The sequence below is a fragment of the Episyrphus balteatus genome, chromosome X, assembly GCF_945859705.1.
Source record: "Episyrphus balteatus chromosome X, idEpiBalt1.1, whole genome shotgun sequence".
NCBI classification, from domain to species: Eukaryota; Metazoa; Arthropoda; class Insecta; order Diptera; family Syrphidae; genus Episyrphus; species Episyrphus balteatus.
In genome coordinates, this window is record NC_079138.1 from 6340522 (window position 1) to 6628879 (window position 288358).

The window sequence follows — 288358 nt, forward strand, 5'->3', positions numbered from 1 at the left end:
TTAGCCGATCTGTATCAGAAATTATATCAAATTGATCAAATATCCTTTTTGGCAGCAGGATATCCATCGATATCTTCTGCAAAAACAAAATTGAATTATGACGACAACAATAATATTATTGTAAGTGATGGTAATGGTAATGGCAACAGCCGCAAACGTAGGAGTGTTTTGCCTAATATTAATTATGTGGAACATCCATTAAGTAGTGATAGCTACTAAAGAAATTATGATTTTATTCTTATTAAAAACAAAAAAAATTATCAAATTCAAATATAAATGAAGCTTATTGTCATTCCAACCTTGGCTGTTAAAAAAAAATAATTATAAATGACCTTTATTTTATGTAAATTTGAATGAAACGAGGGTAAGCTAATATATACATAAATTATATACATTCATATATACAAAAATTTAAAATACTCAAAAATCTATTCATACTTCAAGATAATAATTATCAAAAACAATGCAAATTGTTATGTTAAAACCTTTAGAATAGCAATGTTTCAAGTGTTACGAATATGAAAGCATATTGTCAATACTGAATTGTTTGGATCTTAAATTATGTATGTTTAAATATTCTTGTTTTTTTTTTTAATTTCTTTTGCATATCTTACATTTATCATTGTTTTTTTTTGGCATTAAAGGTTTTTGTTTTCAAAGAAATATTTTTTTCCCTAGTTTTTCTGTGGTGATGGATTGCATAATGAAAATTCATAAAACAAAACCTTTATTTTAATTATTAATTATTATTATAATCTATTAATTTACCAAGCAATATATTTACCAAATTTTTTAAAATTGCTTTTGCAAAATATTTGTTTTTGTTTTGCAATGGAATATAATTTGAGTCTAGTCTTCCAATAAATTGGTCTTGGCGTTTTTTTTTTTTTTCTTATTTCTATTTATTTTCTTTTATAAACTTAAAAAGTTTAGATTATTTCGCCTAGATACATATTTTTCCCTCTTATTAATGACAATAATAATGTTAGTGAAATATTACACATGAAATACATTTCTTTTAGAAATTTAATAATGTTGTGTGTATTATTAAATGTACGCTTTCATAGTGAAAATGTGACAATAAGCCAACAAGTTTTTAAGAAAAGGCCGTAGATTAAAAAAAAAAATTTAAACAAAATTAAAAACATAATAATTTTGCATCAATAATAATATATTTTGCTAAACACATATCCTTTAAACATTAATCAGGGATATAATAATACTAAAACATATATGAACTAACGACTATATATTTATATAAAACCACAAAGGATTATAAAAAATATTTTAAGGAAGGTTAAAAGAAAAGAGAAATGTATTTTATATAAAAAAAAGAGCAACATACTTTACTATTTTCTATACATGAATGAGGATTTATCGACACCTTTCATAAACTTTTTTTAAGCACTAATTGATTTAAAACCGAAGCATTAAAATAATTTCTTCCTTTTATGATGACATAAAGCGCCGTACGCCGTCGCACAGTGGCCCGCTTTGACTTTTTTGGATGCTAATGTCATATCTTCTAAACGAATAAGAATGTCTTTATATTTTTTTTTTTTTTTTTTTTTAATTTCCAAGGGTAAGAAAATGGTGATGATCAAAATTTTAAGAGGGTGTTCCAGAAATTGGTGTTAAAGTAATGAGTTTTAACTAAGGTGATAAAAATAATGGATATTTGTATCTTAATAATTACAAAGCATATGAAGAAAAATAACCCAAAACAATTTTGGAAGCTCTTTTCTTAATTTTTACATTAAAAACTAAAAATAAAAAAACAAAGAATTTTTTTTTTATTTTTTCTTTTTTTTGGCACGCCAATTTGAATAATTTTTCGATTTCTTGAGCTCCGAACATTTGTGAATCCAGTGAACTAGATAATTTTTGCATAAACGGGCCACTGTGTGCCGTATTCGTATTATCATGGCAATTCAATCAATGAACCAGTGGAAATTATATCACATCATCTCCTTTCATTTACCTTAGCGACGAAAAAAACGCATATTTCAAAATTTCAAAAAGTTATAGGTACACACGTTTGAGATCACAAATTTGTCTTTTCGGGTATTAATTTTATTTATACATATTTAAACAGAGGGGTATTTCGGTACTGGAAATGAGGTTCGCATAAAGAATGAAAAAGTTTATTGTGTATTATCATTTGTAAATTGATTTGCAATTATTGTAACAATTTTATTTTGTACGTATAAAGATTGAGCGTAGGTATTTACTGCAACTTGCTTTTCAAAATAATTCCACGTTAAATTCGTTGCAAATTCTTCAGGAATCACTGGGTCAGAAAATTGTGGCTTTGTTTTTTCTACTTTCACATTTGTTGTCAATGGATCCCTTGGCGTAACGCAGTGAATGGCTGTGGTCCATTGTCCTTAAAGAGACACTCTTCGTTTGAATCTTGTAGGCAGTTGCTCTGTTTTGGGATTTTTTAAGTCAATTCCACTGCATTTCTCGGTGCACAGTAGTTTTTGAAAAGTTTGCATTGCGCATCTTAAAAGCCAATATGTGTAAGCAAAAGTATATTTGCATTCCTAATCATTATCATTATTGTTGTATGCTATAGCAAGTTTTTCTTTCCTGCGAGAGTCTAGATGGATCTTTGATTTGTGCATTTTCATCCAATTTCTTACCACTATAGTTAAAAACTGCGAGTAAAATCTTTAAGTTAGCCTTTAAAAAAATATGGATCCCTTTCTAAATAAACGTGAATAATTTTGTTTTGTGTTCAGATTTTATTTCCTATACTAATTCTTGTGTTTTCCTCGCATAATCTTTCCATGTTTTGCTTAAATTTTACGAATTGATACTTACTTCTTATTAGATCGAATAGTATAATCAGATATTGCAAAAAACGTATAAGTATTTCTTCAATCACAAACATATCTTATTGTAAGAACTAATCTATTATTTATAATCTTAGACATTTTCAAGAAGTTTCTTATGAACAAATTAACAAAAATTCATATCACAGCTGACAAATCAGAAACCCAGAGACCGGCCTTTTCCTCTAGTACCTTAGTTTGATACTTATACCTACATAATCAATTCTTTTGAAACAAAAAATAGCAATTTCAATTCCCTTGTTTTATTTATCTGAACTCAAATGCCTCTATCTTTCTTACTCATTCAATTAATATGACAAATAAACAATAAAATAAACTTGGGAACAGTTACCTTACTTACACCGAATGTAGGTATATTTTTCACTAACGGTCATTTCAGTCCATAAAAACACCCAAACATTTTCTTTGAAATGGTAAAAAAAAATAAAATAATTTGAGATTGTTATTCAGTATTCATATTTAAATATTATAATCAATTATATAATTATTAATAATCTGTAAAGTTAGTCTAATAAAAATTTAGTAGGATATTTTTATATATTTAAAAATAAATCTATTTCATATAATTTTTTGTACAGTTTTCTTAATTTTTATTTTTATTTTAGAATTAAAATGACAGTGAGATAGTTAAATAATATAAATTTAAAGTTATTAATAATAATAAAAAAAAAAAAAATAAAAAAAAGTATGTGTTTCCTGGCCCTCGACGTTCTTCATCAGGCCTTTTAGCTTTACTATGTACATGCACAATCATAATATAAAATAGCAACTGAAAGATACAAATTTTTTATTTACTCTTCCTTTTTATACCAAAATTTTAAATCCAATTTACCTTCATTTTCTTCTGTTTTTTTTTCAAATTTTAAAATACGAATTTTTTAAGTGTCGGCAAAGTGTATATAATGAAATACAAAAAAGCAAACAACACTTTTTCTTTGAAAGCATACAAGATTTGATTAGCAGAAATTAAAAAAAAAAAAAAACAAAAATGCTTTAAAGAAATTAGAAAATATGCTCAATACATTAATCTAGGTATCTATATTTTGTATGTGTGTGTCGCAAAACTGTATAAAAAAATCTTCACAATCATTAAAAGTTAAAAATATAAATAAACATGTGTAACACAAAATATTAACACAAGAGTGGAATTTTTTTAATTCTTTTAATTTTTTAAATTATATGTATAACTTAAATAATAAATAAAATTTCATTTTCTATGGTTTTAAGATGTTTTTTCATAAGTAAAACTAACAAAAAAAAAATCAATTAGAGACAGAATATTTTATATAACAATTTTTCAAAATAAAAATTAAAAAAAAAAAATTACAAAAAATAAAGAAGCGGGCGGGCTTATAAACAATATATCAATTCGTAGTGCTAAGGGTTGGTGTCCTGATAATGAGTATGGGTAATGTTTTTGTTGTTTTGATAAAAAAAAACTTATTCTGAAAGAAACATATCTGCATATGCACATGCAAATTGAATTTACATATTATATATATGTAAATATACTATTCCTATATAATTATATAAAAAAAAAAGAAGTAAAACAACAAAAATAATTTTTCAATGTATAACACATGTTTTCGTGAAACACATTCACCCACCCACAGCTCTCAATTTAATTTACCTTAATCTTAATAATTTATACAACAATTTATTAGAAATAAGAAAATTGTCAATTTCTGAATACTAGAAATATCATTATTAAATCAAAAAAAAAAAAACCAAAAAAAAAAAAAACAAAATACATATATTATAAAAATACACATCAAATCAATTTAATTTATTTTGAAAATTAAATGAAAACAGAAAATGTTAAAGAATTAAATATAATATACATTTATATATATCCCAAAAATTATATATATTTACAACTAAAAGAACAAATCACTAATTATATATTAAAAAAAAAAAAATATTTTCTGCAACTACACATGTTATATTCCATTACATTTACAAATATAATCTAGAAATAATAATAATAATAGTAACAAAAAAAGAAAGAGAAATTAGAATTTTAAATAAAAATGTGACAGTGACAATTAATAGATATAAACATAAAAAAAAAACAAGACATATAAAGCATTATTCTATCTAAATTATGTTAGTGAATATTGAAAATTAATTAAAAATAAGTTAAATAAAGATTCATAATTATTGTGAATATGTTTTATTTGAGATATTATTTTTTGTTTACCATGGTGTATATCAGGTAATTTAAAATGTTTGAATTTTCTCAAAGCTCTGCTTTAAATTTAAATTTAGAATCTTCAGTTTGTTTTCAGGTGCCAGACGCTAATATTCATTTGAAACAGAATAATATATAATGAAAATAATTGCATACAGCCTGTAACGTGTTTCGAAGCAACTAAATTTTGTTTTCAGTATACCTAATATATCTGAAGAATTATGTGCGGTGTTTTTCAACTTTGGAAATAACGAAATTAGGTGCAGTGCAATAACACCGGCGGCAAAAACGCCTGCAGGTGTTATTACCCGAACGGAAAGGAAATTATCACCTGCAGGATTTATTTCCTTTTTAATATATGGCAATTACACCCGTGGGTGTCATAGCCTTTTCTTATATTTTTCAGTTTTAACTGGCCCACTTTTTAAGATCGAAAAAAAAAAGAAATTGCAATGCTACGTGCAATACACTTTGAGGAAGGTATCGGGGAGGGGGGGGGGGGGGCATGCTGCCCCCCTGCAACCCTCCTGCTTGGGAGCACTATAGGATTTGAGGTAATAACATTTTGGGTAATAACACCTGCAGGGTGTTATTACGTGGTTCACTGCACCACGAAATTATGCTATGCAAGGGTTGTTTTTGTCGCTGCGCATAACCCTTTCGACCCCAAACTATGAATATCAATATTAAAATATTAAATGTGAATTTCAGTCCATTTTTAGATTAAAAAAATTAAAAATATGATATTTGACTTTTTTTTTGTACTAATCCAGTAACTAGACATTAGGGTTATTCCATTATCGCGGGTGCAACATTATACTCATTCGAAGTTAATTTACAAACAAATACAAAAATATTTTAATTAAACTATAACTTGAAAGGGTACATTTAAACCTGTTTATTCTTGGTTTAGCTATAAAATTTAAATTAAATAAGTAAATCCTTACTAGGATGGGTTTAAAGTGCTATCGCGGGTCTTAGATCTTAGTACAAAAACATAAAAGTCTGTTAATTTTCAAACAATTTTAATTCTTTACTTACAAACAAAACCGACTTCCAGAATTTCAAAATTGTTTCACTCAGTCCAAAGTTATGAGGTAACAAACATAAAAAAAAAAAAACAGGCGAATTGAATACCTCCTCCTTTTTGAAGTCTGTAAAAAAATTAATAAGATAAAGAAAACAATGAAAAATATAGGTACAAAGAGGAATTTAAATTTGAAGCTATCGCGTTCAACACGTTTGCAATGGGTACCAAAATAAGTAACGCACATAGAGGTATTTGCGTAATCTACTCGGCCAAAAGTCAAAATATTAAAGTAAACAAATAGCCGTTACTATTGAGTTACACAAGTAGGAGACACCCCAACAAACAATAGGCTGTAACCCCACTCTTCTCCAATTGCTAGAAATAAAAAAAAAATTAATTTTTTGCTGGTGAAAATAGTGATGGATTCTGAAATACAGGTATGTGACCATTCAAAAACAATTTATTTTATGAAATGTATTATTTTATTTTAATATTTTTTTATTGATCGTCAAAAAGTGTCCAAAATAAAGTTTTTTTTTAAGAATTTTGTGTATGATAAGATATTTGGTTACGGATCCTGTTAGATCCCGCAATGTTTGTTATTAATATGAAAACTTAGAGGCCTAAGCTAACAAATTCTTGAAAATTTAGCCGCGGAATAGCGCAGATGCGCGAATTTTCAGCACATAGAAAATTTTAATATATTTGCGTATTGTACCTATTAAAATATATTTGCGTATAGTATTAAAAAAATTATAATCTCAATTTTGTCTCTCGTAATCAAATAATTTTGTATATTGGGCATTTAAAAATATTAAAAAAAAATTTTTTTCAAAAAAAAAAAAAAATTCACGAATTTTTTTTTTTTTTTTTTTAAATGTATCTATTTTAAAAAAAAAATTTTTCCTAAAAATTTGTTTTTTTTTTATAGAAAAGACAACTGATTTTTGTAATTTGCGTGTTATAAAATAAAAAAAAAACGAAAAAATAATTTTGGCCGCTTAGATTGTTGAAATACCTCTATGTGTAACGGTAAGGAAAACACCAACAAAATGTTATATTCTTGTATACAAACAACTACCTAACATATGTCACCACAACCACATATCTTCGGCCTAGTATTGAAGTGCCGTATACGCCATTTTTACATTTTTGGGAAATCGCATTTACATAAATGTTCGGAAGATTATTGCGAAAGAACTAACCGCTGGCATTTTTTTGATTTTTTAGTATGATATATAGTTAAAATTTATCTTTTATATATAAGTTATGTTTCTCTTACAGGTACGTCAAAACAATTCAAAATTTTCACAAATTGCGTGAAATATTTGACGTAAATGCCAAAATTTGGTGTTTACGTCAAACAATACGTGAATATCTCAGCAACGAAAAAAGAAAGAACAAAACGTATAGCATATTAAAAAAGAGCACCCTCGAAAACATAAGACTGCAAACCTAGTTTATAAAATGCAATTTGGCGTACCTATACGGCACTCCAACACTAGGGCGACTACATGTCTTACAAGTACACGGAGAAAAAAATGTCACCTTAAAATAAAATGATGCGCACATTACATTTCAACACCTTAAAATAAGGTGATATCAACTTAAAATAAGGTGATTCCACTTAAACTCAGTTAAATTATCTTAAAAATACCCACAAAAAATAAAAATTTTAAAATTATAGTCACACTTAAGATTTACTTGCAGTTTATCATACTTATAAACAACAGTGAGATAGCACGATGGTAAGGCACTCGCCTAGTAACTCAACAGTTGTAGGTTCGATCCCCGGTTGCTGCCAGTTTTTTTTTTTTTTTTTATTTTCCGCATTCAAGAAATCAATGTGACTTCTCAGCTTGTTACCTTAATTTTAAGTGAAAGTCATCTAATCAAAAAACCATGCAGAAATCCGCTTAAATGAAGGTGGTCTGTTTTCCCCGTGTTAGTTTAACCTCAAGCTGTTGGTAATGTAATTTGAACTTGTATTACTAGCCATTATATTTGCAGTTCGTAATGACTCTTTTGCATTAAAACCTTCCCAAGCGCAATAAAACAAATGTTTCTCATAAATTTGGCCTCTTTTTTGTTTGTTTTTATTAAAAACAGTTATTTTACTTTGAATGGCTCATTATTATCTTTCAATTAAGACGTCGAAACCTAAAAAAATTATTTAATGGAATATTTTTTACGAATTCTTCAATATTATGTTACATGAGTGTAACGCTGGGTTCGAAAGGGAAACATCTAAGTATAAGTCACTGTGGTGTATACGTAATATTTTCATCAATTGATAATTTTCATATTTATTTAATGAAGTTCGTTATTGATTTTTTGAAAATAAACGTTAATACGATAGTTAAACAAAGTATTGAAGTTACAAAATAGTGATGTAAACCACATACTTTTGCAAGAAACAGACCTTAGAAACTTGTTTATCTCAACGCTGAAACAACTGTTAAAATTCTTTGTAAACTTTTAAGTACAGACGATTGTAATATTTGTATTTTTTTAATACTGTGGATATTACTTTTTTGTTTTTGGTATTGTTGGATTAGTTTTTATAATTATTATTTTACCTTTTTGTTTTACTTCTTAAAGTCCATAAAAAATGCATTTTTTTTTATTTTTATAAATCTATATATTTCGAGGGCCTTTTTGCCTCATAATCAGGATCTGGTATATAATAAAAAAAAAATGCGTTAAAATACTAAAATACATTAATAAATTTACACTTTTACATACCAAAAATATTTACAATTAATGGTTTAATTCGTATCTGTTTCTTTGGAAAATGTATGTAAATTAAATATAACAGGACATTTGTTTTGAAATAAAAAAATTTTAAAAACATTAAACAAATTTTTATTATATTATTTAGAAATCGATAGCTTCCCGTAAGAATGTAATTAAGCAACGTTTTTAAAATTTTTCAGGAAACGCAAAAAACAATATTATTTTAGTAAGGAAATGTATGGGTTGCACGATTTTATTTTCTCTCTACTTTCATTTTCATATATGATAGAACAACCAAAATGTTACCAAAACGTAGAGCTGGACTCATAGTATATATACAAACAAAAAGTCATTTTCAGGAAAATGTCGCTTAGTGTTAGTACATTCTTACGGAAGGTATCGATTTCTTTCTAACTTTAGAATTTTTCTTCCATTGAAAGCTTATTCTTGTTCCCATATTTTTAATTGTTTCACCTATATAAACTTTTTCACAACTATTGCAGTTTCCCGAGTAAATTAATCTATTGTTTTCTATTTTATTAATTTTTTTGTTTAGTATTTAAGAAAAATTTAGAAATTGGTTCTGTTGGTTTAATTGCTGCTTTAACATCTGGTACTAAATATTGGCACACTTAAGCTAAGGATTCACTTAATTTTGGCACATACGTCTTTGCTGAATAAATTTTATTATTGGTATCTTTTGTCCGATCATTATTATTAGACACAAAACTGTAAATGCTTTGGTCAAATCTTTGTGGTGAAATAATTATGGTGAAACACTTAATTGGGAAAATATTTTTTTTAGGTATAAGACCTTTTTTAAGCAAAATCATAATAAGGATACAAAGCATTTTGAGAAAAAACAATTCTCCAGAAAACATTATAAAAAAAACTTATTTCAGCAGTTAAAAATGAAAATTTACAAGCCAAAATTATTTCACCACAATGATTTGACCAGAGCAACTATAGTTTTTTATCTAATAATAAATGATCGGATAAAAGATACCAATAATAAAATTTATTCATGTGTCCCGAATGTGTCCCGAACGTATCCCGAATGTGTCCCGAACGTATCCCGAATGTGTCCCGCAAGTGTCCCAAATGTGTCACGAGCGTGTCCCGAATGTGTCCCGGAAGTGTCTCGAACAAACATGCCCCGAACGTGACTATAGCTATGCATAGTCCAGAACCTCTTTCTTCTGTTTTTTTTTTTTTTTAAGAGAAAAATAGAAAATGTTAAGGATTGTTATCTTATAAACCATTAAGCTAGCGTTTACCTATAATTTGCACGAAATTAAATTATTGAAACTAATAAATTGGACTTTACAAAATTGGTATTTTTCGCAAAAGTATATGCTCAAACAAGCTGCATAACTTGAAAACGACTTAGGAGAAAGAACATATTCCTAACCAAACATAAAACAAAATATTTTTCAAACCAAAAACATCAACTAGAGACCGGAACATTGAACCTGGGCCCTATTGCACCAACCACTTTGCACTTTGCATTTTGCAACGAAACTTCAATTTGCAAAGAGGAAATTATTTTTTTGAAAAGTAAAACAAAAATTCCTTCTTTGCAAATTTCGTTGAACCAACCACAAATTTGCAAATTGCACAAAGTACTTTTCTAAAAATTGCAAAGTTTTGCCAATTTGCAAAGAATTCTTTGATTTCGTTGAACCAAACAAAGTTTTGCAATAATATGAAAAGACAAAATTTCATTTGCGGATGGCTATTTCTCGTGTAAAGTTCGAGTATAATAAATGCTAATTTAAAATGAATCGCTCTGAACGACTTTTTGAAGATGAATAGTATAGTAATAGTTACGTGAGTGATGTAAAATTAAAAAATTTTGAAATTAGAAATAATTAATTATTACACTGTGCAAGTCGAAATCTTTGACATGTGCGCTGTTGACTGTTTGCCCCTATTTCGGACCTTAGAAATCGATTGGCATCATTAGTATTTCGATTTATCGGTACAAGTTCGAACAAAATTTTTTTCGGAAGTTTTTTCAATAATTTTAAGCATTTTGCACGGTTTAAAGTCATTTTTCTTGTTTATATTGCTATTTATTTTGCTCAAACGCCATTTGTAAAAATGTATATCTTAGTTATGAATGTTTTGCCGTTGTGTTGTAATACATTTTTTTTTTACATTTGAAGCCGATTTGTGAGAAAATTGCTTCTACCGCCTAAACGATTTAATCTTATCCTTCACTCTCATATAATTTTTTTCTGTAAATAAAATAAATAATCTGTATACATCATTTTATTTATGAAATTCAAAAAAAAAACAAAGTTTTGAAAAAAAATTATTTGTAGTTTAAAAAAAAAACACGGCACCACCGGCAATTTTTAACACATAGATTTTAAAGTATTTTTCATTACTGATGTTTAAGAAAAGAAACTATGAATATTGGATCTGTAATTTGCTTTAGTTAGTAACAGCACACCTGTTTCAAAATTTTTTTTTGAAAAAACTTGCACAGTGTTATGAATATTTAACTATGGTTAGTACCTAGGTATGTGAAAACAAGTTGAAGTGGCATTGTTTGAATTTTTTAGATAATGTTAAACTTTCAAACGACCAATTTTTTTTTTTTTTTAATAATGCCAATTTCATTATTATTACCGAAATTCATGTTTTTATTCAAAATAGATTTTCTCCCATTATAAAATTTCAAAAATCCATTTTTTTTTAAATTTTTCCGCTGATTAATAAAAGAAATAAAAATGTTTGAATTGTCTTGAAAACCAAACATCTAATTTCACAAATTAACACACTAAACTCAGATCATGGAAGTGAATTGGCAATAGTTACGAATCGTGACTATTTGACACTTCAAAAGGAGTTTAGGAACGATGTTCAGCTGTCAAATAGTTACAAATTAGTTCGATATTAAAAACATAAATAAATTATGGTAAAATAAATAACGCACCTCTGCCCACTGCTTCATGGCCACATTAGTCCAGTGCATTTATGATGTTCATATATGGACGACCCAGCAGTTTGTACCACCCCCAAATTTTTTTTGCTCATTCGATAGAGCATTGGCTGAATATCATTACCCTGATTTTTCGCACTCGCGAAATTCACCTTTCGGCCGCCATCTTGGATTTTAGTTTTCGTTGAATATCTCGATTTCTATTTATCCTACATAAAAGTTGTGCATACAAGAAACGTAGGCAATTAAATTTCGCGTCTTTTATGTTAAGAACACTTTTTCGATATTCTGACTATTAAAAAAGTTACAAGCCAAAAAAGTAAAAAAAACCGAAAAAAATGACAATTTTAAAGTTTTTAGGACTTTTTATCAAATTTATGAAAAAACGTTCCGAGAAAAGATTATTCACCTTAAAATTCTCTACAACTCTGCTATACAACTTTTTTTTCTATCTCTATAAATACAAAAGTTATTAATACTTTTTTCTGTTAAAAATGCTCTTTTTTGTTTGTGTTTTTTATCTTTACTTTTTTCTTAAATTTTTTTTTACCAAATCTTGAATTTTAAATGATTAGTGAGTATTTTAAAGCTTTATGTTACAAGAGAAAATTCAGGACCTGCAATTTTTTTATATTTAAGTCTCTTCATTTCGTAAAAAAGGGGTATTTTTTAACAAAAAAGTATTAATAACTTTTGTATTTATAGAGATAGAAAAAAAGTTGTATAGCAGAGTTGTAGAGAATTTTAAGGTGAATAATCTTTTCTCGGAACGTTTTTTCATAATTTTGATAAAAAGTCCTCAAAACTTTAAAATTGTCATTTTTTTCGGTTTTTTTTACTTTTTTGGCTTGTAACTTTTTTAATATTCAGAATATCGAAAAAGTGTTCTTAACATAAAAGACGCGAAATTTAATTGCCTACGTTTCTTGTATGCACAACTTTTATGTAGGATAAATAGAAATCGAGATATTCAACAAAAACTAAAATCCAAGATGGCGGCCGAAAGGTGAATTTCACGAGTGCGAAAAATCAGGGTAATAATGTTCAGCCAATGCTCTATCGAATGAGCAAAAAAAATTTGGGGGTGGTACAAACTGCTGGGTCAAATTATAAATGCACTGGACTACATAGCCTCCTCTAGAATTGCCAACCACCTTATTCAAAATAATGCGTCATTTAATGAATGATTGCAATTTAAAGTTAAAATAATTATATTATATTGATATTAAAAATTCTATTATTTTCTTCTCTAAACAAATTGCAGCAAAACAACAGTCTAAGTAACTATAACCAAAAAAATAACAAATGATAACGCAGGGGTGTACACTCCCTTGGGGCAAGCGGGGTGGCGCCCCGGGGCCTCCGACGACCCCAGGGCCCACACTGGAGACAATGCAGAGAAGGAAACTGTTAGCATAAATTGAGTTACGAAGTAAATTGAAATGTATTTGAATCACTTCGGTTACAAGAGAGACAAACTATGTCATTCAGTGTAATGTATAATGCATTGGTAGCCACACTATATATATTGATTTAAAAAAAAAAAGGTTACCCCTGGGGCCCCAAAAAAAATAAACTGCTTTTTTAAAATAAAAATTATAATTTTATCTTAGGGCCCCAAAAAATATTACTTGGAAAATCTTTGCAACCGCAAGTAACACTGGTTAACAAAATTAAACTTTTTTTTTGTTGCCGAAACAAAAATAAACTTTTCTGAAGTTTTTCGGTGTGCTGAACTAGAATCCGGACCTTATTCTTTTATATAAGAGCATATTTGGTAGTGTTTTTTATAAGAACTATTTTCCACCTTTTTAAATCTGTTTAAATCTTTCCGATATCTTTCGTACTGCCCGAGATATCCTCAGTTGTTTGGTATTTTTATAAATTTTATAACGTCATTATCTTCTTTATGATATATGAAGCCAAACCCACTTACTTCACTTTAAGATATCTCGGGCAATACAAAAGATATTGAAAAGATTTAAACAGGTATCGAAAGATGGAAAACAGTTCTTATAGAAACCGTTACTAAATATGCTCAAACAATTTTCTTTATACAAAAGAATAAGGTCCGAAGAACTCAAAAAACGTTTTTTTTTTTGCATTTTCTAACGGTAATATCTCAAAAACGGTAAGCTGATTAGCTGTTTCTGACCTCGGATTCGAGTTCAGCACACCGAAAACCTTCAGAAAAGTATATCTTTGTTTCGGCAACAAAACCCTTGTAAACCAGTGTAATACATTAGGGGCCCCAAAAAAGCAAAAAAAAAATTGTTAATGGCATACCAAATATTACTTCAAGTCAATACATTAGGGGCCCCAAAAAAAAAAACAACAACAGGCCAGGGGCCCCAAAAGCCTTTACAGGGCGTCAACAAAAATTAAATTAAAAAAAAAATTGTTTTTTAAATTAAATTAAATTTGTTGATGGATTACTAAATATTACTTTAGAAGATCCAAAAAATAATTTTTCAGGAGCCCTGTTAGTTGAGAGGCAATCAAATATTAATTTGCGGGCCCAAAAATCTATTACTAAGGAGCCCAAAAATATTCATCAAATTTTCTGATGGCATGACAAATATTATTTGAGGATCCTCAAAAGCTATTACTTCAGTGGTTCAAAACAATCAAATGGAAAATTAAATATCAATTCAGGGGCCCCCACATAAATACATCAGGGCCCAAAATAAAAACATTACGTTATTGGTGGCATTCCGAATATTACTTCAAAACAGAGGCCCCAATACCTATTAATTCTTGGCTCCAAAAAAATTATATTATATTTTAGGGGCCTCTAATCACTTAATTTTGGGGGCCCCAAAATTAATTTTTCAGGCCCCCAAAATAAAAAAATTATGTCTGATGATGGAAAATCAAATAATGTATTTAATACTTCAGAACAGAGGCTCCAAGAACTATCAATTCTAAGCTAAAAAAAATTTTATATTAGGGGTCTCTAAATATTTAATTTTGAGGGCCCCTAGTACAAGTATTTTACTACTTTTATGATAGACATTTTAAGTAAGTATAGCAAAGTGCATTACGAACATATTAAAACATTAAAATAAACCTTCTTCTTCCATTTTTCTCGGCGCTGTTATGATCTCGATGTCGAGGGGATCATAACCTTCCCACGTTACTGCTTCACACTAGTGATCCGCCTGTGGGGTTCGCCGGGTTGACCTCAGAAATCGGCGGCAAGCCTCCCGGTTTTGTATTGTTCCGTTTCTGAGGCCAACTGAATGCTGGTGTTTTTGCATTTGCTTGTACCAGGAGTTTTTAGGCCTACCTTTCTTTTTATTTCGTTATTAAAATAAACCTAAAAATAAATAAGCCATGCAAAAAAAATGTATGGCGTATACGTACTGTTTTTGTATCTAAGGGGCCCCCAAATATCAAAGGGCCCCAAAATTTAGTCTTGCCGCGGGGCCCCGGCGACTCAACGTACGCCACTGATAATAAGGTAAAGTACAATAAAACTTCAAAAGATATCGTTGTTTAAGTAAAAAAAGAAGATTTCAACCTTTTTTAACAACGAAAATAAGTTGAAACTATATACTGCTCTACTTTGCAAACTTTCAATTTACGCAAAGTTCCATTTTTAGTTGGTGCAACGCCCGCACTTTTTGCTTTGCAAAAAAAAATATCAAAAATTGCAAAGTGCAAAGTTGGAAACTTTTAATTTTTGGTAAAACACTTTGCACTTTTACTTTGCAGAAAAGCATTGTTTTGCAAAGTTGCAAAATGCAAAGTGGTTGATGCAATAGGGTCTTGGTCGTTCCAATGTGCTGTGAGGCACCCATTGACATACTATTCATGGACTGCTAGTTTTGTGAATATTATGGTTCCAAGGATTCGCGCCACGGATTGTATAGGATGTCAATGGAAGCATCATTTATACGTTGATAAGTGGTTCTGAACTTCTCTTAAAGCTTCTCTTATCGGTTTCCAAAAGTTCTATACTTTCTGTCGAAATTCAAGCACTAGGTAAATTATTTAGTTCAGACACCTTCTACATAATAACGGTAAATTTGCAACAGATGGTTCCATAATCGCTAAGGAGTTCTGTTTTTATTTTTTTCAAAAGCTCATTGTTTCTTATAAAGCATATATGTATTTGTGAAATAATAAATGTGAGCGCTTGGAGGATGAAGGTACTGAATGGCTTTTTTTAATTTTTGGCTTTCTTCTAAGAATCTATATGTGAAGCTTAATATTTACCAATCAGAAATTCTATATAACCTCTACATTCTTTTTGAGCTTAAAATAAAGTTTTGTCATTGCACACACACTTTGTATTAAGGAAAAATATAAAACTTTAAACGCTGACAAACTCTAATAAACACATATTTGTGAAACAATAATTTCCTTCAGACTTGCAAAGTCGTATCCTAGGTGATTTTGACTTCTTTAATTGCCAATATTATGCACTGACCTGTAATAATATACCTAATTTTTTGAGCAAGCTCATGTTGTTATGCTATCTCAGATTTTATATCACATAGTAAGAAACTTTGAAACTACTCAACCAATTTTAATGAAACTTTTACATTCAATACGTCATTATTTACTGACAAACTTGTTTATCTTATTAAACCGTAATACACGTAGATACTTCAAGGAATGCCCATCAGTTTACACTAGAACTTCGAACGTATCGTTGATTGTAGAGATTCTTTCTTTAGTCGTACTACGAGAATGTACAATGCAATGCATTACCCGCCTCAGTTTTTCCCTCCCATTTTAATGTTCAGAACTTTAAAATATGTACATCGGTATCTCCTTTTAAATCCTTCCCTTTTTTCCTTAAGCTCGTATTGTGTTTACTTATATATTATACATATAAGGGTACCCAAAACCCCTTTAGTGCGCGCACATTATTAAAAAAAAATCCTAAAAATATAATATTTCAAATATGTCCTTAATGCATTTTTGGAATACTCTACACTGATATCGCTATTTCTAGGTTACTTTTAAGAGTAAATACGTGCGACCCAGTCGTGCATTTTATCGCATGCATTCCCCTAGATAAATGTCTCTAAAAATATGGCTTGCTTTCAGCAGTTTTGGGCATGTGCAGGAACATTTCCAGAAACGGGAATTATCATAATCAACATTACATCATCTCACTGTCGACACAATTTGCTTTATTATTTATTTTTAATAGATTCGAGCCTTTTTTATACAAATATTCATAGTTTTCTTCATTCAATAAACAAAAACAATACAATATGTCGTGTTTTAATTTCATTATTATGAAGGTAGTCTTGGAAATTAGAAAAATTAAAAAAAAAAAAACTTGAAGTGTACATTTTCCTGTTGTATACATTTTTTTTTTTTTTTGTATTCAAAGGTTAATGGCGCAGATGTCAGCAATTTGCCATATGAAGATGCCGTACAATTATTTCTAAATGCTGAAGAACCAATAATCGTAGAAGTTCGCAGGAAATGCATGAATGAAAACAATAAACTGAGTTTCTTTAACTATGATGACGATTCACCATACAAATCTCCAACTTTAGCCGTTATAGCTTCATCATCTTCGATATCTTCTAATGCTCCATTGGTTTCGCATGTTCGAAAAGATGACGATAAAGTTTTGAAAGCCTCGTCATCAACAAATAATAGTGAAAAACCAGCAAACTCATCGATTTCATGCCAAACTGATTTGAGTGCTTTCGATGGAGAATCTAAAGAAATTAATTCACAGAGTGGAATATTTTTTCAGACGACCAAATCTAAGCTGGCAACAACAAATACCGATGTCGTCATTGATGAAGAATTTGATGATTATCTTAAAACTGAATTTGATTTCGAGGTGTGTTCACCTGTACAGATGAGAAGGGATTTTTAACTCGTTTTCAATTTGATTTTTGTTCTTATTCAGGAAATCGTATTGACAAAATCTCAAAGTGCTGAAAATCTTGGATTTACAATCAGCTACAGCACAGATGACTTTCTTGCATCTGATTCAGAAACTGATGAATATGATGGAGATGCAGATGCAGATAGAGAATGTGTTAGGAAGAATCGAAAATTAAAGGACGATAAAGATTACAGTTTGTTGGATGAAAAATTTGCACCAAAGTGTAAGATTTATGTGAGCGATATAATACCAAATAGTTTAGCAGACCACGATGGCCGATTACGTCAGGGCGATCGAATACTTCAAGTTTGTATCTAATTATTATTACTTTAGCATAATTTTATAACTATGTGTTTAAGAGATATTGGCACGAGTACGGCAACTTAGGCGACAATAAAATTGATAACGATTTTTTGTAGAGGAGTTCAATACTATCAATACTAATACTAGGCGGGAGGGGCAATTTTCTAAAAAAAAGTTATTAAAAAACAACGGCAACACTTATAGTTATAAATTAAACCTCTTTCAAAAGCTGGAATTGTACACTTAATTATAATTTTTAAATTTAATCATTTCAATAAATTTTTTTCGAAATAATCAACTTCAAAGTCAAAATTTTGGAAAAAAAAAAACAGTTTAAAAAAACACATTGAACACTATTTTAATAAAGACTGTTACTTTAAATATGAAATTAATTGATGAAATAAACTGCCTCAATTAATTTCTTATCAAATACTGAAAACCATATGCTTCTATGCTTTCTAGTTTCCGAGAAAATTAATAATGAGAAAATTACCTTTTTATCAGATTTTTTATTTTCTTGGCTATTTTCGCCAATACAACAGCTTTTTAACTTAAAAGTATCATGCCTGGCCCGCTTCGCGTGTTCTGAGGAGTTTAAATTCTCTTTTTGGGCCCTATGTCCCGCTCAGACAACTTCGTTGCTTCGCTTAACGATTTTTTTTAAACGAATACTAAAAAATAAATAATAAAGGCTTAACTACATACACCACTTTTTGAAAAAGTACAAAAGTGAAAATATTTTTTTTCTGGCTAGCGCAATTGTTTTGTGAAAAAGAGTATACAAATTGTTTATTAGATCAAAAAATAAGCTTTCTGCATTATTTGTTTTAATTTTTCATGTCGAAAAACTATACAAAAATGCGTTTGAAAATTTTCACTTTTGCACTTTTTCACTTTTGGAGCGAATGTAGTTAAGCCTTAATGGTAAAGGTATGAAGTTCAAGGCGTATCAAAGTGAGATAAGTAAGGGGGGGAAGGGCAACGGGGAGAGATAGACCGCCCTCTCATGGTTAAAAAATGATTGTATTAAATGGGCATTCCATGAAAAATGGTAGCTTTTTATAATTAGGAAAAAGAGTAATAGATGGGATTTATTGCAATGAAAAACTTCTTTAAAAGCAGATGACTCTTTGTCAAGAGTTAACAAGTGTTTGCGAACTTAACTTCTAAATTTATATTCATCCAGCTAAACTTTTCATCACGTTTTAAGTTAAAATAAACGCTTAAAGCTGAAACACAATCACGCTTTGCCGTCGATTTTGACAACTGCGAAAAGTTCAACTATAGGAAATCTGTGTATCCTCACACAATGACGCTTTTCTTACGTACGCTTTTTTTGACAAACGTAAGGAAACGTAAGAAAGCGAGCAAAAGTTCAACCAGACTGAACTTTTGCTCGCTTTCTGACATTTAACAGACATAGTTACAGTCACCCACATTATTATTGCGCCAAATGTGAATAAAAAAAAATAAATTATTGCAAAACTATGTGTGTTTTTTAATTTCTCTATATAGATTTTGCACAAAAAAACGACATCGAGATATTTTAAATCAAAACAATTTACGTATTAAAAACAAAAAAAATTGAATGATGTTTTAGACTGAGTTTTATTGTTAAAAACAATATATTTTGATTGGCTTTGTTTTTAAAACTATAGGATTATAGAATAAACAAATTTCTATGCATTTTTTAAACACATTAATATCCTTTTTCATTTTTCCACAAATAAATCAATATAAAGACTTGGCCCAATAATTTTGTGAGTGACTGTGTTTTTTTTTATTTGACAGTAGATTTTATTTTGCAATCAGCTGTTCAAAGTCAAAGTGACAGAAGCGCGCTTTGAGGATTTCTAACGTAACGCAACGAAGCGACGCCCTAAAGCGTGATTGTGTTTCAGCTTTTAAACTTGGTTGATTTAATGTCGTTTACGTTACGCAACATTATGTATCTAATTTATGGTAACTAAATTTGTTAAATTGAGACTTGTGGACGCTTCATTGCATAGAAAGGACGATCTTAAATTATTTCTAAATGATCAAATCGATCTAAAAACTGTTACGGCACTAGAAACCTATTTCAAACACCAAAAAAAAGCAAAAATTTCATCAACGTTACAATGGAAAGCTCCTAAACTACTCTACAAAAATCCGTTATCAATTCTTGTCGCCTTAGTTACGTACCCTCTCCGAGACTTTTATTCTGATATAGTGATTTAAAATAATTCTGTTTTTATGGTTCTTTACAGATAAATGGTCAAAATGTTCTTGAAAAAATAGATCCAGATAAATTATTGAAAGAAAATAAGTACTCAGTAAAAATTTTAGTTTGCCGATATGCTTTTGGTGGGGTAAGTATAAGAAAACCCTTTCTAGTATAAATTTTTAGCCTGGAGGGTAATTAAAAGTTTAAAAAATGTTATATAGAGAAAAATGAATTTGAACTTTTAAACACTTCGTTAGTTTATTTGACAGAAAAAAGTGTGTGTACGAAAATACACATGATTCAAGTTATACTTCTTACTCACAAAATTTCATTTAGTAAGTTTACAATTGAAGAGTCTAGGTGAAAAACAGCACATGAGCACAAGTCCATTCCAACCCATTCGGAGAGAAACGCATTTTATAATTTTGTACTCCATACAACTAAGTACCTACTTAAGACACATAATTTTTTTATTTTTACAGCAAGGCTTCAATTTGTATTCTTAAAGTAAGGATGCCATCAGATAGTGCTCAGTATATATAACAATACGTTATTATTAGTTTATTTTTGATAAAAAGTGGACATGTGCCGTTTTTCCTCTAGACCCTTTAATTATGAAAACTAAATAGGTACTTGAATTTTTATTTACATTTGGCCCAATATTAATGTGAGTGACTGTACACTTCTAATTGCCCTATAATTCCAGCATCAGAACTTTAAATAATTGAATAGCTTTTCTTTAAATTCACAAAATTACTTTGCATTTTTTTTTTTTATTTTTTTTTTTTTTAATTTCTTTTTGAAGGATGATGATTTTCTTGACTCAGCCGTGTATTGTGATGATAAGGAATGCCAAGAAGACAAACATAATTTGTCATCAATATATGAATACGAACAAAACACTTTTTCTTCATCATCCAAATTAGAACAAACATCGCAATCGGTTATCACAACCGGAACCGGTACCGCTAATAACACCAACAAAAAGATCAGTACAATGTGTCAAATCTTACCGTTAATAGCTACAGAAAATGTTTGCGATATTTTCAATCATGCTGATATAAAAGATCAACTAGAAACTGTTAGCAAAGAAATTTCTTTGCTTAATTCACAAATTTCAGTTATGAAACAATTGCAAACAGAAGCATCGTCAATAGATAAACGACAACATCAACAACAACAAATGTCATCGTCTTCCCCAAAAAAAGTCAAGAAGAAAAATCAAAAATCTTATTATAAGACTAAGGACAACAAATTACCAATTAAAAGTGATTCTTCGCCACCAGGTGGCGACAAAGATGTTGTTGAGCATATCTATGAAACCATACCTGAAGATGCCGACTCAGATGTTTATTATTGTTCCCCATATGAGGGTGTTAATGAGCGACGTGTTGAAGAATGGCTCAAATCAATAGGTTGTCCAAATTCAAATGTCAACAGTGGCATCCACATGGATAAAAATCGAATAGAAATACATCCTGTAAATTTAAGATTACAAAAACAAAATAATACGATTTTAGATGATTACGATAATAGCTCGAGTGCCTATAATACTGGTGGATCATGTAGTAGTGCATTTTTAGCATTAGAGAGGTTATTTTTTAACCAATTATTATTATTTATTTATACTAAAAAAAAAACAATCTTTCAATAAAATATTATTTTCTTTAGCAACAAACCGAGCGTTGATTACCAAAATGACAGACAGAATTCTCGGACTTTGGTATCAAAATGTAAGACCAAACATTTATAATTTTTAGTTACAGCACTTTTTTTTAATTTAATATTTAATTTCAAACACACCAAAATATGAGCCATTATAATATATTTCAAAGGGGTATAAGTTCATGTAAAATTAAACATTAACTTAACTTTAAAATTACCCGCAACCAAACAGAATCGCTTTTCTAAACAAAGTATTGGAGCCAAAGGATCTGTTAGTAACTCAATTTTAATATTTAAACAAAAAATCCGTTAAATTTTAATTTTTTTTTTTTATTGAAAAACTCGAATGCAAAATGTGACTTATACCACTTTCAAATATAACAACTCATATATTTAGTTTTCGAAGAATTCAGAATTAAATTGAAATCAGTGACATGAAAGTCGTTTCATAGAAAAAAAAAAAAATGGTTGAAAACTATTAATCTTCTTGTCAGCCAATTTCTACCTTATTGTCGAAAACAAAAAAAAAAACATATTTTTTTCCAGCATTAAGTAAAACGAATCATTCGTCGGAAAAATATGTTTGTCGAAAACCCGATATTTCATCAAATATAAAATATCACACTGGCAATCCCGAAACTCAAACACCGCCGTCCACCACCATTCTATTCAAAGTTCCCTCAATAAACACCGATGCCACAGAAGCTGCTTCTACTGCTATTGATAGTGATGGACATTCGACTTTAGTTGCTAAATCAAGTGTCTACAGAATGTGTCATTCTAAGGTTATCGATGAATACAAGGAAAAGGTTAAATTGTTTCAATATGACTGTTCTATGAAAAACATTTTTTTTTTTGTATTACAGGATATGTCTGGAATGGTATGGAAAGTCAAACGACGTCCGGATGGTTCCAGATATATTGTTCGCCGTGTGTCAACAACAATCCCAGAAAAAAACCGTGAAAATCTTACAATCCAGCCAGAGTCTGCATCAGCCATAGACGTTGATTATAAAAGGCAATTTAATAGAGTCAAAGAGCGCAGTCGTAATCGACATCACAAGGCCCCAGCAATCCCGTCCAAGGAAAAAACTCATTCTCAGCATTGGTTGGTTTAGATAAACATTTACGATATACACAAAAAAAAACAACAAATTCCAAAAAAAATATCTTTTAATATTGCACTAGATTTCTTATTTTTTTTTTTTATAATATTGAAACCGTCGAAACGACAAGAAGACTGATAATATATTAACAAAAATAATAATAATATTAATAGATACCACTGCCTTCTAATGTTTTTGTATTATGTTAATTGTACATTTAAATTAGTCATATTATTAACTAAGTCGGAAGAAAGTTTTTAATAAATTTATTCTACATTTAATTATTCCGAATATAAATAAAATAAATCTGTGATATATTTTTTTTAAAAATTGGTTTTATTTTGTTTTACTTAAGAGCTGAACTACCAGAACTTGAGTTCTGAATTTTTAAGAGGCTTTGATTGGTCAGATGTAATAAAAAGTTAGATGACATTTTGGTTCTGACTTAAGTTCAGGAAGCTTGCTTTGAATCTGGCAAATGGCTCTTGGTTACACTGGTCGGCAACGAAAATAGAGCATGAACTAAGCCATGCTTTTCTAAAGCATTTTTGTGTGCTAATTCCGAATCAGAAGTCAAAATTTTCCTGGCACGTCACGTCTCAAAATTATTTAATTTTTAAAAAAGTATTTTGAAATAGAAATTAATGATATCTCAAAATTTTGGTGGTTTTTTGAAGCAAGTTTAAAGTAAATTCCAGTTTTCGACTCTTGATTTGGATAAAAAAAAAGTGGTTGGCTGTAAAGCCGGTTCACGGACGATGATTTGACGTGATAACGTCATAAGAAAACAGGTTGTTTGCTTTCGTAAAAAAATTATCTAAAAATTATTTATTTGTCAATTTTCTTGTTAAAAAAATTATTCACTTTTTGAATAAATGACGCGCGCCAGTTGTTGAAAAAGTGATGCGCGTCAAGTTATCTACCTCCGAATAAAAGAAAAAAATTCGATTGTAAACAATTCAGCATACAGATGGTTGTTAAAATCTATTATAGTTGGGCCTTTGGAGTCATTGGGCCTATTCTGAATGAATTACGCCATGTCATGTTATTTGTAAAAAAAGAAAACAAAATAACTTCAGATTTCAATATTTTTATTCATCATATTTCTGTTTACTTTCGCATTTCATTTTTTTACTCAGCACTTTCGAAAAAAAAGATTATTCAGTTATATTCTGTGATCCGTGTGTATTATTATCTCCACAAGGATATCAGAGGAGAACTGTTAATCTTCAATAATTGTATTACCTTATTACTCGCTTTATCGTTTTTTTTTTTTTTTTAATTTATTTCAACTTGCTATAGAACACAACTACACCACAGGACTGACAACATATTTTATTAAGCACCTTTAGCAGCGGGCTGCTGTTCGCTGTCCAGTCTCTTGATGCGATGAACTGCAACACAATTTCTAAACATTGCCACTTCTTCAGCACATTTCAATGTCTCATTCGGATAGGCACGATAGCAAGCAATGAGTTGAGCTTTTAGATCTTGGCATGGTGGCAATTGATGAATACCTGAAACATTAGCAAATCGCTTTCGGACATCTTCGATGGCAGCGGAATATTCCTTTTCCATGACATCGTTTGTTTTGTTAAGAGTTTGTTCAAGTTTGGCAATGCGAGTTCGCCATATTTGATCGTTTTCACGAAGTTCGATTTCTTTTTGACGACGCATTTCCATGGCAGTAACAGTTGGTTCACCTGCAAGTCGTGGATATGGTGACATAGCTGCTGCTGCAGGTGTTGGATTTGAATATGTTGTTTTTGGAAGAGGTGCAGGCGCTATTGCTGGTTTCGGTATGACCGATGGTGATGGTGATGGTGCTGCTGCTGGTGCTGGTGGAGCTCGTTTAGGTTCAGTTATTGGGACAGCACGTGCAGTTTCTGGCTTTTTGGCTTCTTGTTTTTCTTGTTGTTTTGCTGCAACAAACAAATATATATATATCAATAAAAGGAAACAAAAATAAAAAAAAATCGATTATTTAGGGATCAACTAAATATAGATTTAATATAGCTTTTTAAGGCCTTAAGTTCATACAAAAATTTGGTGTTACGTCTCGGTAGACATCACACTTGGACTCAGCAGTTGACTTATTATGAGACACCTTTTCAGTTCGCAAATTTTGTTTGTATTGACAAGGTGTCTTACGATAAGTCAACTGGTGAGTCCAAGTGAGCTCCACGGGGACGGTATGGACCGTAAAAAGCTATATTAATTCAATAATTTAACGAGCCCAATTAATATAGTGCTTATTCTTCTACTTTACTGAATTATTTCAATAGTATATAGAATTCGTATTATAAAACGAATCGTCTATTAAATATAATACGTTAGTGTTGTAGAAACTCTTATTCAGGGCTCAGTTATACATAGCTATCAGTAAAGTCCATCAGTAAAAATTTTGTTTAGCTATTTTGAATACTTTAAACTTTTATTTAGATTAAAATATTGATAAAATAAGTTGAAAGTATATTTTAAATATTATTTTCAAAAAGAAGCAAGGCATTTCTTGTTGAACTGCAACAAATGGGATAAAGTTTAAATTCCTTTGGAGCTGATCGCCGCCGCTCCTTCTAATTAAGTAGGGTAGAATTGCCATAAAATAAAGCACAGAAACGTTAAATATCAACATTTTCGAATAGTTCTTAAAGTACTTTATTTTTTTCGGTGAAATTAAAAAACAAGTTAATTGTTCCCAAAAATAATTTAATTTAAGTTTTTGTAGAAAAAAAAAGTCCATTTTTCTAATTACCGGCATTTGTTTGCTATTTTCGGCCATAAAGTGTCCCATCTTCGGCCACCGACTTAATTAGATAAAGCTTAAATAAATTGAATGTTTTCTATTTCAATTTTTGTTGTTTAAGAAGTAATTGTAAATTTAAAGTAAAAACAATTACCTATAAATATTAATAAGTAATAACATCAAATAATTCAAAAATTTATTTATTTTTATCCTCTTTATAAACTTTTATCAACAAAAGGGGGCCGAACACAGGAAACCCTTGAATTTCAATTTCGGTTTTTGTGGTCTATCTCCGGCTCCCTCAAAATTAACAAAACTCACTTTTTTTTCCTATTTAAAACCTAGGTATTTCAATTAAAGAGTAATATATATTTAATAAGAAAAGCAACATTTCAAGACATTAACTGAGAAATTGCTTACACTAAACATTAATTATTGTGATAGCGGTATTCGGAAGTAAAATTATACAAAAACCTTACCCGACTGGATCACGGCACAAAAAGTTATTTCTTCGAAGAAGACTGACTATAACTAAACTAACAAGAATAACAAGAATATTGTTAATTTAAGAAAGAAAAAAAAGACTGTGGTCTTTTTTTTTGAAAAATTTTGAATAAAACTAGTTACTGTTGAAACTCGTTTATCCGGGATTCGATTAACCGAGACGATCTTTTATTCGTGATAAAAATATTTGACATTCTTTCTAGACAATAAAAAAAATGTATTTATTTAAACTCTATTATCCGTAATAAACTCTACTATCCGTAACATGAGAATGGGACAAAAGAAGTTCCTTCACTTTTCCTTATGTTTGTATTGGATAATGTTCAATTTTACATAGTTGGGAAACCGTAAGTCAAGCATCTTTGGTAATGGCTTTTTCTTTGTTAAGGGAAAATAATACAATACAAGAAAAAATTCGATTTGGTAAATGAACTTTGTTTAAGTAGTGTCCCGTGGAAACTTAACTTAAAAATACAAAATCGGATCTCAAAAATAAAGAAAAGATTTTCAAAGATTTTTGTGTAGTTTCTTAGTTTTTTTTTTTTAAGTAGAATTATCCTAGATTAACATATCAGGATATACTGCTAATGCACCGTATTCACATTCGGCCCTATCCACAGTGCGTTGGCCAGTGGACAAAAATACAAAAAATCAAGTCCATTATATGATGAAAAACCGGTGCTAAACATGAAGGGATTATATTCGACCATAATAAAACACAGTTTTTCACTGCTTTAATACAAGTTTCAAAAAGATAAGTGGTGTTTTTCATGGTATTTTGATTATTCAAGCTTAGGTTCAAATTGATGTTTATCATTTTTTTTAAGTGAAAACAAACGTTCTTGACTTTTTTTCTTTGTTAATTATCAAAATAAATATCAGTAGATCAGGTGTGTATGTCAGTTTGTTTTTATTAAGTGAAATTAGTATTTAAAAAATTTAACCTAATAAAGTCTGTTTTTTGTGACTCAAAAATTAAATTTATATCAGACTGTAGCAAGCTGTAGCAGAATCTTGTATGCCACAAAGTTCTTTAATATTTCTACTTTCTAATCATGCTCACCTTTATTTGCTCATACTTGCTCATCTTCAAAATATTTACATTTTTGTAGACTCATTTTCAGTACTTAACAAAGGACTTTTTGGAAAAATTGGCTTAAATTGTAAAATTTTCAAACATAAAGTTGATTTATGAGTTTGTTTAAAAAACAAAAGGCTGTGGATGCTAAAGTGCCTTTCAAAATATTTTGTTCCAAAATACCTATGGGGGAATTCAATTGCACTTTTGTCATTTTTTGGACAATTTTCTCACGTCGTTTTTTTTCTATTTCAAGGAATCAAGCATTATAAAAAAAAACAGTCTTAAGATTGAATTAAAAACTTTTTTTAAGTAATTTTGCCTGCAGAGTTGGCTCTCATTCGATATTATTCAAATATTTATTATTTTTTTTTTTTTGTAAAATTTATCATTACTTTGATGAAATATACCATTGATATGTGTTTCTGAAGGTTTTCTTATTCAAAGAAACACAAACTTTTTATATTCTGATTTTTGTCCACATCCCCCATACACTCGACGCACTGTGCTATCGTGAGTTTCACGTGAACAATATCCACCCAAAAAAATTGAATTTCACTTTTCCCCCTTATTGCGACTTCCGGAAAATTCCCCTTATTTTGAATCTCTCTCTTTTCTCTTTTAAATTTTTGTGGCGAACAGAAAACTAGTTTAAAGGAAAATCCAAAATGTAAATTTCTTTCGCGTGAAACTCACGATAGCTTTTGGGCAATTCCATTATCGCGAGTGCAACATTTATACGCATTCGAAGCTTATTTACAAACAAATACAAAGATATTTTAATTAAACTATAACTTGAAAGAGTACATTTAAAGCTGTTTATTTTTGATTTAGCTATAAGATTTTAATTAAATAAGTAAATCGTCGCTAGGAAGGGTTCAAAGTGCTATCGCGGGTGCAACAAAATCGGCCCTTCCTTTTTAGACCTAAGTACAAAAACATAAAAGTCTGTTAATTTTCAAACACTATTGATTTTTTACTTACATATATCGAACGACGTTAAATCAATAATCTTAAAACATGAAAAATAAATAAGAAAAAGAATACAATGAAAAAAATACAAAGAGGAATTTAAATTCGAAGCTATCGCGAGTGCAACACGTTTACAAAGCAACCAAAAGTAAGTAACGGTAAGAAATACACCAACAAAATATTATTTTCTTGTATACAAATAAATACCTTACATGTCGCTGGCTGAGAATTATAAGGGTGTATTTCATACAAAATAAAAAAAATGAGTTTTATACACCAAAATTTTCGTAATTTCAACGGCTTTTAGATAAAATTTAAAAAAAAATTAGAAAAAAATTAATGGCGACGGCACAGGTAAAAAAGACATACAACTTTCATGATTTCACATACATGTATTAATATAATAAGGTTCTATGTTATTCAAATTGCAACATAGAACCTTTTTACTGATTTTTTCAAACGAAAAAATACATTGATTTAAGTTACATAGAACTTTTTTACGCAAATTTTTCAAATTGAAATCTTATGGAAATGATCTTTTTTCTAACTAAAGTAAAAATAAAAGATCTTTTGATGTTTTTGCTGGTATTGAACAACAGGGATGGAGTCGGCTAACTTGATAGTCAATAAACGACAGTCAAAAACGACGTTTTTGCTCCATAATTCATCGTTTTTGACTATCAACCATCGTTTATCAAGTTAGCGGACGGGCTTTTGCTTAGCAACAAAGAATTTTTGTATCTCGTTTTGTACTCTAACTTAAACCAAAAAATTTGTACTATCCAACCTTAACTTTTGCAATAATTCATAACCTAGATATTCTTACATCATACTTAAATTAAAATAATGTTCTTTGTGTGCCAAGAATTGGAAGTGATTTTTTGAAAACTTTTTTTTCATAATCGAGTTTGGGAATTTCATAGTTCGTATTAATAAACCAAAAGTTAAAGAAAAACACTTAGATTCCTTAACTTTAAATAAAAGAAGTCACCTTAGTACCCAAAAAAAAAAAACAAAAAATTAACTAATTTTTAGTGGTATTTGGAAAATTCAGTATTTTTTTTTTCAAAGGTTAAGATTTTACTCTACTAACCGTAGTGAACTCTTCGTTTTTCATCTTTACAATTATATTAGTTTATTTCTATTAAAAGTTTCATCGAATAAAACTTTTTTCTAACTTGAAGCAAATTTACTTACGTTATACATTGAGACAAATAAGCAACTTAGAATCAAGATGATACTCCTCTAAAATCCAATCCTCTTAAATTAATAAGATTTCTAATAAAAAATAAGTAAAATTTGTTTAACCATTTTTAAAATCAAAGTGAACTTCATTTTAATAAAAATTTTCTTCTTAAGAAAATTTAAGTGTAGATACCTGCTAAGATTGAAATGATTTTTCATTAATTTTATGTACTTATTAAAATAAAAAGATTAAACAAACTTTTTGGCATACATTTTGTACCGTAGATGATTGTTTTAAGACGACTGTCTTTCTGACAAAAAAGCATGCAAAAATCCGATTGATTTAATACAAATTCTAAATGATTTTAGCATGTCTTTTTTCTGTGTACCTAATTCAACAAAAGTAGGAATTGTTGTTTTCTATAAATGGAACAACGTGATTTGTGGTATTTTGTTCTGTTATTTAAAATAGATTTTGACTGTTTTGTGCAAAACTTGAATAAAATTAAATTAAATCAAAGCATATTTCACGATGAAGTCACTTTTTTCATATAAAATGAATTTATTACATGTAAGCTCTTTATAACTATAAGGTTCTATGTTGAACATAGAACCTTTTTCAAATTTTTTTTACAAATTTTTTCATAAAAAGGTTCTATGTCATTTTTTAAAAATGCTCATAGAATCCTTTTTTGTGGTGAAATTAATGTTTTTTTCATGGTTTTATGATTTTTTTAGGGTCCTTTATAAGATTGCATCAATACTTTACTGCTATGTAACTATTTTATCCAAAAACCAGCCTTAAAAAACTTTGAGATCGATTTTCTCAAAACTAAGGTGAGTTGACATACAACCCTATAATTCTCAGCCAGCGATGTGTCACCACATGTCTAACAAGTTAGTTTAACCACAAGCTGTCGATAATGGAAATTTTGATCCTGTATCACCTGCCATGATATTAGCAGTTTTTAACGACTCTTTTGCATTAAAGCTTTCCCAAGCGCAAAGAAACAAATTTTTCTGTTAAATTTGGACTCATTTTTGGTTGTTTTTATTAAATACAGTGGCGACAAAATAAATAGCACATGTACCCTAAAATTTCTAAAATGAAAGTTTTTCGCACTTTTTTATCTTAAAAGAGCTGTTTTATTAATGAGGAAGTAAGAACACAGATATATTTGATTTATTAAAAAAGAAATTAAGTACATTGAATTCTTTAAACAAAAAATAACAACAAAATCATTAATACAGCTCAAGTTTTTTAGGACAAAATAAATCGCACACTTCCTAAAAACAAAAACAAATTAACAAAAATTTTAACACAGTTAAAAGAAAATAACTAGTATTTGGTAGGGTAACCCTTATTATTTATCACAGAATAAAACCAGCGGTTAATAGACGTAAAAAGACTCCGAAATCGTTCAAAAGGTACTGAGTAGCAAGCTCGTCGAAATTCCTGGCAAAGTTTGTCCAAATTTCAGGTATTCGACCTATTAATCGCTTTTCCCACGTCACTCTACAAGTCCTCAATAGGATTCAGATCTGGGGACTGGCTTGACAATTCCATAACACCGATTTTTTGGACGGATAGCAATTGTTTCACAGACTTAGTCTTATGTTTTGGATCGTTTTCCTGTAGAAATGTCCACTTTAAAGGCATTTCCTTCTCAGTAAAAGGTAGAATAGTGTCCCTTAGGATTTCTTTGTACTTAAGGTGGTCCATAATACCCTCTATCCGATGAAATGGCACCACACCATGCCAAGAAAAACATTGTCAAGCCAGTCCCCAGATCTGAATCCTATTGAGGACTTGTAGAGTGACGTGGGAAAAGCGATTAATAGGTCGAATACCTGAAATTTGGACAAACTTTGGCAGGAATTTCGACGAGCTTGCTACTCAGTACCTTTTGAACGATTTCGGAGTCTTTTTACGTCTATTAACCGCTGGTTTTATTCTGTGATAAATAATAAGGGTTACCCTACCAAATACTAGTTATTTTCTTTTAACTGTGTTAAAATTTTTGTTAATTTGTTTTTGTTTTTAGGAAGTGTGCTATTTATTTTGTCCTAAAAAACTTGAGCTGTATTAATGATTTTGTTGTTATTTTTTGTTTAAAGAATTCAATGTACTTAATTTCTTTTTTAATAAATCAAATATATCTGTGTTCTTACTTCCTCATTAATAAAACAGCTCTTTTAAGTTAAAAAAGTGCGAAAAACTTTCATTTTAGAAATTTTAGGGTACATGTGCTATTTATTTTGTCGCCACTGTACAGTTATTTTACTTGTTATAATTACAAAAAAAATAGCAAATATTGAAATTAAGAAATTTTGCCGAAGATCGTCTCTAGCGGAATGGCCCTTTTCAAATTTTGGGCTGAAAAATTTCCACGTGAAACTCAGGATAGGGCTGATTAATTCCATCAAAGAAAAACAACGTGTAAAATCCCCCGTCACACAATAATGCAACAACTTTTTTAATTTTTTTCCTTAAAGTTCATAATAATGTACTCGTAATAAATATCATGATGTTCTAACAAAAATATGAATTGTTACGTTTTATGGAATGATTTTTGTTTTTCTTTTTAAATAATTTTTAATACAAAAACTTAAATTTTTAATTAAAAAAAAAAGTTCTATTATCCGGGATTTTCGATTATCCGTAATGGGCTCGGTCCCGACCATCCCGGTTAATCGAGTCGAGTTTCAACTGTATAACGATTTTTCCGAAAGTGGCCGGCCACTAGAGACGGCCGGAATTCGGCACCTCTACCCTACTTGGGTACTTTGAACAAATAAACAGAAAGTAGCACATAATCTTTCCTTGCTACGATCAGGATGATTTTTTTTTTTGCTAGCTGTCCTCGCGGCACAAACTTATAGTATCTATCAATTGAGTGTTGTTTGACTCAACTTTTTCAATTATCCAAACACAACAATGTGTTAATTTCTACACAAAATTAGAATAGTTTGTCATAACACCAAATAGAAATAAAGCAAAGCAGAATATATTGCATAACCAATAATTGTGATTTGTATGTTGTCTTAGCTTTGACATGTCGCGGTTTTAATTATTTTGCTAGTTTAACAATAAAGAGTAGCCTTTTCTATACCTTTGCTGATTCCCAACTTAAGTCGTTGCACAACCTCGTCAGATACATCAATCACACCTGATGGTGTTGGATTATCCATGGAGACACTACGGGTTTCAGCCGATGATTGATTTGCACCCATTTTTGTGCAGATTTTTTTTTACTTAATAGGAATTCGAGTAAAAATTACACTGCTGTCTCCTCTTAGAACCGGAAAAATGAAAAACGAATTATTATTATTTTTTATTTTTTTTAGGAGAAAATTAAAAAAAATGGAATAATCTTTGTGTGTCCACACGAGACACGACTAGAATCCAAACACATTTCTGAATTAGGGATGGGAAAAACTGGCCGGTTGAAACCGGTTTCGGTTTTTTTTTTGCTTCGGCCAACCGGTTTTTTTTCGGTTTTTTGTCCTCCCGGTTTAAACCGGTGTTTACAATAAAACCGGAAGAAAAAAAAATTGGACAAAAAAAGATCCGACGAGACAACCCTTCAAGCAAACGGGTCCGACCTCGGTCCGAATCGGCTCCGACGTGTGTCCGACCTCGACTACGAAACGGGTCCCACGGCGGCTCAAATTAGTAAGGAAATTATAATCACCGCGGAACCGATTGCGTATGCATTGGTGTTTTCACCACGATTTCTCCTTCGACTTTGTGTTCATAGTCAGCTATTCCACGAAGCCTCAAGAGGCTTGACTCTTTTTTCGAATTTTCTTTTGATAATCATTCTGTGAGGCGCGTACTATTACAAGATGCCTCTTGAGTCAAGGACTCAAATTTGACATTTCACTTTTGATTTAAAATTTGTTGTTGTTGTATTGCACCAAGAAGCAAATAGAAATGAAAGGGAATGTTGAAAAAAGAAAAAGCGAAAAAAGAAACGTCAAAAAAGAGTCTCGGACTCACGACCCACGACTCTCCGGTCGGATAATTTTTTCTTTCATCTTTTTTCTCTTTTGCACTCATTATGTTTAAAAAGAGTCGCGCCTCTTGAGGCTTCATGTAATAGCTGACATACACAAAAAGTTGCAAGCTTTGCTTAAGCCTGGTACGCAGCTCGCGCTAAATTTTAGCTCCCATACAAATTATCGAAACATTTTATCTGAGCTTAAATGGATCCCATACAAATTATCGATAACTTGTATGGGAATTTTATCTCGGCTAAAATTTAGCTAACACAGCGTACCAGGCTTTAGCGATTTTCTTCGAAGAGCTTTTTTTTTTGGTTGACGAATTGGGTTAATTTTTTTTTACTGTCAAATCAAGCAAAAAAACCGAAAACCGGATTTTTGGCCCTGTTTAAAACCGGCCGGTTTAACCGAAAGGCAAAAACCGAAAACCGGTTTTTGTACTAACAACCGCCATCCCTATATTCTGATTTGTAATTGATGTATATATATCAGGCATGAAGAAGTCGATACAATTGTATCGAATTCGATAGAAATGAGTGTTCTGGGGTATTTTGTTTAAGGCCTCCAGTTATAGCTATCAGTAAAATCCATCAGTAAAAAATTGAAACATCAGGAATCTGAAATCTTTTACTGATGCGCATTTATAGCAATCAGTAAATTTACGTCAGTAAATTAAATGTTTATTTGACATTCGCGCCTTAAGTAATTTTTTTAATGTTGATTTCATCAGTAATTTTTTTAATGATGGCACCGGAACAGTAAAAAAATGGAACGCTATCAGTAAAACGAAATGGAATTTTTTTGGCGTTTGGCAGTCAGCTGTTCAGTAAAATGAAATTTCATCAGTAAAATTTATAAAATGAATTTGTGTATAAAATTAAACACAAAATGCATTGATTCTTTTTGAAAAAAATTAGTGGAAATACGTTTTCAATTTATTTCATCAAAATTTTCCACAAAATATAAGATTAAAGTATTCAAAATAGCAAAACAAAATTTTTACTGATGGATTTTACATATAGCGATAACTGAGACCTAAGTTCGATACAATAAGGGTATTCATGAACCCGCGTAGACATAAGGGGTATTCACGATTCGATGCAAATGGTCTTGTACCGTTGTGACATTTTCTTAAAATAAAACAACCAAATATAAAAACTACAAATTTTTTACACTTTTACACTTTTGCTATACCCTAACCCTATTGCAAAAATAAAATACAATGGTGCAAAATTTGTGTTATAGTTGTAGTAGTAGAAAAACAAAATTTAGCAATTTTACACCTTTTTGTTGCACCGGGTCGTAAAATGGGATATGTGGTAAAATAGCTGTCAAAATGTGTAGGGGAAAACTTTACCAAAATATAGTAAACTTTCCCGTAGAAATATGTTTGGTAAAGTTCAACATCTGGTAAATGTGGAAATCTTTTGATGATTAATTAAAATGACTGCAAATAGTTACAAAAAATATAATATAACAGAAAATAATATTTTTTAACACTTTTTTTCAGTTTCTAGCTTCAAACAGATTTCAAATAAATCGCCGACGACCACATTTATGCATTTAAGGGAGTTCATGAACGTGTTTGTGCTTGGTAAACTTTTCCATTTTGCGATAGTTTACACTAGCCATGTTCCTTTGGAAAATGGCAAAGTACTAGATATTAGTAGTTAACCAGCGATTTTCAATGAAACGCACTTTCAACGAACTCAATACAAATCGTATCTACTCGGCAAGAAGAGCATGAGTAGAAGATAGTACTAATAAGTAATAACCAAAACATCTACTATTAGTAGACTACCACCTCCAAAAGGAACAGGGCTACTGTTTCATGAATACCCCTAATATAATACAATACAATTGACTCTGTGAGGATAAGAAGTTTTCAGTGCAATTAAAACATGTCGCTTTTCATCCCTGATATACATGCCACATGAAAGTCATGTACTTTGTATATAAAATCTAGATTTTATATACAAAGGTCATGTAGCAGTGAAATCAAGACATAAGTTGGTCGTTCTTTTATGACCGTTCACACTGGGTGCGTTCACGTACACAACTTAACTGGCTGAATTGAATGCTTTTAAGCCAGACGTCAGTGTCAAAAATGAAAAACAAATTTTGACAGTTCAATTCTGAGGAAGATTTCAAAGCGCAATTTGATTTGATCGAATGTAAAAGTTGTGAAGTTTTGGAAAATCAAAACCAAAACACGATCGAATTGGTTAAAAATATTTTATTTATGTTGTTTAACAAGTCACAGCACGGAAAACTATTAATTTTATTATTTTTATAAGAGAAATTTACTCGACCGCCTTTTTGCAACGAAAATCGCATTTACTTTGTTTTCCTCAGAATTGCTTCGATTTGATTGGTTGGTTTTGTCTTGTTCTTCTTTAATGAACTGTCAAATTAGAAAGGAAAAAGACAAAAGACAAAGCCAAACGTCAGAGTCGAAAAAAAAGTCTGTTCACTGACGCTGTGCTGGACTGTTCTAGGCAGAAAAGTACAGCTTTTTGCTGTTCATTGAGATTTTTTCTGTGCTGAACTGTTCTAGTTTCCTGTTCATTGACAAAACTAGAACAGTTTAGAACAGGATTTTCTGTTCTTGCTTTTGAGTCAGATCAGGTTAGAACAGATGCGTGAGAAGTGTCAAAAGCAAAGCTGTAATTTTTTGTTTTTGTTTTGATTTAATTGTGCGAATATTTCTCTGGTGCTCGTGGTTTTTCTAACTAAAAACAATTTTTAATTATATTTTCCGCAGTAAAAACTCAAAAAATACATAAAACTAACGAGAACCGATAAGCAAAAAATTCATATAATTTACAACTTGTTTTTTTTTTTTTATTTTGACAACTGACGCTTAAATGACTGTTCTAACTTGATCTGACGTTTCTCACGAAACTGTGCTGTCCTGTCCTGTTCTGATCTAGAAAAATCCTCGCTGACAGAAAAACTTTTGACATTTCAATTCAGATATATGCTTGTGCTAGCATGTGTATATGTATGTATGCATGTATGCGTTTGTTTTCCTCCGATTTGATTTGATTGGTTTGTTTTTTTTTGTACTTCCTTAATAAACAGTTATGAAAGAAAAGACAAAGGGGGAACCTAAAGGATCGGCATCAAAGAATTCATCTTCCAATATTTCGTTACGTATGCTAAATTAATAAAATCATAAAACCACTATTTTTTGCATTTTGTATGAATAAAATAGAGCATAAAGGCTTAACTACATACACCAATTTTTGAAAAAAGTACAAAAGTGAAAATATTTTTTTTCTGGCTAGCGCAATTGTTTTGTGAAAAAGAGTATACAAATTGTTTATTAGACCAAAAAATAAGCTTTCTGCATTATTTGTTTTAATTTTTCAGGCCGAAAAACTATACAAATATGCGTTTGAAAATTTTCACTTTTGTACTTTTTCACTTTTTGAGCCAATGTAGTTAAGCCTTAAAGCTCCTCGGATAAACTTGGCGCAGGTCGACTCGTCCTTTGTATATAAAATCTATAGTACTATCATGAAGTGCAATTTTTTAGTTTGTTCGTTACCTGAGTGGTCGCGAGGGCGCTTAGATCGAATTAATAATGGGAGTAAGGAAATGAGATATACATTTCTGTTTGAAATTTGACATATTTTTTAGTTCGTTCGCTAGCTTACTTTTTAGGTGGCGCTGTTTTTGTTTCATGATAGTACTATAGATTTTATATACAAAAGACTCGTCAAACCTGCTCGACTTCTTGATTGCAACTGAAATAACACTCGTCAGCAGGGTTCCCAGGTTTTCAAAATAAAAATCTCCTTTTTTTAACACCAAAACGTTTATTTTTCCCCTTTTTCGTAAAAAAAATCCAATTTTTTCCAGAAAAAAAAATGCAAGTATTTATTTTTAAAAAAATTTTTTATTTCAATCTTTTTTTAAACATATTAATTTTGTATTAAATTTATTCATAAAAATAAAAACTTTATAATGGACATAGTAAATAAAAAAAATTAACAAAAATGAAGGTCAAAATACATATTTCATTTTCAAACTAAAAACAGTCAAAATAAAATTTATGAAGTACCTATGGAACTACTTCATAAATTTTATTTTGAGGGTAAATCTAAAATATCAGTGCTAATTTAATAAAAAATGGATATTATTTTCTATATTTAATGTATTTTTGTAAATCAGTTTTTAACAACGATGTCTTAAAAATGTATAAGTATTTTTTACCTTTATTTTTGTTACTGCCGCGGCTGCTGGCTGAAAATTTCGTTTGATATACCCAAAAAAGTACAGATTCCCTTAATGAAATATTTTTAGAAGTGAATTAAAAAATGGAGGCACCCTAGTTTTTAGTAGAGCTGTCAAATTAAAAAATCCACTTAGCGTGGAATACGATAGTTTATTTCGAAAATAAGTTTTATTTAAATTGATTCCATTGTTCAAAGATTGTGTTTAACGTTTTTGTAAGTTTAAATTTTTCCCTTTTAAATATTTTTTCAATTTTTTATCTCCGTTCCCTATTTTATCCCGTTCGTCTAAGAAAATCGGCAAAATTGGTGATTTTCCCCTCAACCTGGGAACCCTGCTCGTCAGTGTATTTCCTTATGGGACAAACGACAAACGTTTACTGAAATTCCAGTAAAATATTGTTGTATTTTTTTATTTTATTTTGCACATACGACTAATTTTAGCCAAGATAAAATTCCCATACAAGTTATCGATAATTTGTATGGGACTCATTTTATCCCGGCTAACAACTCAACAAACAAACAAATGATAATGGATATGAAAACCTTCATGCTAAATTTGGCCCCTCTACCATAACTTTTAAGGGTATTACAGTAGTAAGTTTGCAACTGTTATAATAATATGGGTTGACAGATTAAATACAGGTAGAACTTTTTTCAGAGACGTCAGATTGTCTTGATTTTAGATTTTTTGGTATCAGCATTAAAAAAGACACCCTGTATACACATATGGTACATTTGCTTTAAATCTGATGCAGCTGAGTTAAAATTTTTGAATGCATTTGTTAGCAGGGTTATTCAAGGTTCCGCAAAAAAAGAAAAAATATGAGAAAAATTAAGATTTGTAGTCACGGCACATGAAAAACCGTCACAGGGTGACCATTTTTTCGACTTTTTTTTCAAATGCCCATAACTCACATAATATATGGCTATGATTTTTTTTATTATTTTTCTGGTAACTGTCACCACCTACCGTATATCTACCGTTTTCGTTTCGACGTTAACTTTTGGGACCCTGTATAATACCATTGTCTATTATTGCTAATTTTGAAAATCTCCATTTCGCGCTTTGACCTTGAAAAGCGCGACTTGCGGACATGAGGGGCGCTTTCATAAATGCATGGTTGCGCAAGTCTGACGAATGCAAAGCTTTCATTAATGCAAATGACAAATGTCAGGTATTCACAAATGTAAAACGCAAATATTTGCAGCGCAAATGTGCAAATAAAAAAATTCTCATGCGCAATAAATTTAAACTTAAAGAAAGAAGGAACATGACGTAAAAGGTGATACAGCTTTTCTTTGTTTCTCAATTCTGTCAAAATCTTAATTGGAAATTCAAAGTTCAAGTCAAAATAACAAAAATAGCCGCGAATTTCTTGGATATAATAAATTTGTAAATATTGACAGAAATGCTAAAAAAAAGTGTTTTTTCTTAAATGATGGAATTAAGATAATATATTGTTAATTTTGGAGAAGAAGCTGAATTGCAACTTCAAAATTTTGACGAATGACGCAAATCAGAAAAAGTGTTCATGAATTCAAAGTAAAATACATGCGCAAATAGTTTTTCTGACATTAGTCTGATCGCAAATGATCGCATGTAAACAAAGCAACCATGCAATTATGAAAGCACCCGAGATTTTTCTAGACTTTTGAGGTATGTTATAGAATGCCAAAACGAAGTTATTGAGCAAAAAAAAATTCTATTAGCATTCATTCCGAGGTGAAACCTTTATTTGACTGGATTAGTAAATTATGATGAAATCAACTAAATAATAACATGACCTTGAAGGCTTGAGCTCCCTGAGCCCCCCCCCCCCCCCCCCCCTCAATACACCACTGCTAATGATACCTACTTTTTTCGAAAAAAAAACAATTTTATTTTTTTATATTTAATATATTTGTACAACATAATGATTAGGAACTTTTCACATTATCATATATTGCTTCTATGCCTGGAAGTTCTCGAATTTTATTCAGAAAGTTCTCGTAAGTTTTCAGTTCTACCTCTGAAAGTTCAACGGTATTCTAAAAAAAAAGAAACAAAATAAAACAATACAGGCAGCGCAAAATAATGTACCTTTGGAATAAATATATGCTCAGCATTTTCTATTAAATAACCCCGTTTCTCCAAGGCTCGACTTACTGTCCCCAATTCAATTGGATTGCACAAAAACTAAAAAAAAATACAAAAAAGTAGTTGAAATAAACCCCAAATGGACAAATACTCTAAACTCACATTAACAATGCCCTTTGTGTGATCTAAAACTTCAACTTCTTCAACTCCACATTCGATTGCATCCTCTGTACAAATCTGTTCCAGTTCGTCCACAGACTTCGACTTGGATATATTCTCATCACTGGCAACAGCTTCGATCATACCAACATCATCAAACATATGTTGCCCCTCGACATAAACTGTTCTAATTAAAATGATTAGTCTCACAATTTGGTTCTCGCCGTTCTCGGCAAGTTTTCTTACCCAGCCTTGCGAAGAATTGGTGCCAATTCCATTTTGAACTGTGCAAAGTTCTCAGTATAAACGGAGCAAATGGCAAAGACTTTGTGTTGAAAGCGCCAATACAGAAAGTGCTTCTTTAGAAGCACCTTGCTGGCACTTGTCTTTTTAATACAATTTTGTATGGTTGCCATGGGCATATTTTTTCGTAATGCATTGTCGATAATGTTTCGTAGTTGAGTGTTAAGTGCTGGATCAGGAGATCCCCCGTCTGTAAGTAATTTCTAAAATTATAAATTATGTAAGGTCACAGAGTGGAGTGGATTTTCGGAATCACACATACCTTGTATAGCAATTCTTATTTGACGTGAATATCTGGTGAATAGTGCCGATTTTTGTCCATCTTTGAGGGCTTTGATATGACGGATATTAGCCCATTTCGAATGTCCAGCATTATTAATGGCTGAAGTATGAATGTAGTTGGTAATATTGTCATAGAAAATTTTAAATGACAACTTGTTGTTGGAGAGAAAACTAACTCTAGAACTTAACATTATTTATCAAGAATTGAAAGAAAAGAAGAGTACTTTTGTAGTGAAGAATTCCAACATATATTTTCATTTGATCACACAGATAGTTGGTATAAAGATTGGAAAGATTCGCTGTCAAGTTAGTTTGTGTGGGAGTTTACATATGGCGATTTTTTTAATGACGATTTTCACATTAGGTGCGTCCCACAAAGAGAGTTCTCTGACGGCTCAGAAATTTTTTTCGAAGGCAAAAAATCTCAGCTGAGCACTCATATTTTTATTTTTTGAAGATTTCTATTCTGAGATGAAAATTTTTTGAATTCATTTCTCAGTTTTTTGTTTTTCTTGCAACAAAAGTAGTTATAAGTACTTATCAGTAGATAAATGTTCCCAGAGGCTATTATTCACTAGTTTAAAAAATACATCTGGATGTACAGAAATTGAAAGGTGAAAAATAAATCCAAATCCATAATATTCACTACTTAATACATACTACGTTTCCACCTAACCTAAAACAGAGATTAAGCTAAGTAAAACCTTTTGAAAGATTATATTGGATCGGAATTTGTTTCGAATTTATAAATTGTTGTTCAAAGTTTTTTTGTTTACAACAAATCATCTGTCAGACAAAGGCATTTTTATTGAAAATTATTCTTTGCAACGCCATAGCAATCATTTTCTTAAGTTGTTGGTTTGCATGTGCTGGTGTTTTTTTAAAAAGTGAAAAAGTAAAAGTTAAAAATGTTTTGATTTTTAAGCCTGGTACGCTGCTCGCGCTAAATTTTAGCTCCCATAAAAATTTTATCTGAGCTAAAATGGATCCCATACAAATTATCGATAACTTGAATGGGAATTTTATCTCGGCTAAACTTGAGCGCGAACAGCGCCGTACTAGGCTTAAAAGATAAAATTCATGATTTAAAATCAACTCAAAACCAATTGAAAAATAAAATTTGTTTTCTGTTTATGTAGTTGTTTTTTAATTTCTATAAGACATGTATTAAAGAGTTATACAAGCTCTTCCCAAGCTATTTCTGTCAAATCTTAAAGCTTTTCAAGAGCTACCGTAAAGCTTCGTTTATGCTTTCATAGACCTTACAACTACATTCTTATAAAGGCTCCAACTTTTATAACGTTCTCCTTTTTCCATGCCAAAAAACCTTACTAAATTTAAAAACGAAGCTGAAATGTAACTTCTGTAATACCTTTAACGATGCTGAAATTTTAGCTGGGATGTTATTCAAATGAACAATATGTCTGTTTTATTCCATATTCATTAATTCGAGTGCAGAAGAGATGAAAGAATTAATAAAAATTACCTGAAAAATTTGTTTTGATAAAAATTGTGAACGCAAAACATCATCCTGCAATGACAATCGGTCTGTCCAGTAAGTTAATTGATGTGAACTCCCCTTAAAACATAAATATGCTGCAATGTAGTTTCTGAACGCATCCACATTGAATGCACCTCATTCAACAAAAGCCATCCCTGTGTTTTTCTGGCAGATTGCGATTCCCATAGATTTGATTAAAAACCAAAAAAAAAACCGAGAACAACTCAAATATTAAAAACAAATTCAAGTAAATTCAAGATAATAAAAGCCTACAACAACCAAAATATATTCTTCAACAAAAATAACAAATTATGCGTCGAAATAATGTAAAATTAGTAAATAGTCTTTATTATTTTATTTATGTCAAAATTAAGAACAAAAAATTTTAGTTGTCGCTTCCAATCATAACAACTTAACGCATTTTTTTTTTTACATAAAATATAATAATAAATTATATTAAAAACTATAAAATAATAAAACATTCATCATTACATACGTCACACTAATATTGTGTTTTCATAAATTTATCATCGAATAAATAAAAAGACAAAATCACTAAAAAAAAAGAAATACAAAAAAAAAAAAAACATACCAAAAATACTAAATTTCAGAGAGAAAGGATGGCCTTAAACGGATTTCTTGAGTTTTTTCAAAAAGGAAAGGTAAAAATTGCTAAAATTCTGGCAAAAAAGAACAAATCAATAAAATATTCTATCTGCAGACATTCAGACCAAAAAAACGCTTCTCAACCGGCACAATTCGGTATTCTCTGCATAAACAAGCCCAAGCAAGTCTTCAGTCTGGAATAAATTTGCGGCAGGTGGTTCGTTTGCCGGAAGGGGAAAACATGAACGATTGGTTAGCTGTTCATGGTAAATATAAAATCTATAAAATTTAAAACACGTACCTGGTGAATTTAGTAGAGGTTTTTAAATGGTCACATATTTCTATTACAGTAGGTTTGATTGATTGATTGATATTGGGGTGTAAGATGCACTTTTAAGCTATATGAGTTAGTACCTCATTTTATAGCTCCTCCTCTAACCTAATTCCTTTCAGGAACTTGAGTATTTGGGGTATTTTTAAAGAGTGTAATTTGTCCTCTTCAACCTGGTACCGACCAATGTGTTTAAATTTTTGGTGTAAGTTAATGTTGCCATGCGTCCGGGTTTTCCCGGACATGTACTCTTTTTTGGCTGTGTGGGGGACGTCCGGGATAGTTTCTATCAATTGTCCGGGATTGTACTCTTTTGAAGCCTTTAAAAATCTCACTTTTTGTATGCTACTCTTAATTCATTCCTTATTCAAAAAACGAATCGAGTTCATTGAAAGCGAGGCATTTTTATTTTGGTCTATTATCTGCTCAATTCTTTTTTGTGTTCTGTTCCAATATAATCAAAACTCAAAAATGTGCATATGAGGTACTGGTTAGTGAATTCTCTGACCAACAAAAATTTATTTTAATAATTTATTTAAATTTTATTATTTATTACAGTAGGTACCTTATTGTAAGACTCAACACTCAAGGTGCAAAATTTTAAACGATTAAGAAAAATACATATAAGGCCGCTTAAGTAAGTTGCTAAGTCAAAAAGACCATTTCTTAACTTAAATAGTAACTCACTAAAAATTCTATTAGCATTTAACTAAGGGCAAATTTTTCAATAGTCAGTTAAAAAGTTATTTAGAACTTATTCCTAAGGATAGAGAAAAAATCAATTCTTCAACAAGCAGATATAGCTTATTCCTTAGAATAAAACTATCTGCTTTTTTCAGAGACGAATAAAAATTATCCTAAGGAATTATCTCAACAAAAATTTTGAAAAAAAATACAGTGGAACACAAGAAAACAAAAACAATCATGAATAAAAATGACGTTTAATTTTAAATATTTTTGAATTTGACCATTTTTTTTTTTTGTTATTCTGTAGAATAAATTATTCTTGATTGAAAAATTCAATGTTTTTATCTGATTGTTTATGAGCCTAATAACTTTATTCGTCGAACAGTTAACTGACTGTTTATTAGAAGATTGAAAAATTGGCTCTTAATCGTTTAAAATTTTGAGCAATTGGATTTTAATGGAATTTTAAATTTTTTTTTACTGTAACTACATTCCAACTTTTGTAATATTAGCTAAAATTTTTACCTTTATTTTTTTTTGTGAAAAAAAATAAGAAAAAAATGCTACGGGAACAAGGGTTAAAAATGTGATTTTTACTTAAATTTTGAAAAGATTGTTCCGCTTTTTTTTTGTTTTTATAAAAATATGCATTCCTTTTGTCCTAGATTTGTACTCTTTTTTGTGTCCTTATTTGTCCGGGAAAGTCCGGGATTTTACATCTCGATTACTAGTTTCGTCAAAATATATCTGGCAACCCTAGTGTAAGTGCATTGCATTGCAACTACCCAGAATGTGATCTGGTGTCTCTTCTTTTTCGCTACAGAATCTACATGTTGCACTATTTACTAAGCCCAAAATATGTAGGTGCCTTTTTAACTTACAGTGGCCTGTGAGGAGCCCAGTGATTAACCTGAGATTGTTCCTACTTAGACTGATACATTTTCGTTTGTCTCAATTTTGGTAGTATTCCGCAGATTTTAAAGATCCTTATACTCTTAAATCCCTTTACTGTAGTATTGTTAGGCCTTCATTGGAATATGCTTGTGTTGTATGGAACCCAACAACACAATGTGATATAAATAGAATTGAAAGTGTTCAAAGGAACTTTTTGCGCTTTGCGTTAAGAAAATTCTTCGGCAGTGGTAATCCAATTCATCATTCGTATCAATCAAAATGTTTGTTACTAGGAATGCAAGCTCTGCATTCACGCAGAGAAATGTATAGTGTAATGTTTGTTCGTGACATTCTATGTAATTTTGTAGATTGCAGAAATTTACTTGCTCTAATTTCTTTATATGCACCTTCGAGAGCATTAAGACAAAGGCCATTACTATTTGAGGTTGCACATAGAACTTGTTATGGATTACGCGAACCTTTAAGCCTTTGTTGTAGAATATTTAATGAAGCTTATTATAATCTAGATATAAGTTTAAAAAGAAACATTTTTAAGAATTTGTTGTTGGCTTATTTAACCCACAAATGTATCTCTAGAACTTAAACTTTATATTTTCGAATCTGTTGATGTAATATCGTAGAATGAATAAATAAATAAATAAATAAATAAATAAAATAAATAGTTCTGCCCAGTTTTTTGCTCTCCTGGTCCCCTCGTCTAGTTTTATTTTATTTTTAAGGGGGGAAATCCCTCTGGAAATTTTTATTTTTGCATTAATTTTTTTTTGCCTTATAAATTCATTTATCAACCGAAGAAACTATTTTCAGTGGTCTAAGCCTTAAATGAAGCCTCAAATGCCCCAAGATAGTCCCGAAACCCATGCCCATTGAACCTACCTCAGTACGAAAACGAAAACTTTAAACGCTTTTTCCTTAAAACGCGCTTGTTTCCGCGCCGTGCAACGTAACTCAAAAACTAATGAAGCTATCGACTTGAAATAAATTGTAAATTACTCTTTAAATTATTGGCCATTGCATGAACCTAAAAGTTCAACAAAATTTTTACAATAAATACTTTGTTTTAACAATTTGTTTATAAAAAACATTGTGTTTTTTCGTTTTTTTGGTCTCTAATTTTTATTTTACACTTTTTTTTTTACTAAATTTAGGTTCATGCAATGCGTATAAATATATTTTATTGGAAAAAAATTTCTTTTTTGAATATAAATAATTTTCTGGACCTGGACATTGCACGGCGCAAACTCGAGGCGTCAACTTTAAAGAGCTATAGAGCAGCTATTTTGTTTTTTTTTGTACTTCAAAAAAATTGTATCAATACTTTATAATGTCAATAATATCACATACTTTCCCAAATTTCAATAAATGCTTTCAGTTTTCCAAACAAAATTATTGAAAAAGCTGTCGTCCCGAGGGATTTCCCCCCTTAATAACATTTTCTCCTATTCTGCAATACGGTTCGGGTCCCATTAGAAGGGAATTAGCTCCCGTTTTTGCTATAGAGTCCGCCTCCTTGTTTCCCTGGACACCAACGCACAGTGGGCCCATATGGCCTTAGGCATCTCAAAAATCTGTAACTTTGTTGTCTTTTGTGATAATTGCTTCAAATTTGGAATATAATGCCTTTGATATATAACGAATCATTCAACTTACTTTTTTTTTAAATTAAAATTGATTTTAAGCTTTTAAAAATTAGTCAAAGTTCAAAAAGTACGATTTTCGCTTGATTTGGGTATTTAAAAATATCTGTAACTTTTTTGTCTCCTGAAATAATTAAACCAAATTTGGAACATATAATCTTTAAGTAGTATCAGAAATCATTGAGCGTAGTTTTTTTTAAATGCAAATTATTTTTGAGCTTTGAAAAGTTAGGCAAAGTTCAAAAAGTACAATTTTGGCTCGACTATGGCGTTCCAAAAATCTGTCATTTCTTCGAGTCTGAAAATAATTAACTCAAATAAGGAACATATTACCTGAAATGTTTAATAAATTATTTGACACACTGTTTTTTTAGCTAATATTTTTATTTAAGTATTTAAGCCTGGTACGCAGCTCGCGCTAAATTTTAGCTCCCATACAAATTATCGAAAAATTTTATCTGAGCTAAAATGGATCCCATACAAATTATCGATAACTTGGATGGGAATTTTATCTCGGCTAAAATTTAGCGCGAGCAGCGTACCAGGCTTTAACGTTTATTCAAAGCTAAAAAAATACGATTTTGACTAGGCTAGAACGTCTCAAAAGTCTGTAACTTTTGTACCTTAAAAGATTATTTTCTCAAATTTTGCAAAATAAGATAAAACTGGTTTCTTAATTTTATAAAGGCCTTCCTTTCGTGTCTTAAAATTACTGAATTATTTTTATGAGTATAAAATAAAGAAAAAATACATTTCAATGTAGTTTGTTTGTGTTACGTTATTTGAAATTAAAGCTATTTTATTGAAAAATTATAAGAAAAATATTGATTATACTCATTTTAAATAAAGTCGTTTGTAAGGCAAAGTGAAATAGTCGAAAAACTACGATTTTGAGAAAAGAGCAAAAAAAGAAATCACAAAAAAAAAACTTGTTGTCAATTTTCACCAAAATCCTTCTTAATTAAATAATTTAAACGGCTCTTTTGAAAATTTTCGAGTAAAATCAAAATCAGTAAATTAAATCTCTATGTAACTTTTTCCATAGATGAAATTTTTTTCAACAATTACAATATTAAATTCTAACATTTTTCTGCTACCTTAGACTTTTTCTAATAGTACAAATATCTTCAATTTCGGGTGCATATACTAAGTCTAAGAGCCCACAGCAAATTTTGGGAGTGGAGGTATAACCAAAATGTGAGTATGCAGTTTTATAGCCTTATGCGTTTTAATAACGAATTCAAAAGTCTGGCAGCTTTAAATCGCGGCTTTATATGGTTTCCGAGGAGTTAAATATCGCGAGTTTTCCAATTAATGTGAGTAGACTAAATTAACACAAAATCACATTCTGAATATAAGGACTGATGCTCTGTCATTTCCCCAAAGCCTGAAGACATCAATCTTGACAGTGCGATCAATAGAACTCAAGATATGTATTGAAACAGGTCAGGATGCACCAAAATACGTTTTTTTTGTACTATGTCTTTCGGCAGATATATCGTTCTCTATCAAAGAAAAGCAGATAAAAGCAGCCAATTCTTTTTGTATCTTTTAGTACATAAACCAAAGAAATGAAAAAAAGTAGACAGCGGAAGACAGCGGAAACATTTAAAACTCAATTCGAAATTAAAAAACTGCAAATAAAAGCTTATTGTGTGAAAAAAATAATATTAATTAAGAATATATTTTTAAAAAATTTTATTTTCAACAATATAAATAGCAGTTAAAATAAGCTTTCCAACGACATACAACACTTATATAATTTATTCAAATATAGTTTTGAAAACATATCGTGAAGATTTGCTTTATTTTGTTACTCAAACAAAGTATTTTCAAGTGGAGACTTCAGATACAATTTTGTAATAGAGAAACTCATTTTAAAAATCAAATTTCAATGAAAACATATACATAGATTGACTTTCCCTTGATTCATTTCCGTAAAGAAATTACCAAAAATTAAAATTTCATAAAAACCATTTTTGAGACGCAAATGGTCCTTTGGGCCCATTGTGCAACGTGGAGAGTGACTTTGTTTATTTTGCCAAGTTCGTTAAGTTTTCCTATACACTCCAATACTAGCTTGGAGTTGATTTCGTAGGATTTGCGTGATTTTAAGGCAGCTTGACTATCAGACATAATGGCAACATTATTGTTTCGGTGATTTAATTCGAAGTTTATTTTTTACTACTGAGATGTATATTGTAGTTTTTCACAAAGTTATAGTTTGTGACCATGAATTTCTATTACTTCTCCAGCTAACCTTATAGGTTTCATATGGGGAAGAAGTCTTTTTTTGGTAAATGGTATAATTGTTGTCTTGGTAGGATTGATTTTAAGTCCAGCCGATATTTCCGTTCCGTTCCATTTCCGAATGCTTTTCAATCCTCCTTGAATAATATCGCAAAGAGTTTCTTCAAAACTCCCAATGGCTGTTATTACTATGTCATCGGCAAAACCGAAACAGCGTATACTTTGGGAAGTTAGATTTTCTAGTAGTTCATTCACAACAATACTCCAAAGCAAGGGTGAAAGAACCCCCCCTGATGACAGCCTCTTGTTGTGATGATAAATTGTACATTAAGACCTGCCGTTACCTCAGATGTTCATGTGCTCAGCATTTCATTGATCCATCTCACTACAGTGATATGTTCTCTTTTCCTTACAAAAGAAGGCTAGGCTACGTCAGTGTTTTTCAAGCTTTTTGAGTTCGCGACTCCCTTGAGAAGAAAAATATTTTGGCGACCTCTCATACTATAATTTGTCAGTATTTTTAAATAGCGGTATACACTATCCTTTCAAAATTCGATCTAATTACATGAGATTTAACCTATTCGCGTAGAATTTTGTTCCCGTGTTGCAAATTTTATTTCGTAAAGTTCTTCCTGCTTACACTTCTGGCCAGTGCACAGTGCGGTATTTTGGGCACATTTTTCACTTCAAATAGGTACCAAATGACTAAAAAGTTATTTGGAAGGAACATTTTTCATTTTCTTTGTACAATAAAACCCACTTAAGTGCTTACCTCCCGATTAGCCGTGAAAAAAAATTATTAAAAATAAAAAAAAATGCACATTTTCAAAATTAACTTTACTAAAAAAAAATCAAAAACAGTCTTAACAAGGATTTATATAGTATATATAGTATATTTTTGTCAAATTCAGACAACAAAAGGTACAAGACAAGGATTTATTTATTGTTATTTTAAAGCTTAATGTAATAAATTGAAACCTCAATTCAGGGAAAACAATTTTGGTCAGGGGTTGAATGAGATTTTGAAAAGCGGTCAGTGATTTTTTTCGATATCATTTTTTAAATATTCGCTGGGAAAAAAATGTTTAGTAAGTTATGTTATCAACAGGGATAGGATTTTGTGGAATTTGCCTTTTTTTCTTGCACACTCGGACAACACTATGGATTAAGAATAAACACGTTTGACATTGCGCTCTTATACCTTTTTTGCCTTTTCGCTCGTTATTGCCATATTTTGTATCCTTTAAGCCTAATATATGTAGGTATGTATTTTATCTTTAAAGCCAAATATCTTCCTACATTATACAAACAAAAAGCTAATTTACTCAATAAAAAAGGTATTCATTCATGCATTTGCATAAGAATAGAAAAATTTCAAACAGCCCTATCGTGAGTTTAACGTGGAATTTTTTTTCGTCCGAAATACTTTTGTTTACCCGGAATTTTAAAAGCTATTGCGAGTTTCAGAATTAAAATTTCCACTGAACTTGTTTCTACAAAAGTATTAGGCACCCAAATAAAATGCTTTTTTGGATACAACTGCTCCGTGAAGCGCGGACTTGTTTCAGGTTCCATTTTTTTTTTTGGCTGAAATTAGTCGTAATGCATGTGAGTGTCTTTTTAATAAATACGACTTTAACAATTTATTCATTGGTTCTCATTTTTTTTTGCATATGGTTTTAGGCCGATTTCGCTATCTGTGATCATTATTTTTTAAATTATATCAGGGAGAATGAAACCCCAAATCTTAATTTTTCCTCCACTGTATTAAGAAAATGATGCTTATTTTTCAGCATCGAATTTCTTTGGATTATTTTGCTTCATGGAATAGGTAGAAAACAGGATTTGAAAACAAGTAGTTTTTTCTTAATACACCTTCACTATATGACAAAGGAAATTCCTGCAACTTCTTGTGTTCAGGTGGACGAGACCATGACGATAGCATTATACTGAAATCTTCTAACTGTGAATACCTACTCTAAGTTTTGTACAATTTGCTTCAGTTTGATATTTGTAGATCTTTTAAAGTCAGTGTTATTTGAACAATTTACGCGTTACACTGAAGAAGAAGCATCATTTCCTTAATACAATGGAGGAAAAATTAGAATTTGGGGTTTCATTCTTCCCGACATAATTCAAAAATTAATGCTCAGAGATAGTGAAATTGGCCCAAAACCGCATGCAAACAAAATGAGAACCAATGGTTAATTTGTTAAAGTTATTTATTTACTGTAAACAAAGTTAAAAATACGAAGAGTTTTCAGAATGTGAACAACTTTGCGCACGAAACTTAATTACGGGAAAAGTTAATGCAATTTTTCTTACGAAATATTTTTTACAAGAATTATCTCAACAAAAATATTCGAGTGAATAGATCTTTGACACTTCTTGTTTGAGTGCCATCTCGAATATTGATTGGAGAAGTTTTCCAGATTTTGGACAAACAAAATAGAAACAGCAAAAGGGATAGTCGCAAAAAATGTTTTTGAGAAGTTCAAATCTGTTTTGTTTTTCTGTCAAAGAAGGACTTTAGAGAATAGACCAAATAAATTGCTTTATTAAAGGGAACGCAAACCAAGAGCTCCTTGCAAATATTGAAATGGAAGACATGGTCTATAAATCAATGGCGGCACGGCGCGTGCCCAAAAAAACTTTTCGTTCACTAAATTTTTGATAGAGTAACAAAAAACAAAACCATTTAAAAAGAAGACATTGAGAACCTCCCAACGAAGTATAAAATCTTTGGTTTTAGTCAAAATCTGTTTTTTATATTCTCTGCACTGATTTCTGATTTCAAACTAAAAATATGCCATTTTTCATTAATATTTTAAAATTGCAATGATGTATTTTTTATGAAAATCATTTGAAATTTGACAAAAGAAAACTTCTCTTTCACCCCAAGGTAGAAATACAAACATTTCAAGTAAATTGCTATCTTGTTAACCCCCGGATTTTTTTTTTTAGAAAATCAAATGATGTATATTTGGTTAAGGATTTATGCAGCTCTAAGTAAATTGTTTGTGCATTTTAGTGATTATCTGAAAATCTCCCTTTAAGTCTGTTCCAATTTTGAACATGAAAATTCTTAAAATGATCTTTTATAAACCCTGTGAATAGTACCTTCGATATGAACATAATTTTGTTTTCAATTTAAAATTTTAATTTAGATATAGTGAATAAAATTTCTAGAGACTTAGCATTACAGGTAAGTCAAGTTGACAAAGCTGAATGCTTAAACAAATCCTTTAACCTTAATCTTCGAAGCTTTTAGGTTTGAACAATGTAGGTGCATTGGTCGAGTTTTATCTGTAGATACTTTTCACTAATACAGATAATGTATTGGAACAAAACTTTATGAAATATTTCACTGAACTTAGATAAAAAGCTAATCGTTTTTCGTGAAACGTAAAGTTAAAATTATTAAAATTAATTAAAAAAAAAAAAAAATATTTGCATTGAAAATAAAAATATTTTACATTGAAAAAATTTTATTACAAATAAAAAATCTTCTGCATTGAAAAAAAAGTCAATGCAAAATGTGTGCATTAAATATTATTTTTTAATATTCGTCGAATTTCTTACAATTTTGACTATTTGACCATATTTTTCTTTTTTTTTTTTTTAAATGCAATGTTATAGTTAACATTGCATTTTCAATGCAAATACTTTCCCTCTTAATTTTTATTTCGAGTGTTTTTGTTTTCTTTTCGATCTATTTTCCCATCGGGTACCAAGTTTTTGTTGCTCAGATCAATGAGAGTATTATATTTTTGTTTGTTCAAATTTAAGTAAATAACTTGTTTTGTCTTTTGTTAATAATAATAATATAAAATGCATTGTTATCCAGTTGTGGACTTTTTTAATCGAATAAATTTAATTTATGGCACTGTATCTGAGTACTGCAGTGAAACAACTTGTCCAGTAATGTCTGGTGGTTCACGATATGAATATCTATGGGCAGATGGTGAAAAGTAAGCTTTGTTTTTTTTTTTTTTCTTTATAATAAATTCATAGTTACCAAAAAAAAATTTATTTCAGTTTCAAAAAACCAACACATCTACCAGCTCCACGTTATGTCGAATTACTCATGGATTGGATAGAATCGCAAATAAATAACGAAACTGTATTTCCTGTATCGACGGATGTGCCTTTTCCGAAAACTTTTGTCACGTTGTGTAGAAAAATTTTAACCCGATTGTTTCGTGTGTTTGTGCACGTGTACATCCATCATTTTGATCGAATTGTCAGCATTGGAGCGGTATGTATTTGTAATAATTTATTAATATGATTAATTATTTATTGTATTTTCTTCTCTTCTATTAAAAAAACAAAAAATAAAAAAATAGGAAGCTCATGTGAATACCTGCTACAAGCATTTTTATTATTTTGTTCAAGAATTTGATTTAATTTCAAGCAAAGAGTTAGAACCATTAAACGAAATGACTTCGAAAATATGTAAAGATTCATAATATTAATAATTTTTTGTATTGTTTGTTTCTTTCTTTTGGTTGTCTTATTTAATACATTTCAACCGAAAACAAACTCAAATAAACGAGTTTGTCTTAGATTATGATACTATGTAATTAATGTGTGTAGTCTTTTGTATGGTTCCTTTGTCTAAACTAGCAGAGATATGGTATCACAGAAATAGAATATTAATAATATATATATAAAATATGTAGTTTAAGGCGAATTTATAAAATTATTCTAAGTCGAGCATTTCTCGATGTTGAACTTACACGAACGAAAACAAACAACAAAAATTTATATATATTTAAGATTTGTAAAATTGTATTTATCAAATGAGAATAATAATTGTGTAAGAATTATATGCTTTCCAGCAATCTCAATTTATGTGGTGTCTTCTTGAATATAATAAAACCCAAACAAATTGTTTCGGTTATGCGAGTATACTGTGTATATAATAAATAAAAATTAATATAATAAAATATCAAATATGTATTTTATTTACTGTTGAGGAGGAATTTAAAATTAGATTCCGATGAATATGACTTTTTAGAAGTTTCGACTATTTATTCGAATGCTATTACAACCAAGTCATATTTTCACGATTTGTTTAACTCTTTTTTTTATTTATATAATTGGAATATTAATAAAAATACATATTGAAAAAAATTATTTTTTACTTAAAAAAATGATCAAATTTTTGAATTTCTTTATTAGAAATTTCGTTTTAAAGTGTTGTTGCTACAAAATGGCATAAGTTTTCATAAATTGTAAATTCACTTTCAGTCGAGGACTTCTTTTCTCAATTATTTCGTAGTGAGTATTTGTTTCTTCGAATCGTTCTCGTTTTTCGTTTGTTTGTCTATGCATTCGTATTTCTCGGTTCGTTAAGTGTAGCCCCGAAAAAAATCAGACATGGGTCAAACTCTTACAACAAATTGCCACCTCGCCCAAACTTGACGAGGTGGCCAAGTGGTTAAACTTCTAACTCAATGTACTCTGCACACGGGGGTTCAAACCGTATCCTCTTCGAATAGTTTTTTCTTATTCTTCATATTAAAAATTATACCATCAAAAAAATGTGCATAGAAAAATCTGTTAAGCTGCCTCTTCATTCGGGGCTGGGATCCATTTTTCCCGAACTCCAAATTTCGTAGAAAATATTTTTAATACGACGGGACCTATGATATTTATTTTCTGGTACGAATCGTAGTACGAATCTACTACTACTGTGAGGATTATTTTTCACGTTTTGCGAATCGAAGGAAATCGGTTTTTGCCCTATACTCAGGATCTGTGCTGACCGTTTCACACTCGGAACTAATGATGATTTAATCTTAACACTTACTTTTCCTCGATTAAAAACAAAGAAATTATTTGAACTAATTTATTACTTTTAAAATTTTAAATTTTGTATAAACTGTATTTATTTTAATTTGGGCTTCATTTTATGTATAATAAAGAACTTAACTAGTTGAACGTTAAATAACGTTTATAATCAATAGAAGACATTATTTTCAAGTTTTTTTTATTTTATTTTGCGCTAAATACTTTTTTTTATATTTCAAAGTAATCATTAGTAATTATTATGGAAACTATCATTTGGCGAGTTCTATTTCTGGAATATTCCTTCCCTGGTTTTCCTTATTGTTTGTTGTTGATTTTTTTTATCTGGCTATTGTTGTCCTTATTTGATGTATGGATTCTTTTGTAGTTTCTTATATTAATTAATTCACCTTCAGTGCTATTTTTCAATGGTACAACATTTACAGGTTTATGCTAGAAAAGCCTTTTTTCATATGAAAATAGACCGTGAACATTGCCTTCAACTTGAGCGGAATGAGTGCGTTTCATAAATCGAAGTTCACCACTATAAATCATGCTCCTGCAATGTGTAATGTAAAGAAACAAAAAAAAGATGTGATTTAGAAAATAATATAGAGTGGAAGAAAAAAGATTAAATTAATTACCTCAATTCAGTTATTGATCGAGCACCAATGTCTTGACAACTATGTTGAAGACCACATTCTAAGTATGGAATATATCGCAAGACAGATCCTTTATCAACAATGCTACCGCTTACACCTTGTGCTACTTTTAATTTATCCATTTCGTTGTGATAATAACGAGACATGGCTGCACCTTTGGCATCTCTTCTTTCCATTGCCTCCAGACTTCCCATTCCACGGTATTTTTTTAGACGAACTCCATCGGAGAAGAAGTATTCGCCTGGAGCTTCGGATGTTCCCGCTAGCAAAGAGCCCATCATAACAGCTGATGCTCCTAAAGCAATTGCTTTCACTATATGGCCAATTGACTGAATACCACCATCGGCTATAATTGGAACTCCAAATTGTTTGGCATATGTAGCAACCTGATAGACAGCTGTTGCTTGAGGGCATCCGCACGCCATTACTTCTTGGGTAATGCAAATCGAACCGCTGCCCATACCGACGCGTAGACCATCTGCACCGGCATCAATAAGATTTTTCGCTTGCGCTCTAGTAACAACTATTTTATAAAAGGAAGATAGGATAAATAACAGTTAACAGAAAAACAAAGAAAAGCTCACCATTTCCAGCAATAACTTGTAAATCATTGTAAGTCTCCTTTATATACTTGATCATGTTAATCTGATAAATTGAATTTCCCTGTGATGAATCTAGCACAATAACATCAACACCACTGGCAACAAGCAATTTCAAACGATCTCTATCTTCGGGTCTAGTTCCAATAGCAGCTCCAACAAGCAACTGTTTGTTACTATCTTTCGATGCGTTTGGATAACTACGAGCTTTCTTTAAATCAGTTCGAGCTATTAATGCAACCAATTCACCATTTTCATTAACAATGGGCAGTTTTCCTTTTTTGCTCTTTTCCAAAATGGCATTGGCTGTGTGTAAAGTTATACCATTTGGGGCTGTTATCAAATCAGTTGTCATAATTGTCCCCAATTTTAAATGAGGTTGATCTTCTCGAAAATCAATGTCACGAGATGTAACAATACCAAGCAAATTACCACCTAATTTGCCATTGGCTGTAATTGGATAGCCTGTGAAGCCGTTTTTGCGACGTGCTTCAAGTACATCACCAACTGTATTCTCTGGTGACATCACTGACGGATCACGAATAAAACCGTGTTTGTATTTTTTGACTTTGTGTACTTCGTTCGCTTGGTATTCGGGGGTACAGTTATTGTGAAGAATTCCAATACCACCACAAAGCTTGAAATGAAAATGTAAGAATGAATTGTTAAGTTTGTCTTTATTTTTAGATATATGTATATATCTAGATTTTTAAGTTTATAAAAGTAGTTTTTTATTTGTTAGTTAAGTTATACTTCTTTGTTGCATTAGGGGGGTTTGCGTTCACTCACATTAGATCATTTTCATCAAAACCCATTTTCAGCTTATTTTTAAAGTTTCTTTTGGATGAAAAATGTGTTTTAAGGTGAAAAATGTATTTTGATGAAAATCGACAGGCCTAATGACAATTGAACCGTTTGTTTTCAAAACATTATAAGTCCGTTTGCTCAAAAAAAGTTCCTGACAAGATAATTTTTGTATTGAACAAGTTTGATTTTTACTTCATATACAAATATTATCCATATGTATCAAAGTATCTATAAGCTAAGATTTTAATTCATAAGAATTAGAAAAACCATCCTTTCTGTGGGTTTAACAAAAAAAAAAATCTAAATGGATTCATTATGTTTTGAAAATAAACAATTGGTCTGTCCGGTAAGTAAATCAATGTGAACCCCCTTATTGGGGTATAAAAATTTACTTTTTGAAAAACAAAAAAAAAAAAAATGTCAAACGGAATAGCACCATCTAGTTCTCATAATTGTAAACAGTCGCCCCGTTCCATTGGAGGTGGTGGTTTACTCATGAGTAGATCTAGTACTACAAATAACACATGATCTTCTACTCGAAATTGTTGTACTAGATTTTTACTCACGAGTAAAATACCACCTCCAATGAAACAGGGCTAGTTTTGTTATGGTATGAATCTACCAAGTGAATTTCTGTGAGTGAGAAGCATTAAGTATTACTTAAATGTTGTGTACATTGTGTACGCACACTTTTTGTATTATAAAAGTAATTAAGAATCCGATTTTCTTTGTTTTTTTTAAGGTATTTATTTTGAAAATAATTCTATATTATGTATTTAATTTATAAAAAATCGTCTTCATTTTTCAAAGATTAAACTATTTTTACCAATAACATTTACATATTTAAGTACCAGTAGTTTTACGAAACGAACACTTCTGTTCTGAAGAGTTTTTGTTGTTTTCATTATTTTAACGACAATTTAATTTGAAAAAAAAATCTGACAAAGAAAAACGCTACAGTGGTTTAAATTGTAGTTTGGTATATGTAGATATACCGAAAGGCTAAGGGTCCCCTTTTTTCTCCATTTTCTATCATCGTAAAGTACATGTCTGATTGTTATCTCAAATACGACTCAAATACGACTCAGCTATATTTTTCATTCGATCTCTATTGAAATCTCAACCGAAACCAATGCTTTTTGCTATTTGATATTTAAATCAACCTTCTAATAAAAAATAATTAAAAAAATCATTCAACAAGAACATTTCTTGAAATGAATACAAAATTGTTCCCTACAACGCACATGGCCAAAACCGCAATAACAAATATGCTATTTATTTCCTCCTCGTTTTATGATACCTACACCAATTCTAATATTTAAACGAAAATCAATTACCCTTTCTGCTTGTTGTTCTTACAAAAAAAAATATGCGTATCATTGAATTGTGGTTTAATTGTGATATACTTACCGCCATCGCTATTGCCATATCAGATTCCGTAACTGTGTCCATAGGAGATGACACTAATGGGGATCTTAACTTAATTAACTTTGTCAATGGAGAACTGATGTCCACCTCTTCTGCGGTGAAATCAATATATCCCGGCAGAATAAGGAAATCACTGAAAATTATAATAATAATTAACAACTAGAGTTTTATTTTAAATAATTAAACTTATATTTCATACTTGTAAGTTAAACCCTCACTTTGGGCAAATAAAGTTTCACAAGATAATCCATCCTTTAGATCATCCTTTGTAGAATCATTGCAATTTAACTTTTCAGCCATTTCTTATTATTAGCAAAGAATCACAAAACAAAAAAGACGCGTTCTTGTAATTTAAATTTTTAATAATAATAAAATATTCAAAGTGAAAAATGTTTTTTTTGTTCAAGATATATTTTTCAATAAAACAATATCAACAAAACATGCGGCTCTTTGAATGAAATCCGCGTGGCAATGGCAATTGAGAAAAAAATAAATGTGTGCGCTCTGCGCCGTTGTGCTATAGAATAAAATCAGGTAATTTTATTTTCCATCTGTTTTAGTATTTCTTTTCTATTTTGAATAAAAAAAAAACAACAACAACAACAGCAGATGGATTTTAGGGGTGATTTTTATTAAACGACATGTGTGCAAACATGGTGTGATGAAAAGGCATTCTCGCATGGAAAATTTTCAAAATTTATTCACGCGCCACAAATAAATGTTTTAAAAACAAAGGCGTAAAATTTTAAACGATTTAGTAAAATGCTAAAGTTATTTTAGTAATCTATTAAGGGGGGAAATCCCTCTGGAATTTTTTATTTTTGCATTATTTTTCTTTTTGCGTAATAAATTTATTTATCAACCGAAGAAACTATTTTCAGTGGTCTTAGCCTTAAATGAAGCCTCAAAAGTGCCTAGATAGTCCCGAAACCAATGCGTTCCGAACCTACCATAGTACGAAAACGAAAACTTTAAACGCATTTTTTTCGAAACTAGTTTTTTTCCGCGCCGTGCAATGTAACTCAAAAACTAATGAAGCTATCGACTTGAAATTTGAAGCAAATTGCTCCTTAACTTATTGGCCACAACATGAACCTAAAAGTTGAATTTGTACAGTAAATATTTTTTTTAACTACTTCTTTGTAAAAAAAACATGGTTTTTTTCGTTTTTTTGATTTCTAATTTTTATTTTTCATTTAAAAAAAAATAAATTTAGGTTCATGCAATGCGTACTAATATCATCTAACGGAAAAAAAATTCCTTTTTGATTTAAGATGATTTCCTGGACCTGTGCATTGCACGTCGTAAACTAGAGGCGTCAACTTTGAAAGGCTCCAGAGCCGCCATTTTGTTATTTTTTCATTTCAAAAATTTTTTTTTCAATACTTAATAATGTCAGTAATATCTTGTCTTTTTCCAAATTTCAGTAAGTGCTTTCAGTTTTTAATAAAAAAATATTGAAAAAGGTGTCGTCCAGAGGGATTTCCCCCCTTAAGTTAAAAGGCAGGATTTTGCTAAATCATTTCAAATTTGATCTTAAAAATTTTAAAGTAGCGCCTCGAGTAGGTACTTAGTCGTAATAGAAACTAGGTATCTTAAACAAATTTTTAATTTAGGTTATAGCCTGGTACACAGATCGAGATAAATTTTAGCTGAAGTTTTTTTTCTTCGTTTTTCTTGACTTGTTTTTAGTCCGCTAAATTCTGATAGATACAAAATGTATAGTATGGGACGATTTAGTAAAATGCTAAAGTTATTTTAGTAATTTATTTAGTTAAAAAGCAGTAGGCTTTTAAGTATCTTACTAAATCATTTAAAAATTTACTCTTAAAAATTTACTCTTAAAAATTTTAAAGTAGAGCTTCGAGTAGTCGCAATAAAAACTAGGATAATTCCCAGCAAGTTGACCACAAAAAAGTAAACAAAAATAAAATAAAATTCACGACTGGGTCTCACGAACTTGCTTTTGTAGTTCAAAGTACCTACCTTTATATTAGTTTATCTTTAAATTTTAAAGAAAATTGGTTTAAGCATTTACCATTTTGGGAGAGAGCCGACACTGTGATTAAAAAAAAGAAATATGTACCATATGCGTATTTTTTGAGAACAACAGCATTACGAATATCAAATTAAATCAAAATCGTTAGAGCCGTTTTTTAATTGCAATAACTCAAAAATTTTGTATGGGAGGTACACTTTTAAAGTGAGATATATAAAAAAAACTCATACTTTTTACTTTTATAATTTCATATTAGTTTAATTTTTTATATATGCAGAATGTAGGCCTAAAAATGTCAAAAAACTAATAGCGTTTTCGTTTGGTCGTCCGGGACTGTCCGGAATTCTCCCGAACGATTCTGAAACTGATCGTTTGGCACTCAATCTTCTTCTTCTTCTTCCTTTTTCTCGGCGCTGTTATGATCTCGATGACGAGGGGATCATAACTATCCCACGTAACTGCTTCACACTAGTGATCCGCCTGTGGGGTTCGCCGGGTTGACCTCAGAAATCGGCGGCAAGCCTCCCGGTTTTGTATTGTTCCATTTCTAAGGCCAACTGAATGCTGGTGGTTTTGCATTTGCTTGTACCAGGAGTTTTTAGGCCTACCTTTCTTTCTATTTCGTGTTGGAACGTTGTATGATATTGCTTTTTTGACGGGGTTCTCAGGATCTCTCCTTTGAACATGGCAATACCAACTGAGTCGGTCGTGTTCAATTTTTTGGGAGATGGTGTTTTTAACATGAAGGCTTCCTCGGATCTTCGTACTTCTAATTCTATCAAGCTTTGTTACTCCTGCTGTCATACGAAGCATCTTCATCTCAGCTGCCGTTTGGCACTCAATGACAGTTCTAATTCTGAAAAGAAGAGAAAATCGATTCCGAATTTTGAGGCAGAATCAAAACCAGAAGTCAAAGTAATGAAATGTCATTCTTTGTTATTCATTTCTCAATTTCAAGATTTTTAACTATGCACAAACTTTAAACTATATTAAAATAATGTGAAGAAAGAAAACAAAAATAGATAACATTAAGTTAATAAAATATAATAATAATAATAAAAAAAAAATAAACAAAACAAAACTTTCATCAGACGTTCGCATTTGATGTTTCACAAATACAAAGAAACCCAAACTTCAGAATAAAAAAAAGTATCTAACTCTGATCGTTTGGCATTCCGGATCGGACAGTCCCGGACGCTTCTAACGGCTCGCGTACACCAAATCCGTCATCGGCCGAATTATGCTCGGGCGTTGTCGGCCGAACTCGGCCGATAGAACCAAGCACATAGAAAGAAAAGAGAGTGCGTACACCACTGAAAGTGACATCGTCCGTTGACGTACGTTGACGCCCGATAATAACCGATCAACCGGCATAATCCGAACTTGTTTGGATTTTTCGTCCGTTGTCGGGTTGATTTATACATAGATATTGCTAAAAGAATTTTCTTTGCAAAAATTGGCGGTATGAACTTTCAAAAATATAAATTTCTTCAAAATATTCCATATAAAACAATTATTATATGCACTTCAAGTTTCACAAAGTCAAACTACAGACCGGCAGCGACATCCTAGATCGGAAGCAGTGTATGCAGACGATCGTCCGAGAAAGTCGTCCGAGTAGTTCCGACCCGATGTCGGCCGATAATTCGGTTTTAGTGTACGCGAACGGTAAGAATTCCCAAACGAAAACGCTTTAAGTGTTTTTTGAGTTAAAGATGGGAAAAATTAACAATCTAAAAGTTTTCAAACAAAAATTATTTAGATGAACCCTAGATGAAACCATATTATCAGTATCGCGCATTTTTATTCAAAATTGAAATTATTTGCTGAATAAAATCTCGAGTCAAGTAGTCTGGTCTTCTCTTAAATTTTAACTCTAATAAATTACACTGTCTTACAAAATAAAAATCATGTCAATTACTTTGGAAGTGACCTAGCAGAGGCTGTAGGTATTACTGAGTACATCATATTTCGGCACTTGAAATTTTTCGTAGACCCTCAAAATTTCAAGTTATCGTCAAAAAACCGTTTTTCTATGTTTTCAGATTTCAACGATTTTTTACTCAGCCATTTTTCGGTCAATTTATGTACATATGTTATTTTAAAAATATATTAACAGCTAAATAAATTAAGTGTTGAAGCTTTAAAATACCTTATTAAGTGAATAGTACACAAAGCAGCACCAAAAACTGGAGTAACTGTGTCACACCCGTTACAAAAGGCATATTTTTTACCGACTTCCAAAAAGTAGGAGTTATTCAATTCGTCTGTATTAAAAAAAAAATTTTTTTTTGTTTGTTACCTCATAACTTTGGACTGAGTTAACCAATTTTGATAATTCTTTTTGTATTGAAAAGCGCTGGTGCCTGAAACTATGAGAAAAACCATAAAACCCATGGATTTAATAAAAATGATTATTCTGTGGTAAATTTTGTTTAAATTTATTTTCCAAATTTTATCGATAGTAAAACAAAATCTGTAAAACATAAAATTTGATTTCTGAGAGAAAAACCAAACTGCACCGACATTTTTTTAAGCACCAATTTATTCACTCTCCATTAAAAATTACAAAACTGTCAAATCGCAAAAAAATGTTAAAATTTCCTCTTTTAAATGACGACTTTAAATTTAATGGAGAGTAAATAGATTTGAGCTTATCTCTTGTTTCGAGACTTTTGTTCCCCAGATATCTGTTTCGGAATGTAAGCATTAAAAAAATTATTTCGATTTCGGTTGCAAATAATTCAGCAACCACAGCTTAAGTTTATCAATTGGTTGGTTCACACTGAACAACTTATCCGATAGACTTTATCGGATCGGCTATCCGTTGGGTAAATTACTATAGTTTTCACATTCTAATTAGACAATTTTATTTAAAAGAAAAAATCGGCCCTAACTTGATATCAGAGTTGTAAAAAATCATTTATTTCTCATGCAAACGCACCATTGCATTAAAAAAAAATGCAAAATGTCTTATGTCGAATTCCTTTAAAAAAAATCGAATTAAAATCGATTTTTCGTTCTGTCAAACATAATCGGGACATTGTTTATGACACGTAAAACGCATTAATGGCGTTTTTAATTGGCAATCTGGAAGCAAGAAAAAGCAATCTGAAAGCGTTCAATTGGGCAAAACTGACAGTTCTGATTCTGAAAAAAAGAGAAATTCTCTTCTGGTTTTAAAAACAGAATCAGAAGCAGAATCACTCACACATTCATAGATTTAAATGTGAGATGTCACACTTGACCAAAAAACAAAAACATTTGAAATTTGACGCGAATACACATATATGTGACACATTTCAAACTCAACCAATACATTCGCACCAAACTTCAGATTCTTCGGAATAAAACAAAACTGTTCAATTGGGATTCCAAATCGAAGAACAATTCCGGATTGCCAATTAAAAACGCCATAAGATCGATTTTAATTCGATTTTTGTTGTTAAAAAGAATTCGAAATTACAATTTTGACGTTTGGCCTTACGTTAAATATTTCAATTAAAATGCTTTTATTTATACATGTATAGTGATTTCTATCATCCGATATTAACAAAAAAAAAATTGACAAAGCGAACAAAACATTAATTGATTTTTGTTGTTTTGTTTTGAATATCAAATACTTATCTATTTATATTAAAATTTATTTTATATTTATAATTAACAAACTTTTGTTTTGCCTTTTACATTATGGCAACACCGAACTAAAAGCTTCACTATATAAATATATAATTTAAAAGCTATGGTCCACACAAACCTGGCAATTCTGTTTTATGGAGTATCTTTAAGTATACATAAGTAGGTATATATCTTAAGCATATACAACATATATGTTTGGAAAGACAGGTAGAGTTACTTTGGTTTAGTTTAGTAAATGAATGATATTTGCCGGGGGAGGGTGGGCAAATTGAAAATTAAAATTTTGTGATTACTTTCCTTCTTATTAGAGTTAACTAGCCTCTCTGTGTTTTCTTGTTGTTGTTTTCGTTTACTTTGTTTTCGCACTTTTCAATTGTTTTAAAAAATAAAAATTCCAATAAAGACTTTGGTACGGACACTTAATTATAATTTCTTTTAGTAAAAAAAAAAACATAACAAAAGTTATCGAAGTTCTGGATAAAGATTTTTTTTTTGTTTTATACTTTTTAAAACATATTATTTATTATGGAATTAAAATTTGCCCTGAAAAGCAAAATAATAAATATAAGGTGAGTTTCTATTAAAGTTTTTTCCATGCATACATGTGTGTCATCATAACGTTAGCCAAGTAATTTATTTATCAGAAATTCGATACAAATCATTGTGCAGGAGTTCAACATTTGCTCACTTGTGTTTTTTTTTTTTTTTGTATTGACAAAGTTTAAGCATGTTTTGTGAACGAAATTTAAGTAAATTTAATATTTTGAAACAGAAGTATCCTTGGGTGACAGTTTGTTTTTCTCTAGGTTTTCGTTAATGTAGTTTATGTTCTACATCTATCTATCTATCAATTTTCTCCCCCCTTCCGCTTTTTTTTAAGGCTCAACAATTATTGTGAGTTAAAGTTTCTAGAAATCTTGAAGGTGCAATTGTGTTTTTATAAGATAAAAATACAAGCAGTTTAATCGTAATGAAGCGGTAGGTAGATAGATTAACCTGAAGGTCGGTAGGTTTATGGAAAAAGGACTTGCTATGTATTGACTTGTGTCAAAACAAAAAATTCATACCGGTAGACCAGGGTTGTAAAAAATAATTTTTTTTTCAATGCATTTCTTTTCCATTAAAAAAATAAAATAAACAAATTTAAAAAATATTTATTCAAGTAAAAAATTCTTGCATTAAAAAAAAAATATTTTTGCAACTGAAAAAAAATTATTGCAACTGAAAAATATTTGCAATAGGAAAAAAATAAATGCAAATAAAAATTTTCTGCATTGGAAAAAAAAAATGAAATACAAAATTAAATATTTTTTTTTAATACTCGATGAATTTCTTAAAATTTTGGAAATTCGAACATATATTCAACTATAATATTGAACGTAATGTATGATGGTCAAATAGCCTAAATTGTAGGAAATCCGACGAATATTCATCTTTTTAAAACACAAACTCAAAATGATAATACAGACCATCTGTCAAATTTTTTGAAAAGCGTCAAGCCATCTTCATTTATGTGACAACCGAGCAATAAATCTAAAAACCAGTACCAAAAGTTTATATTCCTCATATTGAAGCAGAGAAGTGGCACGCGTTAAGGCTCAATTCAATCAAAGGCTCTCTCTAGTTTCTATTAAACCAATGGAAAAAACGCTGTTGACGGCGTTTTTTGTATATAAAAAAAAAACAATTCCAAACCGGAACGAGGAAGTTCAGGTGTAATTTTTTGTCATTAAAAAATTGTCGTCTTGGTCATTGTTGGTTTGAGAGTGCCTTAAATATTAGCCCCGTTGCATTAGAGGTGGTAGTTAACTCATGAGTAGATGATAGTAGATAGTAGTAATAGATTTCTACTCATGAGTAAACTACCACCTCCAATGGAACAGGGCTATTGATATGAGAAATATTTTGATTTTTCTTAGCACAAAGCAATAGTACCTACAGATACAGACTTGCCATATACAAATTGTAGAAATCGGTTTCCTTTTTCTAATTCTTAACGTTTTCCCAATTAATTAATTTGATTTCATCGAAATTTCTAAAATAATTTTTTGTATGCGTAGTATATTTTTTTAAACAAATTGAATAATTTATTTCTCGGCTTATGCCAAAAATTTAGCCGAGCTAAAATTTATTTAAAAATTTCAGCCGAGCTATGCGCAGATTCAGCTAGAAAGTCACACGGACGAAAAATATGTACCAGAAAAAACGGAGACAAAAATGCCAGCTAAAATTTAGTTCAATCTGCGTACCTACTATTCTTTAATACTGACTTTGAGCCATTTGCACTTCGATGTATTAGCGGTTTAGATTGTTTGCTTTTTGTTATTTTTTAAAGAGAGATTAACTTGAAAAACAAAAAAATATACATTCATGTTATGTTGTTTTTAAGATGTTTTTTTTTTTTTTTTTGCTAAATTAAAAATAGGTTGAGATATAAAAAAAAAATAATGAATTGATATTAATAAAAGCAACCAAGTGGCATTTTTTCGGACCACAAACACATTAAAATCGTTTCCTTCACTCTACTAAGGAGTATCTATACTCAAGATTGATATGGTCTACAAACGCAAATGTATTAGAAACAAAATGACAAATCAAAACAGAATTTTAGCAATAAACACAAAATCCAACAAAATTGATTGCGGATTTGCACGAAATTCAGAACAATAGTAAGTGTGTGTGTTTGTGTGTGTAATTTTAAGTTAAGAAAACTGCAAATTTAAAATCATATCAGTTAGATTAACTAAGTTATTTAACTCTTTACCTATTGCTGGCAAGTTTGATATTGCTAGATTTTTTTCTTAGCCTTGCAATATTTTTCTGTATTGACCTTTTATCAATATTTTCTTTTTTTTTTACCTAATCACTTAAATTGAAAAAAAAAAGAACTCATGTGTTATCTATTCATATCACATTCAATAAATTGATAAAAAATCACTTCACAATCAGTTCTCTTTAAGTGAGACCATGTGATCAAACGGAAATAAAATTGCATTATTGTATACTGATAACAATTTCTGAACCGTTAATCTTGATTTAAAAAAATGAAACTAATTACATGCATTTAGAGTTTTAATAAAACTCAAACTAATTTTAGAAGACGAAGATTTGAAATTTTATATTAGGTATGTACAAATTTAATTTTAAATTTTGAGAACTTCTGGCAACGCCACCATTTGGAAATTCTTCTCTTCTATATACCTACAAATTAAAATTCATACAAATCTTCAATAAGAAGTCTTTAATGTATTCCCACGGAATTGGATTAATGTAGTAGGTAAAGCTCATCTACAATAAATGGTTTACCTTGACTGGGTAAAAAACATTCATTTTTTTCCAATGTCATGTGTATCTTAAAAAAAAAGTAACCAAAACGATTCACATTCGAGGTCAACCCCTCAACAAAAAAAAAATAAACAAAAATTTGCCGCTATAACCGCCTTACAGTGGACTAAATTGACATTTTCTGTTCAAAATCATAACTTATAAATTTTATTAAAAATATTGTATTCTCTCGTATTCCTTTTTTTACTTGCGATATATATAATATCAAGTTATGCATTCGTAAAAAAAAAGTTGAGATAACAATTTTCCATGATATTACGATGATAGAGAATGCGAAAAAGTGGATCGAGAAAGTCCGTCTGTCTGTCAATCTGTCAGGATGCCTATCGGTCTATGTAAGGAGCTACAGCCTAAACGGATGGGCCGATCAAACTTGGTATGTAGTAGTTTTTTGATCTTGTACAGAGTCGTTTTTGGAATTAATTTTTTTAGACCAAAAATAACGGTTCCTGTCATATACCAATTTTGGAAAAGTTTAATTTTATCCTACGATTTTTTGTTACAAAAAATCAAGTATAAATTTTTAAATAAGGTCTATCTTCTAATGAAATTTTTTTTTCAAAAATCGTTATTAACGGTACATCCCATAGAATCGTTTTTTTAATTCAAAATTAATGAAATTTTTTTTTTCAAAAATCGTTATTAACGGTACATCCCATAGAACCTTTTTTGTAATTTCAAAATATCTTCCAAATTACGTGTTCAATTTTAACGATTTTTTATGTAAAAACATTTATATTGCCTTAATATAAATCAAAAACAAAATTTAAAAAAAAATGATTTTTGGATTTAAAAATTTTTTTTTTGAAAAATTAAATTTTCGAAAACCTGACATTGAATTTTCTTGAAATTTTGGTTTTACGTGTTTACCCAGTCGTGCATTTTATTACAAGTAGCTTAAGGTTTCAGAAAGAAAAACAAATAAACTTATTTGCAAGTAGGTACCTGAAAAGTTCTGCATGTTGTTAAAAAATGAATTTGGCAAAAAACTTGAACAAATGAACCACTGTGGCCGTAACAGGAAAGCAAACTGGTTTTTTTCTTTGTTTACTCTCGTATTTATGTAAATACAAATAATTACTTTTTTAATTTAATGTGCACCGCAACCGGAATAATATAACAAAACGTGATTCGAACTTTCAACTGATGATTAGATATAATAATTGTTATTTAAAGTTAATTTGGTAAAACAACATGCCGAACGACGCCGACCCCGACGTGCCATTTAACATTGTTATTGTAAAAGGTCAAGTTCACAAGTCCAAATTATATTTAGTAGTTACTTTGTTTGAGACAATAAACCAACAAACAAACAAAGTGTGTATTTGGGGGAAGGGGGGCAGGGCCATTGAATATTGAAATACTGACACACAACGCTGTGAGAGTTGTTCATCTATTTGATGTGATTGGTTATTCAAAAGCGTAGATTTTTTGTCGGATAAATGACAATTTGAACTGAAATACATATTTTTTGACCAAAATAATGACAGACTTAAATAGAGCCTTGCGTAGATTTTGCCACTAGATTTCGATTTTTTTTATTGTGACTTGGTCCGTTGAAGCTATGAGACCCGCTTAAGTGAAGCTTGAATGCTAGAAACAATTGAAAATGTTAATAAACTTTTGTGACAATCAGAAATTCATATTTAATTTTCGTGGTGGAAGAAAATTAAATGCACTTGCTCGTATAGTTCAAACTTACTCTTATAGTTCAAAGTACATATACATTAGCTAATCCTTGGAAATTTTTCGATTAGGTAAGATATCAGAAAAAAAGAATTATGTTATAAAAATATTTTTTTTATGTTCAATTTTTTTTTTTCTTTTTTTGAAAATTTTAATACACAAAATGATTTAGAATGATACGAAATATCTATCTGTAAGGTTTAAATAAAATTGGTCAAACCTTCAACGAAATACGTAAATTACTAAAATCTCCGTTTTCGCAAGTAGTGGCAACGCCATATCTCCACTATCCGATTTTTTTTTGAGAAAATCTACAAATGCTGTTTTGTTAAAATAGCTCAGACTTTTACTTACACCAAATTTAATAGCAATATTGTCAGAGTCGTTTTCGAGAACAATGCAATAAATCGAAATATTTGTATTTGAAGTACAAAATCTGGGTTAGTTATTAAAAAAAAAAATAACTTTGTAAATTATAAAAAAATGATCTACCAAATTTCAAAAAAGTCAGTCGATCCGTTTAGGCTGCATCTTCATGTACAGACGGACGTCATGACTAAGCTAAACCCACTTTTGTTAACTTCTCCATCATCATAATATTAGTTTTGATTTAAACCTTTTTTAATACGCTTCACTTGTAACTAACTAACTGACTAAATATAATGTAATAAAATCTATGAACTTAATTTTGACCCACTCCCAATTATTATCGTATCGAAATAAAACTTGGTACATATATGTAGTTCGGATGACAACACAATATTTTGGTGGTCCGGACCCTGGGGAGGGGCATTGGGGGTCAAAGCACCCCAAATAAATTTTAGCCTGCTTCCAATTATCGTATCGAAATTAAACTTGGTAGGTACATTAGGGTGGTTCAAAAAAATCTAAATTCTTTTTTTTGATTTGGCACTCCGAAAAATCGATTGCTAGACCCCTCTAGAATATACACACCAAATATGAGCTCTTTATATTAATGGGAAGGTCCTCCACTTTGCAATTTTCCATTTTTACATCAAGCTTCTACTAAAAAAAATAATTTTTTTTTAATTGACTTTTAGCAAATTTCTTTTCATATTTTTGTAGGAAATTGAACGCTCTACAAAAAAAGCCTTGTACACTTTTTTCGTTTATCTAACCGTTGAATAGATATTTGAGGTCCAAAAGTCGAGAAAATCTTTAAAAATTCGTTTTTTGTTCTTAATTTTGTAACAACTTGAAAAATTATAATAATCAAACGCTCAAGACATATTCTTATTGGAAAATGATTGCTCCACAAAAAAGTTGTTGTTAAGTTTTTTCATTAATCCAACCATTCTAAAGATATTCGAGGTCAAAGTTAAAAAAAATGATAAAAACATTTTATATTTTTAAAAAATTTCCAATTCACTGAAACTTCATTATTTTCAAATTAGCAAGATATATTCTTGTAGGGGCTTAAACGTTCTATAAAAAATTCCTTGCAATCAAATTGATTGCTTTAACCGTTTAGAAGATATTCGTATCCAAACCAATGCCCACTGATTTCAGTAATTTTCTTTTGACTCGTATGCATTGCGATTTGGATACGATTATCTTCTAAACAGTAAAAGCAATCAATTTGATTCCAAAAAAAATTTTATAGAACGTTTAAGCCTCTACAAGAATATATCTTGCTAATTTGAAAATAATGAGTTTCCAGTGAATTAGAAAATTTTGAAAAGTAAAAAATGTTTTTATAATTTTTTTTTAACTTTGACCTCGAATATCTTTAGAATGGTTAGATTAATGAAAAAAGTTAATAAGACCTTTTTTGTGGAACAATCTTTTTCCTACAAGAATTATTATCCTTGCGCGTTTGATTATTATAATTTTTCAAATTGTTACAAAATTAAGAACAAAAAACGAATTTTTAAAGATTTTCTCGATTTTTGGGCCTCAAATATCTATTAAACGGTTAGATTAACAAAAAAAGTGTACAAGGCCTTTTTTGTAAAGCGTTCAATTTCCTACAAGAATACCTATGTAAAGAAATTTGCTAAAAAATCGATTTAAAAGAAATGATTTTTTTTAGTAGAAGCTTGATGTAAAATTGGAAAATTGCGAAGCGGAGGACCTTCCCATTAATATTAAGAGCTCATATTTGGTGTGTATATTCTAGAGGTGTCTAGCAATCGATTTTTCGGAGTACCAAATCAAAAAAAAAGAATTTCTATTTTTTTGACCCACCCTAAGGTACATATTATGTAGCTCCGATATTTTTGTGGTCCGAACCGTGGGAAGGGGCATTGGGGGTCAAAACTAACCAAATCAATTTTACCTTACTTCACATTATCGTATCAAAATGAAGCTTTATATATATATATATATATATGATTCATGAGTAATGTGCCAAAAAGCTAGAGTGTGTAGGTTGAGTCGAGACAAGAAAAAATCGTATGGGAGGGGGGAGTCTATTCCCCCTCGTTTAGCGGGGATTTGTAATTTAAAAAAAAATTGACTTAATTTGGAAAAAAATTATTAAAAATCAACGGTTTTACCTACAATAACGTGCTATACCTTTTGTAAAGCCAAAAACCTCGTCTTTTACAAAATATACAGGGTGTCCCAAAAGTAATGGATCAAAGGAAGTATGCTGATAGGGGATCTTAAAGGCTCTCAGAATTTGGTAACTTGTTCATCCCAAATCCTTACGGTTTTCGATTTAATGCAATTCTTGTGAAATTTCGAAAAATCCCTACTTTGCAACAGTATTTTGCTTTCTCCGCCCATTATTGATTTTTGTTTTTTACAATTCTTTTTCTAAAACATTGCCAAATAATTAGGAACAATTAATTAATCAAAATATTTTTCATTCCATACGCCATTTCGCTGCATATTAACTAACAGTTTCAAGTTTTATAAAAAATCAGTTTCTAACTTTTTTTTTGAGAGCAACACCGTTAAAAAAATTTGTAAGGTGTGAGAATGGTTTATTATTTTAAAAAGATGCCCTGTTATTGCAGTTTTCAAAAAAGTATAAAAGTTCTCAAAGTTGCAGTTAGATCGCAAAACTTTACAATTTGAATTCAACAAAACAGGGTTTTTCAGAGCAAAAATACAAACAAAAATAGAGGCTTTTGTTCAAAGAAAAATTAACAAATAACAGTTTGAGAAAATGTGTTTATTTTTGTTTTTTTTTTTGTTCTGAGAAACCCTGTTTTGTTGAATTAAAATTTTAATATTTTGCGATCTAACTGCAACTTTGGGAATTTTTACACTTTTTTGAAAACTACAATAACAGGGCAACTTTTTAAAATAATAAACCATTCTCACACCCTACAAATTTTGTTTGCGGTGTTGCTCTCAAATAAAAGTTAGAAATTGACTTTTTATAAAACTTGAAACTGTTAGCTAATTTGCAGAGAAATGGCGTATGAAATAAAAAATGTTTTGATTAATTAATTGTTCCTAATTATTTGGCAATGTTTTAGAAAAAGAATTGTAAAAAACAAAAAATCAATAATGGGCGGAGGAAGCAAAATACTGTTGCAAAGTAGGGATTTTTCGAAATTTCACAAGAATTGCATTAAATCGAAAACCGTAAGGATTTGGGATGAACAAGTTACCAAATTCTGAGAGCCCTTAAGATCCCCTATCAGCATACTTCGTTTGATCCATTACTTTTGGGACACCCTGTATATGTTAATCCATTAAATTTCAAAATCAATATTTTGCAAAAAAAATGGAAAAAAGATTTCAAACTAATTTTTTTTCAAAAATTAACTAATTTAGTTTTTAAAACTCGATGCTCTTATTTGTTTTTAAACAAAAACAGACAACTGAATCCAAAAATATGTTGTCAATTTCGAGAAATTAGCAAAAAACCAAAACTACTTTTTCTATGAAACCTCTTTATTTTTTGTTTTCAAATGGCTGGACTTGTTGATAAATTAATTTATGAAACATTTAATTTTTAAACATTCGGACTTAAATGAGGATACAACAAAGTGACATAGTATTGGATAAACCCTGAATAGATCAACTTTTTCCATTGATAACACCTGACAACTTACATACCTGAGAATTTTTTTTACTGTCTGGGGAGCCCGCCGCCCAAGGATTCTAACTGTAAGAGCCTTCAGGCCTTAATTACATAAAATTTTGAGAAAAATTAGTTTGAAATTTTTTTAAATTTTTTAAAAATATTTAAATTGTTCAAAATTTTGCGCTAGTTTTTTATTTTCATGTACATATAAGTCAAAGTAGATGATCAGAATTTATTTCACTAAAAAATAATTTCTTTTTGTAATTTTATTTAATTCTTCCTTTATTTATAGCATCAAATAAACAAATATGTATAGTCCACAAACCGACATTCTATTAAATACATTTCTTATAAAAAAGAAACGTTATCGGGCGCTTCTTAACTACGGAACAATTATTTACGAAAAGGAAGAAACAAATAATTCCAAACAAAATGGTAAAGATTAACTTGGAAATATTCATATCCATTCTAATTAGAATATGTTTTTTTTTGTTTAGATAAAACAATCATTCCTGTAAGTGATGTACTTGCATTTGAACAGTCCAGCAATCAGCCTGCTGCAACTTCAGAAGAATGTAATCAATCGTCCGAGCATTATTCATCATCCTCAACTACCCAAGAATCTTCTTCATCACCATCAGCATCGGGTATAACATCGGACAGCAATAGCAATACAAAGTCCCCCAAGGAATATCTTACTATACACTATGCCAAACGTGTCATAAAATCACCCCAAGACTGCAATCGGTGGCAGAAGCAAACCGTTGTTTTCCAAAGCACTGACTCAACAATTATCAATAATTGGTATGCTGTATTGCAGAAAATACTAAGTGAACAAAATCGTTTGCGTAATGTGTTGGTTTTTATAAACCCTTTCGGTGGCCAAAAACGTGGTCTTGAGACCTATGAAAAATATTGCAAACCAATATTTCAATTGGCTAAAGTCGATGCCAGTTGCATTATATCGCAGAGAGCCAATCAGATTCATGATATTGTGATGACTACAAATTTAGATCAATATGATGCTATTTGCTGTGTTGGTGGTGATGGAACCTTTGCTGAAGTTGTCAATGGACTTTTATTTCGAACAATGAAAGATTTAGATCTTGATCCCCATAAACCCAAGTACATACCTAAGCCAAAAATACCAGTTGCTGTGATACCAGCTGGCAGTACAGATACTGTGGCTTTTAGTTTACATGGAACGTGTGATGTGGCAACAGCTGCAATACATATGGTGTTGGGACAAAAGCGAGGTCTTGACATTTGCAGCGTGCAAAATCCAAATGGCTTAATTCGATTTTGTGCAAGCGTAATGTCATATGGATACTTGGGTGATATAGCGCTCCAGAGTGAGAAATATAGATGGATGGGCACAAAACGTTACGAGTATGCAGGTAGATTATTTTCTAAATATTATTTTCTATTAACATAAGTAATATCTCTCTTATTTTGTATGAAGGATTCAAAAGCATACTGATGAATACAAGCTATCCAGCTGAAATACGAATTCTCTTATCAAATTCAGATGTCGAACACACTAAATCGGATCAGGCCTTGGATCAATCGGTCGCTGGAAGTAATCAAGAATTAAATGATAAGAAATGTTTTGTCAACTGTCAACGGTGCTCAAGTTCAAGTTTTCTAGCCAATGAAGTGTACAAAGTTCATGACTCAAATCCCGATCTAGAGGAAAAATGTCCAACTTCTTCAAAGTGCAATAATTTTAATAAATCTATAAGTTCGGAAAAAGAAAATGATACTCTTCAAGGGACAACGACAAACACTAAAAACAATACCTGTGATAATTTACCTGCTAAATCAAATTCAAAATTAATTGTAACCGATAAAAGTAATGGATTTTCCAAAAATCCATATAGTTCTGAAGAAGAAGCAGTTACACCAACTACAACATCAACATTGGTGGCATCTCCAAGCAATCAAATGGTTTGGAAAGCCATTAAAGGCGGTTTCTTTATGATTAGTGGAGCCAATATTACATGTGCATGTTCTCGCAGTCCTAATGGCATGGCCAAGTTCTCACATCTAGGTGATGGGTCAATTGATTTAATTTTAGTTCATAAAACTTCTTTAATAAATAATATTCGTTTGCTTATAAAAATGGTTAATAAAACTGGAGATATTGTAAGTAGACACAGCTGAATTAATGACTCTTCTAATAGGCAAATATCTCTATTTATATTTTTTTTTTAAATAAATTTTAACTACCTGTTATTACCTTAATGTACATAAGAAAAATACATTTGCCATTTAGAAGAAAATAAGTATTTACATTTTTTTTTATCTCACCTTAAATCTATTTCTATTTATTTCATATTGTTAGCGTGACTTGCCATTTGTTGAAGTTTATCGGACAAAACAGTTTTATTTCCGGGCACAACCGAATGAAGAATTTGCCTGGGATGGCTCATCGCATCCAATAAACGATGAAATACCATCAAGAACAAGCCAATGGAATTGTGATGGCGAGATCGTCCATGATTTAGAAATATTTATGAGGTGAATATGACTTTAATTTGTTTGCAGAACTGTGTTGTAAAAATAATTTTTCTTATAATTGAAGCTCACACTGTCAGTTGCTGGATGTGTTTATGAGGGGACCTTATCCTTTTCATGAGGAATTACCTGGTAATGCATGTTGTCCGGGTTTTTGTCAGACATGAAGCAAATCTTAATTGACAGACAAATATATAGTGCCCAAGTTTTAAATGGAAAAGGTTAAATGATAATATTGGAACAGTGATTGGCCAGTTGCGGAAAAAAATTGTAAATATCAACAGGTAGCCAATCAGAAGCTAGTATTCTAAATAATCAATTAGTGCTGGACCCAATTAATTAATGATAAAGGATGGTTGCCTTCAACAAAAAAAAAATCAAAGAAGCAAACAAGCGGCTGTTTTTAGTATAATAATATCCACATACATTCTATAGAATTTATAGCAACAAGACATTTACAGATTCTATTTTTATTATTCAATTAGTGTATCTAAATTATGCCGTTTTCCATTAGGCAAACAGATTAAAATTTTTGTAGTTTTTTTTTTTAATTTTCATCAACAGATGATTTCGTTTCCATAAAGAACTGTTGTCAGTTTAATGTGATAACACAATTCATATCTGACGCCAGTAAGCGATTAGCGAGTTAAATACGTTTAAATGATAGTAAGTAGATGACAGTGGTGCTAAATGACCGTGAGTTTTGCAAATACTTAAACTGTTCGACGCTATTTTTTAACTCACGTAAACTCTGATGATCAGTTTTTATGGTTAAATTGATGGAAAGGAAAACATTCAAAGGGATACAATCCACTGAAAAATCGAACTTGAAAAAAACTGCAAATTCGAAAACGAAATATAAAATACCCAATGGAAAACGGCATTAGATTTAGTTGTATTATAAAGACACGTATTATACTTATTAAATATTTAATATTTGTCGGGTTGCCTTTATTTTCATAAGAAAAATATAACAATATTTTAATACTGCTTAATAATTGCATTTTTGTACTGTTTTTTTTTTTTTTTTATGTAGCTTTTGGGAAACAATCAAACAATATGTACATTAGAGTGTACGCGATCCCAAAGAAAAATTTTTTGTCGAATTTTTTTCGGGGGAACCCCATAAAATGTTCAGCCTTTGATAAGATAGCCAAAATTAAAGATCCATTGGATAAGTCTAATTGGTGCTGACACTCGCTCAAAGTATCAAAAAACTCTGTATTTTCACTGTTTTGCGAAGAAAAAGTATGGGAGCTAAAATTTAGCGCGAGCAGGTACCAGGCTTAAGACTAAACAAATTTAGCACCTGAATTATGTGTAAAAACACTACCTTTAATTTAATATAGAGCTAATTTTCTTCGACCAAATTTCGAAAATTGATTTCTTGCGGTAACTCCAATGTACATGTATAATGTACGTTAAAGCCTGGTACGCTGCTCGCGCTAAATTTTAGCTGAGATAAAATTCCCATACAAGTTATCGATAACTTGTATGGGATCCATTTTATCTCGGCTAAAAATTTTCGATAATTTGTATGGGAGCTAAAATTTAGCGCGAGCAGCGTACCAGGCTTAATGTGGGAAAATGTTGGAGTTTGGTTATAAAATTCATAAACCAGTTGATGTCGACGACCATGGTATAAGGAGACAAGGTAATATCATGCGCAGATAGTCAGTAACGACAACTGTCAGATGAAAGAAAAAAAAATGACTTCCTAAGTTTTTGACAGCTGCCCTATTGAAATATTATTAGGGTGTGTCAAAATGCTAAAGTATGGAATATTCAAATGTAATAGCTTTTAAAAGTTACATTACTTATCAAAAATAAATACTGCGTTTACAAATTTCATTTTAATTAATATCTTTGGCTCGCTCAAAATATAGGAAGAAATCGAAGAAATTTGAATTTTTAGAGATTTTTTAAATATATGTTTTTTTTAATTGCGCCGTTTGAATACAAAAACAAATATATTAAATATATATCTTTATAAGAAAAAACTTTTAAGCTTATATTAGTTGGAATTGAACACTTAGTAAAGAAGCTGCGAAATATTATGCGAAGAAAAAAAATCATTTTTTCATATAAAATCGTTTTTTTCCTTACAACTTCAACCGATTTGAGCGAGCCAAAGACGAACGATATTATAATTTTTTTTTACATATTATTAAATCTTATACCCTAATAAAACTTTTGACCACTATTACATTGCAAAATTAGGGTACTTTTTTTCGGCCATACAAAAGTGACACACCCTAATATACATAGTTGTTGTTGCTTTTAACTTTGACAAATCAAATATAATATTCTTATGACTCCATTTTGCAAATTTTGCACAGATACGAAGAAGAAAACGAAAATAAAAACTAATGATATTACCTTGTCTCCTCTTACCATGGCCGACAACCATCTATGGCGCATTGTGTTTTAATAAATCCATTTTCAAACTTTTGCTCTGACTTGTTGATTGGAGATTGGTAAAATTAGAATTTGTAACGAGTGACCAAAATAACATTTTCTTCTGCTGCCCCACATTAATTATGTGCATAAGAGATAACTGAACTAAATTGTCTGAATTCAAAATAATTCGTCAGAAACAACAGGTATACTGAAACCAAATGAGTACATGGCCTTATTCCTCCCTTCGATTGTAAAGAATAAGTTTCAGATTTTTAAAAAATGTTGAAGAATTATGAGCGCCTGGTACCATGTAAGATTATTTTTTTTCTTACATTTCTTTTAGTTCTCGTTGCTGGTCTCGAAACTGGTTTTGGCTTGTTATGAAAACGCGGTACAAAAATCACAAATCTATTTTTTTAAGATTTTCGAGAAAAAATCAAGGCTGGCTGAAAAAAATGATTTTCATAAACTACAAAAATTTCAAAAAATCTATTTTTATTAAGATTTTCGAGAAAAAATCATGAAAAATGATTTTCAAAATTTTTTTCCAAATCCATCGAGTTATACATTAAAAAAAAGGTCTCTTTAGACCCTATCAATAAATGAAAACAGTTCTCCTTACAGAGTTATTTTATTTCAAAGATTTTTTTTTTCTAAAATGCGGAATAAGATACATATCTGCAAAATGGGAGAGCTGATAACTTTGGCCCTAGATCTCGAAACTCTCCTTTTCATTTCATTGTTATTTATATCAAAAGCCGTGAGTTGAGATCTCATTTATGACTTAAAAATACATAATCAGTGAGTTTCACGTGAACAAGATTCCACCCGCCAAAACTGAATTTCACTTTTCCCCTATTGTGAGTTCCGGGCGAAAAGTTTTTCACGTCCGGACATCTCCCTTTACTTTCAACTTTTTTTTCCAGGTAATTTTCGAGGTAGGTAATCGACAGCTCTTCTGTCACTTAAATTTTGGTGCCGAACAAGAAACTAGTTTAGCGGAAAATGTAAATTCCCTTCGGACGAAACTCATGATAGCTTTTAAAATTCCGGGCGAACAAAAATATTCCGGGCGAACAAAAATATTCCGGGCGGAAAACATTAGACGTGAAACTCACGATAGGGCTAAATATTATGGACAAAAGAGCTTGTAATAAACAAGTGCATCCATTTAGGTATAAACAATTTAAATCTATTTTTTTTTTAGGTTTTCGAGAAAAAATCAAGGCCAAAAAAATAATTTTTCAAACACTTCCCCCAAATCCATCGAGTGGGACATCAAATGAAAGGTCTCTCAAAAACTTTATTCATAAATGAAATGAAAACCAAAAAATTCGAGGAGGTCTGGTTGCAAAATTATTTGCAATTGAAATATTTGTTTTGCATAATATGGAATCGCTGCAGACGAAATAACAACGCACAGTGAGATGCAAACGTCCAATCCTACGATCCTAACTGTACTGACAATCTTTGTTGGACAGAGTATAGTCCTCTGATAAAATAAATACACACATTTTTTACTCATAGTATTTTATTTTCATTTTTTTTTTGTTGAAATTTTGTTTTGTGTATATATTTATGTATTGAATTTTATATATATGCATATATATATAAGTACCTTTGTATACATGTACATTTGAATGCACATACACACATATATATAAAATATATATTTATTATTAATATTTAACCACTGATGTTAATTTTATAATATTTTTTTGAAATGTTTTTTTATTTTTGCATTTTTTGTACAACAAAATTAAACTTAAACTCATGATATTCGTATAACAAATTATAAATTACTGATCATTTGTCATCTGGTTACTCTCTTGTTCCTCTTAATGTGGGTTTTTATTTAAATTGTTGTTGTTGCTGTTGTTGGAGTTTAGTCGTAATAAATTCTGTAGGTATTATTTTTGTTATTAAATATGCATTACATTATTAATTTTTTACTTATTATTTTAACGGTTTTTGTGTAATTTATGTATTTATGCTAGTTTTCTTGCTTTATAAAGAGAACATATTTATGCATAAGTATATACATGTATTATATACATATATAATGCATACTCACAGTATGTACGAACCTGTTGATTATTATCAATTTAATATATAATTTGTTTTAATACTTATGTTTTTTTTTTGTTTGTTTTTGTATTGCAAAACGGAATGTGTTTCTTTATTTTATTTAATTTGATTTTTTTGTTTTTTTTTTTTTTGTAATGAACAATTTATTGTTTGGTTTCTATTGACAATACAAAATTATTTTTTGTCGGAGAAACAACAAAGTTATTGAGTATGTATATAGCAACATTACGACAACGGATGGGTTTGTTATTTTTTATTTTATAACTTTTACCTATATGAGTTTTCATTTCTATAAACAAGGATTAATGGAAAAGAAAAATGAAAATTAAATTAACCACAACTGGAGAAACAAATATATTATAACGAACAAAAAATATGTATTATATTTTTTTAATAATTATTTTGTAAGTTAGCTTTGGGATAGGTACCTTTTTTTTATTGGAAACTTTTGTCAAATCAACTTTGAAAAGAAAATCAAAGATTAGAAAAGGAACGGATATTATATGTTGGATTTGGTGTTGCAGCAAAACATCTTAGTTGTGGTACGTGGTAGGGGTCGCCACTTTCCAAAGAACTACACCCAGCGACAAAAATCCTTGCATTTATCTCCTCCAAACTATTCTGAATCATTTAGAGATGTTCGTTTTGAGAGTTTCTTTCCCTTCTCATATTATTTTTTCTACCTTACCGACCACTGAGCTGTAAAACGTTGAAGTGCACGTGTTTAACATCAAATCAACTTTAACTTAGAAAGATGTAGTTTCTTGATTTTGTGTTGTTTTCTTAGGTTAAATTTTTGTTGTGAAAATTATCAAATTACAAGGGCAACTTTCCATAAAAACCGTTAGTTATGTTTAGGATTCATAGTAATTAAAAAAAAGGAAACAGTAAATGATACATATCTCTGGAGCGAGTTTCGCTTGAAAAGTTCTTTAACTCGAAATTGAAAAACCTATTGCAAGTTTTAACCGAAAGGAACTATAGCATTTTTTTTTGCTGAACTAGTTTGAATTTCCCCACCAAAATTTAAGTTCAAAAATAGCTGTTGTCTCGCGCATTTCACTTGAATAATGTTCAGAGAAAACAACGATGATGAACAATCAAGTACCTATAAGAATATCCTCGTTCATCCTTTTTTTTATGATTTGCTGCTCCTTTTCCAGATTCTCATTAATTTATACGCATAAATATAAATACTAAGTAACAAAAACAAAAAAATAAAAAAAATAAAAGACAATCAAATAAAATAAAATTTAAAATAAAACTATTTTTGTTTATTTTTTTAAAATATGGAAGAATTCGTTTATAAGGCAAAAATTATAAAATCTAAAAAATAATAATTAATTAAAAAAAAAATAATAATAATAATCAAATTAAGAATTTTTATATCTTTCTTACAAGCTAGTTTGGCATTTAAGTGTTTTATTTTTTTTTTTTTTGTGGTACTACAATTTTTTGTTTTCCTTTTTTTTAACTGAGGGAATTTTATTTTTTTTTTTCTTTAAATTCATTAACATCAAAAACTTATTCAAGTGGTAAAAAAATTATCTCTCATAGTGTTTTTTTTTTTTTTTTTAATTCTTATGATGACTTTTTAACTCATTTTTTACTAAGTTTTTCTTTTTTTTTTTCATTTCTTTCCTGCTAACTTTAACAACACTTAGAAATATCTAAAGACCTTAAGAGTTAAGGATTATTTATTTAATCTTTTTCTTAATGTTTATCTGTAGATATCTAGATTTACAAATAATTATCAACTAAATATTAATCAGTATATAGCAGATTTCATTATTATTTTTAATATACTTATAAATCCTAGTTTTAAATATTAAAATGTGTTTTTTTTTCTTGATTTACTTTATAATTATATATATTTACATTTATTATGATTGATTTAATGTATTTCTAATATGCTTTCTTTATTTTGCACATAGTTACCTAAGGATGTGTATAATTTCTTTTTTTTTCTGTTTTCTGTTTCATGTGTGTGTTTGTGTTCTTTTGCTAAAAGTTTTTTTTTTTTTCAGTGCGCACTAAATAAAATGTATAACATTAAGTGATTATTAATAAGAGCGCAACATGCTCTCTCTCTCTTTTAATTTATGTCCAAGTAATCCATATTTGTTTTGAGTGATTTATGTATACCCGGCTGATTTATTTTTTTTTTGTAATATATGTATTTTGGATGTTAAATTTCTTATTCGTAATAAATCTTAACCTTGTGAGTAATTTAATTAAAATAACAGAGATTTTCCCACTTTTTGTTTTCGCACACTTTTTCTTTTTGATTTTTTTTTTTTTTTTAATACACGTTGATGTTAATTTATTATGTTTATATAAAACTAATTTACGGTGAATTAAAAAAGAAAACAAAACAATAATATTTATCAGAACTATTTGTAAATTCATTTCTTATTTTTTTTCTTAATTACTTTTTTTTTGTTGTATATATATATAAATATATATGTACAATGTGGCACTCATTCAATCCCGAACATAATTTCTTAGATACACATACAAATTGTATTCATATTTACACACATTTATTATATGCGGTTCTTCAGAATATATATATATTTTTTTATATTACACACATTGCTGCTTTATTATTATATTTTGTTTTTAATTTAACATTTTTAACTCATATACGAGTTATATATATAATTATATATATGATATACCCTATACATTGTGTATATGAAAATTCACATAAATACGATTATTGTGTGTGTGCAAATTAATATTTTAGTATTATTTTATTTTACAAAAAATTTATGTTTTATTGTTTTTTTTTTAACAAAATTCAAGCATACACAAATTCACATTCACTCAGCACATAAACATACATAAGACATACATATACATACGTACAACACACACTCTTAACCATAAGAATGTAAATAAAATTCGGTTTTGGTCGCGAACACTCCTTTTACTCTCTCTCCCTAAAGTAAATTTTAAAAGGGGTTTTCTGTTTTTTTTTTTTTTGTTAATAATACAATTGTGAAAAACAACAATTATGTTTTAAATACAGTGGGTCACAGCATACATGATCCAGTGCCAAAAAAAAAGGGTTTGTAAATGAAAAGGGTAAGAACAAATAATAAAGAAACGTTGGGAAAATAATAAATTGTTTTTTATTTAATTGCAATAATTTTCTGAAAGATCGTTGAGCCCAAATATTTAATTTTTATCATTTCAAAGCCAATCTCATTTAAGCGCTTTGCACTTTAAGCTGCAAACTACAATTCACAAATTTTGAATTTTAAATTTAGTAGTTTTTAACTTTTATAAAAAAAATTAATAATTTACTCACTCCCTTTTATTTTCATTAGAAATTGATTAAAATTGTTAAGGGTTTGCCGTTGAGGCTCATGTGCAAGTCATTTTGTAACACATATGAATCAAATCCTTTCCAGGCAAAAAAAAAAATGACGTTTTAAAAATGTTTCTAAAAATATTTTACAAAATTTCACAAACTTTTTCTGAAATTCGTCAATTTTTCTATACACACACCTTTTGACTTGTTTTTCTCTTGCTATGACAATGAAAATGAGTTTTTGCTTTATCTCAGTCTCAAAGAAAGTATTGAAAAAAGAATTAAATTAAATAATTGAAGAAAATATTAGTTTCTTTTAAAATCTGGTAATACGACACAAAATTAACAAACCTACCAGAGAATATAAAAGTGGGTATATTTTTGTTGCATATTAATTTTTTAATATACCCAAAAATAAATTTTAAGAAACATGAATCAAAAGGCACTGCATTAAATAAGTTGCGATCTACTGTGTATGTATGTTTATATTATATACAATACTTCACCAAACATTCTGAAATTCACTAAAAAAAATACTCACAAAACCTACGATTCACTTGGGTAAAATCAACCAAAACAAAATATCGAACTTTATATACCTACATAAATATTAGACTAATTCCAAAAAAAAATATTTTTTTTTTGTTCATAGTTATATCGAATATATTGTTGGAAATGACGAAAAAAAAAAATACTGTAAAAGTTTCATCGCATCGCAAATTTCTATTTCCCATATGATTTACGTGGGAAAGATCGTATTTTTGAGTTTGGAATTTTATAACTTTTTAATGGTTCATAAAAAAGGCTTTTTTGTATAAAATTGAAGGTTCTACAAAAAAGTTCTTAATAATTTTTTTTTATTCGTTTCGAAGTAATTCAACTTAGAAATATAAAATGCAAGTTTTCCTCATTTTTTTTTCCAATTTTTTGACGAAATTATTCGGTTTTTAAACAAATTTAGCAAACTTTTCAATTTGTTTGTATTCTCCGTTTTTTTTTTTGGTTTCACAGATCCTTTTACTTGACTGTCAAACTCCTAATACTATCATATTAGAATTTTTCAATAAATTCAAAAATTATTCATTTTTTCAACTAAAAAGTATTTTTATTAATTTTTTGCGTCGGTTTTTTTTTTTAATTTTATAAAAGCAATTTTGTATAGCGTTAAATTTTTTACAAGAAAATGATTAAATCTAGCCTTTTTGATGAACCATTAAAAAGTTATAAAATTCCAAACTCAAAAACACAATCTTTCCTATGTAAATCATATGGGAAATAGAAATTTGAGATGCGGCAGTACTTAATATTAATATTAAGGTCTGTAACTTTTACAGAATTTTTTTTTTTCGTCATATCGAAAAATATTTTCGATATAACTATAAACAAAAAAAAAATTTTTTTATTTGAATCAGTCTAATAAATGTACATATACATGTATGTATATTATATTTGTTAAAAAAAGAATTAAAGTGATTTGAAACGTTCATTTTCGACATAATACATATTTGTTTTTGAGAGCTTTCATTCCTGAACTTTGAAAACACACACAAGTGAGTTGTTAGCTAATAGGGCAAATAATTAAGTTTAAAATGTATTAGATTCATACATTAAAAAAACAGTTTTGAAATACCTCGGACTTGTGTGATAACAATTTACAACTTAATTTTGAGTCTAAACCTGTTAAATTTGATATCGTGTTTCAATGATTATATAAAACAAGCTCTCAAGCTACACAAAGATTGAATTGATATCGACTCAAAAACAATATTAAATGTTAACATTGTTCGTCTTGATAAAAATAAGAAAAAGGAAAGAATGAGAAATTCGAAATAGTTTTCTACAATTAAAATTTAAACATTGCACGTAGGTGAAACGAAGTAGTGAATCGAATCGCAGCATTATACACGAAAGTATCCATACATATGCAGGGTGTACCATAATAAGATACGAACAATTGAGGGGCTTAAGCTTGGGTATATTCTAAGAAAAAAATTGTTCCAATGTAGATACTACTTGGTAAGTCTTTATTTTTAAAAGAAATGTTATTCTTTGAAAATTAATTTAAAAAACGTTGATATTTTTTTTTTGGTTGCTTAGATAATAATTTTTAAAGCTGATTTCTCAAAAAAATAATCCTGAAAGTCAAAAATTATTTATCAGGGTAAGACAAAGAGGAACAGTCTATAAAAATTATAATCTGAGCAACGAAAAAAGATGTCAACATTTTAAAAACTTAGTTACAAAGAATAACATTGGTTATTATTAAAATAAAAACTTTTATCTACCATTATTAACAGAGAAATTATTATAAACATGAGTAAAGGAATGCCAAAGTAAACGTTTTCTTAATTCATTGCTAAGTGGTATGAAATTTCTATTAAGAGCGTGTTGCTGTAGAACGATTTTGTTTTCTTAGAATATACCAAAGTATCAGCTCTTAAATTTACGGGACACCCTGCACATAATTATATACAAATGCAAGCATTATAATGTAATCTAAAAGGTGGCGCAAAAGCCATCACGATGTTAATCAATGATTCATTCATATAAAGATGTAACGTTAAAAAAAAAACAAGTCAGAATCAAAAATGATGAAGTCTACACAAATTAAGGATTTTTCCGAAATACGAGCAAGTTGACAATACCAATGATCACTTTTATGTCACCTTGAAAATTTGTTTTTTTCTTTTTTGTTCAACTTAGTATATACGCAAAATTAATTTTGATTTGATTTAAATATACAGTCTTATTTAAATTGGCATTTCCATGTTTTCCATTTCTTTTCTTCACTTCTAGTAGTTTTGTTTTCTCTTTTTTTTTTCTTTTAAATTTGTTGTTTTTTTTTTACATAAATTGATAATTTTGTTTCTTAATTTTAAGGTAAAAGATATTGTAAAACAACTAAGAAAATATATAAATATTTTATTAAATATGGCAGATCATAATTGTATGTGGCACACTTTGTTTGATTTGTTTTTGTTTTTAATTTTTTTTTTTCATTTAAATATTTTTATTCAAAAAAACATAATTTTTTCTCTTTATTTTAAAATTAAAAAAAACTATCGGCCCTAGCGAGGTAATCCGTCGGAGGCGAATCGAACAGTTTTTATATTTCGTATGAAATTGGAGAATTTCCGCTCCGACAGATTACCTCGCTGATATGATATATGATTTTGTGAAATAAACAAAAACAATCGGGCTTTTATATAACATTATCTTGGAAATTTAATATGTTTTTCTTTTTTTTGTATAGACATTTTAATTCAAATTAAACGTTTCCAACAGTAAGTGTGGTTAAAAAAAAATCAATTATTAAAATTTGACTAGAAAACAAATTTGAAATTTATTTTTTCCCATCAAACTCAAATTAAAGTGTATTCCCATTGTAACGGGCATGACAAAAACAACTAATTGTTTCAATCACTCAATAAAATAGCTGATAGTTTTTTTTTTTTCATATGTTTAGAGATTGATTAACTCTACATTTTATTATATCTTGCTTCATCACAATAACGCAATTTAATATGTCAAGCGAATTATATCCTTTTCAAAATTTATTGTGATGAGCTGATTTATACTTTTTAAAGTGATTTATATAAAAATGGGAATTGTAAAACATAGATTTTTGTGTCACACCCGTTACATTTGGAATTACTCATCAAACTAAAAGGTATATTCCCGTTGTAATTGGTGTGACAAAAAATGAATTATTTCAATCACTTAATAAAATAGCTTATAGCTTTTTTTTATATTTTTGAAAGATGTAGCAGGAATTATTTCTTAATTTCAAGCTTAAAACATCTTTCTACACATTTAGAGTCATTTAGGTACATACTAATGAGAATGGTAAAAACTAAGATTTTGTGTGTCACGCCCATTACAAATGAATTTACTCCATACAGCTAAACGGGAAATCGTAATTTTATGTATATATTTTTTTTTTAAAAAGAATTGATTTCCAAGCTACGACTTGATATTTGAATTTTTTTTTATAAAAACAAACAAAAATAATTAAAATGCATTTCAATCTTATTGTGTGTGACTTTTTGACTTGAGAAGGACGAGGAAGAAGCTTATGAATAATAAATTCTATAAATTTAAGATCTGCCAATACTGCAGCAATTATTATGGCTTTTTGTTGATTTATATGGACGATAGCGATGACGGTGGCGGCATCTGCGAGAACGGCGTACTGTTATGTTACACTTATTGCTCCACTTTCGCCACCATCTGAAGTCCGATGATGTGTTGTAGTGGCTGTTGTACCAACACCAACACCAACACCAACACTACTGCTATTTGTTTGTTTTGTGGTTACAACATGATTGTTGGTGCCATTATTATTTGCTGAAGTTGAACTATTTGTTAGAGAATTAGTTCCTGTAGAAACAGTTAGCGGAAAATGATGACTGAAGTGTTGTAGTTGTTGACTTAAAGCGAATGCGTGATGTTGGGAATGCTGGTGTTGTTGTTGTTGTTGTTGCTGTTGCTGCTGCTGTTGCTGATGACTGTGTTGATTATGACTGGAGGTAATGGAAGCATTTGGGTTCGAGGCTGATGTTAAAGAGCTAGAACCAGATGCAGATCCAGAGGTCGTGTGCAGCTGATATTGGTGTTGTTGTTGTTGTTGTGTTGATTTCATTAAAAATGAAGAAGAAGAAGACTTAGATAATTGTCCCGAAATAGGAATTGTTGGTGAAGAAGAAGAAGAAGATTGTGTTGGAGGGTTTTTATCTGAACATAGATTATCGGATGGCGATGGACTAGCTACTGTATTTTGACCAGTAATAAATGATGATTTAGCATATGAAGCTGAACTTCTTGATATTCCAGTTAGAGTATGTTGTTGTTGTTGTTGTTGTTGTTGTTGCATGTGGGTAGCGGTAGAATGTTGCTGTTGATGTAATCCCATCGAATTTTGTTGCTGTTGCTGCAACAAAATCATTGGCGGTGAATTATTATTATGAATATTGTAATCACGCTTAGTTAATTGATTAATACTGAGCGGATTGTTGACATCTCGAGGATTTGCACCCACAGGATTTCTTATGGCCTTTTCGAAAAATATCTCTGACGGCGATGATGACGCTGACGTAACATTACTACCGCCCTGACATGATGATGACGAGGACGACGATGAAGATGATGAAGACGACGACGAGAACGAAAGCGAAGATGTTAGCGAAGAGGAATTGGAGGCGGCCGCTGCTGCTGCAACTGCCGCCGTTGATCCTCCTGATCCAATGCCCGATGCTGCTAATGATGATTGCACGTTTTTATTTGTATTAGACTGAGGGGGCAAAAGTTTACTGTCTAATTTCATTTTGCTATCGTCTTCTTGGCTTGAATTTGTGTTCGTGTTGGAAGAAATTGTTGAAGTAATTGCAACATTGCCACTGGCCGAATCATGTTGTTGATGGTGTTGGTGTTGTTGTTGTTGTGTTTGTTGTTGAGGAATCATTGAAGGTGGCTTCGTATCGGTTATACTCGAATTTGAATTTAAAGTTTGATGACTATGAGGAGGAGTCATGCCTGATTGATCTCCCTGAGACTGTGGCCCTATTCCCATAGACGCTAAGTGACCCAATCGATTGCCTATGTTGACATTATTCAATAACGATTGAACCATGCGATCTGCAATCGATTTAACTGATGGAAGAGTTGAAAAGGATGGGCTAGATGAAGACGTTGCTGTCGCCGCTGCGTTTTGATGTAACATTTGATGAACTGCTGATGCGGAGGGTATATTATTGCAGCTCGCATTATCTGCCGCACTGCGGCTAGTATCAATAAACATTGGTATGTGATGTTGTTGGTGATGATGCGGCTTTGGCAGAGGCGGCTGTTGTTGTTGTTGTTGATGTGAAGCGGGAGAAGAAGAAGATTGATGACTTAGAGAGTGATGTTGCTGATGATGTTGCTGCTGCTGCTGCTGAGTGCTTGACTGATGTTGTTGTTGTTGATCAGTTGATGAATTCGAGTTCGATACGCCACTGCTATTATTACAACCATTATTATTATTATTTGGATTTGGATTCGAAACTGCATTCGGTGTTGATGGACTAGTAAGCAAATTAAGTGGACTTGCCAAGCTTGTCGATGGACTTTGCAAACTAGACAATCCACTCAAACATCCTGGGCTTGATAATGACTGATTTAATGATTCACTATCGTCATCTGGTGTTTTTGCATCATCAACACTACCACAGCTACCCAGATTATCATCGCTCATATGATTATCTAAATCATTGTTATCATCACCGTCCACTTCCATATACCTTATACATTTTTTCTTGCGCCTAAAGAAATATCAAAAAAAAAAAAAAAGTTTCAATTAGTAAACATGTATGTAGTTAATGAAATAATAATAGTTTTATTTCTTAATTATTTTTTAATAAAAAAAAACACATGCAAAGGGAAAAAAAATTCTCACAACTTCTATATAAAATGGAGAGTAAAATAATATCCATTTTTAAATATTATAAGAAAAAAAAAAAACCAAGTTGTAGCCACTCTTAAAAGCAGTTAAAAATAAAATCGGATCATAATTTCAGTGCAATTTTACGTTTAGCAAGCAGAAATTCTTTAAGGTCTAGAACAAAAAAAAAACTGCCTGATTTGTGACAAAAAAATATATTCATACATAAACCAAATGTTGTCAAAACACAACTTGTGACAAAAAATTCAAAAAAAAAAAAAAAAAAAATACGAATCGTGCTTTAATCTCAAAAAAAAAAAAAAAAAATAAATAAAAAAAAAATGCTGAGAAGCGTTTTAATTCTTTTTATTTTTTTTATTTATTTACAGAAAAAAATTATTCCAGACACATAAGACATCAACGTCAAAAAATAAAACATCGAGATTGATTAGAACAAAAATGAAAATATGAAGAGAAAAATAAATAAAACCACATTTTTTTTTATTCAAAACGGAAAAAAAACATCAATCAGAAACATCAAAAAATAATTTTTTAACAAAAAAAAATTAGGTTATATAGCAAAAATATTATTAATCAATTTTATTATTGAAGGATGCATGATTTTAGAATCAAAAAAATGTGTCAAGATTTCGCATAGATGTTGTTTATTTTTTTATTTGAAATTACAATATAAAATATTTCTAAAACGAAATATGTTTAAACCACCTTAAAATTACAATTATTATCACTGATTATAAAATGTATTGTTTTTTTTTTTATTCTTAAACATCTATCTTGGAAAAACCAAATGTAAAACAAAACAAAATTCCAGCCAAAATTTAAATCTTATGTTTTTTGAAATGATTTTTTTTGAACTTCAAAATATAATTTTATTTTATAAAGTGCAGATTTGTCTTTGAAGGCAGACGACGTAAGAATAAAATTCAAAAAAGAATATTTCGTATACAGAAATGCCGGTGCAAAAAGTAGTGCGAAAGTTGTTTTTGGCATTTGGGTGAATTTCTCGACAAAAAGCCAAATTTTTTTTCTATACGTGAAAATTCAAATTTTCATATGCAATTTTTTTAATTTAATTTGGAAAAGATGTGCCATAAGTGAAGGTTTGCATTCATTCTTAATGCATTAAGTTTTGTAGATTTGCTGCAAGGACTTGGACCTTGGAAACCATACAATTTCTTAGTTGACTTTGTATGTCTGTACGTGATTTTTTTTTTTTACTTTTTTTCATAAGAGTTTCAATCAAAAACTCTGCCAGTTGTGCATGAACTTATGACCAGGAAGTATACTTTTTTTTTTAACGAAACTCTTATAAAAATAAGAACTGGCTGTTACCAAAATTATTCGTTCTACTTTTATTTTGTCGTGGTTGACAATCCTTAAAAAAAAAACTTTTTTTCAAACGGTCAATTGTTTTTTTTTTTTTTAGCACAATACAAAATAGCCACCTACTTTATGGTTGGTTTTTCGCATTCAAAAAGTCAGTAGATGATTTCTTCCAACTAATATTTCAGCTTCTTTAAAACCTTACAAAAGTTACATTTAGTCCAGTTTCTATGTAAGGCTTTTTAGAAGCTTAACCTTTTTAAACTAGTTGAAAATAAAGAAGCAATTGGTTTTGAGCCGAGATTATATGGTGCAAGAAATTTTTTCTATTTCTTATACAAATTTAAAAATTTTTCTCTCAAAGCAAAAAAGAAAAAAAAAGAAGAAAAAAAAAACATATACAAACAACTATGCTTTTCACATTGATTTGATACATTCTAACATCTAACATCATTCATATTAACAAAATACTTTTTTTTTTTCAATTAAACAATAAATAAATTAATTAAAGTTTTTAATATTTAGTTTTATATATTTATATCAACAAAGTTAACAAAAAAAAAATAGTTAAAATAATTCATATAACAACAACAAAACTTCTTTACATATAAAGGTATAAATATCATAATTGTATTATTGAGAAAAAAAAAAAAAACATTAAGACACCAAAAAATTTATTTCATACGAGAAAATCCAAGATCAGGTTCAGGCACAAAATATTTGCTTTTGGTAATGTTTCACTTGCTCTCGTTTTTATTTTTGGCTATGTCTGTTTGCTTTCATTTAAGAGTGAAGTTTTCTCTGTCTTTGACTCTCTCTCTCTCTCTCTGACTCTCTTTCTTCAGAAATTTGTTTTTTTTTTTATGAATTTAGATATTAATCTTGACTTTTTGGCCTTTTTTTTCTCATTTCTCTTCCGATAAAATTATTGCTTGTTCTAAAACATTCAGCACCATAGGGATTGTGTACTAAATTTTGTAGATTTTTGTTTTGTTTTGAGTTTTGGAAACTAGACATCATTTTAAAATTATAATTGTGTTGCTTTCATGTTTTATTAGAAGATCTGTTTGCCTTATAAATTTACATATGTCGGTGATGGTTGTTGAGGTCCGTTGGGTCCTTGATTTAGGCCGCCTGATTGTGATCCAATGTGACCCGTCGCCGTCGAGCCCATCAACTGTAGGTGATTTGAAGACGACGTTGAAGATGACGACGATGAAGATGAGTTAGGTATTAATACAGTCCCCACAGAAGAGACAGGCGCTCCTGACGACGGTAAGACTGGCAAACCAGGGCTATAGGTTTGTTTGTTTTTTGTTTTTTTTATTTTATATGTATATATATATATATTTTTTTTAAATTTTTGTATTGATTGTCGTCGCATCGTGGCAAGCACAAGTGAAGTGAGGATAAAGTATAAAGAGGGGAAGAGTTTAATTTTTGCATGTCTCACAGGATAAAGTATATATTGATTTTTTGTTTCATAATTGTATAATTATTCATACAACGTCAAAATATATGTTAAAAAAAAAGCAGGTAATTATTTTAGGTTTTAAATTAAAAAGACGTATATAAATTTATGCTCAGATTTTAATATTTAAAGTACTTTTTTTATAACTCAAAAATAAAACAAAACACCTACACCAGGACCAGGATATATACACATAATGTTAATTAAATGGTTTAGATATATGATCATTTCATAGCCCAGGATAATATTAGATTAAGGTAACTTAAAACAAATTTGAAAAATCATAAAATAATAGAAAAAGGCAGCTGGATTTTTGTATGACTTAGTGAGATGTGTGTTGATTTAAAGTCAATACATAGTTGACTCAATGTTAAAAATTTTGTTTGAAGATTTGTTGGGATGCGCCTATAAATTGATAAGTTTTTGAGTGTTGACCTAGGTTTAGTTTTAAATTTGAATAAAGAAAAACTCTTAACATATCCGGTGAGTAGATACAACCTGTTGTAACATTTAAAATCAGAAGCGGTAAAATGTGTTTCAATTATTTGTAAATTTTTACGAAAACTATGAATATCAAGCAAAACCCAACTAACACAACAGCTTCTGTAAATTGAAATCTCGCAGGTGATAGCTTGTATAGAGCTTGTTTCGGAACCAAATTACTTAATAGAAAATCGAATTTGTTTTACAACTTCTAAAAAAAAAATTCTTAAATACTTTAAAAGAAACTCGACCGAAGAAAGCCTTTTTTTCGAATAAGTTTCGTTAAATGAACTTAAAGAAGTGTACTCTTCAAAAGAAAAGACTTGGTTAACAAGCTTTTATAACTGTATCGAGTTTTTCGGTAAGAGCTTAAAATATTTTGGTAACGAATCTTAAAAGAAATTACCAATTTTGTACTTGTTTTTTGCTTTTGACATTTGACATTAATAAATTTAAATTAAATTTCTGTACTTGAGATTAACTCAAAAATTTAATGACAAACCAATATACTAAATTTTTTTTAATTTTCTAGTAATTCTGATTTAGTTTAATTCAGTTTATAATTCGTAATAATATTCGTAATAATTTTATTAAAATGATATACCAAACATTTCGTAAGCTTCAGGAATATTGTTTGTTTTTGTCGTTGTTTCTATAATTTCGATAAGACTTGTACTAAAGAGCTATACAAGCTCTTCCGACGTTCTTCATTTGTTATGCCCAACAACCTTACTAAAGTTCAACAGAAGTTGAAATGGTGCTTCGGTATTAACCTTTATCGAAGCTGAAGTGCTAGTTTTGTTTTTTTTTTCAACGAAATTATTCTCTATATTTTTTGGAACTTAACTTTAACCCAAAATCAATTATAGCCTTTTAATATTAGAAGACAAATTGAACCAAGTAGTTCTTTATTTGAATAATAATATTTTTAGACCATTTTTTAAAACAACGGCAACGTCTTATAACATATTTGGTACACATTGTTTAGTAAAAAGCCATTTGATAGTGATAATTATAAACATTTGTTAACGGTGAGATCGTTGAAATCTGTAAACACATAGGTTATTTTGTTTTTCTTCTGATACTAAGTCTCACCTTAATCTTAAACACGCCAGCCGTTTTTATGTAAAATATTTCTGGGTTATAAAAAGATCGAAGATAAAAAAAAAACAAAAACATGTTTCAAAAAATTATAAGGAGAAAACTTAAAATAAAAGTTGTTATAGTTAAAAATACTATCTTAACGAACTTAGTATAGAAATAGTATAGTTTAGTATATTAAAAAAAAAAAAAAAACAAATGATGCTTCTGATTAATATTTTCTTGCATTTTGATAAGTAAAAATTAATAAATGTATTTGTATACAAAAAAAAAATATCATAAAAAACATATTTATGTAAATAATCAGTTTCTGTTGGAAAAGTTTCATTTAAATTAAAAAATTAAAATTATGTATAATGTAACATTATTTTGTTTATAACATTAAGTTCCAAAATATTAATAAAAAATATCAGAATTAAGTAATGTTTTTATTTTTTGTGTTTGTGTCTTTTAAATTTGAAGTTAATAAATAATGTATTCTTTTACTTCTTATTCGTTGTTTTATTTTATTTTTTTTTGTTCTTAAAAGCTGTATTAATAAGACTGTTTAAATTTGTATGGATGCATTGAAAGCAAACAATCTATATGTTTGCAAAATTGTTTCTAAGGAGAATAAGGTTTTTTCATTGTAATTTTTTTTAAGGTCTCTTAAGTATAGAACAAAAAAAAAAAAAGAAAGTATTTTGAAAAAGGAAGAAAAAAAAGAAAAAGTGTGCAAAAATATTTAGGTTTTTTCTTGTATTAAAAAAAAATGTTACTTTCTTTGTGGAATGACACATTCCCTGTTTCAAAATAAAATAAAAAAGTTTTGAATAATTTATGATGAAAAGAATAATGAAACGTTCCAACAATATTTTCGTATTTAAATGATTTTTCGTGTTTTTTTTTGTTCAACTATTGGAAAATGTTTTTCCTGTTCTGGTTTTTGTTAATCGCGGAATATAAATCACTTTTACTTAAAAAAAGAAAAACAACAAAAGCAAATCAAACAAAAAATTTAAGAAAATTATTTTATATTTTGTTTTAAAAGTTGTATTTTTTTGAATTGTAAATGCTTAACTTATATACGTCTTTCCACAGAGAAAAAAATTTTAAACTATAATTTTTTTTTCAAACAAATAATCAATCGAAATTATACGAATACATATTTTGTTTATTTGCTAAGGGTAAATTGATTCCTTAATTAAGGTGCACGAACAAAATAAATCAAAAACAAAATTTAAAGCCTAAACTGAAAAAAAATTGGAATACTGAGTATTTAAAGAAAAAAGAGATTCCAGTTTTTTGAGCACAAACTTGAAGCGCATTTAATGTGTGTACATTTTTTGGTTTCATTTCAATATTGATCACACAAAAAGGTTTATTTGATTCTATTTTAAAATAATTTTAGTGAAAATTAATTTATTCTTTAATTTTTGTTACAATTAATCGGAGGTAACATGATTAACTAAATTAATTTAACGTAAGTTACCTTAATATAAATTAAATAATTGCTCGAAATATTGAACAAATGTAGATTTTGTCACTTATTTGAAAAGTTTCTTCATTAAAAATAAATTAAGATTCTAAATTTAACCGCAAAACTCTATAGTGTAATGTCGTAATCTTAAAACTTTTGTTCGATTACTATAAATTTTGGTATAGAAAAATTGTTTTACTTTATTATGAAAGTAATGGGTATTTTGGGTATCCTTCACTGATAGAAAGAATTTTTCGTATCAATTTTTATTAAAGTTGGAAAAGTTTTTGAATGTAACGTGAGTTATGTATAGGTAATGGATTTGCCGTTTATTAAAGTAGGACTCCTTTGCCCGGCAAAATCTTAATTGAATTAATTTAATTAAGTTTGGGTGCAAAATATATTAAAATTTTGTTTCCATAATACTCGTCTAATTTCCTATTCTTTTAAGTTTAAGTCTATTTTGGCCTTAAATTAGCTTTAATATTAAAGTGCCATTCCAAACTACTGCAGCAGTTTGGAATGGCACCTCCTATTCTGAATGGTTTGGCACAAATACAGGTGTGAAGCAAGGATGTCTTCTCAGTGCACTTTTGTTTTCCTTATTTTTATAAACGACATAGTAGATGAACTGCCTGGAGGTGTAAGGATTGCGAATGTCACAATAAATGTGTTGCTGTATGCAGATGACCTAGGCATACTCTCTGAATCGCCAGAACACATGCAACTAATGATTAATCGCTTACCATGTTACTGCAAAAATGGGGACTGACAATCAATACAGAAAAGTCAAAGATGATGGTTTTTGCACCATCCGGAAGAGTTCACACTGAAAGACAATGGAAGTATGATGGTCATCTTCTAGAATCAGTCAGTAAAGATGTCAAATACTTGGGAGTTAAACTGAACTCAAACTTAGATTTCCAACAACATCTAACAGAAAAAGCCAAAAGCTCTCAAAGTTTGATCAACTTTTCATGGAAAAATGTGTTTTCAAACAAGAAAATAAGTTTATTTGCGAAACATAAAATATTTGATTCAGTGGTTAAATCAACTCTTTGTTACGCTTCACAAATTCGGGGTATGAGTATGAAGAAATTGAAAAATTTAATAGGAACTTCACAAAAAAACTTTTTAACCTGCCCCAAAATACACCTAGTTACGCTATATGACATGAAAACATCACTCGGGATACGTATATCAGAATGGCTCGTGAGTCTCAAATAGGGCTGTAAAAGTAACGACAAAATGAGTACCCGCATGTATACGTTACTTTTGATTCTAGTACCCGCATCAATAAAATCGTTACTCGTTACTTTCGTATGCTTCGTATTTTTCGTATATTTCGTGTGTTTCGTATGTTTCGCATGTTTGATACGTTTCGTATGTTTGGTATTTTAAGTATGTTTTGTACGTTGGTATAAGGGTGAAAAAAACAAAAAAAAAAATTTGTATAATTTAAGCTACATTTTAAAGCCATAAACATTGATTTAAGTTGCGGCGTTCTCATGTTATAAGAGTTTGAAGGTAGCTATACTATTTTTTTTTTAATCAAACGTGGAAACTTTTTTTATTTTTTTTCTATTTTTTCGACAAAACTTTGGTAATTTTTTGTTTATATCCATTCAGTTATCTTATCACAATTTCTTAGAGACCTTTATTTCAAAAGTACATCGCGCAGATCTCGGAATATTAACACTTCAATACAACCATGTCGAACAATTTTTCATTTTTTTTTTCTGTTGACTGTGATTTTCAAACCTCGTTTTCTCGGCTTTTTTTTTAGTTGAAAATTTTGCACTGAAAATTAACAAATTTTTTAACCTACATTTCAAGACCATTAACAAAAAGGTCATAAACACATTGGTTGCGACATGGGTATATTTCGGCCACATAGAAAAAATACTAAATCGTCTCTTTTGATATTTCTGTATAGACTATTATCGATAACTCAACTATACCTTGGCACTAGTGTTTTTATCGAGACAAAAGTAAACTGCAGATAATTATCTGGAGTTAGCATTCCAAATACGGTAACGACATCGATACGAGATGCTAAATGCGCCAAATTGAGTGTATCACTTCGTTTCGTATCTCATATATCGGATGATTTAGTATTGAAATTGGAATGGGGTCGTTACTCGTATGTTTCATATCTCGTATGTTTCGTTACTTCAGTACCCAGTAACGAAACATGCGAGTAACGATACTGTTTAGAAAGTAACGTTTTGTTACTCGTTACTGAAGCAAATACCCGCATTTTAGTAACGAATACATACGATTTGCTACAGCTCTAGTCTCAAAGCAGGATTCTATACAGCCAACTTAATTTCAACTTGAAAAAAGGAAACTATTTTCAAGACTGACTAAACTATAGTGAAATATCATTGATATATTTAAAGCAAGGTGTGAGGCTCTCTCTTTAAATGGCAACTCTTACAATGGAAGCTTCAACCTTCAACCAATTTTGTTCCCTGTGTAATCTACGCGCTAAAGAGGATTGCTTTCATTTTATAAGTAGGTATATGCCCAATACTCAGACCACAAAGGTTGATTTTCTTCGGAAAACATTCATTTTATCCATGAAAGAGACCATTGATCTACTAAAAAACTGCGAGTGGAAAAAAATAAGTAATTATTTAAAATCTATTTAAAAATATAGAATGTTAATTATTTCAGAATACGTTTAAATATTTAATGTTTTTCTAAATGTTTGTTTGAAAATTAATTTTTATATTCAAATTTAAAATTTAAAAATTTGCTAACCAGGCTGACGGCTTAGCCATAGCTTTAAAATTCACCTTTGTAATTTAGTTGTAAGTTAATGTGTGAATAAAATGATTAACTTACTTACATACTAATTAAAGTAGAAAAGCTTGTGTAGGGCGAAATAGTGAAAATTTTAAGAAATTCGACGAATATAATGGAAACAAATTTAAATCCGCAAATTTGCATTGATTGTGTTTTAATGCAATTTTTTAAAATTTGTAAAAAAGTATTTTTTTACAACTCTGTATTATTTGAATTTAACTACTCGCGAAAAAAATATACCAAAATTCTGTAAAATTAAAAAAAAAAAAACTGTAGGCATAAAGTGCAATTTCTTGACTTCTGACCAAATCAAATTTCTTAAACTGTCTTGTAGTATGTATTGTATACTTTTAAGGTTTTGGGTACAAGTCAGGTGTATACGAGTTTTTGGTCATACAAATTTGCCTTTCGATACAACTAGAGTATACAAAATTTTAATTTCGAACAAAAATCGAAAACTTCTTAATTTAATTTTAATTTCTTAAAATTGATTGGGTTGAAATTTATCAAGTAGGTACACACATACAAATTTGCTTTCTTTTATTTAGTTGTTTTTTTGCTCTAAATTTTCATCTCTCGCTATCTTTCTTTCTAGCTTTCTCTCCTTCACGATTCTCGTTCTAGTACAGCAGTAAAATTGTTCATAATTTGCTGAAATTGTTTTTTTTTTGTATCTTTTCATTCTTGCTTTCTAGGCACATGCATTCAACCCTGATAAATATCAACTATTTCAATATGTGCAAGATAATTTAAATAAACAAAGCATAATTATTATTATTATTATAAATATTATTAAAACAAAATATATAATAACAAAATAAAGAATCCTGCTTTATTAAAATTATTATGTTGCCATCATTTTTTGAGTTTTAAATATTTTTTGTTTTCAACGATAAATCAATTTATCAGAACAGAATATTTAAATACCGCAAGTCAGCGATTTTTCTCGCCTGAGTGTATAGAATAGAGAATAGACAATGATTTTTTTTGTCGTTGTAGTTGTAAAACAAGAATCGTAAGATTTTATATTTTTTTTTTTTTGTTTGATCAATTAACTTTTTTTTTTTAAAGAAAATAAGTTATATAAAAAAATAATAAATACATCTATAATAATAAATTTATATATAATAATAAATTAATAATAAAGCTGAAACATACCTGCAGGGCTTGCACCATTGATTTTGTTGGTCTAATCCAAATCTTGCACGGCATTTCTTCATGTTATTTCCTTGATTATAAAAGTAAAAAAAAATCGCGGAAAGGAAAAACAAAAATTAGAATAAATATATATAAAAAAAATAAAAATTAAAAATTAAGTAGGTATGAAGAATTCTTATAATAAAAATAAAATTAAAAATTTTATTTCACATTTATAATAAAAAATTTTAAATTGTTGACTAGCAAAAAGTATAAAAAATTAAAAAAACAAAATTGTTTAAACTTGAAAATATGCTTGCTAACAATTTGAGAAACTTACAATAAAACAAGCAACTAATTACTTGTTTTTAGAAGTCAGAATATTTTGGTTTTACGTAATATATTGTATGGGTTTCTTTTTAAAGAGTATGAACTTAGCGAAGCACTTTTCGCAAATCGAATTGGGAGTGCTTTATTATTTTTTTTGCTAGTAAGTTTTTTTTTTATACTCTTTCTTTGGTAAATGCTACTGGCTCAGAAAAAGTATTACAAAAAATTTTCATTAGAGCTTTCTCAAGTTTGCACATATTTTTATTTTTTGTTGATATTTTATTATAATTGTAATAGAAAATTCAATTTTTTATTGAAAGTTTTATATAATTTACTATTTCACTATTCAGCAAACAGAGAGTTGAAAAGAAATTTTTATCGAAGCGTTAACAAAGTAAAAATATTGCTTATGCATAAATTGCACACAGTCTGTTAAAAAAAACTTTAAAATATGACTGTTAAACCATAAACAAACAGAAAATATAGTTTTTAAGATGCTTGCACATTATACCGATTGAGTGGGATTTTGTTTGTTTGTTTGTATTTGGTACCGAATAGCGAAATAGAGCTGTCAACATTATAAGATTTTGTAAAATAAAAATAAAATATTATAGTAAATTTTATTAAAGAATTAGAAGAATTCAACCATAAATGAGTAAAATAGAAGCTTATTAAATAAAAACTACATAATTTGCATAAATTGCATGCAGGAATTTCTGAAATATGTATAGAAATATACATGTGTAAACATAATATAAATACATACATATTGAGAAAAAAAAAAAAAAAACAATCGAAGAAAAAACCACAATTCATTCAAAACATTTTAATTTTTGTTTGTATTCTTTTTATTAAAAGAAAATCAACATGTTATATTAGGTTCAAAATAATCTATGTTCTTTGTAAATGTGAATTATAATTTTATCACATTTTGTATTTTCTTCTATTCACCACACACCACAACTCAAACATTTCAGCTGCCATAAAGCTTTACATAAGCATACAATCACTTCTGAAAGGCCTTAAAGGAGCTGAAATGTTATTTAGGATTTGACATTTTATACAGTTTATACTGTTTTGTGCGATATTGTGTGTACGCACTTTAAATAGAGACATGTTTGAATTAAATTCAAGTAATGAATAGATATTTCAAATAATAGTTCAGAGAGGAATATATACACCAATCACAAAATCTATTTATTAACTTTGCATCTGAAGCAGAATAATGATTTTCAGAATTTTGCTGCAGAGACACATCAACAATTAAAAATTATATCTATAAAAGCTTACTGACTTACTGCATGCAAAGCAATACAAAAATTATTTGTATTAATAACAAAAAAGAAAATATTTAATGTTTATAAGCTTAAAACTAAAGAAATAAACAAGAAATCATGCACGACTCTTAAAAAAAAAAAATAAATCTTTCATGCTCGAAAAGGATAGATATATATATAAGAAATTTAGATGGTTCATGTGTGTCGTTATTTACTTAATTTTGGAAGACCGATTTTTATTTTTTGTTTCAATTCAAATAATTTAATTTTTTTTTAATTAAAATATATATAAAATCAAATGTAAGCCCAATTTTTACTCAAATTTCAAGTGTATTTCTGTTTGTTTTTTTTTTTTTTTTATTTGTTAACTGAGTTAACTTAAATGTATATGTAGATATATACATATATATAAATATATATATATTTGATAGATAAAGAATTAGAAAAAAAAACAAAATATATTTATATCTGTTATATAATAAAATTAAGTTTTTCTTTTGTGATTTTTTCTTCATTTGATGTGGTTTTTTTTAATTAAAGAACTTAGAAAAAAATGTTTATTAAAAAATCATAACACCAATAAATTTATTTCTTTTGTATAAGAGAAATATTTTTATGAATTATTTGTATAAATATTATAAAAAGAAGTTTAAAAAAGATATAAAAGTACATACAATAGATTTTTTTCCTTTTTTAAATATATATTAATATTTATTAACAAAATTATAGAAATGCATAAACAATATGATAAAAAATAATCATATGCTTCATAAAATATATATATATGTACTTTATGATTCTGAATTTAAAAAAAATTGTTTCCCATTAATGTAAAATATCCATGTTTTTTTGTCTTTTTTTATTTAACTGCTTTTTTAGATTTAAAAAAAAATGTTTTTTTTTTTTTGTTTTGAATATTTTTCTAACCTCCATCATTGGTATCTTGTTTTCTTTTCCTCTTCTTGCCCCGGGATGCGTTTGTCCGCGAACTCCAATCGGGATACATTTGCATATGCAATTGTCGTTCACGTCTGGCTAACTCATAATACTTAGCCTGTTCTTCACGGCCAAGTGCATGCCACTATTTTATTTTTTATTTATTTTTAATAGTTGAGTATTTTTTTCATTGAATGTTGTTAATCGTTGAGCGGACAAAAGCGTTGATGATATTATTTGGATTGAAAAATTATTCAAATTAAATACACGTTAGTTTTCGAAGAAGAAAAAAAAATATTTATAAATACTAAACACATAAAAATATAAACTTTTATAATTTTATTTCCTTTTTGTTTTCGCGCCAATTTATAACTATTAATAGATTTTTTTGATAGTTTTTTTTGTTTATGTTTTACAATTTTTGGCCATTTTTTTTTCATTTTGTGTTTAAAACTTAATTTTTTTGAGAAAGTATATTTTAATTTTTTTTTTTTGTAAGGGAGGAATTCCCAAGACTGATACTTATGTTTTTTTTTTTATAAATATAAGTTTTTTTTTTATTAATAAAATAACTCTTAACTTAAAACTTAACTTATTGTTTTAAGAAAAAACAAAATGAAATAAATTTAATTTTCAAGAAAGCATTAACTTTTTTGTGAAAAATTAACAAATTAAATACAACGTGGCGCAAAAGTTTTCACACATGAGTTCCTTAAACTTTAAAATTGTTTAGCATGTGAATATCCACTTTAAATTTTAGTTTCTAAAAAGCCTTATAGAAACTACTTTATACCGCGAAATTATATGAAAACTGATTTAAAAAAAAGCATCAACTTTCAATTGACAAAGTTGAAAATTTTACAGAAGTTTCCAAGGCATTACAAATGGTTAAGAATTTTCTGTTTTTTTTTTTTGTTTCATTGGTACCGGTACAACTCAGAGGCGAACGTTGAACTGCTGAGGCCCCGGACAAGAAAATTATTTTTTCTTCTCTTAATCAAGGAATCTTTTCTCAAAAAAAGGAATCTTTAAGCTGTATTCATAGTTGAAAACCAAACGTTGCTTAGAGCTCTGGTCGCTGAATTATTTTGCAACCAAGTAATTCTTTTTTTAGCACTCGGATGCAAACATTTTCGGATCAAAGTCTCGAAATAAGTTTTGGTTTAAAGATATGAAAGATCTCTTTAAAAGCTCTATTCATAAATGAAACCGAAGAGTTTTAAAAAGGTTATATTTTAAAAGTTATACTTTATTTATACATACATTTAGGTTTCTTCACTGCCTAATTTTTTGTGGGGCCCTTGCATCCGTTGAGAGCCCGGGGTACAGCTTCGGCTGCCCCAATGGTAACGCTTTGGGTACCAATTTTAAATGAAGTTGACAAGTTGAACTTTAAAAGTTTAGCTTTCCAAATCTTCTTTAATGCTTGAATTTGTGTCCGAAAACCTAATGGTTTTGCACAACTTTTACAGTGGCTAACGTGTATATGTATTTGCTATAATAAACTTCATTCTGGCAATCTTAAACAACAACTACTTACCGAGTAGAGATTTGTTTTTTAAAATTATTTCAATAAAAAAAATTCATCTTCATATCCCCCTTTTTTGTATTTTTTTTTTGTTGTTAAAATAATAAATAAATAAACATCTTAAGGCAAATTAAATTATATAATGTAAAGAATCAAATTATTTAAAAAAATCACAATTTTGTGCTATAAGTTGTTTTGTATTTTGCTTCTTAAACAATTTGCAGTGATGCATTTTAGAACTAAAAATTGGGCCGATTGATTTTAGTTATTAAAAAAAAAAAAAACAGTTTTTTTTGTGATATTTGTTAAAATATATAAACTCAATAGAATAATACAGATTTTTAACTTTATATTTTTAAAGTTTTTTTTGTTTTGTTTTAAATGTTAAAATACACAATTTGAACATAAAAAATAAACTAAGGCAAACAAACTAATAGTTTTTTTTTTTTGAAAATTCAAATTCAATTAGTTTTTTGTTTATGATAAAAAGATTTACTTGTTTTGTATAACAAATAAAAATGGAATGTGAAGTTTTTTTGTTTCTTTGTATAATCAACAAAATTAAAAAAAAAATAGGCAATGTTTTGTGAATTGTGTTTTTTTTTCTTTGGTTTTCTTGTTTTGGGTAAGAAATTTGTTTTCTTTTTTTGTGTAAATTTTAAATATAAAATTACTATATCTTAATGATTTGTTTCAATTTTTTTTTTTGTACTTCAAGTCTCCTTCAATTATCGATAGAAATTTTATTAAATTTTGTTTAAAGAAAAAATGAAAAAAGACAATGCAATATTCGGAGAATTGAAGGAGACGAAGATTATGAAGAGAGTTATGAGTATCTTGATCAATTTTTTTTTATAAGAAATAAAAAAGATCAAAAAACTCATTTCGTCAATATACATAATAGGTAATAATAAAAAAAAATAAAAGTAAAAATAGTAAACGAAAATAAATAACTCATATGCAATACCTCCCGGATCCGCGGGCGAACGATCTTTTTTGCGTTTCTTCTTTTTCGAAACATAACCATAGTTGTCCCGTGCACTCCACCCGGGATATAACTCCATGTGCAATTGACGTTCTTGTCTCGCTTTTTCATAATATTTACTTTGTTCTTCTCGGGTCAGTTCGTGCCACTATAAAAGTTTTTTTTTTTTGTTTAAGGTTTTTGGATTTTTTTTAAGATTATTTTTTTTTATTCTTTTTTAAACACTTTCTTAATTTTTATTTATAGGTATGTGTGCAAAATGTTGATTTGGCGAATGAAAAAAAAAATAACGATCCTCTTTTATTTAAAATAAATTATTATCATTTTTTAAAATCTACATTTGATAATAGATAAAACAAAAATTGTTATGTTTATTTATATAAAATATTATTAATTATTTCAATTTCAATAAATATATATTATAACGTACATTTTACCAGTATATTGAAAATTCCTTCTCATTTACTTCAATTGTATTTGTATTTTTTTTTTTTTTTTTTAATATTGAAAACAAATGTAACTATCGTGATTTTTCTGTGTTAAACTTAAATAGCAACAAAAAAAAGTATAATTAAAAAAAAGATTTATTTTATAAATATTTTAATGTTTCTATTTTATCTATTTTAGTTTTTTTTTTTTTGTTTGATTTAAAATGCCCAAAAGTTGCATTATAATTCGTAAATTGTGGAAAAAACGTTAAAAACGCATTCAAATTGTTAGAAAAAAAAAATCATTATCATTTTTTTTTAAATATTTAATAATACTATAAATGATTTTTTTGCGTTTTGATATATTTTTGCCAAAACAAAAAAGATAAAAATAAAAGTTTTTTTTTACGTACGAGTTAAAAAATTACATATATATGTTTGTAGGCCAGTATAATGAAAGTGATGAAGTAGTTTTTTTTCCTACGCATAGATGGGGGTAGTTGTGATGGCAAGAATTCACTCATTTGTGCTCATTTATGGATCTCATAATCCACGAAGTCATTTGAGAAGGTTTTTTAAATGATTGCGAACTTACATCAATCAACAACAAAATATTGCGTAAAATGTTTGGAGTAAAGTGGAGGAGATACTTGTTTGAATGAAAAAACCGAATTGGTGATTGATGTTAATGAATATTTACCCTAATCACGCTGAAATTCGATGTCTAATAACCAGAGGCGTACGTTGATCTGCCGGGGCCCCGGGGCAAAATAAATTTTGCCAAAAAAAACATACATTTTTAGAAAATATCCTCCAAATTCAGCGAGTGAGACATCAAAAGAAGATCTCTTTAAGAACTATACACAACTCAAGAACTAAAAGTTTCTTGGAGGTCTTTTTGCTGAATTGTTTGCATCTAAACATTACTTTGTGCGGACCAAAGTTCCTTTAAGTAAACAAGTTTTGGTTTACAGATATGAGTTCACAGTGAATGCTTTTAGGTAATATATCAAGGTTAACCCCTTGCCGAAAAAAATGCATTTTAAAAAGTTTATTTCCTCGAAATTCATCGAGTGATACATAACTTTTTTCTTACCGTTTGTAAAATTTGATGGCAGTAAAAGACAAAGGACCCTACTAATAATCAAATTTAAAGCTCACTTTAATATTTTACTAAATTCTACATATTTCACCACACCAAAATCGAATTTAATAGTCCGTTTAAAGGCGATAAAACTCGAGCGTTAGCCTTTAAACTGGCCATTAAATTGGTTTTTGGTATAGTAAAAAAATTTACATTACAGATGAAAAATATTAAAGTGAGCTTCAAATTTGATTATTGGTAGGGCCCAAAGAAATGTGTGAATTTTTTGTTTAGCCACTAACCACCCATCCCTAAAACTTCTTCTTTTTTTGTACAATCATTTACTAGTCTTTCATATATGCAAGGAAAAAAATCAAAAAATATTTAAAATTAAAAGTTATATATAAAAAATAAAAAAAAAAATAAAACAATAAATTTAATCTTACCCTTCGTCCAAGAATTTGGTTGATAGCTGCTGATTCTTTAAGCGTACATTCGGCAACAACCTTGGCTCTCATTTCCTTCATATAAAGCATAAATGCATTTAACGGTTTTTTGATATGCGGTTTTTTCTTGTCATTTGAATTATCTTTGCAATCATTAACTTGTATGCTAGGTGAATTTTTTTGATCTAGACCCCTAAAAATGCAAGAGACAAAAAATAGAAAAATGAAAAATTTATTTGAAAAAAATCTAAATTTTTTTTTTTTTCAAAATAAAAAAAAAATTTTCTGTTTTGTTTTAATTTTTTTCGGTTTCAAGAATGAGAAAAAAGCAATTTTGTCACAAAATCACGTTTAATGGTCTAAAATATCTTTCTAGCTCCGTTTGATTTATGTTTTGTATGAAAAAAAACAACTACTAAAGATTTGTCATTTGAATATTTTGACTATGGAACGGGTGTGACCCAAAATGCAATATGCAACCTAAATATTGTATTTTTTCTTATCTCAGTTGTCTAGAAAGCAATATTTTGAATTGGAATTTATTACATCTAAATTGCAAGATAAGATGTTTTTGGTACGCTTTTCTGCTAGTGTCACACCCGCAACATCTTCTTCATAAATTATTATTGTGAAGATAGATTTGAATAAAATGTATATAAAAAATTACGAAAACATAATAAATTAAGTGTATAATAGTATTTGGATGGAGTTTTGGAGACTTGGTGTCACAACCATCTTATCACCGTTGGAATGCAAATACTCAAAATAAAAAAAAAAAAAAATAAACAAAAAACCATATATAAAAATTATAACATCTTTATTGAATATTGAAATAACACTAATTTTCCACCTTTGACTTAAATCGAATGGTTCAATTCCGCTAGATGCTGCAACTGCAGCTAAAGCATCAAACCGTGCCTTAATTAGTGTGCTCAAGTTCTTGGAGCTTGTTGTTCCACCTTGTGAAGCACTATTCGCTGTCACACTATTAAGGGCATTTAGCTTTTGCTTAGCTGTTAGACTCTGTTGTTGTGCTGTAGATGATGATGATGATGATGTTGATGTATCATGGCGAGGGCTGATATTTTGATGTTGTTGTTCGTTTATAACAACTTGATGATTTGTATTGCTGCTGCTGTTGTTTGTGTTGTAACCACTGCTATTGCTACTGCAACTACTGCTACTATGGATAGTTGTGCTTTTTTGATGATGATGATGATTTCCATCTAATGCTGACATCGATGATGATGACGATGAAGAAAACGACGATGATACCAAAGCTGATGATGAAGATGAGGCCGAAGACGATGAACACTGAGGATTGGATGACGATGAAATCGATGACAACGATGGCGATGAATTCGATGTCATCTGTGATTGCTGCTGGTATGATGTTGCGACCGGCGGCGGTGGTGGTGATAACAACAACGAACTACTACTCAAAGTCGCCACCGAATTGTGTTGTGTTTTATTTGATGACGTCTGGTCCTGCAGACTGATGCCACGTTTGAAATAATACTCGGACATTATATTTTGCTCCAGCAATTTATTGATAATAGCAATAAGGTTGTTGGTGGCGATCTTATTTGTTAAAATGTTTGTGTGAATTATGGAATTAATAGCATCAGCAGAGCTTGGGGAATTTGAAGAGGCCGATCGTGCAGCTGCTGATGCAATTGCGGTATGCTGAAGAAATTGATTGGTAAGCTTTAAGTATCGTTCTAAATGCATTTTGGCTATGTCGAGGGATTGATGTTGATCGAGAAAATTTGCCAAAGGATTTATATAGTTTGGAGTTTCACGTCCAGATGGCGATTGCGATGTAACTGATAGCGGATTTTTAAAGAGATGCGATTCAGCACTTTCGGAGGAAGAAGCACTTTGAAGGGGAGGAAATGATGACTGTCCCAAACTGAATGAAAGCGAATCGGTAAATGTATTGATGAGATTCGTTTGTGGTGAATCCAATGCCAGTTGAAATGGAAAGGGAAATGGATGTGGCAATTGTTGTTGTTGTTGTTGTTGTGGCGATGTTACTGTTGCTGAGATTGATGATGCTCGTTGATGGTCAGTAGCAAGGTTATTTTTCTGACGTTGAATAAATAAATTATTTTGATATTCTTGTTGTTGTTGTTGTTGTAACTGATTCTGTTGTTGTTGTTGTTGCTGGAGATGAGAATGATGGTGTCTTAATAACAACAAGTCCGTTAAAGTTGTATCTGCACTATTAACTCCACTAATATTTGTAAGCTCAGCTACGTTATTAAAATTATTAAATGCAACACTATTATTATTATTATTTATTGGTGGAGTTATTGATGGTGACGGTTGCTGTTGTTGTTGTTGATTGTTGTTTAGTTTTTCATCGGTGGTTGGTTTTCGACAATTTGGTGATGGAGTTGTTCGATCGTTTGAACTAAATTCACTTTCTTCAAGTTTGAGTTGTAGGTGTTGTTGTTGTTGTTGTTGTTGTTGTTGCAAGTGGTGATTTGATTGTTGCTGTTGATTATAATTTTGTGACTGATGTAAACTTTGCTGAGCTAAATTACTTGTTAAAAGTTGTTGCTGTGTAGATTGTGTTACTTGTTGTTGAATTTGTTGATATAAATGTTGTTGTTGTTGAGATTGTTGTTGTTGGTGAGATTGTTGTTGAGAATTTATAACTTCTGATACTGGATTATTATTATTATTATTACTAGCTGTATTAGTATTAGAATTTGTTGAACTTGTTAAATTATAATGCGCAGAAATTGTTTGTGATGAAGAAGGGGGAACTACAGCAACAGGACGCTTTTTAATCGAAAGATTTAAAGGTTCATTACAATTTTCCATTTGTTCGTCCTTTATTTGCTATTGATAGATTTTTGTCTTGTCGGTTTTTAGTGTTTTTTTTGTTCTTCTTTTTTTATTATTTTGAAAATTTCACACTTTTCATATTGTTTTTTATAACTAAGCACTTCATAATTATTTTTTGCTCTAATTTGTGTTTTGTAAAGTCAGTCATAAAATATGGTAATCTATATTCAATGTAAGAATAAAACTTTATCAACAAATTTTCATACAAAAAGAAATAAAAAAAAAAAAAACACACAAAACAACTAAACATCAGTTTATTATGGTGTTCAGGATTTCCCCTCTAGAATGGTATTGCTTTCATTAAATTTTGCATAACGTATCATATCAAAGGTTTAATAAAAGCTTTAATAAATTAATGAAATTAGTTGCTATAAACAAAATGTTTTCTCTTAGGCCACGTTTATTTTGCAGTGAATCACGCAAGTGCCGCACCATATTTTCCCATCTGTAGGGATAAACAAATTTTAACTAAATTGTAACGCGTAACGCATAATTTTTTTTTCGAATCTCTCAAACTTATTACCACACTTGATGCAGGTAAGTCATTTCTGTGTTATTTTTTTAATAGCTCAAAATAGTCACATGTGGGGGGACAATCATACCCCTCCCGAGACCAGCTTTTACTTATCATTGAATCGCGCAAAAAAAATCATAATCACATTGTTTTTGTATGACAGATATCCAATAATTTCAAAAAAGTGCGCTTCACAAGAGATACATAATTAATAATAAAAAAAAAATCAATCGCGTGAATCGCGCTTAGAATTATGCTTTGCTACCTATTCATGTTTTGTAAGCAACATAAAATATTTAACACTTCAGTGTTCCTTCCAAGAAGAAAATAAAGCAAAAAAAGTTACTCCGTTTTTAATTGATGTAGGTAATGGAAGGGGCAGGAAATGATAAGAGCATGACAATAGTAATGGATTATGCATGGAGTTGGTGATTGTTAAGGATACATAACAAAAAAAAAAAAAAAAAAAACAATGAAGCGGCAAAAAATAATATTTTCATAATAGACGCACTTAAAGTTATAAATGAAAAAATAAGCAATTTTGATAATTAAAAAAAAAAAAAAAAAAACAAATTGCATGCTTTGCATGAAAAAAAAACCTTGAAAACCATGAACATAATCAAAAGAATAGTAGGTATTGAAGTTATCCACAGGCTTCAAAAATAGAGATGGTCATTTGTTTGTATGAATGCCTGCATTTTGTATAAGTAAAAAAAAAAAAAAAAACACCATCACATACACACATATAGGTACATATATATATCAATCTATTGAATTTCTAAAGAATCTTCTCTTCCGCAAACTTCCTGGTCACAACAGGAGAAAAAAAAATATTAACAGATGTAGAGGAAAGTGTGTAGGTAGGTATAGATGTATAAATACAACGTCAGGCACAAATTTATTTTGAGTATGGGGACACAATCCACAGGTCCGAGAGTCGTCGTCGTCGAATACCAAGAAGCCACAGGGCGAGAGATATATTTTTTTTTTTAAATTTTTTTTTTTTGTTTTTAATTTTTCATCCCTTTGGTGTGTTTTTCAATGCTTCGGGGGACGTTATCGGTCACGTTTGGTGTTGATGTGTAGTGTCAACATAATATACTTTAATTTTTGTTTTTTATTTCTTTAACTTGAGATAGTTATTTTATATTTTTGTTTCAAAATATAAAACAAACAAATAAGAAAAAACAACAACGGCAAAGGTGGTATTATTATAACTCTTTATCGGTACAATGGATGTGATGAACTGTTACGATAAATTCACAATACATCGAATATGGAACTAAGTTTGTGTTTGCAAAAGAGAACATTATCAACAACAAAAATACAAAAAAATAAAAAAAAAAGTACAAAACAAAAAAATAGTATAAAACGAGAGCAATGAGGCAAACACCCGAAATTAATCAGCAACAACCGTACACGAAAATGTTCCCAAACCGACAGTTTTAAGATGGTATATACAAATACACGAAATCATAGAGCGATCAAAATTATCATTCTCATCATCAACCATTGCTGCTTGTCCAACTCCACCAACAAAAACTTCCTTCAGCGCTCCGCCGCGTTCCTACGCTCCTGCTTCTGTTCTACATCCCATTCCCCATTCCCATCCTATCACCATCATCATCATCTTTCTCATCACCATCACTAAGGCAGCCAGCACCACCATATCCTACTTCCATACACACATATATACATAATCATCATCATTATCAACAAATATAACGTCATCATCATTTTCCACAATTCATATTGCAGTCATCAAACTCTCATGTTCGTTTCATTCATTCACATGGATTCTTAAAATGCTGTCGTCGTCGTCCTTTCTCACGTGCGGTGCGCTGCGGTACGGCGCGCAACAAATCTACGAACACACCCCCGTTACCCATACAAACTCGCTCGCTCGTTTATAACGAATGGTTGGTAGTAAATTTCCTGTGTGCTGTCCTGTCAACCCTCAGCAGCGCTCAGCAAAAAATACAAAAATACACAAGAAAGAAATATAGAATTGCAATAAGAGAGCGAAAGCTTTTAATCTCAATTCAAGCTTTTGTTTTTTTTTTTTTTTTTTGTATTTACTCCTCACTTACTTTCTAAAAGGACATTTATATTATGCTGCTCCTGCTCCTGCCACTTTTTTTTTTTTTATTTTTGTTTTGTCTTTAGCCAGTTTTGTTTAAAAACATTCAACGGGTTGTGTGAGTTTCTGTAATAACTTGTAAGGAAGAATAGAAGGGGGCGAAGAAGTAAGGAAGAGAGCTGCTGATGGGGAGATTATGAATATACATGTAGGCAAACACATTCCTAGTAATAATTTTTTAGTCCTTTTTTTCGTATTATTTATATAGATATAGGTATGAAGGTATCTACTAGTTTTAGTGCATTTACATACATAGGTATATAAAAAAAATTTAAGTACAGGCAGAAGGACACACATCCCAGCTCCCAGGCAGCAGGATAAATATCTCTATCTCTTGCCTCCATTTCTCTTTCTTCAACAACAGCACCAGTAGCAGCAGCAGCAGCAGCAACAACAACAACAACAACAACAACAAAAATCGTTATTCAAATCTCGAGTGCAATTTAGAACATAACCCAGAAAGGACAAATTATTACTGTAAATAAAGTGCACAAGAGATGAATGAACAGGATAAATGCTTGAAATATTTAAAGTTGAATCATAATGATGACAATCATAATAATCATTATGATGATGATGATGATGATGAGGATGGTGTAATGTAATGGTTAAAATTGAAATGAGAAATATACAATGAGAAGGCCTCGAGGGCTTGGAGAGATGTTTTTATGCAGAAGTAGGTATACTACCTACCTAAAAGTAGTTAAAAAAAAAGTGCATTGGTGTTTCGAGTGCATATTGAATAGCATAGATAAGTACATACATATATGAAGGTTTTAAAATGCACAGCGTTGCCACTCCCAACTAACACATTAACTTCTGTAAATTGAAATCTCGCAGGTAATAGTTTGTATAGAGCTTGGAAAGAGCTTGCTTCAGAAACATATTGCTTTGTATCTATTAGTTCGAATTTGTTTAAACAACTTCTACAAAAGTTGTTAAACAAGCATGTTTTTCGGATAAGCTTCGGTTGATGGATCTTATAGAAGTTAAGGTAACTTTAATCTTCGAAAATGCTTGGTTAACAACCTTCTTTAACTACTGTATCGAGTTTTTGGCTTAGACCTTAAAATCTCGTGGTAACGTTTTTTTTTTTGCTCTTGAGATTGAATTATATATGAAGCTTGGAAATTCATTGTTTGTGGAAATTATACAAAGTAGGAGTTATTCTTTTCAAACAGACGGAAATCTATATGTTCCGAAGAGCTAATGAGCTGGTGTTTAGTGTTGAAAATTTCTATAATTTCGATAAGAATTGTATTAAAGACCTATACAAGCTCTTCCGAATCTATCTGTCAAATTTCACAGCTTCGGTAAAGCTTCTTATTAAGGCTCCAACTTATATAAAGTTCTCCTTTTGCCATGTCCAACAACGTTACTGAAGCTGAAATGTGGCTTCGGTAATACCTTTATCGAATGTTAGTTGAACAGTTAGTTAGTTAGTTGAACTCGGCTAGAAAAAAATTTTTTTTCCTTGTTATTGTTTAAAAGGATTGCAGTTACATTTCAATTTTGGTGTCTCTTATAAACTAAACTAAAAAAATTATAGCAAGTTATTCTAGCATAAAAAAAAACCTTTTAAGACGATAAACTTCAAAATAATGCAGTGTCATCATCACCTTAATTAGCTGTGTGCAATAAAAATTAGGTGAAATATCATCTCCCTTCTTGCAATTTACAGCTACCAAATGATAGTTGATAAAAATTAAATTTCGATATCTTATTACTAAAATTTTGAAACCAGAGAATGAATTTATAAATTTAAGTTAATTGGCAGCTGTGGAGACAACAGGAATAAGCAACTCCAATAGAGAATATTTATAAGCAAGTTAAATGAGAGAAGGTGTTTTGTTTTAAAAATATAAGAAGAATGAGTGTAATTACTAAAAGATAACCACCACCGTCACCACCCACTTATATGTGTGTATCTCCCCATTTTATATTGATATTGGGTAGTTTGTGTGAAAAATTTACACAGTACTTTACATACACACAGAAGTATATTAAATAATTTGAAAGGATATGCAGAGAGTTTGAAGTGTGAAAATATAATCTGTTGCTATAGCTATAACGGGATTGATATACATATAAAGAAATGCAAAAAAATACAGATTGATGAAGCTATCGTATCAAAACTTGCAAGTGGTACCTACAAATATAATTAAGATAAACATGCACGCAAAGTTAGACCATGGGGCATATTCATAGTTCTTGTCTAACTTAAACTGGAGTTTATCCTATGTAATTTAAATGTGATAAACTCGAGTTTTTCTTAAAAGCAGCTTGAATAGAGTCTATGAATAATAAAAAAATAGCAACATTTCATAGGCATAGGGAAAATATAATATCTTAAATGAAATTTAGCTCCATCGAAAGTATGTAATTTGATTAATTTTATTCAGATGTATTTAAAAAAAGAAAAACATCAAAATGTGTAGAAATAACAATTCCACGCCTAAAATCAAACCATCTTTAAGAAATTTAATTATCCGTTTTCGAGAATTTGATTAAAAAAAAAAACAATTTGTTAAACATTTATTGATGTTTATATTGAAAAAAAAACATCGTTGAAATTGAATTAGTCGTTTGGAGGAAACTCAGATTAAAAAAAAAATGAACATTCTATGGTAGCTACCGATAATCATTTTCGAAAAGAAAAATCCTTATACAAATATAGAAGATCTAAAAACTCGCAAGGATGAAAAAAGGGCACTCTAAAATTAGATGATGATGATGAATTACCGCCCTTTTTACTATACGATTTCCGCTTGAAATAAGTGGAATGCACTTTAATTCTGTTAAATTTAAGGTGAGCTTCATTTCATTTTAATAAGAATTTTCATCTTAAGAAAATAAAAATTTAAAAACTACCATAAGAACTCAGCTTTAGTTGCAGTTTATCATACTTATTTTCAACAGTGCGATAGGCTGATGGTAATTCACTCGCCTAATGACCCAACAGTTGTTGTGGGGTCAATTCCCAATGGCATGCAAGCTCATGCCTATTATTGTTTGGGCCTTAAGACAGAATCTGTTTGTTTTTAGGTGTTGAACGTTTGAATTTTTTTTTAACTAAGTAGTTGGACCTTTTTTTGAGAATTTCTAAAATATATGATAGGTAGATATCTTCCATTTTTTTTATTCTCTATCACCGTAATGTCATTTCTGATTGTTATCTAAACTACTTTGTTAACGAATCCCATTTTGAGTACTTCTATTAAAGTTTAAATTTTATTAAAAAAAATTTTAGGGAAATATTAAATTTACGAAAAAAAAAACATCGATTTTCAAGATTGTTACCTACCAACACAATAAATTTTGTACACACAATACAAAAATCATTAATAAAGAACAAAAAAAAACAGTTAAAATGAATATAATGTGTGCATAACGGTGTATAGGTAAAGACACAAACAAGAGTATTGCAATCTAAATAGAAATAATATTCAGATGTGTGTTAATACTGAATAAGAATAACAACAAGGACATTTCTCTCGATTTGAATGTATGTATGTATTTCGTTGTGTCTTCATAAAAAGCACAAAAAGCTCGCTTGTAAAATAATGCACAAAATTTAAGTTATTTGATAGGGTTGCCATTGGTGTATTTTACAAATATAAAATTACCTAATAGTCCAGTAATTTTAGGTTTTATTTAGTTTTAGTTTAGTTAGTTTTTTAGTAAGTTAGTTTGAATGTCAATAACAAATGAAACTTATAAAAAATGTATTAATAAAAAACAAAAGAGCTTACACATGTATTTTTCAGTATTCAAATACAAAATTATTCACTCTTAAATAAAACAAAACTATTATTACATATCATGGATTATGCCTATGCTGGAAATCGCTCTATTCCGAAAACGGTTGATTTTACAGAAAAATACATAAGGCAATATATGTAGATAATTTCATAACGAACAATTTTTTCTATAAAATTTTATTGACCTCCGAGCAACAGGTCGCGAGATATATGCGAAAAACTGATTTTCTTGACATTTTGACCTCTATAACTTCTAACACCGGCACGATATCAATGTAACGTAACGAAGGTGTATACCAAAATTCAGCCAAATAGGAATTTTTTCGCAGATTGGGGATAAAAATGCCTAAAATTACTGGGCTATAATGAATTAATATTTATTGTTTGGGTCTTAATTTGTTATAAAATGAATGTTGGATTAGAGAATTTGGTATTATTTGTGTTAAAATGCTAGAAAAAAAAAACTCTGACACGAATTCCCCGTTTCAATACAAAATAAAATAAAAATTGACTTTTGTTTAATAAACGGCGAGCGTGTTGAAATTAAATCATGATTCTTTTACAAGATATAATTTGTTTTTCACTAAGAAAATGTTAGAAAAAACATCAACTTTGATCATAAAATCAACTAAGTTTTTTCTTTTATTTCCACCTGAGGTGACTTTGCCGATTTTTTTTTTTTTTGGTAGGTAATACTAAATAAAATCTTGATTTATGACCTATGGACTTTGCGGTGAAAATTATTTTTATTTTAAAAACACAATCAAATGCTGCTTTTTTTTTCGAAACAATCAAATTTGATGCTGATTTTTTACGAAAACTACATAATTCTTTAAATGCAATTTGAGAGAGTTCAATTTTATTTAAACAAAAATCTAAGTTGTTGCACTCTATATAAACAAAATAATTTAATTTGGTTCTAAAGCGAAAAATGTAGTTCTTATTTTTTAAGGGTACATAATCAGTAGCTGTTACTGTTTCTCATTGACCGTGTTTGTGTGTCTCTTTTTTCCTTTTTATTTTATATATATATATTTTTTTTAATATTAATGTTTCTGTTTTATTTTTATAATTTATTTATTTTTTTTTTTTTTAGATAAAGCTTGTCAAGTTGGCGAGTAATTGTAGTTGCTGAGAGCGAGAGAACACGCGCACAAGATATCGTCAATTTTTTTAAACTTAAAACGAGAGAGAGAGAGAGAGAGAGAGAGAGAGAGAGAGAGAGAGAAAAGCTTTATTTATCAATGTAAATATGAGAGGATAAGGGTTGAAGTTTTGGTATGAAATCTCAGGCTCGGGTAAATTTCATGTTTTCCACACTCAAAACACACAAAAACATTCACTTTTTTCAACGAGGCGAATATAGAAACAACTAAATTCCAATGTTTTGAATAAAATTCCCCGAATCTCCATCCATACAACTTGACTGTGCAAATTTACTAAAAAATTTAATATTCTTTTGAGTTATTAACATTTTTATTTTGTTATGTAGTAGAAGCACAGAATTAACATTAAAGTTTGTATTTATTGATTTGTTTTTTTTTTTTTTTTTTTAATGATTCCGGGACAACGCAGAATCCTTTATTTTTTTTGTACGCACACAAACATATACACGTTAATAAGTATTGTTTTTTAATAAAGAGTAATTATAAAAAAGTATAAATCTCTACACACCGGTTAGAAAGGGTAATGATTGACTGAAATTTATTAACTTGATGATGTTGTCTGATTCGGCAGCTTTATGATTCAACATTTATCTTTTATATATGTTTGTATATATATATATATATATATATATATATTATAAATACATATACGAATAATTTTCTATCTACCTCTATATAAGATTTTTGTTGTTTCTCTATGTTTGTGGAGAGGCACAAGGTACTTATGAAGAAAAGATTTGCGATCATGACCTACAAAAACCCTTATAGCAAAAACAAAACTTAATATGATATATTCATATTCATGCTTATAATGGGGGGGGGATACATTTTCAGAAGTCAGATATAAAGGAGGACAACATCCGTTTCTCCATATATGTATATGTATACATCTACAACGTAAAAATGTATTGTGCAATTGCATTTTGTTTACTTTATTCAGTGTTTTTTTGTACACGAATTTGAGAGAATATAATTATACACTTCAAGGATGGAGTCAAGGCCGTTACTGAAAAAAAAGTCAAAAAGGTTACATACGTTTCAAGTTATTGTTCATATTTTTTTTAATTATATATTTTTACTGCGGGTAAAATATTAGGATAAAGGTTAAATTGCAGCTAACTTGTTCGTTTTGTTGATTTTTAAGACAACACAGACAAAATCTTCAACTCCATTTTTACTTGCGATGTTAGGGTACTATAGGGCAAGTTTAGGTCATTTAGGTTATACCAAATTAAACTCGAGATAATAAATTAATCAAACATGACAATTCTCTATCTAAACTACAGAAGGTGATTTGCTTAAAACTTGGCAGTTTTTTTTAGTGATTTCCAATTTTTTTAATTTTTTTAAAATCAATTTTTCGATTTTTTTTTTTAACTTTAATTTTTTGTGTCGAATTATATATCCCTTGGCATACCAATTCTTTTTCTGGAACATTGAACACTTTTAAAAAATATTTACATGTATCTATTAAAAACTATAAAATAAATAAATATAAATAAAAATAAACATTGAACACTTTTTGAGAATGTTTAAATGTAGGTTCAGTCGGTCGAATATACCAGTTTGGGTAATATGCCACTTTTCAATATTTTTCACTACTAAATTCATTTTAGCAATGCTGACATTCGCTTATTCATAATAAGTTCTCATGGCACACAAACGTTCAAGATACCTACTAAGAAATTAAATTTCATACTTGATTTGGAGTTTGAAACATTTATAGCCCTATTCTGCTATTCGATTCACGTGAATCGAAAGAATTCATTTCTTAATCACGCCAAACAGGCTTTGAAAAATCTCAACTTTTCAAAAGCAAAGCAATGTGTCCAGCTATCTTAGAAATTCTAAGGAAAAAAATTTGCTTAAATTTAATTCTAACCCCCATTTAAAGGCTTCTTATTTTTCACTGTAAATCGAATAGCAGAATAGGGTAATTAAAAAGATGATTTTCGTGTTATAAAAATAAACACAAATTTTTATATTTTTTTTTAAAAGCTCTTTTAAAATTTTGTTCATTAAATTAAATTAAACAAAAAATTCTTTAATGAATTTTTACTTAAAAAATGTAAGCAACTTTTTCCATAAAAGCAAGTATTTGGTGCATTTTACTTTGTATAATAATACTAAACATGTTTTTAAATTTTTAAAAGTCCTTAATAATTTATTACCAAGCGAATGCATACTTTAAAAAAATGTATATAAAATCTCTCCTTTCGTATCCACTGGTTCTGTTCCATTACAAAAAAAAAAAAAAATAAATAATACATATATATTTCCTTGAAAAATGAGATGAGTATGAGTGATGATGAAGATGATTTGTATCATATATCATGACGTGAGATATTATGTAAGTACTATTGTTACAGCTACTATTCATTGTTGGGCGCCATACACACAACTACATTTTTATTTTCTATAATAAGACAACTCTGTATGAAAGTTAACATTTTTTTGTCAGTTGCATAATGAGGAAGGAGCAGGATATGAAAGGAATCCTAACATTAGTGGGGGTTATTAACCTTCGGAGAGGTGTGTGTGAGGAAATAAGGGAGCTTTTACCAAAAGCTTTATCTCTTTTTTTTGTCTTTTTTATATAAATGATTATGCGCAATGTTGAAATTCTCTATCTTTCTCTCTCTCTCGCTCTTTTTATCTCTATTCTTACGTTTTTTCTATTATTATTTTTTCAAAAACATGAATGAGAGTATGCAAGTATTAATATTGCCTACAAAGCAATAAGCAAAATAATGTAGATACCTGCACCAACATAATGATAATTCAATTTCTATACCTTTATTTTTATATATATTTTTACACATTAAACATGTAAATTGAATAAAAAATACTCAGAAATATTCTTAAAACATAGGATTGGTATATCATTACAGGGTGTTTCTGAGGATATAAATTACAAAATATTGAAAAATTGGTGTTTAAAATTAATCTGTCCGGGCTTCGTGAAATAATTCTTCAATTAAATAACCCCTAGGCACACGGTAGGTGCCTAGTATAAACTTTAAAAATCTATGGACAAACGTTGGGATTTACCTAAAGCATAAGTAAATTTTGTGAAAAAGCCTTAGTTAAGAATGCAACAAGTTTTCAAAAATCCTTGAAATTTGATCCCTAATTTTAGAGATTTTTTTTTGTCATTTTGGTTTGTTTTTTGGTTTGAAAGATTTTTGTATCGAGAGTTTTGAAGGCACAAATACATTATTTTTTTCGCCGAGTGGTCTGTAAATTCGGTTTACGGACGATAATTTTACGTGATAACGACATAAGAAAATAGGTTGTATGCGCGTTGTCTCTCTTTAAATAAGAAATGGGAAAACAAATTGTTTTTTCTATTTTCTTTAAATTGTTTGTCAAGTTTTTATGTATAAAAAAATACAAGATGATAATATTATCTCATATGCAAAAGGGCTGTTTGTTTTTTGTATTGACATAAGAGAAGGATTTGTAGAAAGGGATTAAAAATTTTTTTTTAAATTCATTGCGTTTTATTACTCAGGCTGAGAACTTTTCAAACTGCCCTCGTAGTACCTATGATATTTAAGCTAAAAATTAAGGCTTTATTTCTATCTATACGTTTTGTAGTAAAAAATAGGAATCATTTTTTGAAGCCAATCATATTTTATTAAGAAAAAAATGCCCCCTTTTTTCTTATATCATTTTGTCAATTTTTCTTTTAAATATAAAAAGCTTATATAAAAATATGACATTTAGAAGATTAATATTATTCCTAAAGAGTAAAACTAAATTCAAGTAGGTACAACATATAGAAAAATGTTTTTGCATGACAATCTATTATACAATTTTATACCATCTCAAAGCTCTGTACGTACAACATTTACAAAAGGATCTATTTCAACTATAATATTGAACCGAATGTAAAGCCAAATAGTCAAAATTGTAAGAAATGCACACATTTTGCATTGAACTTTTTTTTTCAATGCAGAAAATTTTGTTTTTTAATGCAAAAATTATTTTTATTTGAAATCAAAATTTTATTTTTAATGCAAATATTTTTCAGTTGCAATAACAATTTTTTTTAAGATGCAAATTTTTTTTATTTGCAACAAATATTTTTTTTTATGCAATTTTTTTCAGTTGTAATAAATGGGAACGAGTCGTTATTCTGTATTCCTAAATTCTGTATGACCAAAATTCTGGAAATCCATTATTCTGCTTTTTGGAATTCTGTATATTCCACACCTATACCTTTTTGTCGTTCCTGTTAAACAATTTGTATTCAATTAACAAATTAAGTATAACAGTGTATATAAGAGCCGTTTGGTGAAACGCAAGTTAAGGATTTATGTTCTACATAAAACCTCATGTGACAGTTTTCGCACAGGAAAAAGGAGAATGGGCATATTGGACGTTTGGCGGCCAGTAATGAAATTGGTATCAAATGAAAGAACTATAACGTAGGACAAATTTTTACTATAGCCGTTTCGTTGTATTGCATTTGGAATGGAAGATATGGCAATATTAGTGTTGTTAATGCATCGAGCAATATGCGAAGGGCAAATTGAAATACTATTTTAATTAAATTATGAAATATGATTTTATGTCATTTTTTTATGATTTAAAACCTCAATCTTGAATATCCGACCAATGGAACTCAAAATATAAGCTTTTTAAGCCAACCACTCCAAGATTTTGTTTTTGAGTTTTCAAAAGGAAAAAACAAACAAATAATTGAAAGAAAGTCTTAAAATAGACTCGAAATTGATGTTTTAAAAAGCATATATTTTGGGTTCTATTGATTGGATATCCAAGATAAAGGTCTTCAGGCTCAGGAAAAATGACAGATTATCATATCTTGCACTTAAAATACATAGTTAAATTTTAAACATTGAGACAATTTGCATTAACTTTTAAATGCAAAAATGCATTTTATCCGTTTGTGAAGAACGTTAGAAGGATAAAACTTCTGCACAATGTATGTAAGACTAAACTACATCAAAAAATAACAAAATCGTTCTTGGCCGCGGAACGTCCAAGTTCCATACAAAATTGCCCATTCTCCTTAGGGAATAAGAGATTATGTTCTACACACATACATTTTTAAGTTTCGTTTCAGACCTTACAAAAAAAGACAAAAACAAATAAAAAATAACAAAAAATCAAATATGAAGATTCTTGGGTAAATATTACTAGTATATTTTGGTATTCAAGGTATGTCATTCAAGTTCAATCCAATAGCTGTAAGTCATATGCAAATTAATTGGGGAGGCACTTTACTTTAACATTTTCTTCAAATAAAATACCAATAAAAAACAAGTGCGCACTTTTTTTCATTATAAAAACAATTTTTCTTTTATCATTTACAGAATTATTTTGGAATACAGAATTTTGAAATCCAGAATTTTGTATTTACAGAATTTTAGAATACAGAATTTTGAATTTACAGAATTTTAAAATACAGATTTTTGAATTTACAGCATTTTAAAATACAGAATTTGGGAATACAGAATTTTGGAATCCGAATTTTGGCACATACAGAATTTCGACCCCAACCCGTAATAAATATTTTTTTTATTAAACATTTTCCTTCAATAATTATAAAACACGTATTTAAAAATAAAAATAATACTTTCAATATTTAGCCATATATTTCGACATTTAGAGATCAAAATAAACAGCTATTTTCAAGTACAGAAATGTAAAAATGTCAACAAACTATTAAATATTTACTTTTAGACATTTTCCAAAATCCAAAAAGAGATAAAATATGTTTTTCCAATTTCTTACTTTTATAGGCATTGTTACATCTTTTCAAAAAAACCAAGTTTTCAAAATAAACTGTCAATAACATAATTATATTGACATTTCTATGTAACATGTTGAACTATTTCGATAAAGTTGTACCTATTTAAAAATTAAGTTATTAACTTAAAAGCCATTCACATACTTTTTATGGTTTTTTGTGGAATCTTTTTTTGGTTTGTTACTGAAATTTCACATGGTGAATGTTAAAATTTGTTAGTTGCAATTGACAACCTTGGTCAAAACAAATAAATTAAAACTCCAAAGATGTAAAAAAAAATACAGTCGACTCCCTCTAAGTCGAACTTTCACGGACTCAAAAATCGGTTCGAGTTAGAGAAAATTCGAGTTAGAGGGATTTATTCAATATTTTTTCTTCAAAATTGTTCATTCAAAATGGTGAAAAAGTTCGACTTAGAGAGAGTTCGACTTAGAGGGAGTCGAATGTACTTAAAATTATGCTTAATTTACCAAGTTATTACTAAACCCAGAGACTACGTGAATTAGCCAATATCGACTTTATAGAATCTCTCATAAATATTTCAAAACTAAAATTTTATGCAACCTGTAAGATGTAACCTATCTAATAATGCACTGATAATAATGCGCATTTCTTTACCACATTTCCGGATTGTAAGTAGAATTTCCTCCAATTTTTGTTTTGTCTTTTTTAAATTCATTTTCAAAGAGCCAAGTAGGTACAAAATCAACTTTTTTTTTAACTTAAACTATATACCTATTTAAAGTTCTTATTTAAGCTGGCATTTCATCGAAACAAAAAAAAATCAATTTTTAAAGCTTTAGAAAAGCTCACACACAGGATTTTTTTTCTTTAAATTATACAAAAAAATAGTGTTTCCGCTATTTCCCACAGTGTACCATAATAGTCACAGTCACTTAGCTGAAACATCAACCCATCATTTTTTTTTTAGTACAAGGACTCGTGCCACCAAACGGTTAGAAGATTTAAAACAAGTTCGTAAGGATTGGTGTGGTACTAAAATTCAGTAGTTGTTTCATTTTCTTTTACTCTATCATAAACCAAACCTCTTGCAACTTCCTATAATTCAACACCCCTATGGATATTACTACCCCTCTTTTGAAAAATATAATAGTCAACATGAAAATGCATTTGTGTGGGTTTGTTTAAAGTTGTTAGGCAGGATCCTTAACCAACCAAACAAATTAATTCGTTTTCTCAGTTTATTATTTTTTTTTTTTGTATTTTTGATTTTAAATTAAAATGAAAAAAAATATATATATAATTAAAAGATTCCTTACCTTCCATACCGATGATTAGATGACTCCTGCCCGATTTCCTGTTTTGGTCCAGGCGTCACAATCGCCGGATGTGAATTTAGTACATGATGCGGTGAAGTATGAACCGAAGGCAACAGACTCGGTGAAAAGCGGAATGAAAAATCACTAGAATTTTAAACACACAATAAATTTAAAGAAAATTAAAAAATCTTAAAATTGCATAAACTTAATTATAAATTAAGAAAATTTAAATCCATCAAAAAATGGCTAGTTTTGGGGAGTTTTGTCTCGTGTGATTTTTAAAGCTTAATTTTCATATTTGGTGACAAGGTATTTTTTTGTTTTTGGTTTTTTGAAATATCGGGCTTTGTACAAGTTGAAAGTTTACCTACATTCGCTTATCAAAGGTCTCTTTAAGCTCTATTCATAACCGAACCATTTCCGCTGTTTTTTTTTTCTTAACTATGTATTTATTCTGAAAGAAGATATCTGGGGACCAAAGTCCCGAAACAAGGTTTGGTTCAAAAATTAGAGTTCAAAGTAAACAGAACTATTTATACAGGTTATAAAAATTATAAATTTATTTTTTTAAAGCTAACCAAAAAAAAAAGTATTAATATGTCTTCCATATCCACCTAGTGAGGCATTAATAGAAAGGGTCTTTAAATTCTATAAATACATGAAAAGCAAAAGTTTCTGGGAAATCTATTTGTCGAGCAATTGGAATCCAAACATGTTTCGATTTACAGATATCAGTTGACGGTTGTAAGATTATTATTTTTTCCAGGAAAAGCATTTACTTCTTTTTAAGCACATGCCACCCTTTGAATATTCGAAAAAGTTCGGGCCTTATACTTAAAGCACGAGCCGGACCTCGTTGGTATACCAACAGCTGATTAAATCAGTAAAAAAGGCTTTATTATATCCTTACTCCACTAGTAACCGAGTAAATCAAAAATAATTGTAAATATATAAAAAAAAAAACAATAATACAAAAAAAAAAAACACTTCTTACCTTGATAACGTTGTGTTGATGGGTAGGGATGAGGGATATGGACTTCTAAAACTAGACGCTGCTGAATACACGGATGGGGTATGCCTATTAAATAAACAACAACAAAAATATAAAAATTTAATTATTAGGTAAAATTATTGAAACCTAATTAATTTTAAATCGACTAACACACAATAATTGTATCTAAATGCAAATTTGTAAAACACAATTAAAATTGCCGCACTCAACTTCCATATATGGAAATACTTGAAGCCAGTGTTTAAGAAATAAAAAATAAATATCGTAGGCAAATCATGAAATGCTTATTTATTATTGTTCAATTTAATTGGTGAATTAATAGCTAATCGACGCCGACGCGCGATGATCAAAGATGAAAAGACATACTTTTGTAGGTACAAAGAAAAAAAAAAAAAACGTAATAAATTTATTTTATTATTCAAATGAAGTACAGGTAGAGTATGGGAGAGTGTTTAAGCAGCATTTTATTGGTTGAAAATATAATTTAAACGTTTTTTTTTTTTATTATAAAAAAAAAATTATTATCAATTATCATTAATTGCACTTACCATGACGCTACTTGTGACATATCCGGACTCAGCATAGGATATGCATATTGACTGGCGGGAAATGGATAGATCGCGGGCCTCGTCAGACCTGAAAAATATAATAGAGAAATAAAGATATAAGAGAAAAACAATATTAAAAACAAAAAAGGGAATGGAGCATTTGAATATTTTTTTTTTTTTTTCTAATCCAATAAAAATATTTTAAGAACTTAAACGTCAAAATCTACTCATAATGAATTAATACAGCCCCAAGCGAACTAACTCTCAAATTTATAAACTTATTCCCACCGAAAATGTCCAAAATGACATTATTCGTTGCAAAAATCATAACTCTTGAGCACATTAAGATATCGATACAATTTATTTTAATTTGATAGAAACTTCCACAGGGTGTTTCAGAATCATTGACAGAAGAAAGATTTTCTTAGAAAAATGGAATTAACAATAAAAACAATTATTTCCTATACTTTTTCCTGTCCTTCTATCCAACCAAATTTTAAGACGTCACGTCGCGGTAATCAAATAGGTCGAGTTCTAGCCTAAATAATTAAAAATAACCTTTTTTTAAATAAAAATCCCCCTTAAACTGTCTTAAGCAAAAAGAGGCAGTTGTTTTTTTTTTGTTAGTAAATATTTCAGGAATTGTAAAAGATTAAATTTTGGCTGACTTATAAGTCCGTTGACTTTCATTGAAAATTTTGTAATATCTGTCTTGGAAACTAATTTTAAAACTTAACCACTTATGGATCTAATAACTCTTTATCCAGCTTAAATTTTCTTTTTTTTTTTCAAAGTTCGATACAAACATTTCGACGTTGAGATATCGAATTTCGAACGAAAAAGAATCTTTGTGCAACCGCGCGCTGATTGCACAAGAAAATTAAGGAGTGTTTGAAATCTTGAATAAATTTACCACACAAAGTTTTTTTTTTTTTTTTTTGCAACAATTTGAAAAATAAAGCTTTTGGATTAATCAAGTGTCTGTACTGCCTTTTACAGTTTAATGCCTACAAAAATTCTACAAAGTTTCGTTTCAATCCATCAAGCCGTTTTTTGTTGTTTTTTTATTGGATCGAATTTTTGCTAAAACAAATGTTAAGGTCACAATTTTGTCTTTGATAATTATCTTTAAGAAAAAAAAACATTTTTTTCACTTTTTACTTGCGATATAGGTACTATAGGGCAAGTTTAGGATTCGTAAAAAAAATCGAACTCGAGATAACAATTTTACATGACATAACGACGATGGAGAATGCCAAAAAAGTGGGTCCGGCAATTCTGTCTGTCTGTCTGTCTGTCTATGTGTCTGTCTCTATCTGGAGCTGCAGCCTAAACGAGTGAAGTGATTTTCTTCAAACTTGGTAGTTAGCAGTTTTTGGTGATTCCCTAGAGGGGAAATTGAAATTTTTTTTTTATGACCAAAACTAACGGTACCTGCCATATAACGGAAATAGAAAAGGTAATTTTTTTCAAAAACGGCTCTAACGATTTTGATTAAAATTTTTGTGTGTAGTACTACACATAAGGGCCAACTTTTTAAATAAAAAAAATATTTTTTGTACCGTTATTAACGGTACCTGTCATAGAACGGGTTTTTTCATTTCTGAATATCTCGTACAACATTAACCCGATTTAAATGAAAATTTTTATACAAACGTGTGTAAGTAAAGATAATATTAAAAATTTAGAAAATTTTCAAAAAACGCATTTTTGGATTTTTAAAAAATATTTCAAAATTTTTTTTTGAAAAATCAATTTTTTGAAAACGGATCAATGAAAAATTTTGAAATTTAGTTTTTATGTGTAAATTAATTATTTCTTCAAAATGGCATACCAACTTTTTTTTTGAAAAATGTTAAAAAATTTTTATACATAAAAAATTATTTTTTTTAAAAACGGCTCCTACAATTTTCGAAAATTTTTTTCTAAAAATACCTTTTTATACAAGAAATAAAATGGCATATTTGTTTTTTGTTTTAAGATAATTTAAAACGGAGTTTAATTAATTATAAAAACAGATTTAATTTTTTTATACTACTTATAAAATTTCTTCAAAATATCAAATTTTAAATTTCTTGAATAAAAAGCTTTAACATTATAGTTACTTTAAGCATAAGAGCAAGTACGTGTGACCCCAGTCGTGCAATTTATTTTATTTCTATTGATAAAAATTTATAAATTTATGAAAAATTAAAAATTCAGTTTTTTTTTTATCGCTTCATTTTTTCCGCTTGTTTATGTTTGGAATTTTAAGAAAATTAAATCTAAATTTAATCGAATCTAAATTCATAACTTAACTTAAAGTTAAAAATTGCAATATTGAAAAAAAAAGAGTCATAATTGTAATAAAAATAGTCCTGTTCACAAGCTCCAATAAAAAAATTAATTTCTGGAACTAGTTTAAAGTTTAGTTTTAGTTTAGATTTTTACGTCAAAACTCTTAAAATTTTCATAGCATAGTTAATAAATTAGTTTTAAATTTTTAAATCGCACCGACTTTTAACAAGTTGGCCACTATGCGTCGGTCGTTTTCCATTAAAAGTAAACCAAACTGTTTAAGCCTTTGGCTTTTAAATTAAAGGGACATATTTTTTTTTTCGTATTGCTTTTCAGATCAATGCATGACACGTTTTTGACTGTTCTTTTATATAAATGTAAATATTAACAATTATATCCTGTTCAATGCCAAGAATGTGACGATTATTGCATTCCACTCGAATTAATACAAAAAGAAGGATAAAAGGACAATAGGTAACCAAATGCACAATGTCAAGCTCAAGCCCATCAGGACACCATCATATCTGCTGTAGACAACAACCAAAAAAAAAAAAAACAGTAAAGCCTCTCTGACATCATAATAATATCCAAACAATAATAACACCAAATATTAAATGGACAATCTTCATACAAAGCAGAAAATTCCTCATAATAATTCAATGGTGCATATAATAGAGAGTATTAAAATATAAAATATTATAGTAGGTACAAGAGCGATATTCATCATAATAACCATCCGTTTAGATATGTAAAATGGTAGAATGTAGACATCCTTTTCATGGTCCTTAAAAGAGATATAGATACAATCGAAAAGTGAAGATTTCGATATTTCTTTTATACTCTTTATATTCATCGTTTTAGGTATTATGAATTGCTATGGTGACCAAGTTGGCAAGCTTATGTTTTCTACTTTCGTTTTTTACTATATTTACTTTTATAAACATTTATTTCAACTAATTTCACTTTCGAAACTCTAGCCATTTAACAAAAAAATCAGTTATTATTTTTTTAAAGGTACCTACTAAACTTAAATTGAGGATGGTTTAAAAAAAAGTCTTTATAAAGAAATATGGTCACACTAATAATTTTATGTAGAGGGGTAGTTTCGCTTTTATTGCAACCCACATCATAGATAGGGAGTTAAGCACATATACATACATTACAATGTAATATTATTTGGCATTGTTATAAACGAACTGTTCAAAGGCGCGGATAACTCCGTAAATGGGAAATTTAGATTTTCGAAATATGACGGAAAACTTACAAGTGGAATACTTAAATATAATTTTTAAGGTTAACAATTGGATTGCAGTACATAGGTCAAAAGACGTTTTTTGATAGATTTCAATAGACACGAAATAGCGTATTAAGAGATTAATAAAAGAAAGAGTGTTTGGGTCCAATTTTGTACCATTTACTGGAACTTTTAACAACATAGTTACTATGTTTACTGGCAACACAAGTGTGAGCGAAACAATTATGGTCAAAAATCGGACGCGTAATAGCCAAGAGTGTATGTTTGGATATCCACACAACGCAACGCCGCGTTTTTTTGCCAGCTGCATTGACAATATGCCCCAAAATCATTATTGAATCATACATTAATTCCAATTTCATATGTTTTATTTGAATTAAAAGTTTTCCGTCCGTATCGTCGGCGTTGCTTCGCTGCTTTCTTTTGCCTTCATTCGCAGCTTTGTGCTGACGAGAATTTTGTATTCTGTTTTCTGGTGAAATTTTACTTGGAAGTCATTTCACAATAATTTTATAGTTGTAATCCTTATAGAGCACAAAATTATCCTTTGAAACATCCCAGCTCCACTCACAAAATAATAAAAAAAAAGCAAAAAAAAGAGAAAGAAAAAGAAAAAAAAATACAAAAGAATAATGTGGAAGATATGTGTCTTGCAGCAGCTGCAGAATGAATTATTCTGAATTCAGTACCAGTACCTGCATACAAAATTTAAAATTCTTCGTTTTTTATGCATTATTAATGAATTAATTAATTAAAGTTTGAGAAAATAATTGCTCAATTTTTTTTTTTTAATTTCTTTGTTATAAGGTTGGCGGCAGCGGTGGTGGGTCTTCTTCTTCTCTAAAGAGCTTTCATTTGTATTGTTGAAGTGTTTTTTTTTTTCATCCGTGTTTTTTGAACCTTTTCCTTTGATATCTTTTTTTTTTCCTTTTTTGAGAAATAAACGACAACATCGATGTGTCATTAAATAAAGCAGTTTTCCTTTGGATTTTTTTTGTTTCAAAACGAATATCGAATCGCCATCAAAATCTTTTAAATTTTTTTTTTATGATTTCAAACCAATTGGGAAATAGGGCCCTATTATCACTCGCGAATTGGTAGAAAAATTTGGCGAATCAAGTTATTGATCCTTAAATAAGCCATTTAGCATTTTAAATTAAATTAAATTAATTCACATCGTTTTCTTTATTTTGACTACATTGCGGGTAGATTGTCGTAGTTTTCTAATCGGAATACAACGATATGAGTGTTTCCGAAATCGTTCGACTTGAGTCGAACGTTCGACTCACGAGTCGAGCCATAATAGGGCCCATAACTATGAAATGATAACACCGGCACACAAAATAAAAAAAGTGTCATGTACCAGGAACCAGACCTATCTTTCTATATGTTTTTGGGCACGCTGAATCCGAATTTCAAGTCCGTTTGGCCCGGTCACCCTCCAGTTTTGAGCTGTGACTGCATTTTGTTTGGATTTTTATGACTTTTTTTGGAGATTTTTTGCATTTTTCTCAAAACCCGAGGGGGTTCGGGCAAAACGGACTTGAAATTCGAATTCAGCGTGACCGAAAATATATAGAAAGATAGGTCTGGTTCCTGGTACATGACACTTTTTTATTTTGTGTGCCGGTGTAATTTTTGTTTTGACGTGATAACGTCTTATAAATTGATTAAAACTAGCTGCATGCAAAAAAAAATGTGACTCATGCTGACGTTTCACATTCTGTTAGCGGTGTAATATAAATTTAAATTTCATCTTAAGGGCCAAGTCATATGACGCCAATTTCAATTTAAAACAAAATCTACTATAGCTTATTTGAACCATTACAAATATCCTGAAAATGAATAGGGTAAATAGGGGTAAAATGACATGGTAAAACAAAATTATTTTCTAAACGGTAAGTTGTAGAAAATGAATTCTTTTTTATCCATTGGATAAATTTTTTTGAAGAATGGCAAAATTGTTGAAAATATTCTAGAAAAAGCAATATACTGAGTAATGCATGATTTTTTAAAAGGGTAAACCTTAAACAATATACCTACATAGTTATTAGAGTTAGGGGAAATTTTTTCTAAGAAATTAAGGTTCTTCCAATGGAAAGAAAATGAAAAATAAAAATAAGTATCTAATACTGTTTTTTTTTCAAATGCAGTGATTTTCGAAGTATGAACTTTTGAAAAACTGCTACTTGTTTAGGAGTATTTTCGAGTGTTTTTTGTATTAGAAATTTTGATAGCTTGATCTCGAAATTATGTGTCAAACGTGTAGGAATTGAATTTCTATAATGATTTTATACGGAATAACGGGAAAAACTCTTTTTTGTCCCAAAATCTTTGACAGTTTTCAAAGGTTTTTTTAAATATATCATTATATTTTAAAATGATATTTTCATGAAACCTTTATTATTTTTTTAAATAAATATTATACATTTTACAGAAAATATAGGCTCGAATATATTCGTATGTAGTTTTATTTTATAGAAAAAAAACCAGGTCTTTTCAAGATGAACAGCTATAAATAAAATCGTAATCTTTAGTTTAAATATCATACTATGAGATGGTATTATTATCTTGTAAATTTTTTATACAAAAAAATTAGTTGACAAACAAAATTTAATAAAAAAGAAATGCAATTTTTTTCGCTTTCACGTAAAATTATCGTCTGCTAACGCACTTTAGAGACAACCATTTTTTGTTACTAACAATTGATCTAAAGTTTTTTTTTTTTAATGTCCTTTTCACTTGCACATACCTTAATTTCGTTAGGGACTTCAGCTCCTAAATTTCTCTCATTTCTTCTCAAGTATTAAACCGAAACATCGACTTAAGGTTTTCTGTCCTTCAACTATTTTATAATTAATTTGAAAAAAGTCTATGTTTACAGTTACGCTGCAATCACTTTCCACATCCTATTTAAATATCGTAGGTATATTCTATTATTTGCATATTGAATTTTCTAGATTTGCTATCTTCATTTCATTGAAATTGAAAAAAAAAAAAAAAAAATAAAACGAAAGAAGAAAATAAAAAAAGAAATTATACATGCACATGTAGAGATATACCTACGACCGACGACGATGACAAAATCCATGTGCAAACAAAAGAATATAATACAAACAGAACCAATGTACCAACAATGTCACCCTGTTCCTTAAAAATTTGTTGTGAATTGATAATCATTGTCATCATCTACATCATCATCATCCTTGTCATTTGTCGCATCCTTTATTTGACATAATGAATGAGTAATTATATTGCGTAATCCTCATGCAGCACGTACCTACTATACTATTACCAAACCTACCCCGCGTCCTTCGTCCTGTGTCGTCCTCAAATAAAATACAACACACACAATGGTCGTCCTGCTGCTGCTGCTGCTGCTGTTGCAAACAATGTACTTGTACATAGTTGTTCAAGGGTCAACGAAATTGATACTTGGAACCCTTTTTTTTTATTCTGTTCCCTTCCATCAAATAGGCATAGAGAATGCCTTCTATGATGATGAGGAGGATAAAGATGATGTATGATAGTATGCTGATAAAAATCCACTTAAATTCCGTTTCGTTTCCGATATCATTAGGTATCTTTAGAGAATTGATGGAATAGGTTAGGTAACCCTGGGCTTGGTAATACCAAAATCAAATACAGGACATCTATCTCTATCCACACCACCGCACTCCGCACCGTAGGCATATACCTAGGTGACTATTTTTAAATAAATTAGAAGGGGTTCCTTACTTCTGACGACGAGTGCCGCCACACTGCGCTGTCGAATGTTGTAAGTAAGAATCTTCCATTGCCTCGGTTATCCTTACAAAATAGTAGAAAAGAATCAATCGATAGAGGAGGGTGCTATGTGCTTCGTTGGGTGGTTTATTCCGCGCCACCCCTGTGTTTTAAAAAAGGGGTGGTGTTGGTGAATTTTTTTTTTATTTAAAATTACAAAAAAAAAATCAATTTGGATCTAGAAAAAAGAATTTATGCACATACATGCGTGTAGTACACCGATGAACATTGAGTAAATAAGAAAACCAATTCCATGAGAGAGGGAGAGGAATATTGTTCTCGTACAAAAATAATAAAAGACTTGGATTTTTGTACTTAATTTTTTTTTTAAATTTCTCATAACAAAAGGAGACCATCGTCGACGTCGTTGACAACGGCGATAGTGTGGATGCGGACGACACAATGCTATACAAACCACATTTTTTAACGTTGGAAACGGATTAAAAAAAAAAAATAAAAAAAAAAAGATCAGCTTCGAGCTGATTGAAAACCCACTTCAACAATGGAAGAAAAAAAAAAACCGATATAATGTAGAAGATGGAAGAGGTCTGTTGTCACAAAACTGGCCATGGGGATTAAAAAGTATTACTTACGTTGATATGATAAACGCGAACAAGGATTGTGGAATAGATGTTATGAAGACGACGTGAACGATGCTGCGGTAATGTTAAATATAAAATATTTAAAAAAAAAGGTAAAAGGTAAACAAAAAGATACAAAGTAAAATTTTGTTTTCTTCCCGTCATCGTCAGACGCAGGTAAACAATATTATAATTAGTTACCTGATGGCTACTCTTTTTTGTCGATGTTTTTGTTAGAAAAGAAATTGTAATTAATTTTAAGTTTGTTTTTTTTTTTTTTAATCATACACACACGAAAACATTTTTAGTTACCTAGTTAAATCTATGATGTTTTTCTTTTTTAATGAACTTTTAACTTACTGCCAGGAGCCTTATTTTCATGAGTAGGATATTCCATCATCATGGTTTGAAACTCTAATCATAATTGTATACAAAATGTACACGTAGATTATTATTAATAATACCAACAGCAAAATTTGTTGATTAATTTATTAAACATGAAAAATGCTTCGCTATTAAAAAATTAAAAATTAATTAATAAAAATCTTATATCACAGGGAAGGGGGGGGGACAAAAACGAAGTTATTTTGAGGTGGGATTTTATTTCAAATTAGTTCACAGTACATTTGTAGCCTTTATAATGAAAAAAAAAAACAATACTTTTTCACGGGTGTGACAACTTTTTGACAGGGTGCCAACTGCTCTGAAAAAAGAGCGGCTTTTAAATTTTTAAAATTAATTAACCCCAAAGTAAAAAAATCAAATGATGTTAAAAGTTAAAGTAATAGGGTAAGCGGGGGTACATTTGACACCGGGGCACATTTGACTTTGCGTTTTTCGGTATGATCGTGCCCTTAATTAACAATAGTTTGGATGAAGAAAGAAGCTTACTTTGATTTAAAGAAATTTTGCAAAATTTCGCAGTCTTTCATTAACTTTTCGCGAAGTAGGGGAGAGTGGGGCCAAATGTAACACTTTTTTCTAAAATCGATGGTTCTCCTACAAATTTGAAAGTGGGTCAACCAGACCTTTTTTAAATTAAAGACCCATGTTTTAGCTCCAAGATCCATCATAAAAATTTAGCAAAACATAACGGTAATGTTGAAAAATAAAGCTTCCAAAAAAAAAATCGTGTTGTTTCAACTTACCCCACATACGGGGCAAAGTGTAACACATACCGGGGTAGGTTGTACCAAGAACTAAAAATAAGAGAAAAATACCTTTATTTGTTTATATTTATTTATTTTTAATTAATAACAATAAAAACAAGCCTCAGTCATGAAATTTTGGTGCAAATTTGTAAAAAGTGGAGCAAATCCAAGATTTCCAGAGAAAATTTGACAGTAGTCTTAAATAAAAGTTATTAGAATTCATAAATTGTTTTTTAAGCTTTATGAATTCAAGTGGTGGTTCAAAAATGTGTTTCCAATTTCAAAATAAATACAAATTCAATTACAAGCATTCATATTCAGGGTTGTTAATTATATTAGGTAAACAATTTTTCAGTATAGGTAGGTTTTTACATGGTACAACTTGCCCCGGAAAAATGTTACAACTAGCCCCAGCATGAAATTTGGCACATAAAATCAATTTAAAAAAAAAGCGAAACTGATATAGACATAACATATACACGCAATTTGAGCCAAAACACAGTTGCATATAACAAAAAAACACTTAGCACTCTATCTTTTTCGGGTAAAGAGGTAGACCAAAAATAAAATTAAAAAAAAAAGTTACAAACATGCATTTTTTGGGCACCACTAGTGTAACTTCTCACCCTGTCGTCTAATCTTCATCTGAAGAAAATGTGCCGGTAGATATGCAAAAATTGAGCATTTTTCTCCTTTACGCGTTTCTAAATATTGAAAGGAACATCGCTTTTTTTAGCTGTTAATTCTTACCCCTGTTACATTTAGCCCCACTCTCCCCTACCACGTATTTTCGTGTTTTCTGTATTTCTGATCTAATTTTTGACCACCGGTATGTAAGCTATTTCTGAACCTAATAAAACAGTCTTTTTAATCAATATTTTGATAGCACTAAGCTTAAAATTAAGTAAATTAAAACCAGCTTTGTAAAAAAATAGTATAAGTTATTGAAAAAAAAAGAAGAACAGTTCTGTGGCTCCTTCGGGGCACCTTTGACTTTTGCAATGTGGGCACAGTTTTACGTTGATTTTGGGGAATTATATATTAAATGAATTATTTTAAAAAAAAATCGACATCGATTAATTTTGATTAAGATTTAAATGGAGAGATTTTTTGAAATATTTTATGGTGTTTTGTTTTTTCTTCTTCTTTTTAGAAAATAAATTTTTTGATTTTTTTTTCGTTATATTGTTTAGTAGATTGTTTAAAACCACTTTTGACAAAATGACTTTTTTTAGAAAACATTATTTTTTTAAATGTTGTAATATGGTAAAAAAAAATGTACTGTTAGTATAATCTTGAATAGTAAATACAGACCTTTAAAAACTAAGTGTCAAATGTACCTCCTTTTCCCCTACATGGTTTGAATAAAATAAACTACAAATTTGGAGTTTCGTCATTTCAATTACTTTTCTGTGTGTTCGAATATGTCAGTTTTAACCTCCTACACTTCACAGATTTAGATTTTTATGAGTACAGTTGATGTATCTGATGTAGCTCCATCAACTAAATTCGAGTGGGAGTAAGGTCATAGGGTCGACAAAAGGCCCCAACGTCGAAATAGTACGAGTATATCAATTATAAAATTTTCAATATACATGGGTACTTTGAAAGGTTTTTCGTTAAAAAAAATGGCTAGACCCTTTCTATTTTCTTGAAATCAATTTTCATCAAATGTACTCAAGTTTAATCCCTCCATTACATGAATGAGTTTTATCGTCCATCTTTTGTTATTATCCTCTCCTTTTCATCATGTTTATTTGCGATAAAATCACAATAAATTCAGCAAATACCAAGAAATATTTTGACAAACCTTCTAATAGAATGTTAAATGGTGGTATATACCCTCTCGACTTGTATTTGAATGGACTCTCTGATCCTCAAAAAAAAAAAAAAAAAAAAAAATAACAACAACGAAACTATACCCCATAGCCCATACACATCATCACTAGGGTTGTATTGTAAGCTATGATATGATGCGAAGGATGATGCTGTTGATACCTTATACAATCTTGTGTTTCACTATTGTTACTTAACTGTAATCACTAGGAAGGATTTTCTCTGCCATTCACAACATCTGTATAATAATACGAAATTCATATATCCCTCATACAAATGCGCTATGTTTCGTTCCGATGGGTTGTGCCAGATAATTGAACATTCGGATGACACAAAAGGTGCATTGTAAAGAGACATTGTATTATGATGCACAAAAGTATAGAAAAACAATGAAAATAAAAAGGGCGCAGCGAAAGTGCTGAGTTTGTTTGAAAAATAATAATTAACAATATTGGATTTGTAGAATAGTTTTAGAAAATTTAAAATCCATTTGATTAATCATTCGAAGGCATTATTACGACACTGCAAAGTGATAAAATGTTTCTAAATAATTGTAGGTAGGTATGGTTATTTGGCGTGTATATGAAAGTTGGTAACCATTTGGAAAAAAAAATTAAAATGCATTTTTAAAAATTTCCTTCAAAAACATCGAATGAGATATCAAAAGAAAGGTCTATTAAAGATCTATAAAAAACCAAAAGGTACTTGGTAAGCAAATTATTTGAAATTCAAGACGTAATAACGTCTTATAAATCAATGAACACTAGCTAATGCGTTCATAAAAAAGCGTCACTCATCCTCACGTTCCGCCTGGGTCTGTTATTACTGTGCCATACGTATAAATAGTCAGCAGATCAGGGAGTTAAACCTGATTTGTCTTATGCACCAGAGGTCTGTGGTTCGAATCCAAAGACAACAAATAATTTGTTTTTTTTTTTTTTTAATTTTCTAATGACGTTATCACAAAAAACTATTGCCCGTAAACCGACATCACAGACAACCAAATTTTTTGGCTTGAAATATTTGATTCAAATCATGAACGAGCCTCCAAGTTTATATTCTCACATTTTACGCATATCGTATACATATACACATTTACACATGCATGCAAGAATAAACAAAAAATTCTCAAGATACATATTATGTATGTATTTGTACAGGTACGGTACCTGCCTTATTTAAAAAAGAGAAGGCCTTAAAAAAACACATGTAGAATTTGTAGAATAAAAGAAAAAGCAAAAAATATGAAAAAATAAAAACTTTTTCTTTCTTTCAACATATACTTTTCTATTTAATTTATCAGCTTTTGTAAACAAACAAAAGCACCATTCATCAAATTCACTCATTCTTTAATGTAAGATTTAAGTTTTTTTTTTTGCTTTTTTTGTTAAATACAAAAAAAACAAAACATATATATATTCTTCATCTTATCGCATAAATTAACGCTTCATCTTGGTTTTGTGTTTCTTTTATTTTATTTTTAAACCATAATGAGAATTCTGAAGGAACGAGGAAGTTAATGGTTTGATGGAATGAAATAAAAAAAAAAACCTGGAATGTGACAATTGAATCCTTGCATTAAAAAAACACATAGAAAAACAATCTTGTTTTCAAATGAAATTTATATTTTAATATATATATTTAACTAAGGAATATAAGTTTACGTAGAGTATTATTTAGGTTCTGTGAATGAAGTTTGAATTTTAATTATGTAGGGTAGAGTGGGGCACATTTGAACACTTTGTGCTTTGGCAACTGCTTGAACGAAATATGTTCGTTTTCTTGATCTGTAAAGTTTACTAACATTGAACAGTAACATTTAACTTCGATTTCAAATAATATTTGGTTAGTTAGACGAAATATTTATATTTAATTTTGATGTTTAACCAACATAGGCTTTTATGTTTGAACGTTGAAGGGGCACTTTTGAACAGCAGGATTAGTTTCGTTGTAATGAATAAATAACACTTAACTTTTTAATAGTTTTTTTAATAAGAACATACACAAACTCAAAATTGATTTTTATATGATATTCAAGGAACCAAAAAATAATAAAAACTCAGAAAAAACAACCTTAAAATTTAAACTATAGTTATCACATTTATTTATTTAATAAATTGTATTTTCTATCACATTTATTAGTTGAAAAGAAAAACAAAAAACAAGGAAAAATCATTTAAAACATAGGTAACTTAGAAAAATGGAATTCATTCCATTTCTGGTCAACGGCATTAAATGTTGAATAAATGTTGAACACTAATATATTCATTCAAAAATTCACCATGATTAAGTTTAAAACTTATTTACCATTAACAAAAATTGTATTGCGTTTTGAAATCACGCACCTATTTTTTTTTAAACTCTTACAACTAAAAAACTGAAAAAATGAAAAACCAGTATAAAAGTCACTTTCCACCTATAAATCAAGCTGAGATAATCGAGGAAAGTCATTGACGTTAATGGTTATTGTGTTGACGGGTTCAAATATCGAAATACTTCTAAAAAAGATTCATAAACTAAAATTTTATATACAGTGTTCAAATGTGCCCCGTGTTCAAAAGTGCCCCACTCTCCCCTACTTTACACTTGTTGCATGCGTCGGTTTATTTGATTTATTTTAAAGCTTATTCTAAATGCAAGCTGTCAATTTGACGAAACCAAAGTTAAAATACTAGTATAATTGAAAAAAAAAAAACCGATGCACTTTAAAATTATACCTCTTAAGTGGCCCATAAACACCAAACTTGTGGGGGCACCACCGCACCATACACATTACACCTATGCCGATGATGGTGACACCGACACCAAAAATCATCAAAAAGTTTTGATTTTACTCACTCTTGTGCGTGCACAAGTGTGCTTTGTATGGGCTACTTTAATCAACAAAAAAAAAGTTTTTCATTTTATAATTTGCCTTAACTCAATTCGCAACACTTTATATTAATTTTCGGTAAAACAATTTAAAATTAAATTCAATTAGCATTAATTTTTCATGTCTATATTATTTGAATATCCACTTTTTTAAAAACAAAAAAATCTGTCCGCATGAATATAAAAAATAAAATAAAAAAAGAATTACCAACATCAGTTACATATATATAAGGGTGCTTTTTTAAATGCGACCATTGATTTTGTCAGTCCTATTTCAAAACTTTTTTTGGAAATACCCAACAAAAAATTCTTTAAAAATTGGAGCCCTTAAAATTAAGATTTAGCACTCACCATGCGCGTTTGCAGATTTCTCATACAAAATACATGTAGGTTTAAGTGATTTTTTTTTTAATTTGTAGGTACAACTCAGCTGAATTTTATGCTATTTCAACGAATCAAAAAGCAAATTAATCAGAATCGATCTATAAAGTGTCATAGGTGAAATTACTGTAACTGTCACCAGTGAGGTAGGACAAGTCACGAGAGCCATTTTTTTCATGATTTTGTTTGTCTTTTTCGCTCTTATTTCAGTGGTATTTCAGAAATGGTTAGTTCTACAACAAATTGTAGGTACATGAAAAATTTCAATTTCCTACAAAAAAGTTTGATTGAATGTCTATTATTGAAATTTATCGAAATAATAAGCTTAGATTCGCTCATAAAATAAATAATCATATTTTTTGAAATAAAAACCGACTTCTTTCTCAAGGATGCCATTGTCAGAACTGGACCAAATTGAAATGGAACTACACTGCAAATAGAAAAATAATCATCAAAATCGGTTAACCAAGTCGAAAGTTCTGAGGGAACAAACATAAACAGAACAAAAAATTGAGAATCTAAGCCAGTCATTTTTAACACTCTTTTCTTATAATACTTTTTTATTATTATTAAAAAAAAAAAATTAAAACAAAACGATATACAAAACGTGCGAGCACAATAATCACAAAACTCGAACTCTAGTGTTAATCTGCTTGGTATTGTGGTAGGTATAGGGTATATAATAATACTAAAGCTTATAGCCAAAGTAAGACACTTTTGATGTTTGCATGCAAATGACAAACATTTCACGTCTAATTAGCTTCATATCAGCACACAAAAACCTTTTCCAACCATCATCATTTTGCTAGGCTGGAATATAATGGAATATCGAAGAGGAGCAACAACAACAACAAAAAAAACAAGAGGGATTATATGAATTGGAGTAAAGCAGGCGAATCCTTGTAATTAAATTGTGTTTTTGCTTGCGGTTATTTTAATATAGAAACGCTTGCACAACATATATTTATATCTAAACCTATAAATAAGAGGAGTTTGTGTGTTGTTTGAGAAAAATGATGAAGGCGTGTCAGTGTTTATGACATATTTTGTGACAATTAACGCTCATCACTCTTCCTCTCGCTCTCTCTCTCATTTCTCTCTTCATTTGCACACAAATCAAAAACATAAAGACGTGTCGCGTCCGTCGTCGTAGACCGACTCTGAAAGGGTTAAGAATGAACTGAGGAAGGGAAAAAAGGATTCCCCAAATAATTTTCATATTTTTTGAAAGACTTTGCATACCATCTTTAAAGTGAAACTCTGCACATAAGTCAATTACGCTCTTCAAATTCATATCCAAAAAGAGAAAGAATCTCATCAAAAATAGTAAAAAAAGGAAATCAACAAAAGCTGTGGACTACGATTTTCAAATAGGTAGGTTGTAAAGGTAGTAAATGCACAGCGCGTACAAATACCTACAAATCATGCCAAACAATAAAAAAAATAAAATAAAACTATAAAACCCTTAAACTACTCTCAAGTCGTTTAAAGTGGCAAAAGCCCTACCTAACCACACAATTTATGGTTTCATTGAGTCCTGATTATAAACGCAGCAGCAAGGAATAAAATAAAATAAAATAAAATAGAATAAATATCGCTCCATAACAAGCATCTTCTCTTGACTTTCTCACCCCTTCTCACAAAATTATTAAAATTATTTGGGTATTGCGGTGCACAAAACCAACAAACATCATATATACCTACAATGGCCAAAAATGATTATTTTAATAATCCATAAGTTAGGGTTGAGTTGAGAAAGAAAAAAAATATTGCTGCGCTTATACAAATCGCCTCTACACGCCATGCCACGCCACACACTTACTAATGGGTCCAACAAACCACCAGACAACGCATTTCGGAATAGGGGTGCCGAAAATCATCTAGGCGTATAATAGCTAAGCAAATACAAAGGGGAGAGGGCGAGCATGCAGTTGAGAGAGTTTGAATTGAAGTGATAATAGTCATAATTATGATCATCATATTATTATATTGTTATGTTTTATTTTTTTGTATGATGTCTATATGAACAACTTAAGTGATTAAGTGTAACATACACAGGGGGAAAATTGTTATATATTTTTTCTTAAAGGGCTGTGAATAATTGGGCGAACTGAAATGAATAGAAACTATACACAGTTACTAGTGAATTGCTGGGAAACTTTGATTTGATTTTGCAAATTCCAATGACTTAAGATTGCAAGGAGCTTGTCAAAATATGACTTGCCTCGATGGTAAGATCAATCGATCTGTTGTTGATACTTTCAACCTGTTAGTGAAAGACGATGGAACTGGTTTTGAATTAGGAATAAAAGAAAAGCAACAGGGTGTTTGGACCAACAAAAACAAATGATAGAAACAATCAATTGTAAGAGATTTTTATTATTAGGTACTGTTGTCGAATGATAGATTGAAGAATCGTTGTCGATTTCGACGATCTTTTTGCAATTAGATTGTGAATGTTAATTTTCAATTAGGGTTTGGGTCAAAATGGTGAAAACTTAAATCCCGAAAACCTAAAACCCTAAAAATCCAAAATTCAGAAAACCAGAAATTCCAAAATCGTGAAATTCCGAATATCAAAAAAAAAAAAAAAACTCAAACTGAAACCAAAATTCTAAATGGAATCCCGAAATCCCTAGAAAATTATGTTTAAATGAAAAATTTGCGTAAATTTTTCATTTTATATAATTTTTCGAGATTTCGATTTCGCTACATGCTTCAGGCTTCAGGGTTTTAAAAAATCATTTTTTTAATGCATTTGTTTTGCATTACATTAAACAAAATATTTATTTCAACTGAAAAAAAATTGCATACAAAAAAAATTTTTTTGCAACTGAAAAATATTTGCAATAAATAAAAAAAAAATTATTGCAAATACATACAAAAATTTTGCATTACAAAAAAATGTTATTGCAACTGAAAAATATTTGCGTTGAAAACTAAATTTTTATTGCAAATAAAAATATTTTGCATTAAAAAAATTTTGCAAATAAAAAATGTTCTGCATTGAAAAAAAATTCAATGTGAGCATTAAATATTTTTTTTTAATATACCCCAATTTTTTTACAATTTTGACTTCATTAGGTTCAATATTAGGTATAGTTGAAATAGTTAATGTAAGGCTGTAAGAAATTCGACGAATATTAAAAAAAAATGTTTGGTACACACATTTTGCATTGCAGAAAATTTTTTATTTGCAATAACATTATCTAATGCAAATTTTTTTATTTGTAACAAATATTTTTTTAAGTGCAAAATATTTTTATTTCCAATAAAAATTTTACTGTCAATGCAAATTTTTTTCAGTTGCAATAAATTTTTTTTTTTTTTTTTCATTTTAAATGCATTTTTTTTTCAATTGATATTATTACCAAATATAAATGTTAATCCACTAATTTAAAGACCGTAAGTGAGAATGAAAAACTCGAACTTTTTTTTATTTAGTTTGGAGCGCTACATTCTTAAGTCTCGCTTCATTTAGCTACCATAAACGATCTCACCGCAACCATATCTAATTAAAATAATAAGACCAAAAACCAAACAAAAGTAACTACCTCGTTAAGTGAACATTTACAATTTACGAGTACTTATATCCGGGATAATTAAGATACACTTTTCTAGCCAATTTTTTTTTTTTTTTTTTTTACTTTTGAAAGAAGCACGTGGCTTCCCAACGTTGATGACCACACACGTTCCTGTTTTGTTTTCCCCTATATTCTCTGTCATCAAAACTAAAAAAAAAAAAACACACACACACAAATAATGTTCCTAAAATGTCACACAGGAAAGGGAAAAACCAAAAAAGAGATACGCCGCTATTAAAAAAAAAAAAAATAACATCAACGAAAAACAAAGAATTTTTTTTTATACAAACGCAAAACTAAGGACGATTTTCCAGTTCACCAGAAACCAAATTGATTTTGATTTTGATAAATGTCACGTAGCTAATGTGTGTGCCCTGGAGTCTGTATGATATCGGTATGGTATGGATGTGGTGTACACCTCGAGGCAATGGCATTACTGGCAAGTTAAAAAGGGGGCGTTCTCACCCCCTGGTAATACAAAAGAGTACCTTGATGTTCTAGGTATGTTTTGTCACAAAAGAATGCCCTGAGGATATTTTTTAGATTCTTTTTTTTTGCTGTTTTTTTTTTTTTTAATTTTATTTTACTGTCAGCACAATATTAAACTCATTTCGCAGGATTTATTCATATTTTGTAGATGATTAAAGGCTTAATTTACAATTCTAAGATAATATAGAATTGATTGCGTTACACTCAATTCAGTTACAAAATTTTGTTATTATTGTTAAAAAAAAAGTTATTGTTTAAGGAAAAGTTAAGTTCTAAAATTCTATCCTTATCTGTTTATCCGATCCGGTCTGACACCGTGGAACATAACATAAAACGATTACAAAAAGGTATAGTATCACAGTTACACGCGTTACGATTATCAGCTTTTTCTAATTTTGTTTATTGAGATAAGCTCTGAAAAGTCTTATTTTATTACATTACATTAAAGTGCTACAAAGGATAAAATCCACGTAGTTCGATAAGTTCCACAACATACTCAAATGACAAAAAAGGGTTACAAATTACAATAGTGTAGCAAGAGGATAAAAATACTAAAGCAACACACAGTTATCTAAGAATGTAACTTGAATATTGTAATTGATATGTGTTGTCACTTATTTATTGGACAGCAAATAAAAATAGATGACAAGGACACTACACACCCCTTACTTGTTTCAGCCTTGTTACCATTTTTTTTTTTTACTTCTGTAGTAGGAATGCAAGCACTAAATGGCAAGTATTGTGTTCGTTAATATTACATTTTCTTCCAATTGTGCCAATGTTAGAAAATTGTAGTAGATTAAAAGGAGCTACTAGCTGATTTTATGAAAAATTGAATTAAATTAAAAAAGAAACAGAAATTTGTTATGTTTGTTTTAATGTCCTTTTCTTCCATTTTATAAATAGGCGATATTAGTGCTTGATTTAATTAGTAAAAATGACTAGATCGTATTATTTTGCAGTATGTATTTTCAAAATTTATACCACTGCAATTTTCTGTTATACTTGACAAAGGGAAATACTTTACTTTAACCATGCAGGTACGTATTACACTGGTGTATTATACATGTAGTACGTTAATAAACACACTTCCACCGCTTCTCATATACACATGCAGCACCAATACTATATAAATACATATGAAAGTATAACGGATAGCGATGACTTATAAGTGCCTTGCACAGCTCTGTCTTGTGAATATAGAGGTTGTATATTCTGGTAAAAGTCAAAAGAAGAGTTAACGATAAAAGCAAGCAGCAAAGCTTCTGTTTGTTTCGCATAGAAATTAATGAAATCCACAACCGGAAATCTAAGGGACGAAGACGGTTACAACACAACGAGGACTAGAGTATACGATAACGGAGACCAACGTAACAGTCAGGATTCAGAGAGTTCTGAATTTAGTCATCAGGCAGCAAATGCAAATAATGCTTGGATGTATTCAAGGGAATACAAGAAATAAAAACAACAAATCGACCCTTTGAAACTACACCAATTTGTTCTCTCTTTCTCTCCCTTCCTTCTTTTAAACCGCCCCTCATCATACTAACCACTAGGTATTGACTAAAGTTAAAGTCCTTTTATAAAGGTATATTTTTTTTTAAATTTAAAATGAGGACACAGTTTTTTTTTTTTTTTTGCGAAAACGAAAACGCATGATTGCTTTTCTTAAGGCTTTTTCCATAAAGGATATTTCCGTTTTCTCTTTTGTTTGTGTGGTGGGGAAGGGAAAAATAATAGATAATGAACAGTAAAATTTAACCCAAAGTTTGATTTTTGTATGAATTTCCTTATAGTTCTAGTCGAAGTGATATATCAAAGCTATTGATGTCAAGTTTGCATTGGATAGTTTGAAAAAATTGCACACTATTTTAATGGTATATTTAATTCTATTGGGAAGCTTCTGAAAACTATTTTTTCGTTTTGAAATGCATTTCTTCATATTTATCTTAATATTTTTTATTCACCATTCAAGAACTTTGAAAATAAAAAAAAAAATTTTATTCAATTCCTCGAAAAGTCAAAAGGAGAATATTTTCACTGGAAATAATTTAAGGATGAACATTTTCCCTCTTCTCGATAATCACACTTCTTGATTTAGTTCAAAAATGTGGTTTTGAATAACACTGTGTAACACTCAAAATATACCCGAGCGGAGACCTATGACGTTTTGTAGAGCTATTCGCACTGATTACGAAACGGTATTTAAAAAGTCCTTAACACCCCCAAAATCTTGAGTTAGGGACAAAAAACGGATTTTTGGACCTTCAAATTTTATGAAAAAATGTTTTTGGAGCGTGTCAGATTTTGACAGGGCACGTTCAGTAAACTCAAAATAGTGTTCAATTTGAAAAACTGACGATTTGGACGTGGCCTACACTTATTAATCATTTATAAAATGTAAACAAATTTTGTTTACTTAAGTAACTCGAGCGTGTCAGATTTTTCTACTGTGGTTTCAACTCTATGTCAGAGTAACCCTAAATGATAATCTGACAATTATGTTGAGGAGTATTGCTAATCTGACAATAAAAAAAAAAAAACAACGGCAACACTTACAGTTTCAAGTGATATCATTTCCGAAAGTCAGAAATATACATGTAAATCTTATTTTTAAATAAATATATTTCAACCAATAGTTTTTGAAATAATCGATTTCAAAGTTAAAAATAGGCGAACATTTTTTTTTTTAACCCATTGTTTACTACTTTTGTCCAGACTGCTAATTTTAATAAAAAAAGCTGACCGATACATAAAACTGCCTCAGTTGATTCTTAATCGATCAACGAAAACTATATGTTTCTATGCCTTCTAGGTTTTGAGAAAATTGAAAAATAATTTTATCAGATTTTTCTTTTTCCAAATAATTTTTTTTTTTTAATTTTTTTTATAGCTCTACAAAACGTGATAAGTCTCCGCCCGCGTATATTTTGAAACCTTCTTTTTGTAACACAGTGTAATTAGTGTCACACTCAATACCGAAACACAATTTTATTTCCAACTAACACTCCTGTAATTTGAAATTTTTGCTTTTTTTACTTCGGACTTCTAAAAAGTTATTGAAATACTGTTTAAAAAAAAACTCAACTGAAGAATGCTTTTTTACAGATTAGCTTCGGTTAATTAACTTAAAGAAGTTTAGGGAAGTTTGGTCTTCGAAAAGACTTGGTTAGTAAGCTTCTATACAAGTTCTTCCGAAGCTGTCTGTCAAATCTCACAGCTTCGGTTGAGCTTCTTATAGGCCTTTTAAGGACGTTGGTAGAAAAACTAAAACTTGGATAACATTTTCCTTTTGTCATAACCATGAACCCTTTACAAAACCTGAAATCTAGCTTCAGAATATTTTTATCGAAGCTGAAATGCTAGTTGTATTAATACAGGACACATCTTTAAAAAAAAAAAAAAAAAAACAAAGAAAAAATAAAATACAAACTTATATCAACTTGAAGATGTCTTAAAATGAAAACGAAGTAAGTAGATATGAAGTCAAGAATTTCTTAAGCAGTAGCAGCTATTCAAAAGAAAAGAAACCAACAAAAAATATGTCCTTGCAGAGTAGTAAGACGAATGTATTGAAATAAATTCAATTGCGATGCAAATCGAAAGATAATAGAAAACGTCAACAATAAGTTAAAAAATAAAAAAATAAAAATACGTATAGATTCCAAAAGAAATGGTTTTGACAGAATAACACAACAAGTATACATACAATGAGCCCACGACTACCACCCTCTCACCTCCTCTCGTCCCTTCTTTTATTCACAAGTTGTCTTTTTATGCAGAATTCCCAAATAGAATAAAATAGACGACCGACAATTCGATTTTGCCCTCGTTTAGAATAAATTTAATAAAAGAAAAGAAAGACAAAAAATAAAAAGACACAAGAGCCAAGACTGAGTGAATGAAAAACTGAGCAAATATTAGCATCATTAGTTAGCAAACGAATTTTCACGTGTATTCTTCAGTTTTGTAAATGAAAAAAAAAAAAAAAAACAACAACAACAAAAAAAGCGCACTCTTCACAACAAAAAAGGGGAGCAAAGTGATGATGATGGTTTTATGTTTTGTTGATGAAGACTCGTTGAGGGCAAGTTTTGTATAAGAGAATGGTAAGCAGAAGCATATAGATGCTGTGAGCGGAACGGGAAAGATTATAAACTCTCGCCAGGTTTATGTTTGAGATGATTGAGGCATTTTGATAACACATAGCGAAACCTTTCTATTCTTAAGACCAACAGTAATATACCTATCTAAAGCACACTTGTACAAAAGGAATATAGAAGGGAAATATCATAGACTGATTAAATTTCAAAGAAAGTCCGACCGCAATTATGTCAAAATGAAAAATCTTTTTTCCGTCGTTTCCGCGAATCATAACATGATTTCGAATAAAGTTTTTGTAGAGTTATGTATGTAATTATTTTACTTGCTTTTGAAATCGGTTTAAAAGCTAATTTTAATGGAGCCACTACGATACTACGAGTTCCTATTAGAAATTTAGCTTCTATAAAAAGTATGTGATCAAAATTTGTTGGTTTGACAAAAATGTTCAACAAGATATCAGCAGTGGAAATATCGTCATCAAAAACGGAAAAAAAAACGAGTCAAGAGCTGGCATTTTGATTTTTAGCCTATTTGCGCAAAATTAGTAAAATTGCTTTGATTTTGACACGGTGAGTTTTTTTGTTAAATGTGTTGTTACCTATTGGAATAGAGAATTACCAACTTATTTGGTTATAGGTTTTGTTGAACTTTGTAAAGCAATAAAAACGAGCAGAAAAAAAGCAGAAATAAATTCATCTTTCAATTAAAAATAAATGATTATTAACCCTCTGTAGGCACACCTCTTTTTTGTGACGTGATAGGCACACGGGTGCGAATTTGGTTTATACTTTTTCATGTCGCTAGAACTTTTTTCGGTCACAATATTTTATAGAGAATCAAGTATGAAATTCATGTAGAATATTCCGAGGAATTCGAATATTGTATTCACAATTCCGAAAAAAAAAATATTTTCACCCTTATAAAGAGACTTTTTTGTGACCACTTTTTTGAAAAATCGTAATTCTTTTATTTTTGTCCTGCCAAATTCGCACCCGTGTGTCGACAGAGGGTTAAGTCCATTACACCCAGAGAAAAAACGCATAGTAATTTTTAATCCGTTCTACATTGAATCAATGGTGAAAAATATAGGTATTCATTAATTTTCTAAAAAGTCGTCCTATGCTTAACTTACAGTTTGTCACATCAATATTTATAAGTGAGATGGCACAGTGGTAAAGCACAAGCTTGTCAACCCAGGTATAGCAGGTTCGATCCCCAGCGGATGCCAGTTTTACTTTTTTTATTTTTTTAATGTGTGAACAACTTTGATTTAATGTGTGAACAACTTTGATTTAATGTGTGAACAACTTTGATTTAAAGTGTGTTACTTTGATTCAATCATTTTCCACTTTAGGCTAAAAATGTAGTGATTTTCCATTGATTCAAAGTGGTTTAGATTGATTTTACGTTGTTTTTTGGCTCAGTGTACGATTATGTAGAAATCCAAAAAAAAGTGGTTTTTGTCATGACGTCCGTGTCGGTCTGTGCGTATAAGTAACTTCAGCCAAAACTGGTGGACGGATTTCCCTGAAATTTTGTACTTATGATTTTTTCGTAATTTCCAAGGTTGTTTTTTTTTTTAGTATCTTCTTTAGAAAGTGTATACGTCCCATACAAATTTTTCGAATTATTGGAATTTTTTCTAAAACGGCTCTAACGATTTTGATTAAATTCAATACATATAACTATGTAACTAATGCAAAGTTTTTCTCAAAAAAATCGGATAACAGAAATATTATACCTACATACTTATGTCTTTTTTTTTTTAACCTGTAATGTCGGCTCTTCCTATACCTAATTTGTTTAAAATGTACTAATATAAATGTACTTTGAACTACAAGAGCAAGTTCGTGCGACCCAGTCGTGCATTTTATTTAATATAACTTTACTTACCCATTGCTTTTGGATCCAACTGATACGGAGGTATACCACAATGTGCAGGAGGAGGTGTTGTCAGAGGATCACCATTATGGCAGAAAAACGGCGGTAAGCCGATTTTATTCGCCTGAAAATATACAAAATAGAGAACATAAATTATTATTATATAGTTATTTTCTAACGCGTACATTTTTTTTTAAGCAATAAGATGATTTTAGCGTATAATCCCATTGTAATCCACCCTTACCAGTCAGTCAATGCGTTGCTATGCATGTTATAAGTAGGTATAGGTAGATATTCTTTTAAAGTTCAAAGAAAAGTCTCAAGGTATGTACAATATTGTTGATAGCAGTCCTGCAATAGGCGAACCCCACAAATGGTGCCCTCAGGACTTATAAAGTGAACAAAACAGTGAAATGGAATAGTTGTGGTTCCATTCAAATAAAAGATTGCAATTCTGGCCTGAGTGGAATTAAGTATAGAACAGGTTTTGACACTGCTTAAAGAGAACTACTGCTAATAGATTTTGATTTTTATATTGCCTATAAATGTTATTGGAATGGAAATTTTGTTTATATATATAAACTCAATTTATAACTATCTCTTTTTTGAAAGTCGGTTAAAAAACATATTTGGATTACAATTACTCAGCAAGCAGACCACCAAAAAAACTTTTGGTTTTCATATAGGTATAAATAGAGCTTAAAGAGACGTTTCATTTGATGTCTCACTCTATGAACTTAGAGGACATTTTTGAAAAAGTATTTTTTACACCTTTTATCTTTTTTTTCGAAAATCTTAAAAAAATAGATTTGTAATTTGATTTAGGTGTGTAAATGTATAGAACTTTTCATTGTTAACTCGAGAGACTTTGGTCCACAGATATCTGGTTCCGAATATTTATAAAAAAATATATATATTTGGTTTACAAATGACTCAGTATCCATACCTCCAAGAAAATTTGGGTTTCAATTACGAATGGAGCTTAAAAAGACATTTCTTTTGATGTCTCACTCGATGGATTTTTTATTTATTATTTATTATTAGATATGTAATATTTATTTATTAATATCATATTCTTCTAACAATGTTCGAATATCTTATTTCTAATTTAATTTGTACAGTTAATGAGAATTAATCTGAAATAAATCGATTAATATTGGTTTGAATTACATAAACAATATTAGAATTTAAATGTAAATAAATAAAGAGAACAAAATAATATCAAATGACGTAGTTTAGCAAAGATTCGATTTCATAAGTATCGAAATCAAAAAGCCATGATTTAAAAGATTTTAAGAACTGTGAGCGGTTTCTAATGCTTCGTATTTCGCTTGGAAGACTGTTGTATAATTTTCAAGACACCATAGTGTAAGAATTTGTAAAAAGTGTAGAACATAGTTAGCATTTCTCATGCTGTAAACATTGCTTATAAGGCTGAAAGATACCATAGGTAGTAAACTTTTTTAAAGTGAAGAATGAAGAATGAACAAAATTTGTTTAACCGATAAAAGCATCTTATGGTTGAAAGAAGATATTGCTTAAGATACATAATGTGTTCAGTCCATTCTCGACTTGCTGAATCGATGTTGATGATTTTTTTTTTATTTTAAAGCTAGTGTGATCCAATTTCAAAAGGTTCAGTTCTGATAATGCAATGGCATCCTTGAGAAAAAAGTCCGTTTTTATTACTTTTTTTAAATATTCGGAAGTAGATTGTGTCTCAATAACAAACATCTAACTGACAGCTTTCCGGAAGTTAAAACTATAAAAACTAAATTTAAATTTTATTGTATTTCTAGTTTCTAGTTTTACCTATCTATTATATAAATTTTTCAATTAGAATTCAAGCAGGTACCTACTTTAAGGCTTTTTTATCAACTAAAATTCAAGTAGGTTAGATTTCAGCAGAAGATTTCTGCAAAATTTTGTAAATATACCCATTTTTTTTTTTTTTTTTTCAAGAGGACAAAGTAGGTAGGTTCCCCAATAGATACTAACTTGTCCATCGTATAATATATACCTATATGAAGATGCACATTTCAATCCAAAGTAGGTACCAACACGACTATATCTCAACAGTTTCTTTCTCTATTAATAATTCTCAGCTTTTTGTTGTTGTTTTAGATAATATTTGTAGTTTGAAACACATCCATCATCATGCACATCCTTCTTCACGCAATAACAAATGAAAACATAAAAATCTACATAAACCTATACCTATATGCAGATATATGAAGATAATCTTAATTTCAATAGATACTTCTGTCTTCGATTAAAATCTTAACTCTTGAAGTCCGCCATTAAAAAAAAAAATATAAATAAAAAAAAGTACCTACATACCCTCACTCACACCCCATTCATTTCGTTTTTTTTTTTTTTTTCAGATTCTCTGTTTCTGGTGTTTTTTGCAGTAGTGCAATTTAAGCTCCATTAAGAAAAAAAAATCTATAGTAGGTATATCCGAATATGGCGTTGGCAGGCAGAACGCAGAACGAACGAACGAACGAACAAACTACAAACATAGAACGAGAACCTTGCCAAGGGGGAGCGAAATTCCAATTTTAATTTTGCACATTTTCAGGAGAGCGAGAACGTCGGTGGTCGTATTCAATTCACATCGACATCATCATTCCAAGAAAAGGGGGCGATGTGCGTGCACTAGGCATCAAGTACAAGAGTACAGCAAGCAGATCAGGCAGCAAGCAGCATGCTGCTGCTGGCTGGGTTTCCTTTGAAAGCGAGACAAGGAGGGAGAAAATAGTAGATGTTCCTTAACCGACATTTTAAGACTCCTTTTACGCGCTCTCCAATCTATCCGCCCACAAATGTATTCACACATAGACAGACTAAAACTAATACAACCATATTCGGCGGCCATCAAGGAGCAGCCCACCATCATCATCGTACATTGTACCCGTGCCCGTACCCGTACCCGGTGCGGTGGTACCCGATAACCGTTAACTTTAACGTTAACGTCACTGATATACGGATACCCGTTTTATGCTTTTGCTTGCTTTCCTTGTATAGTGAGTGAGTGAGTGGGCTTTTCATTATCACCCTCTGCTGCTGTTGAACTACCCTTAGTTGTTGTTTTTTCCTTTCTATTTTTCTTTCTTTCTTTTTTGCTTTATTTCTTTACTTTCAGTGGAAATCAGAAATCCGTTTGACAGAAAAGGAAAGAAAATCTGTTGTCTAAAAGACGTTTTTAAAAAATGTCCATCCTTAAAAAGTTTTCTGTTGTTGTAATAATTTTTTTCCTCCTTTTTTTTTTTTTTTTTGCTTTTACTTTTTGGTGTAGAGCTTCCATGGGGGAATATTTATGACGCGCATGCCTTTCCTGCGATAGTGTGAGTGGTGAGTAACTTAAGTGGGTGCCAAAGCAAAGGGCGACCGACCGACAGGGGGCGAATTGGGAGGGGGTCGGTGGTGTAGGTTGATGGTGATGATGAGGGTTGGTTAGTTGAAAGTGAGGCGTATTTGTGTGTGTATGTGTGGTTGTATGTGTTAGTGTTTGTATGTCAATGTATGAGTTTGTGTGCTATACTCTTAGATTATTTTCTTATCCTGCAGGATATTCAGTTTCTTTTCAAAAAGTTTGCATACTTTGTTCGGTTTTTCAGGGTGAGTTGAGTTGTGTGTTGAGTTGAGATGAGAATGAGATGAGGTATGCGACATTATAATTTTTTTTTTTTTATGTCGCAGCATATAATATATAGATGGCGCTTTATATACACTTTTTTTTATTTAAGTTAAATGAAAAAAAAATGAAGAAAAATCAATTAAATTCTTGCTTTCCCAGCACAAAAACTAAAAGGATGTTCAGCTGGCTATATGAGTCGTTAATGTATTGGTTGCAAAAGTAAGGACTAACAAACTCCTCAGGACAAACACATTGGACGAAGGACGATAATCGTGAGTTATGTCCCCCGCACCTAGCCGCCTGCCAAACACTCAAACCCCCAAACTCAATTAACTTTATTACTGCTAAAAACTTGTGTTAGTAGGTACTCACAAGTACACAATTCACAACTTTATCTACAGATTTATTTATACTCTATCTATCCCTCGCCCTCCTAGCTACATATAGTTTGATTTGATGTAAGTTAAGGTATAGATATGTAAGTCCCAACCTATAAAGGCAGGTAGGGTAGGTATGGTATATATGCATAAATGCAGCCAGCACAATTATCTAAGTATTTTTGGGTAGTTTTAGGCGTTTATATTTGCTTGCTGCTGTTGCTACTGCTGGGTAGTGCGGGGGCTTGGCTTATGGCATAAACTACCTACCTCTACCTAACAAACTCTCTTTGCCTTTGCCATTGCCTATATTTCCAGAGTATGCTTCAGGGATTGATTTGGTTTTGGTTGGTTGGCTATTGCTAACTTTGTTTTTTTTTTTTTTTTATTTGTGTCTTATTTTATTTTCTTATAAATGGAACTGTGAGTGTGTGTTTGTTTGTAAATGCCTGTGTGCGTGTGATTGGAAGTTATTTTAAGGGTGTCCATAACGAGAGTCCTTACCCCCACCCCACCTACCTTATTCTACCCTTAAACAACAACTTAAACAAAGCCGCCTACTAATCTACCTCGCATTTAGAACTCGCCCTCCCCCACACGTTCGTTTGTATCAGATGAAGGTTATAACAGATCATATTATTAGATAAGAAGATATATTTATTTCTAAGTCTAGATAAAATGTTTTGATTTTTTTTTTTTTCATTTTTATTTCTGCAGAATAATAATAAGTAAGGAATATTTATAGAAAATTATAAATAGTTTTATAATACCTTTCTTTATCATCTTAAGGGATATTTTAATTTCTATCGACACGCTTTGTAAATTTACTGCGAAATTTATAATCGAACGTAAAATTCATTTCGGCTTATTCTCTAGCTTAGATTATTACACTGAAAATAATAAATTTCGTAAAATTACAAAAATCGTTTCATTCACTACATTTTCGTTGGCCCAACAAAACTTTCGTTGGCTCAACGAAAATATGTAATTTTTCGTAATATGAAAACCTTCATCAGTTAATGAAAACGTTGCATACACTTTTTCTTCTAATAATAACACCGGCACACAAAAAAAAAGTGTCATGTACCAGAAACCAGACCTATCTTTCTATATGTTTTTGGGAACGCTGAATCCGAATTTCAAGCCCGTTTGGTCCTGTCACCCTCCAGTTTTGAGCTGTGACTGCATTTTGATTGAATTTTTATGATGACAAAACGGACTTGAAATTCAAACTCAGCGGGTCCAAAAACATATAGAAAGATAGGTCTGGTTCCTGGTACATGAACATTTTTTTTTGTGTGCCGGGGATGACAGCAACATGTCGCGACAGTGCCAGCACACAAAAAAAAAAGTTGTATGTACAGTATGTAAAACCAGGCCTATCTTTCTATATGTTTTTGGACCCGCTGAATCCGAATTTCAATAAGAGAGAGGCGGGATCACTACATAAAAAAAAAAGAACCTGCTTTCAATTGAGTTTGAGTTTTTTTTATCATTTATTTGGCAATATTTACCATTAAAAAAAGAAACATTACAAAATTTAATATTATTCTATAAATTAATTAAATCTTTTTTTATAATCATTAAACAACAACAATTTGAAGTTGCTACCACCAAGTCTTATGGCTAGAGTATCAGCTGTTTCTAAACAATTTCTCTCTTTGATATATGTAACGGATTGTTTGAATTTAGTAGAATATTTTAATGTTTTATAAAAGTTTAATTTCTAATTTTTTTTTCTTTCAATTAAACACACAATTTATTTCAATGCAACTTAATTTTATTATTCGCTCAAATAAACACACACTATTTAAATCTATTTATGCCTAAATTTCGGAGTTCCACAATTCTCGTCTTTGTTTTTAGAAATTTTCTTTCCAGGAGGGGCGCTGCATAATTCCAGTGTTTTTAAATGTGTTCAAAATTCAGGGGTGTTATATGAAAAGCGTTCATTCATATTAAAAATAGTAAATCACACTAATCACATTTGAAGGAGCTAATAAAGTAGTCTATTCATTCATTATGATCATAAATAAAAAAAAAACCTAAAATTGGCTGAAGCAAATCATGTAGGTGAGTGAGTTATAATGAGGTATGAAATATAAATATGAATAAAGGAGTCTGATGATCGGATTGGCATCCGTAACTGTAACTCCTGCCATGAGACTTGGTGGTAGCACCTTCACGTTGTTGTTGTTGATATCACTGGTCGGCAACGAAAATAGAGCTTAAACCAAACCATACTTTTCTAAAGGATTTTTGTGTGCTGATTTCGAATCCGAAGTCAAAATTTCACTGGCACGTCACGTTTTCGAAAACTCATTTTGTTGGTACTTTTGGCCTTGAATTTCATCACCGTTAAATTTTTTTTTGCAAAACTACCTACGCAATCGCCAAAAGCCATATTTTATCGTCTTAAATATGTTTTTTACTTGCGATATAGGTACTATATATCAAGTTATGCATTCGTACAAAAAAAAAAAGTTGAGATAACATTTTTCCATGACATTACGATGGTAGACAATGCCAAAAAAGTGGGTCCCGGAAGTCCGTCTGTCTGTCTGTCAGTCTGTCAGTCTGTCAGTCTGTCAGTCTGTCAGTCTGTCAGTCTGTCAGTCTGTCAGTCTGTCAGTCTGTCAGTCTGTCAGTCTGTCAGTCTGTCAGTCTGTCAGTCTGTCAGTCTGTCAGTCTGTCTGTCTGTCTGTATAAGGAGCTACAGCCTAAACGGATGGACCGATTAATGTCAAACTTGGTATGTAGCGTTATTTGGCGACTCTCCAGAGGGGTTTTTGGAATTAATTTTTTTGGACCAAAAATAACGGTACATGTCATATACCGATTTAAGTAAAATTGAAATATCTCGAAAACGACTCTAACGATTTTGTTTAAAAAATTCAAACGTTAGTTTTAAGCTAAAGTCTATCTTTCAATAGAAAAAATTTTTTTTGAAAATCATTATTAACGGTACCTGCCATAGAACCGATTATCTCCGAAACTGCTTATTCGATTTCAAACGAAACTTTTTGTGAAGAAGCATTTATATAATTTAAATATAAGCCAAAAATAAAATTTTGAAAAAAATAATTTTTGGATTTAAAAAAAAAATTTGAAAATTTTTTTTTGAAAAATCAAATTTTCGAAAACGGGACATTGAACTTTTTTGAAATTTTGTTTTTAGATGTTGATTAGTGATTTCTACCAAATGGCATACTAATTTTATTTTAAAACTTTTTTTCCAAAAAAATATTTATAAAAAATTAGTTTTTTAAAAAACGGCTCTAACGATTTTGAACATTTTTTTTCTAAAAATGCATGTTAATATATCAATCAAAACTGCATACTTGTTTTGGAGGGCAATTTAATTTCAGATTTTATTTTATTTTTTTTTCAAAAACGAATTTTGTTTTTTTTATTCCAAATTTCTATATAAAAAGTCTTAAAAATTTAAGCAACTTTAACTCTAAGAGCAAGTTCATGCGACCCAGTCGTGCATTTTATTTTTTTAACATATTTGGTATAGAAATTTATAAATGTATCTCAAAATCTTGGTGGTTAACGTAACTTATGGTTTTTTAAAGCAGATTTGAAGTAAATTCCAGTTTTGGACTCCTGATTTGGATAAAAAAAAGCAAGATATTACGGAAAAACATATATTTTAGATCAAACATAAAAAAATATTTCATTCAAGATTAGTTTTTGGGACTTTATAGCGAAAATAGTGATGAGGAGAGCTCAAAAACTAGACGTGCTGGAATAAATCTGTTAACAGTATTGAAATCAGCACGCCCAAGTTAATTAAAATCACCTTACAAGAGTTCTTTTTTTTTGTTTTTTGTCGACCAGTGTATTCAAAGATTATAAAGGAAATGACGGAAAGTAACAGCTTAACCGCAAGTATGTAAAATTATAAATGCAAATAAGACTACAACTGAAAAACATAAAGGTCAAAATCATGAAGCTGGGAGATTTCGAAAAGTTGCGAATTTTCAAAAAAATGGAACATTGTTTAATCTATGATAATTGATATGATTTCATGAGCAAATGTTTGCTGTCATTTATCGGTTGATAAACGGACAGGGCATACAAAATTGTGTTCTTGTTTAAATTCGTGTTCAAGGGCAATACACCATAAAGATGTCGTATTTCTTTGAAATGTTTAAGTTTTAATGATTTCACATACCGAGTTATTTTGTAACGGTTTGCACTTAATAAGTGAGATTGAATAATTATTTCTGTAATGCAATAAGATTTGGTCGCTACTAGGCAATAAACGAAAATTTATGAAAGTTTTAGTTTTTTTTTCGATTTCGTGTATAAGAAACACTCATACGCCATACAACACTTTTTTATGATTAGTTATTAGAACGTTTTTCTGCTGTTCTTAATGTTTCATTGTTATTGAGATAAATACAGTCTTGACCAAAAGTATTGAGCACCCCATTAAAATGTTTTTTTTTTTTTTAATTTATGTATGTATCTGCTTATTGGAAGCGCGGTTTAAGGTTTCATTTTTTGTTTGCTGACATTTTTCGTCTGTGAGTCTCTTAATAAATACGTCATTTTATCTGCTGGTTCTCATCTTGTTTATATGCGTTTTTGGGCCGATTTCACTATCTCTGATTATATTGTTTTTTTTTTTAATTTTGTCGGCAAGAATGAAACCCGAGATCTTAATTTTTCATCAACTTTTCATTAAAGCCGGAATTTAGCGAAAAAAATATGAAATTGTCACCGCAACGAAAAAGGCTTTTCTTTCCTTGTTGCAGTATTCTTCAAATGTCTAAAAAGAAATTGTTTACTGTAACGGAAACATTGGTTGAAATACGAATGACAGGAATACAAGTCGAAAACTATTTAATTAGACAAATGGATTACTTTATAGGTGATTTCAAGTTTTTTTTTGTATGCAATTGATACAACTAAACTTATGTCGAATTATACCCATGGCATTCTTTGACCCGGCCATGCTTAAAATTTTAGTGCACGTGCTATAATCAAAGAAAATGTCCTTCTCCCAATTGCATAAGCTATCGGAAGAACAGCAGAAGCCCGGAACAAACAATTTAGGTGAGTAAATTATGCTCGAAAGTTCTTAAAAAGAGATTATAACCCATTTATCCTAAATCGATTGTTGCTCAGCTCTAATCCTCTAATCACTTCTTAAATGACCAACCGAAAATAAGAATTCCATATTTTAGAGAAATGTAAGAAATTCTTGTTCCAGATCAGAATATTGAAGAACCATCGGAAGTTTTTGAGCATAACAAAATAAAATTATATTAACAAAAAATCGGCCTTTTTCAAAAACATATGCAAAAATTAATAGAAATCAATTAAAAAATTTTTTATTTTTATTTTTATTTTTATTTTTATTCATTTTATTTTTATTACACTGACCAACAATTTTCAACTTTTTTAAAACTCTATGGATTTGGGTTCAGTAAGCTCAAAAATCATATTTGTTTCTTTCTAGAAGCTTTAGTTTTTGAAATATTTATTTTTTCATATTTGGGGGCATGTTCATACAAGTCTTTAAGTTTTCCTTATTTTGAGCATTTATTCAAATTTTCTAGAAAAAATTTAATGAAATTTAAGGTATTTGGGGTCAGTAAGCCTAAAAATTACATTCATTTTTTGAAATAATTTAGTTTTCCCCATTTTTGGGGTAATTTCGTACTAATTTTAAAGTCATGCTTATATTAACTGTTTGTTAAAATTTTCGAGAAAATTTTTTTATCGAGCCCAATGCATTTGGGTTGACTAAGCCTAAAAATCAACCTGGTTTCTTTCTAGGAGCTCTAATTTTTAAGATAATTTCATTTTCACATTTTAGTGAACATTTCATATTATTTAATTTTAATTTTTCTTATCACAAGCGTTTTTAAAGTTTTGATGTAAAAATTTATTTCGAATGCAATATATATCGGTTCAGTTAGTAAAAGTATGAATTTTTAAAAAAACAAGAGCTGCTAGAAAAAAAAAACTAATGTTGTTTTCGGAATCAGCAACCCTCCATTTAGTTAGAAATGATAAACAACGGTCTAGAAAATTTTTGTGGGTTGGGCAGTGTTATTGAATATATACTAATTATAAGGGGACAAAAATTGACAAGGTTGGCAAGGTTTTTGAAGCAAATACTCCAGAGGCGATTAAAAATCAAAGGAAAAACTGTGCTTTATAAACGGTTTGAAATTATTGACATATTACATTAGCAAGTGCATTTTTTATTTAGTGTCCCGAATTGTGCTCGTAACTAAGTTAAAAAGTCTTCACAAGTACGCTTATTTCTTCAAAACCAATTGCCGTATCAATGTGAAATATTCGGACAATATTTTTATATAAATGTTCATTCAAAATATGCAAAAAAATATTTGAAAAAAATTAAATGCATTGGCAACAACGAAAAATTCGGATAAATGTAGGTGTATTATTTATATTGACTACCTAAGAAGTCCGAGTTTGATTTGATTTTTGTGTTTGTTTAAAATTTCGTTGACAATCGTCTATTATTTTTTTGGAATTACCCATATTTTGAACAAGCCTATTGTCCAAAATAAGTATCTCCTTGAAAAGGTATTTCGAATTAAGTTCAGGAGATACCTTTTCGTAAAACATTTTCAGTCTAGCGTTGTTGGAAGGTTTTTAAGAACAGTTTTTAGACATCCACTGTTTGTTTTTGTTTCGTTGTGCAATTTTCTTATAAGTTGGTACACCCTGATGCATCACGCTCTGTATGCCCCAAGCCTATGTACGAGGTTTGCATAAATATCTATCAACATCAACTTCTACCACTGGATTTATTTATTTATTTATTATTATTTTTGCATTTTTTTTTTTTTTTGTAGGTACTTGTTGTCTATTCGTTGTGTGTGTATGAGTGGGTATATTTGAACTGTGTATCCACAAATGTGAGTACTGATGTGTATTCTCATTTTAATAGCATTAAAACGCTTTCATCTTTGCCGCCGCGCGCCATTCGATATATCTAAGTAGATACAGTATCTCTCTATCGCTCTATATATAGATACAACGAGTATCTAAACATTATAAACGCAAATTGTTGTACAATATGTATATTTACTTTCGCTATAACATTTTGTGCGCTGTTTGTGTGTTTATTTATGTACCCCTAGTTTGTTTTGTCCTCAATTCATTTGTATTTTCTTTTTGTTTTATTTTGTTTCGTTTAAGTTATTTCTGTTTTCTTTTGTTTAACTTAAAAAAAAAAAAACTATTTGAAATTTCCTTAAGAATAAGAAAAAAAAAATAATAATAATAATTAATAAGATTCTTTGATGAGTGTAATCAATTTGTATTTACTTCACATACCTATTGTTTTCTATTACTTGTATGCTTGTTTTTTTTATTTATTGACCTCAAATATGCGTGTTAAAATTTTTTTTTTTCAAAATATGTATACCGAAAAACTTGGAAATATTTGGTGTCTTTGGTTAAAAAAGAAAATTAAGAAAATATCATTTATTTCTAATTAGACTGTTCGATTCGGATATGAAATGTCATAGTTCTCAATAGTTTCGATTCAAAAAATGGATATTAAAGTTTGTTAGAATGCCAGGCACATTAAATGTTAAGATTTAACAAATTAAGTAAACTCAAATTATTTGATAAGAAGAACTTTAAAATAAGGCTTAGTCTTTTCGTGCAAAATCGAGCGATGAAGTTGAAGTGATTTGACTTTTAAATGAACATTTGTCAAGACTATAATTTCCAATAGCTTCACATTACTTTAACGAAGTATCCAACGTCACAGTCGAAAGAGTTAGTGATGCGGTTTAATACTCCAAAAAAAAAGGATAGACGAAATACCCTCAGAGTTCTGGAAAAAGATGAGAGGATACATTGGGTTTAGAAGGGCTCATGATTGTTGTCCCCAAGCTAAGACGAGGTGATCGTATGCCTTTAAATCAATGGAGAGAAATTTACAGTAGGCTGATGTCACACACCATAGTGATTTTATTTTTTTTGTAATATATTTTACGCGCACTAAAGGAAGTTGGCTGCCCTTAATATGTTGAACACAGTTCGAGCTTCAGGGAAATGGGGAAGTTTAGTTTTTAAGTTCTGGACATTAAAAGTGACAGGAAAACACAGAGGCGGGTAAAATATTCCACGTTTGTGTGGTGCGGCTAAAGAAAGAATCTTTGTATTTGACGGTACTTCGTACTTCCGAAGTTGGACTCAAGGGTAAACTGATGAGCATTACTAAAGCGCGAGTATTATACAGTTCAATTGTTTCAGGGGAGGAATGCAACTAGCACATTGTTCATAAAAATAACGATATAACAAAGAGAGACATGAAACATAACGTCGGTGGTCAGGGGACGCAATTGTCTCAGTTCTCGATCTGTCATCCATCATTTTAAAAGCACGGCTTTGTATTCTACCCAAGAAACTCCAATACGTTATCGGAGAACCTGCCCAGATGTGACAATCGTATTCAAATCTAAACATTTCGCAGAGTTTTTGGCGAAATTGAATATGTGTTCATTCCACGGAAGGTGGTTTGTTGCACTCATACCAGGAATGGAAAGTTTCTCAGGTTTCCTCGATGCAAGTGATAGTGGCATAGGGGGAAGGTTCCTTTTTAATGATAGTAAGCAGCATTGTGTTTTTGAAGCATTAAATTCTAAGCGATTTCTTATTCCCCGTTGGACAATGCAAGATTAGAATTTAATGAGCTTATCATTAAACAAAAAAAGGTAATTTCTAAGCAAATGAAGAAGAGAATTATCGATACCAAATGCATGCTTGATGATAAACTCTATCAAATGCCTTTGAAATATCAAGCGCAATAATCTTACTTTCTACAAAACGATTTGAAGATTTGTTCCACTGTTGGGTGAGATACGAGTATACCATCAGATCACCATTGGACCTATTGCTACGAAAGCCGTAATGCAGGTCATTAAAAAGCTTCCGTTTTTTCGAGATGTTTTTTTAGATGGAAATTATTTAGCGTTCCCATGATCTTGGAATGGAGGGATGTTAGTGCAATGGGTCGATAGTTTGAGGGTGAGGATGATTTGCCTTTTTTAGTGAAAAATGCTGTTTTCCATTTGAACATTTTAAATTGAACTATATTCAATATGTCCGCGCTAAAAATATAAAAATAATTTTCATTATTTTTATTTCCTTCCTTTGTTTATATAAATATATTATCACGAATATATTTATACTTGTTACTGCAACTGATATATCTTTTAGTTTAGTTTTGCCTTGATCGCCGGCCGCTTGGATATGATACCAAAATAACAAGTGCTTCTTCTGTTGGATTCTATGCAAGGATACCTTCATTTGTATCTTTTCTTAAACTCATTTCAAGCAAAGTAAAAGCAACATAGTAAATATGAAACAAATAAAAACAACAAAACTAAATATTTCTATAAAACAAACAAAAAAACGAAAAAATAAAAACTGTAGAGATAATAACTCCATTGTCATCCTGATGAAAAGCAGTAGACTGTGACTCTTACAACGCCTAAGGACTCATTTTAAATACAACAAATAAGAAAATAAAAATATATATATATATATATATACATAAATATATAATAACAAAGGGAGGTGCTTCTTACAATTGGAACGATTGTAGATGCTGTTAGAAAAGTTTCCGTTCATTCTTTTCTTTTTACACTTTTACCAAACCATTATGATGCCGAGGAAGATGTGATGAATATAAAAGAATAATTTTTTTGTTGTTGTTTATTTTTTTTTTAATACATTATAATTTTTGCAGATATATACCTTCCTAAGGATGATGTAATCCGATTTAGTTTTTTTTTTTCAATTTTTAAAATCACATTACTCAGGATAATACTCAAAACAAATAGATATTTAAAGATATTTATGTATCTTCAGATTATATGTATATTTGGAGATATAATAAATATAAAGGACATGAAGGTATTAAAAATATTTAATTTAAATAAATTAATGCAAAACAAAACGATAGAACTCAACAAATAAAACGATAGAAGGTTTGTAACTCTTTTAGTTGATTGAAAATATTCCTGATTGCTTAGTTCCCATCTAACATTTCAGCTTCGGCATAGTCATTACCGACGATGAATTTCAAAATTTTTTTAAACTTCAGTCAAGTATTTGGGGGATGGCAAAAAGGAGAACGATATAAAAGTTGTAGTCTTTATAACAATGTCATTATATGGTTTAAAAGAAGCTTAAACGAAGCTTTACTAAAGATCTACCAAAGCTATGAATGAGATTTTAAGGTTTTACGCGAAGAACAGTAGTTATATAAGTTTGTTAGCAGAGTCTTTTCGAAGATCAAACTTCCTTAATAAGTTCATTAATCAAAGTTTATCCGAAAAACAAGCTTTCTTCGTTAAGTTCCATTAACAGTATTTAAAAAAATTTTGTAGCAGTTATTAAACAAGTTCGCACTTCTATTAGCAATTTGTGTCTTAAGCTAGCTCTACAAAATCTATTACCTTCGAGATTTAAATTTACAGAAGCTATTGTGATATTTGGATAACGAAACGAGCCCCTATATGGTCTTACTCCCACTAAAGTACTTGAATCACGATATTGAAAACATATTTTACATTTTAATTTAGGTTAGAAATGTCGTGCAACCAAGAAATTCTCCTTCAATATTGAAAAAGAGATCTAGAAAACCAAATCTGCAGATAGAAAACCCAGCAGCCCAAGCGCCGATACTTACTGCAATTTACAACTACCAATTGATAGTTGATAAAACTTAAAAAACTATATCTTATTACTTAATTAATAAAAGTTTTGAAAACAGAAAATGATATGTGCCCAAAATTTATGAAAGTGGATTAAGTGACTTTTTGCATGGTTTCAAGAAAAACTATTTTAATAATCACACCGCAATACAAAAATAAAAGTGGCATGTACTCTGGAGCAGACTTACCTACCGATATGTATTTGGACCCGCTGAATACGAATTTTAAGTCCGTTTTGCGAGGTCACTCTCCAGTTTTGAGAAAAATGCAAAAAAAACCTGCCTTTTTTTAGTTTTTGAATTTTACTCAAAACTGGGGATTGAACGGGTCAAACGGAAATTAAAACTTTAAATTCCGATTCAGCGGGTCCAAATACATATCGGTAGATAGGTCTGGTCCAAAGTACATGCTAATTTTTTTTTTTTTTGTGTGCCGGAGTTATATGTGAACAATTTGATAGTATTTCTTTTTTGTAATAATAAAAGAAATAATAAATGAGTCTATTTTATGCATTTTGGATTTGAAATGAAGCTTAAACCTTAAATTATACTAAGTTTTATGTTAGTTGTGATCGTTTTTTGGAAGTGACTTAGTCCATAGTTCATAATCAAGGGCACATTTATGCAAACCATTGTTATAATTGAACAATAATTAAAATAAAAAAAAAAAATTTCCCCTCTCAAATAAGGTTTTAAAATACCAAATTTTCTTTTATTATAAACAATCAATTTATAATTTATTATCTACGGGTAAAGCTTATTAGCTGAGGATTTCCTCGATTGAAAGACAAAAGGACATTCGATTCCTGTAACCTATAAACCATTCACCGAATTTAGCAAAAACTTCATACCTAATACCAAATTCTTCGAAAACTCTCGAATTCACAGAAAATTATTTTTTGTTTCTTTAGTGACACCCCATCAAAATGGCTATACTGCATTCGCTCTCACCTATGTACCCTCCTCCCCCGATTCTTTTTCAGAGATTAATATGACATGTTTTAATATAAATCACAATAAGTTTATTATGATGACAAATTGATCTGTTGTATTCCATTTAATTCACAGCAACAATCCATATATATTTATAGAAAATAATAGACATTCAGTTATCGGTCATTAAGCCACGACCAGACCAACCACCGACCACTTCCATTCACTCTAACACTTTTCTGATTTTATTTATTTTACTATAAAGAAAATTCTCTGTGAATAAGGACTAAGGGTGGAACGAAACGCCATGCAAAAAAAAAAACCATATTCACCCATCATTATTATAATCATTAGCAACACCATCAGTTAGCGGCATCATCAATAGTCCTAATAATGGAAGCAGAAAAAGATTTGATGAGCAAGAGCCCAAAGAAGAGGGATGCGCTGGCTTTCTGTAGAGTGCTCTAAGAGGCCATACTCTTACGGACCCTCGTAAATAACATTACATCCCTTACTAAAGTAATATTTTATTTTATTTTATTTTGTTGTTTTTTTTTCTATTTGAGTTCGTCTTGATGGAAATCGAGAAAAAAGGGAAATAACGAGTATCCAATGAGGCGGCATGGATGACGACAATGATGATGATGTTGATGATAATAAAAACGAAGGTCATGAAATGACTTGTGGTTGTGTTGCTAACTCGTAGCGAACGTAACAGGTACTCTAACTAATGATATTAATACTCTAAGAGGGTCCTTTTTGTCAAGGAAGCTCAATGATAATAGTTGTCTTTTTTTTCCATTTCCTATATAATATTCTATAGAGATATATTTGATGAAGAGTAACTCAATAACATAGGCGTCGAAATAGCATATATATCTTTATAGAAAAGATTTGCTTGTTTGTTTTTGATGATATGTTTTGATACCTTTGCTTGTGATGATGATGATGGGGAAGAGTAGGTAAGGATAGTATCTACCTACACTTAAAAAAAAAAAGACCACTTATATATTTACTCTGAGACATCAGAACAGAAATTGAAAACAGACAGACAGAAAGAAGATGAAATCAAAAATCAAAAATTTAACTTCTAGAATAAAAAAAATATATTAAAAAAAAAAGCGACTTTTTACTCATTTCAAATGGAATCACATCAGCTATGAAATAAAAACAGAATCTTAATATAAAAGACCAAAAGATGCACTTGACGTTATCGGGAATAACAATTCCCATCTTCAGATTGTATAGCAAAAATTAAAAATTATTTAAATCATTTTGTCAATAAAATCTAAACATAATTTTTTTTTTTAAATTTCTTAATAACAATTTTTTAAAGGTTATAAACGAAAAATATAATAAAGTTAAAGTGAATAAATGCATCTAGAATTTTGTCTCAAATATTTCTTTGGACGAAAGTGGTTTTAAAAATTTGTGCAACAAAGATCATTCAAATGTTTTATTTTTGTTCATATTTTTTGTTTTATTTAGGTATGTAAATTTCTTCAAATGCATCTAATAATTTAGGTTTATTTACTTGTTCTAACAAACGTAACCCAGCTAAAACATGGTTATTACACAGGTCTACAAGGTTTTTGGTGCCGAGACTATGATATACTTTTCTATAGGTTTTAGGTGTGCTGAATTCGAATCGGAAGTCAGAAATATCCTATCAGCTCCCGTTTTTGAAATATTACCGTTAGAAGATGTAAAAAAACTACTTTTGAGGTTATGCTTTCATGTGAAGAAATTTTTTTTTTTAATATAAATTATAACGGTTTCTATAAGAACTATATTCCTTCTTTCAAGATCTTTTTAAATCTTTTCGATATCTTTTTTATTGTTCGAGATATCGTCAGTTGTTTGGGTTATTGTAATGTATCAAACAGATATCACGTTTTCATCTCCTTTTTGATAAAAACAAACTTACTTCATTTTAAGATATCTCCGGCAGTAAACGAGATATTGCACAGATTTAAACAGGTCTTGAAAGAAAGAAAATAGTTCTAATAGAAACCGCTATGAATTGTATTTAAAAAAAATTCTTCAAATTAGGGCATAACATCAAAAGTGGTAAAAAAAGGTTTTTTTTGCATTTTCTAACGGTAATATTTCCAAAACGGGAGCTGATAGGATATTTTTGACTTCAGATTCGAGTTCATCACACCCAAAACCTCCAGAAAAGTATATTTTTGTTCATGTGGGGAAGATCTTGTTAACTATAAAAAAAGTCAAAAAACGATTTTTTTTTTTCTAACTTTCTAACGGGAACTCAAAAACGGGAGCTGATAGGATATTTCTGACTTCAGATTCGAGTTCAGCACATCAAAAACTTATAGAAAAGTATATCATAGTCTCGGCACCAAAAAAAAAATTAAATGTTGTAGACCAGTGTTATTTATCATAATAGTCGGCAGGAGTTGACTCGTTTAATTTTTTATAAAAAAATTGACTTGTAGTGTTCTGACCATCTTGTCTTTACTGATCTTCTTGTCTGACCAATGTATACCTCATCATAATTTTGACAAATAACCGAATAAATTCCTGATTTTTCAATGGTTTCTGTTTTATCTTGAACAGTTCCTAAAAGATTTTTTACTTTATTCCTTGTTGTATTTGGAGATAATTTATTAAAATACTTTTTGAATATTTTTCCTGAAGAATAACAGCCTTATTACGGTTGTCAAATTTCAATACGATATTTGACTATTATCAACAAAATTGATAAATCGGTATTATGGTTTTTAAATATAAATTTTTTTGATAAAAGTTCAGATTTAAGAACTATTGTGAATGGGCCCATCGACAAATTCGGTATTACGTTTGTCAAAAAAATTGGTATTTGTCAATTTTTCAGTCAATCACAAATTCCTTGTTGATAAAATATTTTTAAGAGTCGCGAAAGTCAGAACATTGTCTATTTTTCGGTGAAAATGAAATTGATGAAGAAAATACTTTGGAGCAAGCAAAGATTCGAAGAAAATTACGCGATGCTTTAAACCCGCTGGATTTGGCAGAACATATGAATAATTTTTTTTTCATTACTTAATTAAATTTTGGTTTATTTTTTAGATTTATCAAAAACTTCAGACTTTCGAAGCCTTCCTTAATGTATTTTTAGATACATATCTCCTTACGAAAAGTTAAAACCAATGAAAAAAACACCATTGCGAGCGTATTAAAATTTGCAGCTGTCTCAATATTCCTTCTGGCAAGGTGTTTTTGTCACTTACAATCTTTCTCCTACGTTGAGAAAACACTTAAAATAAATGGCATCATTTATTTTGTATTCAATATCCACATTTTTCAATATAATAAGCTAAATAAAATAACAACGACGGCGACGCACGTGTGATGGAAAAACGAAAATGATTTAATTCATAAAACTGAAACATTAAACGTCAAAATCAAAAGTCGATTTGCACCATTCACAATAAATTTTTGATCTTTGTTCACAATGGATCAAAAATTTGTCAACTCGCGTTCATAATACCAATTTATCAATTGATTGACAAATTTTTTCAATTGTCAATAAATTGATCTTTGACAACCGTAATAAGGCTGTAAGTTAATACCTCAAGGAATGAACTACTTATGTATATAAATGGATTATCTATAGATGGAGTTAATGATGTTAAACTGTTTAAATCTTTTTTAATTTTATGTTATTCCCGAAAACGTTAATTGTTAAAAATAAAATATTGTATGAGTATAAGAAGTGTATCTTTCTGACTTTAATATTGGAACTCATACAGTTCCTGAACGTATTTTGTACGTATAATTAATTAAAAACAGAATCATCAAAATCGATTCACCCAATCCAAAGTTCTGAGGTAAAAAACATATACAGAAAAAAAAAAGTACATTCGAATTGAGAACCTTCTTCTAGGAAGTTAAGTCGGTTAAGAAAACATATTTGGAATGCAATTAATCAGCAATTTGTTGGTTTTTAGTCATGAATAGAGATTAAAAAGACCTATTTTTTGATGTCTTACTCGATGGATTTGGAGGACATTTTTAAAAATTTATTTTTTTTTAGGCAAAGAATTTAGATTGTTTTCGAAATTCTTAAAAAATAGATGGAGCCCGGCTCCATGCTCACTATTAACCTATAACTATAAACCAAAATTGGTTTAGACACTTGGATATAAAGATATCTGCTCCCGAATATTTAAGAAAATAATATATTTTTAACACTTCTTTCCCATAGATACAATTGTCAGAAGTGAAATGGGACAACCACACTGGATGTACCAGTTTTCACATAAAAATCGGTCCATCCAGTCAATCACTCAACAACAAAAAAAATTCCAAAAATCAAAATGGATATTCTTTTTCTTCAGTGTAGATTATAACTTAAAATACCCCAATCTAAACAGCCTCTATAATATTATATGCCAACACACATTGCGCCAAAAGGAAATCCAATTGGTTCATTACAAATGTGGTTTATTGTTTCTAAATGACAGGAAGTTTGTTGTGCGTGCATGTGTGTTTGTACATGTGTGGCTGGCGAGTTCCAAGTCGAAATCGACTCGAACTACCATGGCGTTTGGTAGCGGTTGTACGGTTTGTTGATGGTTAATTTATTGAATGATTGGTTGGTGTGGATTCTATTTAAGTGCCTACTTGAATACCTGCCTGCCTGCCTACAAAAAAAAAATGTCCTTTTTGCCCCATCAATCAATCAATGGTTATCTAATTTATTATTATCAAATGAAAAATACTTTGTAAATCGTATAGAACAGATACGAGTAGATATATGTTCTGTGCAAAAGGAAAACAACTACCAACGACAAACTGTAAAGATCTACTCTCGACAAACATTGACACTTTGAATGTTATTCTTTAATGATTTTGTTAAATACAAATAAAATCCTTAAAAACCAAAAAGAAAGACAAAAAAATAAAAACAAAACGATACAGGATAGGACGGACGGCAACCAAGCAAGCAAAAAAAAAAAAAAAAAAACTGGACAAACAACTAATATCTCTCGTTAAATCAACATTTCCCTTGAAAAGGATGTTTTTCTTTTATCCTAATTCTATATCCCTAGCGAGATATAGAGAATGAGAGAGGATAAACTATTTTGATAGCTATGAAGGACAACATCGTCACAAACATATAGAAAACTCTGATGTCCCATAACAATGCGTCGTCGTGTAATCTTTATATAGGTAGGCTATAAATTCTTCATTTTTTTTCTTTCTTTTTTTTGTAATGGATAAATTCCGATTATTTTTTTTTTTTTTATTTATTTATAGAGGGACGACGACATTGCTGAGATAGAGTCCTGTTACAGTATCTAGTATCTATGCCCTTTTATGTGTTTACTTTTCCATTTTTTTGTTGTTGTTATTGTTGTTGTTGTTAGCCTTTGGTAAACTTATTTTTTTTATTTATTTATATTAGGATTTCTATCGACCCTCATATTTCTATTGCTTCACCACATGATTTTTTTTTTTGTCTTCGGTCTATTTATACATATAAATACACCACATATGTTTTTGGGGCATTTAAGTTTAACTTTTGTTTATATAAATGTACCTATCTAAATTCGTTTTTTTAGCGTGCGAGGTGTTCAAGCTTACCAGAAGGTATTTCAAAGTTTTATAAAATTCAATAACGTTCTTCCCAACTAACACAACAGTTTCTGTAAATTTTAATCTCGAGCTTGCTTCAGTAACAAATTGCTTATAAAAGTCCAAACTTGTTTAACAACTTCTTAAAATTTAACCGAGGAATCAAGCATTTCGGATAAGCTTCGATTTATGAAGTTAGAGAAGTTAAATGAAGTTTGATCTTCGAAAAGATTCATAACTACTGTATCGAGTTTCTCGCTTAAGACCTTTAGATTTCTTGATGACGAAGCTTACAATAAATTACCCAACTTTTGTATTTGTTTTTTTTGCTTTTTAGTTTGCAGGAAACATTCATGATAATAAAATCAATGAAAAAGTAAATTCTCTTTTCTTTATTTTTGTTTCTATATTACTTCCATGAAACTTGTATTAAAATGCTTTATAAGCACTTCGGAAACTCCATTTTTTAATTGTATTAGAGAGCTATATAAGCTCTTCCAAAGCTTTCTATCAAATCTCACAATTTCGGTAGAGCTTCGTTAAAGCTTTTTATAGATCTTAAAAGGACATTGTCATAAAGGCTCCAATTTGTATAACGTTTTCCTTTTAACAGGCCCAACAACCATACTCAAGTTTAACTGAAATGTTAGTTGAGTTTTTAAGTTTGAAGGGAATGAATTTTCTATGCTTGGTGAAAATCTTATACGGAATCTAATAAAATATTGAAAGATTGTGACATTGCGAGACATATTGACAAAATATAATTTTAAAAGTATATTAACAACATTATACATTAGATGTTGAAGCCATCGAACTTGTTATTAAGTGAATAGTGTACACAAACCAGGAACAACAAATCAAGTTACTGTGTCACACCCGATACAATTAAAGAACCCAGTTGTGAATTTTCGTGCAAAGATTCAAACAATTGCAATTACCAAAACTGCAGTTTATGTTTTGGTTATTAAAGACCATAATAAATACAAGTCTAAATTTGTTCTCAAACGTCACCAACATCTTGAAGCTTATGACAATTTATATTTTTTTTTTTTTTTACTGAAAACTGACACAGAGCATCTTTTTATCAAGAAAGTGAGTCGTTTAATTATGCACGGTGTACCCATGTATTTGTAAGTGGGTAATTTATTTGATATATTTGTATTCCTTTTTTTTTTCTCATTATGTTTTTTTTTTTTCATATAGTTCCACAAAAGATTAAAATGATGATAGATAGAGATGAGCACAAAACTAGAACATCATTAGGCCAAAAGGTCAATTCAATCGATATCATTAAGTTTGATGGCTTTTTGAATTGAATGATTTTATTATAATGTGGATAGCACATTTGTCAGTGATATTTAAAAAAAAAATTAGAAATGTGCAGTCTGAACAATTTTATGTCAATTCTGATGCCTCTAGGCAGCCATCTTGGCCCTTTATTATTTATTCTATACGGCTTGTGGTCAAAATCCTAAAAACTGAAATCAGGGTTTTTCGGATTTTGGGTTTACAGGATTGTTGGTTTTCGAGATTTTGGGTTTTCGGGATTCTAAATTTTTTGGGATTTTGGGTTTTCTGGTTTCAAAATTTCGGGATTGTGCCCATCTATTAATAAATTCTGGTAAATTTAAATTAACTTTTTTTTCTACAGTAGTAATGTTAGGTAGGTAAATAAATTGCTCGGAAGCAAATTTATTTCATATAATGTATCAAATATAATTGTGCCTACACATTTAGAAATAAGTAGAAAGCAGGCCTTCTGACCGCTCGAAAACCTAAATTTTAATATTATTTGAATTTCATAATTTTCAAAAACACGTGAAGATTGTTTTTTTTTTGTTTTTCAAAAATCCGGCCGAGTTTCTTTTTTTGTTAATATCATTCAATTTCTGTTAAAAAAGAAAACATAAACATTAAAATGGAACAAGTAAATAAGAAGGTACATCACAGACACGATCAAGAAAGACGAATACAAAATATATAAATATATATATATATATAAAAAAAGGAACAAAAATGATGATGAACAAGGAAGAAGGAGAGAATACAAATAAACAAAAAAAAAAAAAATAAATAAATAAATAAAACTGGTATCCATAAATAAATTGGGATGATGGCACAGAATTCTACCGAATTTCCACCTGAATTACAATCAGATTTTACAGACGATACAATCACACAATCATACAACGTGCCATTGAGCGCAACAACGACAACCCAACGACTTATACCTACAACAACACCATCAACACATCACAGCAGCAGCAGCAGTATATCTCTTCCAGTTTAATGTGTATGTATATGTATATTTATAATAATTCTCCGCGTGCTGCAGTTACACATCGAACCCAAACCCGAGCCGAAGCAAACCATACGCCATGACTGACACCACCCCCGCCTCCGATCGTCCCTTAAATAAATAAATAAATTCAACGAAGCACACATTTCATCATGTTCTCTTATTTGCCTTTTGTACGCATGTAGTTATAAGATGTGTGTGTTATTATTTTAATTTTTTTTTTTTTTTTGTATACTTTTTTTTGTTGGGAGTGAGTTTGAAGTTGGTTGAAGTTGTGTAGGGACAGAGAGGAGCTAAATGGATGTGAAAGGATAAAGAGAAACTGACATAGCTACAAATATAAATATGCTTCGTGTATATTTGTATATCAACCTTACATAAATGCAGCAGCACCAACAATAATATCATCTACCAATGGTGCCACTTTGCTGCAATTACAAAAAAAAAATATATATAAGAGGGTTGACTAAGTCAGTTTGATGATGAGTTAACTCGGAGTTAAACCTGAAGATCCAATTTTATTTTTATTTTTTGTGTTGAGTCGAGGGAAAATCTGACACCAAGATATTTTCACATTGAAAGTATTGCAGTGTTAACTGTAATCTTGATATAAAAAAAGAAGATAAAAACAGTTTTAACACAGTGGCAGAGTCTATTGCAATCTTATCTTGGAGTTGTGAACAAACACCTGTTCAAGGCGAAGTGCGGCGAAAAAATATAGAGCTCACCTTTTCCTATCGAACATTAAAGGGACATTCTTGCATCTGTCAAATACATTACTTCGTTTAATTTAAGAGTTAACCCAGCAGCAAATTTGGTATTTTAACTCTACGATTTAAATTCACTGAACAAAAAAAACATATAACAGGGTTTAACTCGGGTTTAACGCTGGCTTAGTCCTAAAATCAGTACGATTTCATCTTTCATTTCGTTTAATTTTAGAGTTAAACTAGGATTAAAATTGCTTGAAAAAGGGTTTAACTCGGATTTAACTCTGAAATCATGACGATCACCCCTATTGCGATTCTAAACTATCAATTGATAGTTGATAAATATTGAAATTTAGTATTTTAAAACCTTATTTTTTTTTCTAAATCAGTCAACTTTTCAATAATATTTTTCAATTTTATTTCAGATGGTTAGCATAAATGAGTTATAAGACATCGAATTTTAGTATTTCTCAACTATATCAATTGATAGTTGACAATCGCAATAAGAGTGATTATCTGACACTATGCCTTCGAAATTCACAAAGTTGATAGTAGTTATTTTAAGATTGTTATGGCATAAGTGCAGAGCAGAGCGAGAAGAAGGAAGTAATTAAGTCAATAAAAATAAGAAGTGAAACAGAAAATACAATTTTTAAAAACGCATTAAAAAAATTATAATACACTTTAAAATATTCCTTTTGAATTATGGTAGATTGTTTATAGTCACGGGGTTATTTGTATACTAAATGTATCCAAATCTTTCCAACAATTCCAGTAAAAGGAATCAAAAATAAGGCAAAAGTGACCAAAAAAAATATCAAAGCTAGAAGGTGAGTCATTTTTTTAAAGAAGCAATGATTTTTTAGAAAAAATCCTTACAGATTTTAAAATCTTTCTTACACAAAATCTTATAAGCTTCTTAATTCTATGTTTAAAAAAAAAGTGCCAAACAATTAAATTATTCGAAAAACTAACAAATTATACAAACTACAACTCTCTGCTTGTCGAAATCAATCAAATTATTTACAAAAAAACCAGAGTTGAAAAAAACTACATACTTGCTAACAATATCGCGTGTATGCCAACGATTATCGCACATTTACGGTTATAATCATAATCGTCCATAATATAATATAATATAAAACGTGTGGGAAAAGGTAAATAAAAAAAAAAAAAAAAACACAACTAACCAATGGCTAAGTGGTTAAGTAGAAGCGAAATACAAAACAATAATAATAAAAAAAAAAGGTACAAAAGTGTAATACCTCTCACCACTCACTCATACCTCGCGAGAACATGGAGCAAAAAAATTTCGATAATTTGTTGTAAATTATAAAGAAGAATTTTAACATCAGACAAGAAACCTCAACAGAATAACGAAAAGGAATTACAGTGTATATCAATCCAGGTACCAGGCAAAGAAAAAATGGTTTTGATGACTACTTTACGGGCAGTCACAGTGGAACAATAGATTGCATGACATGGACAAAAATTAAAAAAAAAATTAATAAAATTGAAGATCGAAATTCCTTGTTTAAGGTTTGTGCCTTGATTGATTTTCTTGCTACACACTGATGAGCTGATGTTGTCTGGAAATAACCCGACTAATATTTCTTTTTTCAAAAGGTCATTATAGAAGCTACTGTAAGCTTTAAAAAAAGCAGAAGATTCTCATAATGAAATTAATTAACTAATTAATTAATAATCTACTACTTTTCACAAGATAATATTCGATAGCGAAAGGGTAATTCCGATATTTGTGTAATGGGCAGCTCGGGTTAAACCCTGAAACCAGGACGATTTCTGACACTTAGCTTAGCTTTTGGAATTCACAGAATTCACATTTACTTTGTAATTAATCATTCATATTTTTAAGGGCCTTGCTTTAATCCAGAAAATTATTCCAACAATATTATATAAATTGAACCACTGTATACAACACATAAATTTGCTTTTTTAGAAGTAGGTACCTACCTACTTTGAATAAAAGTCATGGTTTCGACGTATCATCATCATCATCATCAGACGACGTCATTTACCTCGGGCGCCATTTAAAACAAAATAGATATTTTTTTATTTTCTGTTGATTCTAATTCTTTTTTTAGTTACAAAGGCAACAAAAAAAAAATGGCATATATATCGCACCCTAAAATACAAATGTTATCGTTAGCAAGTTGCAGAGAAATTATACATAAAATACAGCTCTTATTTTAAGAGTTGTTGGGAGTTCTGTTGAAACTATAGCAAAAAAACAACAATGAAATCTTATCTTTTCATAAAAAGATATACAAAGACCACTGTGTTATTCGAAGAGCACTGTGTAAGGTACATTTTTGTATGATGAATTTTTTAGAATTTTTAAGAAAATATCTAAATTTGGTCAAGATTGAAACAAAAAAAAAAATTGCTTATTTTTTCAAATAGTGACAGAAAAAAAAACAGGGTAAATTGCTTTGCAGAAATAAATATAGTTTTTTTTTCATGTGTTTTATATTTTTTTTATTTTTTTTTCCTTTTTGTTACTTTAGTTTTTATTGTTAAGAGGACTCGCGCGAAAACAAGATCCATACAATAAATTCAATGCATGCTAACCAGCCGCCAGGCATCCTACCTACTGCTCGTGACCCAAACTCAAAACCAAGAATCCTTAAAAAAAAAAAAAAAAAAAAAAACAAAGACAAGCACTAAGTGTAGACGACGACGATGACGACGACGACGGCGAATAAATGCAATTCTGCAGCCAGCCTACCCAATCAGCGCCATCATCATGGTGCCGTTCGCACAAAGTCATTTAGCCCGTTTATACATTATGTCTGATGTGTTGCTATATAACTGCCAAACAGGTAATACACAAACCAAGTTCTTAAAAAAATAAATAAAGTCCAAGTCCATGCTTGAAAACCACAAAACCTTAATAAAAAAAAAAAATTATGTGTACCTACATAAAAAAATAAAAATAAAAATATAAAAATAAAAAAAAAAAAAAACAATTTTGCAGAAGATTCGCGTTTCATCACTACCACGCTTTATTTGGCAGCAACAGCAGCAAGCAACAACAGCAGAAGCAGCAGCTGAGAAGAAGCAGCACAATACAAGAAGTCAATGATCAGTTAGCACCATGGTAAGCTCTTCTGTCCATTCCCATAACAAGGTGAGAAGACCAAATTATTGGGCACATGGGGCAACCCTGATTTTGCTCCTTTTGTTCTTTTTTTTTTTTTTTCTTTTGTGAAGAGAGCGAGAAATAAAGTCCCAAAGAGGAAGAAATATTTTTTTCGTTTTTTTTTTTTTTTTTATTAAATCGTGATACAAAAGAAAACAACATAAAATTAAAATACCTTTGTTTGGCACCAGGAGGAGGAGGCTCATATACAGTGGTTCGTTTTGTATTAAAAAAATGTCATAAATTTGATATACGAATCTCTCTCAAAACACCAATAGTTAATCGATTCAAAATTTTAAAAATTTCAATTTCAGTTTTTTTTTTTTTGCTTCCTTACTACCATACTCCTAAATACACCTTGCAAATTATGGACTTAAAATATTGTTGTTGGATTTGACAATTTGTATAATTTTCTAAGTAAATTTTGTAGGAGAGAAGGGAGTTGAAGCATTCATCCATAAGACCCTACTACCTAATATGGTTAAAGCAATATTCAGCGACCCTTGAAGAAATTGCCGAAATAAGTAACCTATCGAAACCGAGAAAATCAGCATTTCAAAATTCATCATAAGAAGCTCGTAGGAAAGGGCCGTTGATGCAGTTACATCAACGGCCCTTTCCCACAGAAATGGAAAACTGCAAGAATCTAGCCGATTCTTAAAGAGGTGCTAGGAAATTATGCTCTCCAATTACAGGTCGATCTCTCTCCCCAAAAATCTACAAAGTAACCCCCTGAAATAGCAGACACTAACTAAGCTAAAAAAGTTTTGCAGCGATAATACCGCAATTGGGCTTTCGGGAGAGGCACTCCACACTGTAACCGCTCATAAAGTTTCATCAAGACATAACCTCAGCTTTAAACAACCATGAAATTTTATCAAATTTATAGTTTCTTATTAATAAAGTGTCTGCAATTAAACTTTTCACCTCCATTATTTTGACCCAGAAAATTGATTGCAATGCTCATCTTGACTTCTTTCAAACTTAAAAAACCCCTAACAAATTAAAAACAATCCAATCTACTTGGGTCAGTTTTGGACAATAATAAATAAAAATAATTGAGAAAAATAATTATTTTTGCCTAAATGCTCCTCTTTATTTCATTCAATTGTATGATGGTGTGGCAACATAGAAGAGAAGTTCTAAGAATTAAAAAAAAACAAAAAAATTATAGAGTGATGTTACAAATATTCAAATTCGTACTCTTCACATGCAAACATTCGTTTAATGTCAAATAATAATCATACAACCATAAGCCATGTGTTTAATTTACGCTTACGCTATGCGGTAGCCCACATGTCATCATGTGTGATGATGTCTGATGTATGCCTTTGAATATCATCTCAACTCAACTATTAACAGAGTATACATATATATTTCAAAACGCCCACAAAGAATAAAAAATAATAATAAGATCCAACAAATAAGCTTAATTGAAATTATTCATCGTGGATCTCTTACAATATATGAGTGATAGAAGAGAAAAACAGAGAAAGATAGAGAAAGTCTTAAGTAAGACTCAAGTGTGGATCGATCTTAATTAACTAAGGTCAAGTTGACACGACACTCGTACTCGTACAAGTTTTTTTTTTTTTTTTAAATATGTTTAGTTGAGTTCGAGCTGATATTGGGATCTTTTTTTTTTTTGTCAAAATAATGATCGTCATCGGAATAAAGTGGATCTACAACATTTGTAGGGGGTACTTGTAATTTATTTATATGACCCGGCTTTGCATTCAGTTCAAACAGTTTTCATATTTATAAATTGATAACAAATTAACGCAAAAAAGGGACCTATTTAAAGAGTTCTATACTCTTGATTTTTTTTTTCAGACAACAGGAAGGCTATGGTTTAAAAAATAAACATTTGTGAGATGCACATATGGATACAACATCCTAAAAATAGAGCAAAGGGCCAGAATAGTACAAGAACTTGGAGCAAGTTTTGGGTGTGACTGTGAGCGATGCGGCATTAAAATTAATAGTATTTTGAATACAGTAGATATGCAGAAGGTTTCCAAGTAAATTTATGGAAACCAGAAGATCTACATATGTTATTGGCAGCACTTCTTTTTTTTAACTTTTTTCACGTTTGCAGCTCATGAGTGGTGATACTGATCTCACTTGTGTCCTACAAAGTTGAGATATTTGGAGTCGGATGCCATTGCTATTACTCTTGGAGAGCATTACAGCACCCTTAAAGCTGTAACACTAGATGTTAATCCCCACAAAACGGATCTTATCCTCTTTTCTAGAAAATACAAGATTGCTCATATAGAACTACCATTCCACTAATGATATACCACTTATATTCTTTGACGACGCAAAATATTTAGGTCTGGTCTTAGATAAAAAGTTAAGCTGGTAACCTAACATTGAAGAAAGAGTCAAAAAGGCCAATGGTATTGGTCACTCCATTATTCTGAACTCTCTGAACGACAATACCATCCCACCAGATGCATTTTGATAAAAACATTCAGGTAATCATCCCTCCTAGTTCAGAACATCCAGTCTAGGAGGAAATGGCATTCCTGGAAGATGATTCAACGGATCTAAAACTAAAAAACCGTGTTGGTAGAGGTGTTACTCAGATAGACTAAATTTAAGTCTCTCCTTCCTTTCGTCACGAAACATTAAGCTGCATGGATGAAGAGGAGGAGGTGGTTCTTCAACGAAAACGTCCACTTCATCTACTACAATGATACTAGTGATCTGGCAAATATAGTTTTACTCTAGTATTCTCTATATTTAGTCCATCCCTGGATTGGTACTCACCTATCACCAACAACTCTTTTTCGCTAAATTAAAAAAAAAAATAATAAACAAACCGATTGTAAGAAACAGTTGAGCATTTATATAAACATGTCAGTGTTGAGCATTATTGTTTTGTTTAAGTTTGGGAAATACAACAACAACAACAACAAAAATGGGCACTCTGTTTTGCTCTATGGAAGACAACGAAATAAATTATGACAGGAAACGGGTGCCCTTTTTGTGCTTTGTTGTTGTTACTGTTGCTGCTGCTGATGTAAAAGTTAAATTATCGAATTTCTAATTGCATATACTGACAGGCGAGGAGTTTGTATGTATTTCTAGAACGAGAAATGTTTTAGAAGAAGATATATTTCTTATTAATTACTAATGCTTTCGAAAACGATGGTATTAATGAAATAGCTTTTCTGTTCTATTTTCAAACTACTACTTTCAACAACAATATTAAATTCTTTACTATTTCTTTTTAACTAGCAAACTAACCGATGCAATGGGTGTAAATTAAGATACTTGGGAGCTAGTTTATTTTAGATATTTTGAAGGTTTTTGTTATTCTTGTTCATTATTAGGCTCATTGCGTGGTTCAATTAAAAAAAAAATCAAAATCGTTGTACATTTAATCCACAGAGCGGATATTTTGCCCAACATGATGCGGATCTGCATGGTTAGTAAATGTCTTTGTTTTCTTGGTCCTCGATTAAAGGAAAGATGACTTGAAGAACTAACTCTGATTTAGTTCATTTGGAGCCATAGGTCTAGAGCAGGCTTGTCAAACTTGCGGCCCGCGGGCATCGAATAACTTTGCGGCCCTGCTTACATTTTTAATAATTTTGAGTTTAAGTTTATAATTTAGAATTTGTTTAAAGCTTTCGACATATGTACATTTACTTACATATGTCCTTTTTTTTCTCTAATCAACAAATAAATTTGGAACATGTACTGAAAATCAAAATTACAAATTTTGTAAGATCTCGTGGCTTAAATCAAGGTAAATTCTGTGATTTCTGAAAATGAATGAGGAAGCGAATATTCTGATTTAACCTACCAAATGATTATAATTTTTTTTTTAGTTTTGATGATAAATATCTTTACACAAGCAAGTTTCGTTATCTTAAATGATTGCAGAGTTTATAATTCATGATACCTAGATTTGGGAAAACATTTATCTATTTTAAACTTAAAACTGCCAGGAAAATTCAAAATATAATGAATATGTGACCAAGTTGTGACATGCAGCTTAGCACCTTTGGGACATCAGAAGAGAAACGAGGTTTTGACGCACTTTAATACATGCAATATGTCAAATTTAGGTAAATTTGCATCGTATCTAAAATACTTCATAAGCATAGAATTAATGCCGAATCATACGGAAATGGAGACAAGCGATTTCTAGTGTGACTCCGTAGTTGAAATTTGTATGTCCGACTTTATAAGTAATTTTGTACACTTGAAAGCTGCCATATAAAATCGTTTGCGAAGTTCACAATAGGTACCTGTCAATGCGAGCAGTTATTTTAGTCATTAAGAGGAATGAGTTGCCTATAAGATACAGCCTAAACTAACATCTGGTTATCATTCTTCCCGTATTTTTTTTATAAATTTGTTTTATTAAAATTTTAGTTTTACTTTTTTCTGCGACCCATAAAAAATTTGATGTCGCTGTTTTGGACCCTCGTAACTATTGAATTTTACATGCCTGGTCTACAGGTTGGACGGAAGAAGGTCGACGCGCCCCAAAAAAGTTACACCAGTCGTCGCACGGATTACATATGTAATCTATTTTGAAATGAGAATTTAACCAATTAACTTTTTCAAATCTATTTTGCTTTAAAATTCAATAACAATATTTTTTTAAGTTAATTTGAGTATTTTCAAAGCTTTTGTTCGCTGAATATAGGAGGTATAAGCCATAATCCATTAAGTCTACATTACACTAGTTTTTTGGAAATACTTTTGCATACATTTTTCTTAAAAAAAAAAATGGAGTGAACTTAAACTTTTGGCCTGCAGTGTATATGCATGCATATATTATAGCATCCACCCTCATAATAAAAAAAAAAAAAAAATATTGTCCATCGCGTCGCGTCCATCATCGGATTAGTTTGCCTTCACGCGAGTTCGTTTGTCATAAAATAAAAAAAAAAAAAAAAACGTGTACAGTGAAGCCAATGTGATAATGTGATGGATGAAAGGCAAGCGGAAACAGTGGCATATCGTTCCGTTCCGTATATTAACGCACTTTGTTTCAAATAAATACTTGAAAAATAAAGCAAAATATACAGAAAAAGTTTTTATTTGCACATCTTGAATCAATTCGTTTTTTTTTTTTTTTTTTAACTCTTTGTCAAGACATGAAAGGAATCATTGTTTAGACATAGTTCTTAGGCTTGAATTAGTGTTATGACTCAAATACAAAGACTGTGATCACATTAAAATATATATACACATTATACATAGTCATTTGTATGTGATTTTTTAAATTCTTCATAAAAACACAATACAATAGGGTTTTTATTTTTTAAACACGGGGTCATTAAACAAGTCAAATATAATATTGTGGGGATAACATTAATATAAATTAAAATTTATTGATAAATTATTAAATCAACCAATTTTTTTTTTTTTTATTTGTCTTTAAATTTATTTTTATTCTTATTTTTTTTCTTAATAAAATATGTTTGTAAATAGTATTTTGATTATTATTATTACTTAAAAAAATAAAAAAATAAGTAACAGGTATTTCCTACCAATTTAATATCAACTTTACAAAAGAAAATATCGACTCTATGTCATTATGAAAAATGTCCTTACTATTCGGTAAGATAATGATTCGATTCGATAAACCTACTTAATTTTTCTTTTTTACTTGTACGAAACTAAACAATTGTGTTTAGAAATTTAAATTATTGAACAAAGTAATAATGGTACCATCCACTACACAACTACCTACCTATACTATTAGGTACAAATTCTTTCAACAACAACTTAATAACACATGTAATTATAACAGAAACGCAAACAGCGATATAAACCCCCTCAATTATCACCCGTTTAAATTTTCATCACAAACATAAATGCCAAGGGGTTGGATATTCCGTTTTTCCTTTCCACATTCCCGACCCCGATTTTTTAAACATTTTCTTTTTTTTTTTTTTTTTTTGTAAAACATATAAATTACAGGGTTTCACTAACACGCTCTCACATGAGGCGGGAATGATGAGAATACCGGCAATTGAAGAAAACAACCGGAACATAATTGTTGTAGTATAATTTCAAGTGGTGAACTTGCTGCATTTAAAAAATCCCTTGCGTGAATAATGTGATTCCCTGGTGAATATACTCTATAAATTGCACCACCAACTTAGACTTCTAACTGAAACTACTCTGTTTCTTTTTTTAATTCATATCCATGCCCTGGACTATTATATGATATTTATATAGGCTCGTGTGTCGCTTTATAATATGGTATAATACGACATGACATTGGTGTACCATCACTTACCCTTAGGGTAAGAGAGAACACGACCGAAAAATTATTGTAAATTGTATCCTCGAACTGTAACCAAATCATGTTTAGATAAATGGATATGGATATATGGCTATCGAGACATAAATACAAAGAGAGTAAATTCAAAACCTGTAACTATTTTTTCATTCATCTGTCATCACAAAAGTGGTTATAGATTTATCAGGCTTTTTAGATCTTTACAGCATGGTCGCATGTGCCTAAAATTTGTATTTGAATCTTAGGGGTTGTTTTTTTTTGTTGTCCTAGATTATAATATAATTGATAGTTCTTTTGAAACAGTTTCATGAATAATTATCGAAACAATAAATTAATAAGGTAGTGAATTTTTAATTATATTGAATATTGAAAATTTGTTTTGTAGTGAATTTTTGTTTCCATGCTTTGGGGAAAGTTACCAAAGTGTGCAGCCTGAGTCACCAAAGAATGATATCTATATGATAAATAGTGGAAGCTACTTCTTGTGATGACAATGTCAATCATCGCGTGAGCTTAGGGTGAATTAAATGGCTGTCTTCTATGATCGAAAAATGCCTCCAAGCTGAAAGGAAGGCTCTATACTTCGGTCGTGCGTCCAGCACTCACATATGGTTTACAATGTAAAAAAAAAAAAAGTTAACGACAGGTGAGATGAAAATGCTTCTTATGACATCAGAAGGAATAATAAAAGCTTGATCGAGCTCCTCAACATCGTTATCATAACACCGCCGAACTAACGGAAGAAGAAAATCAAAAACACCAAACATATCCGTCAAAAAGTGACATATTCCACTTTTAACTCAATGTTTTTTTTTTACATTTTAGTCGTACAAAACTATAAAAAAAAACTAGACAACTAGGAAACATAGTTAAATTCTTTTTAAACGATTATAACCTACTTATCTAAATTCTTAAATCTTATTTTTCGTCGAATTTCCCTTAAAGTGGATAAACTTAAAATCAACACACAATGCGTGTTAAATAAACACAAAATCCTTCAAGGTTTTCCTTTTGTACTTTATTTTTGTTATAAGAACAACCAAATAAAATACACTATACCCAAACAAAAAAGAAAATAAAAGGAAAAAAAAAATCTCAAGAAAAAATGGTATTTTTTTCATTTCACATGTTTTTTTTTTCTATCCCGTATTATGATTTGTTTTCTTTTTTTCTCTCTCTTTCTTTTTTATTCCATCAAATCGTATGAACACCAGATAAAAAAGAAACAGCATTAAGGGAATAGGGATCAAATGCTTAAAAGATAAAATTTCAAAAGATTATTACAAAGGATAACAATAAACATAGGGAAAAAAAAGTTTTGTGTACAAACATTCACATTTTTTTTTTTTTGTGTGTGTTAATCGTCCAGTAGGGATTCAGCAGGACTTTAATTTGATTTTATTATTGTCTTTTTCTAGTATTGTTAATTTAAAGATAAATTTATTTAACTAAAAAGAAAATTATAAACAAGTAACTCACCATAGACACAGGTAATCCTCCCGCTCCACCATTTGTGTATGAATACGGCGAAACTAGATATCCCATGTTAAAACTCGACGCATGCGGTTCGACTTTACCTAATGTAGAACGAATTAAATAAAATTATACAAATTAAATGATGTTTTAATTAAATTTATTTATTTATTTTATTATTACAGATTGTTTAAGAATGCAAAACTAAGCTCGACGATAACCCTTGATTTACAATATTTTCCTTCGTTTTCTCGCCACTAAGAACAACTCTCATTCCCATTCTTGTGATATTTTTAGTGGAAACTTATGATAGGTTTAAAATGGTGTTTTAACCGGCGCGAGATTATTTATGAGAAGATTTAATTTGGCAGCCCTTTTTAAAAATCAGATTGGAATTTCAATATTTCTGGATTTAAAAAAAAAAACCCTACTTACTTTCAATTTTCGGCAGTGGAATCTTTTTCTTTAACTGCGTTAAACTTTTATTTAATTTTTTTTTTTAATTTATGTTTCTGATATTTCAGTAAATTACACTGAGGGAAAAAACAACTTAAAATCAAGGAAAACCACATTTATTCAACTACTTTTCGGAATGATTTTGCGTTGAAGACGAAAATTTTAAAATCAAAATAGAACATCGTTAGTTTAAAGTGGTTTACCGTTATAAAACATCTTTAAATCAAAGTTGTTTCAACTTAAAAAAAAAGCATCAATTTATTAAAAAAAATAAAAAATGGGCAGCCACTGGGGATCGAACCTACAACTCTTGGTTTACTAGGCGAATGCTTAACCAACGTGCTATCTCACTGTTAAAAATTAGAGTGATAAAATGCAACAAAAGCTGAAGTCCTACAAAAATTAAAAAATTTCTTACGTTGCACAGTGTGTCGAGCCCATACAAAAGTTTATCATAAATACTTGCAGATAAGTTTTTGGAGATTTAATATCTTTTTTTGTGTTTTTATGGCAGGAATAGAAAAAAAATTAAAAATTAACAAATTAAATAACCTATTACTTTTTTTTTAGTATAATTTAGGAAATTAACATTTATTGAAGAAGCCACTTGTGAGCAAAATTAATTTTTTTTTATATATAAACAAAAATATACTTTTCGTAAGGTTTTTGGTGTGCTGAACTCGAATCCGAAGTCAGAAAAATTCTATCATATCACGTTTTTGAAATATTCCCGTTAGAAAATCTGAAATGTTGTTTTCTAACAGTTTTTGAGGTTATGTTCTTGAACGTGGTGATTTATTTTAAATAAATTTGTGACAATTTCTAAAAGAACTAAATGTTTTCTTTTAAAGCCCGTTTAAATCTTTTCAATATCTTTTTTCTACTTTGAGAAATCTCAAGTTGAAGTCAACTTGTTTTGTTTATCTTCTCTATACAAAAAAAAAACGTATGTTTATTTGCGTTTCATAGCAAATCTCGAATAGTTTTTTGTCAATCGCTTTCAAATTTTGAAATAACGTTTTATTTGCATTTTCGTAAATTCTTATATCGGCGAGGTTGGTAAATACGCTATAATACACAGTAGAGCGTGGCCGGGTCAAGTAATTACATTAAAAATTTAGTATGCAGAAAAATATAATCTTGTGATTTAGGCCATTTGTGTGAATTGCGTTAAAATTTGGGTTAAAATTTTCACCTTAGTTAAATTTTGACACTTGCCTGGTTAATAAAGTAGGATAAAATGTATTCTGCTGTAGAGCTGGATAAAATTTGAACGCAATTCACACACTGTCTTAGAAAAGATCTAACGCAAATTCTCCTTAAACTAGATTTAAGTAGAAATATTGATTTAATTTATAAATTCGGGACTTATTTCAATCGGGAATGGGATACAGCCTGATTGTGAAGTTTAAATGCTTACCTAGTTTAGTAGAAATTTCTTTATGCCCTTAGCATGTGCGAAACTAATTGTTTGATTGATTCTCTAATTAGGATATACATTATATTTAGTCAATTTCTTTGTACATAGCGAGAGTGGATCGGAAATGGACTGAATTGATTCGGCCCTAAGTACTAGTTATTGCACAACGAGTTTTTTCAGTTAGGACTTTTTTTTTAATTTAATGGTCTTGGAATGTTTTTATTTGACTAACCCTCCATTGTCACACCTATAGTTTTTTAATCAACAATGTGACATTTTTTTTTTTGTACATTTTATGGCCAATAACGAATAAAAATGCGTTAAATCTTAATTTTGAAACTAAAAACTAGGTACGAAGCCTCTACAAGAGATTGTAAACAGCTTTTTTTTGTAATACAAAAAGTTCAATTTAAACTAAAGTAAAACTTTTAAATATTTCATTCAAAAACAAAACAAGAAAAAACGTCCAAAATGTAGGTATACCTATCTACCTGGTTTATATTTTTTTTAACGTTCTACCAAATTGATACCCATCATGCTTAAAATCAGGATGCTGGTTTTGGTGACTAGTGGTTGTTGTTTTTAGACTTTGGATAACGATGGGGTTAAGAAAAATTCACTCACGTACAAAGAAACCAAATGCAATTTACGCATACCTTATTACAAAACCAAAAAAAAAAATAATAATAATAATAAAAATAAAAAACCTGAACATAAGTACAAATGGTTACAATGATATCCTTCAGCAAGAGTATAGAATACAGGTAAGGTTTTTATTTACTCTTCCTTTCCTTTTCACCCTAGTCGCTCTCTCTCACTGCGTCCATCTCTGTCTTTTACTTTCGATCTTCTTCTTATTTTTCTTAGCCTTGGTCGTCTTTTATTTTTTTTTTTTCTTATTCTATGCAGGTACTTATACCCATCTACCTATTTGTTGCTTCTTCGAGAAGTTTGCTTTAACCATTTTAACATTTTCTTTTAAGTTTTTACTCCTTTTTTTTCTGTTTCTTCACTTATGTGCTTCATTGTAAAATATACTAAAATGGATCCCATTCCAATTCTACAGGAGGTTTTGTTTTTTTTTTTTTTTTTTTTTTTTTTCAGACCTACATATAGGTATATTTGTATTTTTATTATCTTATTCTTTCTTCTTCACCTTTTTTGTGTTGCCCGTTTGGTGTTTGTCACCAAAAAAGGTACCTTGTTAAGAGATACAAATATACATACATATAGATAGGGATGTATTCTTTGGAAAACAAAACTGAAAGCCAAAAAAAAAAATTCTTATCATGTTAAAAATATCTAAACAACAACAAGAACATGTTTCATGATACGTTTAAAGGTTTTTTTTGTTTGTTTTGTTCTTTAATCAATAAAGTTAGGTAGGTATCATGGTAGGTACACTTATAGGTAGGTACCCCAAACAAAATTTGCATCTAATACCTAACTGATTGAATAAATTAAAATAAAAAAAAAAAAAAACTAAGTAGAAGAAATCTTTAGGGACAAGGTCAAACTGCACAAAACTTTATTTTGACAAATATTACATTTGCTGCAGGTTATCGAGTCTTCGGTTAGTAGTTCTGAGTGCATGAAAAGGAACTAATGTTGATAGGTGGCACCTTACCTATGTACATAGGGTGGCCTTGATGTTCGAAAATATGAATTTGATAAATACCTATTAGGAAATTATTTTCAAAGAAGTTTAATAGTATTATTGTGAGTCTTACATGCACCCAATGTGAACGAACTTCTAAAATAAACTGATTAAACGTTACTATTTGGGGGCAAGTTAGGTATTTTAGTGAAAATCTCTTCTATAGATTTGTGTTTTTCAAAAATATTCGGTATTCATGCAACATTGTAACACAGTGATACAGATTTTTTCGGATCAATGTCTTGAAATAACTTTTGGTTTACAAATATGAGGTAACAGTTAAAAGGCCTATTACTTATATGTAGGTAAAGAAATTGAAGAACCTGTTTTTTTTTTTAAGATTTTCGAAAAAAAAAATTCAAGGGTTATCTCTTGCGCAAAAATAAATTTTCAAAAATTTCCTTCAAATGTTAATTGAGACATTAAAACAAAGGGGTATTTAAGCTCTATTCATAACTGAAAACCAAAAGTTTCTTTGAGGTTTTTTTTTCTGAATTCATCGAATCGAAATACTTATTTTTCGGAAGCAGCGATATTTCAAGCTTAAGTCCTCCAATTTTTACTAATAAATAATATTTTCAAGTAAAAAAAAAGAAACTTAAATTTTGTAACATTGTAAATAAAGTTTCTTCTTTTATGTCTACAATATTTTTTATAAAGAAAAAAAAAATGATTAAAAACAAAAAACTGTAATACTTACTGAAAACAGGACTATGATCCGAGCGCGTCGTTACTTTTCCCCCTTTTTCCTGGGGTGTTGGCAGTAAAATAGATTGAAAGAGAAATATATATTTATTATTATAAAGATTTTAGTTAATATATACATATGATTATGGTTTTTATATTATTTTTTAATGGAAATGAACGTCAAGACCAAGAGAAGCATTTAGTCAATTATGTTTTCATTTATTATATTAATACAACTTTTTGTAACTTGACGATTTGAACTTTTCTTTGTCTTGATTTTTTTTTTATATTGCCGTTATGCTACAATTTAATTCTCAAAGAAATTAATTTAGCTTTTTTTTACTTTTAAATAAAACTTTGAATAATTAATCAATTATACTTAATTAAAGGCGCAATTGCCAGATTTAAACCAAATTAATTTTTTTTTTTGTATGCTTTATAGAGAAAAACATTCTGACAAAATATTATTTGCGAGTGTAATGTTGTTATTATTATTTCAATCTAGTCTCATTCTAATGTAAATGTCGAAAAAAAAATTTAAAAAAAAATTGTTTTTTTTTTTGACACGACCGACGGCTACGGTCAAAATCAAATTACTTAATAATGATAGTACTTCAATATTCTTGTATTATAACTTTGTGGGAATTTGTTTTAATGAATATTGTACAAAAGAAGAGTGTTTTAAAGAGCATTTGTGTTTTTTTTTTTTCTTAACTTTTGAATTAGACTAAGCGAATAAATGGTCACAGTATTGAAATTTTGTGATTTTATAACGACAATATAAAAAACAAATAAATTTATAAAAAAAAATATATTAATGAAATTTTGATAAAAATGTAATTACTTTAGATGGCTTGAGTAGGTTCCAACTCACCTCACTCTCCGTCAGATCAATAAGGCTAGACTTCTCTTCAACTAATAGATTTTCCGACGAAATTTTCTCATCCTCTCGATCGCCTTCATCCTTGAAGATTTTCACTTCATCTGTACTGCCCAAATCGTCTCCGGATGAGCCAGCATGGCGAGAATGCGAGCTGTGACTATTATGTGGCATATCTCGAATCGTTTCACTTGATAAGTAACTTCTTTTTTTTTACAGTACAGCACAACATTCGGATAATATAATTATTTATGTAATTTTTTTGTGTTGTATTATATTATTTATATATATTTATTAAATATAAATTAATTTTTGTTGTATATATAACTATTTTTTGTATATAACTTTTTTTTTACTTTTTTGTTTAAGATTAAAAATATTGCTGGTTACATTCTATTTGTTTGCACTTTTTTTGATTTACGTTTTAATTAATCATTAATTTTGTTTAGAAAAAATTTTCGTTTGCGATTCCTTATGTGTTGTTTTTTTTTTTTTTTTTTAATTTTTATTAATAAATTATGTATAACGACGAAAAATATACGTAGATATATTGTGGTAATTATTTTGTATTTTTATATTCAAAATGAATGAAACACTTGAGCTGATGTAGTGTTTCTTTGTGTTCAACATTTTTTTCTTTGTTTTTTGTTTATTTTTCTTGTCTTTTTTTTTTAAGTTGAGTTATTTTTTTCAGTCATATATATATGGTTATATATATTATGTTGGTTTTGTTAATTTGGTATAAGAACGATGTGTGAAATCGGTTTAACTAAAATTAAAAATTAAAGAAAAAAAAATATATATATATTTAAGTTTTTTTTTTTGCGGCGGAAAATTGTTACAATAAAAAAATATTTAACAACTAAAGCTTATAAGGAAGACAGAGCAATGCTTTTTCAGTGATGGGAAATACGTAGATAAAATTAATTATTTCACGTCATAACAGATAAATGGAAAATTTACATTTAAAATTGATTGTTTCAACTTTTTTTGTTTATCAACCAAACATGTTGTTATTATGTTAAAAAGGATGGAATATTTGAATTAGTTAAAAAAAATTAAGCACAGTTCTGCATAATCCCTATGAACTTAATGCTAAGATACTTCCTAAAAAGATTGCTAAAGTCTTATCAAAATCTTGTTAAAAAAAAATCCTATGGACAAAAATTAAAATCAAATAAAATTGATATCGTTTGAGAAAGACACCCTGTGTATGTGTCATTTCAACACAATTTTAAAATTAACCAAGCAAAAAGAAGATCCAAACATAAAAAAAAAGGAAACAACAAAAGATAAATAAAATAAAATCAAGAATCCAAAAATCCATGGAAGAGAAACAGAAGCTGATCATCGAAGAAGTAACAAACAAAAAAATATACGAATACGAGTAAAGTTTAGGAGGAAATTCTTACTCGGACAGACAGACGGCCTCTTGTTAGTCGTGTATATTCAACAGAAATTGCATCTTTTGTAAGTAGTCTAAGAAGAAACCAAAAAACAAACAAACACAGAAAATACAGCTTTAAATTTTCAAATGTGAAGGTACTTTTATGTAGATGTACATTTTTATAAGAATATTTTTTCACGTTGGTGTGGTTACAAAAGCCCAGACAGCAAAACTATACACTGGTAACAAAAAAAAAAAGTAAAAAAAAAATTAACATTCTGACATCATTATTTTTTGCTGAAAGTTAGATTTATTCAGAATTTGTGAATGAATTGAAGAATCTTCTTTTTCGTGAAAAAGTTGCTGAAATTAGTTTATTCTTGGAACTAAGTCAGAAAACAAAAACGAACTAAGCTTCAAATTGAGGGATTTTGTTTTATCTTGCTTGAAAAACAAATAACTTATAGAAGTTCAAAATTGTTAAACAACCTCTAAAATGTTGTTGAAATACTGTTAAAGAATCTTAACCGAAGAAAGAACGTAAGCTTTGGTCAATGAACTTATATAAATTTGGAGAAGTTTAATCTTGGAAAATCCTTGGTTATATTCTCGAAGCTTAAAAGAAATAACCAATTTTTGTATTTGTGTTTTTTTTTTTTTTCGTTGAATAATCTAGCTCGGAAATCAATTTTTTTTTTTTCTGAAAATATTTAAAGTATGAGTAATTCGTAGAAAATGTAAAAAAAAAAATTAAGTCGAGATGTAATTTCTTAGTTCTTTTGGATTTTTTGTAAAATCAATAAAACCATTTGGGAATTTTTTTTTCAGAAACAAAATGCATCACCTCATTTCTGCTATTTGAACTGATAAAGTTTTTGATTTTATTAAACATGATATAAAATCAAATCAAACCCAATTTGTTTGATTTTGTTGTTGTGTCTATAATTTCGATACATTTTTTGTTAAAGAGCTACACATGCTCTTCCAAAGCTATCTGTCAAATCTCGGTTAGGAGAGCTTCGGTAAAGCTTCGTTTAAGCTTCTTGTAGACCTTATAAAGACATTGTTATAAAGCCTCCAACTCATTTAAAGTTCTCCTTTTGCTTTGCCCAACAAACTAACTTAAGTTTAATAGAAGCTGAAATTAAGCCTTTTCCGAAGCTGAAATGTTAGTTGAGTGGTATCCAATTTTTTTCAATTGGTCTTAATGTTGTTTTCTTGTTTAATAGCTTTACAAATTTAACCAAGCATATCACTAAATCATCTAGAAAATCTAAATTCTAAACATTTTAACAGAACTTTCTTTCAGTCAGATACATAGTAATTGCTATTTTTTTTTTTCCTTTTTACAATGTTTCGGGTTTGTTATCCCCTTATTATTATTTATTTAATAAAGACCTTATGAAAGGAATAAACATCCCTGAAAAAAATTAAAAAAAAAAAATTGTGATGAAAAATGATAAATGGTTGTCATAATTTATCAAACTACTGTGTTGTGTTCACGGTCCAATGAGTGAAAGTAGGATGGAAATAAATAGCACCTTGTTAAGGTTAAGCCCAAAACTATTGTCCACCATACGAAGGAGTTATGCTAAGACTGTAGATAGTTTTTTTTTCTCCTTCTTCTTTTTTTTTTTTTTTTTTTGTTAAATTCCACCTTCGTTTACTCGTTTCCGTTTAAAGTATATTTACATTTTTTTTTATTTTTATCTTGCATTCGCGAGATCTCTCACCATCATCACCATGCATCACTAGCATCTTTAAGACTTTAAGAAATCTTTGTGTGTGTATCTGGATGTGTCTATACATAAGCAATAAAACGACAGTCTTAATGCATTATCGTAATCATCGAATCATCACACACGCACATCAAGGGGCTGAAGATAGTAGCACATTTTAACACACAACATGAGGTGGTATAAAAAAATATACACGGATTTTTTTCATTTCTAAAAAACCTTGCTAAAATAAAATTTTATTGATTCATCGATTCAACAATTTAAAAAAAAAAAATAATAAACAAAAAAGAGACAGTAAAACTATAAACAGCAGTGAGTTTTTTTTTTACTTTTTAACTAATAAAATAAACCCCAGGGACCTAGCCTAGACTTTCCCATCTTATCAGCTTTATCAATTACAAATAATCTTATCATTAATAAAACAACAAACAAAATAATGAACATAGAGCCAACAACAATACAAAAAAAAACTATTATCATACAAATATTTAATGAAAAAAAAAATTATTAAAAACAAAAAAAACATTACTTCAATCGTGCCGCTTTTTTGATATGAATTATTATTATTGCTAGCTTACCAATGCAAGAAATCTGTTGGGTATGTACTTTAATCAAACACACACCCCTATCATCAAATGTCAAAAAGGTGCAGTTCTACATGCATCCACGAATACATTTCGACTTTGAACTTTGAAAGGACCAAACACCTAATATCTGGCCGTACGCAAAATCGTCACATCGCTATCTTTACCTTGATTTTACGTTTATGGAGCATAGCCAAGATCTTGGAGAGTAATTTTTTTTAATGTCCAAACTAGAAAAAAAGCGACAGACGCCTTTGTGGATTTCTCCGCAAAAAAATTGCATCATTGCAAAAAACGTTAGTCTTGCTCAGGGGTCTTGGAAAGTTATAACCAGAAAGCTTTTATTGTCATTGAAGAAAGTGTAGACATGGACTGGACATAGTAGATAGCAAAATCAGTATTTTTCGATGGTCACCCAGGGCGCCCGGCCCGGAGATCCTCACATGTAGGGCTAGGCAAAGGAAAAGGATTTTAAGCCAACTATTAAAAGGAGGGAAATTAATTCATTGTCAATAGTTTTCCCCTACCAAGAATGGCAAGCAAGCATCAAAATTTCCTTAAAACCTTATCACAGGTGTAATTTTGTTTGAAATGCATTTGTTCACGGTCGGTGGGAGTATCAATATTTTTGTTATTGTGTTGTTGATTCTAAGGACTTTCGAGTATAGAGATCTAAAAATATATTGAGATGCTGAAGTTTTCCATATAAAATATCGGATCAATTAAAAACTAGAAGTTTTAAATGATTAAAATCGTTTTTTTTTTCTATCTCCGTTGTTTTCTCTGTTTTTTTTTTTTTATTATTGTTGTTTAACAATAATGGAGGTAGTAATTTAATACATAACATGAGGATAGAAAATATCAACAACAAAAAAAAAAAAAAGAAAAGAAAAAGGTGTAAACCAAAAAACCCCAAATATCTTACTTACCTTGGTTTACCTTACGTCTGTCTACCTAATGATTTTATACAAGTTTATTTCTCAGACCGATATTCCTGGTACTAAGGTTATTTATTTTTTTTTTTTTTTTTTGTCTTCTTTTCAAATTAATTTTCTTCTTTTTCATGTCTTTTGGTGTTGATATTTATCTTAACAATCTTCAAAATCATAAATCAGAGGTATTTTGTGTGTTTTGAGATTTTTTTCTTTGTTGTCCTTTTTATACCCAAAAATATCAACTCATCCCTTAATGATTTTTCACTCTCTAGGTAGAAGAAGTTTTTACATACTTTTACTACAGAGATCTTTCCCAACCTCTTTTTTTTTTTTTAATTTTTTGTCAATTTATTTATTTGAGACGTAAGACTTTTTAAGACAAAAGAAAGCAATAGTCCGGTGGAGTAATTTATATTTTTTATTTCTAACGCAAAGCTGAACATTTATTTTCTAAATTTTAATTTCTGACACGAATGTAAGATTTAGTCCTTCGAAGTATTATGATCGTATGTGTATGTGTTTACTTCAAAACCGCGATACAATTCATAATTTAAAGAACATTACTGACTTTAACAAGGACTAAACTACTCGCGCTATTGTAATATTCTTTTGTCTTATTTTGAACATAGTAAATCTCCAGGCAATTCGTATATGAACTAGTTACTAAGTGGATTTTTGAAGTTTATGGTCTTAAAAAGTTGTCATTGAACTAGAGGATTACTTGAAATAATTTGTGTTGTACGTTGTGCAGCTAATAAGCGAGAAAAACGATATATAAATGGAAGCCAATTCGTCGTTCAATTAAACAGAAACCAGAAATCGCTCCGTATTTTTTACAAAATATATTTGAGTGATGTCCTTAGCAACATAAGTATGTGCGTTAAAAGGTTTCAATTCTACAGCTAAAAAAAAATGTCAAATCTGCGTTAAAAGCATATATTATGAACAAAGTTATAATTATGCCATATATTTTTTTATATTCTAAGCAAATTGTGCAGTTTCTCATCGAAATAGCCATATATTTGTTAACGGTTTCATGATAAATATCAAAGAGAGATGAAAAAAAGTGGCTAATGAGGGAGGTTAAAATTAAAAGATCAGAATTAAAGTAAAAATTGAATTTATAAGACGTCTTTTTTAATATACTCTTACTTGTATAAATATTTCAAGGACTTAATTAAGAAATTTTGCATTCCCAATCTGTTGAGCGATAAAATACTTGCTAGCCTTTGATCAAGTTTTAGCTGTCGCAAGATTATTAGACAAAATAAGGTTTTTATTTTTTTAAATATGCAGTATTTTGAAAAGAAAACAAAAATTTATGGTTCATAGGTATAAATGAGCGAATCACACAATCAAGAGATACACCACAGGTACGATTTAGGAACATTTATTTGGAATTCTCTAACATTAATATAGTGTTCGAGACGAAAACCTTATCCATCGTGTTTATATTTTGGTATTCATTATAGGTAACATAAAAATTTATCACAGGTAGACAGACAAACATACGTTTTGAAGCTGTTAGTTTTTCAAAAATTAATTAAAAAAAAAAAAGGAAAGGAAAGGAAAAAGAAAAGATAGAAAAAAAGAAACAAAATAAAACATATACCCGATATTTATTGTTGTTTGATATTTTTTTAAATGAGAAAACTATTTATAGTGTTGGTGGATAATGTTGCATTTTGATGCAAATAAGAAAAATTGCTATTTTCTGATACTTTACGGTACAGTTGCATCGGTTAAAAGGCCTGAAAATTTCATACGAAAGCAAAAAAAATAAAATGCACGACTGCTGGGGTCGCACGTACTTGCTCTTGCAGTTTAAAACACTTTTATGTTATTTTACTTGTAGATTTTAAGAGCTGCCTCTATATAAAATTAAAGAAATTTTGTTGATGTTGGGGAAGAGCCGACATTTAGGGCAAAATTTTGTTAAATGAAAAAAAAAAGTATTTTTATTTGACTTTTTTTGAAAAAAATAAATAAATAAAAATTCAGTTTTATTGCAATTGCTTTGAATATTACGTTATTATTGCAAAGTTTAATCAAAATCGTTAGAGCCGTTTTCGAGTTATTTGGTACAATTTGAAAAATATGTGTGGGAGGTACACTTTTTTGAGAAAAACTAAAAATGCAATTTTGTTGCAATTGCTTTGAATATTACGTCTGCAAAGTTTAATCAAAACCGTTAGAGCCGTTTTCGAGTTATTTGGTTCGAATTAAAAAATTTGTATGGGAGGTACACTTTCTAAGCGATATATAAAAAAACAAAAAAAAACCAACTTTCAGAATTCTATAAAAATCATCTATACCAAATTTGAAGAAAATCCGTCCACCCGTTTAGGCTGTGGAAATGTGTACAGATGGACGCACAGACGCACGGACGGAATTGCGAGACCCACGTTTTTGGAATTCTCCATCATCGTAATGTTGGTTTTGATTAAAACCTCAAATTTTTTTCGGCACGAAACCAATACTTGCCCTATAGAGCAAGTAAAAATAGGATTTAGTTTGTAAGGCCGATAAACATACACAAAACAACAGTTAACAATATTGTGGAAAGGCAATATCTACGCAACGAAAAAAAAAATTTGATAATAACAGCTATCAAATTAGCATTTTTCAGTGACAAAAGTCGTCCAACAATTAAAATATCAATTTTGATATTTTATCATATCATTTTGACATTTTTTAATTTCAGGTGGGATAGTGAAAATTTCACTTTGACAATTAAAATATCATTTTGACATTTTTTTAAGTTTTAGTGGATAGTGAAAATTTCACTTTGACAATTAAAATATCAATGTTGACTAGATTTTACGTTTTAATTTATTTTAATGAAACCTATTTCTTTCTTTTTCATTTTTATTATTTTAAGAATTTTCTTTCTTTTTTCAAAACATTACTGAAAGGGAATATTCTTTACAAAATAATGGTGATATTATTTTTTCTATTATAGGTGATATAATTGTTTTGTTATTTTCTCCCAAACTTTGTGAAGTAAAATTTTAGTGCCGATCAAATTTTCTCAGTAAATCATACATTTTACTTCGAAAAAACACAAAGCGCCTTTAAATTAGTACACATTAAGAATTTTTTATTTAATATTTTTCAATAATTTGGAATGAGAAATTGATATGAAAAAATAATAATAAAATATCAAAAAAAATTTCCAAAATGTGACATTTAAATATCATCCTGATAATAAAAATGTTGTTTTAACATTTTAAATGTCATAAAACGCATTTTATAGAGCATTTTTGGCTGATATTTAAAAAATGTTAGTTTGATATTTAAAAAATGTTAAATTGATATTGGTTTTTTTTTTTCGGTGCGGTAATTTGAAAATGGAATTCTTTCAATTCGCAAGGATATTATTTTATTTATGCATTTCTGTAGATTTTTAAAAAGATTTCTTGAGAGATTCATGCTTTGTGATAATTGTGATAACTGCTCCTTTAATGGTCTCCTATTTTTGATAGGTCAAAGTTTCATTATTTTGCCTTTATTAGGAGGTCTTTTCTTGGTCAAAGAGCAAAAAAGCTAAAATGGTTAAGAGACAATAACAGCACTCAAAATCTTATATAAAATATTTTTTTTTTTAACGCTCCGGAAGCACTTTCAGTCCAAACTACGACAGTTGCAACTCACGGTAAATTACATCCGCTACAAACGTTCATTATTGAATCGATAATAATAATATCTAATGAATAAATTTAAATTTAAGAAAAATATTCTTATTAACAATACAAGTAAATGTGTTAAAAAAAAAAAGTCTGTGCTTGTGTTTACATTTAATACAGACTTTATTTCAACTTATTTTTACTAAAAATAAACTAAAATAATATAAAAAAAAAAATCTAAAATACGTATACGAATAATTTGTTGTATTTTTTTTTTTTTTATAGTTAAATGTCTTAAAATTAACTTATTAAGTTTTATAAATATTAAAATTAGAAAAAAAAAATATATATAGTTGAGGAAAAATAAAAAGAGGAGGAAGAGGAAGGATATCGTGAAGAAATGCAAGCAGTTCTATAAATCGTTAGTTAAAAATATTTAACATTTTCACTTAATTGAAAAGCTTCTGGATCAATTGAATAACAACGACGATTTATTTTCACTTCAAAATCGAATGGTCAAACAAAACTTAGGTTCAATGAGATTTGATTTAAATCTAGTTGGGACTATGTTTAGTTTATAATAAAATTTAAATATTGAGCTATTGAAATAGGACAACACTTTCCTTAGAGTATGCCTAATAAAAGAGAACCCAAATGGTAACATGAATTCGCCGTTCAATTTAAAAAAACTAATACGTGAATTTTTTCTGGGTATCAGAAGCCCTCGTCCTTTCTTCTTATGGGGTTTTCGTTTAGTAAATTTATATTTTGATCTAAAAATTAATGCACTTAAATTGAATTCCATTCGAATTCAAAACTATTTTAATTCTTTCTTGGAACCGAAAAAAATTATTATCAAACAAAAGCTTGTCAAACAAATGGATAGAAATAATGATTCATAGTGGTGTTAGTCAAAGAAAGACAAGTCTGCCGAAAAATCCAGATCTGGAGAATTGATCTAAGATCAAAAAAATAAATCAATTTTGTTGGTCAAACGAGGGCAGAAATTGCCAAAATCATTTTTTTGACAGATATTATTAAAAAAGAAAACCCCACATTGGCCTCACTCCGGCGCCAATTCATTCTATTCTCTATTAACTCATTTCAAAACATTTCAATATAAAAATGTATCGGCGCAGTTTAATGGGTCCAATGTGAACACCGTCTTAAACTGGAAAAAAAAATTAAAAATCAAATACTGAACAAAATGCTCCCGTTAAAAAAAAAATTAGGATCTCAATAACAAAATCAATAAAAAAAAACAAATGTAGGTACAATAAGTAATTTTAATTTTTGTATATAACTAGCAAATAGAATATAACCGATATAGTGAAATCGGAAATTCCGACGGCATTTTTTTTTTGAATGAAGGTTACAAAGCGCGGAAATTTTGTTCTGTAATTTTCCAATTTGTTTATTTTAGTTTTAAATAACATCTTTCTGATTGAAACAAAGTTACAATGGATCATAATTACTAAATTTCACCAATTGCAATCAAATCTTTTGTTTATCGTTTTTTTTTTTTTTGTTTTACTTTTTTAATATCTGTTATTTGTTGCATTGGCATTAGCTCTCTTATAGAAATCGCACTAGCCAACAATACCACACCGATACATTATTTTAACATAACAACTTTGATCTAATTGGTAAATCCCCAAATCTGGCAAAGCCGAAAGAAACAATTACGAAACTAATAGATAGAAAATTGTAAGGCTAATAAAATTATGAATTGTTTTATCAACCAAACAGTTGCCCACTGTCTTTTTTCATTGTTCGAAAAAATTATTTAACACAGTTACCTTACTTGTTTTTTTATTCAAACATGAAACAAAAGTTAGATACTACAAATTGGAGTGTTTGAGTTGAGAATTTTCTTAAAAGCTCTATGAAAGGAATAAACAGAAAGCTTAGGACCATTTTTTCTTCTGGGATTCAAATTAAATCCGGGTTAAATCAGCATTGAAAAACTGTCCTTTAGAGTGTCAAGAAAAAACAACTTTTTGTTTTTTCTCTTGTTAATGTTTTAAATACAGGTCGCTATAACGTACCAAGTGACAGTCGAAATGCCAATTTCAGTAAAATTCTGTATCATCCTTGATAAGTAGAAAAAAAAAGAAAGGGAGTGTGAAGATAGATGGTTAGTTGAACATTTAAATCGAAAAAAATACTCAAAAACTGGAATGACAGCACTGATTGCAATACATCTTTGTATTAAAAAAAGACAGCACTGTTGTCAGATATTTAGTTCTGAACGAATTTTTTTCTCCACAACACGGACGCTCTCAGTGGTCGAACCAAACAAGCACATTTCAACTCGATTCGGTGCCTCTGTTCGATAACTTTATCAGTCGATACATTTTTTTTGAAAAAAAAAATGAAAGATTTCGTTTAAAATTTATTCTAAATTTGTACGAAATTCACCATAATTTATAGAATCAGTTCCTGATTATGTTTATTTTTTTTTATGGAGAGGAAATGAATGAGGAGAGGATTAAATAAATAATTTAAAAAGAAACTAACTTCCTTACAAAAAATAACTACAAAGAAAAAACTTACGCGTTAATGTTCATTTGCTTCTTATATAAAGATTAAATTTACTTTTTTTGTTAAGTATGATATTTAATAAATACAAAAACTACTAGTTCAATGTTTTAGTTATTTTTGTAAATATCGAAACAGCCGAGTGTTTTTTATTATAACTCAACATTTTTCTTATATAGTTTTGAAAGAGTACTAAATAATGTTGATTGAAGAAATTGTGTTGAATTATGAATGTTGATTGATGTTGATGATGATCCGTCTGAGGCTGCAAGTGTTGATGTTGTAGTTGTTGTTGTTGATATTTCCAGAACCAGCAGCAGTTCCAATGGAAGAAATTCCAGTTGAAGTTAAAGCAATAATAATAATTATTTGTTACTTTTCGATTACAAGCAATAGTACTGATTGTTATTAATGTATTGTTTTGTTTTAAATAATGCATTATAAATTTTTGTATTCAGAAAACATAACAAAAAGCTCAAAATATGTTGATTGAAGATTCTCGTCTTGTTGTTGTTGATATGCTGCTGATGTTGAAGTTTTGTTGTATTGCTGCATTGAATGAGTAGGTATAATCCAAAAATATTTGTTTTTTTTTTACTTAAAATTTCTACTTTACTCTACTTAAACTACAATATTCAAAGGAAAAGAAGATAAGGAGATGGAATCAGGTGGTTGGACAAATACAAACAAACACACACATCCGAAGCCCATCTCTCTAATTTATCTTTTTACACATATCTAAATTAAAAAAAAAAAAAAAAAAAACAAAAATAAACCACTAACGATAACAAATATTCTTCCCATGAAGCCAAAAATTTGTTTGACGAATTGTTGGCCCACAGTGAAATAGGCTCCCCTTTAAAACAATACACATATTCGAGCTCATCAGTTTAGCGCAAACATACTGAAATCAATGCCTATTCTTTCTTTAGTTCATCATTTTATTATTTAGAAATTTCAAAACCAATATTCATCGGGATATTTTCCTATTTGAATTCTCTTCTTTCTTGAATACGCAGTGTTTAACATGGTTAAGGATGGTTTAAATTCCGATTTATTGATATCCTTATTCAAAATTAACCTTTCAAAATGATCAATGAGAATGCGAATTCATGGAATTACATTTGCGACAAAATGATGGTGTGTCAAGTGTAGGCCATTTAATTTGCGAATTTGACTGGACAAAATTTTAAAATTAAAAAAAGGTGTTCGCAAAACATTATCATTATAATGGTGACAATATATATTTTAGGAATTGTGAATACAATATTCGAATTCGAATTCCCTATAAAATATTGAAACCGAAAAAAGTTATATCGACATGAAAAAGTTCAAACCGAATTCTCACCCGTGTGCCTTTCGCGCAGGGTGTATCTAACAGAGGGTTATTAAATTATTAAATCGATGTCTAAACATCTTTCCCTATAAAAGTGGGAAATTAATATTTGTAAAGTTTAAAACTCGAAAAAGTACCTATCATTCGAAATTGTAAACATTTGTTGATTGTGCATTTTGTCCACGAGAATTATAAATTTAAGATTTCTGATTGTGTAGTATGTAGTACTTTTATTTGGTATCAAAAACATAAATTTAAAACAAATGCAGTAAAAAAATTTTGAGTCTTTCATAATATGAACCAATAGGTGCTTTGTTGAAACTGACAATATTGAAAGGTCAATAAAAGACGGAGTTTTCACCAATTTACGTACGAATTTATGAACTGAATAATAAAATTGAAAACAACTTGTATGAAATTATATACGAAATAGCTGTTTTCAGCTCAAAAAATAAACAAATAAGTATAAAAGCGAATAATAACAAGAGAGAGAAAAAATTATAACGTTAGTTAAGGTCAAAAAACATGGTCAAAAGTAGCAGAAATAGAAAAAAATTATGAAAAAATACACACAACAGAGCTTTGGAAAGATCCATCTTCTAAAAGTAAAATTTTTTTGTTTAAAAAGAAAAATTTTTTTTATGTAAAGAAAATTAAATTAAATATATGAGACCTTGATAATACATACATACATTAATTTTAATTTTGTTGATTATTCTATGACAATGTTGTTCACATTGGCCTCACTCCGCCGAATTTCTGTGAGTCCAAACAATTTTAAATGAGTTTTAAATTTCCTGCCTTGTTTTGCTATCTCCTTTCAACTATGAAGTGAAAGTGAGAAGCAACATAAAAAATTCAAAATAAGTCACATTGACTAACTTACCGGACATACCGATTGTAATTTGTCCGGATGACCGGATGATACATATTTTGCGTTCACACACCTGAGACAATTTTAATCAAAACCCATTTTTCAGCTAATTTTTAATGTTTCTTTCGCATCATCTACTCTCAAACAGTCAAAATAGCTTCCGATCCAGCTGTTCACTGTCTTTTCACTGTCCGGAAAGTTAGGGAATATGAAAATTTATTTGATAAAAAGCAATTACATCCGAATTATTATTATGGTTTTAAAGTACTTAATTTTAAGAAACATGTTTAGACGAATACGAAAAAATTGATGAAAGTGAATTTTTGTGAATGAGAAAAGTCTCAAATTGCAAAATAATGGCGAAAATGTTTTATAACAAACTCAAATCAGTTTGAGAAAAAAATAAAAGCACATAGAAAATGGCAACATAGGTACCATAAGCCAATTTCGAAAATCATTTTCAAATCAATTTTGTTTCGAGAAAAAAAAAAACAAAAACTGTTCAAAAATTATGAGGCTGCTATCAACAGGAAAAAAACCGATCCGTAGTTTTGTGAGAAACTTAAGAAAAGAAAACAACAACAAGCACATTTGACAGAGTTCATGAATCTGTTCTAACTAACCCCTGTTCGGAATACAAAACCTTCAAACTGCAATTACAACAACACAGCCTAAAGAAACTGAATGACAGCAGACATTTTGAAGCATGGTCATTTCCAAAAATACAAACAGAAGACAACAGAGGGTGGCGCATCATTTCAAATTCCAAACAAAGCAGGAAATGACTTCGAGGGTACAACATACCTGTTCTAACGTCGAGACCTGCGAAAATATTCCCGATACCGACCTGTCTTAAATTGACGAAATTGTGAAAGAAATTAAATTTTCGAAGAAAAGGCTAATTCCAAAGAAGTAATTTATTGGATGAGTTGGAAATTTCTCATATTTCGATTTAAGAAATTATCTCTATCTTAGATACCTTAAAGTATATATGTGGCCACAACCAACTTTGTTTTACTAACTTTTTGAGTTTAACAACTCAATCTTTTCTTAAATCGATTGGTTTTAATCTATCGTTTTTTTTCATAGTTAAAATTTTAGCAAATGTTTAGTTAAAATGAAAAGCATCATAAAACCATTAATATTTTTTTGAAGTTATACTTTTTTGTGGCGTTGGGGTATGAAAAATTACTTTTTGAAAAGAATTGTCAAAGGAATTAGCAAGTAGTGCTCATAATTGTAAAACAGTTTTTTTTTATGGTGAGAGTGGCCACAGATCAAAAATTCTTCTTTGATTGCACAAATAGAAATTCACAATTTTTTGATCAAATTGCAATAGGTGTAAATCATTGGTCCCGTGTGTACTAAAAGGGTAAACTGAAACCATTATAGTTTCCCATTAAAATGTAATTGAAATTTGAGTATGCTAAAATTAAGACAAATAGAGAATTATTACTTCTGATTTTTTTTTTTAATTCGAATTTTCTCTAAATTCGGGAATATTATAAAAAGCTATTGTTTTGTCAAAGTTGAAATTAGTTGGTTTATTTATATTTTTTTTTTAAATAAATTTAATATTTTCAATTTAATATGATTCGTCAACTGTGCATATAAACCTTACAAAAGTTCACTCAACTCATAGTTTAGCTTTGCATTATAGCTTCGGTGACCATCCGTCCCGGTTTACCCAGGACTGTCCCGTATTTCTGTAGCTTGTCCCAAGTTTTTATTTAAGAAACCCGGGACGTATAAGTGTCCCGTATTTTGTTATTTTTCCCGTGATTGTCCCATATTTCCCATTCTCTGATTTTTGTATGCAAATTTTCAAATACTTTGTACGGAAAACAAAAAAGCAGTGATTAAAAAATATTTTGAATACAAGCATTAGTATTTCAAAATTTTTCGGCAATTATTTAGTTCCACCTTGTGTTTGTCAGGTTGAAAAGCTACACCGGAAAAAGTTTTTTTTTTTTCGAAAAGGTACTGAACAACATATGAAAGAGGAAAGAACAGAGCTAAATTTCAAAATTAAATATTACACAATTTAAAAATCATTAAAAAAAAGTTAAAATTCAAAATAACAGCTCTCAAATTTTTTATTAAAAAAATATTTTTTTTAAGTTAATAACAGTACCTAAGTGCTACCTATTTTAAAACCGTTTTCTTGATTTTTGACTTCCTCCTAAATGACTTAAATGATTAATGTTCCCTTTCCCTTAACATCGTTTAAGAAATCTGAATATCAAAATTAGGAAAAATTATGAAAACTCATTTTATTATTTTATTTTTTTTGAAAAACCAATGTTTTCAAAACATTCGAAATAATTTTTTATCTGTCCCGGGTTTCGCTCCTAGAAATATGGTCACTGTTATTATAGCGCTATAAACTATTTTCATATCTTTCAATCATATACTTCAGCTTCGTCATTTGTGCATCAAAATGTCAAAATCCGTATAAAAACAAAATTGTTCGCACCTTAAGTCCTCTCAAATAGTAAAAGAAGAGATTAAAAAACATGAGTCCACATTTTATTCTGCCCATTCTTGAGGTCGATCTATTGGCGTTCTTCTTTAATACCTCAGAGCAAATCACGGAATTGGAAAAAAAAACAAATTTTGCTCAGAGCAAAAACTTTCTTAAATTTGAGCGTCATATACTTGATCAGGATAAAACGACCGAGCTGTCGTCAACTATGGTTGTTATGTTAAAAAACATTGTTGATGTGCCATTGTTAGAAATTGTTGGGTTTTTTACAAATCATTGAGGAACGATTTATTGTTAGATATTGTTAAACTGTCAAACCACAAAAAAAATCTCATCTGTCAAATAGTTACAAATCGTAACTATTTTGTAGTTTAGGAATGACAAAAGTTAACGATAGTTAGATCAGTTAACTATTGTTTGAAAAAGAACCCACCTACAAAGAAATGTCTCTGATGTCTCAGAGATTTTTTAAGTTAGTATTGTTTTGAAGTTCGTTTGAGAAAACAGCTCTTCGTTTGATATTCAATTCAAAATGATGGTATGCAGATATAAAAGTGCTAAAAACATGCAAAATTTAATGAAAATTTGAAGAATATGTTATTTTTTTAGCTTGCTCCACGAAATAATTAATTTCGAAATAAAATTTTTTTCGCAATTATATATTTGAAGAGAAAATTCAGTTGAAGTGTTGGATTTGAAAAAAAATATATATGAAGAATATAAGTGAGAAACTTGTCCCACAAAATTATTTTGCTCTCTTTCAAAATGACATTGAACCCTCAGAGATTTTATTGTTTTTTGTGACGCGCCTATTGATTCAAAAAATAGTCAGCTGTCTACTTCAGATAAACAAAGAAAATAATGCTGAGAACTTTGAATATTATCTGTTTTGATAGGGATGTAAGCGAATCTGTCAAAGTCAAATCTGACTACCCCCACTTTGAAGAACAGATACAAATTTTAAATTAAATAAAACACGGGTTTTTAATTAATATTTGTAGGTATTAATTTATTAGCTAAACTGTTTAAAGACTCTTGTTAAACTGTTTTTTTTTTTGTTAAAAATCTTGCTTTCTAATAGAAAAACAAATGTCAGAGTCTTCAAATTCAACAGTTTGACGTTGCTTAAAAGCCCTATAGCTCAGATTTCTTTTGAGCCAAAAAAGGAGTAACGCCATAATAAAAGTGTGAATTTGCGAATGAAGTCAAATTGGGTAGAGTTGCCTAATTCCGTCCGTCTCCAGTAGCCGGCCACCTTTCAGAAAAATCGTTAAAACTATTGATTTCGTAGGATACAACACAAACAAAAAGCTTTGAAATTCAAGGGTTTCCTGTATTCGGCCCCCTTTTATTGAAAAATGAAAAAAAATAAATACATTTTTCAGTCATTTTCATTCATATTCAAAATTGTTTCTTAAAAAAAAAACAAAAATTGAAATCAAAAACATTCAATTTATTTAAGCTTGAACTAATAAAGTCAAAGGCCAGAGATAGGACACCAGATGGCCGAAAATAGGAAACAAAAGCCGGTTTAGAAAAATCGGACTTCCTTTTACAAAAACTTAAAAAAATTATTTTTGGGAACAATTATTAACTTGTTTTTTTAACTGTACCGAAAAAGGAATAAATAAACTAGGTACATTTTACTTCAAGAATTATTCAAAAATGTTGATATTTGACGTGTCTGTGCTTTATTTTATAAAAAAAAACTCCTTAAGGGGCCGGCCCACTAGCAACTCTACCCTGCTTATTTGTTTATAATCTCTAAGAGCATTAAAACTCTACTCAACTAAAAAGCTTAATGGTTATTTTTGTAATTCGAAATAGGTATTTAAATTGATATTTTCAAATCGAAATCATGTTTCAAACATAACGCGAAATAAGAACGCTATTACAAAGTACACGACCGGCCTCCTTGCATTTCATATTCAAAAAATTTGCGCCGGCCGACGGCAAAACAAATCTATCTTTTTTTCACACTTTTTATATGATAAAGATAATAGCAATTTGTGTTATTATTTAGAAAAAGGTGTCAAAGCAGGAGAATTTAAGGAGGTGATCAAAGGGTACACTAGTAGGTATACTAAAAGATACGTTTTGTGCAAAAAAAACGAATTTACTAACTTAAATTTAAGACTTATTTGGTTAGATAAAACTTATACCTATCATTTGTTTCTAATTTAATGTATATTAATTAAGTATTAACAAAATCATCAAAATAACAAACAAAACAAACAAAAAAAAAATATAAACAAACCACAGGGCTATTTAAGTTAATTTTTGGTATTCTATGTTTTCTCTAAGACCGAACTAAAATTTTCACTTTTCCATTTTTTTTTTTTTGTTATTTTCAAATTAGCTTTTTGTTTTTCTTTTTTTGTTTGGGTGACATCACTTTAGGATTTGTGCATTCTTTTAGCTTTTCCATTCAATTTTCAAACACACCAAAATTTATATAGTAAACTAAATTTTGAGAAATATAAATTTTGTATCTTGTTACTATTCCTGAATTGTTGCGCGGGCAAGCAGGCTTTTAAACGTGATAGTGGTGTAGGTAGGTTACATATTATGTTGTTTGCAATTTCACCTCACCTTTGAACGATGTAAGCTTTATATATGTCTCATTTTGATTATTTTTGTTAATTTTATTTTGCACGCAAAATACATCATCATTTCACACTCACACTTTTTTGTGTATTACCTTTTTTTCTTCTTTAATTTTTTTTTTTTTTTCTTAATTACGTTTAAATTCTTTTAATCGACACCCACAATAAATATTTTGTATTTGAAAACCAGAGGACAGGGGACCAGCGAGAACGAGCGAATAAGCGAGAGAGGGGGGAGGCGGTGGGAGATTGGGGGCGGAAGCGAATTGGCATTGATATCTCTACGGCTTTTGGTTGTTTTTTTCTTCTTTTTTTTTTTTTGTTTCAAAACGATGATGATGATGATCGGTCGGGTCGAGGGAAAGAGGCTAGAGTGTTGTTTATAGATAAAATAGAAAAAAAGGGGGTTTTGAGAGGATTGTCGTTGTTTTCGATTTCGAATTTCCACCCGCGCACAGGCACAACACAAGTCACACACAACAAATTGCCGTAAAAGAGTGTAATCAACAAATTGTAATTATTTTAACACGAAAAAGATGATGACAATCATTATCACACAACATCACACCAAAACAATATTAAAATTGAAAAGAAAAGAAAATAGGACAACAAAATACTCTAAACTAAACTAAAACAAGAGAGACAAATATTAAAGGAGAGATTACAGGTGTATTTTTTTTGTTTTTTTGAATTTTTTTTTTTAAATTGACAGCATTACCCTGCGCTGGCTGCGAGGTTGTTGTTTTGCCGTCGCGCTTTTTACTACACCAGAGCAAAAGATATAACTTCGCCGACTTTTTTTTTTTTATATATTTATAAAAAGATAAATTATTTTTATTATCTTACACACTACATTTTCTCGTTATTCTCGTTTTTCTTTCTATTTTGTTTTATATAAACAAATTCCGAAAAAGAAGCAGCAGCAGGAGCAACAGAAGCATGTGTGTGAATGGAATAACAAAACAATTTATAATTGAATAAAACAAAAAAAAAAACAAACAAAAAATTGTTAAATGATCATTTTTCTATCCTAATTATTTTATCATCATTTGAATTGTGCGATATAATAGAAAAAGATAAATTTTCTTTTTGGATTGATTTTTAGGGTATTTTCAAAAATTAAAAAAAAAAAAAAAAGGTAAAAAAACAACAATTTTTCTATTAATTCTTTTGTTGAATTTTTGAATTTTTTTTTTTTACCTTTAGCACACGGAGAGAAGAGAGGAGCGAGTGAATGTATTTTTATTATTATTTATTTCTTTTTTGCTTATTATTAAAATGCGAACGAATAAAAATATCCGAACAACGAAACGTATAATAGGTTTGTGCACGAGAAACGAAATAACCGCACATTTGGGGCCGCAACAGAGGAGACGCACGCGATGGTTATTATTGTTGAAACAAAAAAATAAAACAAAAAATGTAGTATAGAAGGCAAAAGGAGGAAAAAAATATATCCCATTTAAGTTTTTTCGTTTCGTTTCGTTTTAAAGTAGTTGCCGTTGGATTGTTGTTGTTTTTGTTATTGTTGGTGTATTATTTTTCATCGTTGTCTTCGTCATTTTGGTGTTGCCTTCTTTTTCTTATGCTGTTGCTATTTCTCGTTGGTTGTTGCTTGTTGTTTGTCTCGTCTCTCAACCTCAACTTAACGTGTTGTAGTCGGTGTCGTTCGCATCGCAATATCGCTTCGCAAGTCGCAACGCAACACACAGTCTCTTCTTTTATTTTGCTTTGCGTACCTATTGTTTTTGTTTCTTTCCTTTTTGTATTTTGTTATATGTGAAATGTGAACGTGAAGACGAACGAAGACGACGACAATGATTATGTAGTATGACACGGCGGCCGGTCCGGTCGTTGAATGTTCTCAAACATTTGATTTAATTTGTGTAGTGAGAGATCATACACTACACTACTGACTTGACTACTACTGCTCTGCTAACCGAAACCATAAACTCAAGCCGAGCCAAGCCGTGTGACGAGGGGAAGAATAAGAATATTGTGTGGGTGCGAAGGAGTTGGAATTAGTATGGCCACTATTCACGTACTCACACACATACTACCAGAATTATATTTTGTTCTTTTCTTTCATTCTATTATTGGTGTACATGGTGTTCATCATCAAAGAAAGATTATGAATGGTTACACGACGAGAACGAACTGCTACCGAACGAATTCCCCTTGTTTTGCTATAAAAAAGAAAAGAACCAGCATTCAGCACAAAAAAATATCTGTCTGTCTCTTGCCCCTACAATGTCGTTCGTCTTTCTCCTTCTTCTTCTTCTCAGTCTTCTCTTCATTCTTCATCTCTTTCCTATAATCATGTGCATTTCCATAATAAATTCAATGGAAACGGTTCGATGTAACCGGTTCGGCGTCCGTTGGAGAGGTTGATTACCGCATTTTTTTGCTTACTGTATATTTTGTGTGTGTTGTGTGTGTGAATGAATGTTATTTTGTACGCCATCATCATCGGCATTTGTGTATATGAGAAATCAGGGGTAATAGTGTGTGTGATTTTGTAAGAATGTAGATGTCGAGTAGAGAATGTACTTGTTTCTGGAATTAGAATGAAAAAATAAACAACTCCAAAACAGCAAGCTAACAAAATAATCTTGTGCTTGTCGACCAAAATTTTATTTGTAAAAAGTCTATGAAAATCATAACTTGTGGGTACACTGGGTAACTTTAAGGACAACGCTCTTCTCTGGTCTCTGAGCATCTAAATAATACCTATGACAAATTTAAACAATAGTGTTGAAATAACCAGATTCAACATTTTTGGACAATCATTAAGTTTAACAAAGCTGAAACAATGCTTCCCCTTGTCTACCTAAAAAAAAATTATAAATTGTCTTCATCACATTGTTTAAGGAACTGATGGCAGTTTTAAAGCATGTCATGCCGCGTGTTTTTGGCGGCTAATAAGCTAGGGCTGCCAGACGCCCCGATTTCGCCGGAACAGTCCCGACATTTAGACCCTGTCCCGATATCTGTCCCGATTTACAAATTGTCCCGATTTTGTCCCGACATTCCGTTTCTTTATCAGTCTTCGTTCGAAACCTTTAGGGAGAAAAAAAAATGTGACTCCTTAATGAATCGCTGATTGTGGGTAACAGTTTTATTTTATTTCCGCCATCCCAGGGGATTAAGATATTTTGTATATCAATGCCAATAGTATTAACTTACTATACCTTATACAAGATTGCAACAGTTTTAAGCGATCGGGAGCTAATGTTTAAATTCGGTATATTCTTTACTTTTGTAAACAATATAAGACTTTTTAGGTGCAAGAATGTAACCATGTTTCCCTAAAATATTAAAATTCAGTCTATTCAGGTTGTGATTTTTATAAGTGTCTGTATTCATGGACCAAAATTTTGCGTCTTAGTAAGGGTATGACAGCATCTAACTGATGAGCCCACTGTCATACCTGGGCGAAACGCATATGGAGTTGAGGTCACTTAAACTTTTTAATTGAATATAAGACTTTACCTTTATAGCCCAATTTCACTAGAGCCCAAATGAGAAAATTTCGCAAATTACCTATCTCATTTCGAATTTCAAATCGTACAGGAAATTTTTAAAATTTGGAATTTGAACTGACCTAATTTGCGAAACTATTAAATTTGGGCTGTAGTGAAAACAGGCTATTAAAATTGGCGATTGGTAAAGTTGAAATGCGCTAACGGTAGTATGTGCTCCAATCGCCAATGGATGAAAATGATTTTTTTGTTTTTCTAGTTTGTTGTTTTAATAGTTATATTATGTAAGTGAGATTTGGAACTTTCACAATTATAATATATTCTTACTTTTTTTTCATTTTTAAGGAATTTTAAACGCCCTGACATTCATAAGAAACATGTTTTAAGACATTTTTTGTCAAGAAGTAAACAAAAATTTAGTAGTAGGTCCTATGCTAAATATTTGTCCCGACTTTTGAGACCTGTTGTCCCGACATTAACAAAAATTTATCTGGCAGCCCTGTAATAAGCCCTAGCTCCTACCACCACCAAAATCTTAAATCACAAGATTTACCATAAAAATTTGTATGGCTAATCTCGTACAAATCATGAAAATTTAAAATAAATCTCATCTAATTAATGTCTCAACTCCACCGCCCCATCTCGCATTGATACCTAATTCTAGATTAAGGGTGATTTACGCTAAATTCCCTCTTAATCACGTGATTTACCATATGAATATAAATCTCCACAAAACAATAAATCTCCTCTAAAACTACTTGGAAATCGAAAATGAGGAAATCAAACTACATATAAATAATATATATAAAATACGTCCATGAAACTATCTAAAATACCGATTTTGGTGTGCTGAACGCACTCATTTTCTTTTTTTAAATTTATCACAAGCAATAAGAAAAAAATATAAGGCAACGGATAAATTTAGTTTGATTTCATTATATTAGGCGGCTTACGTGCTACGTTGAATGCGGGGAATTAAAGAATAAGCTTTCACAACCACAGCATCAAACTATTTATGCAACTATTAGCAGAATTTTATTCGATAAAAGATCTCTAATCTAGGTCTGTCAAATATCTCGTGCTTTTTTTGCTTGAAAAAAAAAATATAATTTCCAATTAGTTGAGGTGCTGGACGCACTCATTTCATCAAATAACAGACTATACCATTCATGGTATAAAAAGACAAGGTATGATCATTAGAGCCGCCATCTTACAAAATGGGGTAACAAGGTTTTGACGTTTGGCATTTGGCAAAGTCAAAAGCAACAACAATTTCCAAGACAAATTTGTTTACAACAACAATTTCAATGGGCTGGGCTGTCAAAACCTTAAGTAGCCATAAGTTTTGACAGTTCTCGATACTGAGTTTTTTCTAATGATCATACCTTCTCTTTTTATACCGTGTATGTATACCATTGACATATGACATATATAAGGGTCGTCCTTAGTAAAAACAAATTGGGGACGCCCCCTAGATTGGTTCCAAATCAGGAAAAAAAAAATGCCCTAATTTTTTCAAATTTTTATTCCTTAACCTTCCTGACCCTATTTCATTAAGAAGTTTATACGTACGAATGGTCAAACATCCGCCATTTACCCAACACTGGACACAGAATGTCGCCCCTGCTCTAGTAACTTCTTATCGAAATAGGGCCAGGAGGGGTTAGAGATAAAAATATGAAAAAAAAGAGTTTTTTTTCTGATTTGGAACCAGTCTAGGGGGAGTCGCACTCAATTTTCGAAAAAGAGTTAATCAAGGACCACCCTAATATATACATATACCAGGTCTGTTTGGGTACTGCCTAAAACAGAAATATTTCAACTTTTGTCAAAAATAATGTACAAAACTACACCATTCCAGAGTACCCAAACAGGAATTGGGCTGAAAATACTAAAACATACTGTCAATGAACTATACCTATGACATAGGCATAGTCTAGTTCCTAGTACCTACGCCTAAATTTTAAATAAGGTACCTGTACCCTGCTAATAAAAAATTAAAATTAACGAATATCAGACATGTGTAGGATAATTGTTCGTATTTTAATTTTTTAAATCAGTCAAATCAGTTTTATGAGATTTAAATTTCATTTTAGTTTTATGGTAGATGTTATAGCGAAAATTCTACATTATGGCATTGAAGTACCGATAACAATTCTCATTAGCTTTATTTTATTCGTTAAATTTTCTCATGAGCTTTTATTCGTTATTATTTTTTGTCGTTCAGCTAGTTGACAATAGATGGCGTTTTAGATTTTCAAAATTTCACTGTGATTCACCAATGTTTCCGTCACACTTTGAAAGAAGTTCAAGTCAGTAATAGTAGTTTTAAGAAACACAGATGCGATTTTGGTCGCGAGATTATTCAGTCGCAAATTAGATGACAACGATTTCAATGACTGTGGACCGCAATGTTGCCACAATGTTACAAGTGTAACAAAAGTGTTACTATTTTGAAATATTTAATAATTTTGTTACTATGTTACTTTTTATTCCGTTTTGTTACACTTTTTTTCAATAAAATTTTATTTGTTTTTCGTTGAAATAGATTGAAAATTTCAACTGGAAGCACTTTTTTCTTCGACAATTTATGCAATAACTTTGACTATTTTGCAGGCAACAATGATCTGTTTATGGTAAAAACGTTTGAAATCTATTTCTTGTATACCTATTTGTATTTGTTTAGGACAAAATGGATGGGAGTTAATGAAGGGAAAATTTATTGTGTTAATATTATAAGATTTTTAATTTTATGCTCGACGCTCTAGCCAAGAAATTCTTCTCATAACTCTACCTTTCCGTTTTTAAATTATTCTCCAATAAAAAATAATATAGTAAAATATGCACCCAATTTCGAAAATAACAGTTATCAATCTTAAAATGTTTCTATAATCTAAAAGCTCTTGAGGATTTACAATATCTTTTAACAATACAGAAGCAGACAAAACTGTTTTAAACTCATGGCTATTTTTCAGAAAGATATTAAATAGTTCCCCTCCGCCTCCAGTAGAACGTTTTTTTTTGAACTTCATTAATTCAAACCTTGATGAGAAACGAAAAATCCTACACAAAAATGGCACAATTAAAAATAATAAATTAAAATTAAATTTTGTTAGACCTCAAAATCGACAGCTAAAATGATAACGAAAAGATATCATCGAGAATTCTGTCAAAGTAAAAAAAATTAAATCAAAATCAAGAAAAAATATCAGAAAATAAGAAAAGATTCGATTTATGACTTTTTTTTATTTTGTTACGCTTTTTTCTCATTTGTTACGCTTTTTGAAAAATTTTGTTACTTTTTTAAAAAAGCGGCAACACCGTGTGGACACTGTTTTCAAATTTTTAATCGAGGGAAGAGTGTTCACAAGCATTGTGTTTCTAGCCTAAGGGTTTTTTTTCTTTTTTAAATATTTAACTAAATGCAGGCAATCTTTAACAGTTTTTTTTTTTTTTTCTTTGAGGCGAGTTGAGTAATTTTGTTTCCATCTATTTTTGAACACTCTTTAATTCAAGACAGTTACTTACTTAGGGTAACCGTGACCAGAGCGTAAGGCGCCTACAATCCCCTGTGGATTTGGGCATCAACCAACAAGCTTCGCCAGCCAGTTCTATCCTTAGCTCGCTGCTTCCAGTTTCGCACGACCAGTTGATTGAGGTCCTCTTCCACTTGGTTCCGCCACCTGAGACGAGGTTTTCCTCTACTGCGCCCTCTGGGTTTGGAGCCGAAAACTTTCCGGGCCGGAGCATTGTTGTCCATGCGCTCCTCGCGACCTAACCATCTCAGGCGCTGCACTTCACTCTCTTGGCTAGGTTAACCCTTGTAAAACCCGTTAAGTTCGATGTTGTATCTTTTTCTATCACCATCAATGCACACGGGACCAAAAATCGCTCAAAGAATTTTTTTTTGGAAACAATCCAGGATGTTTTCATCTGCCTTCGTTAAAGTCCATGCTTCTGCACCATTTAGCAGGACTGGGATGATTAGGGTCTTATATAAAAACACCTTAGTTGCTCGAGAGAGGACTTTTCCGGTCAATTGCGTTCTCAAACCAAAGTAGCAGCAGTTTGCAAGAGTTTGATTTCAGCGGTGATGTTTTGGTCTGTTTTTATAGCGGACAGCGGAGCCTAGGTAGACGAAGTCCTTTAATTCAAGACACATCATAACTTAACAACAGAATCATTTTATAAAAATTCTTTTATCCGTTGGTTTCTAAAAGGAATGTTTATCTCGAAAATTAATAATTCCTACCTAAAAATTTAGTTTGAAACACATTTTCGTATTTTTTTTTTATAAATAAATAAATTTTTTTATGGCGATAGTTAGCCACTCGATGGAAATTAATCGTTTTTAATATTTAAAAAAAAAATAAAATAAAACATTTAGGGCCAGTTGTACAAATATTTAACCCGTGGATCAGCAACTTTTATCTTCTGAAATAGGTGGTAAAGCTGAGTTTTAGCACTGGTTCAAGGTCCATATACATAAAAATAGCCACATTCATGCTTGAACCGAAGTTGACCCTCTGCTAATCCGCCGAAATCGGTGGGTTAAATTCCTGAACCAAGGCTGACCCACGTTTGTACAACTGGCACTTATTGTTATTTCCACAGTAAATTTTTTTTTTATAAATTTGTTTTTTATTATTTAAAGCCTACCCGTTTCATCAAGTCTTTATTTTATTTAAAAAAAAAAGAAAAGTTAAAAATGAAGGAAAGTTTGTTTTGTGTCCTCTGAAAAAGGATACTTTGATACTTACTGTTGTACAATGTTTGTGTAGCGCAGAAAGTTGACAACAAACCACTGCCCCATATCTAAAAATATAAAATCAAAAAATGAATAGAAACTTTGTCATAGAGTCTATGACAAAGTTTCTATGACATAGAGGCTACTTAAAACGTTGGGTCTAAAAAAAAAAAACTCGGCACATAATTGTAGGCATATTTCATATCTTGAACGATTTAATTACTTTATTTTAGGCCGTGTGTGAATTGGGTTAAATATTTAACCTCTGTTAAATTTTTGACACTATTCACCTGTATGGGCTTATTGTTTAATATTTTTATCTGCCTCTTTTCTGCCAATGTACTGCTTTTAAATTAAAAAAAAAAAAACACAAAACAAAACCATCTGCCAAAAAAATTTTACCCAAATTTAACCGGGGTCCCAGAGCCCATTAAATTTTTAACAGCTGAAAATTTTTTATTCACCTCAATAGTGTCAAAGTGTCAAAAATTTAACAGAGGTTAAATATTTAACCCAATTCACACACGGCCTTATTCATGTATCTTTATCTAAGTAAGCAATTGATGAACTTTTTTTTACCGACTAAGTACTTTCTCCTTTTTTTTCTCCTATACAAAGGTACTGTGATGCAAGTTAATTCATGGTGCCCTAATACCTACGAAAGATTTCGTTTTTTTTTTTTTTTTTAATTTTCCATAAATGTCATACAAATTTTCTTAAGGCTAAGGTAAGGACCATAAGGTATTATTTTTTGTATCATTTGAGACACGCGCATAGCGAACATTCTTTTTTTCATTATTAAATTTCACATTCAATCTCTGATAGGGTGTGAATTAAAAGTGCATTTGTGTGAGTAGTATTTGAAACGTCCAATCAAATTTTTGTCTTTTTTTGTGTCTCCTTAAAAATGTAGCTGTAATTATCCTTTACTTTAAGGAAATATTTGCTATAAAAATAGGTTTTGAAAACTGGTGTTCTAAGAAAATCTACACATACACAGACTTACACAGATCTCAGCTATAATTTGCTTACATTTTAGTACTTTTAAAAATAAACTAACATTATGGGTTCTTGTCTTAGCTTAGCAAAACTCCATATATTTTCTATTGAATCGGTTTTATTTTTAGCACAAAAGTTGAGAACCTGATTAAACTTTTATTAAGTTCTTGTTCCCCCTGAATTCTAAAAGCTATTGTGAGTTTCTCCCGAAGGGAATTTACGTTTTCTGCTAAACTAGGTTCTTGTTCGCCACCAAAATTTAAGTGAGAAAAGAGATATCGATAACCTCGCATTTTGCATATAACAGCCCTGTTGCTTTGGGAGGTGGTAAATTACTACTAGTAGTTTACTAGCGATTTTCAATGGAACGCACTTTCAACGAATTCAATACAAATCGTATCTACTCGGGAAGAAGAGCATGAGTAGATGATAGTACTACTAGTACTGTACTAGATTAACCAAAACATCTACTATTAGTAGAACGGGGCTAACCTGAAAAAAAAATTAAAAATACGGGGAATTTCCGGAACGTCAACAACTTTTCGACCGAAACTCACAATAGCACAAAATTGAAATTTAATCTTTCCGGGGGGAACTTGTTCGCGTGAAACTCAGGATAAGACTGATTGTAATTTGCATTATTAAAAAAACAAATGGGTAATTCCATGAAAAAGTGGACACGAATTTTGAACAAATTATGCAGTTTTTTTTACTTTTTGTAATAGCAAATTACTATTTACAAACTGTAACACTTTATGCAAGTTGCAAGAAAAGATTCTTTGTTGTATTCCCTTATGGATAGAAATTAAATTTAAGGAGAATAAATAATCTTAAAGCATTTTTAAAGCATAAGCTGCCAACTACAGAAGAATTTCACATGAAAATGACGGAAAAACAAGCCCACAGAAAATTGGATGAATCTAATAGTGACCATGACAATATGTTCTCGTGATTGCTAAAATAAATTAACATTTAAGCAAGCTTCGTTACACAATATTCGATTTAAAAAAAACTTGAGTGAAAATGCATCTTTTCTTTACTTTTGGAACCACAAATCGCAGGTAACATGAGTTACCAAAATAATGTAGCGTGAGTTACCTAAACATTTTAAAATTTTTCCTCGAAATATCGAATAAATGTTTGGTTTTGTCACTAATATTAAAAGTTTGTAATTTTGTATGTATGGAATCTTCATTTAAAACAAATTAAGATTCTTAATTTCGCAGAAAAACTTCATACTGTGGGACTCTTAAATCTCGTGTCCGATTTTTGTAACGTGAGTTATCATCATACTTTTATTTATCCCAAGCAAATACTAAAATAAAAGAAAAATTTTTTTGTTAATTATGAAAGTAATAGTTATGCTCCGTTCATGGATAGTAATTTCGTATCAATTTATATTAAAATTAACAACAAAAAATTATTTATGTATCGGAAATTTTTGTGAATGTAACGTGAGTTTACCATGGAATTGCCCAAATGAGGTTTTTTTTTTTATAACCAGTTTTTTAATAGTTAGTCAATGAGGAGTCAAATGCAGCGGATCTGAAAAAAGTTCTGACGTCTGTGTATTTTAAGTATAACAGCCCTCTTCTGGAAAAGCTCACTAGTCACAAAAATCTCACAAGGTGATGATAACTCGATTTTGTAAGGATTTATTTCCCACAAACTTCTTACTAGAAAAATTCCAACTTCTTCTTCTTCCAAATTCAAATTCGAAAGTTTTTGTGATACGAAAAACTCACAAAATCAAATTCTGAGGCTCGTGAGGTTCTTGTGACTTGTGAGGGGCTGTAAATCTCAGTCTTGTGCCGCGCCGGACATTTTACAACAAACGCGTAAAAGACTTGTCGCACAGAAAATTTGCAAGGATCTCTTTGATAAAAAATATTATTATCTATCTTTCTCTTGCACGTAATTTTGCTATAGAAGCTATATTTTCAGAGTTAAAGCACCGAAAATTAGGTACCTAGGTAAAAACATAAGAAACACACAATTTGCGGTGCTGTAACTCATTGGTAGAGATTGCAATCCCGGTATGATTTTTCGATCCCGGGATTTCGGGGTTTAAAAAATGTAATGCCTGGATAATAAAAAGTTTTATGGATTAATTTTTATTATTAATAACGAACAAAACAAGTAAAACAAAAACAAAATAGCTTTAAACAAATAAAACTTAAAAATATTCCTAATGGAATTAACTATATACTCTAAACATTAATTCATAATTAATTCAGTCTGTAGGTTTATAAATTTAAGAAGTATTTTAAAGTAATAAATAAATATTAAATAACACATTAACAATTTATTGTTAATAGATCACATTTGAAATTATTTTTATAATAAAATCGAATAAAAAACAAACCATTCAATGTTTTGTCTGTTTCTAAATTTTGTTGCAAAACGTGCAGCAGTAGAAAATGCACTCACGGGCAGGGCTACCTTTGCGCCTCTAAAGAGGCGTTTTTCCTCTTTTTTTCACCCAATCCACTTTCCCTCCACTTTTTAAAAATTGTCAAAAAATCCCTCTTTTTGGTATTTTGGTTCCTCTTTTCCCTCTTTTTTAAATTATGTACGTTTGATTAAAAAAAATTGCCATTTTTTGAAAATCAAGGAAAATGTGACTTATACTACTTTCAGTTATAACGACTCAATTGTAAAAAAAAATATACGTTACGCTGATTTGAAATGTATAAGGTTATTTTTGATAATGTTTCTTGAAGAAATTATGCACAGGTAATGTTTTTATATTATTCTTATTATGTTTAGACAATTTAAATTTTAAGAAATTGTGTTAAAAGGTTTATGTTGCGGTTCGGGAAAGGCGCAAATGAGGTATTTCGAGTGACTGTCGTACTCAACTTATTTTATTTTCACATTTTTTTATTGGGGCATCTTTTTATCAAAATCCTCTTTTTTGGCCTCTTTTTGAAAATCTACGAAGGTAGCCCTGCTCACGGGCAGCGATGCCAACTGAGGCATAATTATGCCTTTTAAGAATAATTTTATTAGCTAAGGCATTGAGGCTTATTTTTTGCCAAAAAGGCATAATTTTTTTCATTCTACTCTTGATTTATATTTTAAAAGTTTCTTTTAATTTTTTAAATATTTTGATAAAAAGTTTAAAAATTAATATTTTCTATATCTTTTAAGTAATGGTTGTTCGAAATTTTATCTACAGAATTTGTTTTTACTATTTAACTCTTGGTAGTGTTTAATTTTTCGAAGAATTTTGTTCACACTAATCACTTTTACTAGAAAAGAATCTAATTTTGTTGCTGTAAAAAGGTCTAAAACGCTTGCAAATAGGCTAATATTTTATATTGGTGGAAAAAAATGGCCGCTAATTTCTTCCAATTATATGAAGCAACGTCTTGAAATATTCCTTTCAAAGAAAAAAAGTTTCCGTTACGTGACAAATAAGTTGCCTTTTCAATCGTCGCACAGTGTGGCCAATGGTATCAAAAGCTGGCAAAAATAGCTATTTTCAAATTGTACCGAACTGCCAAATACAAATTTACTTTAATAAAGGGATTAATAAGCTACACAAAACCGGTTTTTATTCCACGGTTTAAGTCTAACGCGGTGAGTAACTACACTTTAAAATGTCGCCATTGACGAAATTATTCGTTATTTACCTTTTTCTAGCTCCCGTCTGTGTTTCAAGTTTTAAGTGCTATTTCGTTAAATCAAAAGATAAAAATTTGAAATAAATATGAAATTACAAGCAAAAGGGAAGCTTTCGATTCTCATTCCTCTTTTGAATTATGAGTGTCTAGTTTGTTTGAAAAAATTATTCGAATTCGGTGTCTTTAAAATCATTCGTTTTTTGTGTGCGTCATACAAACTCGTTAAGAAAAAGTTCACAAAGGTGTGAAGTGGCGCTTTGTTTTTGGTGTCCCTTTATTGTTGAGAGTGTCGTCTTTCGTGTCAATTAAAAAAGTGGTGCCCATGTTTGCCCCTTTTTGAGTAAACACTATGTGAAGTTATCTAAAAATAACGATTTTTTTGTATATATTTCTCAGATTCCGGAAGTACTGACAATACAGTTCAACAGAATTTTACTTTTCTGAAGGTGTTAGAAATTCTGAACTCGTATCCATTGTCAGAATTATTCTATTAGCCAAAACTGAAAGTGTGTACGGTTAGCATTGTGGCTAAAAATTTAAGGAAATAGTGTTGATCTACACAATGGAGACGCAGGCACAGCTTGAGATATCTCATACATGAAAAAAGATCGGAAAATTTGAAACGGTTCTCTGAAGAAGATGACCGCGTCAAACTATGCTTAAAGTAATTACCACACTTTTTTACCATAACCTCATAAACATTCAAAATAACGTGTTTTTTTTTTGCATTTTATAACGGTAATATTCCAAAAAACGGAAGCTAATAGAATATTTCTTTCGTGGATTCGAGTTCAGCATCCCTAAATCTTTCAGAAAAGTATGTTTTGGTTCTTCGGACAAAAAAAGTTGAATTTTGTTGACCAGTGTATTTTTTCATTAAGAAGATTTTGTTATGACTAAACCGTTGAGTCAGGTCTAAAATCTATTTTTAAGAATAATCTTATTAAAAAAAAAAAAAACAGTAAAATCTAAGTATTGAACAAATAAATAACAATTTTCTTTCTCAAACAACTTCAAAGTTAAAGGTAACAGATACTTATGTCCTTATAATGTGCGTTTTTAATAATTTTTCAAAGAATCACAAAAGTTGTCTCAGTTTTGTGCTTTAATATAGTATTTTTACCCATAACAAACTTAGAAACGAAGAAAAATAATTTTTGCCAACTTTTCCTACCATCGGCCACACTGTGCGTCGGTTAGACTATCAGAAGAATAAATTTCGGGAGACGGACAGAATCCCGAAATCCAAAATTCAGAAAGACCAAAATCCAGAAAACCCTAAATCCCGAAAACCCCAAATCCCGAAAACCCAAAATCCCGAAAACCCAAGATCCCGAAAACCCAAAATCCCGAAAACCCAGAATCCCGAAAACCCAAAATCCCGAAAACCCAGAATCCCGAAAAACCAAAATCCCGAAAACCCAAAATCCAGAAAGGCCAAAATCCCGAAAAAAAAAACAGAAAAAATAAAAAACTCTTCAAAACTGTGTTTCACTGAAATTTTAACTTAAACATAAAATTAAAACCAATTAAAAACAATTATTATAAGTTAAATATTAAAACTCATAATTCTTTTGATTTTAGTTCAACGATTTTCCAACTTAACTCAATCATTACAAAACACTGCTGAAATCACAATACCTAAGAACTTGAAATCATGTAAAAAGAGATATTAACGGAATCATAAACTTATATTGTTTTTTACGTAATAACACCTTAATTTCACACTTAGTATTGTTTTGGAAACCGAAATCCCGAAAAATTATATAAAATGAAAAATTTGCGCAAATTTTTCATTTTATATAATTTTTCGGGATTTCGGGATCCCATTCGGGATTTTGGGTTTTCGGGATTCTGGGTTTTCGGGATTCTGGGTTTTCGGGATTTTGGGTTTTCGGGATTTTGGGTTTTCGGGATTCTGGGTTTTCGGGATTTTGGGTTTTCGGGATTTTGGGTTTTCGGGATTTTGGGTTTTCGGGATTTGGGGTTTTCGGGATTTTGGGTTTTCGGGATTTCGGTTTTCGGGATTTTGTCCCCAATCCATAAATTTCAATATAAAAAATTTTATTCCTAGGAATAATCTCTATCTGAGGTTTATCTGAGGTTTATCTGACTATTGAAAAATTGGCCCTTAATGTATAAATTGATTAAATAAACATTTCGTTTTATGTACTTGTGTACTTTTTGTTTATAATTTTTAAGCATAAACTAAGAAATTTATATTGAGGCATAATTTATTTGAAAAGGCATAATTTTTTTTCAAGTGAGGCATAATTTTGACTGAATGGGTTGGCAACGCTGCTCACGGGTTCAATACTGGACATTAAATATTTATGTGACTGCAGTGGCGTAGCTGGCATGGGTGGCACCCGGGGCGGCAATTATGGTGTCACCCCCAGAATAAAAAGCAGTAAAATAAATTAAATTCCATTATTCTACATAACTATGATTTTTTACTAGCTCTTTATCATATGCAAATTTTGGAATCGCAAAAATTCAAACTGTCATACAATTGATTTTTTTTTTAAACTAAGAAAAATTATCAAAAAAATTATTTTTGGACTTAAAAAATATGTAATTTTTTTTTTTTAAATTAGTATTTATAATTAAAAAAAAATCATCAAAAAATTTTGAACAATTTTTTGTCATTAAATTGAATACACACTTAGTTTGGAGTTTAAAACCTGTCTAAAGGATGTTTTTGTACTTTTAAAAACAAATTTTATGTTTCAAATAAAATTGAAAATAAAACATAAAGCCTACGAGCAGTTCGAAACTCAAATGTGATTTTTTAACTGGAACTGCGCACAACTGTGCTGAAGTTCGTAAAAATTTTAGCTCGGCATAATTTAAGAAAGATTTTTTTATGGGTCGTAAAATTAAGCTCTATCTGTGTAGTAGGCCTAAGGAACAAAAATTTAAATCAATAGTAGGTAGATAAGGAAAATTTAAAGGTTGATTCTTGGATATATATACAAAAATTGTTCTATAGCTCTTTCTACCACTGCAATAACTTTTTTGACAATAACTCGGCTATCCTTCGAGATACGAAAATTTTACAAGGTGTTTTTTTGTAGCTTGTACCATGTTCTACAATTCATGCATACACATTTTTTGCGTATCATGTCAAAAAACAAATCGCATATCGTAAATTTTTCACTTTTTTGATCGATATCTCTAAAACGGTTCATGATACGCAAAAAATGTGTATGCATGAATGGGATCAAAAAATGGGCCAGGATCCCGAAATCCGGGATTGCAATCCCTACACTCAGGGAAAAAAATAGTTATTTTGTAACTATTTGCATAGTAATTTTATAAAAACCAATGAAATTTGGCGAATAACTATTTTTTTTTACAAAAAATAGTTACAAAATAGTTAAAAATGACAATATAATAGTCACATGTAAAAGCAAAATATTTAAAAATAACTATTAAAATATTTAAAATTAACTATTCCGTAGCAATTACCTATTAAGATAGTCATTTTTAACTAACTAATAATCGTAAATAGTTAAAAGTAAACTATATTGTATAGTTAGGCCGTGTGTGAATTGCGTTAAATAGTTAAATCCGTGTTAAATTTTTGACACTATTGAGGTGAATAAAAAATTTCAGTTGTTAAAAATCTATTGGGCTGTGGAACCTGGTTAAATTTTTTTTGCAGATGGTTTTGTTTTGTTTTTTGTTTTTTATTAAAAAAGAGTATCATGGCAGAAAAAAGGCAGACAAAATTTTAAACAATAATCCATACAGCTGAAATTTTTTTTATGAACCTCAATAGTGTCAAAAATTTAACACGGATTTAACTATTTAACGCTATTCACACACGGCCTTACTAATAACTGTTTTGTAGAAGCAAATGTGCCAGTGCGTGTAAAAGTTTGAGGTCGGGTGGTAAAAAAATGGAGGTTTTTGTTAAAAAAGAATTAGACTTGTTCTTCGTTTAATTCTTTTGAAACAAAAGTCTCTTTTTTCGTGGAGAAGGTATCAAACCATACACATTTTTATCAGGGTGTTGCTCCAAATAAAAGATCTTACTATTATTATAATCAATTTTATTACAAATTATTAATTGTTCATTAACTAATGTTTCAGGGAAAATTTTTTAGAGACACAAAATTCAAATATGAACAGAGAGAGAAATATACCGAATTCCGCGAGTCCTGATTTTGGCCCATCAGCATATTTTATTTGCATCATTACTTTTGGAATACTCTGTATAAAAATCGATTCTAAATAAAAGACATATTTAATATATATTTTTTTATTTTTACGTTAGGTTTTTTTTATATAAATTCGCTTAGACGGGAGGGGAAAAGATGCATAGTCCCTCCCTCCATCTGAATATTTAAATAGTCACAAATAACTATTTTAATAGTTAAAATTGGAAAATACTTCGACTGACTATTAAAATAGTCACAAATAACTATTTTTAACTATTCAAAATAGTTATCCCGATTTTAACTATGAAAATATTTTTTAAAAAATATTCAAAAATTACTATTTTTTTCTCTGTGTATACTCAACTCATGGGGTTTTACACGGGTAACAAAAATCAATTTATAATTGATCTAAATCACAAATTTCGCCTGTTTTTGCATTCCATTTTCGTTTGGTAAATTTATATTTTGATCTTTAAATTGATTTTTTTTTTATTTGCAATTGTATTGGTGTGTCTCTGAACGAAGCAGCGATCGCAGTTGAAGGGTCCAGGGGAAAAACAGCACATGTCAATTCCAACTCATTTCGAGAAAAACGCATTTCAAAATACAGCTCCTCCATACAACTTAGTACTAAGAGCACACAATTTGTTAATTTTTTCAGCAAGGCTTAAATTTGTTTTATAAAAAACGAGACGACTTGGTGTGAAATGAACCTTACATGGAATCTGCAACCAAAAATTTAGCACAAATAAATATTATATGCATGTTAATGGAATATATCGCTCTTTTACTTGAAAACTGTTATAATTTAAAAAAAAAAACTGTTTTTTTCAGGAAACGAGTTTAAAATTTAGTATCGGTCTATTTTTGTATGTAAAAAGTAAGTTTCTAAAACAAAACTAGCACTCCTTCTCCGTCAGTTTTAAAAGCTAAGAAATGCATTTCTGCAGGATTAAAGATTACTTTATTCCAATAACTTCTGCATTAAAAATTCGTGATTTTGTGTTTTGAAATTGTTCAAGTAAATAAGCGATATATATACGTACAACGGAACCAAGGATCCGAGAGAGAGAGAGCAAGAAATATGTAATTTTTAATTGTAATTATAGATACTATACAGGGTGTCCTAAAAGTAATGATTCAAACGAAATATGCTTAAAGGCTCTTAGAATTTGGTAACTTGTTCATCGCAAATTATAACGGTTTTCGATTAAATGCAGTTTTGTGGACATTCGAAAAATCCCTACTTTGCATCAGTATTTTGCTTCCCCCGCTCATAATTGATTTTCGTTTTTAATAATTCTTTCGCTATCTAATATTTGGAAGCTATTAGTTTATCTATTTTATTTCATACACCATTTCGCTACAAATTAATTAACAGGTCCAAGTTTTATAAAAACTCAGCTTCTTACTTTTATTTGAGAGCAACACCCTTAAACAAATTTGTATTGTGTGAAACTGGTTTGTTTATGTTAAAAACTTGCCCTGTTAAAGTATGAAAGTTTCTATAGTAAAGTTAGAAGAAAGCGTTTTTCAGAGCAATAAAATAAACAAAAACAGGGGTTTTTTTTAAATATATAAAACAAACAACAGTTCGAGAAAATGTGTTTATTTTTGTTTAATTTTTGCTGTAAAAGAACGTGTCTTTGAATTTAAATAGAAATATTTTTCTATCTTACTTCAACTTTTGGAAACTTTAATACTTTTTTTTTAAACTGCAATAACAGGCCAAGTTTTGAAAATAACAAACCAGAGTCACACGATACAAATTGTTTAGGGGTGTTACTTTCAAAAAAGCAAGAAACTGCATTAATTATAATAGAAAAAAAATAATAATTATAATAGAAAAAAATGTTTTCATAATTATGAAAACATTTTTTTCTACAAATGTATTTTAACAACAGAAATTAAACTGCTTACTTATTTTGAAGTTCTATTCCATTTAACATGTTGTTATTTTAGTTTTAAAAACGAATTTTGAGTTTTTTTTTCATATGCATTTACCAAATTTCTATATAAAAAGTCTTTTTTAGTTTTTATATCTTGAACCCTTAAAGCAAGTTCGTGCATTTATTTATGTAGGTTTCCGGTTAAATTTCAATTCTGAAAGATTTTCGATCGATTTTGTTCTAACCAAAAACATTATTTTAATCAATTAAATATATCATTTTACTCTGGTTTTTAAAAGTTTATTTCAATAATTTTTAACAAATAATTTTCTTATCGATTTACCATGAATTAGTTTTTTTTTTTAATTTATTTTTCTTCAACCATTTAACTGAGCTTAATTTTTTTTGAATCAACATTCGGATAGATAATTTTAAGTAGATCCTGCTGGTTGCATTTGCTAAGACCTTGATCTAAAAGGGTGTATTTATTTCCCTCATACTCGCAATTGATGAACTTCGAAAATGGCAAGGACGAGTCGCCTTTCTTATTCTCTATTTGTTCAGACTTTGTACTGCGAGACACGATCAACGTGCATCCATTTGGTAAAGTATCCAATGAGCTTAAAACTTTTCCATTAAATAAGAAAACAAAACTTATTCCATAGAGGCCGAAAATGATTTCTACTTCATTTTGCAAATCTGTAAGGCTTATAGATTGACCATTGGGTTTTTGCGTGATGACAGTGGCCTTGCGTGAACCTCCGAAACGTGGTTCTACAGACTCTGCCAAGTTAATATTAATCCATTTTACTGATGGGAGAACTGCCGTTTGCGATGAATAAATATCTATATTCATTTGGACACCTTTCAAATCAAAGCACTCCGATGCGATTACTTGTCTATTTGCAGTTTCCGAAGAATTAAATGGCAAAAATTTAGATTTAACAGTCGTTTGAATGCTATCAGTGTATTTTGCAGCTATTTTTGCTATTTGATGATCAGTTTGGCTGAATTTATAAAAAATAAGAACTTGATCGGTTGGAATAAGTTGGGATTTTTTCTTCAATTTTTGAATACGATTGATTATCTCTCGTGTAAGACCTTCTTCCATTAGCTCATCATTTGGCGTCATGTCCAACAATACAAGAACATCATTATCACTGTGAGCTTCAAAATTAGTACCAATTTGAGAAGCAATACAGAAAATTATGCGCACTTCAGACAGTTCAATTTCGTGATTTAATATCTGGAAACGACCATTTGCCAAATGCTTTTCAATTTCATCGTTACTCAGCTGTTTGATTGCTGCCATTACAGCTTTGAAATCGCCTTTCAAACGTTGACCCAAAGATTTATGGTCTGGTTCAGCTCGAAGAGTTATTCCGAATTTTTCCTTGTCCGAGCTTAGAGTTAATTTGCGAACATTTAATTCACTCTTGACATAATCCTGCAGACTTTCAATGTCCTTCAGGTAGTTTTCATCCTTGTGAATAACTATAATCTCTGATACTGGGTATTTAACTGGCAGCAAACGACGATCACGCATAACTCGTCCCAATTCAACGACACTTTGCATTCGAGAAACTCCCACTTCGATTTCATTTTTAACAAATCCAAAATTAACCTGAGGGATCATTTGAAAATGTACCGAACCCTCCAATCGATTTGGTAATAGCATATTCAATCTTTGGAACATATACTCAGATAAGAATGGAGTAAACGGAGCCATCATTATAACCATAGAGAAGAGTACTTCAAATAATGTATCTAAAGATTGAATGCAAAGTTCAATACCTTGTTCGCCCTTAATACGACGACGATTCAGACGAACATACCAATTTGTCAACTGATCTATGAATTTTGTTAGACGGGGAACAACAGTATACAAGCGATAAGATTTCATTTCTTTTGTAAAGAAATCCACAAGCGATTCTTTGAATGAGAGTATCCAATCGTTTAAGACATTTCTCTTTTCTTGATTGCTTCCCAACCGCGATGCATCAAAAACGTAACGCATAGATTCTTCTTTTTCCAAGCGAGCAACATTCTGCAGTAGGAATCTGTAAGCATTATACCATGGTAAGAACACATCTTTGATGACATCCCGTACACCTTCTTCTTTGAAACGTAAATTTTCCGCTCTCACTACTGGAGAATTTATTAAATATAATCTCAAAGCGTCAGCTCCATATTTCGTTACAACGTCCATTGGATCAGGATAATTCTTCTTACGCTTCGACATTTTTTGTCCATCCGATGCCAATACTAATCCATTGGCAATTAGATTCTTAAAAGGCGGTTTATTGAACAAAGCTGTTGATATAACCAACAAAGTGTAGAACCATCCCCGAGTTTGATCGATTCCCTCAGCAATAAAGTCAGCTGGGAAATTATTCATGAAATCTTTTTCGTTTTCAAATGGAAAATGTTGCTGAGCAAAGGGCATTGATCCAGATTCAAACCAACAATCGAACACAGGAGCAATACGACGTAATGGAGGATTGCCTGGAATTGCTGATGGAATTTCTATATGATCAATATTTTCTCGATGCAAGTCAGTGACTTTTTGACCGGATAATTCTTCCAGTTGCTTAATGCTTCCTATGCAGATAACTTCATTGCCATCGGGTGACATCCAAATGGGCATCGGTGTCCCCCAGTAACGATTACGACTAACCTAAAAAAAAAAAAACTAAATATTCAATTGAAAATATAAACAAAATATATATATAAGAAAAAGTATATAATATGTTTGTATTAAATTTATTATGATCAATGGCGTAACATTGAAAATAAACCGTGATAATTATGTGATCTGCCACTAGTTCCGTACCACTCATCTAACAAACTTCTACTCTATTGGTACCTCTGCAAAAATTTTAATAAGTTTCCTGTATTTTCTTTCCGTGTATTTTCGCTCGCTATTCTTGCAAACAAATCTAAAACCTGGCTTTTTCGATTTGATCACAACCAAATCAAAGTTCTGTTAATTTACATAATTTCTTATTATTAACAATTTTTGTATCATTTAATATATTATTTAAGACCTTTGTAACCCCACAAATTCTGTTCAAATATTATTGTTTGTATGCTGAAGTGGCATTTAAGACATTAAACTATTAAAACTCGCATAAAATTAATTATAATTTAAGGGATAGACATCATTTGATACAGTAAGTAGACTTGCTTATCACTCCTTCAATTGTTTTAAAAAAGAAATACAATTAAATGGTTTAGATAAAATTAATAATTATTAAGTGACTTAGTCCACTTTTATAATTATGGACACAATTATGGGTATTTTTGTGAACAAATTCGAATCTTTTTGTTACTTTTCGAATTCTTGACTTGAAAAGCAGGTCGAATTTGAAAACTTTTATTAAGTAACTTTTGTTGAAAATTTTCTGTCGAAATGAATCCTTTTGAAAAGTTTACAAAATAATGTAATTTTAAAAAATTTAAGAAAAACTATTAAAAAAAAGAGAAAAAACGACATTTTTGATGTTTAATACTTGCAGTGATCAATACTGCCTGTGTAATCAGTTTATGTTGAAGGTTTTGAATGAACAACATTAATGAATCAAGCATTTTTTAAACATTTGACAAAAAAAATTTCTTACTAAAAGATAAATTAAAATAAGTTTTAAAGATTGGCTATTTTTGAGAATAAATTCGAATCTTTTTGTTACTTTTCGAATTCTTGACTTGAAAAGCAGGTCGAATTTGAAAATTTTTATTAAGTAACTTTTGTTGAAAATTTTCTGTCGAAATGCATCCTTTTAAAAAGTTTACAAAATAACGTAATTTTAAAAAAATTAAGAAAAACTATTAAAAAAAAGAGAAAAAACGACATTTTTGATGTTTAATACTTGCAGTGATCAATACTGCCTGTGTAATCAGTTTTTATATTGAAGGTTTTTAATGAACAACAACTTGTATGTGTTGCCACCAAGTTTATACGCTTCCATGGAGGAGAGAAGGTAAATTCATTTTCGTTCGCTTCTGCGTATCTGCGCAAAACTTGCTTATGACGTTTGATTTGTCAAAGTTAAAAGCAGCAACAATTTCCAAGACAGACAACAATAATTTCAACAGGGCATCTGTCAAAAACTTAGGTATCCATTTTTTGTTCTGTCATCTGACAGTTCTCGTCCATCTCTTAAATTCACTTTATTGATTTTTTTTAATACTTTATTGATTTTTTTATAAATAAATTCAAAACAAAAATAAATAAAAATATGAAACAACCACCCAAGAATTTGACAAGTAGTCCATGAAGAAAAATGTAGGAATATTGGTAATCACTCCGTGGGAGTGAAGAATTCACTCCAAAAATTCACTCTTTTTTCAATTTTGGAATTTGAAATCACTCTTTTTGGGAGTGATTATGTATATATGTAGCTAGGAGTGACACTTTTAGAATTTTGGAAAACGACAGAACTATCTACGCATTATATTATATATACGGTGACCATATTTCTGCAAGCGAAACCCGGGACAGATAAAAAATTCGTTGAATCGTTTTGAAAATATTGATTTTTCAAAAAAAAAAATTAAATATTTTAAATGAGTTTTCATAATTTTTCCTTATTTTGATATGAAGATTTTCTAAACGATTTTATGGGAGCGTTTATGTTGAAATCATTTAAGTCGTTTACGAAATCAGAAATCAAGAAAATGGTTATATAATAATGTCTGTTAATAACTTCTAAAAAAACATTTTTTTAATCAAAGTCGGGAGAGCTGTTTTTTAACATTTTAATTTTATTTTAAATGTGTTTGAAATTGTTTGATCTTTAACACAATTTTTAACATTTCCTTAAAAGTTTTGAAACTTATCTGGGTTCTTTACTCTTCCATATGTTGTTCTTTATTCGAAAACATTTTACCTGGTGTAGCAACCTGACAAACACAAGCTGGAACTAAATAGTTGACGAACATTTAAAAAAAACTAAAGGCTTATCTAGAGTTATGTTTGTTACCGCATAACTTTGGACTGAGTGAACCAATTTTGATAATTCTTTTTGTATTGGAAAGCTGGTGGCTGCAGTGTGGTCCCATTTCATTTTCGTTCACTTTTAGCCATAGGAACTATTTAAAAAACATAAAACCCAGTTTTGATCCATGGAAGTTGGTTTTGTTTTTTTTTGCTAAAAATGATTATTAATCGTCATTTATTTTTGCTAAAAATGATTATTAATCGTCATTTATTTGTCCAGGCAATTTTTCTTGCAGCAAAAGTTTTTTGACTTTGGAGACTTAAGGGGGGGTTTCCATAGCATTTTAATGGAAGATGGTTGACTAATTGTTGTATTACTTTTGCAGTTTATAAGATAATCTTATGAAACTTACTTTTTTGAAAAGGTAATAAACGTACGAATATTTTTGCATCAATTAAATTTTAGAAACATTTCTTGTGCGATTTTTATAAGGGTCGAAAATGATTTTTTTCCTGCAAATTTAGATTGAATCAGAATTTTGGTTGGGGCACCGTTGTTTATAAACTTTTTATTTATTTTTTTTTTGTTTTATAATGATCAAATGTGTTTTCATGCAGTACGCGAAACAGATTTTTTTTTTTTTTTTTTTTATTAGAAAAAAAGCTTCGTTAATTTGTTGTAATTTCATGTTTTTTTACTCACTCTTCTTAGAATAACTTTCCGTTTATTAGTGTTTTTAGATGAAACAAAAAGAAAACAATAAAGGGAAATTAGGAGAACCCAATAAAATTTCTAAAATTTAATTTGAAGTTAGTTTGAACGGTTAATTTGAAGGAAAGGTGTCAAAATGCACTTTTTTAGCATTTTAGTCGTGGGGCAAAGCGTGATTATTTTTTAAAATGTTTCTGTATTTTTTAATGAGAACTTAATAAAGTTGTTCATGCAACCCGTTTGCCAAAAAAAAATATTTTTTTTATTTACACACTAAAAATTTGATTTTAATAAACCAATATTTGCATTCTGTTTTTGAGGAAGGGGCAGTCAAAGCATCCACAATTTATTTTTATTATTTTTTTTCATTATATTTCAAATCAGTTTCAAAAAAAAAATAAATATTTTTGCTCACAGTATTTTAAATATAAATTGTTGAAAAAGTGTCTATTTTAGCTTTTTTTACTTTGAAAATTCCATTGATCACGCACACATGCAAATTTAGTTCAAAAGAATGCCACGCATAAGCTGGCGCTGATGAACTCTTTTTTTCTGTTCTTTTCTATTTATTGAAAAAAACTTGCTCTTGCGCTCTCATTTTCTCGTTATATTTTGTTTTTGTTTTTTGTGTTTACATAATCCTTTTTTTTTTTGTTTCCTATTTCCTCACTCAGGCAGGCAGAAATCATTCATGAAATTATGAAGATGCTCCAGAGAGTAGGTAGATAGTAGATATTTTTTGCAAGATCATTATCTTTTGTTTTCAAAAAGGGTTGTTTTGTTCTTGTTGACTCTTGGGTTTTTTTCTAACAATTCATTTCGTGTTTATAATATCGCACCCGCGGTTGCGAGTTGACACTTTTGGTTTTTTTTTTTGGTGTAAGCGAAATTCTTTGCATTGTGTAATATTCACATCGCTCGTGCGGGGATATAGGTAAAGGATTAGATATTTGGTATGCATTTGTTTGTGTGTAAAAATGTGTATTGACATTTGACATGTGCTTGTGCACAATGATTGATTTCTATATTTAGGTTGATTTCTGGGTTGTATTGTTTATTATACTACACTCGCGCGTGCGTGCGGGGTTATATAATATAAATATGTAGTTTTGTTTTTCATTGTCTTGTTTATATGTTGCGGATTCGGTTTTTTTTTGTAGGTTTGTAGGTATAATAGTTATATTTTCGCTGGGGAATGGGTAAAGGGTTATATACCTAAGTGTATTTGTGGTTAGAATGCACTTGATGGTATTTATAGAAATAGTTTTGAATAGGTGAAGATGCTCAGTATGTTTCCTTAGCAAAAAAAAAAGTTTTTAAAATTACACCTACTGAGGAAACAAGCAAAAAAGTAGCTAATGCCTATCTGAATTTATAAATAAAATATCAGTTTGAAAAAATAGATCATTTTTTTTCAAAGTGTTGAGATTGAAAATTATTTTTGAAAACTTCCCTAAACTTTGATTACATAATTGAAAAATTAATTTCAAGGTTTAAAAAAAAGTAACTTATAAGTTATTAATGCTGCCTTATTTTTGTTTCCTAATAATGTAGTAAATAAAAAACAAAATCGATTCAGTTACGAACTGAGTTCATTACATTGGTGACTTTAAAAAAAATCTTTATTAAAAAGGTTTTGAAAGTAAATTGGATTGATATTGAGTCCATCCTCAAACAACATACACATAAGAACCTAAACATTCTATATATTGTAAGTAGGTAAATACATTTCCATGTCAGCCGGCACGCGCGTGTGCGAGACAAAAAATTTCTCAACGAAGAACAACTCAAAAGTGAGCAAGAACCTGAAAATCAATCCTTCTGCGCATCTACCTACTCATATTTTTATACAAACTACACAAAGGATACTGTCAAGTATATTATATCAATGCACCCATATAACACATCCTCTACCTGCTTCTCCGCTGAACAACTATAATTATTATTATAATGCAAAAAATTTCTCTGATACACAAAAAACTCAAATGCCATCCACAACAGCAACATGGAAACAAGTTTCTTTTTCATTTCAAAAATAAATAGGTATACACTCCAGAAATCTTTCATGAAAATATTGAATTTCAAACCAGTTTTCGTCCACAAACACCATATCCATATAAAGATCTATGTAGTATACCTACATCCATTTGCATGTCACCCCGCACGCGTGAGTGCGATGGCGATCTCACAAAGAGACAATGAATGAAGACCATAACTCCATAACCAACATCCTGAGAGTAAAAAACCAGAGAATTCGATGGCGAGAGAGCGAAACACATTCACTAATACACATAAATGCTTTTACATGAGATTTGACTTTGCTGAAAAAGGGAACCCAGTCTTAAGAAATGTTCGTTTTGCTTCAGCAGCGTACTAGGCTTAAGACTGGGTTCCCTTTTTCAGCAAAGTCAAATCTCATGTAAAAGCATTTGTGTGTATTAGTGAATGTGTTTCGCTCTCTCGCCATCGAATTCTCTGGTTTTTTACTCTCAGGATGTTGGTTATGGTTTTCATTCATTGTCTCTTTGTGAGATCGCCATCGCACTCACGCGTGCGGGGTGACATGCAAATGGATGTAGGTATACTACATAGATCTTTATATGGATATGGTTTGTGGACGAAAACTGGTTTGAAATTCAATATTTTCATGAAAGATTTCTGGAGTGTATACCTATTTATTTTTGAAATGAAAAAGAAACTTGTTTCCATGTTGCTGTTGTGGATGGCATTTGAGTTTTTTGTGTATCAGAGAAATTTTTTGCATTATAATAATAATTATAGTTGTTCAGCGGAGAAGCAGGTAGAGGATGTGTTATATGGGTGCATTGATATAATATACTTGACAGTATCCTTTGTGTAGTTTGTATAAAAATATGAGTAGATGCGCAGAAGGATTGATTTTCAGGTTCTTGCTCACTTTTGAGTTGTTCTTCTAAATTTTTTGTCTCGCACTCACGCGTGCCGGCTGACATGGAAATGTATTTACTTACAATATATAGAATGTTTAGGTGCTTATGTGTATGTTGTTTGAGGATGGACTCGATATCAATCCAATTTACTTTCAACACCTTTTTAATAAAGATTTTTTTTAAAGTCACCAATGCAATGAACTCAGTTCGTAACTGAATCGATTTTGTTTTTTATTTACTTATACCTACCTACATTATTAGGAAACAAAATTAAGGCAGCATTAATAACTTATAAGTTACTTTTTTTTAAACCTTGAAATTAATTTTTCAATTATGTAATCAAAGTTTAGGGAAGTTTTCAAAAATAATTTTCAAGCTCAACACTTTGAAAAACAATGATCTATTTTTTCAAACTGATATTTTATTTATAAATTCAGATAGGCATTAGCTACATTTTTGCTTCCTCAGTAGCAAAACTATTTCCATAAATACCATCAAGTGCATTCTAACCACAAATACACTTATACCTATAACCCTTTACCCATTCACCCGCGAAAATATAACTATTATACCTACAAACCTACAAAAAAAAACCGAATCCGCAACATATAAACAAAGACAATGAAAAACAAAAGGACATAGGTATTTATATTATATAACCCCGCACGCACGCGCGAGTGTAATATAATAAACAATACAACCCAGAAATCAACCTAAATATGGAAATCAATCATTGTGCACAAGCACATGTCAAATGTCAATACACATTTTTACACACAAACAAATGCATACCACATATCTAATCCTTTACCTATATCCCCGCACGAGCAATGTGAATATTACACAATGCAAAGAATTTCGCTGACACAAAAAAAAAAACAAAAAGTGTCAACTCGCAAGAGCGGGTGCGATATTATAAACACGAAATGAATTGTTAGGAAAAACCCAAGAGTCAACAAGAACAAAACAACCCTTTTTGAAAACCAAAGATAATGATCTTGCAAAAAATATCTACTATCTACCTACTCTCTGCATCATCTTCATAATTTCATGAATGATTTCTGCCTGCCTGAGTGAGGAAATAGGAAACAAAAAAAAAGTATTATGTAAACACAAAAAAAAAAAACAAAATATAATGAGAAAATGAGAGCGCAAGAGCAAGTTTTTTTTTCAATAAATAGAAAAGAACAGAAAAAAAGAGTTCATCAGCGCCAGCTTATGCATGGCATTCTTTTGAACTAAATTTGCATGTGTGCGTGATCAATGGAATTTTCAAAGTAAAAAAAGCTAAAATAGACACTTTTTCAACAATTTATATTAAAAATACTGTAAGCAAAAATATATATTTTTTTTTTGAAACTGATTTGAAATATAATGAAAAAAAATAATAAAAATAAATTGTGGATGCTTTGACTGCCCCTTCCTCAAAAACAGAATGCAAATATTGGTTTATTAAAATCAAATTTTTAGTGTGTAAATAAAAACAATATTTTTTTTTTGGCAAACGGGTTGCATGAACAACTTTATTAACTTCTCATTAAAAAATACAAAAACATTTTAAAAAATAATCACGCTTTGCCCCACGACTAAAATGCTATAAAGTGCATTTTGACACCTTTCCTTCAAATTAACCGTTCAAACTAACTTCAAATTAAATTTTAGAAATTTTATTGGGTTCTCCTAATTTCCCTTTATTGTTTTCTTTTTGTTTCATCTAAAAACACTAATAAACGGAAAGTTATTCTAAGAAGAGTGAGTAAAAAAACATGAAATTACAACAAATTAACGAAGCTTTTTTTCTAATAAAAAAAAAAAAAAAAAAAAAATCTGTTTCGCGTAGTGCATGAAAACACATTTGATCATTATAAAACAAAAAAAAAATAAATAAAAAGTTTATAAACAACGGTGCCCCAACCAAAATTCTGATTCAATCTAAATTTGCAGGAAAAAAATCATTTTCGACCCTTATAAAAATCGCACAAGAAATGTTTCTAAAATTTAAATGATGCAAAAATATTCGTACGTTTATTACCTTTTCAAAAAAGTAAGTTTCATAAGATTATCTTATAAACTGCAAAAGTAATACAACAATTAGTCAACCATCTTCCATTAAAATGCTATGGAAACCCCCCCTTAATGCTTTAAATTAGTAAACATTTTAATTTCCAGCCACTGTTTGAATACAAAAATCAGAGAATGTCCAAATACTGGACAATCACGGGACAAATAACAAAATACGGGACACTTATACGTCCCGGGTTTCTTAAATAAAAACCCGGGACAAGCTGTAGAAATACGGGACAGTCCCGGGTAAACAGGGACGGATGGTCACCGTAATTATATACCATAAAAAAACTTGTGTCTTGTGACTTACACTTTTTGAATTCATTCAATTCACAAACCTAAGCACACGATACTAACGCCACTAGCGGCCGTATTCCAGGGTATCTATTTCTATTTGTAATTATTCAATGCTATTAAATTATTATTGCAATCACTCGAAACATGTAATAAGAAAATATTTAAAAAATGTATTTTAATTAAAAAAAAAAATCAAGAGTTGAAATCCCCTTTTTAATTCTTTTTGTGCATTTTTTGTTTGCTTTACAAATTTATTTAATATATGAAGAATCTATTTTCAGTGATTTAAGCCTTTTATGACGCCTCAAAAGTCCATCGATATTCCCCAAACCCATGCGCTCCGAACCTGCGAAAATTTTAAATGTATTTTTCTGGAATCACGTTTTTTTTCGAACCGTGAAACGTAACTCAAAATCTAGTGAATGTATTGAAATTTAGTGCAAATTAATCGTTAACTTATTGGCCATTGCATGAACCAAAAGTTTTTTAGTCTATTAAACATGTTTTTTTTTCGTTTTATTATTTGTCTCTAATTTTTATGCAATGCAGAGACAGTGAATTAAAAAAACAAAAAATATGGACATTTTTATCTATATATTTTCATATATTTTAGTTAACATAGAATGGTTATACTTTAATCTATTATAAAATAACATTTTCTCTGATATGTTTGGAATGATATTTCTATATTTCTGACAGTTTAAACAGAAAGTGATCAAAACCAAACAACTGCGTTACTTTACTCCAAATTTCAGTTTTATTTGTAAAATTATATAGTTAAGCTCTCTGATATTCCCATTTGAAATTATAGGAACAACGAAAGTCTCCTATGAAGTTAAATCACAGACAAATTAATTTCAATGAAATATTCTTAATAGTTTATTACCAAAAATCAGCTTTAAAACTTTAAATAACACTACGTTACCAAGATAAACAAATCGATCCAAATTTGGGTTTCAAACTTGTAAAAGTAAATAATGTTAATTTTATAACTCAATATAGTTTTTCTAATAATTTGTACAATGTACATTTTCTTCAAGAAAAATGATATTAAAAAAAAAGGAATTTTTTTAGGCACTAAATTTTAGCTTATTAACATATTTTATTGATTTTTTTTTTTTTGTGATTTGTGATAATTGTGAAAAATTTTTGATGCATGTCCAAGGTCAAGGTATGTGCTTTATTTTATAGAAATTTCCATATAAATAAATAAATAAATAAAAAATATACTAAAAATCGAGATGACAAGAGTGCATAGAAAAACGTGAAAATGTATGTATGTAATTTTCGGTCGAAAAAAAGTGTTTTTGTTATAGTCTCGGGTACGATCGGGCAAAATTTTTTCTTTTATATGCAACTAAACATCTTTGTCATCTCATGCACATAAAAAAAATTTACACATATTTCCAGCTTTTTTTTAATGAGGTTTTTTAGTTTTGATGTATTTTTAGTCAAATTGCCTTTTGTTGCTTTAAAAAAATACTTATTTTGAAATGTCTGTTTTTTTTTTTAACTTGAAATATTAACAATATTTAAAAATTATATGTAAAAATTAGTAATATGAATTAAATAAAATTGAAAAAAAAAAAATTACTTAATTTAGGCCAATTCCAATAAGAAAAACATTAAAAATATTTTTGACCGGATTTTTAAGTCGAATACTCCTCTGTGCGATGTAAAAATTTGAAGCCATTGTATCTTTTATAAAAAAAAATGGACCTTCTCCAACCTTAAAAAAATGCTTTCCTCATTTTAAGGCCAATGTAACTAGATTTCCAAATATAATTAACGTTTATCTTGAGATAAATTACTTATTTTCCATAACTAATATAACTTTTCTTAACTAAGAGCAAATTTAACCCTTTCGGACCCAGCTTTACTCTCATGTAACATTTTTTTAAAAATTCGATTAAATTAAACAATTTTTTAGGTTTCCATGGCTTAATTGAAAGATAATAATGCCTAGTTACTCGATTATTACAAAAAGTTAGTCAAATATCATACCTTTAATTTTTTTTTATCGAAAAAGGGACTGAAATTCACATTTTTTTTTTTTTGCAAAAAATTTTTTTTTTTATATATGGTCATAATTTTGAAAAAAAAGATATAAAAAATGTTTATGTAGAAAGTGTTTTGTTTTCTTGCTTAGAAGAAGTAGCATTTATTCAGTGGCGTATTGAGGGGGGGGCTCAGGGCACCCCCCCCCCCCCCCAAGCCTTTAAGATCATGTTATTATTTAGCTGATTTCATCATAATATGCATGATTTACTGAAGCTTGCTCGTAAATACTAGAGATTAAGAGGCAGCTCAGATGGTCGACCCCCTCCAAATTCTGAAACGACTGTTTGTATTTGTTTGAGTAAGAACTGTAGCTGACGTTGAGAGTTGGAGTAATTTTTTTTCGGATTTAAGTCCAATTCGGAATTCTTCAGATCATTTTTTTTAGTGTTTTGACCTAAAATTTCTTATGAAATCTCAAAATGACGTATTTTATCGTCTTATGCATATTTACTCTCTTTTCAAAAATAATATTTTTTACCAATGATATTGGAAATAGAAATTTTTAATATCTCAAAATCTTAGTGGTCAACATTACTAATGGTTTAAGCACATTCCAGTTTGTGCTACTGATTTGGATGGAAAAAGCAATATTTTACGAAAAAAATTTCATTGAAAATTAGTTTTTGAGATTTCACACGTTCTGCATTTCACTTTTTGCCTAATGTGAAATGAGGTGTCTGCATTTTTTCACTCATTTAGATTTTCTGATCGAATTCAATTCACTTTGTTTCTGTTCGTGAATTTGGTGCCTTTTTCATTGATTCTGAACTTTTGGACAAAATACTATCAAAACTTATATTTTTACTATTTTTTAACGTTTTTTTTTGTTAATTTAATATAAAATAAACAAAACACATGGGGCATGAAATAATAATTTATCACTGCCTGTGTTTGCAGTGTACAATTCTATAGGGGAGAATTGCACCATGTGTTTGCAACCTCATTCGCTTTATACTTTACCTAATTCATTTTTCTTTTAAAATTTGCAATAATATCGCCCACTTACATATTTGTTATTTGATTTGTCCCGAAAAATGTGTCTTCTTATTTTTTCTTTTAAACTCTGCTTTTTTAATTAAAATTTCCAATGAAGGCAGCAATAATTTCACTTAAGAAACAAAATAAAATGGATGATCCTCCAGTTAGGAGCAATTTCAAAGTTTTCGAAATCGATCGAAATGAAGAATATGATATTTTTTCATTTCACGTGAAATTGGAAAGTGATTTCAATTCACTTTCAGTGGAATAGCGGAACATGGGCGTTTATACCGAAAACAGTGATGAGTATAGCTCAAAAACTAGACGTGATATGAATAAATCTGTAAACTGTTTTGATTTTATAACGAAATAAAGTGTTTTTTTAAGAAGTATGACTCAACTGCTTGCTGCTTGTGTAAAATGTTTGGGATACAAGAACTTTGATGAAACACGACTTTGGATGTGAAAGGAGGAGACAGTAGTACGAAGCTGTCGAGAGCAGTAAAATGCTACTATACAACTTTGAGTACCGCAGCACTTCACTCTCCATCAAAAATGAATAAAAAAGAGAGACAATTTTTTCGTACATTTACCCTTAAAAAAATGTATGAAAAATTTTCCAGCCCCCTCCAAATTTTTTTCTGGATACGCCACTGCATACATTATAGTTTCATAAAAAGTTATTTTCTCAGTTCTCCGACTTTTTTTGGTGGTCATAGGCAGTGCATATTACTTACATGTAACATGAGAATAACACATTAGTTTTGCTATTTATTATTTTGGAAAATAACTTTTTGCTATTCATATTTCTTAGTTGTGATATTTTTGACCCGATAATACCGAAAAAGGTTTTTTAAAATCGATTTTCATAGCTTGGGTTCGAAAGGGTTAAATAAACTGATTTCTAGAAAAAAAAAACACTTTCAGAAAACTACGATGATACTGAAAAACTTGTACTGTCCTTAAAATATGACCACAACTGTATATACGAATAGTTTAAGCAACTCTACTTATAGTCCAGTCAAGTTATACTTTTGCTGAGAAATAATTCGCAACTGCAATTCGTACCTAAAATATGAAAGTACACTAGTACAGGAACTAAACCCCCCATTTTCCTAACAAATGTCTGAACGACTTTGGCCGCCATTTTGTTTTGAACAGTTTTGCGACTATCGCTTGTAGTTCGGCTAGTTTTGGTGTTAGAGAAAAATGTTATGAGACAAAGTTGTAGTAAATTTTATTTCCCACAAAATATATTTTATAACTTTTTACTCTAAAACCCACCATTTAGGAATTATAATGATTTTCGTAAAATGCTGTGCTCACTTTTTTTTTATATGCACCATAACTTTTTATTTTAAACTTTTATCAAAAAATTGTTGTTATAAAAATTGAAGAACTATTAATTAACTATGTTTTTCTCATATAAGGTTTTTTTCTCCGACGTACCGTTCCCTCACTAGAACGAAAAATCAATAAAAAAAATTAGAAAAAACAGGGTGAGGGGAGAGCACGATAACTATGGCGCTGAGATTTGATAACTGTATTTTGTAGAAGGGTTCAATACAAGTATTTTTTACTTTGGGAGGGGGAGTCTATCTAACCCCGTTTAGGCGGGAGGGGAAATTTTCTAAAAAACAACCTAATATTTAAAAAAAAATATTAAAAAACAACGGCAACACTAAGAGTTATGAAGGTTATTTTTTTCAAAAGCCACAATTAAACGCTTTATTTTAATTTTTAAATAGTGTTTTTAAAATTAACAGTTTTTGAAATAATCGATCTCAAAGTTAAAATTAGCGAAACAAATTAAAAAAAAAAAAAACACATTCAATACTATTTTTGTCAGGACCATTAATTTCAATACAAATTAACTATTACAATAAAACTACCTTCGCTGATTTTCTAAGCCTTCTTGTTTTTGAGAAAATTGAAAAATGAAACAAAAAAAACAGATTAACAATTGTTTATTTTGTTTTGCTGTTTTGATAACTTTGGTACTAACAATATCATACACAAAAAAGATCTTATGTATTTATTACATATAGAGTTAGTTGAGAGCTTTATGCGTTAAAAAAAAAAAAAACATTTTACGCTCACCACAGAGATGCTGAGAACCCGCAAAGCAGGGCAGGCAAGGTATTTTTAAGTTAAAACACTGTTGACATTGGCGCCTATCTGACGGCTTTTCATACCGTAAGTGGAGCAGAAAATTGCCAACTTTTTTGTTGATGGCCAAAGTTATCAAAATAGCAACAAAAAAAAAAATAAGTGAACATCTGATAAAAAAGTATTTTTTTTTAATTTTCTCAAAAAACTAGAAGTCATGAAATATACGGTTTTCAGTGTTTGACAGAAAATCAGCCAAGGTAGTTTTATTGTACCAAATAGTAAATTTTGTATTGAAATTAATGGTCATGACAAAAATAGTATTGAATGTGTTTTTTTTTTAATTTGTTTCGCTAATTTTAACTTTGAGATCGATTATTTCAAAAACTGTTAATTTTAAAAACACTATTTAAAAATTAAAATAAAGCGTTTAATTGTGGCTTTTGAAAAAAATAACCTTCATAACTCTTAGTGTTGCCGTTGTTTTTTAATATTTTTTTTTAAATATTAGGTTGTTTTTTAGAAAATTTCCCCTCCCGCCTAAACGGGGTTAGATAGACTCCCCCTCCCAAAGTAAAAAATACTTGTATTGAACCCTTCTACAAAATACAGTTATCAAATCTCAGCGCCATAGTTATCGTGCTCTCCCCTCACCCTGTTTTTTCTAATTTTTTTTTATTGATTTTTCGTTCTAGTGAGGGAACGGTACGTCGGAGAAAAAAACCTTATATGAGAAAAACATAGTTAATTAATAGTTCTTCAATTTTTATAACAACAATTTTTTGATAAAAGTTTAAAATAAAAAGTTATGGTGCATATAAAAAAAAAGTGAGCACAGCATTTTACGAAAATCATTATAATTCCTAAATGGTGGGTTTTAGAGTAAAAAGTTATAAAATATATTTTGTGGGAAATAAAATTTACTACAACTTTGTCTCATAACATTTTTCTCTAACACCAAAACTAGCCAAACTACAAGCGATAGTCGCAAAACTGTTCAAAACAAAATGGCGGCCAAAGTCGTCCAGACATTTGTTAGGAAAATGGGGGGTTTAGTTCCTGTACTAGTGTACTTTCATATTTTAGGTACGAATTGCAGTTGCGAATTATTTCTCAGACCTCCATACAACCAAATATAATTTGACTGGACTATTAATTATAAATTAATTTTTAAAATAACATTTTTTTGAAATTCAGTAATTTTATTATGGAGATATAATTTATACTTACAGCCCAATCACGAGCATCTTTTAGCCAATTGCCAAAGCGTTTCTCTTTAACGAATTCAGGAACCCAATAAGTTTTCGAACTGCAAGCTTGTAACTTCGCCGTCATATGCTCCACACGAATGAACCAAGAAGGAACCGCTTTGTAAATAAGAGGTGTATCAGATCGCCAGCAAAATGGATAACTATGCTTAACCTGACTTGCCGCTACCAAATTACCCCATTCCTTCAACTTGGCTATAATATTTTTATCAGCATCTTTCACATATTGCCCACTAAAGTCACTTACAACAGCCGTAAACTTTCCCGAATCATCAACTGGACAAATTACCGGGCTGGTTTTCGTTATAAGCCCACCAATCAAGCAAACACGATAATCGTCCTCCCCGAAATACGGTGCATTGTGAACAATCCCAGTACCAGAATCCTCTGTCACATAATCATCAATAAGCACCCTAAACGCATTCACAGCTGCTCCGCGTTCCTTAAAATACGGAAACAATGGTTTGTATTTCAAACCAGCACATTTATTTCCCTTGAATTTCTCAACTATCGAATATTCGTCGCTAGTTTTAAACACATAACCAAGTCGTGATTCGGCTAAAATATAATGCCGTTTCGATTTGAATTCCTCAACTTCCACATAATCCATGTTAGCGTTCATGCAAATAGCAAAATTCGATGGCAACGTCCACGGTGTTGTTGTCCAGATCAAAAAGTACGTGTTACTTTTGCTTTCAACTTCAAGTGCCACCGTTACGCATGGATCAATGACATCCTTATAATTCTGACCCGATTCGAAATTCGAAAGCGGAGTAGTACAGGCCGTAGAGTATGGCATTACTTTGACACCCTGATAAACGAGACCCTTTTGGAAGAGCTCCCTAAACACCCACCAAATAGTTTCCATGTACCATGGATAAAGGGTCTTGTAATCATTCTTAAAGTCAATCCAACGTCCCATTCGCGATACGACTTCTTCCCAGTTTTTCGCATAGCGCATTACAATTTTGCGACATTCATTGTTGTAGGCTGCAATGCCAATTTTTTCAACATCCTGTGGCCCAGTGATGCCCAGATCTTTGTCGATTTCAAACTCAACTGGGAGGCCATGACAATCCCAACCAAATCGACGATCGACGTGGTATCCCTGTTGGTATGCGTATCGAGTGACGATGTCTTTGATTGTGCCGGCTAGAATGTGTCCGTAGTGAGGCAGGCCAGTTGCAAACGGTGGACCATCATAGAAGGTATATCTTATGGTGGACATTATGGTGATTTAGCACATACAGTTTGTATATATGTAGTATAAATAGGTAGAGTACTTACCTTGGTCGTCCTTTGGAAATTTGCATGCACCGCTCGAAAATATTATTTTCACACCAATATTGGAGTATTTTTTGTTCTTCGAGTGGGAAAGAAATTGTCTCCGGCACTCGATGAATATCTTGCTCGGAAATGTTGTTCATTTTATGGTATTTACGTTTTTTGCACGAATATTAGAAACAATTGAAAATAAAAGTTTTTAATTTAGCACAAAAAAATAGCAAATGCCACACAAATATGACGGGACACGGCACAGATGATAGATGCCAAAATGTACACGAGGCAAAATTTGTCCGTCTCTGTCATTTTGCGACTGAAGTGACATAAGCTTCTCTCCTGTCCGCCGTCATGGCAGAAGATTGTGTTGTAATTTTTGTTTGGACATGGGTGCGTTCACGTAGTTTTATTGCCACAAGCCTGGGGCCTATTTCATAGATAATACATTTCATACATTGTATGATATTGACAGTTCTGATGTACATTGACCTACTATATATGGACTGCTAATCGTTTGACTTTTCCATACAAAAAGTGAAAAAAAATGATTCCACATCTTTCTAGCTCTACTAGCGGTATAACCTTAGACGGCGAAAAGAGGAAACTTTTAGTGAATGACATCTGTCGTTAAAAGGTAGTGCTTTCTCTGTTTTTCTATATTTGTTCCTTTCGCACTTCGTCAAAAATGTTGCACTTATTCTCCGCTTTTTTTTTAGGGCACTAGTATCGCGAAGAAACAAGTGGAACCAACCTGAATATGCTTCTAGCAGTCCATATATATTAAGTCAATGCTGATGTATTATTTTTGTTTCATAGAAATTTTGTATGAAGAACTGTCATACATCAGTGTATGAACGGAGAATCGACTGGAAGTATTCCAATTTTGTATGATACTGTTTCATAGAAATTTATCATACATTGTTTTAATACATTTTGTGTGAATTTTTCATACATTTAATACAGCAAGTCATTTTGCTGTAAACAAAATTTATTTACTTAATAGAAGTATAAAAATGGCAGTTTTGTGTTCATAATTTAATCATAAGGAATATGCACATAATATATTTTGTATTTTTGCAAAGAAAATAATAATTCATTAGGGGTATTCACGATCTGGTGCAACAGGCCTAGTAAAAGTGTAAAATTTTATTTTTTTGCAATAGATCGTGAACGCACCTCTTCTTATCTATAGTAAATATTGAATGGAATCCATGATATGATTAATATCAGCTTCACTCTTCTTCTTTACGGAGTTGTCTTTCCACCGATGCTTCTTCTTTTTTTTATAATTTCATTCTTTGTTGTGTTCGGGTTAATTTATTTTCACAAATTGCATCAAAAGAAACAAAATAAAAAAGAATAAGAATAAAAAAGATAAACTGTTCATCATGGGCGACACGCGACGGCGAGCTGCCATCTGTCAAAAAAATTTTACACCATTGTATTTTTATTTTGCAATAGGGTTAGGGTATAGCAAAAGTGCAAGACCATTGTAAAATTTCAATCCATATATTTTGTTGTTGTAGTGTTGTAAGATTTTGCACTTTTGCACTTTTGCAATGATACTAGACCAGTTACATCGGATCGTGAATACCCCTATTGTCTTTTCTTGTTTTATTTTTAAATATCAAGACACGCAAGTTTCTGTTACTTTTCGTTTTGGTTAAGCCTGGTACGCTGCTCGCGCTAAATTTTAGCTGAGATAAAATTCCCATACAAGTTATCGATAACTTGTATGGGATCCATTTTATCTCGGCTAAAAATGTTCGATAATTTGTATGGGAGCTAAAATTTAGCGCGAGCAGCGTACCAGACTTAAGTCAGTAAAACAAATTTCCTACACTCCAACGAAACCTAACCTCACAATTCATTCAAACGAAATGTCAAAATAAATACATCAACTACAACAGAATAGATTTTATACATTACTTCCAATGAAATCTTTGAAACAAAAAATTGTATGTAATGTATGAAAAAGATTTTAATGTATGATGTATGTAATGTATGTGATGTATCATCTATGAAATAGGGCCCTGGTACGCTGTTCGCGCTAAATTTTAGCTCCCATACAAATTATCGAAAAATTTTATCTGAGCTAAAATGGATCCCATACAAATTATCGATAACTTATATGGACATTTTTTCTTGGCTAAAATTTACCAGGCTTTATTTTGGAATGAAGAAACATACGAAAACGGAAACAAAATAAAACAAACAAAATAGCTGTCAAATTTGCGTCTTATAAAAAATACTACGTGTAGAAGCGCGCGATGCACCGAAGAGACAATCAAAAGGAAATTCAAAGATAATTTCTGCGCCTTGCGTCTTCGTGTAGAAGCAGACTATTACCCCGTTTGTCAGCTATTACATGAAGCCTCAAGAGGCTTGACTCTTTTTTCGAATTTTCCTTTGATAATCATTCTGTGAGCGCGTACTATTACACGATGCCTCTTGAGTCAAAGACTCAAATTTGACATTTCTCATTTGATTTAAGTATTGTTGTTGTTGTATTTCACCAAGAAGCAAAAAGAAATGAAAGGGAATGTTGGAAAAAGAAAGAATGGAAAAAGAAACGTCAAAAAAGAGTCTCAGAATTTCGGCCCACTACTCTCCGGTCGGATAATTTTTTGTTTTATCTTCTTTCTCTTTTGCACTCATTAGATTTGAAAAGAGGCGCGCCTCTTGAGGCTTCATGTAATAGCTGACAAAGGAGCAATCGATCTTTCTCTCTCCCTTGTTCGTATGTGCATCAACGTCTTCGTGTAGAAGTCGTCCTTGTAAACCAAGTTAAATCAGAAATGGTTTAGGTATAACAAAGTTTTCCAGTAAATACAACAACAACAACAACAACAAAATCGTCACTGGAAAAATCGTCAAATGTTACCCATCTTTTTTTGCGCATCTCTGCCAAAACACAAACTGAAAAAAAAAAAAAAACTGACCCAAACTCAACTGACGACTGACAAATTTACTATCCGTTCTGTTCTACGCGCTGACTTAAGTTAGTTTTGGTTATTTTTCTTTTTTTAATAATTAAACGACAAAAAAAGGTTATAATACACATTTTGTTTATTTTAAACTTATGACAATTCCTTAGCCAAAAGATCAAAATTAACAAAATTCATTCACACATATAAAAAATTAATAAATACTTGCTTTGAATATATAAATCTTGTAAGTCCATATTTTTTTTTTTTATAAAACATTATTTTCTAATTAGGTAATGTGTCATCATTCTCATAGTATTTTTTTTTTTATTTGATGCTGTTTTGTTTTATCAGTAAAAAGATAGCAATGTGGATTTGTACGTAGTTTTTTTTTTTCTAAAACTCTTTCTTTTACCTTTTCTCATTCGTACGTCATCAGAAATATTCTTTCTGTTTGCATTTGGTTCACTCTCGGTGGTGCACTGAGCCGGAGACTAGGACAAGGACGAGGAAAAGAAATCTCGATTCATTCAAATCACAGCATTCTGCAACTTTTTATTTTCAATTTGAAATTTAATGATAAATAAGGTATTTTTAATTAATTTGTATTTGAGTTCAAAAATTCCTTAAAAAAGAAAAAGAAGATAGACAAAAAAGAATCTGTATTCGCCCAACCCAGTCGAGTCCGGTCCGGCTTCAATGCGACTAATAGTTTTTCATTAGATTCCATTGCCGACGAACTTAGCCATAATTTTTCTTTTATTTTAAATGTCGTTATTCGAAAAAATCAAATCAAATAAAATAATGTTGTTTTGTTGCAGGAAACACACACATAAAATATGTTAAAATCAACAACAACAAGCAATGTTGATAATAATCGAGTTCCCAAAACAACACTTCTCGTTGATGATTATGAAATTTCAAACACGGTTTTGGGATTGGGTATAAATGGCAAAGTGGTGCAGTGCAGTAATCGTAAAACGCAACAAAAATATGCATTAAAAGTGAGTTTTATCTTGCTAATAATCATTAATTTTATTATTATTGTTTTTTTGTTTTTGTTCTTTTTTTTTAAAAAAGGTACTTTTGGATAATCCAAAAGCAAGACGTGAAGTTGACTTGCATTGGCGAGCAAGTGGTTGTCGTCATATAGTTAATATTATAGATGTCTACGAAAACACCTACAGTGGCAATAAATGTTTGTTAGTTGTTATGGAATGGTAAGTAAGATTAATTGCTAAAAGTCATCCATCATCATTTTATTATTATTTTATTTATTTTATTAAAGCGGGAATTTTATTTATTTCATATTTTGGCACGAGTACGATAAGTTGGGCGCCGAGATTTGATAACAATGTTTTGTAGAGGAGTTAAATACAATTATTTTTTACTATGGGAGAGGGAGGGGGGGGTCTATCTCCCCCGTTACATTCACAAAAATTTCTAATACATACAGCCATGGACAAACGATTATGGGAACTATGCACTTAAATATTATAATTTTTAATTCAGGACATGAATTAGCTTATGAGGATTTATCTTATAACTTTAAACGAGCTAAAATTGTTTATATACATATATATATAAAATTGGGTTCTCAGAAACGGCTCTAACGATTTCGATGAAATTTTCAGGGTTTGTTCTTCTAAGCGAGTAAAATGTTTTCGAAGTAGTTTTGGAAAAATCCGCCTACTGCCACGCCCTTTTTTTAACATTCAAGTTTTTTTTCGGTAAAAACTTTAAAGAAATAGGTTTCTTGGAAACGGCTCTAACGATTTCGATGAAATTTTCGGGGTTTGTTCCTCTAAGTGAATAAAAAGTTTTGGAAGTACTTTTGAAAAAATCCGCTTACTGCCACGTCCACTTTTTTAACATATAAGTTTTTTCGGTAACAATTTTAAAGATTTCGATGAAATTTTCAGGATATGATTCTCTAGGCGAGTAAAATATTTTAGATGTACTTTCAGAAAAAATCCGCCCACTAACACATTAACATTTCTCATATAAAAATTTTTTTGGTAACTGCTTTAAAGATTTCGATTAACATTTGAGGGTTTCTTCCCCTAGGCGAAACCAAAATTTCGGAAGTTCTTTCTCGTATATTATTTTTTTTTTTGGCGGAAACAAAAAAATCCGCGAAATCTTTTTTTAGACATTTTTGATCATGCATTGAAACTATTAAGTTATTTGTTTAATTGGTAGTATGAATATATTGAATAATACGTTTTTGTATAATTCTAATTGACTTATTTTTTTCTTCGTGCATCAAGATAGAAAGGAAGATCATACATTTACTCCTTTTACGTATGTCGTTTGTACTAAAACGTTGGTCGAAAACAACTTGCTTTAAGAACAAAAGTCGAAAGTTTTTCTGTCGTTGTAGTACAAATATGACAACCGTTATAGAGTTGATTATTTTTGTTTTACGTGTTGTTTACTCAAACACTAATTAATGAAAATAGTTCTTTTGAATAGCCTTTATCTGGAGTTTTTTTAATAGAATTGTCAAGGTTGATGTTTCTAAAATTAGTATAAGGAATAGTTACAGAGAATTAGTTCATGTATTCAAAACGTAAAAAAAACGATAACTTTTTGTAACCTACGTAACCTTAGAATGCCACGAAAAATATGGTTTATACTTTTTTCACCAAAAGTAATCTAATAACATTTAAAGATACCGAGCAAAGCTCGGTCATCCAGGTACTAATATTAATAATTAGAAAGTATTTCAAATCAATTCAATTTTTAAAAATTTACAATTTGTAGAGAATACCATTTTTCTTGTGGACAAAGAAATAGCACATATTCCTAAAATCGTAAAAAAATCATTTCTAAGAAAAAATTCTTAGAAATTCCAATAAATTCAGTATAGCCAAGTTAATACTTTGTTAGTTGACCACGATTTTTTATAGTTTTTTGGCTCTCTTTGGCAAACTTTCAACTAACGTCTGGCATCTTCTTTGTGGAGTAGGATACTATCCTTCTTTGATTCCAGCAAAAAGATTGTTTGAACTTTTGAGTTTCGGTTGCACAATTGTTACCTTGTCATCTTCCATAGATGTTAAGACGCTGACTTTGAGCTGGTTCTATGGAATTCTTAAGTATATTGAAATGGGAGAATGCATTCATTCTGCCGTCCAATTAACCAACGGGCCCTTTCCATGGTAGGAAAATGCGCCCCCAAACCTCAGCATCATTAAGGCTTCTTCTTATAAGTCTGCTTGACACTTTTTTCACCGAATTCTTTATTCACTTTGCCCATAATCCTGCGAAACGACTTAAAAGGTCCACATTTGCATTTCTTTCTGATCACTCTATCCATTCGTTTGGAAGATTTGTGAGGAACCAATTTATTTTCAGAGTTTAAATTTCTATTTGCTCTTACTAAATAAATTGCATTATCCACCATTTACTCGAAAAATTTAGAGTTTAAACTATTTGAGAAGGATATTTCCCTTGACTATGAACCTCGAACATAATTCTCCTTTTTTCGCAGTTTAATGAACCTTTGAGCCAGTTTTTTTCAAAAGCACTTTATAACTAAATAAAAACAATAAATTAAATGCATTTTCTTGAACAAATTTTGAACACAGAATAAAAATTTAACAGGAAAAAAAAATGTGTGCTATTTATGTGTCTACAAGCGAAAGAGTCAGGAAAAGCATTAACATGCAACTGCAAATAAATATTGAAAATAACGGTACATTTTAGACTTTATTGACTCGATCACTTTATTTCGAAAATATACCCAGAGAAAACAATTTATAAAAAGCATTACACGTATCTGAAATTCGAATTGCATGATTTTTATCAATAGTGTGCTATTTATCTGTCCATAGCTGTAAATAGATCAGTTTTTGTCATAATTTAATATAAATTGATACGAAAATGCTGTCCATGAATTGAGCATAACTATTAATTTCATAATTAAGTAAAAAGATTTTCTTTATTTTAAACATTTGCTTGGGAAAAATAAAAGTCTGTTGGTAACTCACGTTACAAAAATCGGACACGAATTTTAAGAAACCGACAGTATGAAGTTTTTCTGTGAAACTTAGAATCTTAATTTGTTTTTAATGAAAATTCCATGCATACAAAATTACAAACTTTTAAAATTAGTGACAAAACCAAACATTTATTTTATATATCGATCAAAAATTTTAAAATATTTAGGTATAACTCACGTTACATTAATTTGGTAACTCATATTACCTGCAACACTTACAGTTATGAATGATACCAGGTGTGGAATCGGCTAAGGTGATTGTTGATTATCACAATAAATACTTTTGCTCCACGTAAGGTGATTATCAAAGTGACGATCACCTTTTTGTTATGGTTTGTGTGTAACAGCTATTTAGGTGTTTATTGAAATCCTCAATGGCGAACTAAATTATGTACTAAACTATTACGAAAATGTTAGTTCGTTGAGTAAAATATGGTTTCTTGTGAAAAAAATATAAAATATTTAATATTTATTAAAAAATAATAAAAAAAAAACTGGTAGGGATCGAACCGCAGTCTCCAGCGTGTGAGTCGAATACTCATCGAAATGTCTGGGGTGGAATCGTCTAAGGTTATTGTTGATTGTCACCTTTTTGATTGTCACTTTTGACCATCACCTATTCTTTGCTCTGAGTAAAGTGATCGTATATAGTTAATTTTAATTTTTAACGGCCATATTATTAACTAGTTTAAAAAATACATCTGGATGTAAAGAAATTGAAATGTCAAAAATAAATCCAAATCCATAATATTCACTAATTAAATCCAATCTTAAATCCAAACAAATTTAAACTGCTCTCTGGAGGTGTATTTAACTTTATAAATCCAGATAAATGCAAATTATACAAAAATTATTAAATAATCACATAATATTTTTTTGAGTGAATAAATATGAACAAAAAATTAAATCCTTGGATTTATGAAATTCAGATTTAAGTGATTGGATTTAAAATTAACTTTAATCCAAACTAAATCCAGATTGAATAATATGGCCGTAAATCATGTTATTTTAATCAATTGTTTTTGAAATAATCGATTTCAAAGTTAAAATTAGGAAAAAAAAAACACATTGAATACTATTTTTGTCAGGACCATTAAAAAAAAGATATTCGATATTTAATACATAGAGTTAGTTTGCAGCTTTGTGCTCCGCTTAGAGTATGAAAAGTCTCCAGGAGCTGCTAATTTCAAATGCTTTTTTTTTTAATTAAATCGTTTGCTTGGCTCTCTTCGCGGGTTCTCAGCTTCCCCTGAAATAGGTACCATTCATAACTGTAAGTGTTGCCGCTGTTTTTTTGGTTATTTTTTTAATTTTAGGTCGTTTTTTTTTAATTGTCTGTTTCCATACTTAAAATAGGACTGCTGTCATGAATGAATGAATGGATGTTGGGCAGTTGCACTGTGACTTTAACGGATAGTTCTCCCCAAATAAAACTGCAAGTTACTTCTTACAGCACGGTCTCCAGGTTGATACTTTTTTTGGTATTTAACCCTTTGACTGCCAAGCTTTTAAGTGCCATGATATTTTATATTGATTGTCGCACGAAAATGTACGACATGGCAGCCAAAGCCTTAATTACACTGGTCGGCAACGAAAATAGAGCTTGAACCAAACAAAGGATTTTTGTGTGCTGAGTCCGAATCCGAAGTCAAAATTTCACTGGCACGTCATGTTTTTGAAATACTTGAATATTAGCAGGTCAAAAACGCGTTTTTGGGTACATTTGACGTCGGATTACACCACCGTAAAATATTTTTTTTTTTTTGCAAATCTTCTTATGCAATCTCAAAACGCAATATTTTATCGTTCTAAATATATTTACATTTTTTTTCAAAATTAATAATAATAATTAATCGCTAAAACCGAATCCGAACTCCATTTTGCCCCATCACGTCAGGTTTTCAAGATAGCCTCAAAAAATGTCACAGCCTCGAAATTTTTTTTTTTATCTGAGAGTGCGACTATGTTAATTATTTGTCTCTGAAGCCAGATTCGAAGTCTATTTTGCCCTATCATGTCAGATTTTCAAGATCACCTAAAAAAAACGAACACATTTTTTGTTTCCTACAAGAATATGTCTTGCCCGTTTGATTGTTATAATTTTTCAATTTGCTACAAAATTAAGAACAAAAAACGAATTTTTAAAGATTTTCTCGATTTTTGGACCTCAAATAATTATTAAACGGTTAGGTAAACGAAAAAAGTGTACAAGGCTTTTTTGGTAGAGCGTTCAATTTCCTACAAGAATACTTAAAGAACTTTGCTTAAAAGTCGATTTATAAAAAAATGATTTTTCTTCGTAGAGCTAATATTTGGTGAGTATATTGTAGAGGTGTTAAGCAATCGATTTTTCGGAATATAAAATGAAAAAAAAAGTTTCGATTTTTTGGACCCACCCTTATGTACCTACATAGTACATTTATAGTCTCGAACAAAATTCAAAAATTTATTAGAAAAAATAAGAAATTGAATTTAGAAAAAAATTACCCATGTACTTACAAACTTGTTTTCTAAATATTATGTTACGGCCATATCTTTAAGCGAAATAATCTTAACTGAGATGAACAAAATTTCATGCTATTATGACTTGCGAGTCGACTCAAGTTGAACGATTTGGGAAACACTCATAACGCAATGCAGTCAAAGTAAAGAAATCGCTGTGAAAATATAACTTTTTAAACGCTAAATGGCTTATTAAAGGATCAATAACTTTGATTCGCCAAATTTTTCTAGCGATTCGCGATATATTTTTCGATTTCAAAAAATAATATATGTACTTAAAAAATGCATACAAAAAAATTGCCAAAAATAGACAAAAAAAAAGAACTGATGAGTAAAAAAGGCAAAAAAAGGAACTAACGGTCAAAAAAAGAGAAAAAAGACATAATTAGTAACAAATATTTGGAATCAAGGGACATAAATCGTGTTTCAATATAGAGTCCGTCTATACATTTGCCAGTACCAGTTCCCTCCTTGACGAATTTCATAATTGTTTCAATAGACATTTGTTCAACTTTTTGTTTTACCTTTTATGCATGAGTAACTAATATTTTTTTTTATTGTTGAACTATACATTTTTCCATCTTTTCTATTCAATCAGTATGGAAGGTGGTGAATTATTTCAGCGAATACAAGACAAACGTGATGGTGCATTTACTGAAAGAGGTATTTTTTGTTTGCATTTTTTTTTATACTTAACTTTTAAAACAAAAATTAATAGCTTTGTTTTTTTTTTGCTTTAAAATGTAGAAGCTGCGCAAGTTATGCATGATATATGTGTAGCCGTACATTATTTACATAGCAAGGACATTGCACATAGAGACTTAAAACCAGAAAATCTTCTATATACATCGCCTGCTCCGAATGCAATCCTTAAATTAACCGATTTTGGCTTTGCTAAAGAAACTTTGGTAAAAGACACATTACAAACTCCGTGTTATACACCTTATTATGTTGGTATGACTCTTTTTATTTTCTTTAAACAAAACAGTAGGAAGATTTTGTTACTCATAAATGTGTTTTTTTTTTCCAATTTGCAGCACCTGAAGTTTTGGGACCGGAAAAATACGACAAAAGCTGTGACATCTGGTCACTTGGTGTCATTATGTACATTCTATTGTGTGGTTTCCCACCATTCTATAGTAATCATGGTGAAGCTATATCACCTGGTATGCGTTCACGTATACGTACTGGTCAATATGATTTTCCTGATCCGGAGTGGCAGAATGTCAGTCAATCGGCCAAAAACCTTATCAAAGGCATGCTGAATGTTGATCCAAGCCAACGTCTAACAATTATTCAAGTAATGCGAAACAACTGGATAGCACAATATACTCAAGTGCCACAGACTCCATTGCACACAGGACGTATGTTGAGAGAAGGTGAAGAAACATGGCCAGAAGTTCAAGAAGAAATGACACGTTCATTGGCTACAATGAGAGTTGACTATGATCAAGTATGTAAAGATTCCTTGTTGTTTATGTTCTCTAAACAGTTTTTCAATTTTTGTCCTTTTTAGATGCATATCAAACCACTTGACAATTCGGATAATAGTTTACTCAAAAGACGAAAAAAACTTGAAGAGATTTCACCCAAAGCCTAGAGAGAGTCATCGAAATATTTTTGTTTTTGTTCTGTGACAATACTTTTACTTAATTTCAGAAAAATATAATTTAAATATTAATAATACAGGATAAAAGATTACAACGACAAGAGGTTATTCAAAACGATGGTGGCAGATGGATTTTTATTTGACATTTTATCAGTATTGATTTTTCTTAGTTGAACAAGGATGAATAAAATTTTTCACATTTCCGATAAGAAACATAAATTGAAATTGTTAAATTGTCAAATTTTAATCGTCTTGAGCATTCAAGGAGCTCGTACGAAAAAATCTTTCTTACGAACAACTAACCGTTTATATAAAACAACCTTATTCATAACAAGTTTATTCCTAATTGTCCAATATTAAGAATTTTGGTTAATTTTATTAGGATTTGACTAAATTTTATACAATTTCATTGTTGGATTTAACATGGTTCAAACCTTGTTGTTATATCGCCGAAGAAATTAACTCTTGATTTGATTTATATATATGTACGTAGACTATATATAATAAAAACATTATTTTTTTTTTTTGAAAAGACAATACCAATATACAAAAAAAAAAAAAAAAAGGGATTCTTAAAAAAATTACTGTTTTTAAAAGTTTTTTTAATTAGCGAACGAAACACATCGAGTGAGACATCAAAAGAAAGGTTTTCCATAACTGCAAATGAAAAGTTTCTTGGAACGTCGGGTTGTTGAATTATCTGCAATCGAAATATATTTTTTTCTTCTTAAAAATAAAGTAGGTATGAGCTTATTATGAACAGGCCTATTCATTTAGTGCAACAAGAGTTGAGCTGGCTCTGGATCCTGCCTTTTTTACAGTAAGATTTCTTTTTAGTGGGAGGTTGCTGAAATAAATAGATTAAATGTGCAGATTTCTTCTGGACTTTATGGTCACCTGGCTCATGGAGCTTTTTTTAATTCGGAAACATATACGGACAAAAGATAAAGTAAAAGTTTTGGTTCACAGATATACATATACAATCACAGTAACCAGGCCTAGGCTGAATTATTTCGGATCGAAACAAGATTTGGTTTTCGATATGATTTCACAATGAGCAGTCCTTTGCATTTATGTAAAAGAATTGCAATTTTTTTTTAGATATTCGAGAAAAAATCAAGGTAAAAAATGTCTTTTCCAATCCATCGAGTGATACATCAAAAGAAACGGAAGTTGCATGTGGCAAGTTTTTATGTCGCAAGTTGCATTTGGCAAGTAGCATGTTGCATGTGGCAAGTTGCATGTGGCAAGTCGATTGTGGCAAGTTGCATGTGGCAAATTGCTTGTGGCAAGTCGCATGTGGCAAGTTGCATGTCGCAAGTTGCATGTCGCAAGTTGCATGTCGCAAGTTACATGTGGCAAGTTGCATGTGGAAAGTTGCATGTGGTAATTTCTATGTGGCAAGTTGCATGTTGCTACTACTAGTGCTCGAGCACACACAATTCTCATAAGAATAACCATATCGCACATATGCGAAATTCGTTTACTTTACTTTACTTACGACATAAGTATGTACATTTCTCAGAATACAGGGTGTCCCGCAGTCACCGCCCCAAAGGAATTAATTTTGTTCACTTATTACTAAAGCCCAGTTTATTTTCTTAAAAAAAGTAACTTTTTTTTCATAAAAAAGCCTACTGGAAGTAATTTAAATAAATAAACAAACTGAGTGAATTAAAAAAAAAAAATTTTTTTTAAACAAAATTATTTAAATGAATTAAAAACCTTTTCTGAGCTATTATGGTTAAGAAAAGAACAAATAGATAAAGCTCAGAAAAAGTTGTAGTTCATTTAAATTAATTTTGTATTTAAAAATATTTTTTTTTTTTTTAATTCACTCAGTTTGTTTATTTATTTAAATTACTTCCAGTAGGCTTTTTTATGAAAAAAAGTTATTTTTTTAAGAAAATAAACTGGGCTTTAATAATAAGTCAACAAAATTAATACTTATTTACGTGTTTTTTTTTTGGATAAAATGATATGAAAGTGAAAAAACAACTGAAAAAACAAAGAAAGAAAATTGGGTTTGATGCAAAATTGCGGAGAAACGGTTGTTCGCAGAAAAAAAAGTGTTGGAACGAATATAAACTGTAATAAATTTTAGATTGGTTGTACTATAAAATTTTCAAATCAGACGTAGTTTGGGAAAGATAAAGCCAGTTAAAGGAAAACGGAGCAAAAATTATAAAAACTGTCATAACTCAAAAACGGGACGAAAACGAGAAAATTACCTCTTACGTTTTTCGACTTAAAATGACCTCAGGAATCCATGGTTTTCGTTTGGGGCGGTGACTGTGGGACAACCTGTATATTGAAAACAACATGGATGGAAGAATTAATTTAGTATTCACATGATAAAAATGTAAAAAACAAAATGTGGATTAATTAAAAATTATTTCAAAAATATTTTTGTGTAATTGAACGAGTTTTTTTTGCACAAATAATAGAAAACAAAAATGTAAATACCCCTAAATAAAAGGAAAAAAAAAAAACAAAAATACACTTAAATTATACCTGTATTGACATAAAGCCCATACATCGTAGATAAAATTTATTTTCTTTTTTTTCTCAAGAAATTAGCCACGGAAATCGGTATGGAGATTCTTAATTTCCAATTATGTATAAAGATTTTTTCATTCATAACTATTTTCAGGAAAGTCAGATTTCTTGGGTAAGGAGATCTAGCATCAACAAATTTCCTTAGATCACCAAGAGCTGAAGTTGTTAAAAAATTACGCTGTTTGATTATTTTAATAAAACAAAAATAATAAAAATTAAAAATATCAAATGAAATCCACTTACATTATACTAAGTGAGAAGTACATAGGTATAACTTCAGTCGCGTGTATGTACTTAGGGTGTCCGTTATTTCCCAAAGTGGGTAATTCCATGAAAAAGTGGACACGAATTTTGAACAAATTATGCAGTTTTTTTTACTTTTTGTAATAGCAAATTACTATTTACAAACTGTAACACTTTATGCAAGTTGCAAGAAAAGATTCTTTGTTGTATTCCCTTATAGATAGAAATTAAATTCAAGGAGAATAAATAATCTTAAAGCATTTTTAAAGCATAAGCTGCCAACTACAGAAGAATTTCACATGAAAATGACGGAAAAACAAGCCCACAGAAAATTGGATGAATCTAATAGTGACCATGACAATATGCCCTCGTGATTGCTAAAATAAATTAACATTTAAGCAAGCTTCGTTACACAATATTCGATTTAAAAAAAACTTGAGTGAAAATGCATCTTTTCTTTACTTTTGGAACCACAAATCGCAGGTAACATGAGTTACCAAAATAATGTAGCGTGAGTTACCTAAACATTTTAAAATTTTTCCTCGAAATATCGAATAAATGTTTGGTTTTGTCACTAATATTAAAAGTTTGTAATTTTGTATGTATGGAATCTTCATTTAAAACAAATTAAGATTCTTAATTTCGCAGAAAAACTTCATACTGTGGGACTCTTAAATCTCGTGTCCGATTTTTGTAACGTGAGTTATCATCATACTTTTATTTATCCCAAGCAAATACTAAAATAAAAGAAAAATTTTTTTGTTAATTATGAAAGTAATAGTTATGCTCCGTTCATGGATAGTAATTTCGTATCAATTTATATTAAAATTAACAACAAAAAATTATTTATGTATCGGAAATTTTTGTGAATGTAACGTGAGTTACCATGGAATTGCCCAAGTGATGTTTTCGGGGGGAGAAACCCCCTAGATCGAAAGTTTAGGGCCTAAATAAGGGGAATTTGGAGGTCATTAACCCGTGGCCCTAGGGTCATAATATGCCCATACAAATTTGTATGGGAAATTTTTAACTCATACATACATTTTTTTTTCTCTCGAGCTAAATCATATTTTTTTTTAATGTTTGATTATTCTAGTTTGAAAACAGTTATTTTAAAAGATCACATTCAAAATTTTAAGTTAATTTTTTTTTATATTTTATTTCAGTTTTTGAAATTATTAGCTGTTTTCGTAGTTTTTGCTTTTACGTTTTATTTTATTATTCTTAAAGTACATCTTCTATCACACAATTTTTGACGCAGTTTTATTGGTTTTTGAATTCTTTTCAAATATTGCATTCAAAAATCTGTGTATAAATCAAAAATTTTAATTTTTTTATATTTTTATTTGAAATTTTTGCCGTTTTTATTAAAATAATTTTTCTAAAATAATTTGAATTTAAATTTATTTTTCTCGAACTAAGAAAGATATATAAAATACTATATATTTTTTATTTGGAATTTTTTTTTATGGCATTTTTTAGGTGGAAAAATGTTAAACAAAATTTAATAATAATATTTTAAACAAATCTTTTTTAGTTAGTCTCCCCCGAAAACATCACTTTGGGAAATAACGGACACCCCAATGTACATGTACATGTGTACACACTAGACTGATTTAAAAAAGTTTTTTTGTTCAAAGCATTACCGAAAATATTGTTGGAAATGACGAAAAAAATACTGTAAATGTTTCAGCCCTTAATTTTAACATTTAGTACCGCCGCATCGCAAATTTCTATTTCCCATACGATTTATATGGGATAGATTGTGTATTTATGTTTAAAATTTTTTATCTTTTTAATGGTTCATCAAAAAGATTAGATTTAATCATTTTCTTGTATAAAATTGAATTTATATTGCATTTATAAAATTAAAAAAAAAACGGACGAGAAAAATTAATTAAAATAATTTTTAGTAAAAATGAATAATTCGAATTTTTTTAAGAAATTTAATATGATAGTATTAGGGGTTTGAGAGTAATATAAAAAGATCTGTGAAACCAAAACACAACATAGAATACAAATATTCGAAAATTTTGAAAATTTTTTTGAAAAAGCTTATAATTTCGTCAAAAAATCGGAAAAAAATGAGAAAAAATTCCTTTTTATATTTTAAAGTTGAATAACTTCGAAACGCAGGGGTAAATCAAAAAAATTAATAAGAGCTTTTGAGATAGAGCGGACAATTTTATAAAAGAAAATGATTTTGTCAAGTCTTTTGGATGAACCATTAAAAAGATAAAAAATTCTGTGTTAGAAGTGAAAAACTTTAAAACAGACTGCATGACCTAAGTTCCAATTTCTGACTTGAAAGACCTCTGGTTTTCAAAAGTAGACATTATTAGCTCTAATTCGAGATTAAACTTGCCTTTTAACTCCATAAGTTCAACGGGGCGCAGCGTATTATATGAGACTTTTTCCTGAATTATTCGTAGTTTTGCATATACTTTGGGTCGTTGTTAAGAATCTATCAAGCTTTTTCCAAAACACCATTTTGTATTTTAATGCTAATTCCTTAACTGTCGACCAACCAAACGCACTTCCATCGCTTTTAACCTTAAAGCAGGGTGCTTTATGAAACTGACAACCTTTGACCCGAAAAACATCTGAATTTGAGAAGAAGATGTCATTACCTTTAATTTGACACCAATATCGTCTTTAAGCACAATGCACTTTACCACGTTTCTGCAGTGGCTGCCCTGCCTAACAAAATCTTGAATGAATTTCAGCAATTTGATTTTAGCCCAGTCGGGATGTACAAAAAATTAAGCTGAAATGGAAATAATTAGATCGTGCAATTTTTTTTCATAGGATGATAGAGGGGATCACTGGGAGCTTAAAACCAGTTTTTCGGGAAAATCGACCTTGTGCTTAACCCGCCATCTTGGATTAAAGGTAAAACACGTTTTAGTGAATAACTCAGCCATTTTTGATTTTTGACAAAAATTATATATGTAAAACTTGTAGAAAATTTTTTTTTCTATATTTTTTATCTTAATAAATTTTTCTATATGACCCATATTTTTTGAGTTAATTCGAAAAAACTATACCCCTACCCAGCTTAAACTTTATACCCGCTTCGATTATAGATTTTAAGATCAACGCAATATGGGAGTGTTTTTATATGTTTTTGGAGATGATAAATCTAGCTGCAATGTTAGTTTTTGCAAATTCATGAAATTTTATAAACAAAAGGAACTATCTCAAAATTGGAAAGTGTCGTTTTAAACAAGATTAGTAAATATTATAATTGATGTCTAGCAAGACAAGCAAGTTTTTGAATTTTTCAAATCGGTTTATTAATGCCTGAGATATGACCAATTGTTTATAATAAAAGCTTAAAAGAGAGAGTGAGTTATAAACAATTGGTCATATCTCAGGCATTAATGAACCGAATTAAAAAATTCAAAAACTTGCTTGTCTTGCTAGACATCAATTATAATATTTACTAATCTTGTTTAAAACGACACTTTCCAATTTTGATATAGTTCCTTTTGTTTATAAAATTTCATGAATTTGCAAAAACTAACATTGCAGCTAGATTTATCATCCCCAAAAACATATAAAAACACTCCCATATTGCGTTGATCTTAAAATCTATAATCAAAGCGGGTATAAAGTTTAAGCTGAGAAGGGGTATAGTTTTTTCAAATTAACTCGAAAAATATAGGTCATATAGAAAAATTTATTAAGACAAAAGTTATAGAAAATAAAATTTTCTACAAGTTTTACATATATAATTTTTGTCAAAAATCAAAAAGGGCCGAGTTATTCACTAAAACGTGTTTTACCTTTAATCCAAGATGGCGGCTTAAGCACAAGGTCGATTTTCCCGAAAAACTGGTTTTAAGCTCCCAGTGATCCCCTCTATCATCCTATGAAAAAAAATTGCACGATCTAATTTTTTCCATTTGAAATGTTTAATTCTACTGGGCTATTTATTAAGGCGCATTTGTAGAAAAAAAATCAAAATCGTTAGAAACCGTTATAAACATTTTTCGGAAAAAAACTATTTTAAGTGAAATTGGTATGAAATTTTGCAGAAATTATTTATCTACATTCCAAATTACAGAAAAATTTAAATGTAACATTTTCTAAAATTTGACTATTTAAATAAAAAATAAAAATCAAAAATCAAAATATAGAAACAATTTTTTTTTTTTTTTATAATAAAAACTAACACTTGATTGCTTTTTTCATAAAATCGTTAGTCATTTTTGAGTAAATTCTACTTTTCTAAAATTGGATATTTATTTTATAATGTAAAAATTCTTGTTTTCGCCAGTTTGTCCTCGGCTTCTTTTTTAGAATATAAAAATATCAATTGAATCATCAATTGGAAAAAGAGAATTAATCCATCTCATCTTATTGTTGGCAAAACGCAAATAACTGCATAACTTCTTTATTTGACGGTTCTAAGAATGTGGTTAGGCTAGTCTCACGTTAGTCTTAAAATTTGAAAATTGACACTTTTCAAACAACCTGTAATATCGCTGAGTGCCATTGCTATATTGACATACAACATTAAAATTTATCAGTAGGAAGAAGGAAATTGTTTCTTTTTTTAAACTATTGTTTTTTAAAGTCACTTGCTTATGATTTCAATTAAAAAAAAGAGGCCGGAAAAAACCAATCGGCTTTCCCTGCTAGATGCAGGAAGATATACAGGGTGATTCAGGAGTAATGTGCCAAAAAGCTAGAGCGTGTAGGTTAGGTCGAGACAAGAAAAAAAATCGTATGGGGCGGGTGCTCGCCGCAGACATAGAAAGAAAAATTCTCAGGTAAGTTTTCAGATGTTATCAATGAAAAAAGTTGATCAACTCAGAGTGAATCCAATACTATATCACTTTATTGCATCCTTATTTAAGTCTGAATGTTTAAAAAATAATTGGCTAATGGTAAATGTTTCGTAAATTAATTTATCAAAAAGTCCAACCACGTAAAAACAGAAAATAAAGAGGTTTTTTTAGAAAAAAGAATTTTTGGGTTTTTGTTAATTTTTCGAAAATGACAAGATATTTTTGAATCTGGTTTTCTGTTCTTGTTTTAAAATAAATTAGAGCATCGAATTTTAAAAACTAAATTAGTACTTAATTACATAAAATTTTGAAAAGAATTAGTTTGAAATTTGTTTTCCCAATTTTTTTTCTCAAAATTTTGATTTTAAAAATTAATTTTTCAAAAACTGTGCCATTTTATGGCTTTGTTTAAAATGTTTGTAAGAGAATAGGGTTTTGGCTTTACAAAAAGGTATAGCACGTTATTATTGATTTTGATTTCTAAAAATTTGTTTTCCAAAATAAGTCAATTTTTTTTAAATTGCCCCTCCCCGCTAAACGAGGGGGAATAGACTAATAAATACATAAATTATTCACATTTTTCTTTGAGCAAAATTGTTGATTTAAAACAGGAAAAGTTTGGTGGATTGTGAATCCCCTCGTATTTTGAAACATCAATGATTCCGCAAAATGTGTTCGAGTACGGGATTTCGAAAAGCGAAAATTCCACTTAATAAGATTGTCCTTTTTAATCATTTTTCAGGGGATCAATAAATTGGCGGTGGAAAACAGAAACGTTCTAAGTCCTAAGTTTAAATTGGTACAAAGTGTGAAAAATCAGTCTATATAAATTGCGAGTGTTAGCAAGAAAACAATTATTTTACAGGAAATAAAGTTTATCCATTGTTAAGCTCTATACAAAAATTATTTCATCCAATTTTAAATACCTTTACAAAATTGAAAAATAGAAAAAAGAGAAAAAAGTTTTTATCACTGAGATTTTGTAAGAAAAAATGTATGCATTTCATTATGTTTTAAATTAAATTGGGAATCTTAAGGCAAACATTTTAGATAATCCAAGGTGATTGGCAAACTAAATATGTGCTTCACTTTAGAAAAAAAAATAATCTTAAATTGTTTAATTTTCTTTTTCTATCAAGTGGAAACTAGCCAATTTCAATTATTTATTTTTGTTTGATTGTTATAAATAAAGAAAAGAGACATAGTTTTTCGGATTTTATTATTACCGAGACATTTTCATTTGGCGCCCGCGGGGCCCCTCCAAGCGCGGGGCCGTGTGCGGGGGCACACTCCGCACACCCCTTCCGCCGCCTCTGTTCTCCACAATATATGTAAACCTTAATTAAATCAAAAAATAACAAATTCATTCCTGGCCGCGCAACGTCCACATTCCATACAAACTTGCCTATTCTCCTTTGCGATGCGGTGGTACTAAATGTTAAAATTAAGGGCTGAAACTTTTACAGTATTTTTTTTTGTCATTTCCAACAATGCTTTGAACAAAAAAAAAAAAGTTTTTTTGAATCAGTCTAGTACACACACTCTTTTTTTAAAAGATTTTTGAGAAAAAATCTAGGTCTTAAAAAAATGTATTTGAAAAAAAAAATTTTTTAAATGTATTTTCAAAAAAGTTCTCCAAATCCATCGAGTGATACATCAATAGAAAGGCCTCTTTAAGCTCTATTCATAACCGAAAACCAAAAGTTTCTTGGACGTCTATTTGCTGAATTCTTTGCATTCGGAAGCAAATAATTTCGGATCAAGGTCTCGAAACAAGATTTAGTTTACAGATATTAGTTCACAATGAGCAGTCCTTTGCATTTATGTTAAAAAAATTGCAATTTTTTTGTCTTAAGATTTTTGATAAAAAATCATGGTTCCTTGCCTAAAAAAAATGTATTTCCAAAAAAATTCTCCAAATCCATCGAGTGATACATTAAAAGAAAGGCTTCTTTAAGCTCAATTTAATACCAACAGTTTACTGGACTGGTCTGGTTGCTGAATTATTTGCAATCGAAATATTTTTTTCTTACATTCGCACGCAAATAATTTCACATCAGGGTCTCGAAACAAGTAAAATGATTATTATCGTTGAAACTACTCCGATAGCATTCAAAAGCGATTACGTATTACGATATTCGTTTTATTTCAACGATACTCGTTAATTTTTATAACTGCAATTTCCCTATCGTTTGACACTTGTTTTCATTTAGCTGTAATAATATTCTTACGTCCGCTCTTAGAAGGCATGTAAGCCGACTTTTCGTTTTACTTAATCGCTTGGAATATCTTCAAGTAAGAAGTAACTGGTCAAACAAGTGAGAACTCAATGTCACATAAATAACATTTGAGGAGCATTGCCAACACCAGTGGATTTATTTTTTCCAAGTTATAAATTAAAAAAGGTCACTGTGGTGTATGCGTGCTTTTTTTTGTAGTTTTAAAAAAATTAATTAATGAATCTAGTTGGCCCTTAGAAACACAGTGAAAAAATCAACGATTTTTACTCTTACAATAAAAAAAAACAATATTTTTTTTTGGTTTTAGAGGTGAACAAAATTAAAATCGCTATAGTTTTAGAACTAAGGATGGGCTGTTCAAAGAGTAGTTATAAATAAGGCTCTCAGAATTTGAACACTCTCATGGAAACTTATAAATGCAATGCTTTGACCTAACTTTTACCAATTGAAGGAAGGGACTTTAAATACTTTTTGTAACTGCACTTTAAATAAAAATTATCTCAAACAACAAAAAAAACATTTTTTTCTTAACATTTTAATACTTAATAAAAAAATAAGATTTTTCCTGGTGCAGGTTTTCCTAAGTATCATAAAATGTACATATAAGTTTTTTGGTAAACTTGTGTATAACATTTTTGTTTATTATTGCTTCCTACATAAAAATAAATACATCAAACGCTTTGTTAAAAACACATTTCTCGAAGAATATTGGCCTCAGTCAAAAATTATCATGGGCAAGAAAAAATGAACAGACTTTAAAAATTAATATCCGAGCAATCAAAAAAGATATCAAAATTTCTTAAACGCAGTTAAAATAAATAACATATTTTTTAAAAATCTTAACTTTGCTTATACCAATTGTTTTAACAGAGAAATCATCATTAATATGATTAAAGGTATATAAAAGTTTTCTTTAATCATCGTAACGTGGTAGCAACTTTGTAGATAGAGCGTTACTGTAAAACAATTTTTTTCTTAGAATAAACCCAAGAATCACTCCTTAAATTGTTCTTATCTTATACGGAACAGATGTCCAAAAATTAAAATAAAACAAAAATTTAAAAAACTTTTATTTACACAAAAATGTTTTTTATGGTTTGATCTACGCTCTTAAAAAATCATTAAAAATAGTGTAGCAGTTTGTAGCAGTAAATTTATACAGTAGCACATAGCCAAACATATAGTGTATGCGTTTCTGTACAAATTACAGGATATTTTGAGCCGCTAATTTTTTACGTCTATTCAAAGTTTCTGAACTTTTCCAAAAAAAAGGAAATTAAATGATTATTTTCAAAATTAAAAAAAAAAATTAAAAACCTGCAATTGATTTCCAAAATGTTTTATATAATAAAACATTATACCCTCTTGATAACCCAAAAAAAATTTTTGTTTGACTGTTAACAGTACTTATTAAGAAAAATAACACTGGTCAACAAAATTTAACTTTTTTTTTGCCACAAGAACCCAAATATACTTTTCTAGTAGTTTTTGGGGTGCTAAATCCGAATCTGAATTCAGAAAAATTTGATTGGGCTTCGTTTTTGAAATATTACCGTTAGAAAATGTCAAAAAACGTAATTTTGGCTGTTTTCGAGGTTCTGTTTTTATGTGGGGTAGTTCATTATAAACAAATTTGTAAAGGTTATTATAAGAACAGATATTCTTCTTTCAAAAACTGTTTAAATTTTCCCGATATCTCTTTTATTGCTCGAGATATCTTTAGTTTCATTTAATAAGTCAAAGAGAAACTAAATTTAATCTAAAGTTTAAGTCACTGGCCACAGAATTTTTGCCACAAGAACCAAAATATACTTTTCTGAAGGTTTTTGAGTTGCTGAACTCAAATCCGCAATCGGAAAAATTCTATTAGCCTCCGTTCTTGAAATATAACCGTTATAAAAAAACCCTTTTTTGCATTTTATAACGGTAATATTTTAAGAACGAAGGCTAATAAAATTTTTCTGATTGTGGATTCGAGTTCAGCAACCCAAAAACCTTCAGAAAAGTATATTTTGATTCTTGTGGCAAAAAAAAGTGTAATTTGGTTGGCCAGTGTTGTTTCTGATTCAAAGACCGCTACTTAAATTTTAAATATCTCGGGCAATAAAAGAGATATCGGAAAGATTTAAACATTTTTTGAATGAATAAAACTAGCTCTTATTGGCACCGTTACAAATTTATTCACAATTAATTACTCCACATAAAAACATAACCTCGAAAACAGCCAAAATTACGTTTTTTGACATTTTCTAACTGTAATATTTCAAAAACGAAGGCCAATCAAATTTTTCTGACTTCAGATTCGGATTCAGCACCCCAAAAACTACTAGGAAAGTATATTTTGGTTCTTGTGGCAAAAACCTTGTTGACCAGTGTAATCGTTCGGACTTACCAAACCAGACTGACTAAAATAAATTTTTCTTGTTGCCAATGCATAGTTGCAACAGACTTTGCCGAAAAACTATTCTGCCCAATGAGAAAAAAGTTTTGTTTTACAATGGTTTGGTTATTAGACTATAACGTATTTGAGTTTCTTGGACAGAATACAAAAACGTGCTTTCAAAATGATAGATGATAGATCGATAACTGAGACAATTGCGTCCCTAGACCACCGACGTAATGTGTCATGTCTCTCCTTGTTTTATCGCTATTTTTATAAACAATGTTCAGATGAAATAGCTAGTTGCATTCCTCCCCTGAAAAAATTTAACCGTAATACTCGCGCTTCTAGGAATGCTCATCAGTTTACCCTTGAGCCCAACTTCGGACGTACCGTCAAATACAGAGATTCTTTCTTTAGCCGCACCACACGAATGTGGAATATATTACCCGCCTCTGTTTTTCCCTGCCATTTTAATGTCCAGAGCTTTAAAACTAATGTGCATCGGTTTCTCCTTTTAAATCCCTCCCTATTTTCCTGAAGCTCGCACTGTGTTTAACATATTAAGGGTATTTAACTCCCTTTAGTGCGCGTTAATTATAAAAAAAAAAAAAAAAAAAAAAATATGATGTAACCGTTACTTTTGTAAAAATCGCACATATTTTTTTTTCTTTTTGTCCAAGGAGTGCCGCACTGTGTAACGGTTTGAAGAATATACAAACACCCATGCATTTTTTCAAAACATTTTATGTAGGTACTTATTCCTTCCTCATTTTTTTCATCATTTTACTCAAGACAAAGATTTGGCCCAATAATTTCGTTAGTGACTTTACTTAATCAAACTAAATAAACTTCAAAAGAAAATTATGTTTCTCCTTTGTATTATACGCTTTGTTATTACCCCTTAAATTGAATACCAAACTTAGTACGCAGATCGAGCTAATTGTTTTCTCTACTTTTTTCCGGGTGCTAAATTATGACAGATACAAAACGTGCAGTTCAAAACGAAAATGTGATTTTTTAACTGGAGCTACACAGTTACTGTGCAGAAAATCGTAAAAAATCTTTGGTCGGCATAGATTAAAAAAGATTTTTGTATGGGATAAAATTAAGCTCGATCTGTGTAGTAGGCCTAAGGAACAAAAATTTAAATCAATAGTAGGTAGATAAGGAAAATTCCTGGGGTGATTCTTGGATATATTTAAATAAAATTGTTCTATAGGAAAACCCTATCTACCACTGATTTCAATGTGTAGTAAAACTCTGCTTACATTATACAAACTGAAAACCAGGGCCGGTTTTAGGGGGGGGGGGGGTGCAGCCTGGGCCGTCGAAGGCGCCCGAACTTTTATAAAAGTTATATAAATAACGAAGTCTTTCCAATCGGTGTTTTATTTATTTTTACTTTCACAAAGTCGCCCCATTTTTTTTTCTATTGTGCTTCTTCAACGGCGCTCGTATTTTCTGTCCTAAACTTTTTGAAGAATGAAGGCGCCCTCCAATTTTGGGTTAATTTGTGTCCAAAATCTTCGTTCATCTTTGAAGAACAAGGCGCCCCAATTTCTTTTGAAAGACTAAAGCAATCCTAATATTCCTCCAACCAATTTAATTTTTGCAAAGGCGCCCTATACGTATATAAATCACTAAATCATAGCTGGTAATATGGAGATGGATGGTGTTTCTTTATTTTTTCCGGATATGGAAAAGAATACACCGACGAGACAAAATAGTTTATGGAGAATATCCAGACTGTAATAATGAATAAACAATAAAGAAACTGAAGGGAGACGGACAGATTCCCGAAATCCAAAATCCAGAAAGCCCAAAATCCAGAAAACTCTAAATCCCGAAAACCCAGAATCCCGAAAACCAAAAATCCCGAAAACCCAGAATCCCGAAAAATCAAAATCCCGAAAAACCAAAATCCAGAATGGCCAAAAATTGACAGCTTCTCCATTTCTCAGAGCTCAGAGCTTTAGTTTGATCACCTGATTTCTGTTTTGACATTTTTTACTTTATTTAGTTTCTTATTTCATGAATTTCGTGAAAAATCTCATATTTACCACACAAATTTTGTATCCACAAACGACAAATCACTTTTCGCACACCAAACAATTTTGTTTTCTTAAACAGCTGATTTAATTTTGATAACTCTGAATTCCTCCGCTCTGATAAAATACCCAGAGTTGTTCAGGGTGCGTACAGAGCGAACATCGAACACAGAGGAAATAACTCTGGTTAAAAAAGGAGCTACAAAAAACGCTTGACAACGAATTCGGATCGACCCAGAGTACCCTAGAGCTCACAACGAACAAACCTAATATTTATAAAGGTATGTCGTTTTCGATTGGCCGTCCGGAAAGCGTCCGGAATCATTCAGAAACCTGCTGCAAATTTTGTAGGTTTTAAAAACAAAAAAAAAATATTTGATTTTTCACCAATACAGATATTAAATTTCAGAATTGGGTCGAAGCGATTCAAACTTTTTTATTGGATTTCAGAATGAATGATTCCAATCAAAAACAACATTAATGTACCTAGTTGAAAAAGTTTTTGAAAAAATATTGTTCAAATAAAACCAACTGTACCTACTCTTTAAATGTGTTTAAACAAAAAAGTCAGAGATAAAGGTAAACTTGTCAATTGAGCCTAAATAACATGAATATTAATTTTTTTTTTTAAGTTAAGCTTATGTACTTTAATTAACTGCACATTATTACATAAATGCATTAATAAGTATATGAGAGTAAAAATTGTTTTAAAATGATTTTTTTTTTTGAGAGGCGCCACTTGAAATCTTGCCAAGGGGCAAGATATGACCAATTGTTTATAATAAAACCTTAAAAGAGAGAGTGAGTTATAAACAATTGGTCATATCTCAGGTATTAATGAACCGATTTGAAAAATTCAAAGACTTAATTGTCTTGCTAGGCATCAATTATAATATTTACTAATTTTGTTTAAATCGACACTTACCGATTTTGAGATAGTTTCTTTTGTTTATAAAATTTCAGGAATTTGAAAAAAACTAACATTGCAGCTACGGATATTCGGATCTTCTCGGACAGTCAAGCAGCCATTAAATCTCTTGCCTCTGTCTCTACAAACTAAATCACGGTCCTCGACTGTCAAACATCTCTAAGGGAGATGTCTGAGCAGTTTAACATTCACCTCGTATGGGTGCCGGGACATAGAGACATCCCAGGCAACTGCAGGGCAGACGAACTTGCCAAACTAGGAACAATTACTCCTCTTCAACCAGAAAGGAACAATATAGGAACACCTATCGCTACATGCAAACTTATGCTAAAGCAGGAAAGAAAACCAACCTCAGATGGACTCAGAGTAATACTTGCCTAGCTACTAAACAAATATGGCCTTGTATAGACTTGAAACGTTCAAAGGGTTTGTTAAATTTAAACAGAATGCATATTAGCTCCACCATAGGTGTCCTTACAGGACATTGTCTAATAGGTAGACACGCAAAAAGAATGGGCGTGTTCTCTAACGATTTCTGCAGAAGTTGCATGGATGAAGAAGAAGAGGAAACTGTTCAACATCTTCTGTGCACCTGCCCTGCTCTCTCTAATAGAAGAAAACTCCATCTAGGAGAATTCTTCTACGAATACACTAGCGATCTAGTGAAAACGGACGTTAAAAGTCTATCTTCATTCATAAGAAGCACCGAGTGGTTCGGCTAGTGAGTCCCAACTTGCTAGTCTTTTGTGGTATCACAATGGATCCATAAGGGTCTAAGTGTGTCGGGTAATTAGCCTGACAGCCACTACTACCTAACCTAACCTAACATTGCAGCTAGATTTATCATCCCCAAAAACATATAAAAACACTCCCATATTGCACACTCCCATATTGCATTGATCTTGAAATCTATAATCAAAGCGGGTTTGAGTTTAAGCTGAGTAGGGGTATAGTTTTTTCAAATTAACTCGAAAAATATGGGTCATATAGAAAAATTTATGAAGATAAAAGTTATAAGAAATAAAATTTTCTGCAAGTTTTACATATATAATTTCTGTCAAAAATCAAAAATGGCCGAGTTATTCACTAAAACGTGTTTTACCTTTAATCCAAGATGGCGGCTTAAGCACAAGGTCGATTTACTCGAAAAACTGGTTTTAAGCTCTCAGTGATCCCCTCTACCGTCCTATGAAAAAAAATTGCACGATCTAATTTTTTCCATTTCAGCTTAATTTTTTGTACTGGGCTAATAGTCCGATTTAGGGCCTGCACTTGTTAAACGGGGCCTTCTTCGTTAGACATGAGACTTTTTATTTTGTAACTGTGGAATAGCTGAGGGCCCGGGTGGCAATCGCCAAATCGGTTATATGGTCAGTCCGACCTTGTAACCAGTCCGAAAGGTCGACGGTATATTTAAAATTAACTAAGAAATGCCTAGAGCGCTAAAGCCCACTCAGGAGATTATATTTTTTTTTTTCGTATACCGACCATTCTAGTCCTATTAATTAATTATATACAAAAATAGCTTTCTACGATCCACGAGAGCCGAGTTAATTTATTTTTAAGAAAGCATCAATCCATAAGAAAATTTAAAAATGATTTTTTTGTTTATTTATCGAATAGCAGTTCTCAGTGAAAGTGAAAGGGGTTTTTTCGTAATTTTTTTTGTTATAAGAGGCTTTGTCGCGTTTTGTTCCACAGTCATTTGGAGCTTTCTTTAAAAATTAATTTCTCGGTTCTCGTGGGTCGTAGGGAGCTTATTTTTTTACCGACTTCCAAAAAGGAGGAGGTAATTCGTCTGTTTTTTTTTTTTTTTATGTTTGTTACCGCATAACTTTGGACAGAGTGAATCAATTTTGATAATTCTTTTTGTATTGGAAAGCTAGTAGCTGCAATGTAGTCATTTCAATTTCGTTCAGTTTAAGCCATAGGAACTAGGAATTAGAAAAACCATAAAACCCCGTTTTGAATCATGGAAGTCGGTCTTGTTTTTTTGATAACAATGATTATTGTAGATACCTAAATGCATAGGCCTTTTCATTATGAACATATGTATATATCTGCGAACCAACTTTTTTTTTCAAGACTTTAGTCCCCAAAAAGCAAAAAAAAAATTGTCCATAAAAATTCACCAACCAGTAGGGATCTAGCACCTTTTGAACTTTCTATACATTCAGTTTTCTAAGAATCTTACCGTTAATAGAGGTGGATCCAGTGAGGCAGTTCAAACTCTCTTATCATTCCCACGATGACAAATTGCACGATTAAAGCTGGTTTTACCCTAATGGGTGGCTACTAGATTTCCTTAGTTCTTACTTTTTTTAAAGAAAATTTTTACTTCTGAAGAATTTCTGGAAATGGTAACGAAGTTACGAATAACAGAGTTACGCGCGACAGAGTTACGGCCGTCAAAGTTACGCGAAAACGAAGTTACGAAAAACTAGAGTTACGAATTCTAAAGTTATGTTAAGCTATGACATGTGATTTTTGGGTTGGCAACAATTGCGAGGAAATACAAACAAGAGATTAACATTTTTCTCATTGGTCAGAACTAAATGAGTTAAGCGAAAATGGGTGTTATTTAATCTTGTAAAATTTTGATTGGATAGGTATAGATATACAAAGTGGGTATTACAAAATACGCTATGAATAATTATATTAATTAATAGAAAAAAAAAATACGTAGGTGCAATATTAGTTGGACAAATAAGAAGTTAATTTCAATTATGTCCCCCAAACTTACATAAGCATACTTATGTTTTTTTTTCTATTTCAACGTTTTTGCGATCTTCTCACAAAAACAAAACCATATATGTATATCTATACCTATCCAATCAAAATTTGACAAGATTAAATAACACCCATTTTCGCTTAACTCATTTAGTTCTGACCAATGAGAAAAATGTTAATCTCTTGTTTGTATTTCCATAATTCCATATCGTTCCTCGCAATTGTTGCCAACCCAAAAATCACATGTCATAGCTTAACATAACTTTAGAATTCGTAACTCTAGTTTTTCGTAACTTCGGTTTCGCGTAACTTTGACGCTCGTAACTCTGTCGCCCGTAACTCTGGTATTCGTAACTTCGTCGGTTTCCCGAATTTCTGTAGTCCTAAGAACACGGTGTTGAAATAAACGATACCATAATGAAACATTAGCAACCAAAATTAATAAAGCAACGGCGCCACTGGTCAATGGTTAAATGGTCTTAATTTATTTTATACATCAATTTATTAGTTTTCAAATTCTCAATAATGTGCCTGTGTTTATTTTTTTTTTTTGTTATTTTTTTTTTTTTATTTATTTATTAATAACTTCTCAATATTTATTTTAATTTAAATTCAAATTATAAAGTGTAAATGGTGAGATTTTGTTACATATATATTTAATATATAAACAAAATATAATAAAATTAAAAATATATGCATGTATTATATATATTTATTTAATATAACATTTTCTTTCAATCATAGTTATATACATATATTTTATTTAAATTGGACTATTTTGTTTAAATTTTTTAATGAAACGAAAAAAGTAGGTACTTAAATGTGCCATATGAGGGCACATAAAACAAGCATCACGCACACTTACACATGTACACTTAGTTTTAAGTATATTTTTTAATATTTATAAATATGAAAGAATATATATATATATATACTTTTTTTTGTTTTTATTTTTATTTTTATTTCTATTTTTCATTTTTTTATAATTTATTTTATAAAGACATAATGCTTTGCACTAGATCCTTTTGATCACCATTAAGAGTTTTCATTTGTTACACGTACATTTTGTTTTAATATTTATTTATTTTTTATGAAATAAAATATATTATGTAGGTTGTTTTCGACTTAATCAGCAATACTATGGGAAAATATTTTTGCAAATGTCTTTAGGCAAACGAAAAATCGTTCTCAAAATAGAAAAAAAATATATATACCAATATAAACTAAGGCCACACATACAACAAAATTTTATTTTTTACAAAAATCCTTTTTTAGTATTACTTTAAAAATCCACAATTTGTGGTCCAATCTCGTCAAGCTCCTATGACCTAGCTAGCACCATACCTTTTCATTTTTAAAATGAAATATAATAAAAAATTTAATTTTAAGTTTAAAACTTAGGTCTTGGACTATGTATGCGTTGCCATTGTATTAAAAATATTTCTTTTCTATTTCAAGTCAATTCCTTACGAAACTGTTATTTATATATATCCTCATATGATTTATTCATAGAACAGATTCAAAAATTATCCCTTGAAGATTTGACGATTAATTCGGAAATACCATCATTAAACGACAGTTTTTTTTTTTTTTTTTAAATTAATATATACAACTTAAAATAATGCAAATTAGGAATATCAAAGAAAATAACTGTAACTGAAAAACAAATGCAATGAAATTATGATTGTTAATTCATTTTTTTGAATAAATTTTTTTACGGGCCTTACCTTTAATTTGAAAGTAAATTTCAACAAACACTAGTACCATTCCACTCAACTAACAATTTTGCTTCTTTAAAGTAACAGTAATTTGTAGGGCATATACACTGAGGGAAAAAATAAATTGAAGTTGAAACGTCGTTGTTTCAAAGATGAACTACTTTGATTTATGTGACTTTAAGATACGAAACCATCAAAAATTAACATTTTTTCCACGTTGATTTTAAAATGTTCATCTTCAACGCAAAATCATTCCGAATAATAGTTAAATCAATGTGGTTTTCATTGATTTTACGTTGGTTTATGGTGGCTTTTCCCTCAGTGTACCAGAGGCGTACGTTGAGTTGCTGGGGCCCCGGGGCAAGACTTAATTTTGGGGCCCCTTTAATATTAATATTTGGCCCTTTGATATAAAAAAAAAAAAAAAACAAATTAAAAAGTAAGTACCTATACGCCATACTTTTTTTTATGTATCATTTGTTGGTCGCTAAGATTTTTAAAGTTATGTTTGTTGGGGACTTTACATAAAACTTAATTTTTCTTCAAAAATGCAATTTATTTTTTTGGGGCCCCTCAGGTATTAATTTTTTTGAGACGAAATATTATGTGGCTGGCTACCAATTCATTATGCATTATACTGAAGAAAGTAATTTGGCTCTCTTCTACCCAAAGGGATTCATATGTCAAATATCTTATCTTTTTGCTTCGTTACTTTTATAATAAGTTTCCTTCTCTTAAGGCCACACAAATTAAACAACACCCCAAAATTTGAGAAATTTCCTTGTTGCTTTGTGTGTATTTTTTTGGGGCCTTATTTCATTTTTTTATTTCGCGGAGCTGCTGAACTCGTATCCGAAGTCGAAATATTTAGGTGCCTCCTTTTTGAAATATTAACGCTGTGCTGAAAAATGCAAAAAAAGCGTATTTCTTTATTGTTTTTTTTTGTTTTATTGTTTCTTTAAAAAACTTTGTCTCCTTTGTCCTAAAGGATATTTTTAAAAGAAGGGCATTTTTGAGGTCGAACATTTTCATAAATAGGGCATTTTTGAAGGTAGTGTTTTGAGGCATGGAATTTTTAAAGCTAGAGCAATTGTGAAGGTACGGCATCTTTATAAGTTGGGCATTTTTAAAGAAGAGCTTTTTTTGAAAGTAGGGCATTTTCAAAAGTGTAGCCCTTTGGAAGTTAGGGTACTTTAGAAGCTAGAGCATTTTTGAAAATAGGACATTTTCATAAGAAGGGAATTTTTTTAAGGTATAGCATTTTTAAGTCAGGTAATTTTTTAAAGTTGGAGCATTTTTGAAGGTACGGCATTTTTATAAGCAGGGTATTTTTGAAGGTAGGGCATTTTTCAAGGTATGGTATTTTTAATGTAGGGCATTTTAAATTTAAGATAGGGCATTGTCCCTCAATGCCCCCCCCCTGGTACCGAAGTGGGTGGAGTGAATAGAAATCATCTTTAAAGTCTTCTCGATGAGAGCATTTTCCTCCACAGAAAGATCTCTATTAAAATTAAGACTTTTTGCATTTTTATTGTGTGTTGCCTAAAAAAAATCGGTCAAAGACCATTACTCGGTGTGACTGCAATAGATACGCGCCATTCGCCGAATGAGCCTAATTTCTTATTCGTCGCAACTTTTTTGCATCCGCATCCTCATGAAAATCCGCATTGATTATTGCAGATGCGGAGGCGGATGCGGATGCGGATGCAGATATCCAAATTCTATTAAGAACTCCTTTAGGTCTTCTTCGGTGAACATTAACTGTTCATAGAACGAACACCATTATCGGATCTTGATACGAATATTTATCAGAGTATTATAGAAGTATACAAAAGACCACTTTTCGACACTTTTGAGAAATTTTAAACGGGTATAATAAATTATGACAAGCAGCTTCTCTGGATCATTATAGAAGCAAAATTGTTAGTTCGGAAAATACCTACATGAAATATTGATAGTAGTAAGTAAAATTTGCTCACAAAATCAAGTTTCAATTATTTTTAAACGGAATGACTGAAATAAATCTGAAATAAAGGCTTGCCTCCAAAAGGGTATAGGTACTCTTGAAGTAGTCATGTCCTTAACTTAGATAGTGAGTTCGTAAAGGTATATTAATTAGTTAATTTATTGATCGAAGTGGTCCATAAAATAAAATTTAAAATTAATTATTTATGGTAATATTAATTATTTAAAAAATATTATAACGAGATGTATCACAAGAAGGTACTTTTCAAGGTTAATATATGAATAAAGTTTTCTGTTATCGCTTTTTTGTGTTATCATCGACTGCAGACAAAAATTATCTGCTCAAAAGCATCGTAAAAAAGGCTATGGCCAGGACCCTCTTCTGCTTATCATCTTTATTTACTTGTCTTAACTGGTAAGAGAACTTTGTTTAATCCGTAATCCAGTCGCTAGAGCAGATTGTTTGCATACAAAAAAAAAAAAAAAATAAAATCATAAAAACAATTGGAAATAAAATTATAGGGAAAATAGTAAAGTAAAATATTTAGTTATGTAAACATATAGACATATATTTGTTTTTGTTTTTGTTTTTTTAATATATATATATAAATTGCTACTAAGAATTTAAATTACAAATATTGATTGGAACGCTTGGCGCTACATCACATGTGAGTGTTTTCTGTTAATTTTTAGCTCTGCCGTTTTTTGATAAATAAATGATTTCGATATAAATATGAATATTCATTAGGGTATCCATTTAATTTGAACTTTTTAGAATATTTTGTGGTTTCCAGTTCCACAATTACAAATCGCCTCTAAATAATCTATACATAAAATACATGCGAAAAATCTTCGTTTCATTCGGAAGTAGGTTCATTTTAAAGCTCTTTAAATAACATTTAGTGGAAAAATTGCTTCGCGAAAACTTGATTTGCCATTTTATTTATTTATTTCGTGAATGTTTATTTGATTTAACTCGCCAAGTTATTATTATTTTGCCTAATTTGTTTTACACTTTAATTTGATTTGCTAAGATTTATTTGGCAAAGAGATATTTTGCTCAGGGGCGTAAATAGCATTGGGGAGCCGAAGCAGTGGTCCATGGCCCCAACGGATGTCAGGGCCCCACGAAAATTTATTTAGTAAGAAACCTGTTTGTTTATATGATTAAAATACAACTAAGCAACCAGATCTCAAAGAAACTGTTTTGTTTCATTTACGAATAAAGCTTAAAGATACTTTTTTTTCTCGAAAATAAAAGAAAAAAAAAATATATGTATATAATTTTTTACCTATGAACACATATCTGAAAAACTTGTTTCGATACTTTGGTCCGCAGATATCTGCCTTTGAATATTAGAATAAGAAATGTTTGTATGCAAATATCTGAGCACGAAACCTCAAAGAAATTTTTGGTTTTCAGTTATGAACAGAGCTTGAAGAAAAACAAATTCGTTTTGCCCCGGCAGCAGCTCAACGTACGCTTCTGATTTTGTTAAATTACTCTTCACAATGCTTGGTTTTTGAAATTTATTTTTTATTTTGTTATTTCCCTAGTGTTATTTCATTGAATGTTTTTTTGTTTTTAATTTAGGCAAAATAATAATAAAAAAGAAAAATGCCCGAAATGTTTCGTATACATATTCATTCAAAAATGTATCTAACTTAAATTATAAATTCTCGTGAAACATATATTTCCAATTTTTTCCACTTTTGAGCGATTTATTATATTAATATTCGAAAAAGTTCAAAATCTGGGACACCTTTATTACATTTATATTGTTTATATAAATATATGTATGTATGCATATTTCTATATGTATAATTTCTTTAAATTAAAAAAATATTTCCCTTGTGATTTTTTTTTTTACAAAATCATCGATCGTTAAACCTACATAACTTCCAATTTTATTAATTTATATAATCTTTTTTAATTCAATTACTGTTTTTATTTGATTTGCTGTTGTTGTCAACTATTTTTTTTTTTTTCTAAGTTGAATTTAAAATAAAAAAAATGGTTTATTTTAAGGAGGTGTGAAGATTTGGTGTAAAGAAAGTAGATATTTTCTAGATTTTTTTCTTAATACATAATATTTTGTATGTATCTATAATTATATATTCACACAGAAGATATATATATATATTTATATATAAATAGGTTTTTGCATGAATTTTGTCTAACTACATGAACAAAAAAAAGATTCAACAACACATCAACATAAATGGTAAGTTTTTGTTTTGTATGATATTTAAGTTAGGTTATTTTTTTTTTTTGTATTAGTTTTGTTAGTTGTGTTTTTATTTTATTCTTTTACAGATTATTTAAACAAATTTTATGTCACATGTAGGTACTTTTTTTATTCTTTATCTGTGCTCATTTAAGATTTAAAAAAAAAATCATTAAAGAAAATTGAAAGAAACAATATAAATGCAATAAAATAAAATAAAACCGATACAAATTATATGAGAGACAAAACTAAAAAGAAAGGAGCTAACAAAAGCTAAGAGCAGTAATATGTAGGTGTGTCGTCAGTGACGTAGCTAGCGCTTTGGGGAACCTGTATCCATTTTTTGAGGTCCTTAACTCTCCTTAGACTTATTGGCTTTTATTTAACACACTTATGTATTTTCAGATACATAGAGGGTTCTGAACTGAACTTGCTCTTTTAGTTAAAGTTAATTAAATTTTCATATCTTTTATACATATAGAAATCTAGTAAATGTATATGAAAAAATAAAAACGAAATTCGTTCTTTACATTCGATTTCATTACAAAGATGCATATTTAGAAAACGAACGAAAAAAGAATAAAACGATGTTTAAGTCTGTACGTTACGTAAAAAGAATGAAAATAATTTATTGAAAACAATCATTTTCCATGAAAAAAAAAAAAAAAAATAAAAAACTCCATCACCCTTTAATCCATTTTTTTATATGACATCCTATAATAAATTGTATATATTTTGAAGGGTATTATTTCAGCTCAACATCTACACAACATCTACAAAAAGAGTTTTATTTTTTTTTAATGCAGTCAATTTTCACCAAAATAACCATCACCCTAAATTTTTTTATATAACAACTTAAAATAAATGTTATATCATCTGAAAGCTTATTATTTCAGTTTTAATAAGATGTCTCAATCAAAAAATTATTTTAAAAATTAAATTTTTTGCACATGCATGCGCATGCTCAAGTAGCACAAAAGTCTAAGATACACCAAAATATTTGGTGTATTTTTTGCACTTTCGTGATATGCATTTTGAATATAAAAAATACACCATTTTCTCGTATAAAATAAACTCCGGTGGTTAAAAAAATATACCGATTTTGGTGTATAAATGGCACTAGTGGTATATTAAATGATCTGTTTTTGGTGAAAATTATCCCTTTGAAATTGAAAAATACACAATAAATCTATGGATAAAATACACCATTTAAATTATTCTGATTTAAAATTTGAACCAAAGTTTATTTTTTATCTCAAACAGTTTGATGAATTCTAATTCACACCATTTCTTATGAAATAAATGAAAATGAATTTTTATTCACTTTCATAATATTGCCATAAGAAACCAATGGTTAAATATGATTTTGTTTGCCAAATTTTAAAACGAAACACATTCTATCTACTAATTTTAGATGCTACCCCCTCTAAAAATCGAGCGCCTCAAAAATGTCAGTGAATTAATGATTTTTTTTTTCGATTTTAAGAATCCATTTTTCAAAAATTATAATTTTTGTGTTGTTTTACATTTTTTTAAGAAAAGTTATTTTATAATGAATCGAAAAAACTAAGAATGCGGGACTATTAGGTCGATAAATATACTATTTTAATAAAAAAATTAATCGCTGTCTTCTATTTTTAAATGGCGTCCATTGAAAAATATGGCGTCTCCCACATATGCATTTTGGTGAATTTTATGTCCACAGGGTGTGCTTCCTACACCAAACAGAGTGTACAAAATAAACCGTTTTGGTTGATTTCAGAATCAAATAATTTTATGCACCATTAATGGTATATTATAAAAACAACTGAATATCGGTGTATTTTTTGCACGGAATCTCAAAAAAATGTTGAAATTTTGTATAGAAAAGACAGTGGTATAATTTTTATACCACTAATTTTGAGAAATACACCATATTTTTTCAATTTTCTCAATTTTACACCAAAATTAATGAATTTACACCAATTTATACACAAGTGTGCTACTTGAGTGGGTATGGGTAGTACCTATACATTTGTGCAAAAAGTTTGAAAGAAGTCCTTAAAATAAAAAAACACTTGAAAATACCCCTAAAAAGTAGGCGTTTTTCAAAAATTGGTATTAAATAAAAAAATCCGTATTAGACCCTTATTTTTTTTCATAAACTCTCCATTGGTATAAATCAAATTTCTTTTTTTTAAACAAATTTCCCTACTCATTATAACCACTTTGTTAAATATCTACCTCATGTTTTTGTTTAAAAAAAAACTTCCCTAAACAAACCCCTAAAAAAGTAGGCGTTTTTCAAAAATTGGTATAAAAAAAAATCCATATTAGACCCTTATTTTTTTTTCATAAACTTTCCATTGGTACAAATCAAATTTCTTTAAACAAATTTCCCTACTCATTATAACCACTTTGTTTTTGTTTAAAAAAACTTCATAACTTGATTTTGAAATTGATTTAGAATTTCTAAAATAACTTTTTCAGCCGAACAATAAATTTATCTATCGATAAAAAAAAAATCAACTTTCTAACTTATTTAATGATAAAATATTTAAGAATCCTTAATTAGTATTCTTCTTTAGATTATAACCTTTCAAATAAGCTATAACAGATTTTTGTATCTCTTATCTCTCTATCTCTATCGATCGATTAAAAAAAAATTTAACTTTCTACGACGTCACGTATAGAAAATACTCCTACAAAGTAGGCGTTTTTCAAAAATTTGTATATAAAAAAAAACCGTTTTTTTCATAATCTTTCCATTAAAAAAACCTTCATAACTTGATTTTGAAATTTTTAAAAATTTTTTTTCAATAACTTTGTCAGCCTAATATTAATTTATCTATCGATAAAAAAAATACAACTTTCTACGACGTCACGTTTAGAAAATAGCCACTTTTTTGCAAAATCAAGAACTTTCGTTCGCTTAATTAAAAACAGCTAAGCAAAAAATAACAGCGATAGCTACGCCCATGATGTGTCCCTAAAAGGCAAAAGTTTTGCTTTTTAAAATTATTTTCAGAATTTTTTTTTAACTTGATGATGATTAGCTTAATTCCTTATGAAACAAGTCTCAAATGAACTGTTACAGGTTGACTCAATTTTTTTCAAAACTTTGACACAGATGTTTCGATAGATTTTTAAGATAAAATATACTGAAATTAAAAAAAAAAAAAAAAATGTTTGGACAATAATACAAAAATATAAAATTTAGTTTTACCCCTTTTTTCTTTTTATTCTTTTCATACCTTAACTAAAAGTAGTAATTTTAATTTGTTATCTAAGATAAAAGTTGAACTATAAGAGCAAGTTCGTGCAACCCAGTCGTGCATTTTATTTTGGAATAAAATTGAAAGATTTTTCCAGTTGTTGCGTAAAATTTAAACAAATACCGATAAGAATACTATACAATATACATACACACACCTCACAGATTATGCTTAAAACATTTAAATTAAATTTTTTTCTTCCCCCCATCTGTTTAAAAAATTGAATTATAACGAAAAAAAAACAAAAGAAATTCAAACTGAAAAATAATAAAAATTAAGTATAAAAGAAAATAAGACTTATTTGTTAACCTAGATTTCTGATATATTTTAACTGAAAATTTTATTTATTTCAAAGTTTTTCAAAACATCATTTTTATATCTTGGATAATTATTAAACATTTTTTTAAAATAAGTTTAACATGAAAAGAAAGTTAAAAGTAATTTGTAAGAGATACAAAAAATACTCCACCATTTTTTTTTTGTATATAATTTGATGTTATTGTTGTAAGGAAAATATAAGATATCTTAGTTTTTTTTTCTTTTTATTTATGTAAGTTTTCTCTTGTAGCAAGAAAATATCACATTTATTTATACCAACATTCGGGATGATTTTTTTTTGTTTTTTTTTTTTTTGTTTTTAAATGTTTTCTTTTTTGTTAATTAACTACTTACTGCTATATAATTATATAACACAAAATATCCTAATCGGAAAGAATTAAGCTGGATAAGATTCGACTCGAATCGACATTAAGTCAATGTATTCTTTTAATAATTATTTATATAGAGTTTTCTAACTGACAGAAATGTAAGCGTGAAATTATGCAAACAAAAATTAAATTAAAAGTAATATACATAAATGTCTACTTAAACTTATTGTTTTCTTGCTTATTTTTGTTTTGTTATATTTTTTTTTTGTTTTGTATTTTAAATCATTTAACAATTTTGCACCGCACGTGGTAAGTAAAAGATTGATATAAATTTTTTGTTTGTAGACTAAAACCTTGTTAGTAAAGAGAAACTTTTAAAAGTTTCTATACAGAAGATGCAGATACTTCTCTGCGAATTCATTGGAAACACATACCTAACAAGGTTTTGAAACTTTCTTCAATCTTTCAAACTGTGCGTGGGTGAATAGTTTTGCAATTTCATATATGGATAATTTGAAAATTCTATGCGAAAAAAAAAATAATATTTTTCCTTTTTCTTATTGCTCTCGTATTTTGATGCATTAATTATTCACTTTATTTAAATTTTCTTTTAAATAATTCATCATTAACAATAAAAAAAAACTATGTAATTTTTTTAAACTTAAAATTTTTTTTAAAGCAAAAAACAAGATTGCTTTTCTGTTTTTTTAGAGAACCTTGCTTTTCAACCTGAAATCATATTTTGTTGTGAGCTTAGGCTTGAAATTGTATTTGCTGGTATCCTTTGGATTTTGATGCAACGATTAAATTTTTTTTTATCTAACAAGCTATTCAAAAATATGTTTTACTTTATTTTTAACATTTTCTTTAAAGTAGGTATATGTAATAAAATATATAAATCCATATATATACATATATATAAATATATATATACACATTTTTTATTTTTCATATATATAGATTTTTCTTTTTCTGTAAATTTTGTCTAGTAAATATAACAATTATATATATATATATATATATATATAGATATACACATGTATATGTATAACTATCTTGGATCTGAATTTGATATTAGTTTTATTTTGAACAAATCGTATGTACTTTTTATTGTATCTCCCTTGCTTTTCTTATTTTTCATTTAATTTGAAAGTGGGAAATGGCAAGAAATAGTTTTTTTTTTTTTTTTGATTTTATACAGGGATATAATTTGCCTTGGTTTTTGTTTTTGTTTTTTTTTTTGTAATTTTTGGAAATGGGACTTGTCACTTTTCGAAAAGGCTTGAGGCAATTAGAGGTTCAAATATATATGCTTTTTTCTATGATAGCAAACATTGTTTTATAACATTCCCTTAGACTATGAAGATTTATAACAAATAATTATTTCCTATTTTGTTTGTTTTTTTGTTTGTTCTAAGATTAAGAAACAAGGCAAAAAGCTTGCATAGACCAACAGTAACAGCAATATGTACTTGATAATCTAGATAACATACTCGTTACAAGCTATTTTTTTTTTTTTACTATTTTTAGTTGAGAATTATCATTTTTATATTTTTTAAATTTTTCTATAAGTGTTTTCTATATACAAATATAATTAATTAATCAATTTCTTTCTCCTTCAGCATACGTTTTGTTTTAATAAGATTTATGCTATTTTTTGTATTGTTTGTTATTTTTTTTTTCTTCAAACTATTATTATAATTATTTTTGTCTTAGCTTACAATACTATTAATTTAATTAAAATTAAAGTTATTATTGAACTTTTTTTGTTTGTTCGTCATATATATGTATTTTATATTTTTTATGTTCTGTCTGTTTAGGTGTATTTTTTTTTTAATTTTGTTTGTTTTTTTGTTTGTCTGTGTAATTGAATATATTTTTTTTTGTTTCTGTTTTGTTATATTGCAAGCAAATATTTTTTAATTAATTTTAATACTTAAGCTTTCATTTTAAACTGTTAGAAGGAGTTGTTTGAATATTATTTTCGGCAGTGATTGACGTATCGGACGATTTTTTCATTTTCTCACAATAATCAGTAAGAATATCACGAAAGCGAATCCAGCATTTTTCTGGAACTGTTATTGCTGTCCGAAAATTACTTTTCACCTGAAAAGAGAAAGATAAAGCAAACGATAGGGCTTTGAGTAAGGTAGAATGAAGATATAGAAAACAGGTTATTAGGCAGAACGGTTAATAGGTAGCGGCGCACATAGGAGTATTTGCAGTAAAAACGTGGTCATAAGTCGATTTTCTGAAAATCAAAATTTACACCAATAAGTTTGGCAAAGTGGGTGCAAAATAAACATGTGTCAATATGCTGCACTCAGTTTTTTGTTTTTCGATTGTGTCTTGTTAAAAAATGAGTTCAAAGTTAACTGTTACATCTACCTCATTTTTATTTGAATGCGAAGTATTTTAGTTAGTGTTATTCTATATGCAATATCGAAGTGTTGTGATAGAAATCTAAAAAAATTTAAATGGAGAATTCATCTTCAGTTATTTATTAACGATATTAAAAAAGTTTTGGAAATGTTAGATGGTGTTTTCTAATTAATTCGGGCTTAGAACTAGTATCTAAAAACTTGATATTTTTGTTAAGTTATAATTTGAACTTTAATGATTTTGTTTTAGTATACCCCGTTATTCTGCGATGAATTGAAACTTATGAGTTAGTTTATATATTCTTCAACACAATGCAACAAAAATTGGGTGCTCTTAGGTGCTCTTTAGAGAATTGAGGGTCCATTAGTTTTTCACTTTCTGATAGAAAATACTCCTTACTTTATGCAACGTTTTTTATTTGAAATTAAATTTACTGATGTTATTAGTGTATTTTATTTTAGGTGATCTTAATTAAGGTTGGGGAAGAGAGAAAAGAAACTGAGAATTGCGTATTAGAGATGAGGAAAAAAATTTGAGAAAAATAATGTCGACAGGCGGAGTATAGGCCATTAATCAAATTTTTTAGTTTTTGATAAAAAAATAAAAATAACAAAAACTAGGTTTATATTGTATTTTCTTGTAGGAATACTCATTTTAAACAGAAATAATAACATAAACCACGAAAAATCATTATGGCCAGGTTTTTGATGACAATACTCCTATGTGCGGCGTACGTAAAAGCGGCCGGGGTCCCTGGGGGGCATGAGAGATCGAAAGAAAGGTATTTAACTGAAAACCAAAAGCTTCTTGGAGTTCTGGTTACTGAGTTATTTGCATCCAAACTTTGTTTTCTAACATTCGTAGGCAGATATCTGCGGATCAGAGTCTCAAAACAAGTTTTGGTTTTTTGATTTAAAAATATCAAAGGGTACTCCTTGCCGAAAAAAAATCATTCTAAATTCCCCTTAAATTCATAGAGTAAATCAAAAGAAAGGTCTCTTTTAGCTTTATTCATACATGAAACCTATGAGTTTCTTTGACGCAGGTTTTTTCGTTGGGCCCTTGCATTTATTGTGGACCCAGGGCACTGTTTAGGCTGCCCTAATGGTTTGTACGCCCCTGTTAATAGGGCTTTTTTTTGTAAGAGTAAAATTAAATAGTACATATTATTTTGTGGAAGTTTACTCACCTCACTTATTCGCATGTAAATACCCCGATTATTTTGTCCAATATCAAAGTAAAAGTTTTTATTGTCAACTTTCATATGACGTTCCTCAGGTAGTTCTCCTTTAAAACTACACAAATACAAAACTATAAATAGAAAGAAACAAAAAAACAATAAACAAGCATGAAGCATACCCTCCATCACTAGTTCCAAACTCTTCTAGCAGATCGGTAAGAGCATCTCTAAATTCGATCATTCCCTGGGCTGGAATTGCAATTTGAGATCTAGGACCACCTCTTGTTATAGTTTGAGATACCTTTTAAAAATGGATTTGATTTCTTCATATGACAAAATTGAAAATTCAAAAACGATAAGAAATTCATTAATAAATCACTACAAAATAAACGTACTCTTAAAAAACGTCCCCTTGCGTTCTCTTTCAAATCTAAATAATATCGTCGATTGTCCTTAATCATCATCTCAGATTTAAGTTTTCCATCTTCGGGTACATTTTCTGGATTGGGTGGTCCTGTTTGAGTGACTTATTATATGTTAATATACAAAATATTGGTTTTTCAAAAAAATAAAAAAATACAAGCTTAATGTAAAATGGTATTTTTCTTAAACCCACCTAATGATGCATAATAATCACTGAAAGTTGACAAGTGATCTCGGAACTCAGCTGCTGTTGATAATGCTAAATACACTTGACTTCTTCGACCATCTGCACCTATCTAACGCATTCAATAATAAATAAATGAATAAAGGTTTGAAAATAAAAAAAAGTTTACGTCAGTTTCGATGTTTTCTATAATGAAAAACGATTTTTTTTACTAATGCAGGTGTTAAAGGTAAAAATCAGTAAAACATGAAAAGATTTTATGGTTAAGGGTTAAAAAATTCATATTCTATATTTAAGACTGAGACTAGAGA

General features: G+C 29.8%; 11 protein-coding genes across 33 annotated transcripts in view; 5 read left to right on the forward strand and 6 right to left on the reverse strand.

The window, feature by feature from the left end:
* Positions 1–612, forward strand: part of LOC129920665 (uncharacterized) — an 18799-nt gene extending 18187 nt beyond the window's left edge. For both annotated transcript variants that reach the window (XM_056002119.1, XM_056002120.1), the window contains exon 7: positions 1–612. This exon is cut by the window's left edge and continues 219 nt beyond it. In XM_056002119.1, coding sequence (XP_055858094.1) covers positions 1–219 — 219 coding nt within the window. In that variant the 3' untranslated portion in view covers positions 220–612.
* Positions 613–16825: 16213 nt separating this feature from the next.
* Positions 16826–23210, forward strand: LOC129920667 (slo-interacting protein 1-like). The gene is made up of 8 exons (XM_056002123.1): positions 16826–17026; positions 17119–17583; positions 17653–17937; positions 20184–20285; positions 20946–21733; positions 21812–21873; positions 22352–22614; positions 22672–23210. The coding sequence occupies exons 1-8, from the start codon at positions 16997–16999 to the stop codon at positions 22921–22923; spliced, it is 2247 nt and encodes a 748-aa protein (XP_055858098.1). The 5' UTR covers positions 16826–16996; the 3' UTR covers positions 22924–23210.
* Positions 23211–24168: 958 nt separating this feature from the next.
* Positions 24169–32812, reverse strand: LOC129920623 (MICOS complex subunit mic25a). Its single transcript, XM_056002035.1, has 2 exons — positions 32510–32812; positions 24169–24833 (listed from the first exon to the last, which is right to left on the reverse strand). The coding sequence occupies exons 1-2, from the start codon at positions 32628–32630 to the stop codon at positions 24250–24252; spliced, it is 705 nt and encodes a 234-aa protein (XP_055858010.1). The 5' UTR covers positions 32631–32812; the 3' UTR covers positions 24169–24249.
* A 6719-nt stretch (positions 32813–39531) lies between these two features.
* Positions 39532–40722, reverse strand: LOC129920616 (probable transcriptional regulatory protein TTE1135). The gene is made up of 5 exons (XM_056002031.1): positions 40450–40722; positions 40131–40377; positions 39888–40071; positions 39729–39824; positions 39532–39676 (listed from the first exon to the last, which is right to left on the reverse strand). The coding sequence occupies exons 1-5, from the start codon at positions 40658–40660 to the stop codon at positions 39566–39568; spliced, it is 849 nt and encodes a 282-aa protein (XP_055858006.1). The 5' UTR covers positions 40661–40722; the 3' UTR covers positions 39532–39565.
* Positions 40723–42144: 1422 nt separating this feature from the next.
* Positions 42145–53327, forward strand: LOC129920489 (MOB kinase activator-like 3). Of its 3 annotated transcripts, none has more exons than XM_056001725.1 (6): positions 42145–42305; positions 42582–42632; positions 42692–42842; positions 52244–52367; positions 52435–52654; positions 52743–53327. In XM_056001725.1, the coding sequence occupies exons 1-6, from the start codon at positions 42282–42284 to the stop codon at positions 52863–52865; spliced, it is 693 nt and encodes a 230-aa protein (XP_055857700.1). In that variant the 5' UTR covers positions 42145–42281; the 3' UTR covers positions 52866–53327. The 3 variants fall into 3 exon arrangements, with proteins under 3 accessions (XP_055857700.1, XP_055857701.1, XP_055857702.1); XM_056001726.1 differs by having other exon boundaries at positions 42146–42296; XM_056001727.1 differs by having other exon boundaries at positions 42178–42217.
* A 909-nt stretch (positions 53328–54236) lies between these two features.
* Positions 54237–58209, reverse strand: LOC129920488 (inosine-5'-monophosphate dehydrogenase). Its single transcript, XM_056001724.1, has 5 exons — positions 57885–58209; positions 57668–57818; positions 55436–56087; positions 54834–55374; positions 54237–54748 (listed from the first exon to the last, which is right to left on the reverse strand). The coding sequence occupies exons 1-5, from the start codon at positions 57983–57985 to the stop codon at positions 54643–54645; spliced, it is 1551 nt and encodes a 516-aa protein (XP_055857699.1). The 5' UTR covers positions 57986–58209; the 3' UTR covers positions 54237–54642.
* Positions 58210–63545: 5336 nt separating this feature from the next.
* Positions 63546–75869, forward strand: LOC129920487 (ceramide kinase). The gene is made up of 6 exons (XM_056001723.1): positions 63546–63892; positions 72653–72795; positions 72858–73757; positions 73823–74505; positions 74705–74880; positions 74945–75869. The coding sequence occupies exons 2-6, from the start codon at positions 72669–72671 to the stop codon at positions 75042–75044; spliced, it is 1986 nt and encodes a 661-aa protein (XP_055857698.1). The 5' UTR covers positions 63546–63892; positions 72653–72668; the 3' UTR covers positions 75045–75869.
* Positions 75870–85854: 9985 nt separating this feature from the next.
* LOC129920705 (protein pangolin, isoforms A/H/I/S) lies at positions 85855–209683 on the reverse strand. Of its 15 annotated transcripts, none has more exons than XM_056002234.1 (13): positions 208766–209683; positions 200280–200813; positions 189417–190221; positions 188586–188634; positions 184359–184456; positions 149187–149298; positions 124979–125066; positions 124413–124496; positions 123419–123562; positions 105923–106115; positions 103947–104112; positions 98930–98999; positions 85855–88983 (listed from the first exon to the last, which is right to left on the reverse strand). In XM_056002234.1, the coding sequence occupies exons 3-13, from the start codon at positions 189624–189626 to the stop codon at positions 86880–86882; spliced, it is 3318 nt and encodes a 1105-aa protein (XP_055858209.1). In that variant the 5' UTR covers positions 189627–190221; positions 200280–200813; positions 208766–209683; the 3' UTR covers positions 85855–86879. The 15 variants fall into 15 exon arrangements, with proteins under 15 accessions (XP_055858209.1, XP_055858215.1, XP_055858214.1 ...); XM_056002240.1 differs by having other exon boundaries at positions 189447–190221; positions 208766–209682; XM_056002239.1 differs by lacking the exon at positions 103947–104112 and adding an exon at positions 101443–101596 and having other exon boundaries at positions 208766–209681.
* Positions 209684–226843: 17160 nt separating this feature from the next.
* LOC129920732 (isoleucine--tRNA ligase, cytoplasmic) lies at positions 226844–245390 on the reverse strand. Its single transcript, XM_056002300.1, has 3 exons — positions 245102–245390; positions 243777–245028; positions 226844–229154 (listed from the first exon to the last, which is right to left on the reverse strand). The coding sequence occupies exons 1-3, from the start codon at positions 245239–245241 to the stop codon at positions 226863–226865; spliced, it is 3684 nt and encodes a 1227-aa protein (XP_055858275.1). The 5' UTR covers positions 245242–245390; the 3' UTR covers positions 226844–226862.
* A 3438-nt stretch (positions 245391–248828) lies between these two features.
* LOC129920733 (MAP kinase-activated protein kinase 2) lies at positions 248829–256216 on the forward strand. Its single transcript, XM_056002301.1, has 6 exons — positions 248829–249026; positions 249103–249242; positions 255129–255193; positions 255278–255484; positions 255568–255983; positions 256047–256216. Exons 1-6 carry the CDS (start codon positions 248862–248864, stop codon positions 256128–256130), a joined length of 1077 nt encoding a protein of 358 aa, XP_055858276.1. The 5' UTR covers positions 248829–248861; the 3' UTR covers positions 256131–256216.
* Positions 256217–283756: 27540 nt separating this feature from the next.
* The window catches only part of LOC129920734 (transcriptional activator protein Pur-beta-B), a 13278-nt gene continuing 8676 nt past the window's right edge, over positions 283757–288358 (reverse strand). For 4 of the 6 annotated variants that reach the window (XM_056002302.1, XM_056002305.1, XM_056002304.1 and 1 more), the window contains 5 exons: positions 288057–288159; positions 287836–287966; positions 287620–287741; positions 287450–287555; positions 283757–285984 (listed from right to left, as the gene is read on the reverse strand). In XM_056002302.1, the coding sequence (XP_055858277.1) occupies positions 285823–285984; positions 287450–287555; positions 287620–287741; positions 287836–287966; positions 288057–288159 (624 nt within the window). In that variant the 3' untranslated portion in view covers positions 283757–285822. The remainder of the gene's footprint in view (positions 285985–287449; positions 287556–287619; positions 287742–287835; positions 287967–288056; positions 288160–288358) is intronic. The other 2 variants (XM_056002307.1, XM_056002306.1) reach the window with 1 other exon arrangement.

Excerpts from the sequence above, each read along its gene's own strand:
- LOC129920489 (XM_056001725.1), top strand. The coding sequence starts at position 42,282 with ATGCGTCGAAATAATGTAAAATTA. Across the intron at positions 42,843-52,243 it reads CGATTGGTTAGCTGTTCATG|TTGTGGACTTTTTTAATCGA; the intron begins GTAAATATAAAA and ends ATTGTTATCCAG. Across the intron at positions 52,655-52,742 it reads GAATTGTCAGCATTGGAGCG|GAAGCTCATGTGAATACCTG; the intron begins GTATGTATTTGT and ends ATAAAAAAATAG.
- LOC129920623 (XM_056002035.1), bottom strand. The coding sequence starts at position 32,630 with ATGGGTGCAAATCAATCATCGGCTGAAACCCGTAGTGTCTCCATGGAT. Across the intron at positions 24,834-32,509 it reads TAAGTTGGGAATCAGCAAAG|CAAAACAACAAGAAAAACAA; the intron begins GTATAGAAAAGG and ends TGTTTGTTGCAG.
- LOC129920732 (XM_056002300.1), bottom strand. The coding sequence starts at position 245,241 with ATGAACAACATTTCCGAGCAAGATATTCATCGAGTGCCGGAGACAATT. Across the intron at positions 245,029-245,101 it reads ATTTCCAAAGGACGACCAAG|ATATACCTTCTATGATGGTC; the intron begins GTAAGTACTCTA and ends GTCCACCATAAG. Across the intron at positions 229,155-243,776 it reads AAGATGCTCGTGATTGGGCT|GTTAGTCGTAATCGTTACTG; the intron begins GTAAGTATAAAT and ends TTTTTTTTTTAG.
- LOC129920705 (XM_056002231.1), bottom strand. The coding sequence starts at position 108,754 with ATGGAAAATTGTAATGAACCTTTAAATCTTTCGATTAAAAAGCGTCCT. Across the intron at positions 106,116-106,772 it reads CCATTCGATTTAAGTCAAAG|GGGTCTAGATCAAAAAAATT; the intron begins GTGGAAAATTAG and ends TTGCATTTTTAG. Across the intron at positions 104,113-105,922 it reads ACCAAATTCTTGGACGAAGG|TGGCACGAACTGACCCGAGA; the intron begins GTAAGATTAAAT and ends AAACTTTTATAG.
- LOC129920488 (XM_056001724.1), bottom strand. The coding sequence starts at position 57,985 with ATGGCTGAAAAGTTAAATTGCAATGATTCTACAAAGGATGATCTAAAG. Across the intron at positions 57,819-57,884 it reads AGTGAGGGTTTAACTTACAA|TGATTTCCTTATTCTGCCGG; the intron begins GTATGAAATATA and ends TATAATTTTCAG. Across the intron at positions 55,375-55,435 it reads ACAAGTTATTGCTGGAAATG|TTGTTACTAGAGCGCAAGCG; the intron begins GTGAGCTTTTCT and ends TTTATAAAATAG.
- LOC129920616 (XM_056002031.1), bottom strand. The coding sequence starts at position 40,660 with ATGTTAAGTTCTAGAGTTAGTTTTCTCTCCAACAACAAGTTGTCATTT. Across the intron at positions 40,378-40,449 it reads AATAAGAATTGCTATACAAG|ACGGGGGATCTCCTGATCCA; the intron begins GTATGTGTGATT and ends AATTACTTACAG. Across the intron at positions 39,825-39,887 it reads ACACAAAGGGCATTGTTAAT|TTTTTGTGCAATCCAATTGA; the intron begins GTGAGTTTAGAG and ends ATTTTTTTTTAG.
- LOC129920733 (XM_056002301.1), top strand. The coding sequence starts at position 248,862 with ATGTTAAAATCAACAACAACAAGCAATGTTGATAATAATCGAGTTCCC. Across the intron at positions 249,243-255,128 it reads TTGTTAGTTGTTATGGAATG|TATGGAAGGTGGTGAATTAT; the intron begins GTAAGTAAGATT and ends CTATTCAATCAG. Across the intron at positions 255,485-255,567 it reads TTATACACCTTATTATGTTG|CACCTGAAGTTTTGGGACCG; the intron begins GTATGACTCTTT and ends TCCAATTTGCAG.
- LOC129920487 (XM_056001723.1), top strand. The coding sequence starts at position 72,669 with ATGTATAGTCCACAAACCGACATTCTATTAAATACATTTCTTATAAAA. Across the intron at positions 72,796-72,857 it reads AAATAATTCCAAACAAAATG|ATAAAACAATCATTCCTGTA; the intron begins GTAAAGATTAAC and ends TTTTTTGTTTAG. Across the intron at positions 73,758-73,822 it reads AAAACGTTACGAGTATGCAG|GATTCAAAAGCATACTGATG; the intron begins GTAGATTATTTT and ends TTTTGTATGAAG.
- LOC129920667 (XM_056002123.1), top strand. The coding sequence starts at position 16,997 with ATGTCGTGTTTTAATTTCATTATTATGAAG. Across the intron at positions 21,734-21,811 it reads GCATTTTTAGCATTAGAGAG|CAACAAACCGAGCGTTGATT; the intron begins GTTATTTTTTAA and ends TATTTTCTTTAG. Across the intron at positions 21,874-22,351 it reads TCGGACTTTGGTATCAAAAT|CATTAAGTAAAACGAATCAT; the intron begins GTAAGACCAAAC and ends ATTTTTTTCCAG.